Consider the following 231,405-nt stretch of genomic DNA (forward strand, 5'->3'; position numbering starts at 1 on the left):
CCCAGGTGCTTAAAAGTACGCAGATTATGCTTCTATAATCGAGACTAAAATGACTATAATCGAGATAATTTATACTTATATTAAAGATTTTAAGTGGATTGTCTATTATTGCCGGTTTAGAAAAATTCGAACAAGAGCTCAACCGGGGTTAAAAGTAAAAAACAAACAAAAGGTTGAAATTTAATGTTGATTTGCATTCGGGGCAAAATACGCGACTGTTAACGCAACTTAAATCACTGTCGTGTGACGCAATATAAAAAGTTTATTCATGGTTAGAAAAATGGTTCTACGACAATTAACCGTGTGAAATTGACCGCGAACAAACCAACCGGGGACAACTGACCGTGACGTAAATTGACCTAGAACCAACTGACCGGAATCAAAATCGACCGGGAAATAAATTGACCGTGCAAGTGCTGAATTATTGTGTTTAAGTTGATGGTAGTATATTATATGTAAAGTAAATATTTGTTTGTAATAAATATTTGGCTGGGATTGAAGCTGATGCGCGACTAGATATAACACAAAGAAACTGGAAGCACATGGTTAGCAAGCAGGTCACGGTTCACAAATGATATAAATCATTATCACTTAAATAATATAATTTGAATAAAAACCAATGCTAATTTGATTTTGGACTACTTATTTCATACAATTGTACGGTTAAAATACGTCATACTTATTTAGTCCGGATGAATTAAAAGGTTTCTCCATAATAAGAGTCAGCAATAGGAACTTCCGCGTATGACGTCATGCAATACGGAATTTGACCTGTTGCTGCAAACTTAGTATAAGCAAAACTTTGTTACGCGGAAATCACGTCGGAGGTCTTGTGTGTTGGTTTGATGTTGTTGAAAAAGCTAAACACTTGATGCTTTTGACTAAATACTAAATACACACAATGATGCATCAATCGGGCAATGTGCCAATGTTGAAGTAAATTAACTTGATAGTAGACCATATTTTTGATAAAATAGTTTTTGATAGTTTTGATAAAGAATTGAACCAAAACCGATGTGTATTTAGAGATACAAGATTCAAACAAAATATTTCAAATCAAACAGAATCGTTTGCATATTATTTGCAGTGATTCTATATAGGCTCATACACCTAGTATCTGGAACAAGGTGTTATACGTCATATATCATGAAAAGCCATTCAGAAGCAGAACGTTTTTTAGAAACAACATCACACCACATTCAGTGTTGAATGAAGACTCTACAACCAAGTGAGTGAAAGAGTTAGTTAAATTAAATCACTACGTTAAAACATTAAAAAACTTTTGGACATTTTTAAACTTAAATGTTTTATCAAATAAAACAAAGTTTTGAGCTTTTTCTGTTAAGTGCTTAAGATCATATTAAGATTAAATAAGCGTTTGGTTATTTTGCTTGTACTGGTAAAGCTTATACAGTATTTGATACACGGCACATAACAGCAACATTATTAATACGCTAACTTCAGGTGATAGCAAGAATATATAACTAAGTAATAACCAACAACATTTACCTGATCTTCAAGATGCAAATGGTGCAAATACAAACGGTATAAAGATATATCTGCTATTACTGCTAGTATTAATCATACGTCTAACTTGAAACCTGCAAAATAAAACAAATGGAATTATCATAGCGTTTATTTTTCGCCATTGTCATATCAAATAAGCAACAGGTTTGAAACGTCAAATCTCAGCAAATAGCCGAGCACTTTTCTTGGCGGTAGGAGGAGCAGTCTTTGCAGCTTCAGCAAATTTTGTTAAAAACCAGCAATCAGCTTAACCTTAAAATAATAAGACGATAGAAAATTGCCGACCTCATATCGTGAATAGACACGTGGTGAGCTATAATCGCTTCACTGTAAATAAACGATGTAATAATAAGCGATGCTTCGTTTTAATTCTCATTTTGCTGCCTCAAGTTTAGAAGCAGTAAACATCCACAAAAACATCCACAAAACAGCTGCGCATTTTTTATGTCGATTAACGATTCATTTCTCTGTGAAGATGTTAACTAACTTTTAAAAGCAGCATTGCAACACACTGATATAATCGAAACCAGGAAACAGGAAGTCATACAAAATGTGGCTTGACGTCATGGCAGCTGACTGCGCGAAGCTATGAAGTGAAGCGATTAAAAGTCACGTTTAATCGAGAAACATGCTTTTGATACACCTTGATTAACTTATCGCTTTTTTGCGATGATATTGTCACAAAGTTTAACAAATAAATAACGTCACACAGACCAATTTACAATGCATTTCTTGACCACTGGCATTGCGCTTTACCAATACTTGAAAACTAAAACTGCCTACAAACCTAGCTGCGGTTGCAGGGATGCGGAAGCAATAATGTTCCCATCGCTTCGGCTGATTTATATATTTATTCCAAGCCGTCTTTTCAAGGAAAAAAGAAGTCATGCAGCTGGGCCGTGGTAAAGTACGTTGTGAGCCAAGCCCTTTCTATAAGTCAAACAATTTTACGTCATAATCTCACAACACGCCTGTTCCATCGAGATGCATCATCAACACTGCATTATGGGGTTTAAACGAGAAAGATGGATTCCAGTCGATGTTGTCTTGTTTATCTAATTAATTGATGTTAATATTTAAAAAATGCATCAACCTTTTGAATGAATGATTTTGGTATACTCACAAACTTTAGACTTAAAGTCGAGAATCATTTCTATAAAAAGGCCTCGGAATCTCTTGGATGGTTTCGTATCATTATTGACGTATTAATGACGTCACAACCATCAAGACAGCAGCCAGGGTTAAATTTTTAGGCAGAAAAATATGTTAATTAGTTTCCGATTAGGCATGTTATTCAATAAAGTTGAGTATTTATAATGTTTTGGTCAATAATTCCAGAACAATTACCGAGGCAAGTGTCTCATTTGCCCCAATGTAGCTATAGTACGAGCTGGAGTGTAGGGCTGTAGGCCAGCCAGAGGAATTGTAAGTCTTAAATATCATGAATGCACTTAACCATCCACTATTGATCCTAATGAATAAGATTTATAGTTTCTCGGTTGTTACAGCATTATAGAGCTTAAAATACCTGGGAGTCGTTTCATGCTCTCGATAGATAACGAATTTCAGTATTTTCAATTAATTTAAGAAATACGATAAAAACATGTTGTTCCATGCTCGGAAATAAAGACTCGTAATGACGTCAAAATTGGTCATATTTATCGATCGTTAAAATCCACTCGTTATCTGGGCGAAATATGAAGTTAGTAGCTGCTGACAGGGTTATCTGTAGCATACAGTACGATCTCAGGTGTGATTAAAACATGGCTTGCTGGTACCTATTTAAAAATTCAAGCAGTAAGATTTTAAATCAAACCGAGCTGAAACCGAGAGCATTGATGGAGTCAGTAAGTTCTCCCGCCCAGATTTTATCCACCATATTTATCGTTATCTTTGGATCGCATGCTGCAGTTAAAATATTGTAGTTTCCTTTCACTAAATCTACCAAAAGATCGGTTTCACTACAAATGCAACGTTTTCTGTTGCCGTCATTGATTGTCGTTTCCTGGTACTTTGTTAGACTGTTATGTTTGTTTCCAACTTATAACAACAACTTACTTTGTTTCCAACCATACAAATCTACTTTAAACAGCTTTTTCCTTTTAAAATATTGCAACCGCCTTGTGACGTCATAATAAGTGGCGTGATCCAACTTTTTAGCTTATCAAACTCGAAAGTTGTAATGAACAGAACAAGCGACATCTCTCCTCAGGCGCAGTCTAACTCTAAAGCTTGTTCTGCTGGTTCTTGGCTTAAAACGAGTTGGGAACCACTGACCTACACCAATACAATAGGCCTAGTTTGTAGTTAGGAGCTTGCGATATTCTGCCATTCAACAGTCGCTGTTATAATTAAGTTTCATCTCGTGGTAAGTATTCAACTACCATGGGTTAGATCATAACTTTAAGTATTAGGCTATGACTGTTCACGCTTGCAGCAATCATCAAAATTCCCCCAATTCATGTTTCCTGTTTGAGCTATTTCTATACTTGGTGCTGGGCAACGTGCTCGCACACAGATCAACAGCCATGCTATTGTGGCGCTTTTCGTATCGAAAAGTTACAACTGAATGATGACTTCAGTTTAGCTGTCTGGCTCGTGTGGAAGGTCGCTGGTGCTGCCTAGAAAGCTCACAAATGAAAGCGCAGCTTCAGCGTTCGTTAATTCAAAAACTATGTCACGACCTTCTCGGTAACACGTTTACCTGAGACTAATCCATCAAACCGTGCGAAAGAACACGAAAACTCGCATAAACGTAATTAAAATTTATTGGTAAAAGTCCAACTTCATGCAAAATAATTGTGGTGTAGAATGTTTCTGTGGCACTGACCGCCATTATTTGGATTTTAATGGAAAATTAATTGTAGCAGTGCCGTCTTTTGCGTTTGATTATTTCTAGAATCTGTTTGCTCCGCAGTTTTACGTCATAACTATAAATCGAATGCCACATTATTCATTGACGTTAATGACATTCTTCAACCATCTAGCTAAGCTTCAGTGACCTGCCATGGTTTTAGAATCCAGTCCAGTCTATTCTTTCCGATGATTCTCAGGAAATCTGTAGGTGTCAAAGATATATACGTATGCTTATGACCTGCTCTCTGTCATGTTGAGAGTTATTGCCGTCGTGTATGTGTTATATTTACTTGTACATGTTTATGGTTCCATTCCATTCCACTTTTCGCTGTCAACTAAGCAACTAGCTAGACTACTTTATCAGCATAACTAATTCATCAATATTAAAGCATTGAATCTGTAGAAACAGAGTGCTTTGTCTGACCCAAGCTCCTTCAACAGCGCTTGGCTTAGCAGGCACGGGGCTTAGTGCCGGAACAGATATCGAGGCCCCTTGCCGATTATAAATAACTTGACCGCTTATTGGTTGTTTATATTAGGATCTAATAAAGTACTCCTATTTAAGTTAGGATCAGATCTTCATCGTTAGCCCGGCTGGTAAGTTCGGCAGTTTTCTGCGTGAAAACCTGTGTGGAAAATCGCAAACTCTGGCTTTATGACGTGCACTGAAGCCTCAATTCTTTGTTTATTTATTATAAATTGGAGTGAACGTAAATTCAATTATGCGTGTAGGTGCCACACTTTCCATTATGGATGCTTAGTTCCTGGTGATGATTGATCTAGAAAAGAAGTCGGCAATGCTGCAGGAACCTAATTAACTTACCAGTTCATTCAACTGCACAAACACTCGTCAAACCGGAATCTTACAACGATTCAGATCAACACTGGCGAAGACTTATCGATTAAGCATCATAGAAAAGAATTTTGTCTATCGGAAGATATATCTGGCTGTGAAAAGACATTTACAAAAACGTAAATGATCAATTTGCAGCAAGCATCATTCGCAATCTGCTTTTAAGTGCTCCAGGGCGTCACCCTGGGACGAGTTTTACACTGATGCCTTTCAACCGTCCAGCATATACGTCATAGCCAACTATTTGCCCGACACGATAGCTCTTCAGCATTTTCGATTGAAATTTAGTCACCTTTGTTTCGAAATCGGTATTCCGCAGATCGCCCGAGAAATTCCCCGAAATAAGAATGTGGCGCCACCTAGTTCCTAGATTTAAAAATCAAACTACATATAAAAATTACCTTTTAATCGAAAAAATCAAATTCAACGACTAGAAAAGTCGCTGCTCAACAAAATGTACAAAATTCTTTGCTAATTTATTGAACAATGAGACACACAACTAAGCGCAGACGATTAAATCTTGTAACAAGCTCTGAGTCGGTTCACGTCGGAAAGGTCGAAGGAGACTTTTTTAGATTCCACAGAGTTGGCCAGACTGGCAAATACTTCGCCGAGAACGTTCTTGTCGCTTAACTTGAGGAACATGGCGGCCATGTCGAAGCGCTGAGCTCTCGCGAGATGCTGAAGGATGAGGAAAGCTCGATTGAACTCCAATGAATCGCTGTGGGATTGGGCGATGTGCGCGAAGGTGACGATCATGTGGTCGGTCGTTTTGAATCGAATTTTCGAATTTTGCTTTCAGGTTGTCTTCTTCCATCATCAGCACCTCATCGCAATCCCTCCTCACATCCTCCCACTTCTCCAAGCGGTGGTAAGCGAGAACGCGATTGTTGATTGATGCGGTGGTCTGGATCAGGCTGATGCTCCGAGAGTAATAAGCGAGCGCCTCCTCAAAGTCGCCTTCACGATGTTGATGGAGTCAGTTTAGATCAAATACTTTAAACCTCCTCTCTTCCTCACCGGCCTTGAATGCTTTGTTTCCTTTGTTTTTCTCCCTTCCTGCTCTCATCTCTCGTTCCTCGTCGGTCATAACTTCTGCATTCACCTTATGACAGAAACTCGCAGCAGATATCTGACCGCGACCCCAGCGTGGTGTTGGATGTGTGCCATGTAAGCTTGGACCACTTCCAACCCGTAACTCAATATAAGCACCTGGACCAGGTGGATCACCTAAACAGAAAGCTTCGTTGGAAAAACTGCGATTGGTAAAATGATGACGTGACAAAGACACTTACGTTCTGGTTAACAGCAAATAGCGCTCTCAAGTCGGCCAGGTTGCCATGGAGATTGCGATTCCCTTTACGACAAGGGAATTCCCCTGGGAGCATGAGAATCGCTATTACTTCTGTGAGATCACAAGTTCCCAATCAGTTGATCGCGGTCTACCAGTGGTCCACAGACAGATCCCAATTCGACCGCGAGGCCATTGAAAAAATAAAGTTTTTTATATAAAACAGTTTGTTTTTTGACAAGTATACGCCTATCAAATAATCGTGTAAGAGTTAAGTAATTTGTTTTCTTCAATTTTTAATAGTCTCTATGGACTATTATGTTAGGCCTACTATTGTTACTTTTAACAACACAACTTTTTATTAGTTGTTGAGCCAAACACAAAACTACTTAACCTTAAAATTGAAAATAATCAACCGATTACTATTAATAATTTTATTAATATTAACACTACGATTACTGTCTTTGGAAACTAAACAATAATAAATAATAATCAACCGACTTCCAATGGCGAATCCTGAACAATTTATTCGAATAAAATTTAATTACCAAAAATGTTAACGATTGACTAACTTATACTTTACGAAAAACGAATCACTTTAACAATGTTTATAGAAGGTTTTCTGTATGTACGTACTTGAGACAAGTTGGTTGGTGTTGTGATGTCTAATGTGATGTGATGTCTAATGTGATGTGATGTGTGATGTTTGTGATGTGATGTGATGTCTAATGTGATGTGATGTGTGATGTTTGTGATGTGATGTGATGTCTAATGTGATGTGATGTGTGATGTTTGTGATGTGATGTGATGTTTAATGTGATGTGATGTGTGATGTCTAATGTGATGTGATGTCTAATGTGATGTGATGTGTGATGTTTGTGATGTGATGTGATGTCTAATGTGATGTGATGTGTGATGTTTGTGATGTGATGTGATGTCTAATGTGATGTGATGTGTGATGTTTGTGATGTGATGTGATGTGATGTGATGTGTGATGTCTAATGTGATGTGATGTCTAATGTGATGTGATGTGTGATGTTTGTGATGTGATGTGATGTGATGTCTAATGTGATGTGATGTGTGATGTTTGTGATGTGATGTGATGTCTAATGTGATGTGATGTGTGATGTTTGTGATGTGATGTGATGTCTAATGTGATGTGATGAGTGATGTTTGTGATGTGATGTGATGTGTGATGTCTAATGTGATGTGATGTCTAATGTGATGTGATGTGTGATGTTTGTGATGTGATGTGATGTCTACCTGCACTAACGGAGAGATTTAAATTTCGGAAAGAAATTCAATGCAAGGTCGCAATAAAAGAAATGGGGATGATTTCAGTTTTATTGCTTCTGCGACCAATCGTTTTAATAACAAAATCTTACACGCTAAACCACTAACGCAGTGATTGCATTTTTGAATAGGCTAAACGTGCCTTCGTTTCATAAAGAAATTTAACCTTTTCTTTAAGGTTTTGAGCCGATTTTCATTCGAATATAAATTTCATTGTGACAACACAATGCATTTTACGTTACATGCAAGGTTATGTTGGGGGGACTTGAAACCGTTTGAAATTAGCAAGTAAAAAACATCGGAAATGATGTGTGTAGGTTTGTGATGTTCACACTGGATTGGTAGACCGCTGGAGGTTGGCTACTTGAAAATTAGACCTTGGGTTAATAAAGGCTGGGCACCCCTGGTCTAACCCGTAGGGTCACGTCAGGATGGGAGTATCTTTCATGCACCAATAAGCATTATTATGAATGAGCTTCATCTCGATGATTGGACGCTTAATACTGTATGCAGTGCCCGCGATTAATATCGTAATGGGTAGGCCTAAATACGAAACTGAACGTTCGTAACTATGAATGTTCGTAAGTTGAGGAGTTACTGTACAATATATACACAAAAATAGATTGTAGCATGCAGAGTCCAAACAACACATACTAGCACATTGAAATAAAAAACAAACTTTGTCCTGATGTTGACATTAACAGGAAAATTTGTGCAATTGTTCAAGTTTTGTCTTAATTTAAGATTTCAAAATGAAATACCTGTGGTGCTTGTATGGTGACACCAGCTGTAGTAGACTTGAACACATGCTCATATTCCTCGTTGTATCGACTTACATCTGTTGATGTTCCTGCATAAATATTGGCACAAATTTCATCACAATGCAAGTATTTCCATGTCACAAAAACATTGTTTATTACAGAACAAAGAACTTGTCAGGATATTCACGAATTGTATAAACAAGTGTCCGGCCACGTGTTTACGACACCAAGCACTAAAATAAATGGTTGGGACACCACGATGACAACACAAGGACATGTCCAACGTAATCTTAATAACTTTTACCTAGCTTTCGCATGCATGCAACGTACATGCTCATACTAATACTGGATATCCTAGCGGCACCATACCTCCCATGTTGTACCCAATGCTGGGTTGGTCTTCAAATGATGTTATAGTGCACCCCATTACGCCACCTGCTGGGCCGGATAATATTGCACTACTTCCATCGAACCTGAACATTGAGGAGTGTGAGATGTTGTATTTTATATCAGAAAACTTAAACACTGGATGGATCTTTTCCAACTCAAGGTCTGTTTGAGTGCCGAGTTTTTACAGCCGGGCCAGATCATAGACACGGCTCGGGTTCCAAATAGCGACTATCAATAGAGCGACCACACGACAGCGATTCATTTAAAACAGCGACTGCCACAACAGCGACCTCACTTCTTTTATTAAATCCAAGGCTTACGCGCACACGCACTTCCATCCCTCACACCTCTCTACACACGTATGCACGCAGAAACAGGCAAATACTGCGTAGAGAAAGATTGAAACCAAAAGGGACTTTAAAACAACATTTCATTTGGACTATCCATAGTCACATGAAGTCACATAATTTAAAAAGCAATAAAATAAAATAAAAATGCAATAAAAATCAAGACACGTTTATTTCTAAATTGCGAGCAAGGGCTCAAAGGAACTGCCGCAGATCATACTGGCCTCGATTTTGCTGTACAACAGTGATTCGTGTGTTCATTGTCACGTATCTTTTCATTCGCTGAGTCAGGTCTCTGCCTTGTAGTAGCTATTTCAAAAAGCAATGATAAACAACAAAAAAATTTGGAAAAATGGAAAGCCTATAGTTAAGTCGCTATCATAACAGTCGCTGTTTTAATGCGGTCGGCATTTAGACAATCGCTGTTTGGAATGTCGCTCACTTGATTACGTCGCTATTATGAAGTCGCCATTATGACAGTCGCTGTTTTGACAGTCGCTATCCTGCCTGGATGCCGTAAATGTCTTTTACGTTCTCAGTATACAGGTTTTAATGCAATTTACGAAATATTAATAGAATTAATAATCAAAAAATGTTTAAAACTGCAGATTTAAACTTTGTCTTTTGGTAAATACGTAGTTTCGTTCTTCACTTTCGCTGTATCTTTCTCTCAATTTAAATATTTTTGCTAGGGTCAGGAAGAAAATTTTATTTCGTACACATATCCTAAATATCAGCAAACACACCAACTAAATGACGTGAAATGTTATAAAATGCGCTACTCGGCTAACTGCTACTTCATGCTCGGGAACGCTGCATACATAGATGTCTGATGTCACAGTTGAACTTTATACATATTAACTAAAACTTAATTATACCAAAGCTTAATTACTAATCAATATATAAACACAATAGACCAGCATCCCAAAGTGAACAATAACCATTAACTAAACAATCGATGATCCGAAGTTTCATGAAGACAACATAAAGCAATCGAGCTTTAAGACTCGAACTCAGCATTCTTTTACTTTTGCTGCCAAACAAAGCAAAACAGTTGTAGTCACTAAAACATATGCATTGTCAAGCTGTATGTAATTTCATTTTAACAACAGCATAGACTCACATGTATGAATGCATGACAGCATCAAACAAATAAACTACTATAATTACGCACAGAAGTAAGGTCTACTTGAGCTCTTGCCAGATACTAGCATAAGCGTAGGTGCAGTTCTAAAACTAACGGAAAACTAGAAAACCAGTAAGTGGAAAATAAGAGTTTTGTGATTGGCTTTAATGGGAAAGCAGATCAAAAAGGTTAAGAACCGATGCTTTAAATCAAAGTAAAAAGTGATAATAAACTCATCTCTGACGAAATATTAAACACCATGAAAACTATAAAATAAGCAAAGACGAAAAATACAAAACCCACATTTAAAGTCACCAGTAGGTAATAGCTGAATACAACTGCATTGTCAACTGGAAATATCAGAGTTAATAAACTTACGAGGTCCAACATTTTTGGTCTTGATTGGTTTCCAAGAGGATCTCTCCAACTCTCAGTGAGAGCAAGTGCCATTCTCTCATCTTTCCTCTCGAGGAGAAAACTTGTGGCAACGGTCGTTCCCATCCGGATGAAATCGATCTTAATCAAGTCGAGTGATTAACGCATTATAATTTTCAACTCTTCAAAACAAAAATAAACTATGTATACATAATTAGGCGGTCTATAGATTTAAACAGCATTTCATAGTGCTTTCATAGTGCATAGTGCATTCAGTGGTTTTAGCCAAGTTGACAAATGGTTAAACTTGTGGAGATGATGAGAAACTAACATTAATTACAGACAAAATTACAGGCATATTTGTAATTAAGCACCAACAATAAAATCAAACTACATTTGATAATAATCTTTTTAGCCTCGTCAACAAAGCAACAAATTAAACTTGAAGCAACAATGAGAAATAAAATTATTCACAAAATTATGATAAACTTTTCCATATATATAGGCTTTATTTATGTTTATTTTTGTAACATACCTTTTCCATAATGCTTCGAATTCCTTCCCTGGGAGCATCACAGTAATTTTGTGGATCGACAGACAACAGCTTCATCACTTCGACGCATAGGTCAGTCAATTGGCAGATCTGTGAACTACTTCTGCTGCATTTGCAATGAATGCTTTCAATATCGATAATGAAGTTAGGACTAGCATTTTTCATGTCTAGGCTATGTAGCATAGGCCTAGGCCTACTACACTGGAAAAAAAGTGACCGTCATCAGTCCAAAATTTTTATCATTGACTATTAAGACGTTGATTTCGTTGAAAAAACATTGCCCATACCTTATTGTGGTCCAAGTAATACCCATAAATCTGCCTGCATACAGTTTGCAACTCCTTTTCATGGCTGACTACGTCCTACCGATGCACTGGAAACAATGTTGGTTAACTAAAACCCATTATACGATGTGATTGGCATTTACTTCGTTATATGTGAAAGACTAGTGGCTTAATCTCATTCGTGTCATGTAATATATGGAAGCACTTGACACAGTCAGAGTTTCTTACCTAACAGTTGCTGTTATTGCGATAAATATTACATTAATATTGAGATGGTGACATTTCGTCACTGTTTAATTCAAAACCTTCCTTAGAATCCTTATCCATGCAATGCCGTAATTTTATGAACTTTGTTACTAGATGCAAGGTTAAACAAGGTCGAAACAACTTAAAAATAATCCTGTGTAAGTACAATAGGCAGACATTTAATACAAATTTCATTACCCTAATTACTTTCCTCGAAATATAAATACCTTTTTTTAACAATCAGGGAATGCTAACGTGCACAAGTGCTACGATTCTTTGATTTATATTTCACATAAAAACACGGAATTTTTGCTAACAATCACAACGAATATGTTCAAGATAACCTTTGTGATAAATATATCAATTAATGTAATATAAAATTGTTTACGACATAGAACCCTCGTCTATCGAATCAGCGAAGCATAACACTGCGTGACGTAATCGATTGTTCCCCTGTGCGTGCATTTTGATTTATTCAGTCCCTTTTGGTTTCTACGTTCAACGCGGCAACATGTCTTTGTGCTGTTGCTGTCACAATGTTCTATCTTTATTTATTCGTTCAATGAAACTTCAATATAATCAGATTATACAGTTGTCGAGGTGTGCAATTAATTCTAAGATTAAGAAAAGTGAAACAATGACCTGAGACTCATTCACTTCGAGGACATTAAGCAATTCAATAGACAAACATTGTAATTGAAGTGGTCGTCCTTACAGGCTAAGGAATGATAAACCACCATTTCATTACACCTTAATTTAAGCTAAAATATGTGGCTCCTAACTATATAATAACAAATGTTATGCACTTTGTTAGAACAAATTCAAACAAAAATACAATCAAACAATCCCACTAATATCGATTATTTGAGGACTTAAAATTTTACTGTTCAACTTGTAAAATGGAAAATCCTGTATACTTACAACATGTAAATATTTAATTTCAAACAGTTCACTTTTTGCAACGCTGTAAGCATTTGTCTGAAGTTGTAATGTAATGTAATGTCTGAAGTTTTTGCAATGGCTGGAAAATTAATCCAGAAATACTTTGACCGATGGCTTGGTGGTAAATTACAAAAAGATATGTAAAAAATCCAAGCCTGAGATCTATAGTTTTGCTTCCTATAGCGGATTGCAAAGCAGCACATCGTCATAGTAGAGTAAAACTTGCAGGGCGCCAGGGTAACTTGAACCTAAAGGGTGCTGTTGAAATACTAAGCCAGATTCAAAATTGCTATAGCATCGATTTGTAATGAAAAGTGGTATATGGAACCTTTGCCTGTAAGGTTTACCCACTTACACTACAAAGTCTGTTTCCTTGTGTATATCTTAACAGCGAACTTTGATAGACTTCAGCAATAAAGACACAGGAATGACTACTGTATAATCTGATTATATTTGAAGCTTCTTTGAACGAATACATCAAGATAGAACATTGTGACAGCAACAGCATAAAGACATGTTGCGGCGTTGAACGTAAAAACCAAAAAGACTGAATAAATCAAAATGCGCGCACAGCGGAACAATCGATTACGTCACGCAGTGTTATGCTTCGCTGATTCGATAGACGAGAATTCTATGTCGTACACGATTTTATATTACTTTAATTGATATATTTATCACATAACCTCCCCCCAGAAAATCGCGTTAAAATGCAATTTTAAAGCAATTTTCTAATCATGATAGAAACAATTCTCGATAAGCAATAATTAAAACAAGAGGGAAGCATCGATTAAGAGGGAAGCATCGATTACGTCACGCAGTGTTATGCTTCGCTGATTCGATAGACGAGAATTCTATGTCGTACACAATTTTATATTACATTAATTGATATATTTATCACAGATTCATACAAACTTCTTCGTGGTACTTTTTATATGTTAAAAAAAGATTTGCTTTCCAACAAAAAAGCGATTGTGATCCTTAAAGAAATATAATAATACAAATGTTGAGCGTTAATTATTCATCTCTTTTCACTCATTCCAATCGCTTTCATTAAATAACCAAAACTTACTTCCTGTGGCAAGCTTAAACCAAAGTTTCTCAAGAAAATTTTTTTGTAAATGTGCAGTTTTGAATTTTTCATACTGAACGACAATCGGATGTATTTGCTTCATAGTGCGATGGATGGTAGTTTGCTGATCACAAGAAGTTCCTTCACTTTCTTCAGTTGATAATTCAGTATAGTAAGAACATCGTAAATCGTTCGGCTGATTTTGCTTAAAGAAGTTTTTTGAAACTCAACCAAGTTATCAATTACAGCGTGTAAATAGAAATGGTTCCACCTGTTTAAATGGTCAAAGCAACGTTTGCGGTATTGAAACGGCAACAAGAATGAGGACAAATATTTTGTGTTCATGGTTTTATTTGTTTAGTTTTCTATTAAGAATAGGTTATATTTATATTATCTCGTATTATATCATAATTTGTCAACGTCAAACGCGCGCTTTTCTCGCTTCCTTTCATGCTTAATTCGGCACTCAACTATCAAGTGAATGTAGTTTCATTTCAGGGGATTATTCAGTTTTATTCTGTCAAGTCATTTTTGTTCAGTGAGAAACAATTTAACGACAAAACGCAATATAATTTATTTGTAAACGCAGCGATTTACACCTTCATAATTTTTCAGCAACAAAGTATTTCTTACCTGTGTGATATGTTGCTTTTTTATGCTCAAACAAAAACACGCCGCATCTTTTTCGCAAATCCCAAGCGCGTTTGTCGAATCAACGTTTTCATCTCAACTTTATCATCCACTGCATTGATCCTCTTCTATTGAAACGTTCCCTCTTTGTTCTCCGGCTTCTGAAACTTGCTCATCACTGTTTAAATTATCTCTTTGTAGCCTGTCCAAATGCGTTTTTGTGCAGTGTCTTTTCAGGCTTCAATAATGCTGGTAGCTTTTTCTGCAACTTTCAATTTGACAAGCCTAAAGAAAACTAGAGTCTCGAACATGTTCCTGTAATTGGTTGTGGTAAAGTCGAATGAAATTGCGTGTATATTTCTATGGTTTCTATTTTCTGTTAGTTGGTACGGTTTATACAAACAAAGGGCTCCGTGATTTACCACCCAAATCCTTCAACGTTTTGGAGAACTGTACATAAACTATTACGGCTAACGATTACATGCAGGCAAACTAACTGGTCAATGAAAAGGGAATTGAGGGCAGTGACTGGAGAGTATTTAGCCGAAAAGAAAAAGCCTCAAAAGAAGTTGGAGATTATCCAACAATCCAACCAATAAATAACAAAATTGTGGATGACGTCTTACATAAGTCGCTAATAATATACTTTCTTTTCAAACACCACGCTGTACGAGATGGACTCTTGGTTACGAAACTTCGCTTTCAAGAATGCTTTGCATCAAACTTTCATTAAAGGAATTGAAGCTTCGTTGGCAATTCTGTTTTAATTACAAGTAGATACATTTAGCAGTATACGCACTATATCAACATAGTAGATACATAGTATATCGTAGTATATGTTATATTGCGCGAAATGCAAAAAGGGACAACGAAATTCTCAGCATTGCTTAATAGCTCTAAAATTATTTCTACATTTCCATAAAATTAAAGAAGTATTTACTTTTTGACAAAATAGCACCGTACTCTTAAGACCATTTTAACGCACTGTTTCCTAGACTGCGTAACACGGGTCTAGATTGTCGCTGCAAGGGAACGTTAACAGGTTTAATACGTTTAATAGGTTGGCGATATGGCGCGCACCGGCTTTCTTATATCCTGTTGGTGAATCAGTCGCCCACCACTTACCGGCAAACTGTGGTCGTACGAACTGGAATATAAGTATTTTAGCTTCAGTGAATCCTGGATCTATTCTTGTCAGTACCATAATTATGTTTCACCATTTTTAATATAGTGAACGACATAATACAATATTGTGACGACAAAGTGAGTGAACGACATAATACACTAATAACTTCGAACAACATTTAACCTTAAAAATGTTTGACTTGTCAGTGAATACAGTTCATCATATATAGTCTATACATGATGAACTATACAGTATAGCCTATACCAGTGGTCCCCAACCTTTTTTTCTCCGCGGACCGGTCTACGTTTGATAATTCTACCGCGACCCACTAAAAGGGTGGGGGAGAAAAATACTCTTGAATACTGGCTAAATAACCCCGGCCTGTGAAAATGAAAGTTTGCGCGCCTCCTAAAAAACTGAATGTAACAAACTTACTCTCCTGATTAAAGGGCATCGGGCAGTTAGAATGGGCAAGGGACACTAAATTAGGGATACTAAGACTAGCTGATACACTCAAGATAACAATTCAAGAATTTTAGCATAACAAGGGCTTGTGATGTAATAAACTAAGGTTATTATGCGATAAAATGGCCTCTCCAGACAATCGATTTCGAGAACTCAAGCGTGCCTACGCAACAAAAGAGGTTCCCACACTAATTAACAGTACCCTGTGCGGACCGGTACCAACTGACCTACGGACCGGTACTGGTCCGCGGACCGGGGGTTGGGGACCACTGGCCTATACCACGTGTAAGACCTAATGCCAGCTAAGTGCCAGTGCTAAGTGATACTTGGAACCAGGCTTAAATTTTCTTAAGAGGTTCACAACAAAAGTGTGTAGTTTTAATCTAATAAGTGCGTAGCACTCAGTACACATGCCTACATTAGTTTAGATATTTTATGCAAAAGACGTTCTTCAAGGGGCCCGATGAGAAGCCAAAAAAATGAATTTTTAAGCTCTTATTAATGCCGAAATTTGCTGAACAGCGCCGTCACCCGAAGATGGCATAAGCACAGCATAAGTCGTTTGATGCAATGATGCCCACAAGGTGTATAAAGTTTGTGATAAAATTGCTGGAAGAGCTTTGATTGGAATAATCACTCGACAAAATTAAAGCAACTTAAAAAATTGAATTAAAAAAACAAAATACGTTCTTATGAAAACACACATATATATATACGTATATACAAAGACCTGCGGAAGGGATACGTGAAATATACATTGCAATCCTGCCAATAAATCTTGATTTTCAAAACTTGGATTGTAATTTTGTATAAGTAAGTCATATTTATTTTATAAACCACGATTTCTGAGCGTCTAGTTGTAAGCTTGTTCTTGCAAACGAGAACTTGTCAAGTCTATAACTATGAAAGAGATCGTTTGCGTCGTTATTGTTCCGGTTTAGGCATTTCATTTAAAACGAAACTTCTTCGGACCAAATATATAATAGAATATAATAACATATAATATTTCACAGTAGTGAATGTAAGTCTCCGCAGACTTTGACTTGCAAAGGATTGTACTAAACCATTCGCATCATGAATGGATGTGAAGGATTATTATTACACGGAGTAGGCTATAAATTTACTTTCAACGCTGCGGTTGAACGTACCGTCGGTTTGATCGCAGCATTCTTGGTCAACTTGCAAAAGGCGAGTGATGTCTATATCTTGCTGTTTCGACGTACTGGTAAACCCGGTTTAATTTGCATAGACTGTCTTCTAACTGCACAGTTGCACGCAAGCCATTGAGTTTACACGTGTACTCCACGAAATAGATATGGTTCCGATAAAGCGGTGGTGGCGAAGGTGCGAGCGTGGTCTCTCGGAAACGTTCAGTTCTTCTACTATTCAGCATCAGCTGAAGGAGCAGCACAGTCAGCCCTGGGTTGAGCGAGTGATCAACTAGTTCGATGACTGCAAACGTCACAAAGATCGCTCATTCAGATTTGGAAGGTCTCAACATCCGGATGACGACAAAGCCCTCTCACTGAAAGATAAACTGAGAGCCAGCTGGTTCTACTGCGCACGTGCAAGATCTCTATGAGCTTTCATGAGTTTTGAAAGCGAGCGCTACATCAGTTTATTGGTTAATTTAAAAATTGTTTCGACAAAACTAATGGTGAGGAAGTTGTAGGTAAATATGCGGGTAATGGAAAAGTGTCTTGACGTAATTTGATGTAAATACCTCATCAACATTAAAATGTATTTAATTTTGTTTAAGCTCTGCCAACTGGTCGACGAGTATCGGCAATGAATTTTGAGTAATTGTGCTGTCGATGACGACAACGTCGGACAATAAATGAACATTGCAAAACATGGCTGATGGAGATGGAGATTGTTGCAGCCCAAATAGTCTGTCAAAGTACAACGAACTTTTAGCTCAGCGGTCCGACCTTATCGTGCGCCTCGATGTTTGGAGCTTCATGCGTCGCTTTGCTGCGAGGTACACTGAAGAATATCATCTAATTTAGAGAGCTGTTGAGCTCTATCTTTGAATGGGATTCCGGCGACCTCGAATTTCTTCGCCAGACGAAGAACAATGAGCTCAGGCAGAAGACTAGGGTGAGAATGCCATCGCAAGCGGCCGTCAGCAAAGACGAGATGGCCCGGAATTGTCTTCGCAAAACCAGAGGCATCTCTGTCACGACTTCAAAGGTGGACGCCTTGGTCGATCCTTCAGCTTCCCGATGGATGTTATTGGAGTTCTCATCCTAAAAGAAGAAATCTTTGAGATCTTACAAAAGCAAACGTATCAATTATTACGCATCCAGGACCTCGACGAGTCTCGCTTTACACCTTAACTGGCCATCGTGAAAAGGTCGGGGTATAACTGCCAGTTTTTCGCTGCGCAAGAGAGTCAACTTCCCTGGAGAGTCTTTATTTCATCTAGTCTTTATTCACACAAACCATCGTTAAATAGCTTTTTATCTGTATGCATTCTCTGTGTAAATGCGATTGAAATGCGACATCTGCACTCGGCTCTTTGCCCACTTTGCCGTTTTTCAAAGCCGGGCAATAACAGAAAACAATGTTGGTGATGTGTCGTCATAACCGTCCTTTCATAACAATTGCTACGAACATAAACCGAGTATGGAAATATGACAGTGACGCTGCTAAGCTGTTAAAGTGATATCAGACTGCATAAAACTCAAGACAAGTATCGCTTTCGCGTCTCATGCAAAAGTAGATCACACACGACATCGACAAACTTACGACCCTCGATACAAACTCAGTTCATTGTTGTCAGCTTAAAGAAAAGCGTTTGTATGGAACCACCAAAACAAGGTTCTGACTAGCAGCTGTGCTTTGTGTCGCGTATTATGTTGTTTATTTTTCGCTACATAAAATGATGTTCTTACAGCAGTCCATAAACCTAAAACATTTTCAATCCAAGCATTTCTTGCCCATTTGTGCGTTCATAGCGTTGTTTGTGCAGAAAAACCTCTTATAGGGAAAGCGCGATCGTCACTAAAGAATAGGAGTGCGCTCGAATGCTCGTGCCTTAATACGGCAGTAATAGAGTATAAAGTTCATCTCCAGGCTTTAAGCAGTTTTTCAAGAGTAACAAGCAAAACTTTTTCGCTCCACTTTCGCGTTTTGATAGGAGCTTACAGTGGGCAGACGCTGGTATTTTAGCGGGCTTTAAAACAATTTTCCCCGCTCCTCAACGCAATTCAAAATACGTCACTGCTTGCTAACCTGGTTGTCATTAGCACTTAGTTTAAGCAAAGACGCAGTTTCTTTCCACATCTCAGGAACGCATAAAATCGGCTGTTTTCGAAAATTTCCAGCCGAACAACTCGTAGCGAAAGTTGCAGCAAGAAGCTAATCCCCTGATATAACTCTGTGTGTTTGATGTCTTGCCACAACTACACGCCGTGCTGTTATTATTATTACTGCTGTTATTTGTCTGCGTCAAGTTGATATAAAAATTTTGGTAGCTTATAGTTCTGTTAATCATTGGTTACAAGGTAGAGGCATCAGTCGAGGCGGATGCTTTAGCCTACAAGCCATAGCACCAGTCTCATTAGATTTGAGCAAATATAAGCAATTTAGAGCTGAACTCTACAAAGCAATTAGCGATGATAAAAACCTACTTATAACGTTTGGGCAGAAATGTGATGCTAAAAATATGACACAAAACCAATTTCTGTCTTACAACAAATTTTATTTCCACCAAACTCACTCTGAATATTTCAAATCACAAAAATCAGCAAATCTAAAATATTACAGCAAATTCACCATTCAACATAATGCAGTGAATATTTATTTGAATAAACATGTCTAACAATTATTATTATGACATCACTATTAGTTTATGTACAAATATAAATCAATTTTATCAATGAATTAGTAAATCTGTAGATGGCGCATCTGGTTGAGCGATCGCTCGATGTCGCAGAAGTTTTTGGTTCGAATCCCGGCCAAGACGCAAATCCTTTTAAACAAGTGAATAGATGTGAGGAAGGAATTTTTATAAATTTGAGTTAATAATGTATTTCTGTTTAAAAATGAAACCTACTTACCATTATTACGTCAACAGTGCTTGCGCGGAGTGAGTATGGCGCCACCAACATAAACTTCCAACCGCTATAAAGTAAAAATTTGGTTAAAAATTAAATTTCTGTGCAAAGTTCAAGTTGACACAAACATGACAAGATATAAAAAATACCGAGTCATGAAGCTGGTCAAGGGCGAGTTGATTTTTTTGTCCCTCGCTCGATTGCTTCGAATTTGCGGAGATTCTTCCATATTCGAAGCAATTAGCCATGTTCAGATTTTCTTCAATTTTAGCGAAAAATTCTGGTCCTGGAATGTCTTTCATTATGTTGCCTCTGATGTTCAACCATTTTACCTGCAGATGAAATGTTTGTAAACTACAACCTGGTGTATTGATGAAGCTAATGTATTACTACATACAAGTTAATAGTACCATTAATTGGTTAATAACTAACCAGCACCACGTGGTCAGATTTAGGCCTAGCCTACTGGTCCAACACAAATTCTTGGTTTTTGAATTAAGTAGAAGTAATTTTGAGCGACCAATTAAAACCGGTATCGAGTATTAGTTGTAGAAACAAATCCTGATAATAAGTTTGCAAAAATATTTTCAGTTTTAAAAAAATTAAAACTTTTCTGTCGACCCAAAATTAACCTGTACATGCCAGGCTAAAACTGATCCAACAACATTTTGTCCTATTTTCATTAAAATTAAGAAATTTTAAGCGACCAAGTTTATCGCAGATTCCACATTCCTTGTAGATTCAAGTAATCACTAAACCGTCGCAAAATTATTCTGCAATTTTACATAAATTACCACAAAATATCCGACCTACACTGTCCAGTAATCTCAACAAACTGCCTTGAAAAATATCTTCGTATTAGTCTTAATGACGTCATAAGCGCAAATATAAACAATTGATTATGACGTCATATGCTGTTCTAAGCAAACGATAAAAAGTTGAATAAAACGTCAAACCTTTCCAGGCATCTCAGAGATCGCCGAAATTAATCTTTCCACATCACCAGGGGAGAAGCATTGGATAAGATGAAGTGACTTTAACTCATTTGGTTGTTTCCTTAAAACGTCACAAAAGATCGCGGCTTCCGATGATGACAATTTCAATAGATTCAGAGTCAGCTCCATTGGAAAGTGCAATGACGCCATATTGAAGAGTTCCATGTCGCTGGATTCATTTAATTCGCATAAAAGCGAAATATATCGGCGTTTGTTGTTGTACTTTAAACAAACATAATAGTTACTTATATACCGGTTGTAGTTCGCCGCGTTATAGAAATAAATTTAAGACGGAAATTTTTCATGTTTAAGCAACAAAGTCAAGTTGAAAGCGAAAACTTAATTTACTTTAAAATTATCTGTTTGGGAATAATTAAAAAAAGAAGCAGGCGATTTTAAACTGAAGATAAACTTAATACAACAACCAGAATTGATCTAAATGACATGTGGACTATTTAGCCGGCAAATCTTTTCACCAGAATCACCAGCAGTCTACTAAGCTAGGCTCTGTACACTAGCACTGGCAATATGTTTGCAATAGACATGTAAATTACAAAACTTACTTTTACTTGGCCTAGTAGGCTGCTGTACTAATCTACCAGTGATTATGTGGAAATAATTCCTGGCTAAATAGGCTACATGTCATTTCAATCAAGTTTCACAAAATATTATCACACAAATATTTTCACAGCATGACCAGTCTGTCAGCAGTCTTACTGTACTAGGCCAAGTAAAGGTAAGTTTTGAAATTCAACATAAATGTGTGTTCTGCTGCACATAATGCATGTCTATGGCTACATATAAAACATAACAAGCACATGCAGTTTATTCATTTATTTGCAGATTTAGAACAAAGTCAGAAAATAAACTTACCATCCCAATTTGTTAGCTTTTCAAATCGTACCAGCTGTGACGTTAGTGCTTCTATCCAAATCCTCCTCTTCTCAGCAATATCTGGAAATAAATTATTATCAACCTTAATACTGACAGGTGACAAATATAGTCTAGGCCTAGACGAAATAACTTGCAATGAAATGTAGGCTAGAATGCAGTGAATTGTACTAATTTTAAATATCGCACATTTTTTGCATATACTTGCTGTATACCACCAAATTTTCATTTTTCTGACTGACTGGCTGCCATTTACTGAAGTTGCTTTTTTGGTTTACCAAACTGTGCGAATGGCTGCTCATAAAACAGACAATAATTTTATCGTTTTGATGCTGATTACTACAGTTTGAAAACACTATTTTCATCCAAATTTGATAAACAGTAGTCTTCGAAATTAGCACAGTATATATATTGTTATAAAACAAAAAAATGGGTTGTAGTAATATTTTCAGACTGCATGTTAAGAGCAGTTGCTAGAGCATCTTTTATTTTAAAATGGTTATATATAACAAATACAAAGCATTTTTCTAAATAATAAGCAAACTGTGCATGAGACTGTTTTTTTATAAAGTACATGGATCACGAACTGTCAGGAGTGGGCATTCAGTACGCAGAAAGTACCGTCAATAACGGTATTTGGCAAAAAATGTACCAACGGTTCCGGTATTTGGTAGTATTTCAAAAAAGTAGTTCAGTACTTTGCCAGTACTCGGTACCAAACTACTTTTCGTGCAGTGGATCATGTTGCAAGTGCAAATTTTGCTGATATTATGGTCCGCTAAAGGTTACTTCAGGTCAAAAACAATGTGAACTCACTCTATGCGACTTTATTAGACATTTGTAAATAAAAAAAGAGCAAAAAACACTAAAATTGAAAGTTTCAATTAAAATGAAATTTTAAAAAACAAACTTCTAAAAACCTTGAAGTAATCATTTTAGAAGTACCAAGCACTGGGACCAACTTAAATTTCTCGAAAAAAGTAATTCAGTACAGGGATTCTGTACTGTTTTCTTAAAGTACCGATGGTATCGGTACTGAAAAAAGTACCGCAATAAAATAATTCGGTACTATAGTACTGCTATACTGCTCACCTCTGGGAAGTATACTAAATCTTGCTCAATAACCGATGTTTGATTGGTGGGGAATCATCTCTGAGGTCGTGTAAAAACTATCTTCTAATACCATATTAGCAAAGAGAAATGAGTGAAATTATTACATTGCATGTTAATGCAGTAGACTTCGCCTATTATGACTCTCTTTGGACCAAACCATTTTGGTCACAGTATCGGAATAGTCATAATAACCACAGCTGCAAGCCTGATACAGCACCACGAACCAAGCAGTAACGACACAGTCAGAAACAAATTGACTAAACTTTCTAAAATCTCATACATTTCTTACATGATGCGAAAGAAAACTCACATGGCACAATCATTCCTTTCACATTGCATAATTGACAAAGAAACATTGGGTGAATAAAATTGAAAAAGTGGTCGTAATACTCAAACACAGGTCATAGTAAACAGAGACATTTGTATGGCAAAGTTTGGGACTATATCAACATGGTCATATAAAGCGGGTGGTCATATTAAAGCCGACTTTATTGCATATAAATGTGTAGCACACCATATGGTGGCTATCATTTTTGTACATGAGTTGGTAGGGGCGGCCAGTGTAAAATAACATAAGTGTTAGCCTAAACCATATTTCAGCTATATTATTTTCTGCTGGCCGAGACACCAAACAGAAACAGGTTTTGCTTGCTTTCGTAGTAGTGCTGTAATTGCTTTTGTAATAATAAGGAGAGGAGTACTGAATCAGTTTATCAGTTTATCAGTTTCAAAACCAAATTTTTGAAAAAACAATCGAAACATTGCGACCAAACCATGTATTATAGTATTATACAGATGACTGTAACTGTGCGTATGCTCCAAATTAGTTTATTCTAATTTTCTGCTAGTATGTTTAGTTGTGATTTTCAGTGTCAAAATACTTGTATATAGCAAAATGGCGATATAAATGATTTCCTGCTGTGACACAAAAACTTGTAAATTAGTAATTAATTTGCAATGCTTTTTCTCTATTTTATATTTAATGAAATTTATATTCTTAGAATGACAACTCATTCGCAAAACAGCCACTGAAGTATTCCTCCACAACCTGCACTCAACCTCAGAGACATGCGCAACAAACACAATGTCTATAGTAAGGAGCAACCATACCACGAACATCACATGCATTTGTGTGACGTGAAGACTACCTTGTGCTGCTAGAAAAATGCTATCAAACTGCAACAAACCTGAGTGAACTATGTGTCAAACCAAAACCGATGAAAATCAATGAAAAACCTTATTTAAGTACCGGCTTATACCACCAGTTACAATTCTGAAATTGATCAATAGTCAACCCAAAAGTTAACCACTGACTCTTTCTCCAGTAACAACTACAGAGTGATCACATGATTTGGCAATGAACATTGTTTACATTACTGCAACAATATTCATCATTATCCCTTATAACAGAATAAACATTGTATACTGTGCAACATTTGCCACAATGAGACACTGACAAAAGAAACATTTCATACTACAAGTATATGTATATTTATTGTCAGTGCTGGTCTTAGGCCATTGCCAGTGATTTAACCAACTTGGGCTCCATGCCCCTTAGTACCAAAACAAAAAAAAGAATTTCTTTGCGCAAATCACAGTGTTCTCAATTTGTTCTCGAAGTGTTACTATCAATGTTATTATTTAACTTTCTCGAAAGAGAATGTGAACTTGGTGAAAATATATCACAAAGCAAAGCTTTGATGAGAGCTGATTTGCAAAGAGTTTATATTTGGTTAACGTTGTTATGAATATTATTCCATTAAGTTATTTAAAGTTAAGTTATATTATTCCATTAAGTTATTGGCAAAAAATTCCCACCATCAGTTCTTGCATTGGGTTCGTGCTTAGTAAGGCCATTCCTATATACTGCACAGCACAAAAAATGACAATTTATGGACTGACTGTGTTGAATGACATGGATATGACAATGCACAAATTACAGTTAATGCCACGGCACTTACAAACAATGCATGAAAATAAATGTACCCAATATTGATCTGTCGGAACGTCGGTGGTCACCAGAAATGTAGCGGTTGGGGTCGTTTTAGAATGTAGAGGTTGATACCGACAGATGCAGATACAGATGCAGAGTTTATCGGTCTTAGCTTACGTTACGTTATTGACTTAGTTAACCTACTACATTAGTATCTGACTCTATTGTTGCGTGCGGTTAGAATTCTCTAACCTTTCTGACAGCAGAACGTTCGTATTATATTATAACAAATACCGTTTGCCAAAAAAGGCTTTTATTGTAGGTGCTGTACACTTTCTCAACATTACAAATAACCAAGAACACAAGTCATGCGACTGTTTGCACGATGTCTACTGATTCACGTCTGCGTCAGCGTTTGTCTCTGAGGCTCTCCGGAGTCTCGCACAGAAGTTCAAGCTTATAAAACGTGCTGCGATGTGGCGGAAATATATGACAAAAAAAGCACGAACATTTCAAAGCGTGTGAACGAGAAAAACAGTGCGTTTGCAGTTTCTTGGAAGCGACTTGGCAACGTACAAATAAGGAGCTTTCACACGAAGTTATTCGTAGCAAGTTTACAAATATACCAACGGTAGTTTGCAGTGTTCTGAAAAGCAAGATTATAAACTCCAATTACTAGCTGGAAAACTCCTTCCTAAGAATGATGTGGCGGAACTGAAGGTTTAAAAACTCCAATTGTTCTGGAAAACACATTTCTAAGAATGTCGTAATGATTTTACAAAGGTCACCCAGGCCGCCACAGATCTTTATGCCACCCAAATAGATTTGTGTAATTCCATTGATTCAAGTAATGTACAAAATGTTGTATCAATGTTTGTGTAGCAATTGTAATAAAATAAAAGCTCATGAACTTGATTTCATTTGCATGAAAATTCAAACAATTTAAGGCAACTTAAATTAATAAAATGCATGTAAACTACTAATAGTAATTGAAGTGTACTTTTGTTTCCCAGAGCATAGTTAGCACTAATTATCTCAACACCTAAAGTTGTCTAACTCATGCCTTTTCAACTCAAGATATGATTTTAGCTTTGGCGTATCACATTTTATAACTTCAACTGAAGGTTATACTCAAAATATGCAACAACAAATGGAAACAACTGTTATGTGAGCAAATTAAGAAACTAAACTAAGTGAGACAAAACCAGTTCTAGAGCTCCACAACGCTAGTGTAAAAAGCCAAGATGAATATCAGACTTAAATAGATAGAGCAGTAGCACAGCAACAAACATGGGTGCTATATCTAATATCATCATTTTGCTGTATAATAGGCTACTTTTATCAATTCTTACTTTTATCTGATAAAATTTATCACATCTATAATTTACAAAAAAGAGTCTTTGTAAAAGATGATGAATAAATGCAACTATTATACCCCAGTCATGTGTTTATGGTTATTTGCAGCCAATTTTACCAGTCTATGATAACTGGAAGTAGGTTGATTGGTCCTTTTACTTTGTGCTAATAGGTTAACCACTTTTCGATGTTATTATTATGCAATTGTGTTTAAGTTCTTGGACCTAAGACAACAATGTCCATAAAAACCATCAAAGCTTTGGTAAAATATGAACAGAGCTTTCACATTGGAACATTTCTGAAAGCAGTAACCTAGGAAATTTAGCTTGAACGTCATAACATCTATTATATGCAAGTTTTGCAGTTTGTTAGCCAGTATAGTGTGCTAAAATATACAGTAGCTTAAAATGTGGGCAAAGACAAAGCAAAAATGATTAAAAAGGATTTTAATTGTAGCTCTGTAGTTGCAACTGATATGAAAGTATATTTGCCGGTAGCCTATACATAGGCTAACCACACAAACTACTCAGAAATCTATTCATATTTCGTTTTACATCCTACCGGATTCTTCACTATGTTTTTGATACACTGAAACATGCCCATTAGAAACGATGTTTCCAACAAACCTTTGGATGTTTTAATAAATCCTTTGCTATGTGCTTCGTAGTACTTTTGGATTGATTTACAATGAAAATTAAATTATTAAAATGAGCCCTTATTTTGTATTTGGTACCAATTGAAATAAAAAAATTTTCTTTGCCATTATATTATTGTGATGTACGTTTTAGCCTTGGAGGCCACATTCGACTGTTTTATTTGTGGTAAATAACATCGTAATTGTTTATGTCTTTGCGACCACTTACCTGAGTAGAATTTTTGGTCACTCATAGTTAAGGCATAAAATAAAATGAAAAACATGTGATTGAATGGATACGTTATTGTTGTGTTATTGTGGAATTAGAAGATACGGGGTTGTCAATAAAATGAACATGATATTGACAAAGCTTGTCAAGCTGGGACGAGTGCAATAATATCATGACCCTTGCGACGGAATACTTCATCACCGATAGATACGAAACTCATCCAAATTAGTCAGAAAAACACAAGCTATAGCTTTTTAACGATGAACATAAACGTAACTCAAAATAAATAAAACTTGCAATCGTACCTTACAAATTCTTCTGCAAAGTCCTATACAATTTGGTAATGCTCTAGATAACTTAGCAAATTTCTGGTACCGTTGGGCGTTGGTACTTTTGAAAAGTGTATCGAATTACTTTGCAAAAGCATTTGCAAAATACTGTAACAAGAACAGAATGGTACAAACCGGATGAAGAGGATGCCTTCATATATTCCTGCTGTTTTGTAGACCTATGTGAAAGTAAGGCTGATGACTGATATTCTGGAGATGATATCTTCGCCTCTGCTGGCTTTTGTGTAAGTGAAATCTGCTCCTCTACCTGATCATCTTGTCTGAATAAGTGATATTTGATTTTGTGTCTTTCATGTCTAATATGAACTCGTTTATGGAACAGCAAAAACTTTTTAAACTTCACCTGTTTAAGCAGCAAAAACAACGAGATAACAAGCGCGAGCGTTCTCGCTGATCGTGCCCAGATGTGGCAATCTTGCTGATGCTGAAATCTGAAGAAAAGTTGATATTTTACAATTTTCATGTTTGATTATTATTAGTAAATCATAACTTAAAATGCACATTGTCAATATCCTGAAAATACCTTTCATCATATCTATGAGCAGACCGCAAACAAATCTCCTAATAACAGACCACTTCTCATCGAAAAATAGCTTGTTTGAAACAAGGTTTTTAAACGTATCCATGGGCAGTTCATTAACGATGAATTTTGCGGTGAAAAACTCTTGATACAGCTGGTGGGCGAAGTAATACTTCACGTGGCCATCAAACACGCGGCTGACTGCAGCAAAATGAGCGTAAATGCCGACGACGATATCTTGTATCTGGTCTGGTTCAAGACCAACTGCTCTGAGGTCGTCTCGTGTTATGACAACTGAAGATCTCATTGTGGCTTTGTAGGCCACTTCACTGAGCTGCAACAACAAAACAAGTAATAATATGTTCTTGTACATTATCACCATTTTAGGCAAACGGAAACATGTTCAGTTCTATCACCTGCTTTACTAATAAAGTGATGTCTTTGTGATTTGCATGCTCACTGCATCTGAGGTTCTCCAAAACTGTGGTAAAAACCCGCGTTGTGGTGATGATTTTTCCAATTTTTGTTGTAGGAGCCAAACCTGTTGCTATAACTAACTGAAGCAACAACGGGTTAAAACAAAGTGCAAAAACAATTTTAGCATTTCGGGAAAGATCATTCCAAAGCTTGTCGGCTGAAGCACCAGCGTAAAAATAAAACAGTTTCTTCATACAGTCAAGGGGCAGATCACCAAGTAAGATTGTAGAGTCAGGACGTAGTGGAGCAGGAAGCGTGATAATGCTGTGGGACCTGGATGTGAAAATGAGCTTAATGTCTGGAAGGAAATGTTTATTGCATAAGTTGGCAATAAGGTCTGGTACACTTTGGGGAGTATCATAGTCCACTTTGGGTACTTTGTCTTTAAGTGACCACTCCGCCTGATCCAGACCATCAAAGAGTAGAAGACAACTTTTCTGATTTTCTTTGATCCATTCCCATGCATCCCCTTGAGTGGTTTCGTGTAAATCTGGAAAAATGTTGTCCATAATTAACTTCCGAAAACTGACCTCTTTGCCAACAGGCATCTCCATAAATTTGTAATAAAGACATTTGTATTCTTCTGTTTTGGCTAATCTTTTTGACAGAGTCGTCTTTCCGGATCCGGGGTAACCAATGAAGGCGGTAAAGCGATCGTTGGACTTCAGCAATTCTTCAAATTCAATATTCTCATCCCGCTTAAGTCTAACAGGTTCACCAGTTGATGGGGCATAAATTTCATGTTCTGGAACTGCTCGTCCTTGGAAATAAGATACTTTAGTGTACTTTGGATGGACAACTGGAATATCTGCTACTGAGACGTTGATTCCAGCTTGGAGACGGATGTCATTTTCACGACGTTTATTTTGCTCTTGCAAAACTTTTCCAATGGCTTCTTCTCGCTTTCCGAGTTTTCGGTTGTCTGATAAGAATACAGACCTTTAAAGCATGAATTTTTGTAAAGGAAACTGCATAAGGTTATATATATATATTTATAATTTGGAACAGTTACAGAACGCACATGTTGTTTTCCTCAGCAACTACGGCATATAAAACAAACATTAATCGTCCATTAAATACATCATTGTGTATAAACTAACCTGCTTTATTTGCCTCCAAACATTTCGTGAGTTGCTGTTGTTCATTGGAATGATCTATGAAACAGGTGAAAAAAAATTATGCATTGTTGAAAGGAACTATGTTTTTAGGAAAAATTTGAGTTTTAGTTCCAAACCCAAATAAATACAAGCCATGACAGTGCAAAAATGGAAAAGCCTTGACTAAAAGTTTAAATCGTTTCTTAATCGTTGCTATGTATAACTGCTAACTGTTATAATAAAACGATAGTATGATAATAAGTGCAGCAGTATTCTTCTAACAAATATTTAGTTTAGCAAACAAAAGTCGTGATGAGAAATCGAAAACGAAATAATTACAAAACGTGCCAGCAGTTTTGTAAAGTTTCCAATTATTAATATTTCTCGAGGTAGCAGAAGATAAAAGCATAATAACTAACAGCAAATTAAATAAAATGAACTAATAACCAATAATAACAACTTCATTTAATTTTTTAATAATAAAATGTTGTGAAAATACCTATTTCAACTCATGAGTTTAATTACCTATTTCCTTGATAAGTTTATCAAAGTTATCCTCAAATGATTCTTTGCTAAAATCGTAGTAGAGTTTTCCCGACACCAAAAGAGCTTTTGATAAAAATTGTAAAAATATAAATGTTAATTTGTGGTGAAAGCTAGTGATAAAAATCAATTCAGTAACGAATATTAAAAGATAAAAATAAAACAAACATTAACATAACCTTACATAAATGATTGGTTAGAGGAGGAGCAGAATATAAACTTATAGCACTCTTAAAGTTAATATTGATTTATCACCACAAGCTTTCGTATACTTGAGTTTGCGTCTTCTGGTGTAACAATTATGATGAATAATGAAAATAACAATACTAATATTGATGTTACCATTCAAACCTTAAGCAACATCCCATTTTGTGACGTAGTAATCAATTTAAAAAATTAACGAGTGATAGGCATAAAAATGCGTTGAAAACAACTAAGCACAAATTAAAGGTATAATAAATACATACCTGTCCAGCCTTCCATTTTATAATTGTCTTGGGTGATAATGGGTATTATACGTTTTCTCTTGTCAGCGGCAAGTTGGCCTTCCCTTTTGCAATTTTCACTGAGTTTATACTTTTCAGACAGAAACATAAGGACCAAGTAAGCGTTGTCAACAGCTTCATACATTTTGTCGTAAATGTCCCCTCTCATCTCGTTTTTATCAATCCACACTTTGTAACCAGTGGCAGAGAGTTCATCGAATATCTGTAAAAGTGCGAAAAAATTAAACTAGATTGTTAAGTTAAGTTTGTGAGTAGCTAATTTGCAACTCTTCTGCTTTCGTAATCTTTCTAAAACCAACAAGCGGTTTCGGTTATTAGTAATTTGCAAAATAAATCTAAGACGAAAACAGAACAGCGTATTTTATAATATTCCACATCATCTAAGTGATGTTGTAACTGATATTTACGATATGTGTATGAAATAAAACTTTCTTCCTGACCCTAGCACAAATATTTAAATTAAGATACAGCGAAAGTGAAGAACGAAACTATGTATTTACCAAAAGACAAAGTTTTAATTTGGAGTTTCAAACATTTTTTGATTATTAATTCTATTAACATTTCGTGTATTTCGTTAAAACATGTATATTGAGATCATAAAATATATTTACAAACCTTATGAGCAAGATTCTTTGAATCATTCCAGCTATAACTGATCATTATATGTTGGTTGTCTTTGTTGTCATCCTGGTGTTGCTTTGTCCCAGGTCCACAAGGTGAATTTGTTGCTTGTGGATTATTTGGTTCTGAAACAAGATGTAACATTTAAGCAAAGATGCATTGCTTTTATACCGCTGTTGGAGAAGGGAAACGCGAAGCACTTAAACAGGTAGCGACCCATGTAAAATAATTCAGGAAGTGACAAGAAGAAAGAAAAATAATGTGATACGATAATGAAAGGCAATAAGCATTTTACAAGAAAAATTTGTACGGTCTTATAATGCTTACCTAAAGAATTTATTTGTTTCTCTTTAACTTGTGTAGAATTTACATTTTTTAAATCACTGACATCCACTTGCTTATATTCTCTGTTGTCTTGGTATTGTCTTTGATCGTGATGTTGGTATTGTCTTTCATCGTGGTGATAAATTTTAGGAGCATAATTAATCATGACTGGCCCTGATTTGCGGTAAAAGTTAAGATTTTCATCTATAAAATGGCATCACAATAATATGGAAACATAATTTTATAAATGCAAGTAATATGCTTTAGCCTAAGTATTTAAAAACAATTGTGTGCCTACGTATTCAGCAAAACATTTTCATAAAACTTACCAACTCCGCTTTCAGCCACTCTGCTTGCAAACTCAATCAACCCTGGATCGATTCTATTTAAAGCACTCTGAGAAGCTTCAGCATTTTCCATTGTTTGCAAGACTTGATTTCCTGCATTTGCAGACTCTGATTCTAAATCAAAGGAAAGTGATTATGTAAGTGAGTGATTATGTAATTACAGCCAAGTACAAAGACTTAATCTTTTTAATCTCAGATTACTCACCATGAGGCATCCCCGCTTGCATTGCAACAGCACGTGAAGTTCCAGGTTGTTCATCACTTTCACCTGATGAGCTCTCTTCATTGTTATCAGGTTGTACAAGTCGAGGTTTATCTTCAGTCAATTTTTGCTCTTCTGGCTTCGACATACTTCAACGTTGCAGTAATTATCTTAGCTTATGTTTTATACCTGGTCTAAATTGTTGATGACGTCAACTTGAAAATTTAAACTTTGTTAACAGAACGATTAGTTCTTTAATCTATATTGTTTTGTTTTAGTATTTTTCATTTTAGTATGTTATTAGTTTATATATATATATATAATGATTATATGTGCTGCTGCTGCCAGCACGAACACGTCTGTGCGTTGCCGACGAATTTGAGTTCCGGAGCAGGCTTGTTTTAGTCGGAGTTGCTGAGTAGCCTCGTTTCCTCCGGAATTACGGAGAAATCTTGTATCCGCCGAACCCCCGGAGCAGCGTCAATGCCACCAGAGTATAACTCCGGAGTAACCTCGTTGCCCTGAAGTAAAGTTCCAATCTCGCTTCCGTCAAATTTCTGGACAATCCTCCCAAGTTAAGTTCCAGTCTTGTTTCCTCCTAAGTTCTGGAGCAGCCTCCTTGGCACCTGAGTTGATTTTCGAGGCAATCGTGTTTCTGCCGAAGTCCTTAAACAATCTCGTCACCGCCAAAGTCCTCGGACCAGCCTTGTTGCCATCGGGTTAAGTTTCGGAGCTTTCTTTTTTCCGTTCGAGTTGCCGGAGAAGCCTGGTTGCTGACGGAGTTCGCGAAACAGTCTCGGTGAAACCGGAAGCGGTTTCTTTGCGGTTTCTGAAGCGGTTTCTTTGCCGATGGAGTCACCGAAGCTGTTTTGTAGCTGCTGGAGGTTTTGGAGCAGCTTCGTTAACGCCTGTGTTAAATTCCGGAGAAATATCGCTTCCACTGAAGTTCCGGGAGTAAACCTTTTATCCGCCGGATTTTATTTCCAGAGCATTCTCGTTTCCGCCGAATTTCCAAAGCAGTCAGCAGGTTTTCTGCCGGAATTCCTGGAGCAGGGTGGTCGCCGCCACAGTTAAGTTCCAAAGTTCTCCAGACTGCTCCAGGACTTGTTGACACGGGAGGAAATTTTGAAGCAGTTTTGTTGCCACTACACAATTCCTGCTGGAACTAGAAGGTATTAGGTTGTTGGAACTAGAAGTAATGGTGGCTTGTTTAATGGGGAGGGATGAAACGAAGACAATTAGACTAGCCTTTATGAAAAAAGAAAACGATAACTATTGCCAAAACGCATTGAAAAGATTGCGTCGGTTGAAGCCATTGCTGAAATACAACATGGAAAAAAGTTATATTTGTCTAATGTCAAACCTGTGCAGAAAGAGTATAATACAAAGTTGGTCTTTATATCAAGGGATATCGAACCTCTCCATGATAGGTTATGTTTTAAGAAAATAGAGGTTATACGGCTATATGTTTTGAGCAAGTCAAGATTTGTCTGATAACTTACAGCACAATCTTTGTAAAATAAAGGTCATAAGGTTGCATATTGTGGTAAGTAAGGGTATAATCGCTTGCATTTGGAGTCACGAATCATCGATGGGGCATTGTATTAATAATCTTCCTGCTCAAAACGTCACTATTGTCAAAGATATAACCTATAATTAGGAACAAGTTGGTCAATGCTTGCGGTAAAAATGTTTTAAGAAAAGCTTTGTAAATTTTCTATGTCAAAGCCAAACCTTACTTCGACGAATAAAGCAAAAATAAGCAGCGAAAAGAGCTACAGGATTGAAACAGGAAATAGGAAGTTATTGCCATGGCAAGACGATGTGCGCCGACCATTACTACCGACATTTACCATTACTACCGACATTACTACCGACATTACAACCTTACGCCGACCATTACCGCCGACATTAAATACTTCAGGTTCTGCTCAAAATGCAAAAAATATTTTAATTTCTTTTCCACTGAACTAGTTCACACTTTAAAGTTATAATTCTATGTTATAACTATTTCTATGCACGTTTGTCCCTAGCAACCAGGTTTTCGTAACCTACATCATTTTGATAAGGATTACAGACATAACATAACATAACATGTTTTAATAAGCAATACAGGCAGAATTAACAACGCTTAACTAAAAACTAGTCCCTCTAATGGCTGTACGTCACAAACCATTGCTTAATTTTAGAGCTAACAAGTAATAACTTAATTCTTTTTCAGGTTATTTTATTGTATCAGTTGCATTGTATAAAGAAAATAATAGATTGTTTTTATACAGTTTCCTTAACTGACAGCATTTCTTTGCGGGTGATTGTTCATGATTGAAAGTTTTCTAAAGATGCACTTTGTAGTTTTTGTTTCTTTTGAAAATTACTGTAACTGTGAACACAATGACTCAATTAAAACAAAACAGTCTAAATCTTTTAGCACAGGTTGCGAGGAAGTCATTGACGAAGTGAGATACACTCATGCGGTTCAGACGATGACGTAAATTCACTTTTTGCGTCATAATCGTCGTTTGTTGGCCTTAGTGTGGCAGCAACAAGGAAGCCAGGTCGCTCTCGGAAGGAGCGTTAGGTAAACTGGTTTCATTGCAAAATAATGAAAACAAATTTTTTTGGATAACCTCTCATAAAGGACAGCTATAAAAGTTGTAAAACTACAGCTTAGTTATAAATTAATCTTCCAACCGAGAGATGTTTTTAATCTCGTCAAAGTCTGCCATTTACGTCATATGCGTTATTGATGTTGTACGTTATAGTTTAACTTAGAGATATCCGATATAGATATAAAGTGCGCATAAATTTGCAAACCGATGTAAAAGGTGAAAGATCATGAAACGACGACAATAATCATGTTGTTAGATGTCACGTGAGCTGATATTTTGATAAAATTTCTGTGAAAACGAAAGCCTGGACATTAGCTCTTATCTGACGATAAATGGAGTAAACTTTGCAAAAGCGTCATTTGGTCAATTTAGAACAGATCATCTTATTCGTGACAAAGTTTCTGCTTCAAATCTATCTACTATCATGGACCTATAGTTTGTAACTTGCGGATCCTCCCGCATTTTACAACAACTGAGGCTTCTTCATAAATCTTCAACATGATGTCTCATGATGAAATCTAAGAAATTTAGCTCGAGATCATTGAATTAAGTTATTCGAAGAAGCGATTTTTTAACCGCTTTCTGATTTTAAACCACCTTTGCCATCAAACTCTTGTTTGATTTCGTATAAAAACCAGCGCTAAACGCTAAATCCTGGGTTTGGTCACTTCTTGCCTAGCACTTATAACTTTCTTGAACTTTGTTTGTTATCGTGCGTTGTTAAAAAATAGCCTAAACCAACGACCAAATTATTTCCGAATATGAGACACAACACATCGCATGATTCTAACCTAAAATAGCAAGACAGTGAGAGAGCCATTTGCCCGTATAACGAATGCTTACATGCAACCGTGCTATCATATCATTACATATGCGCCTTTTGTTTGTAATGGTCCAGGAAGTCGTGTGTTAAAGCCAGGAAATCAGCTTTAGCATGATATCATTGTTGTGATACCGCTTCTAAGCATACAGAGCTGCATTGTTGTATCATTGTTATAATTGCATCCCCCTGCTCGGCGTTTCTTCGATTATAAAACTCTCCTTGAAATTCTTATTTCTGAAGCCTGCAATCGTGAGCGCGGTCTTTCGGTCTTAATCCAAGATCATGTACATGGACAAGGACAAGACATTAACGACGCTTGCTCCTGTCCAGTGATCTTTGCTTAACAATGCACAGCACCTGTCGTGTTATAACTAGGGCCCGCAAAAGTTAATAAAGTCAAAAATTTTTAAGGACCTCGTCTGACCACGAATCAAAGAATAAAGTTGTTTCAGCACCTAGGGGATTGTTTCTAAGAAGTTTATAGGTCAAAATAAAGTCAAAATTTACAATAAAGTCAAAATTTTCAAAAAAGTCAAAATTTGTCAAAGTATGGCTTTTTACAAAGTTTTTGTGTTTCTTGAGAGTAATTCTAGTAAAAATCCTCGTGGAAGCATTGTAAATCAGGAACTGTGACACAATTAAACCATATTAACCCATAAAAGCAGGAAATAAGTCACAATGCCCACTTGGATCAGCAGTAACTTTTATCGCAAATTGTCCATTGTTAATTCATTGTTACGTATTTAAATAACTCTTATAAAAACACTTCCTTTTCATAAACGTGGTATTTTCGAAGATCAAAAGTTTGGATTTTAGGAATAGCCTACTGACATTCTGTAATACAAAAATGCGCAAGCAAGCTAAATCGTCTTCAGCAAAAGTTAGACAGATTTGTCGAGATTTTTCTGATGAATTCAATGCAACTCCCGGGGGTGATTTAAGGTGCAATTTTTGCGAGGTTATAGTGAAGTGCGATAAAAAGTATTTTGTTGAAAGCCACAGGAAAAGTAAACGCCATCAAGCTGGATTGGAGCAACAACAAGCATTCCCTGTTTATTTTGCTGTTTATGAGAATTTACCACGCGGAGAAAATCGAGGCAAATTCCCCTTTTCACAAGAACAAAATAATACAAGCTACCTAAATCTATCGCCAAAAAACACGACACACTTTTTATAATCCATAAAACACCTTGACTTTTCGACAAAATATTACGTTTGGGTCTGAAATCGACAAAATATTATGTTTGGGTAATTGGAGGAAGAACTGTGGCCTCTACAAATAAGCAATTTCGTTAGGTCAAAATAAAGTCAAAATTTGATAAAAATAAAGTCAAAAAAAAATTTTTTTAGGTCAAAATAAAAATGGCCCTAGTTATAACCAACCCTTACCAATGCTTTATCAGGAGAATACGATTATTGAAAGACTCATAACACCAATCATTAATCTCTGAGTATCATAACATACCTTATATTATTACACACAAGACTCGACTTGAATGATTGAAGATAAATTGAATTATAAAATCACCGAATTATTACATCCGAATAGCATTGTAACCAGTTGTACCAGTAACCAGTTGTTGTACAATAACCAGTGCAGAAAGAATATAATGGAAAGCTGGTCTTTATATCAAGGGATTCGGGACCTCTCCATGACAGGTAATGTTTTAAGAAAATAGAAGGTATACGGCAAATCTCGCTTTTATTAATATTTCTTTAGCGTCGAACATGGTGTATGTTTTATCTATTTCTTTTATTACTGATTCGATTTTTTCGCCAATTTCTTGCCAAAAATAGTTCAGGCTGATTTTACCAATTTTTACGCCGAGTAGGGAATTACTTGTCGTATTCTATTGGCCAGGATTTTCGTAAAGATTTTATATTCTATATTTAGCAACGTTATGGGTCTATAGTTGCTTAAATTGGCGTCCTCTCTTTTTTGTCTATTAGCGTGATGGAACCTCTTTTAACCTCTTGGGTACCGCTTTGCAATCTAGCCAGAATTGCATTAAATCGCGGTTTTCTTTCTTTATTTTAGGCCAAAATGATTTGTTGAATTCCACAGAGATCCCGTCTGGACCTAGCGACTTACCTTTTTTCATTGTTTTGACCGCATTTTCCATTTCCTCTACCGCGAGGGGTTGTTTCAAAATTAATGATGTTTCTGGGTTTATCTCTTTCAAAAAGGCGTTTTTCGTGCTAGCATTTGTTTTAGTACAGGCGTAGAGTTTAGCGTAAAATGACGCGGCGTTCAAATGACGATCATTTCTTTTAGATTGGAATTTGGTAAGAAATATTTATCGTACAGTTCATTTATATACGTTTCATTTTGTTTGCTTTCAAATTTGGCAAAGAACTCTTTGCTACCTATTTTTTCCCTATTTTTTGCAATTCTACCTATAATTTTCTTTTTTTTTAAATTTCGTAGATATTTTTTTGCGTCAAGATATTCGATAAATCCGATTTCATCTTTACTAAGGGCTGTTATCGCTTGTTCGTCCCTTTTAAATAGGGTATCTATTTCGTTGAATCAATTCTTTATTGTAGCCAAGAATAAGTTGTTTCAGTCTACCCTTGTATGATGTACGTGTAAATGTTGTGTGTAAATTGCGCTTTCTTCACTGCTATGGAAACGCATGTGTTTGTTCGATTGCAACAATCCGTGTTATTCATAGTAGCTGCTTCTCGCCTCTCTTTCACTCTGTCGCTGGTTGGCGCTCTTAAGCCACTCCCCAAATTTGATGTAAAATCGTGATCGAACACTGCATGTTCATTTGCCGTTCTCTTTGCCACTGTTTCGGCGATTCGATGATTTCGTGATGCCAATAAAGTGTTGAGCTCAGATGGTTATTACTTACTTAATATATGAGCGAGGATAGCGTATTACTGTGGCAGCAGCCTTTTGGAGCTGATCTAATTTACCGGATATAGCAACCTAACAGCATACCTCGCCATCCCGTGTCTATTTCTTGCTGCTTCGAAGTACAAGTAAACCCGGTTTGATTTAGATAGACTTGTCTTGTGACTGCGCGATAAAGCGGAACATTAGACGAAAGAAATAGAAACGAGACATGACAACAGTTTCGTTTGCTTGGCAGATGAAGACGCCAAAAGCGGATAGGTATAAGTATAAGTGAGCTTGGTGATATGATCGGTCTTCGTCGGCGGTAACCAGGCGATGTCGGCGCGATGTTGATTCGATTATTTTTGTAGTCCTGCGTCACGGGATTTTTGAAAAATGGTGCTCGGCGTCGGGATTGCAGCAGCGAAAAGCAGAGGCGCGACATATGGCTTGAAAATAATTTTCTTTAAAACAAGAAGGTTACTTTGATAAACTTTTGCTTTCGAAAGAACGGAAACGAACCGCTAGAATTTACAAACAAAACCGGCCAACGGGTTTCCAGTTGAAATTGTTTTCTAAATGAGCGTTTTCAATTCTTCTCCTTCGAAGAAATTTTCTGAAAACGAAGGACATTTGCAAGATACAGCATCTTGGATTTTTGTCCTCAGTCGCTAGGCTTTTAGCTTTGAAACGCCTGATTTTCGATGGAATTTTTTTAAAGCAACAACACGGCGATTGTGACGAACATCGCACGCAAAGCGTCGTTCATAGTGAACAACATGACAGCGGCTACACTGAATTGAATCAAGATAACTGTAAAAACATAAGCCATCATGCTATTATAAGTAAAGTTCGTCCATTTTAATGCAGTTACTAATGTAATGTTTATTTTGTTTTTGAGTATTTTCATTTTTTATGAACTACTTTACATTGGTTGCTGTTTAAGAGTGTACAGCATAGACATCTTACATCGCGGGATCACTCCAAAAGCAAACGTTTTTTTTGGGCTTTGGTAAATATAAATGCCCTTGTAGTTGTCTGAACAATTGTAATTCTCTCCATGGATTACAAATATTGATGAAAAGGAGCTAAGAACGATGCAAAACTCCAACATCTATCAAGTTGAAAATTAAAGCAATTTTTAAAAAGTAATGAAATTGTTAAGTCGAAGTTTTTAAATGGTATTTGTTGTCTGATTCAGACTTTTTAGGGGTGGTCCTAAACGTTTGGCCGCGAATGTAAAGTAAGATTTAGGTTAGAAGGTAAATTTAGGTTAGGCTTATTATGTTTTAAATCTAACAAGAAACTGTGAAAAAGAGCAAAGCTTTGAATGAACGATTTTTTACGATGAAACAACGGCAGCCAAGCTTTTTTCACAAAGGGCCAGATTATCAGAGAACTGACGATCGCGCGCCGGATTGCCGCTTTGTTTTAATATACTTCAAAACAATAAGCTCTATTTTGCCACAGTGAGGCGGGCCGGATAAACTAATCTCGCAATCCGTAGTTTGGTGGTAACAAGGTCCGCAGGTTGGAGCATAGTCGAATGTTCATTCTACATTACGTTAATTATGTTGTGCTAATTGTCATAATTAGCTCTTATTCCTACGGAATTCTCCTGCAGATCTGATGATATTATAAGGGTATCTGTGTTCTGTTTCGTGTGTTTATCAACAAGCGCCGTACTATACTTTGGCCGTGTTTAGTATACACGACCCGGTTATGTTTACTTCCGAATTACATCATTCGCATTACAGTGCTCATTGCGTTCTGTTCTGATATTGGACAGTCTGTAATTTGCAGTCTACCGAATGCAACTAGATTCTATGCTCTGAAAACAGCAACCGTTTCGTTGAAAATCTATAATAATTTAATAAATAATGATTCAAGACATCGACAGTTTGGTTCTGGTACTGTGATGCTTATCTGGCTATCAATGGAGTCAGATTAGCAAACAATCGATCAGGCAATAATTAACAACAGTTCACAACCCCAACAATACGCCCAGTTAGCAGAACGTCAAAATCGCTTGGCGTAACAATAGACCGTTTAGGAATCATTGTCTGGGCGGCATGTACTAAAAGTAATTCAGTTGTTATCTGCTGCCACATTTGTCTATTTTTTAAACTTTTGCTTAAAATCCAAGGCAAAGTTACATGAATGCAGCGCCGTAGGTACCACGAAAAATTTGTCGCATTTCACGTCACATGCGTAACGTTTCGAGATGTGTGCTGCATTACTGGAGATATTGCAATAACATCCGTCAATGCTACGTACTGAGTTGCGGATTTTATCATTCCTTTACCCGCACGTGATGGATGGTGAAGTTTAACGCTGTTTCAAGGTATTCCTCTGTCATTCCGGTAACTGAGCGAGACGAACAGTATTCCTCGATGCTAACGAACCTCATCTCAATATGTGATTAATGCTAATTAGTTACTGTCCTAGGAATGACTTGCATACGATCATATAACACATATTAACTTTTAGGTTGTTTTATTATTTCGACCGTCTCTGCTATAATAGCCCGACATTTTAGGTGGTTAAAGCGAATACTACATCTGAATTAACTCTTCAACACTAGGTGTGTCAAGGCAGAGGTATGGTCATGTGTTCATAAAAATTGGCCTAGAGTAACTAGTTAACTAAGCAATAAATGTGGCGGTTACGTCACAGTCCGTTGCGAGTTGTAATCATATTTTGAAAATGTACAGTACAACGTGAAATATACAAATACAATAGAAAACTTGTAATATACATGCAAGCTCTACACTAGAGTAAAGAGTACCATGCTATAACGAATAAAGAGATCAAATAGTATTACTATTATTGTATTATTATTAGTACTGGCATTGACTAAGTATATATGTCGAGCTTTAATGCTCGAGCTCTGACAGATAATTACGATTTGGAGAAAATTTGTAAAATTTGATGTAAATGCCTTGTCAAAATTAAAATGTATTTGAATTTATTTAAGCCCTGCCAACTAGTCGACGAGCATCGACAACGAATTTTGAGAAATTTTGCTGTCGATGATGACAACGTTAGACATGAAACCCACACTACAAAGCATGGCCGATGGGTTGATGAAGGGATGCGCGAAGGCCGGTGAGAGTCTTTCTTAGCTTTTGTTTATCGGTGGAGATTGTTGCAATCCAAAAATGTCTGTCAAAGCACAACGTACTTTTAGCTCAGCGGTCTGACCTTGCAGCTAGAAGACTGAAATTTGAAGAATTGAAGAATTGAAGAAGACAAAATTTGTAAACTATGAAGGCACAGAATTTTAAAGCTGATGTATCTGTTCCTGTTGACTCGATGTTTGAAATGAGCTCATGCAGAAGACTGAGGTGAGAATGCCATCGCAAGCGGCCGTCAGCAAAATCATCACCAACGCCGAGATGGCCCGGAATTGTCGTCGCAAAACCAGAGGCATCTCTGTCACGACTTCAAAGGTGGAAGCTTTGGTCGATCCTTCAGCTCCGCGATGGATGTCTTTGAAATTCTCATCCAGAAAGAGGAAATCTTTGAGATCTTACAAAAGCAAAAGAGGCAAATATTATGAAAAAGGGGGTTCCCCAACTTTTGAACAAGAGGGGCTAAAAGCAGGACAACAAGTAAGATAAATTGACACGGTGAGTGTAAATTGAGTGTAAAAGAATTCTGGTCCTGGTGGTTTATGGAGCTGGTTTATAAAGCGGTGACTACGTTTGGTGCAATATCTATTAAAAACTTTACACGGAAAATTTTGTTTCATTTCGTATCACAACTTTAACTTTCTACTTTAACTAACTGACTTATCACTTTTTGTCACCTTGGCGTTTCTCCCTTGCACCGTACCGGCAATAACTCATTTACGGGAACTGTGTTCCGGACCGTTCCGGTTTGTTTTCACCACTGTGTATACGTCATGCGTCATCACGCGTCATCATGTGTATACGTCATGCAAAGCAATCGCTTTGTTACGATGGACGCGAGGCAGACTCAAATAAGCCATTGGCAGATGATGATGATGATGATGTGATGTTTTAGCTCTTTAAATCGTGGAGCTCCGTTGTCACCACGTCATAGTTATTCTGAAACAACGGCGTAACCTAGGTTTTAGCCGCCCTGCGCTAAGGCAGAAAATATCGCCCCATTCCCGAAGCCATATTTTTATGTTTCGTAGAAAGCTGAAAGTGCTTAAAGGCTGGTTGTTAAATTCCTGCGTTTCGACCATCCAGCTCAGAACGCGAGGGACGCAAAACTTTTCTATTTTTCCACCTCATATAAAACGCTTTAAAATGCCTCAAAAGTTAAATTTATTTTCCTACTTAGGCTACATTTAAATTCGCTGCGGAAATTTTTAAATTTTCACCTTAACGTGTGGCTTATTGTTTGGCGCTTCATGCGTCGCTGCGAGGTGCACTAAAGTATCTCATCCAATGTTAGTTCATGTCGAGCTGCATCAGCTTCGAATGGGATTCCGTCGACCTCGAACTTCTTCGCCAAACGAAGAACATTGAGCTCATGCAGAAGACTGGGGTGAGAATGCCATCGCAAGCGGCCGTCAGCAAAGCCGAGATGGCCTGGAATTGTCGATGCAAAACCAGAGGCATCTCTGTCACGACTTCAAAGGTGGAAGCTTTGGTCGATCTTTCAGCTCCGCGATGAATGTCTTTGAAGTTCTCATACTGAAAGAGGAAATCTTTGAGATCTTATAAAAGCAAAAGAGGCAAATATTATGCATCCAAGACCCCGCCGAGTCTTGCTTTTCACCTTAACTGGCGATCATGAAAAGGTCGGGGTATAACTGCCAGTTTTTCGCTGCGCAAGAGAGTCAAATTCCCTGGAGAGTTTTTATTTCCACCTCAATAGGTTTATACCAAGTGTGTGTGCTCGCTAATGTTGCACAAAATTATAAATAATTATGCAACGTACGTAACCACGTAACAGAGCTCCTGTTACAAACGTTTGATACAAATTATGTTATTTCGCAAACTACTTTTTGGTACATTTTATGCACACAAACCATCGTTAAATAGCTTTTTATCTGTATGAATTCTCTGGGTAAATGCAATTGAAATGCGACATCTGCACTCGGCTCTTTGCCCACTTTGCCGTTTTTCAAAGCCGGGCAATAGCAGAAAACAATGTTGGTGATGTGTCGTCATAACCGTCCTTTGATAACTATCGCTACAACCATAAACCGAGTATGAAAATATGGCAGTGTCGCTGCTAAGCTGTTAAAGTGATATCAGACTGCACAAAGCCCACGACAAATATCGCTTTTGCGTCTCATGCGAAAGTAGATCACATACGACGTCGACAAACTTACGATTCTCGATACAAACTCAGTTCGTTGTTGCCAGCTTGAAAACAAAGCCTTTATATCGAAACGCCAAAACAAGATTCTGACGTGCGGCTGTGCTTTGTGTTGCGTGATAAGTTGTTTAGCCTATTTTTCTTCGTTTTATTTTTTAATTAGTCTCAAAGCTGTAACTTTTTAGTCACTACATAAAATGATGTTCTTACAGCGAATAACCCCTTAAAGGGAGCGCGTTCGTGGTTCCGTTCCGACGACAATCATTGGTTACAAGGTAGAGGCAGCATTCGAGGCGGATGCTTTAGCCTACAAGCCATAGCACCAGCCTCATTAGATTTGAGCAAATATAAGCAATTTAGAGCTGAACTCTACAAAGCAATTAGCGATGATAAAAAAAACTACTTATAACGCTTGGGCAGAAATGTGACGCTGAAAATATTGACACAAAACCAATTTCTGTCTTACAACAAATTTTATTTCCACAAAACTCACTCTGGATATTTCAAATCACAAAAATCAGCAAATCTAAAATATTACAGCAAATTCACCATTTAACATAATGCAGTGAATATTTATTTAAATAAACATGTCTAACAATTATACTTATGACATCACTATTAGTTTATGTACAAATATAAGTCAATATTATCATTGAATTAGTAAATCTGTAGATGGCGCATCTGGTTGAGCGATCGCTCGATGTCGCAGGAGACCGCGGTTCGAATCCCGGCCACGACGCAATTGAAGAAGGAATTTTAACAGAATTTAATTAAAATAGAATTTCTGTTTAAAAATAAAACCTACTTACCATTATTACGTCAGCAGTGATTGCGCGGAGTGAGTATGACGCCACCAACATTAACTCGCAACCGCTATAAATTAAAAATTTGGTTAAAAATTAAATTTTTGTGCAAAGTTCAAGTTGACACAAACATGACAAGATATAAAGAATACCGAGCCATGAAGCTGGTCAAGGACGAGTTGAATTTTTTGTCTCTCGCTCGAATTTGCTAAGAATCTTTCATCTTCGAAGCAACCAGAAATGTTCAGATGATCTTCAATTTTAGCGAAAATTTCTGGTCCTGGAATGTCTTTGATTTTGTTGTGACTGATGTACAACAATTTTAACTGCAGATGAAATGTTTGTAAACTACAACCTGGTGTATTGATGAAGCTAATATATTACTACATACAAGTTAATATTACCATTAATTGGTTAATAACTAACCAGCACCACATGGTCAGATTTAGGCCTAGCCTACTGGTTCAACACAAATTCTTGGTTTTTGAATTAAATAGAAATAATTTTGAGCGGCCAATTAAAACATGTATCGAGTATTAGTTGTAGAAACAAATCCTGATAATAAGTTTGCAAAAATATTTTCAGTTTTAAAAAAATTGAAACTTTTTAGTTGACCCTAAAATTAACCGGTACATGTCAGGCTAAAACTGATACAACAAAATTTTGTCATTTTTTCATTAAAAAGAAGGAACTTTAAGCGACCAAGTTTATCGCAGATTCCACATTCCTTGTAGATTCAAGTAATCACTAAACCGTCGCAAAATTGTTCTGCAATTTTATATAAATTAACACAAAATATCCGACCTACACTGCCCAGTAATCTCAACAAACTGCCTTGAAAAATATCTTCGTACTAGCCATTATGACGTCATAAGAACAAATGTAAACAATTCATTATGACGTCATATGCTGTTCTAAGCAAACGATAAAAAGTTGAATAAATCGTCAAACCTTTCCAGGCATCTCAGAGATCGCCGAAATTAATCTTTCCACATCATCAGGGGAGAAGCAGCCGGTCAGATCAAGCTTCTTTAACTCCTTTCGTTGTTTCCTTAAAACGTCACAAAAGATCGCGGCTTCCGATGATGACAACAAGTTCAATAGATTCAGACTCATCTCTGTTGGAAAGCGCTGTGACGCCATATTGAAGAGTTCCATGTCGCTGGATTCGTTTAATTCGCATAAAAGCGAAATATATCTGCGTGGGTCGTCGCCATCTAAACAAACATAATAGTTAATTATTTACCGGTTGTAGTTCGCCGCGTTATAGAAATAAATTTAAGACAGAAATTTTTCATGTTTAAGCTACAAAGTCAAGTTGAAAGCGAAAACTTACTTTTCCTTAAATTACACTGGTCAACAATTTTTCAAAAATTTTTTGCTTCCGTTAAGAAAACAATTGATTCTTATGTATTTTTGGACGCTGAATCCAAAAATGTCGGTTAAAATTGCTGATTAGCTCTAGTTTAAAAGATAAAAAAAATTTTCATTTTTGTATGTTTATCTATATATGGCAAGCCTTGGTGCACTTTATTGAACACAACAGTAACAATCTACAAACAGTGTAATAATTGCATGCGTTTATATTTCAGCATAGCATATGCAACAAATAACTGCCACTTTCCAAATATAAATTTCTAATCTATTTTATCTGTTATATTCCTTTTGTCCTGTAACTCGTATACGGTTAATGGAGCATCCCTACATATCATCCTGCAAAAGTGAGCAAGCATTGATTGATTTTGTTTTCCATGGTACCTCCTTTGCATTGCAGATATGCATTGGTGAAATCGCTCACCATGCTTATCACTGACATCTCCACAGTTTGGTAGAAAAAATCCAGGTGCGAGTCCAAAAAGTGTATCTTCAGTGACATATTGCACTCCATGCATCTGTATGCTTTAATGAGATTTACACCAATTCCGTGTAGTTGTCAGCTCTTTTGTTCCCCAAGAATTTTGTGGCCAGCAACTTAAACGCTTCCCATGCAATTTTCTCTTTGTCAAATAACACTTTATCAAATTTACCGTCTTCGAAGATGATGATTCTGCCAGAAGATTCCATTGCTGTAGTCTAGAGCTGAAGTCTAAATTTCTGATTTAACTTTTGGTAGTTCCAAATCCCGGATAAGATAGTGCAATTTCTTTTGAGTTATAAGGTGTGGTTCTTTGGAAGATAGTGTTTCAACGTAACGTGAATTCTTTAGGTACCTCAGGAACAGCAAGTAATTCTCCATGCGGTACGGGACGAATTGCTGATGGAATATTTGTGTATTGAATACTTTGCTTCTTCTTTCTCGACAAACCTTTACAAACCGTGGGGTGGGGGGTCGTGCAAAAGTAGCAATCGCTAATGTGGTCAGTAGGTTCTCTCAAAACCATTGGAACAGCAAAGGGCATACATTTTCTTTTTCCGTTTAGCCATTGCCAAAGATTTGCACCACAGGAGTTACAGCATATGTTAGGGGCCCAACTCTTGTCCTGATCACCAACTTTATCTCTAAAGCTTGCGCTTTGTGGCCAACAATTTTCAACGAAATATTTTCTCGACCGACGTACCCACTTCGTCACAAGCCAACCAGCCAAGCGTAAAGTATCTGAATATTTTTCACGAAAAAGATTTATTATTGTTAAGCAAACTTTTAAGCATTTCATGTTTCAATTTAAAGTAAAAATTTTTGTCCTACATATACGCCCATTAACATTTTGCTGCATTCACACTGATCATATTATTAGCAGTGTCTTTCGCAGGCATATATGAGTGCGTGGACAGAACTTGCGTATACCTGGTTTGTGCTTCTGCGGTATTTACAAATCTATTATGTGTAAGTGTATTAAGCAAACAAATAATAGATCGTTGCATGGTTAAGATAACAATAGAACTTAGCAATAGCGACAAGTGCCTTACATAATAGAACCTGAATTACAGCTCACCATTTATAACATACTGAAGCAATTCACTGTCCTTAGACAATTATCTTGAAAATGGAATTTGCAGCATGAAACAAAATTTTTTATACGTCATAAAGACGATTACGTGGCAGCAACTTTCAACTCTGGTGGCGGCCATCTTCCACGTCACAGTCACGAGAATTGAACGGAAATAAGTCAGTCGTGCAATATTTAAAACTTTTCACATTCCAGCTAAATTTTTCGACCTTATTTGGAAACGCATCAGTTAATCTCAGTCAGCAAAATAAAGCTTCTAATCCAGCCGGGTTTTTGGGGATTTTTGCTCAGCAAATCTTTTTCGCAACAAATCGTTTCCGACTTTCAGCAAAGTGACGTCACTCAACCCTCTTCCGAGTCAAGCGTAAAACATTTCAACATATTGCACGACTCAGGATCATCTCAGGTCAACAGTCAATTAAACATTGTACAGTTTGGTAGTGATTCTATCGATTCGGCCCCATATCAAGTGCACTGCTGAGTTAATGATGAAAAAATAGTGACGTAATAATCTCAGAAGGTCTATCCGGGCTTGGTATTTTTGCCGATTAAAAAACTTCAAGATACAGAATCAGAGCATTATATAAATGAACACCAGCTGTGGTGTTTAGTGTTAAATTATCCGCAACAAATTATCTCTTGATATTTTGCATCAACCATCGCTGACCAATGACGTCATGTGACAGCGTCAAGTTGCAGTCAACATATTTGATGTGACTTAACATGGCAGAATGAAACGCCTCCAAGCCGCATGCGTGAAAGAAATACATCTTATATAGGAACGTAACAATTGAAAGAACCGCACATCGCCTGCTCAGGTTTTGTCTGATAAAAGATGGTGGATTCACCTAACCACCATGTAGTCTATCAAATTACAACTGAAGCGAAAATTTTACCCAAGCGCAGTGGAATGTTGGCTCATATACTTATATTTTCACAGGTTTTAAGATTTCCGGCAAAACAAAAATATGTCGTCATAACTCTATGGCGTATCAATGCAATAATATGGAACTTGGTGGTGATCAACCATATTCAAGTAGGGTAAATTTTTGCTTTAAAAATACTTGATTTTTGTTTCTTCCCCAAACATTTCTTGAAAGCGTTCAACAAAATATTTTTGCCGGTTCAAATCGTCTCTGGAATTTCAACGATGACGTACCCATACTTCGTCACAAGCAAACAAGTCAAGCGTCAAGCAGCAGGATAATTTGCACGAAATCGATTCGCAGCAGCCAAGCACTTATCTAAGCATTTGACGCAAAGTTAATTTGTTGGTTGGTAACTCTACGTCATACACCCCTGCTCATTCACATATAACAACATCACTGTAATAACAATAATGTCTATATAGCGACATGTTTAGGCAAAATTGTCGTTTAAAAAGTTAAACATATATGGCACAGAGATAATAGTTTTAAGAGTATATTCTACCGGGCGAAAAATAGAGCAACAAACTTCAATTTTAAAAACAGCCCTATTGCGGTAATAACGACAGATCTTTTTCGAAGATTCAATGCTGAAGAAATTAAATCACTCACCACAACTTGGTCGCAGTTGCAATGAAGTCGAATTTTCCGGAGTCGCCAACAGAAGGAGAATAATAAAGTAGTGACTGGCGTATTCTGCTACATTACTTCTAACATAATTCTAGAAACTAATTCACTGCTAATTTACGTAATGAACTACTCATATACACTTCGTGAGCACGCACAGTGGCTGTTGTTAAAAATTCCTGTCCGCCTAAATACGTTAGAAACCTAAATAGTAGTCAGTGGAATGCGTTTCCACATATTAAACCAATTTCTGGCGAAACCTTTGGTTAAATGCTTGCAAAATAATTGAAGTGAAGAAGGCGCCAACCCAAACGCTTCGCTTGATTTATCACGCCGACATAGATTGTCTGCTGCCAAAGATTGTCTGCTGGCTCAACTCAGGTTATTTTTATTGCGGCGCTTTACGTCATCACGTCGAGCGTGTTGGTTGTCTTTTGGCTGCTGTTGCTGGTGGTCATCCAACTTTGCCGGTTATGCATTGAAAAACGAAAGTTTTACTTAACGCCGAGTGACCGAGCAACCTGACTCAGTGTTAATCTTGATATTGTGGGGACTCGTCCAATTAACTTTGAGTGAGAGCTTTTAAACAAGATGTGATTTGTAATACTTGATCACTTGGCGTCGAGCAAAAACTTTCATTTTAACCGAAAAAACGAAGTTATTACTTAAAGTACAAAGAGAAGTGATTAACGCGATAGTCCGCGTAGATGGAAAAATAGGAGAAGAAGTTCAAGGTGAGAAAGCGACAACGCAACTATATTTGTCACATGGCGACATTTCATTCTACACTTCACTGCATCTGTAGAACGCCAAACTGAAAGAAATTTATGGTGCTGCGCCACCAACCAAAGATGGCATTCATTCTCACAAATGCTTGATGACGTAAACATGAACCGTAATATAATGCCGTATTTTAATGCACTTGCCAACACCGATAGAGATTTGAAAGAAATGTCGATATATGCCAATTGCAATATATCATGTCGATCTTTTATGAGGCCGACGACGGTTGAATCGCACCCCGGCCCCACCTTGCGGTGAAAGTTCATAGGGGTGGGAGTCATTTTAAAGTTTCTCTGCCACGTCACAATGCAAACTTTGTTTTCTCTGAATGCACAGTCGTAGCAAATAGCATTATGGTAAAAAAGTAAGTTGCATGAAGTGCAAAGGATTAAACAATTAATTAGCAATGTTTTAAGTAAACGGCAATAGCTGTTACGTAATGCTCCATGACGTAATTATGACCTTAACAATATGCTCGCGATGTTCCACCTTCGCTTGTGCTCAACTTTAACAAGGGATGGGTAGCTTTGATTTAAAAAGCTATCTTACGTCTACTTGTGGCAAATATCAAATTATCTTGCACTCGCATGATGTCGCTTTCCTATTCACCATCTTTCAATCATTTTGACCGGGTTTTAATCAGCATTTGTGACGAAACAAACGATACATTTTGAAATATTTTGTGAAGCAAAATGGTCAGAACTTTCGTAATATCTCTCTCATCCGCGTAACACCGGTTCCTACATCGCCGCTTTTTCATCTTCCAAGATTATCAAATATTTCATCACAAACTGGTTGTAAGTGGGTACACGGGGAATCCCCCTTACCTTCAGCTCCATAGGGTTGGAAAACCCTCCTTTCGCTCAACACTGACAGGGTTAAGTTCTTTCGAAAGAGAATCTTCTTCAGACCAGACATGCATCACCACGCAAAGAAGAAGGTCGGTTGCAGCTATACACGCATACTGTGCATACATGGAATACTTGTGCGCATGCGCAACATGTTCCAGCTGTTCTCTGGACTTCCGCTTTGCTTTAAAAACTTTCAGGCTGTTTCCGTCTTTCAAAGTCATATTTATCGCCACTGATTCGATGAGTTTGTCACGTGTACGTTACTTTGTCCTATTTCATCGATTTATTCTGGCTAATCTAGGCAAATATTCATGAATCAACACAACTTTTATTACGTAATAATAGGTAATGTTAAAACGTATTGTTATCTAACGATATTACTCTTTGCTTTGTATAGAATAATAATTATTACAAAAACCACAGAAACCAACCATTGTTTTGCTTCGTGTACAAGCGATTACTTAACACCAGCGCAGCAAATAATATAAAATGTTCACATGAAAGCCAGGAAAAATTGTAGCGCACTAGCGCCAACATGCGGTAGAAATAAAGGCGGCCGGATCGGTTGATGTTTCAGAATAAAGCGCAGGGCGGTCAAATGAGGTGATAAAAATTGCGTATTTGTGTGGTTAGACGAGTAGATGTGAGCCGGGACCTTGGGTAGATACAAACTTACCATGAAACATATTTTTACCTTGTGGGCCGTGTATAATCGGTATCTACTGTAACTTACCTGCGTCTGATTTTAAAAATGGATTCTTAGAAAAGATGCTTGCTCGAAACTTTCCTGCGTCGTTCCCCGCATCAGGCTTGTATGTGGAGTAAGGACGAGATTGCGATCTCTCCAATGCTGGGCTGCAAGGTCACTCACAAGTAGTCGAGAAGCTTCAACAACACGCATCAGGTCGCATGGAACTGGATTTTGTGTCTGGCTGGTGTTGGAATAAGTTGTATTTCGCTTTCGGTGAATTATCTTGCAAATTTAAAACTTGTAGAAGCAGTGCTGAGGCTGATGCACGTGACAAGGTTTGAAAGGGCGACAGCCAATAATACGACCAGATGTCATTTGAAACTACACCACGGTTATTTTGCGAGGGACGCAAAAAATATTGTCTACGAGTGCATCAAAATGTGGTTTAAAAACGTAAAGTTGTGAAAAAATTCAGTAACTTTAAAAAATCAAAACAGTTGCTAGAACAAGAGTTTAATAAACGACACTGACAGCGTTAAGTCGTTTCAAAAGAGAATCTTCCTCAAAACCCCGTCTCCGCCAGTGGAGAAGCTGCATAGAGGTTCTTGAGGACGACCGGATATCTGATAGTCGGGGTCGAGTATGGACCACTTAGGTATTTGGAGGTGGATAGGGGCGAGGCAGCCCTGGTTAAGCGGGATGTCGTAGCCCACCATGCACCTGAGGGAGTGGATAATGACAGACTTGCTGATCGCTCTCGGCGCGTTCAACTTGTTTATCACCATAGGGGATGTCCCTTCGAAATCGTATGTCGCGCTTCTCGATATGAGCTCCTGGACCAGGTGGATACCCTAAACAGAAAGCTTCGTTGAAATGTCTGTGATTGATACAGTTGTGACGTCACAAAGACACTTACCTTCTGGTTAGCGGCAACTAGCGCTCTCAAGTCGGCCAGGTTGCCATGGAGATTGTGGGTCCGGCTGCAACTAGTGAATTCTCCTGGGAGCGTGAGAAACGCTGTTACTTCTGTGAGGTAACAAGTAAAAACAAGTTCAATAGGGTTTAAAGCAGTGGTTCCCAACCTGGGGTCCGTGAGTGTCTTGGTTGCATGTAGGCTACTTTATTTCTCTATTGTTTGTGCAACGAAAGAAGAGAATCATAAACATTTTAAGACACTATTTCATTGAAATTTGCAGCAGCTCCCAAATATATCCGATATTACAGTAAATATCCCTCAATAGTAGGTTATGCATTAAATAACAAGACATTTTCTCATTGATTTCTTGGTAAATTTTAGGTACGGGTCCGCAGGATTGAAAATTTATTAAAAGGGGTACGCGACTAAAAAAACATTGGGAACCACTGGTTTAAAGGTAATTCTGACTCATTACAAAACCAGAAACCAATTCGTCATTTCACACAACAACTACCATGAAACTTTTCAGCATCATATGATACGAGAAAGCACGTCATTCACAACATTATCACATAAATCCCAATCACATCCCAGCATAAATCGCAACCTTCTCAAAATGTTTCAGTAGCGGTTAGTTAACACAAACACCGTTGCTATACAACTATGAAATTTTTGAACATCATATGATAAACTTCGTGATCAGATCTATAGCATTTATCACATCACCAAGCAAATCACATGATTATACTCACGAGAGTAAACAGGAAGATGAACTCCTCCAGCATATGGATGATTGGAGAGAATGCAATCTCCTTCATTGATATCTATCGCCCACATCTGGTACTGCACACCATCCTGCATGGCCCCTAGGTGGACTGGGATGTGAGGAGCGTTGGAAACAAGACGACCATCGGGTCCGAAAAGAGCGCATGAGAAGTCAAGTCGTTCCTGTCGATTCATGTAATGTTACACATAAAATAATGAGTGCTTTCATAAAACATAATGATCATAATAGAATTACACCTACTCAGCTATCAAGAACATATTTACACAAGTATGTCTTGCAATATACACAAGACTATACGGGACTTTCAACGACTGAAGCACAGATAAAATGTCAAGGGCTGAGAAATCTTGGTGCAATAAATTCGCAGAAATTAGACCAAACAGATAAAAGCAGTGTTGGACGATTATCTAGACCAGTAATGTATAAATAACAAACATGTTAAAATATGACGAGTTCAAGCCAGACAAATACCTTAATGTTAGTGGATATTGCTGTCCGTTGTAGAATCCTACCCATCTGTTCTGCAATGCTCATGAACCTTTGATGTGAAAGGTCAGAGGTTATAATATATTGATAAGATCAGTGATCCCAGTCTAGCACACACACAATAAAAGTTAATCGGGACTGACAAATAACCTAACCTCACTTGCAACTACCCCCATAATCATTGCATGCATTTGATATTCAATTTCCCAGTTATTGTCATTTGGGTAAATTGTCAGTCATAAAAATCGCTTCGAAAAATTCAGTCCACAAAATAACACCTATACAGTCGACTCCGCTTAATTCGGACACTTTGGTTCCGCTCACTTTTGGCCGAATTAAGCGGAGAAACGGCTTTGTCCGAATTAAGCGGAAAATCAATTGTTCGTTTCATGGTCATGCATAAAGGCAAAAAATGCATTTAAAATACTGTACTGTTGCGTAATAAATGAATTGCTGCTGCGCTATACTGCAGTAACTGGCACTGATCGCATAAAACGTCTTCGTTTACTTTAGTGAGCAATTTCACTTTTTGTGCTAAACTTTTCTGTACAATTTTGTCCTACAAGATGGACGCAATTGTACCGAAGTAAAAGCGACTATGAAGCTGGCACGGCGTTATATTAGTTCATTGTCGATTGTTACTGCATGTATCGTCATTGTTTCACCATAATCACTCATTATGCAATTGCATCTTGTCTTAAAACGAACGAAGTACTGTTTATTGTATCATAACCTAACGATGGAATTGCCAACCCGTGTCCGAATTAAGCGGAGAATCGTCCGAATTAACAGGAGTTTTTTACGTTCAATTTTTACTTTTGTTTCGTTCCCGAGCATTTTGGCCGAATAAAGCGGTTTTCCGAGTTATCCGGTGTCCGAATTAAGCGGATTCGACTGTATATTTAAAATAACGGAGAATGACAAAGAACCTTACAACACCGCACCTTACAACTATTCCAATGGTCATTGCATGCATTTGATATTCAATTTTCCAGTTATTGTCAGTTATAAACTTGCTTCCAAAAACTGTATCTACAAAATAACACTGACCTGTGTGAAAATATAGAGAGTTGGATGGCGTCCAATTCCTTGCCAATATGCTTCGGCTTTCCCTTCCCTATCATGATGGTGATGTCACCTGAATAAGCGAAATTTTAATAAATAAAGATACCATTTGTAGCATGTTATCTTTACAATCACTTTATAAGTAACCTCGGATTGATGAAATTATGCACGGTTTGTGATTTAAGTATTTGTAATAAGACAATAGCACAACATACACATAGGTGCAGCAAATAAAAATTTAGCATTGATATTTAACAACACTTTACATCATCACTAGGGCAACCAAAAGTCAATATGGTCAATTTTTTTTTTCCTGCTCAGAATGCTATGAAACAAGCACAAAACAAATTTCAGCTTTATACGACGTGTGGTATAGAAGTCATTAGGTCAGATAAAGTCAAAATGTTATGTTAGGTCAAAATACGGTCAAATTGTTTCGTTAGGTCTTTTTTTTAGGTCAAAATCTATTAAACTTGTAATTTTGTAACCATTTTGTAATATTATTCTTCCGTTTTTCTCTTTTCTTGTACCGCAAACAATTCCAGTCCCGCAAACAATTCCAGTCCCGCAAATTTTACTTAGAACCAAAGCCACAAAGAGAGAGAAGGCTTTTCAGCGCGTTTGGTGACGTCACGATGTGACGGCATTGCATTTGAAACTGCAAGTTGTCAATCTTAATACGCAGAAACGAAAAAAAGTCAACACTAGAAAAGCATTTTGTCATTTTTAAATGCAGCTTTAGATTAGAAAGTTGCTGTAGACAGTGTAGAGACTATCAGTATAGCGCTTTTCAAAATGAGGTCAAAATTTAAACGTTTTAGGTCAAAATAAGGTCAAACTTTGCAAATTTTTAGGTCAAAAAACTGGTTGCCCTAATCATCACAAATCATATTGTTACCTGTCGTACAACATTTGCTCTGGCAACAACATTTCCAGACACAGATTGGCGTCACAGTTAGGGAATCCCCTTTCTGTAGCATGTGGGGCCTGGGTGGGTGGGCCCCAGCAGATTCAGGGAGGACTCGGGCTGACGACAAACAAACCCAACCGGAAAAATTGCATAGACCAGACCGTGCTGCGACTGTGTCGCTGTCAAGCTGTGATGAAAATGTTCAGCTGTCATACAATTCAAACAAAATAAGACAACATATTCTACTGTCAGTAGAAATAATGCAAAACGAGACAAGAACAAATGAGACAAGTCGTCTTTCTCCAAATTTTGAACGTAAACTTTAATTTGTAAAAGCTAAAAAGGTAAAAAATATCAAAAAGCTTGAAAGAAAACAAGATAGTAAATACAATATATACACAAAAATATAACGAAGCATGTAGAGTCCAAACAACACATATAAGCACATTGAAATAAAAACAAACTTTGTTCTGATGTTGACATTAACAGGAAAATTTGTGCCATTGTTGAAGTTTTGCTTTAATTTAAGATTTGAAAACAAAATACCTGTGGTGCTTGTATGGTGACACCAGCTGTAGTAGACTTGAACACATGCTCATATTCCCAGCCGTATCGACTTAGATCTGTTGATGTTCCTGTGTAAATAGTGTCATAAATTTCATCACAATTTAAGTATTTGCATGTCACAAAATCATTCTTTATTACAGAACAAAGAACATGTCAGGATATTCACAAATTGTATAAACAAGTGTCCGGCCACACGGCCACAACACCAAGCACTGGAATAAATGGTTGGGACACCACGATGACAACACTTACGTAATCTTATTAATATTTATCTAGCTTGTGCATGCAAGCAACGTACATACTCATACTGATACTGGATATATTAGCGGCACCATACCTCTCATGTTGTACCCAAATGCTATGTTGGTCTTCAAATGACGTCATAGCGTACCACATAACGCCACCTGCTGGGCCGGATAATATTGTTCTACTTTCATTGAACCTGAGCATAGAGGAGTGTGAGATGTTATATTTTATATCAGAAGATGTAATCCCAGGATGGGCAACAGTTTTGAACTCATGGGTTGCTTTGGGTGTTGAGTTTGTACAGGCAGGCACAACCATATGCACACATGATGTCATAATTAGTTTGAGTCCTCACTTGTTTCTATTTCTAGCTACAACAGCATCAAACAAATAAACTACTATAATTACATACAGAAGTGAGGCCTACTTGAGCTCTGGTCAGACACTAGCTTAAGCGTATTTACTGTACTAAAACTAACCGAAAACTAGAAAATCAGTAAGGGGAAATTTGAGTTTTTTGGTTGGCTTTAATGGGAAAGCAAATCAAAAAGGTTAAGAACCGCTGCTTTAAATCAAAGTAAAAAGCGGTAATAAACTCATCTCTGATTATGTATTTAAAACCATAGAAACTATAAAATAAGCAAAGACGAAAAATACAAAACCCACGTTTAGCGTCACCAGTGGGTAGTAGCTTAATACAACTGCATTGTCAACTGGAAACATCAGAGTTGATCAGCTTACGAGGTCGAATAATTTCAGTCTGGACTAATTTCCAATGTAAAGTAGATCTCTCCAACCCTTAGTGAGAGCAAGTGCCATTCATTCACCTTTCCTCTCAAGGAGAGCATTTGTGGCGACCGTCGTTCCAATCTGGATGAAATCGATCTTACTTGAGTCGAATGATTCGATCATCATAATTTTAAACTCTTTAAAACAAAATTAAACTATGTATACATAATTAGGCAGTCTATCGAATTAAACAACAATTCTTAGCAGTGGTTTTCGCCAAGTCGACAAATGGTTAAACTTGAGGAAATGAAGGGAAGCTAAGTTTAATTAGAGACAAAATTACGGGCATATTTGTAATTAAACACCAGCCTTGAAATCAAACTATACTTTTCATAATAATCTTTTTAGCCTTGTCAACGAAGCAAATTAGTAAACTTGAAACAACTATGAGACATAAAATCATCAATAAAATTATGATAAACTTTACCATATTGGCTATATGTTTATTTTTGTCACAAACCTCTTCCATAATCCTTCAAATTCCTTCCCCTTGTGTTTACTTTTCTGATTCAAAATTTGTTTCTTCTTAGAACTTACTCAGCATTTATCATGTTAAGTGTTTCCTAAAATCTAAGCATAGTGTCGGAGTGCGTCCATTATTTTCTTTCATGCCATAATAAAAGGCACTTGCAAGGCTGCCTGTAGAGTTAGGCCGATACAAACCCAAACTAGAATAGATTCGCTGAATATCATCTGCATTCAGGTGAACACAAATACTAGGCTAACGATATCGAAACTGACTACAAAATTATTATCTTTCCTATATTTATATTTTCCAGGCTAAACAAACCAGGGTCAACATTTTTCATACAGCCAGTGTATACATGTTCTTATACAGCCTACTGAAGGCCCTTTACTTAAAAATTTTGCTTTTTAAATCACCATTCAAATATTATTCTTTTGAAACCAAACACTTCTTTAGCAACAACACTGGAAAAAAGTGACCGTCATTAGGCCTAGTCCAAAATTTTTATCATTGACTAATAAGACGCCGATTTCGTTCAAAAACATTGGCCATCATGACATATTGTGGTCAAGTACCCATAAATCTGCCTACATACAGTTTGCAACGCCTTTTTATGGCTGACTAGGCTACGTCCCACCGATGCACTGGAAACAATGTTGGTTAACTAAAACCCATTATACGATGTGATTGGCGTTTACTTCGTTATATGTGAAAGACTAGTGGCTTAATCTCATTCGTGTCATGTAATATATGGAACCACTTGACACAGTCAGAGTTACTGACTTAATAGTTGCTGTTATCGCGATAAATATCACATTAATATTGAGATGGTGACATTTCGTCACTGTTTAAAACTTTCTCATTCGTGCAATGCCGTAAGTTTATGAACATTTTCACTAAATGCAAGGTTGAACATGGTCGAAACAACTTAGAAGTACTCCTGTGTAAGTACAGTAGGCGGCCTTTTTTTACAAATTTCATTACCCAAATTTCTTTCCTCGAAATATAAAGAGGTTTCTTTTTAATAATCTGGGAATGCCAACGTGCACAAGTGCTACGATTATTTGATTCACTTTTCAAATACAAATACGACATTTATGCTAACAATCACAACAAATATGTTCAAAATAACCTAAATTTAAGCTATAATATGTGGTTCCTAACTATATATTAACAAATGTTATGTACTTTGTTAGAACAAATTCAAACAGAAATAAAATCAAATAAACCCACTAAAATCAATTATTTGAGGAATTAAAAGTTTAATGTTCAACTTATAACATGAAAAACCTGTGGACTCACAATATGTGAATATTTAATTTCAAACAGTTCATTTTGGCAATTTCGTAGCGTAAGTATTTAAGACCTCGTCCTCTGGAATCACTACATACTTTCTAACAAGAGACACGTACATAGTTTCACACAACATTACCAATTCTAGTCTCCCAAAATCAGGAAGACCATATTGAACATATGTAGCAACAAAACACCGAATGTTATATTTGTGATAAATATATCAATTAATGTAATATAAAATTGTGTACGACCAAAGAGATTTAAACACATCACATTTAAAATATCCAGATTGAGTTTTGTGGAAATAAAATTTGTTGTAAGACAGAAGTTGGTTTTGTGTCAATATTTTTAGCATCACATTTCTGCCCATAACCAAGGAGTAGGATCTATTTTCAAGGTGGGACATGTCTCAACTTTCGAAAAATGGGGTTCCCCAACTCTTAAACAAGAGGGGTTAAAAGCAGGAAAACAAGTAAGATAAATTGACACGGTCGTTGAGTGTAAAAGAATTCTGGTCCTGAGCTGGTTTATAAAGCGGTGACTACTTTTGATGCAAATATCTTTACACGGAACACGGAAAATTTTGTTTCATTTCGTATCAAAACTTTTAACTTTCTACTTTAACTAACTGACTTATCACTTTTTGACATCTTGGCGTTTCTCCCTTAAGCCGTACCGGCAATAACTCATTTACGGGAACTGTGTTCCGGACCGTTCCGCTTTTTTTTTACCACTGTGTATACGTCATGCGTCATCATGCGTCATCATGTGTATACTTCGTGCAAAGCAGTCGCTTTGTTACGATGGACGCTTGACTCCAATAAGCCATTGGCAGATGATGATGTGATGTGATGTTTTAGCGCTGAGGCAAAGTTAAATCGTGGAGCTCCATTGTCACCACGTCATAGTTATTCTGAAACAGCGGCGTAACCTAGGTTTTAGCAACCCTGCGCTAAAGCAAAACATATCGCCCCATTCTAGAAGCCATATTTTGAATTTCGTAGAAAGTCGAAAGTTTTTAAAGGCTGGTTGACCATCCAGGCCAAAACGCGAGGGACGCAAATTTTTTTATTTTTACACCTCACATTAAAGGAAGAAGCTTTGGTCGATACTTCCGCTCCGCAATGGGTGTCTTTGGAGTTCTGATACTGAAAGAGGAAATTTTTGAGGTCTTACAAAAGCAAACGTATCAATTATTATGCATCCAGGGCCCGCCGAGTCTCGCTTTTCACCTTAACCGGCCATCATGAAAAGGTCGGGGTATAACTGCCAGTTTTTCGCTGCGCAAGAGAATCAATTTTCCTGGAGAGTTTTCAATTGCACCTCAATAGGTTTATACCAAGTGTGTGTGCTCGCTAATGTTGCACGAAATTATCAATAATTACGCAACGTACGTAACCACGTAACGGAGCTCCTGTTACAAACGTTTGGTACAAATTACGTTATTTCTATTTTAAATACTGTACTACTTTTTGGTACATTTTATGCACACAAACCATCGATAGCTTTTATCTGTTTGCATTCTCTGCGTAAATGTTATTGAAATGCGACATCTGCACTCGGCTCTTTGCCTTCTTTGCCGTTTTTCAAAGCCGGGCAATAGCAGAAAACGACATTGGTGATGTGACTTAATAACCGTCCTTTAATAACTATTGCTACAACCTAAAACCGAGTATGAAAGTATGGCAGTGACTCTGCTAAGCTGTTAAAGTGATATCAGACTGCACAAAGCGCACGACAAATATCGCTTTCGCGTCTCATGCGAAAGTAGATCACGCACGACATCGACAAACTTACGAGTCTCGACACAATGATGTCAGCTTAAGAACAAAGCGTTTATATCGAGCCTCTAAAACCAGGTTCTGACGTGCTGCTGTGCATTGTGTTGCGTATTAAGTTGTATCTTTTTCACCGTTTTGTTGTTGAATTAGTCTTAAAGGTATAATTTTTAGTCACTACATAAAATGATGTTCTTACAGCAGTCCATAAACCTAACGTTGCTTGTGCAAAAAAAGAGCGAAAAGCGAATAATCTCTAAAAGGGAGCGCGGGCGTGGTTCCGTTCCGACGTTGACAAAAGAGCTTTTGCTAGCTCAAACCAAATAAACAAATAAACTGCTTAACCTCTCGAGATCGTTCCTAAAGAATAGGAGCGATCTCGAAAACTCGTGCCTTAATATGAGAGTAAAAGAGCATACAGTTCATCTCGAGTCGTTAAGCAGTTTATGAAGCATAACAAGGAAAACTTTTTCACTCCCCGCATTTTGATAAGAGCATACAGTGGGCAGACGTTGGTATTTTAAAGCGGGCTTTAAAACAATTTTCCCCGCTCCTCAACGCAATTCAAAATACGTCACTGCTTGCTAACCTGGTTGTCATAAGCACGAAGTGTAAGCAAAGACGCAGTTTCTTTCCGCATCTCAGGAACGCATAACAGCGACTGTTTTCGTAAATTTCCAGCCGAACAACTCGTAGCGAAAGTTGCAGCAGGAAGCTAATCCCCTGATATAACGCCGTGCTGTTATTATTATTACTGTTGTTATTTGTCTGCGTCAAGTTGATATAAAATTTGGTAGCTTATAGTTCTGTTAGTCATAGGTTACAAGGTAGAGGCAGCATTCGAGGCGGATGCTTTAGCCTACAAGCCATAGCACCAGTCTCATTAAATTTGAGCAGACATAAGCAATTTAGAGCTGAACCCTACAAAGCAATTAGCGATGGCAAAAAGCTACTTATAACGCTTGGGCAGAAATGTGATGCTAAAAATAATGACACAAAACCAAATTCTGTCTTACAACAAATTTTATTTGCACAAAACTCACTCTGGATATTTCATTTCACAAAAATCAGCAAATCTAAAATATTACAGCAAATTCACCTTCAACATAATGCAGTGAATATTTATTTGAATAAACATGTCAAACAAATATAATTATGACATCACTATTAGTTTATGTACAAATATAAATCAATATTATCAATTAATTTGTAAATTTGTAGATGACGCATCGGGTTGAGCGATCGCTCGATGTCGCAGAAGTCCCCGGTTCGAATCCCGGCCACGACGCAATTCCTTTTATAAAAGTGAATCGATGTGTGGAAGGAAATTTATCAGAATTTAATTAAAATAGAATTTCTGTTTAAAAATGAAACCTACTTACCATTATTACGTCAGCAGTGATTGCGCGAAGTGAGTTCGTCGCCACCACCAACATAAACATGCAACCGCTATAAATTAAAAATTTTGTTTAAAAGTTAAATTTTTGTGCAAAGTTCAAGTTGACACAAACATGACAAGATATAAAGAATACCGAGCCATGAAGCTGGTCAAGGACGAGTTGAATTTTTTGTCTCTCGCTCGAATTTGCTAAGAATCTTTCATCTTCGAAGCAACCAGAAATGTTCAGATGATCTTCAATTTTAGCGAAAATTTCTGGTCCTGGAATGTCTTTGATTTTGTTGTGACTGATGTACAACAATTTTACCTGCAGATGAAATGTTTGTAAACTACAACCTGGTGTATTGATGAAGCTAATATATTACTACATACAAGTTAATATTACCATTAATTGGTTAATAACTAACCAGCACCACATGGTCAGATTTAGGCCTAGCCTACTGGTTCAACACAAATTCTTGGTTTTTGAATTAAATAGAAATAATTTTGAGCGGCCAATTAAAACATGTATCGAGTAATAGTTGTAGAAACAAATCCTGATAATAAGTTTGCAAAAATATTTTCAGTTTTAAAAAAATTGAAACTTTTTAGTTGACCCTAAAATTAACCGGTACATGTCAGGCTAAAACTGATACAACAAAATTTTGTCATTTTTTCATTAAAAAGAAGGAACTTTAAGCGACCAAGTTTATCGCAGATTCCACATTCCTTGTAGATTCAAGTAATCACTAAACCGTCGCAAAATTGTTCTGCAATTTTATATAAATTAACACAAAATATCCGACCTACACTGCCCAGTAATCTCAACAAACTGCCTTGAAAAATATCTTCGTACTAGCCATTATGACGTCATAAGAACAAATGTAAACAATTCATTATGACGTCATATGCTGTTCTAAGCAAACGATAAAAAGTTGAATAAATCGTCAAACCTTTCCAGGCATCTCAGAGATCGCCGAAATTAATCTTTCCACATCATCAGGGGAGAAGCAGCCGGTCAGATCAAGCTTCTTTAACTCCTTTCGTTGTTTCCTTAAAACGTCACAAAAGATCGCGGCTTCCGATGATGACAACAAGTTCAATAGATTTAGACTCATCTCTGTTGGAAAGCGCTGTGACGCCATATTGAAGAGTTCCATGTCGCTGGATTCGTTTAATTCGCATAAAAGCGAAATATATCTGCGTGGGTCGTCGCCATCTAAACAAACATAATAGTTAATTATTTACCGGTTGTAGTTCGCCGCGTTATAGAAATAAATTTAAGACAGAAATTTTTCATGTTTAAGCTACAAAGTCAAGTTGAAAGCGAAAACTTACTTTTCCTTAAATTACACTGGTCAACAATTTTTCAAAAATTTTTTGCTTCCGTTAAGAAAACAATTGATTCTTATGTATTTTTGGACGCTGAATCCAAAAATGTCGGTTAAAATTGCTGATTAGCTCTAGTTTAAAAGATAAAAAAAATTTTCATTTTTGTATGTTTATCTATATATGGCAAGCCTTGGTGCACTTTATTGAACACAACAGTAACAATCTACAAACAGTGTAATAATTGCATGCGTTTATATTTCAGCATAGCATATGCAACAAATAACTGCCACTTTCCAAATATAAATTTCTAATCTATTTTATCTGTTATATTCCTTTTGTCCTGTAACTCGTATACGGTTAATGGAGCATCCCTACATATCATCCTGCAAAAGTGAGCAAGCATTGATTGATTTTGTTTTCCATGGTACCTCCTTTGCATTGCAGATATGCATTGGTGAAATCGCTCACCATGCTTATCACTGACATCTCCACAGTTTGGTAGAAAAAATCCAGGTGCGAGTCCAAAAAGTGTATCTTCAGTGACATATTGCACTCCATGCATCTGTATGCTTTAATGAGATTTACACCAATTCCGTGTAGTTGTCAGCTCTTTTGTTCCCCAAGAATTTTGTGGCCAGCAACTTAAACGCTTCCCATGCAATTTTCTCTTTGTCAAATAACACTTTATCAAATTTACCGTCTTCGAAGATGATGATTCTGCCAGAAGATTCCATTGCTGTAGTCTAGAGCTGAAGTCTAAATTTCTGATTTAACTTTTGGTAGTTCCAAATCCCGGATAAGATAGTGCAATTTCTTTTGAGTTATAAGGTGTGGTTCTTTGGAAGATAGTGTTTCAACGTAACGTGAATTCTTTAGGTACCTCAGGAACAGCAAGTAATTCTCCATGCGGTACGGGACGAATTGCTGATGGAATATTTGTGTATTGAATACTTTGCTTCTTCTTTCTCGACAAACCTTTACAAACCGTGGGGTGGGGGGTCGTGCAAAAGTAGCAATCGCTAATGTGGTCAGTAGGTTCTCTCAAAACCATTGGAACAGCAAAGGGCATACATTTTCTTTTTCCGTTTAGCCATTGCCAAAGATTTGCACCACAGGAGTTACAGCATATGTTAGGGGCCCAACTCTTGTCCTGATCACCAACTTTATCTCTAAAGCTTGCGCTTTGTGGCCAACAATTTTCAACGAAATATTTTCTCGACCGACGTACCCACTTCGTCACAAGCCAACCAGCCAAGCGTAAAGTATCTGAATATTTTTCACGAAAAAGATTTATTATTGTTAAGCAAACTTTTAAGCATTTCATGTTTCAATTTAAAGTAAAAATTTTTGTCCTACATATACGCCCATTAACATTTTGCTGCATTCACACTGATCATATTATTAGCAGTGTCTTTCGCAGGCATATATGAGTGCGTGGACAGAACTTGCGTATACCTGGTTTGTGCTTCTGCGGTATTTACAAATCTATTATGTGTAAGTGTATTAAGCAAACAAATAATAGATCGTTGCATGGTTAAGATAACAATAGAACTTAGCAATAGCGACAAGTGCCTTACATAATAGAACCTGAATTACAGCTCACCATTTATAACATACTGAAGCAATTCACTGTCCTTAGACAATTATCTTGAAAATGGAATTTGCAGCATGAAACAAAATTTTTTATACGTCATAAAGACGATTACGTGGCAGCAACTTTCAACTCTGGTGGCGGCCATCTTCCACGTCACAGTCACGAGAATTGAACGGAAATAAGTCAGTCGTGCAATATTTAAAACTTTTCACATTCCAGCTAAATTTTTCGACCTTATTTGGAAACGCATCAGTTAATCTCAGTCAGCAAAATAAAGCTTCTAATCCAGCCGGGTTTTTGGGGATTTTTGCTCAGCAAATCTTTTTCGCAACAAATCGTTTCCGACTTTCAGCAAAGTGACGTCACTCAACCCTCTTCCGAGTCAAGCGTAAAACATTTCAACATATTGCACGACTCAGGATCATCTCAGGTCAACAGTCAATTAAACATTGTACAGTTTGGTAGTGATTCTATCGATTCGGCCCCATATCAAGTGCACTGCTGAGTTAATGATGAAAAAATAGTGACGTAATAATCTCAGAAGGTCTATCCGGGCTTGGTATTTTTGCCGATTAAAAAACTTCAAGATACAGAATCAGAGCATTATATAAATGAACACCAGCTGTGGTGTTTAGTGTTAAATTATCCGCAACAAATTATCTCTTGATATTTTGCATCAACCATCGCTGACCAATGACGTCATGTGACAGCGTCAAGTTGCAGTCAACATATTTGATGTGACTTAACATGGCAGAATGAAACGCCTCCAAGCCGCATGCGTGAAAGAAATACATCTTATATAGGAACGTAACAATTGAAAGAACCGCACATCGCCTGCTCAGGTTTTGTCTGATAAAAGATGGTGGATTCACCTAACCACCATGTAGTCTATCAAATTACAACTGAAGCGAAAATTTTACCCAAGCGCAGTGGAATGTTGGCTCATATACTTATATTTTCACAGGTTTTAAGATTTCCGGCAAAACAAAAATATGTCGTCATAACTCTATGGCGTATCAATGCAATAATATGGAACTTGGTGGTGATCAACCATATTCAAGTAGGGTAAATTTTTGCTTTAAAAATACTTGATTTTTGTTTCTTCCCCAAACATTTCTTGAAAGCGTTCAACAAAATATTTTTGCCGGTTCAAATCGTCTCTGGAATTTCAACGATGACGTACCCATACTTCGTCACAAGCAAACAAGTCAAGCGTCAAGCAGCAGGATAATTTGCACGAAATCGATTCGCAGCAGCCAAGCACTTATCTAAGCATTTGACGCAAAGTTAATTTGTTGGTTGGTAACTCTACGTCATACACCCCTGCTCATTCACATATAACAACATCACTGTAATAACAATAATGTCTATATAGCGACATGTTTAGGCAAAATTGTCGTTTAAAAAGTTAAACATATATGGCACAGAGATAATAGTTTTAAGAGTATATTCTACCGGGCGAAAAATAGAGCAACAAACTTCAATTTTAAAAACAGCCCTATTGCGGTAATAACGACAGATCTTTTTCGAAGATTCAATGCTGAAGAAATTAAATCACTCACCACAACTTGGTCGCAGTTGCAATGAAGTCGAACTTTCCGGAGTCGCCAACAGAAGGGGAATATTAAAGTAGTGACTGACGCATTCTGCTACATTACTTCTAACATAATTCTAGAAACTAATTCACTGCTAATTTATGTAATGAACTACGCATATACACTTCGTGAGCACGCACATTGGATGTAGTTAAAAATTCCTGTCCGCCTAAATACGTTAGAAACCTAAATAGTAGTCAGTGGAATGCGTTTCCACATATTAAACAAATTTCTGGCAAAACCTTTGGTTAAATACTTGCAAAATAATTGAAGTGAAGAAGGCGCCAACCCAAACGCTTCGCTTGATTTCTCACGCCGACATAGATTGTCTGTTGCCAAAGATTGTCTGCTGGCTCAACTCAGATTATTATTTTTATTATGGCGCTTTACGTCATCACGTCGAGCGCGTTGGTTGTCTTTTGGCTGCTGTTGCTGGTGGTCATCCAGCTTTGCCGGTTATGCATTGAAAAACGAAGGTTTTGCTTAACGCCAAGTGACCGAGCAACCTGACTCAGTGTTAATCGTGATATTGTGGGGACTCGTCCAATAAACTTCGAGTGAGAGCTTTTAAACAAGATGTGATTTGTAATACTTGATCACTTGGCGTCAGGCAAAAACTTTCATTTTAACCGAAAAAACGAAGTTATTACTTAAAGTACAAAGAGAAGTGATTAACGCGATAGTCCGCGTAGATGGAAAAATAGGAGAAGAAGTTCAAGGTGAGAAAGCGACAACGCAAATATATTTGTCACATGGCGACATTTCATTCTACACTTCACTGCATCTGTAGAACGCCAAACTGAAAGAAATTTGAACTGAAGAAAATCACAAATGCTTGATGACGTAAACATGAACCGTAATATAATGCCGTATTTTAATGCACTTGCCAACACCGATAGAGATTTGAAGGAAATGTCGATATATGCCAATTGCAATATATGATGTCGATTTTTTATGGGGCCGACGTCGGTTGAATCGCACCCCGGCCCCACCTTGCGGTGATAGTTCATAGAGGTGGGAGTCATTTCAAAGTTTCTCTGTCACGTCACAATGCAAATTTTGTTTTCTCTGAATGCACAGTCCCAGCAAATAGCATTATGGTAAAAAAGTAAGTTGCATGAAGTGCAAAGGATTAAACAATTAATTAGCAATGTTTTAAGTAAACGGCAATAGCTGTTACGTAATGCTCGATGACGTAATTATGACCTTAACAATATGCTCGCGGTATTCCACCTTCGCTTGCACTCAACTTTAACAAGGGATGGGCAGCTTTGATTTAAAAAGTTATCTTACGCCTACTTGTGGCAAATATCAAATTATCTTGAACTCGCTTGATGTCGCTTTTCTATTCACCATCCTTCAATCATGTTTGACCGGGTTTTAATCAGCATTTGTGACGAAACAAACGATACATTTTGAAATATTTTGTGAAGCAAAATGGTCAGAACTTTCGTAATATCTTTCTCATCCGCGTAACACCGGTTCCTACATCGCCGCTTTTTCATCTTCCAAGATTATCAAATATTTCATCACCAACTGGTTGCAAGTGGGTACACAGAGAATCCCCCTTACCTTCAGCTCCATAGGGTTGGAAAACCCTCCTTTCGCTCAACACTGACAGGGTTAAGTTTTTTTCGAAAGAGAATCTTCTTCAGACCAGACATGCATCACCACGCAAAGAAGAAGGTCGGTTGCAGCTATACACGCATACATGGAATGCTTGTGCGCATGCGCAACATGTTCCAGCTGTTCTCTGGACTTCCGCTTTGCTTTAAAAACTTTCAGGCTGTTTCCGTCTTTCAAAGTCAGGGTTATCGCCACTGATTCGATGAGTTTTGTCACGTGTACGTTACTTTGTCCTATTTCATCGATTTATTCTGGCTAATCTAGGCAAATATTTATGAATCAACACAACTTTTATTACGTAATAATAGGTAATGTTAAAAAGTATTGTTATCTAACGATATTACTCTTTGCTTTGTATAGAATAATAATTATTACAAAAACCACAGAAACCAACCATTGTTTTGCTTCGTGTACAAGCGATTACTTAACACCAGCGCAGCAAATAATATAAAATGTTCACATGAAAGCCAGGAAAAATTGTAGCGCACTAGCGCCAACATGCGGTAGAAATAAAGGCGGCCGGATCGGTTGATGTTTCAGAATAAAGCGCAGGGCGGTCAAATGAGGTGATAAAAATTGCGTATTTGTGTGGTTAGACGAGTAGATGTGAGCCGGGACCTTGGGTAGATACAAACTTACCATGAAACATATTTTTACCTTGTGGGCCGTGTATAATCGGTATCTACTGTAACTTACCTGCGTCTGATTTTAAAAATGGATTCTTAGAAAAGATGCTTGCTCGAAACTTTCCTGCGTCGTTCCCCGCATCAGGCTTGTATGTGGAGTAAGGACGAGATTGCGATCTCTCCAATGCTGGGCTGCAAGGTCACTCACAAGTAGTCGGGAAGCTTCAACAACACGCATCAGGTCGCACGGAGCTGGATTTTGTGTCTGGCTGGTGTTGGGATAAGCTGCATTTCGCTTTCGGTGAATTATCTCGCAAATTTAAAACTTGTAGAAGCAGTGCTGAGGCTGATGCACGTGACAAGGTTTGAAAGGGCGAAAGCCAATAATACGACCAGATGTCATTTGAAACTACACCGCGGTTATTTTGCGAGTGACGCAAAATATATTGTCTACGAGTGCATCAAAATGTGGCTTAAAAGTTAAAACTATAAAGTTTTGAAAAAATTCAGTAACTTTAAAAAATCAAAACATTTGTTAGAACAAGAGTTTAATAAACGACACTGACAGCGTTAAGTTGTTTCAAAAGAGAATCTTCCTCAAAACCCCGTCTCCGCCAGTGGAGGGGCTGCATGGAGGTTCTTGAGGACGACCGGATATCTGGATATCTGATAGTCGGGGTCGAGTATGGACCACTTGGGTATGTTGACGGGAATAGGGGCGAGGCAGCTCTGGTTAAGCGGGATGTCGTAGCCCACCATGCACCTGAGGGAGTAGATAATGACAGATTTGCTGATCGCTTTTGGCGCGTTCAACTTGTTTATCACCACAGGGGATTTCCCTTCGAAATCGAATGTCGCGCTGCTCGATATGAGCTCCTGGACCAGGTGGATACCCTAAACAGAAAGCTTCGTTGAAATATCTGTGATTGATACAGTTGTGACGTCACAAAGACACTTACCTTCTGGTTAGCGGCAACTAGCGCTCTCAAGTCGGCCAGGTTGCCATGGAGATTGTGGGTCCGGCTGCAACTAGTGAATTCTCCTGGGAGCGTGAGAAACGCTGTTACTTCTGTGAGGTAACAAGTAAAAACAAGTTCAATAGGGTTTAAAGCAGTGGTTCCCAACCTGGAGTTCGCGGACCAATTGGGGGTCCGTGAGTGTCTTGGTTGCATGTAGGCTACTTTATTTCTCTATTGTTTGTGCAACGAAAGAAGAGAATCATAAACATTTTAAGACACTATTTCATTGAAATTTGCAGCAGCTCCCAAATATATCCGATATTACAGTAAATATCCCTCAATAGTAGGTTATGCATTAAATAACAAGACATTTTCTCATTGAATTCTTGGCAAATTTTAGGTACGGGTCCGCAGGCTTGAGAATTTATTAAAAGGGGTCGGCAACTAAAAAACATTGGGAACCACTGGTTTAAAGGTAATTCTGACTCATTAGAAAACCAGAAACCGATTCGTCATTTCACACAACAACTACCATGAAACTTTTCAGCATCATATGATACGAGAAAGCACATCATTCACAACATTATCACATAAATCCCAATCACATCCCAGCATAAATGGCAACCTTCTCATAGTGCTTCAGTAGCGGTTGGTTAACACAAACACCGTTGCTACACAACTATGAAATTTTTGAACATCATATGATAAACTTCGTGATCAGATCTATAACATTTATCACATCACCAAGCAAATCACATGATCATACTCACGAGATTGATCAGGAAGATGAACTCCTCCAGCACATGGATGATTGGAAACGATGCAATCTCCTTCATTGATCTCTATTGCCCACATCTGGTACTGCACGCCATCCAACATGGCCCCTAGGTGGCCTGGGATGTGAGAAGCGTTGGAAACAAGACCACCATCGGGTCCGAAAAGAGCGCACGGGAAGTCCAGTCGCTCCTGTCGATTCATGTAATGTTCCACAATAAACAATGACACACAATGATCAAAATAGAATTACAACAACTCAGTTATTAAGAACATATTTACACAAGCAAGTCTTGCAATATACACAAGACTATACAGGACTTTCAACGAATGAACCACAGATAAAATGTCAAGGGCTGGGAAATCTTGGTGCAACATATTCGTTAGAAATTACACCAAACAAATAAAAGCAGTGTTGGACGATTATCTAGACCAGTGATGTATAAATAACAAACATGTATAAATACGACAAGTTCAAGCCAGACAAATACCTTAATGTTAGTGGATATTGCTGTCCGTTGTAGAATCCTACCTGTCTGTTCTGCAATGCTCATGAACCTTTGATGTCAAAGGTCAGAGGTTATAATATATTGATAAGATCAGTGATCCCAGTCTAGCACACACACAATAAAAGTTAATCAGGAATGACAAATAACCCAACCCCACTTACAACTACCCCCATAATCATTGTATGCATTTGATATTCAATTTCCCAGTTATTGTCTTTCGGGTAAATTGTCAGTCATAAAAATCGCTTCGAAAAATTCAGTCCACGAAATAACAATTAGCAATTACAAATAACACCTATATATTTAAAATAACGGAGAATGACCCAGAACCAAGCCGCACCTTACAACTACCCCAATGGTCATTGCATGCATTTGATATTCAATTTTCCAGTTATTGTCAGTTATAAACTTGCTTCCAAAATCTGTATCTACGAAATAACACTGACCTGTGTGAAAATATAGAGAGTTGGATGGCGTCCAATTCTTTGCCAATATGCTTCGGCTTTCCCTTCCCTATCATGATGGTGACGTCACCTGAATAAGCGAAATTTTTGCAAAATTGTAATTTCTAATCGCGGCATGCTACAATGATGTTGTCAACCTATCATGTAAGAAAAAGACTACCCTCATCAAACTCTAAGTGATGTCACCATGATGTCATAACGCAATACCTTTCTTGGTCATCTCTGCCTTGCAGTCGGGTTCGACCAAGATTGTGCTATTCTTGTCGATGATGATCGCTGGACCGTGAATCACCTGACAGGTCCTCAATGAAATGGACGTTAATGTCGCTAATGTCGAGATGACCTCCATCGAAATAACTTGACATCACCTGCACAACACATGTTTTATTATGACATCACTTATTGTAATAAACAGTCAATGCATGCAGTTGACAACATACATTTGCTCTTATGTCTGGTAAGATCTTACGCACAGAGATACAGAGCATACTTAGGGTGTGTAAATTTTGCCATTTTAATTAACGTTTAGTGACAGTAGTAGCATGAACTACGACCAAGATACCTTTTGTAGCATGTTATCTTCACAATCACTTTATCAGTTACCTCGGATTGATGAAATTATGCACGGTTTGTGATTTAAGTATTTGTAATAAGACGATAGCACAACATACACATAGGTGCAGCAAATAAAAATTTAGCATTGATATTTAACAACACTTTACATCATCACTAGGGCAACCAAAAGTCAATATGGTCAATTTTTTTACCTGCTCAGAATGCTATGAAACAAGCACAAAACAAATTTCAGCTTTGTACGACGTGTGGTATAGAAGTTATTAGGTCAGATAAAGTCAAAATGTTATGTTAGGTCAAAATACGGTCAAATTGTTTCGTTAGGTCTTTTTTTAGGTCAAAATCTATTAAACTTGTAATTTTGTAACCATTTTGTAATATTATTCTTCCGTTTTTCTCTTTTCTTGTACCGCAAATAATTCCAGTCCCGCAAATTTTACTTAGAACCAAAGCCACAAAGAGAGGGAAGGCTTTTCAGCGCGTTTGGTGACGTCACGATGTGACGGCATTGCATTTGAAACTGCAAGTTGTCAATCTTAATACGCAGAAACGAAAAAAAAGTCAACACTAGAAAAGCATTTGTCATTTTTAAATGCAGCTTTAGATTAGAAAGTTGCTGTAGACAGTGTAGAGACTATCAGTATAGCGTTTTTCAAAATGAGGTCAAAATTTCAACTTTGTAGGTCAAAATAAGGTCAAAATTTGCAAATTTTAAGGTCAAAATTTAAAATTTTTAGGTCAAAAAACTGGTTGCCCTAATCATCACAAACTGTACATCAAACAACATCAAACAACATCAAACAACACTGTACATCGTCACAAACCATATTGTTACCTGTCGTACAACATTTGCTCTGGCAACAACATTTCCAGACACAGATTGGCGTCACAGTTAGGGAATCCCCTTCCTGTAGCATGTGGGGCCTGGGTGGGCCCCAACAGATTCAGGGAGGACTCGGGCTGACGACAAACAAACCCAACCGGAAAAATTGCATAGACCAGACCGTGCTGCGACTGTGTCGCTGTCAAGCTGTGATGAAAATGTTCAGCTGTCATAGAAATCAAACAAAATAAGACAACATATACTATTGTCAGTAAAAATAATGCAAAACGAGACAAGAACAAATGAGACAAGTCGTCTTTCTCCAAATTTTGAACGTAAACTTTAATTTGTAAAAGCTAAAAAGGTAAAAAATATCAAAAACGATCGAAAGAACACAAGATAGTAAATACAACATATACACAAAAATATAGCAAAGCATGTAGAGTCCAAACAACACATACTAGCACATATCGGCACATTGAAATAAAAACAAACTTTGTTCTGTTGTTGACATTAACAGGAAAATTTGTGCCATTGTTGAAGTTTTGCTTTAATTCAAGATTTGCAAACAAAATACCTGTGGTGCTTGTATGGTGACACCAGCTGTAGTAGACTTGAACACATGCTCATATTCCCCGTCGTATCGACTTAGATCTAGGTGGCTTGGGATGTGAGGAGCGTTGGAAACAAGACCACCATCAGGTCCGAAAAGAGCGCACGAGAAGTCAAGTCATTCCTGTCGATTCATGTAATGTTACACAAAGAATATTGAGTGTTTTCACGACACACAATGACAATAATAGAACTAGGCCTACACCTACTCAGTTGTCAAGAACATATTTACATAAGCAAGTCTTGCAATATACACAAGACTATACGGGACTTTCAACGACTGAACCACAAATAAAATGTCAAGGGCCGAGAAATCTTGGTGCAATAAATTCGCAGAAATTAGACCAAACAAGTAAAAGCAGTTTTGGACGATTATCTAGACCAGTGATGCACACAGCAGTCTCCAGCTTAAGTACGCAACTTAAATCTGGTCGGTTTGTGCGTAGTTTGCAATGTTTTTGTTATTTCTTCCCTTGAAGTGTGCACAGTGACAGAACTGCACATCACAATCAACCCTTTTAAGCCGTAACAATTACACAAGTATAATTTCGTCTGCTGGGTTTACAGTTATGACAACAAATGCACAGCTTGGTCCTTGAGATGAACATTTTAATTTAGATTAGTAAAGTAGGCCTAAGTATCAAACTTGTAATCGCGAATAAGTTAGTGTACCAGGTCGTGGATTCAAATCTGCATGCACTTTATACAACGCTTGCATGAGATGGGTGCAGTAGTGAGCTAGCCTGCAGTAAAATTGTACAAGTTTTTGCAGATGAAATTATTGTGTTAGGCGGTGAGTATAATCGCACAGTAGCTTACTCCTAGTAATTCTGTAACTTTTAACTGCGCATGATGACAGGCAAAGGCAAGCATTTAAGTGAATCTCAGAGATTAGAAGTTATCACCGGGTTGAGGGAGCCAGCTCCTCCAAGTAAGTAAAGTTTTGCTCGGAAGGACGAAGTGAGTGAAGACATTATTCCAAAGGTTTAGAAGAATCATCAAGAAGATATTCGAAAATGATCTGCTTTGATGTCTGAAGAGACCAAAACAAAACAATTTCAAGCATCTGTTGGTCAATTTTCTGAACTGGAGGATATGTTGTATGTTTGGATTGATAGCAAGCGTCGCACAAGCCTTCCACTTCCGCCCTCATTGGCCGTTTTTAAAGCAATACAAATCGCTGAACAGCTATTGATATCAGAGGATGGCTTGAAAGCTTCATGGCAGTGGCCGATTCCGATCACGTCGTGGATTGCAGAAAATTCTTCTCCACGATGAGAAGATCCCGAGAATGTTTATAACATGGAGGAAACTGGGTTATTTTTTCAGCTCTTGCTCATGCCATCTGAAGATGTCAGCACTATCCGAGGAAAAAGAAGGAAAAGAAAAGAAAGCTAAAGAACGAGTGTCACTGGTTGTTTGCACAAATGCCACAGGAACGCATAAAGTTCCTTGTACATTGATTGGGAAACCAAAATTTCCGGCTTGTGTCAACAATCGAGAATGGCCTCTAAAGTACTAAGTCAGGGTAAAGCATGGATGGATGTTGACAAGTGTTGGAAATGGTTCAATAAAGTTTTTCATCCTGAAGTGAAGAAAAGAACAGGATGCTGGGTTCTCTTGTTGATGGACACCGCTCCTTGTCATTTTTATGCTTTTGAGAGAAACAACGTCAAGGTGGCATTTTCCCTTCCAACTGCACTAGCTGGAAGCAACCATGCGATATGGGTACAATTGCAGCACTAAAGAAAAGTTGAGATATTTGTATGTTAAAGATGTTCTTAGCCTTTATGAGCTAAAAGAGACTTTGAAGTTACGCAAACAAGAGCAAGCAAAAAGGTTACCCAGAGGGGCAGCGGGTGTTGCCTATGGCAACCATCATCTGCTAGATGCAGCGAATTATGTCAACTATGCATGGGATGCGATATCAGAATCAGCGATAGAAAACGTGTTTAAAAGGGCTGAATTATTTCCATTAGAAGGTGGCATTGTTGATGGATGAAATCTGATATGATCTTATGTCCAGGATACGAGAACTAGATATGAAAAAACTGTTTAATTTTTCGACATGTGGTGGCTTACCACTCGATGTCACTAGAGCATGATCTTCAATCCCAGAAAGTTCGATACCTCCAACTCTGCCACCATCGTTGATGATGTCACGTCCTGGACTGGCAAAACCAAATCCTTTCTTGTATCTGCAGATGCGTGAATGAGTTTGATGTTAGTGAACTAAATAATAATGTTTGAATAATCTAAAAATTTGAATGCTAAGTTTTAATAAAACGACAGCGTAGCTCTTGCATAGTAATTGGTTGTGAACATTCTAAAAATATCATTCGACAACAACTTATACATGGATGAGGTTCTTTGCAACTAAATGTGGAAAATACTTCAACTGCATCAGGGTTGATCTTAGCACCCACCTGGCTTGGAAAGTCGGCAAAAAGTCACCAAACTTTGATGCGACACAATCTAAGTTTTTCACCGTGGAAGGCTGACACACGAGGGCGCAGTCGGTCTGCTCATACCTCGGATTCAAATAAAGATCGGTTTTGATGCTTTCAGGGGAAACCCTGATCTGATAATGCTTGCACACACTCGACTATAAGCTCATCAATAGTGACATCTAGTGCAGATATGGGCTCTGTGATCGAAATGCAACGAAATTGTTTTTAAAAGATTTATACCAAACAAATCAGAAAAGAACAAATTATTAGGTAATTGCAATCATCCAATTTACCAATACGAGATTATCAATTAACATATGTATATTGAGATGTTTATATGACATTTTATTATCCAACCATTACAGCGAGATGATGATTTAAACTGTGATAATACACTGTGATGTAACAAATTGGTAATAATGAAGTAAAATAACTGTCGCAAACTGTTAATTAAAAAAAAGTCACCCAAATAAATTAAATAAGTAAAAACATTCGGAAAAGACGTAACTATTTAATCTTGTTTAAATAAGAGACAGCCTTTGTTGTAGAGAGAAGAGATTGTCAAGTTGCCTGAGCTACCGCAAAACTAGCACTAAATACACATGGACCACGAACGGAATGGCAAATTTTTCGTGGCAATTCGCCGTGAAAAATATCGGCTTCGTGTGCTCAGGGATGAAAACGTGGTGTGTAGTTGGAAATAAAAAAGCAATGTTGCATAATGTTGTGGGAAATATTCAGGAAATTTCATATGATATGATACTAATAAAACAAATTATTATTATGATTCATGAAAATAAAATCATGATGAAAATACCAATTGTCACAAGGGTATATAATGAAGCCATGTTGCATAATGTTGTATGATATAATCAGGCAAGTTCATATGATATGATACCAACATACTCACGGGAGTGGTTACGGTGAGATAGGGAAGATGAACTCCTCTAGCACATGGATGGGAGAGGAGAGGATAAGATCTCCCTCATTGATCTCTATCGCCCTCATCTGGTACTGCACGGCATCCTGCATGGCCACTAGGTGGCCTGGGATGTGAGAAGCGTTGGAAACAAGACCACCATCAGGTCCGAATAGAAGGCACTAGAAATCCAGTCGTTCCTGTCGATTCATGAAACAATACAATAATGAGTGTTCTTACGACACACAATGATCATAATAGAACTACACCTACTCAGTTATCAAGAACATATTTGCACAAGAAAGTCTGGCAATATACACAAGACTATACAGGACTTTTAATGACTGAACCACAGATAAAATGTCAAGGGCTGAGATATCTTGGTGCAATAAATTCGCAGAAATTAGACCGAACCAACCTCATCAAATTCTAATTGGTGTCACCATGACATCATAATGCAACACCCTTTTAATCATTTTTGCCTTGCAATAGAGTTCAACTGAGATTGTGCTGTTCTTGTCGATTATGATCGTTGGACCGTGAATCATGTGACCACATAACAGGTCATCCATGAGATGGGCCCTAGTGCCAAGATGACCGCAAGAGAAACAGAGCATACTTAGTACCTACTACTTAGGTATGTAAATTTTGCCATTTTAAATAATTTTTAGTGCCAGGTGTGCCATAAGCTATAACCAAGATACCATTTGCACCATGTTATCTTCACAATTGCTTTATAAGTTACCTCGGATTGATGTGTAGTGGCATGTGAGCCACTACCAATACCAATATATCATTCGTGGGAAAGTATTCGCCAGTTGTTTATTGAAATGTTGCTTGTTGATGAAACTGCAATTGTCGCTTAATATTTGGAAACTTTCTCTAAATAACTTTATGTGAAAGCGCCGTTTAGTACGTTGCCAGGTGATTTCATAGCATCCGAGTTTTAACTGTAAATAATCCCCATTGCCCAAACGCTTATTTTATCGTTCGCGCATTCTGAAATATTTGTGTATATTGTGTTTCCGTTCACATCGCTTCGCTTTATAAACTCGAGCTGATACGCGAGTAACCGCGCAGACAGAGATATCGAATCGTACGAACGTATTACGTAAGTCGTGTTAAATGTAATCTGTTAGACTTGTGTTAAATGGTTAATGCTAAGTTTGTGATTGTGTAATATTAATCGGAACCTGTACAGTTCCTACAATAAAGGATTGTTTCTGATAAACTGTATCTGTTAATCGTAAGGGCGTTCGGCTAATAACACGTTAGGTTGGAGAATTCTAACCGCACGCAACCACGGAGTCAGATCATTAATTCGGCAGGTAAATTAAGTCCGAATAACTTAAGTTAAAACAAGCAGCAACCTCTGAAGATGCAATTATGCACAGTTTGTGATGTAATCACTTGTAATAAGACAAAAGCACAGCATGCACATAGGTGCAGCAAAAAAAAACTAAACATTGTTATTTAACAACACTTTACTTCGTCACAAACCATATTGTTACACAACATAGAACTTACTCTGGCAACAACCTCCCCAGACACAGATTGGCATCACAGTTAGGGGAATCCCCTTTCAGTAGCATGTGGGGCCTGGGTGGGCTTCAGCAGATTCAGGGAGGACTCGGGCTGACAACAAACAATCCCAACCTGAAAAATTGTATAGACCAGACCGTGCTGCGACTGTGTCGATGTCAAGCTGTGATGAAAATGTTCAACTGTCATAGAAATCAAACAAAATAAGACAACATATTCTACTGTCAGTAGAAATAATGCAAAACGAGACAAGTCGTCTTTCTCCAAATTTTGAACTTCCACATTATAGTCAAGTGGGGCAAAAAAATGCAAAATTGACAAACTTTTGATTTTCTCGCTAAAAAATGGGCCAAAAAGTCAAGTTTTACCCTCTATTGATCAATATTAATATTCCATTGATGTATCCAAAAAATTGGAGCATTATGTTTATTCTTTTTATTTTTATCGAATATTTTGTGTTGCTTTTTTTTCCCCAGTGTTTGGGGCAATAAAAACCATGCTCGGGGTAAAAAAAAACAATCAATTTCAACAGCAAATTTTGTTTATTAAAAGCAACACAAAGCAGAAGAAATAGCAATATATACAGATGAGGATGAAACTGTAACATCTTGTTCAAACAAACAAAAAAGTTTATGCATTATGAAGTCCATATTTGCTTAGGAACACAAATTTTTCTTTCACTTCCTCTTCTTCGGCAAAACCAAAATATGATTTTGCACGTCCGACAGAAGTTAACACTGCGGTTGAAGGACCCCAAAAACAATTTTCAACGGTGACTATATCTATGTCTTCCTTTGTTTGCCAGTCCCAATACACTGCATCTTCTGAAGTTGATTTCTTGTCCCAAAACTTAAATTCAGCTTGCTCAATCTTTCCATCAACCTCGTCTCTGAAGACCTTCAGAAGTTTTCCCCAATAATATGTTTTTGGCTTCTCCCAAAACACTGCAAAGTACTTTCCAACTTCCTTTTTGTTTATTTCCAATTTAAATGTTCTCTTTTCTTTCTTCTGTTCGTTTACACTTTCTTCAGTTACATCTCTTCTCTCTTCCTCTACATCTTCCATTCTAACAACTGTGTCTTCTCTTGTTTTGTCATTCATTTCTTCAGATTCATCGTCAGACTCTTCTACCATCTCATCCTCTGTATCTACTCTCCTCATATCTTCATCCATTTGTCTTTGAATTTCCCGCTCCATCCTTCTTTCTATTTCTTCCTTCTCCTCCAAGTCCAGTGAATTTATTTCTTCATCTTCGTCTGCGTTCCTTTTCCTTCTCCCAGCTTTTCTCTTTTTTGCAATTGTTCCATTTGCTTCAAAGTTTTCAACTTGCTCGTTAAATTCTTCATTTGTTAAAATGCTTCCATTCATCTTCACTCTTTTTTCTTTTTTTCTTCTTGTCATTTGTTTGTCGTCCCCTTGATTTTAACACACTTTCTATCGAAACCGATTCATCTTTTGACACAAGCCGTATTTCATACTTCATCCCTTCGGGAGCGTGAAGTTGCAACTCATTGATGATGTCCTTTGTTGTTCTGATCCGTGATTGTACTGTGGTGCTCGTCGACGGTGTGGAAACAGCTTAAATGTTGCGGATTGATGAGGTGGATGGCATTTCTTCCACATTACTTGACCATTCAGTTTCCTGTGGACTGGTCTTTTCCAAAATTGGATTGCCTTCTTCATCTTTTGGAGAAACACAATGCTACCAGGACTGGTTAAACTACTACTGAACAGAGACTTCTGAAACTGGTAAATGCTTACAAGAAGGTTAAGCTTTTGAATAGCTATTTGGCAGGAGTTCAACAAAGTGGAATGGTACATAAATCAATTAACTACAAAGAACAACACAAAATGATTGGAGAGTAAAACTTAACGCTTAACTTCACTCGCTTAACTTAATTTCAAATGAATCATCAGTACATTAGGATTAATGTATTTACTAGAGATCAGGAAACTGAGACAATGCAAGTAAAGCATTAAAGTGCTAGTTTAATTCCTTATAGCAACCAAAATCGTTCTAAAATGAAACTTATTAAAGATGGGGTAAAAAAAAACAAGCACTGGGAAAATAAAAACAACTGTCTTTTTTTGCCCCAACACATTGTGTAGTTTTGGGGTAAAAAAAGACAACATAGAATAGAATGAAAGGTTAACAGCAATCAAAATTGAAGTACTGGAGTACAATCATACTAAAATATCATGTAGATACACATAAAAAGATTGTGATTTTTAACCATCGTTTTCGATCCACAAAAAGTTTAGTAAAGAGCAAAAAAAGTTTTTTTGGACCGTTTTTGGGTCAATTTAGTGATTTGCATAGTTCCTGAAGAGTACTTACCTCTAGACCTGTATTGTATGTTAAAAAACTATGCAAATAAATGATGTTTCTAACCATGCAAAGCTTTTTCAAAAAAATAATTCTTAGGGGGAGTTGGGGGGGCTGTTCTTTTTTACCCCAAGTACCCCTATGTTTTTTTTTGCCCCAACTGACTATAATTTGTAAAAGTTAAAAAGGTAAAAAATCTCAAAAACGATCGAAAGAACACAAGATAGTAAAAACAACATATACACAAAAATAAAACGAAGCATTTAGAGTCCAAACAACACATACTAGCACATATCGGCACATTGAAATAAAAACAAACTTTGTCTTGATGTTGATATTAACAGGAAAATTTGTGCCATTGTTGAAGTTTTGCTTTAATTTAAGATTTGAAAATAAAATACCTGCGGTGCTTGTATGGTGACACCAGCTGTAGTAGACTTGAACACATGCTCATATTCCCCGTCGTATCGACTTACATCTGTTGATGTTCCTGTGTAAATAGTGTCATAAATTTCATCACAATTTAAGTATTTGCATGTCACAAAATCATTCTTTATAACGGAACAAAGAACTGGTCAGGATATTCACAAATTCTATAAACAAGTGTCCGGCCACGCGGCCACAACACCAAGCACTGGAATAAATGGTTGGGATACCACGATGACAACACAAGGACATAACTTACGTAATCTTATTAATATTTATTTAGCCTGTGCATGCATGCAACGTACATGCTCATACTGATACTGGATATATTAGCGGCACCATACCTCTCATGTTGTACCCAAATGCTATGTTGGTCTTCAAATGACGTCATAGCGTACCAAATAACGCCACCTGCTGGGCCGGATAATATTGCTCTATTTCCATCGAACCTGAGCATTGAGGAGTGTGAGATGTTGTATTTTATATCAGAAGACGTAAACATTTGATGAATCTTTTCCAACTCAAGGGCTGTTTGAGTGTTGAGTTTTTACAGGCGGGCCAGATCATAGGCACAAACGATGTCATAATTAGTTGGAGCTGTTACTTGCTCCTATATCTACGTTCCTCAATCTACAACACAGTTTGCAATGATAGGTGTCAATTTGTTGGTAGCTTGCTTATCGCTGATTTAAATGAATATGACGATCTGTTGTTATACTTCATGTTAATATAATAATATAATCACAGCCTTACGAACAAACTTACTTATCAATAGGAGTGAGGCCACCATCAGACTGCATAAAGAGCGAGTTGATGTCTATGTTGCTGACGTCAGACTGAAAGCTTCTATATATGCTTTAACTCACAGTGTGAGGTAGGCATCTACGCATGCAGCGAAGTCGTGCGAGACAATCTTGACCATGGACTTGAGATGATAGTTAAGACTTGTTTAAATCTCATCTCCATGGCAATCTTTTTAACTGCTACTTCATACTCGGAAAAGCTGCATACATAGACATCTGATGTCACAGTTGAACGTTAAAAATATTAAATTAAACTTGATTATGCAATAGCATAATTACTAATCAATGTATAAAGACAATAGACCAGCATCACAAAGTGAACAATAACCATTAACCAAACAATCGATGATGCAAAGTTTTGCGACGACAACTTAAAGCAATCGAGCTTAAACAAGACTCAAACTCAGCATTCTTTTACTTTTGCTGCCAAACAAAGCAAAACAGTTGTAAGCACCAAAACATATGCATTGCCAAGCTGTATGTAATTTCAATCTAACAACAGCATAGACTCACATGTATGAATGCATGACAGCATCAAACAAATAAACTACTATAATTACGCACAGAAGTGAGGCTTACTTTAGCTCTTGCCTGACACTAACATAAGCGTAGGTGCAGTTCTACAACCAACAGAAAACTAGGATATAATTAGGAATAGGAAAGCAGATCAAAAAGGTTAAGAACCGCTGCTTTAAATCAAAGTGAAAAGTGATAATAAACTCAACTCTGACGAAATATTAAACACCATGAAAACTATAAAATAAGCAAAGACGAAAAATACAAAACCCACATTTAAAGTCACCAGTAGGTAGTAGCTTAATACAACTGCATTGTCAACTGGAAATATCAGAGTTAATAAACTTACGAGGTCCAACATTTTTGGTCTTGATTGGTTTCCAAGAGGATCTCTCCAGCCCTCAGTGAGAGCAAGTGCCATTCTCTCATCTTTCCTCTCGAGGAGAAAATTTGTGGCAACGGTCGTTCCCATCCGGATGAAATCGATCTTAATCAAGTGGAGTGATTAACGCATTATAATTTTCAACTCTTCAAAACAAAAATAAACTATGTACACATAATTAGGTGGTCTATAGATTTAAACAGCATTTCATAGCAGTGGTTTTAGCCAAGTTGACAAATGGTTAAACTTGTGGAGATGATGAGAAACTAACATTAATTAGAGACAAACTTACAGGCATATTTGTAATTAAGCACCAACAATAAAATCAAACTACATTTGATAATAATATTTTTAGCCTCGTCAACAAAGCAACAAATTAAACTTGAAGCAACAATGAGAAATAAAATTATTCACAAAATTATGATAATATTTATGTTTATTTTTGTAACATACCTTTTCCATAATGCTTCGAATTCCTTCCCTGGGAGCATGACAGTAATTTTGTGGATCGACAGACAACAGCTTCATCACTTCGACGCATAGGTCAGTCAATTGGCAGATCTGTGAACTACTTCTGCTGCAATTGCAATGAATGCTTTCAATATCGATAATGAAGTTAGGACTAGCATTTTTCATGTCTAGGCTATGTAGCATAGGCCTAGGCCTACTACACTGGAAAAAAAGTGACCGTCATCAGTCCAAAATTTTTATCATTGACTATTAAGACGTTGATTTCGTTGAAAAAACATTGCCCATACCTTATTGTGATCCAAGTAATACCCATAAATCTGCCTACATACAGTTTGCAACTCCTTTTTATGGCTGACTAGGCCTACGCACCACCGATGCACTGGAAACAATGATGGCTACAACTAAAACCCATTATACGATGTGATTGGCATTTACTTCGTTATATGCGAAAGACTAGTGGCTTAATCTCATTCGTGCCATGTAATATACGAAGCCACTTGACACAGTCAGAGTTTCTTACCTAACTGTTACCTTGCTTGCTGTTCTTGCTGTTACCTCGATAAATATCACATTAATATTGAGATGGTGACATTTCGTCACTGTTTAATTCAAAACCTTCCTTAGAATCCTTATCCATGCAATGCCGTAATTTTATGAACTTTGTTACTAGATGCAAGGTTAAACAAGGTCGAAACAACTTAAAAGTAATCCTGTGTAAGTACAATAGGCAGACATTTAATACAAATTTCATTACGGTAATTACTTTCCTCGAAATATAAAGACCTTTTTTTAACAATCAGGGAATGCTAACGTGCACAAGTGCTACGATTCTTTGATTTATTTTTTACATAAAAACACGGCATTTATGCTAACAATCACAACGAATACGTTCAAGATAACCTTAATTTAAGCTAAAATATGTGGTTCCTAACTATATAATAACAAATGTTATGCACATTGTTAGAACAAATTCAAACAGAATTACAATAAAACAATCCCACTAATATCGATTATTTGAGGACTTAAAATTTTACTGTTCAACTTGTAAAATGGAAAATCCTGTATACTTATAACATGTAAATATTTAATTTCAAACAGTTAACTTTTTGCAATGCTGTAAGCATTTAGGGCCTCGTCCTCTGGAATCACTACATACTTTCTAACAAGAGAAACGTACATAGTTTCACACAACATTACCAATTCTAGTCTCCCAAAATCAGGAAGACCATCTTGAACATATGTAGCAACAAAACACCGAATGTTACATTATGTACCGTAAATTTCTATCCATCGAAAGTACGAACGATTGTGTGGCATGACGCTGAGAAAAGTCAGCACATCGGCAGAAAAATTGTTAAACAGAAGAACTTTTGGTCCCAGAGTATACTTGGATGCAAATAAATTTTCGTCCTGCAACAGCATACAGAGGTGACGTTGGTGCTTTTCCGCCAAAAACTTTTGGGTGTTTTTAAAAGAAGCTCTGCTAGTTAAAGACTTGAATAAAGACTGCTTCGCCTCAAACCGCATGTACCATGTTCTTGCAGATGAACCAAGGTTTTCTATATCCGTTTGCACATGAGTCAGATAATGTTGTTTTGGGATGATATTAACACTTGGAAACGCTAATTTAAAGAGCTGGAGATAAGAAGAAATCAAAAAACGCAAATAAGGTCAAGGTGTGATGGGCAATGTTCGGAGACAAAGGAATATTGATAAATTTCAGCAAAGCTAAAAAGCACTGGTAAGTGTCACAAAGAAAATCAATGAACTTACTAAGTACAAAGGGCAGCATTCTTGCCAGTAGTAGCATTTGTGATGTGGGCTGACGCAATTTCTTCTCTTTTTTGATATGGTGAGACATTATCTGAGAAGGTTTTTTTGCTGTCTCGAAATAGCAGCACGGAAAATTTGAAACCTTTTAATTTAGCGTTGAAAGCGTTAACTTATTTTTTTTCGTAGATATGGTAGTTAAGCATAGGAATAATGGCATGCAGCAAACATCCTTCTAGGACAATGTGCATTACATGTTGAGGAGAACAGTTAAATGGGTTAAAATACGGTACATCGAATAAGGCTGTCCGTCTATTTAGCCCACACTGCCTTGACTTTTCCTTGCAGTACTCTTCGTGCGTTGCGGTATCTCTTAACGTAAAGTCTTCTTCCCATGTTTTTGTCTTTATTTCCTCCACTGTTGCTAAGCAATGGCGACACATCTTGAATGCGAAACGCCATACTTGTTAATATCTGAAGTTATTGCAGTAGCTGGAAGACAAATCCTGAAATACTTTGACCGACGGCTTGGTGGTAAATTATAAAAAGATATATAGAAACGTTCAAGGTTGTGATCAATAGTTTTGCTTCTGCAACTAATTTCGCCATGGTGGTGAGCTATACGCGCTATACCTGGGAAAAAGTTGTGTAATCTGATAATATTTTTCTTGCGAATATTGGCCCAATGTTTCGCTCAGATTTATATGATCTGATATGGGCTATCCCCCCAGTGGTGATGTGTTGCGCATTCTATAAGTTATGACCAGCCCTTAGATTATGTTATTATGTTATATTATAGTATAAATGTTTGAAAAATTAAACACCCGGTCTCTTACTGGTTGTGTTATGTCGTAATTTATGACGTCATTCCAAGAAGACCGTAGAATACGGCAGGTAACCTTTGATCAAATCTTTGTAGATGATACGAACAATTTACTAACTTTCCATGATTATCACGTTTTTACTTCGCACTTGATCCCAGAGTGATTCCAACCGTAATCAATGAAGCGTAGAAAAAGAGAAAACAGAGAAGAACGACGACGAAATTACACATTCCACAGTAATGCTTGAATTGCTTGCGATTGCTTATGGAAAAAAATGTTTGTAATGTAGCCATGGCTGTTTTATTTTGCAACCATGAGATTTGTTACGAGCAATTTTCAGGCTTTGTGACGTTGTTATGAAGGGAAGCGGAGGGGCATATGTTTACGTAAAAAATTGAACAATATTGTCACCGAAGGAAGTTCAAAGCGTTAATTAGACTTTATTTGTCTGTCGTCTGACCAAAAATAAATCGACACGCATTCTTTTATATCAACACGATGAACGAGCTTTTCAGTGATTTTAAATGGTTAAACTTTGGACTATTAATTGTTTATTGCATTGGTGATTGATTACTTCATTAAGTAAAAATCGGTTTACGCAGCGTCGGTGTACACACTGAATTTTATTACAGTAAATGTTTGAATGTAATAATTCGCATTGTATTTATTTCTAGTGGATTCTTTTAAACTTTGCTTGACATGAATTAGCTTGTGTAACGCGTCGCATATTACACGCAAGTTCTTACGCATTTTACGTCATATTCTTCGCTGTCAACGTATCTAGATGTCATATTGGACAAGGAAAGGGAGAAGGATTCAAACCGCTGTAAAATAAGGACTAGGCAAAATATTTTCAAATTTTTTTATCTCGTAAAAGAATTCATGTGCAACTTCCCTGAGCAAAATCATCACAATCCAACCCTCAGTACGTTTGTAATTTAAAAAAGAATCAAAGCGTGTCGACAATTTCCATTGTAAAGTAGGCCTATAGGCAGGGTTGCCATACCGTCCTTATTTCTAAGATTTGTCTTTATTTTTAAAGGTCCGTGTCTTAGAAAATATGTTTGTCCTATTTTCTAAGAAATGTCCTTATTTTCACTTTCGTCCTTATTTTTAGGGCGGAGGTGGGCACTTTTGTCCTTATTTTGGGCATTTTGTCACCTTTACGATACCATTTTGTACCAAAGAGATACCAAAATTATGAACATGCAGATAGTGCCTTGCTTTTTTTTTAGAAACATTGGTTGCTTTCTCTTGTTGTACACTGTTTAAGGTGGTATTTCTTGTTCATTTTCTAGTCGTCCTTATTTTTGAGTTGAGACTGATGGCAACCCTGCCTATAGGCGATCGAAAAGATCTTGCCACCCAAAAAGACTGGCACCGGTAACTCAGAAAGGATCTACATGGAATATAAGTCTAAACGGCAAACAAAGTCTTCGGGTTCTCTCGGGACCGAAATGTTTTTCGTGGTGTCGTCGTAATTTTTATCGGTTCTGATAAATGTCAAAACCGTTGCCGACACAAAGAAAAGTTACTTCAGTACCAGGCAAAACTAAGTCAAAGTACCACGTTAGCACACGATTAACCCCGCGGCCCGACGAGTCAATTCAGGATACGACCATGTCGAGCGGAAACGGAGAACAATCGTCAGATCCCTCCAGCATTGAGGCGGCTGGAACCTCTGGTTTGGGTGCTGACAATAAATTACTGACAAGTGTGCGGACACAGGACAATACCTCGCGAAACGATTTGTTTTCACACGTCAAGCTTTCTACCTTTTGGAAATACAATCCCGAAGCATGGATCTCCCACCTGGAACACAAATTTTCTCTGTATCGCATCTCTTCGCAAACAAACCGTTACTTGTCAAACCTAAAGAAAATGCCACGAAAAAAATGTTTTTATATTTATTTTTTCTATTTAATTGCTAATATTTTTTTGTCACTTTATTTAAGCGTCTTTTTGCACGTTACATAACAATTCAGTTTCTATACGGTCTCGTTTAAAACACTGAAAATTAGTTACAGTGATCGATTCAAAGGCTGTGGCACCTGGATAGTGGATAATGCATTGATAATTGTCAAACTAGCTTAATGATATATCAGTATCGCAGTGTTGGTCATTGTTGGATATCTGTGCGATTCATAAATATTTACCGACGTGCATAGGTCAAAGTTGGACCAGCTCTAAAGGCTTGGTACAAGACAAGATTTGCGCAATCTTCCGGCTCCTACTCTGCGGAGGGCTCCAATTTTTGCATCACAAACTTTCGCCAACGCTTCAATGAGTGTTACAACCCCCTCGTGTGGATAGGATGCTTTCCGTGTATGCTGCTGTGCGGACCGCCTTACTGTGTAAGTCTGATATTTCTTCCAACATTAGATTTTAATAGAGTTATGGAAATCAAAATTCGTTCAAACGTAACTAAGCACTCTGTATTTTGATCTTCACAATGTGGTTTGAAATAATTAAGATCATTTTGGTGTTTGTCCTTTATTAAAACCACAGTTCCTCGGACAAAATTCACTTGTAAAAATGATGCTGGTTTTGGAAATATTTCTTTTACTTTTCAAAGTTACTGGTAAGTTTGCTTTGTGTGGCCGCCACATGTCGGATGTTTAATGTAGGAAGCAACCAACCATATATTTCTGCTAAAGCAGGGTTTGAAATTGAAATATGCGGACAACAAACTAAAGCAAGATTTCTTTGTTATTTGATATTTCTGCTTTTTATTTTGCTTTTGACTTCTTGACTCTTGTCTTTATTGAGACATAATTGAAAGCGGAAGTGATAATGTGTGAGATACAGTTATGATTATATTTGGTGCGTGTCAAGGCAACTCTGAGCATTTGTTTCAACTTCTCAGTTTCGACGACTGGAGTTCACTATTTTCCATGGAATTCTGCTTCGCTTTAACTTGCACATTTATTCCATCACAGATTTATAGAGCGATGAACTCAAATGACTTTGACTGCCCAATTCGAGCGATGGTCACTTATATTGAAGGTGTCAATCAAGCGGAACGACAACAATTGGCGCAGATGCTGGTACGAGCATACGTGGACGGCATGAATGCAGTCTCCAACGTCCAACCACCAGGTAATATTTTGGGTTCAATCCCATGAAAAGGAATTCTGGATTGTGATATTCCTTCTGTCAAAAGTCAAAGCTTAACATGTTACTTTAAGTTGAATTTACAGGTTTTCACTGGAGTTCTAAAGTTTATGATTCTTATTTATTTGTGTGACAAATATGGTACATTTTGAGTATGATTTACTTTCCAATTGTCTTAAGCTGTTCTCTGCGGTTGGGCAAGAGAGTTAGCACAGTGTTTCTGTGATTCAATTTGATTTGTATATTTCAGTCCCACCGCCGTACACAGAACAGCCTGCCCCTCCACCATATTCTCCCAGCGTTTGATTTCTATGGAAGGATCATGGCATCAACGCAATATGATTCTTAGATTTTTAACTTTTTACTCTGAATGTTGAAATCAAATTGTCACAACTTGTCCAACTAAGATCAGGTCAAACGTGACAATACTTTATGTGTTTTGCTCATTTGGTGGCGCAACAAAGTCAAAGATTGCATCATTTTTGAGGCAATGAATCTTGTTTTTCAGATTTTGGGAGTCGAGTTGATTTCTTTTGTTTATAGATTGTGATTTGTATTTATTTCTAGATTTTGTCTTTCCTCATTCTCTTCCTGGCATTGCCTTCTTACCTTGTATATTTGCATATTTTTTATTGGATTTTCCAAGTAAAATTTTTTTTCCTTTGTGATTGCCAATTTGATAATCACCAACCAACCAACAGCTAAATTCTTAACCAAATCATTGGCTCTGTCGGTTATGTTCAAACTATTGATGATTGGTAACATGATGTTATTGTTGTTAATAATGTTTCTATGTGTATATGACCGCTAATATAGTATCATTGAATCTAATGCAATACCACACTGCATTGTTATTTTAGCATTTTCTACTTTGCTTTCTCGCCTTGTAATTACTTGCCTGTGACGTGTAACAGCGTTTGCTATGTTGGCAAGGTGTGACGTCATCGAAGCTTTTCATTGGTGGTTTTGTAATACAGTGACGTAACAACTTACATGAAAGGCATTTAGTGAGTACATGGTATTAAACAGGGATGATGCCACAAAGTAATACACTGTGCTCCTACCAATCGTTTTCCGCTGGATGGAGCGTCGGAGCACTCTTTTCATGCAAAATGACCGAGCGCAATTGGTGGGAAGGAAATTGTTCTGGTCTTTCAGTTCCGGATTCGTCGCAATGTCTGTCTAGCTTGACGGTTACGTGGAAATGAGTGGTCGGTGATGTGGACTGAGTCGAGTGACGTCTCACTAAATTTAGTCATAATCATGCTTTAATACGTGACTGTTACGTCATAAACCAAGCAGGTCATTCAAATCGAGTAATGACATGACATCTTTGATTTGTGGCTGGATGGGGGGAACCTTCATTTGTTAAAAAATATTTAATAAATTGCAGATTAAACATCAGCCAATACCACGGAGGTCTTTCTCGAAGCAGGGCACTCTTGTATTGTGACGCCATTGTCGCCAATTCCTTCCAACCGCGTTCAGAATTTCTGAGTTGCTCAAGCAATAAATCAAACAGACCAAGAAACCCTGCCGTGTCATAGAAAACAATAAGTTCTTTGAAATTCGTCAGAAATGTATTAATCAAAATATTTATGGCTCCGTCAGTGAAACGCCAGAGTGCTATGACGTCAATACACAAATGGTAGAGAAGCGCAATTATGAGCAGATCGCGATTGTAAAACATGTAGTTAAAGCTGCCAGGTGGAAATTGGACATGAAAGACAATTCTGACCGCACAATCGAAGAAATCAACAAATTCACCTGAAATGACTGAAAGATGGCGTTGACGTAGAAGAAAGCGATTTCACCAGCGCCATCTCCCGGACTGAGAAAAAACAAGATGTAAGTAATTCCAAGAAGGTTGAAGAGAAAGAAAGCCGCCTTCACTGCTTTTGAATAGGTCACTGCACTTTCCAGCGAGTTCTGCTTTATGAGTTTAGTGACTAAAATTCGGACGACATTCACCATTATCAACGCGTTGATCTGTTTAGAAGGAAATAAATGTTTTAATTCCAAAGCGTCATAAATTACTTGGTTGATGGTGGATGAACCGTGTTGACCCAGTAGATAGTAAAATAAAAACAAGATATAAGGTGGTCGCACTCTGAAAGTTAACTTTATTTTTGATTCTTCTACACGAGCTTTCGCAAGCATAAGTTTCTTCTTCAGGTGTATTAAGAGATGGCAAAAATTATTTCAAATACAGTCGAATCCGCTTAATTCGGACACCGGATAACCCGGACAACCGCTTTATTCGGCCAAAATGCTCGGTAACGGAACAAAATTAAAAATTGAACGTAAAAAACTCCCGTTAATTCGGACAATTCTCCGCTTAATTCGGACACAGGTTCGCAATTCCTATCGTTACATCGTTAGGTTATGAAACAATAAACAGTACTTGGTTGGTTTTAACACAAGATGCAGTTGCATTATGAGTGATTATGGTGAAACAATGACGATTAATGCGGTAACAATCGACAATGAATTCATATAACGCCGTGCCAGCTTCATAGTCGCTTTTACTTCGGTACTATTGCGACCATCTTGTAGAACAGAATGGTACAGAAAAGTTTAGAAGAAAAAGTGAAATTGCTCACTAAAGTAAACGAAGAAAAAAATGACGACGCTTCCTTGACAGTTCGGCAGTTAGCTGCGTTGGTGGGGATGTCAAAACGTACTTTGCAAGATTGGCAAAAAATGATGCAAATCTGCGTGAACAACGTGAAGAGACTATGCTTCGTGGACGAGGTTTAAAGACAGAGAGGAAGCGGCTCAGAATGTGCGTTTTATGCGTACTCATTTACTCGTACTCTTGTGCGTTTTATGCGATCAGCAGTGCCAATTACTGCAGTATAGCGCAGGTGCAATTCATTTATTACGCAACACTACAGTATTTTAAATGCGTTGTTTGCCTTTACGCATGACCATGAAATGAACAATCGATTTTCCGCTTAATTCGGACAAAGCCGTTTCTCCGCTTAATTCGGCCAAAAGTGAGCGGAACCAAGGAGTCCGAATTAAGCGGAGTCGACTGTAAGTTACTCCGAGTGACTGGTAGTTTTGATCCTGACTGCTATTGCCAATACCTTATTCTGATCATTGTTATAATGTGACGTCATAAAAAACTTACCGCGAACAAGACAAAGATGGGAATCTGGTAGAAATATTCGACCCAGGTGTCTGTCGGGTTCTGCATCCAGCATTCTTTGTCCTCATAAACCGCTTTGAGCACTGCCCATATAACTGTGATTGGGATCGGTGTGCCTGCGTCATAGACATCTTGTGTTATTAGTAATTAATTAACATGTTTTCGGTGAAAATTTGTGCTGAACATATCTGATACAAACAGCTTAATGAAATAGGTATAAGCTTTGGTTTATGCAACATCTCAGAAACACGTATAAAAACACAAAAGACTCCTTTATACTCCTACAGCGCCATTAACAAAACGTTCCTAGCGCAATCTAAAAGAGTTAGGACAAGTTTTAGGATGTTAATAGTCGGACCAATTTTAAGTTGCATGACATATATGACATTAAATAACCTGACTAAGTCAATGGTTGAACAGGATTTTGTAGAAGTCAAAGACAATGGCGGTAACAATGGACTTATCTGACATCACAATAGTCAGTATGTGTGTAGGTAGCTTTGAGACTACCACGTGACCATGATACCCTGTCACCAAACTTCGGCAAAAATAAATAAATGTGTGATAAAGAATAATTGTTTCTTCAGAACTGACTGCAGGTCGAAACCCACTGACTCGTAAAATGGGGATCGAAATATTGATCAAAGCAACTGTAATTAATCCTGACTTACCCCAACCTAGCGCCATGTATAGCTTTATGCTGAACCTGTCGTACGTGTAAGCCATGACCACCATCATGTGAAGGTAGACGCCCTCCACGAACATCCAGCAGTAGGTGGCCACTTGAGAGTAGATGGAGATGGCGGCCAGGACGCGACATAGAACCTGGAACCAAACCTGGGTGATTGTGTGAAGAAGAAGTGGCGCAAACAATTGTGCAGACTTGCACATATTATATAAAGATATTTCTTTACCAAAAAATGTCGATACAATAAACCGTAAATTTGTAATTAAACTTAAACTTAAACATTTTAATTAGCTTCGTTGTAAGAGTAGTGGTAAGCATAAGATATCATTTACGTCATACTAATAACGTCAAAATACCTCATTGTTTTTTCTTGTTTGGTAGCTGGTAAAGAAACTATGAATTAACCAGATGACGTTTTGTAGAATGAGTGACGTAGCAAGATTCCAATGAATGATATTTCTCCAACACCGGATGCTTCTACAACGTGATGACGTAAACAAAATGACGTATGCATGCCGTAATAAAGCCGAAATATCCTATTTTTGTCAAGAGAACAACAGAATTGGACTTCACTTAATGCTTTGTATAAAGTGTTAGCATAGAGTTTATGCGATAGAGTCCTCCCTATGCAAGAGATATTTTTCTCACATTAGTCTTTTAACTTTCAACATACAAACCATACACTTTCTTATAACCAGCTTATTATAATTGAATCGTTGCAGAACTTCCATCGCGTAAAGCCGCGAATTTTCGTCATCACCTCGCTGTGAATTTTCCCAAACTACGTTTAGGTCATAATTGAATTTAATTTGAAGGCACACTATGATTATGACTCAAGGTCTTAAATGGCTAAGACTGAGATCAAAGAATACGGGGTCAATGACCTCTAAATCGAGTTATCGCGATGTTTTAAAATCGATGAAATCCGCCATAGATGTACCTGAGTCTCCAGAAGAGTAAAAAAGCGATGAGCAATGTGAAGAGGGAAAGTCCCCTGCCTACGTAAGTTATCATGACGAAAATCTTGAGATGGGTATTGACGTAATTTTCGGCAGGGTCACTCTGAAATTTAAAAATCGTGTAAACCAATTTTTAGATTTAAAAATTTCTATCCCATCCCAAGCGATGTTAGTATTGAATCATATAATTCGAAACAAGCAAGCAATCTTGATCATATAAGTTGATAAAGTTTGTTGATTCCAGATTGAATTTATTTAAAGTTAATTGAATGTAAGTTCTATTTGTTGTTATTCTGGAATTATTAAATCTCTCCATGCAGGTTATAAAATTTTTATGTGAACGCATTCATGCAGAACTGACCAAGGCCGGTATGGGACGACAAGCAGTAAAATTAATGCGAGACCATCTTCCGTCTGATTCACACTTGCGAGTCGCGTTAACTGGATTTCAAAGAAAGTAACTCATAAATGTTCCATTTATTTTCATCGATAACCTTGTAGACTATCGAATGTCATATAAAGTTCTAAGTTTATCTATTTGTAAACAGTAATATAGGCAGCTCCATTGCAATGAGAATATAAAAAGTATACTGTAAATAACTTAATGTCATCCAGGTTAAAACCCTCATACATGAGTTGTTGTAATGAACTCCATTGAGCTTCTTAAAACATCTCGTGTAGGCAATGCCGCCACCAAGCGTTTGGGAAAAGCAGACATCCGGGGGATTCATGTTGGTCACGTGAGTGTTGACGTAAGGGCAGTGACCTTTAGCAAGGAAAGAAAGGTGAAAATTTTGTGGAAATATCGAGTATTTCTAGTTTTGTGAAAAATTGGAATTGTTTCCGTGTTTGTTAGTTGAGATTGAAACAAGAAATTGTTTCGTCATAATATTACCGGGTACTTTGGTGTAATTTTGACAGAATTTGGCAATGATGACGCAACTCGTCTGTTTCTCTCCCAGAAACTCAATTTCTTTATCGTGGGGCTCTTTGCTGGGTCGAATAGGAAATACAAAATACAGTAGTAGCATGTTCGGCTAAAATAAGACGTCACAGAAAACTATTATGACATCATTTTCGATATAAAGCGATTACCTATAATTGGCACACATTTTGTCCAAATTTGTTGAAGTGATCCCACTGACCATCAACTAAGAAAAGAATAAAAGTGACGAAAAATACAAAAATTAAAAGTCTATCAACTCGGTACAACTCACGAGAAGTGTTGCTGATATTTGAAAGTGACGTAAGAAAAGGAAGACTCGCTTTCTCACAGAGGTGATACATAGTCCACGTTACTTCCGATCCTTGTTACGTCATTGCGGCTTAAATCGTATTTCAGTTCGAATGAACGACAGGTTTTTCTGGTTTAGTTTTTTATATGACTCGGTTTCAACTAGTTTTACTTATTTCAGAATAAAATATGAAAAATCTTTCATAAACGACAATTCTATTTCTATCAATTCTGTATCTCGCTCTGAATATTTTACATTTATTTTAAGATTTAGTCAAAGTCGCCAACATTATGGCAGACTTAATGAAACATTAAGACTCTCATGACTACTAAAAAGTTGAAGATAAATTGTTGAATCTCTGATAGAACTTTTTCGTTGAAAACTAGCAGCAGAAAATGACACTTGGTTTTGTTTTGGTGGAAAGTGTGATTGATCAAAAATAAACGTAGAGTTATAAACTACAACAATTGTTAAGTCATAATCACATTGATAAACAGCTCTACATATCTATATATATCTTAGTTACTTGACAACGTGAAAATGCAAGTTACAGCGACGTGGCCCGGTAATTAGGCATAAGACGTCATATTTTATGACCTATCTTGTACTTTGACTTAATACTTGTGTGGCCAAGAAAACCAAGACTACTGGAATTGTTTGAACGTTCATCTTTACGAGAATGACATCATTTTCAATGACTTCATTACTTGAAAAATATCTTAATTGAAAGTTTTCTTATACAGGCCTATAGCTGATGCAGAAAAAAGCAAACAAAATTTGTTTAATTTTGTCCCAACTAATTTTATTAATAAAAGCATACCCATTAATTCCTGAACATATCCTCTGCTCGGGTTATAACTCAGACACCTCGCACTAAAACTGTTGCTTTTACAGTCGACTCCGCTTAATTCAGACACTTTGGTTCCGCTCACTTTTGGCCGAATTAAGCGGAGAAACGGCTTTGTCCGAATTAAGCGGAAAGTCAATTGTTCGTTTCATGGTCATGCGTAAAGGCAAAAAACGCATTTAAAATACTGTACTGTTGCGTAAAATATGAATTGCAGCTGCGCTATACTGCAGTAACTGGCACTGATCGCATAAAACGTCTTCGTTTACTTTAGTGAGCAATTTCACTTTTTGTGCTAAACTTTTCTGTACAATTTTGTCCTACAAGATGGACGCAAAAGTATAGTAAAAGCGACTATGAAGCTGGCACGGCGTTATATGAGTTCATTGTCGATTGTTACTGCATCGATCGTCATTGTTTCACCATAATCACTCATAATGCAATTGCATCTTGTCTTAAAACGAACGAAGTACTGTTTATTGTATCATAAGTTCATAACCTAACGATGGAATTGCGAACCTGTGTCCGAATTAAGCGGAGAATTGTCCGAATTAACTGGAGTTTTTTACGTTCAATTTTTACTTTTGTTCCGTTCCCGAGCATTTTGGCCGAATAAAGCGGTTGTCCGAGTTATCCGGTGTCCGAATTAAGCGGATTCGACTGTATTTCAACAAGATGTGGACTTTCTGTGGCTGTAACATATAGACTTTGCAAATCTTTCATTATTCCTTACTTATAAATCTTTCTTGGAAAACAGAAAGCGAAAACAATCATGACTGAAACAAGCAAGTCTAACATTAAAAGCTCGAACAAAAACACAGACCGCAAAAATAAAAGAAACAACTCAGAAGAGATTTCAATAAACACGTCAAGCTCCATCAATGCGGGTGGTACCTTACTTATAAATCTTTCTTAGACGACAGAAAGTGAAACCAGTAATGATTGCCACAAGCATGTCTAAAATTAAAAGCTCGAGTAAAATAACGGACCGCAAACATAAAAGAAACAGCTCAGAAGAGATTTCATCATCATTCCATCAATGCGGGTGGTTTTATAAATCCACCACGACACCGCGTCAGTCTACAGCCCTGCACTGAACTGACTACCCAAGCATATGGCAAACTACATTATGAAGAAAATTTAATTTTGCGTGAGGCCATTACTTCTGAAGTTGGAGTATATCCAATTAGAGTGTAAATTCGAGGCCATATTAAGTATTCACTTATAACTCAATAATGCCATTTTTCTACTCAATTGTCTTGTTGCAATCTTGATCTTCAAAACTTGGATTGTAATTTTGTACAATTAAGTCATCTTTTTTTTATAAACCACGATTTCTGAGTGTCTAGTTGCGCGTGTCTTCTTGCAAACGAGAAATTTTCAACCTATAATTGTAAAAGAGCTCGTTTGCTGTTATCTTCTGGAAAGTTTATTTTTTTACCAGCTACGAGTGAAAATTACAGAAGGAAATTAAAGAAAATCGTTAAGTACAGTACGAAAGTTATCGCGAAGTTAAATTAACGCCTTAGTGTCAGATTTCGTCCGCACTTGCCCGTAGAAGTCTTGTATTTTTAGATTCTTTTATACTGTGGGAAATTGTGTCGCAATAAAACCATTCCTTTCAGCAACTACTCCACAAGGAAAATTTTGCAACTAAATTTAACAGTTTTTGAAAATTTGTAAGTTATGAAAGGACAGCATTTTAATGTTGACTTATCTGTTCCTGTTAACCTCATCAAAGACACAACTGTTTCGAAGCATTCGTCATATATACTCCCCTAAGCAGCCTACTTCCTTGCAATGTGCTCTAGGGTGGTCTGACGAAGAACTTGTAAATATTACGAGCCACTAAACCTTATTATCCTTCCAAGAAGCACTCCGGTACAACTTGGAAGAAATTTGTGAGTGAAAGCGTCGCTTACGAGAAACTAAATCTTTGCGAGGTGCGTTGGTAATACCGCCTCTCACGTCAAGCAGATCCTACATCAAACTATGTATAAATCAACAAACAAGTTTCTATAAAAATGCAATATTTTAAAAAAACATTTAGAAGGAAATTGCGTATTAACATGATACCGTAGAAAGGCTGAAACTTCCCGTTCATGTTCGTTCTTATTGTTAAGTAACGATTCATTTGGTAACAGATTCATTGTAGGTTTAGTCCCCGCTTGTTGGCGCTGTGTTGGATTTACACCAGAACCAACGCTGTGTTGACGGTCAAACAAATTCCTCTCCAATTCCAACAATATTAACTTTGTTCGAATTTACAGATTGTCAAAAGTCTGACGGTGCACTTCTGCACTAAGTGCAAGAATAGCAATTGATGTTTTAATGAAAGGCCGATTGCGACATTTTTTGAGTAGACTACCTCTCGAAAAATTTTATCTTCCTTTTCTATTAATACTTCCCCTAATTATATTATTTCCAAGCTATATGATATGACTTCTTGAAACTTTTTAGGTCTAAATACTTCCTGTGTGGGGCGAGAATTTTCTATAACTGACAGTTGGATTGCATTAGCCGTTAGTTGGTGGTAGCTGCGATATTTGCTATAATTGTCAGGCCACGTTAGTAAATGCAGGCAAAACCATGCGCTATTTATCTCAAGAATCTTGACAAGAAGTGTTGTGTTTGCAACATATGTCATGATAGACTCCAAAATTTATCTGAGAAACAAAATATTGACGCTATTAAATGCAGCCATAACCAAGGAGTAGGACCTATTTTCAAGGTGGGACATGTCTCAACTTTCGAAAAAGGGGGTTCCCCAACTTTTAAAAACAAGAGGGGCTAAAAACAGGACAACAAGAGAGAAATTGACACGGTCGTGAGTTGAAAAGAATTTTGGTCCCGAGGTGGTTGATAAAGCGGTGACTACTTTTGATGCAAATATCTTTACACGGAACACGAAAAATTTTGTTTCATTTCGTATCAAAACTTTTAACTTTCTACTTAAACTAACTAACTTATTCCTTTTTGATACCTTGGCGTTACTCCCTTACGCCGTACCGGCAATAACTCATTTGCGGGAACTGTGTTCCGGACCGTTCCGGTTTGTTTTCACCACTGTGTATACGTCATGCGTCATCACGCGTCATCATGTGTATACTTCATGCAAAGCAGTCGCATTGCTACGACGGACGCGAGGCAGACTCCAATAAGCCATTGGCATGCAGATGATGATGATTATGATGTGACGTTTTAGCGCTGAGGCAAAGTTAAATCGTGGAGCTCCATTGTCACCACGTCATAGTTATTCTGAAACAGCGGCGTAACCTAGGTTTTAGCCGCCCTGCGCTAAAGCAAAACATATCGCCCCATTCCCGAAGCCATATTTTGAATTTCGTAGAAAGTCGAAAGTTTTTAAAGGCTGGTTGACCATCCAGGCCAAAATGCGAGGGACGCAAATTTTCTTATTTTTACACCTAACATTAAAGGAAGAAGCTTTGGTCGATACTTCCGCTCCGCAATGGATGTCTTTGGAGTTCTCATACTGAAAGAGGAAATTTTTGAGGTCTTACAAAAGCAAACGTATCAATTATTATGCATCCAGGGCCCGCCGAGTTTCGCTTTTCACCTAAACCGGCCATCATGAAAAGGTCGGGGTATAACTGCCAGTTTTTCGCTGCGCAAGAAAATCAACTTTCCTGGAGAGTTTTCAGTTGCACCTAAATATGTTTATACCAAGTGTGTGTGCTCGCTAATGTTGCACGAAATTATAAATAATTACGCAACGTACGTAACCACGTAACACAGATCCTGTCCCAAACGTTTGCTACAAATTACGTTATTACGCAATCTTGTTTTTGGTACATTTTATGCACACAAACCATCGATAGCTTTTATCTGTTTGCATTCTCTGCGTAAATGCGATTGAAATGCGACATCTGCACTCGGCTCTTTGCCCACTTTGCCGTTTTTCAAAGCCGGGCAATAGCAGAAAACGATGTTGGTGTCGTGTCGTCATAACAGTCCGTTGATAACTATTGCTACAACCATAAACCGAGTATGAAAGTACGGCAGTGACGCTGCTAAGCTGTTAAAGTGATATCAGACTGCACAAAGCCCACGATAAATATCGCTTTCGCGTCTCATGCGAAAGTAGATCATGCACGACATCGACAAACTTACGACCCTCGATACAAACTCGGTTCATTGTTGTCAGCTTAAAGAAAAGCGTTTGTATGGAACCACCAAAACAAGGTTCTGACATGCTGCTGTGCTTTGTGTCGCGTATTATGTTGTTTATTTTTCGCTACATAAAATGATGTTCTTACAACAGTCCATAAACCTAAAACACTTTCAATCCAAGCATCTCCTACCCATTTGTACGTTCATATAGCGTTGTTTGTGCAGAAAAAGACAAAAGAGCGAATAACCTCTTATAAGGAAAGCGCTCGTGGTTCCGTTCCGACGTTGACAAAAGAACGACCTCTCGCGATCGTCACTAAATAATAGGAGTGCGCTCGAATGCTCGTGCCTTAATATGAGAGTAATAGAGTATACAGTTCATCTCAAGGCTTTAAGCAGTTTTTCAAGAGTAACAAGCAAACCTTTTTCGCTCCACTTTCGCGTTTTGATAGGAGCTTACAGTGGGCAGACGCTGGTATTTTAAAACGGGCTTTAAAACGATTTTCACCACTATTTAACGCAATTCAAAATACGTCACTGCTTGCTAACCTGGTTGTCATTAGCACTAAGTTTAAGCAAAGACGCAGTTTCTTTCAGCATCTCAGGAACGCATAACAGCGGCTGTTTTCGTAAATTTCCAGCCAAACAACTCGTAGCGAAAGTTGCAGCAGGAAGTTAATCCCCTGATATAACTCTGTGTGTTTGATGTCTTGCCCCAGCTACACGCCGCATTGTTATTATTATTTCTGCTGTTATCTGTCTGCGTCAAGTTGATATAAATTTTGGTAGCTTATAGTTCTATTAATCATTGGTTACAAGGTAGAGGCAGCATTCGAGGCAGATGCTTTGGCGTACAAGCCATAGCACCAGTCTCATTAGATTTGAGCAGATATAGATAATTTAGAGCTGAACTCTACAAAGCAATTAGCGATGATAAAAAAAGCTACTTATAACGCTGGGGCAGAAATGCGATGCTAAAAATATGATACAAAACCAATTTCTGTCTTACAACAAATTTTATTTCCACAAAACTCACTCTGGATATTTCAAATCACAAAAATCAGCAAATCTAAAATATCACAGCAAATTCACTATTCAACATAATGCAGTGAATATTTATTTGAATAAACATGTCTAACAATTATAATTATGACATCACTATTAGTTTATGTACAAATATAAATCGATTTTATCAAAGAAGTAGTAAATCTGTAGATAGCGCAACGGGTTGAGCGATCGCTCGATGTCGCAGAAGTCCGCGGTTCGAATCCCGGCCACGACGCAATTCCTTTTATGAAAGTGAATCGATGTGTGGAAGGAATTTTTGTAAGAATTAAGTAAATAATGAATTTCTGTTTAAAAATAAAACCTACTTACCATTATTACGTCAGCAGTGCTTGCGCGGAGTGAGATAGACGCCAACACCAACATGAACTACCAACTGCTATAAATTAAAAATTTGGATAAAAATTGAATTTCTGTGCAAAGTTCAAGTTGACACAAACATGACAAGATATAAAGAATACCGAGTCATGAAGCTGGTCAAGGGCGAGTTGAATTTTTTGTTTCTCGCTCGAATTTGCGAAGAATCTTCCACCTTCGAAGCAACCAATCATGATCAGAACTTCTTCAATTTTAGTGAAAAATTCTGGTCCTGGAATGTCTTTGATTTTGTTGCCACCGATGTCCAACTCTTTTACCTGGAGATGAAATGTTTGTAAACTACAACCTGGTGTATTGATGAAGCTAATATAATACTACATACAAGTTAACATTACCATTAATTGGTTAATAACTAACCAGCACCACGCGGTCAGATTTAGGCCTAGCCTACTGGTCCAACACAAATTCTTGGTTTTTGAATTAAATAGAAATAATTTTGAGCGACCAATTAAAACCGGTATCGAGTATTAGTTGAAGAAACAAATCCTGATAATAAGTTTGCAAAAATATTTTCAGTTTTAAATAAAATGAAACTTTTCAGTCGACCCAAATATTAACCGGTACATGCCAGGCTAAAATTGATCCAACAAAAGTTTGTCATTTTTTCATTAAAAAGAAGGAATTTTAAACGACCAAGTTTATCGCAGATTCCACATTCCTTGTAGATTCAAGTAATCACTAAACCGTCGCAAAATTATTCTGCAATTTTATATAAATTAGCACAAAATATCCGACCTACACTGCCCAGTAATCTCAGCAAACTGCCTTGAAAAATATCTTCGTACTAGCCATTATGACGTCATAAGAACAAATGTAAACAATTCATTATGACGTCTTTTGCTGTTCTAAGCAAACGATAAAAAGTTGAATAAATCGTCAAACCTTTCCAGGCATCTCAGAGATCGCCGAAATTAATCTTTCCACATCACCAGGGGAGAAGCAGCTGTTCAGACCAAGCCCCTTTAACTCCTTTTGTTGTTTCCTTAAAACGTCACAAAAGATCGCGGCTTCCGATGATGACAATTTCAATGGATACAGATCCAGCTCTGTTGGAAAGCACAGTGACGCCATATTGAAGAGTTCCATGTCGCTGGATTCGTTTAATTCGCATAAAAGCGAAATATATCTGCGTTGGTCGTCCTCTAAACAAACATAATAGTTAATTATTTACCGGTTGTAGTTCGCCGCGTTATAGAAATAAATTTAAGACGGAAATTTTTCATGTTTAAGCTACAAAGTCAAGTTGAAAGCGAAAACTTACTTTTCTTTAAATTATCTGTTCGGGACGAATTAAAAAAAGAAGCAGGCATTTTAAACTGAAGATAAACTTAATGCAACAACCTGAATTGATCTAAATGACATGTGGCCTATTTAGCCGGCAAATATTTTCACCAGAATTACCGGCAGCCTACTAAGCTAGGCTCTGTACACTAGCACTGGCAATATGTTTGCAATAGACATGTAAATTACAAAACTTACTTTTACTTGGCCTAGTAGGCTGTTGTATTAATCTCCCAGTGATTATGTGGAAATATTTCCCGGCTAAATAGGCCACATGTCATTTCAATCAAGTTTCACAAAATATTATCACACAAATATTTTCACAGCATCACCAGTCTGCCAGCAGCCTTACTGTACTAGGCCAAGTAAAGGCAAGTTTTGAAATTCAACATAAATGTGTGTTCTGCTGCACATGATGCATGTCTATGGCAAATAATACATAATATGCACATGCAGTTTATTCAATTATTCGCAGATTTAGGACAAAGTCAGAAAATAAACTTACCTGACCAATCATTATACTGCAGTTTCTCAAAATGTACCAGCTGCGACTTTAGTGCTTCTATCCAAATCCTCTTCTTCTCAGCAACATCTGGAATTAAATTATTATCAAGCTTAATACTGACAGGTGACAAATATAGTCTAGGCCTAGACGAAATGGCTTGCAATAAAATGTAGGCTAGAATGCAGTGAATCGTACTAATTTTAAATATCGCACATTTTTTTGCATATACTTGCTGTATACCACCAAATTTTCATTTTTCTGACTGAGTGGCTGCCATTTACTGAAGTTGCATTTTTGGTTTACCAAACTGTGCGAATGGCTGCTCATAAAACAGACAATTATTTTATCGTTTTGATGCTGATTACTACAGTTTGAAAACACTATTTTCATCCAAATTTGATAAACAGTAGTCTTCGAAATAGGCACAGTATGTATAATGCTAAAAACAAAAAAATGGGTTGTAGTAATATTTCCAGACTGCATGTTAAGAGCAGTTGCTGGAGGTTCTTTTATTTTATAATGGTTGTATATAACTAGTACAACGCATTGTTTTAAATAATAAGCAAACTGTGCAGGAAACTCTTTTAATATAAAGTACATGGATCACGAACTGTCAGAGGTGGGCAGTCAGTACTTTGAAAGTACCGTCGTTAACGGTACTTGGTACTTGGCAATAAAGGATCCAACGGTTCAGGATTTGGTACTATTTCAAAAAAGTAGTCAGGTACAGTACTTCCTCGATTATCCGGCCGAGTGATCAGTGACTTTGGGAGGTGTCAACCTGTTCAGTGTTCAATGAACTGGTAGAAAAAATCAGAAAATTATTTTCTACTTGGTTCTTTTCTCCTTGTAGCCACTGCAGTGAACACATTGTGAACCGGTAGTAAAATGAACCGCAAAGTTATCAGCAGCTCCATCCTGCTATAATACTAAGGCCCACTCTCATTAAAAATCTTACTGTACTTGTAGCTCATTGTTCAAAACTAGATCAACACTGATCAATGACCTGTATACCACCTAAAAGAAAAATCTATCACACAATCATTTCAATTATGTCATCACAAGCAATAATTGGTGTGCCCAAACTCTGTTAAGGTTCGGTTTAACGTCTTTGTGACGTAACAAACTAACCGACTAATTCTAGACTGGAGAATGCATTAATTGTTGCATTTCTACTAATTACAATTGTTGAATAAACAAGATGTCTCTATGGGTCCAGCAGCCCATCCTTCGTAATTAGTGTGAAGTGCCGAACTGCCGAAAAACGTTAATCTTCCCGCAAACAATCCAAGATTGATTCAATTTTTAGTAGATTTGCTGTTGCAAATGAAATTTAAGCGTAAATTTTTTGTAAACTGCTACATTTCGATCAGTTTTTTACCATAAAAGTGCTGAGTTATGACATTTTTCTGTACATTACTGTATTTGTTCTCTCTGTTTTTATTTCTATGATGTAAAAATACAAATTCAATTATCCGTTTTTTTTGCTTATCCGGTCAGATTTTTGAAAATATTGACCCAACTTGACCGGATAATCGTGGAAGTACTGTACTTTGCCAGTACTCGGTACCGAACTACTTTTCGTACAGTGGATCATGTTACAAGTTCAACTTTTGCTGATATTATGGCCAGCTAAAGGTTACTTCAGGTCAAAAAATATGTGAACTGACTCTATGCAACTTTATTAGACATTTGTAGATTAAAAAAGAGACTAAAATTGAAATCAAGTTTCAATTAAAATCAATTGTTAAAAAACAAACTTCTGAAAACCTTGAAGTAATCATTTTAAAAGTACCAAGCTCTGGGACCAACTTATGTTTCTCGAAAAAAGTCATTCAGTACAGGGATTCGGTACTGTTCTCTTAAAGTAAGGATGGTATCGGTACTGAATATAGTACCGCGATACAATAATTTGGTACTATAGTACTGCTGTACTGCCCACCTCTGCCAACTGTACTAAATCTTGTTCAATAACCGATGCTTGATTGGTGGGGAATCATCTCTGAGGTCGTGTAAAAACTATCTTCTAAAACCATATTAGCAAAGAGAAATGAGTGAAATTATTACACTGCATGTTAATGCAGTATACTTCGTTTATTATGACTATCTTCAGACCAGACCATTTTGGTCACAATATCGGAATAGTCATAATAACCAAAGCTGCAAGCCTGATACAGCGCCATACACCAAGCAGTATCGACACAGTCAGAAACAAATTGACTAAACTTTCTAAAATCTCATACATTTCTTACATGGTGCGAAAGAAAACTCCCATGGCACAGTCATTCCTGTCACATTGCACAATTGACAAAGAAACATTGGAGGAATAAAATTGAAAAAGTGGTCGTAATACTCAAACACAGGTCATAGTAAACAGAGACATTTGTATGGCAATATTTGGGACTATATCAACATGGTCATATAAAGCGGGTGGTCATATTAAGCCAACTTTATTGCATATAAATGTGTAGCACACCATATGGTGGCTATCATTTTTTTACATGAGTGGGTAGGGGCAGCCAGTGTAAAATAACATAAGTGTTAGCCTAAACCATATTTCAGCTATATTATTTTCTGTTGGCCGAGACACCAAACAGAAACAGGTTTTGCTTGCTTTAGTAGTAGTGCTGTAATTGATTTTGTAATAATAAGTAGAGGAGTACTGAATCAGTTTCAAAACCAAATTTTTGAAAAAACAATCGACACATTGCAACCAAACCATGTATTATAGTATTGTAAACGTTTTTATTATACAGATGACTGTAACTGTGCTTATGCTCCAAATTAGTTTATTCTAATTTTCTGCTAGTATGTTTAGTTGTGATTTTCAATGTCAAAATACTTGTATATAGCAAAATGGCAATATAAATGACTTCCAGCTGTGACACAAAAACTTGTAAATTAGTAATTAAATTGCAATACATTTGTTCTGTTTTAAATTTTATGAAATTTATATTCTTAGAATGACAACTCATGTGCAAAACAGCCACTGATGTATTCCTCTACCACCTGCACTCAACCTCAGAGACATGCGCAACAAACACGATGTCTATCTTAAGTGGCAACCATTCCACAAACATCACATGCATTTGTTTGACGTGAACGCCACCTTGTGCTGCTAGAAAAATGCTATCAAACTGCAACAGACCTGATTGAACTGTGTGTCAAACCAAAACTGATGAAAATCAATGAAAAGCCTTATTTAAGTAACGGCTTATAACAGCAGTTACAATTCTGAAACTGATCAATAGTCAACCCAAAAGTCAACCACAGACTCTTACTCCAGTAACAACTACAGAGTGATCACATGATTTGGCAATGGACATTTTTTATATTACTGCAACAATGTTTGTCATTATCCCTTAAAACAGAGTAAAAATTGTATTCTGTGTTGCATTTGCCACAATGAGACACTGACAAAAGAAACACTTCATGCAACTTATATATGTATATTTATGGTCAGGGCTGGTCTTAGGCCATTGCCAGTGATTTAACCAACTTGGGCTCCATGCTGCTTAGTACCAAAACAGAAATAGCATTTCTTTGCTCAAATCACAGTGTTCTCAATTTGTTCTCGAAGTGTTTATTATCAATGTTATTATTTAACTTTTTCTCGAAAGAGAATGTGAACTTGGTGAAAACATATCACAATGCAAAGCTTTGATGAGAGCTGATTTGCAAAGAGTTTATATTTGGTTAACATTGTTATGAATATTATTTGATTAAGTTATTTCAAATTGGCAAAAAATGCCCACTATCAGTTCTTGCATTGGGTTCATGCTTAGTAAGGCCTGTTTTGTATACAATACAACACAAAAATGACATTTATGGACTGGCTGTGTTGAATGATGTGGAAATGACAATGCACAAATTACAGTTAATGCCACGGAACTTACAAGCAATGTGCGAAAATAAATGTACCCAATATTGAGCTTTATACCACCCAAATAGATATGTGTAAATCTATTCATTCAAGTAATGTAGAAAATGTTGTATCGTTGTTTGTGTAGCAATTGTAATACAGTAAAAGCTCATTAACTTGACTTCATTTGAATGGAAATTCAAACAATTTAAGGCAACTTAACCTAATAAAATGCATGTAAACTACTAATAGTCACAAGTGTTCTTTTTTTTTTCCCAGAGCATAGTTAGCACTAATTATCTCAACATTAGTGAAAAATTCATTTTTAGTAGAAATAAACATAAACACCATAATGACCATGCCATCATGCTCTCCACATTACATAGACGAATTGCTTCTATTGGCACACAACTTGGACCAGCTGCTTTACCTATTTTCATTTTGTACATCGCTCTCCTAACCTCCTGGACTGTGATTTCCTTCACGGGTCCAACATTTTCCTTAGATTTTAGTGTGATATCCCACAGGTTTTCTTCATTCAGTAACTTTTCGCAATATTCCTTCCACAACCTCAACTTATCTGCCAGCTGGATCTGTAACTGTCCATCTTGACTTCTCATACAAGAGCTACCAACAATATCTCTTTTACACATTGCCTTTGTTCTTGCCATGCGATAGATGTGCCTCATCCTTTCTTCCATTCTCATTTCCTCAATCCTTTGTTTGTTTGTGTGCTTGTCATATATTTACGTTAATATGTATGTGAACTATTAAAAATAATTTCAAGTGTTTTTGTGGTTTCAAGGCCATAAGTAGCTCCTGTTATCTCAACAATGGTAAAAAATCATTCAATGTAAAAACAGCATAACATTATTAACACCATAACGATTCGCTTAACAAATGGGTTGTCATAGGCTAAAAATTCAAAGTTCTCTAAGCTAATTATTTTTTTACTATATTCTACTCAAATATAAAGTTGACTCCGGTGCATAAAATTTAAGAACCTAAGTCAAGGGCTACTGAAATATACACAACATTAGAAACATTTGTAATGTGAAGAATTAACTAAACTTGACGGTGACACAACGTTTATGTCCTGCCAAACGCTGACGCTAAAAACTTTGTTCTTTCACTTTATGTTGTCTCAGAATGCATGTTTTTGTCTTCGAGGCCTTGCCACAATTGCCTGACTTATTTGTGGCAGTTATCATTATCATCGATATAGCTATTTTTGCAACCATCTGTGTCAGCACAATTTTACCCTCCACACATTTACGGTGAAATATAAAATGAATAAAACCAAGAAAGAAAGCAGTTCAGAAAGGTTACTTTGATTAATGATAATCTAGGCTAGGCCAACAGCACCAGATCTACTGTAAGTAGCAATAACAGTTGGACATTACCTTTTACAAGCAAAAACAAATAGTGATAAATATTCAACCATTATCCCAGTCATATTTTTATGGTAAAATGCAGCCAATTTTAGTTTACTCATGTAATTTAATTGGTTGCTTTTGGTCAATTGTATATTTTTACTAAATTGCAGTTCTAGTCAGTAACAGAGTAGTTTTACTTAAATGGTCTACTTAAATAAATTTCTTTTACTTTGGCTACTTAAGTAGTTTTGTTCATGGGCCATAGTGGAACGCATGGCAACTGCACCCTTGAGATTTTTGTAGACTATGTTTGCTGCACCCAAACGTTTCACATTTATTTACTTCCCAAAAAAGAGCCCACAGGCACTGCACTTTGCTTTCCAGATGTCTAGCAAAATGTACCATTTTACATCAGGTAAACCTAATTTTAGATGTCTTGCACCCTGGAGATCTTGTCCAAAAGTTCCATGCTTTCCAGTCTGGTTCATGGATACTTTTACTTAAGTAATGTTTAGACCAAAGTAACATACCTGAGTAGGTTTACCGAAAACTGAAGTAGTCAATGTTTTAGTTCAAAGATAATTTGCAGTAATTTTCATTTGCAATCACATCTGCACAAACCATTTATATACAGTCTATAATTTGAATTTCAAGTAACAATGTTCTGACAAAGAACAAAACTATGTCTGAAACTAATTAGCTTCATAAGACTATGTATTTTCCTGCAGTTGTATTGCTTTTAGTAAGATCTTGGTACTTTGTCCTTTCACAACCTCATATTTTAGATCGATAACTATCAGTACTGGTAATCCTTAAACTACTTTAATCGGCTAAATAGCTGAGTGGTTCGAGCACTGGCCAAGTAATACATGTGGCTCAGGTTCCGTGTTCAATATCCAGTGGCGCCTCAACATTGTGATGCAAGGACAAGGCATTAACAACACTTTCTCCTGTTCAGTGGCCCTGGTGGACAGTTCTAAATTCGAGCAATACTATAAAAAAATCAAACTAAAAAATGTACGTGACAATCGCAACTTACACAAAGGCTACCTCAGAAAGCTGGGCTCAAGCGATGAGGAATCATGGAGTAGTTTTGAACAGCAATACTTGTAGTAGAGCAAATTTTTTCGGAGTAATGATACTTTTACTTAAGTAACTGATGTGGTTACTTTGACCACCACTGCCAAACTGCGTAATAGTGTTCAAGTTATCTAACCTTAAGTAACAACCTGCATACATATAAAGATGTGTTTTTATCGACATATGGGAGTATTTTTGGAAACCAAATGAGTATTCTATTGTTATCATCTGTATGTATTACCAAGTGTTATACCAAGTAGGCTATTTTGTCAAGAACTTATAACCTATCTGGTTTTACCTGCTGCCAGGTTCTTCACTGATTTCACCATACGCAGGAACGTGGCTTAATCTCCAGCAACTTGTCTTAAATTAGTACAAAGTATAGGCTAGAGTCTAGACCATACATAAAAGGCTGCTTTTTGTCATAGTCATCGGCTTATTTTTTTGTATAATAACATACTGGGAGTTTGCAAAACCTATATCGGTGGTGCTGATGTCTGATGTGTAGCCTGACTATTCCGGCGACAGAAAAAGCTCCCTTTCTCAATGTCGTAATAGTGTTAATTTCAGCTTCCCATTAACCTACTTACTTCTGGATTACAACAGAATTTTGACAACTGTTAAACCGTGCAAGCACAATTTCAAAGTTAACTTTAGCAGTTCCCAGACTAGATCGGTTTGTTATCAAAAGAATACAATGAATCTATCACGTGACTTTGTTATTGTTTTGATTATTTTCAAAACAATGACGCAACAGATAAAATCAAATGACATCTTCGCAATACAGTGGGACCTCGTTAATCCGGACCCCGATGAACCGGAATCCCCGCTATCCGACACAAAACTGCCGGGAACGGATTTCTTCCTATGCATTTTACCCCTTTAATCCGGAAACCCCGCTGTCCGACTCCGACACAAAAGTTTTGGAACAAATGTGCTAAATCAATAGCAATAAAATCCGATAAACCGGATTATTAACAGTTAAGCGAAAATGATTCACGATTGTCCTAATACAGTATGTTACTTTGTTGACGAAACAATAGCCGATTATTATCTACGCATAATTACGTTGCGTTGCATAATGACGTTATAGCAGCGGTGACGGTCCTATTCGTTGTGGCAAGCCACTTTGTCAGTTACAGCTGAGTAAGCCGCACAGCTTTTTAGTCATACTATGAAATACTGTACAGTATTTTAGAAACGAAAAAATAAATTGTTCATCAACACTAACAAACAACGCTTCCGCGGTCGCAAAAAAAACGTACATTACATAGGTTGAGTACGGCAATCTATTGAAGACAAACTGCTGCGACTCAATCGTGCTATCAGTTTTTGATATCGCATTGCGCAAAGATTGGAAACAGGTCAAAGTAAGTTCAAGACTGCTGGTCCCGCCGGAATGCTTCGCCATGCAAGAGCGGTTGTCAAACCGATTTGCGGCCGCATGTTCGTCACTTCTGGCTTAGAGCATTCGTCTTTAATACGGTGGTTCTGGGGTTCGACACTGGGTCGGATCATACAAAAAATATAATTATATTTTAGTTGCTGTCCAGCCAGAAACTTGGTACTTAGAATTGGAGTAAGGTGCACACTGCGTTTTGAACACGGTACTGCATTTGCAAGATTGATTGATTTTTTACTTTCCAATAATCCGGATACCCCGCTAAACCGACATTTTTTGACGAAACGAAGTGGTCCGGATTAACGAGGTCTCACTGTATTCTATGTATTTTAAGACGATGTTTTTACGATGAAGCTTTCAAATTGCTTTTTTCAATTTACCTATTATGGGTATGTAAGTCTATGTTTTCTTAAGTATGTTTTTATATAGTACGAGATAAACTCCTTTTTTTTTAAAAAAAAAACGAGTTACTGCGTAAATTGAATGTAAAAATATTGCATATTTTTGTATTTAGTCAATAAAAGTCCACTAGTAAGATATGGTGCTTAGAAACCAACTATTTCTTAGCGGCCTACCAGTAGGCTAATCCAGCCGTGTCCTTTATCGCAATAGCAGTTTTAACTGGGCACATCATAAATTTTCCTCGTGACGTCACCAATTGCCGCCCACTGTTACCAGTTGTTCGCCAGTTTTTAATAACACCCGACAATGAAGAGGAAAAAGTTACAAAGCCAAAAAGTCTTAAAACGTGCTCAAGAGAAATAACGTTGATATTTGCTGGTAACAACTAGCACGGCCACTAAACCTTTATACCAGTAGCTATTTATCTCAGCAAACAACAAATAATTTCTCACATAAGCACATAAACATGAAATATAATAACCTACGTTAATTATTAATTATCAGTGGAATAGTTTGCTTGCTAGACTCTGATCCTGATGAATGCTTGGTGGTAGCCTATGCAGTTTTTAACTGCAATTTTGTAATGCCTAGCAATGGTTTCTAATGTAATGGCGGAAAACTGGAATGATCTGTTGGCAGAGATGCCATTTTATGTTTGAAAATGAAAAATTCTATGTTTCGAAATCTCTAGCTCAAACATTGTGTCTGCGTAAATAATGAAGGGGGGCAATCTTAAACTGATCACTTTTGTTAAGAGTTTTAATGTAAAAATAGCGATGGTATGTAGACTAGCTTGGTAAAAAAAAACTCATTTTATTTGGTTCTGATTTTAAATTAAATAGTTTTAAATTGTTTTGTAGTCGATTCGATTTTATAGCCTAAGTTTTGACACAGCCAAGAATGAAAAATTTAAAAATTGTAATAACTTTTAGCAAAATTGTGCTTTGCATCTTTTGAAAATGTCAAAGTTTTTACATTTGTCATTCTAAGCTATGTCAAAACTGCGCCTATTGGGTGGTAAACATGTATGTCGGGTTCGCATAGAATGCTTTGTGAAACATATGCAGAGTTTATATGCGAGTGTCTACTGCAGGCATGCACAACATACGGCCCGCGGGCCGCATGCGGCCCGCGAAACCTTTTCATGCGGCCCGCGAGATATTCCGTGATTTCGCTCATTCAGGCATTTTCTCCACGGTTACAGTTACATAATCAACGAATCCGATGCTTTACCGCCGCTTAGCGTTAAAAACAACTAGATACTGTAGTGCGAGAGGCAACCGTCTCTTGACAGTAACCATCTTCTCAACGATATCTCTTATTCAACGGTTAATCGGTCACATTATATAAAGTAGGCTACACGTTAGTTACAACAACGTTAGCACGCGGCCCGCGAAAAATATTTTTTCGCTAAAACGGCCCGTGTACTGTTTTGAGTTGTGCATGCCTGGTCTACTGTCTACCTACCAGGTAGTCACAAAGGTTTAACTGTGTCTGTGTCAGGTCTAACAAGTGTATTGGTAAACTTGGGCTATCTTTTGATGACAAACCAGTAAATTTAAACAAAAAAATCAACCAAATAAAAACTCTAATATGTTTACTAATATATGTATATGTATATAAGTTAATATATATGTTAAGTAGGTATACCGTATTTTACGGACCATAAGGCGCACTTTAAATCCTTTTTTTTCCTCATAGATTGATCGTGCGCCTTATAAGCCGGTGCGCCTAATGTACACTGTTAAAAAAATTTGTAAAATTTACCGTGAAAATGCCGGAAAAATTTTACATGCTTGATTGTAAATGCATTTTACCCTAATTAACTGTAAATATTACGCAACGGACAACCTCCTGCTGCTAAAAATTCAGATTTAACCAATGAAATCGAGTTATGCTTGTCACGTGTTTGTAAAGCATGCGAAATCTTGAAAGAAATGCCTGAGCGTGGTCATCCGTAGTCTAGAGAACATCTGATCCTGATAGGTGTAGGCTAGGTTGAAAAGTTGCATTACAGGTGATAACCTTGGAAGTCACTGGGTAGGTGTGTGGCGGCCTGGGTGACCTTTGTAAAATCATTACGACATTCTTAGAAATGTGTTTTCCAGAACAATTGGAGTTTTTAAACTTTCAGTCCCGCCACATCATTCTTAGGAAGGAGTTTTCCAGCTAGTAATTGGAGTTTATAATCTTGCTTTTCAAAACACTGCAAACTACCGTTGGTATATTTGTAAACTTGCTACGAATAATTTCGTGTGAAAGCTCCTTATTTAGTACGTTACCAAGTCGCTTCCAAGAAACTGTTTCCAACTTAACCGAATGTAATTTGCATTGCAAACGCACTGTTTTTCACGTCCACACGCCTTGAAATGTTCATGCCTTTTTTGTCATATATTTCCGCCACATCGCAGCACGTTTTATAAGCTTGAACTTCTGTGCGAGACTCCCAGAGAGCCTCAGACACAAACGCTGACGCAGACGTAAATCAGTAGACATCGTGCAAACAGTCGTATGACTTGTGTTCTTGGTTATTTGTAATGTTGAGACGTGTACAGCACCTACAATAAAAGCCTTCTCTGGCAAACGGTATTTGTTATAAAATAATAAGAACGCATCGCCGTCAAAAAGGTTAGAGAGTTCTAACCGCACGCAACAATAGAGTCAGATATTAATGTAGTAGGTTAACTAAGTCAATAACGTAAGCTAAGACCGATAAAACTCTGTATCTGCATCTGTCGGCATCAGCCTCTGCATTCTAAACGACGCAACCTCTACAGGTGGATTTACAACAAACTTTAGTTCATCGTGCTATATGTGCCGTTATTGTAAAATAAAACGTTCAAGTTTTGTTGATAATTGCTTAAGTGTAGCTTCAATGAGGACTATAGAATCGTACAATACTGATGTATTGCAAAGTAGTGTTCAAGAGAATGGTCTTAAGTTTGCTTCCCCATTTAATGAACTGAGGTTTTTTCATGTTGCTCAACCTGGCCTTCCTCCATGTTTGGCTCACGATTTATTTGAAGGTGTAGTTGCTTATGATTTACCATTGATTATTAAACATTTCGTTTCTATTGGTTGGTTTGATTTGACTTATCTCAATCACCAAATCTTAAACTTTCCATATAGTGATGTAGATCGAGTTAATAGGCCATCAGTGATAAAAAAACTAACAAAGCTCAACGGTACAGCCAGCCAAAATTGGTGTTTTTTACGTATGTTACCCTTGCTTATTTTTCATAAAGTGCAGGATAGTGATGATATGGTGTGGCAAATGTTTACGAAACTCAACGAAATTGTACGTGTCATTTGTGCTCCAGACTTATGTATAGAAACTGTTTGCATGTTAAATGTTTGGATACGTGAGTACATTGCTTGTAGACACACAGCTTTTGCAGATGTTGTTCTTCGCCCAAAACATCATTATCTTTGTCATTACCCATGGTTAATATTGCATTTTGGTCCTCTAATTAACGTTTGGACTTTAAGATTTGAAAGTAAGCATCAATATTTTAAGAGAGTGGTAAAGCATTCTGGGAATTACATAAATATTACTAGCACACTTGCGAAGAGTCATCAAATGTTGCAAGCATATTTATTAGAAACTAATTTCTTTAATTCCGATGTTCAGTTCCTTTCATCCTATGGAAATTATTTTTCTTCAGAAATTTCTACTATTTCAAGAAACTTTATTGATGATGAACTGTCCCAATGTAAATTCTATAAGAAAATTGTATTTAAGGGAACTGAATATGCTATTGGGAAACATGTGGTTTTGGAAAAATTAGATGATGAATTACTTTTGGGAGAAATTGTATTATTTTTTGTGAAGGCTAATGTTATTTATGCACTTGTTACTAAACACACTGCTGTTCTATTGCCACAATATGGTGCTTTTGAACTTCAAAGATCAGCATCTGCTGACTATAAATGCATCGATTTGTGTGATATATATAGCTTTTATCCGCTGCATTGTTATGTTGTTAATGATGCTAAAATATTTGTTTTAAAACATGCTTTAAACTAGAACGTAGTAGTGATACTGCATCATGTACAGTGAAGGTGAAATTTTATGATTATTACTGGCAGATTTCTGCGGTGTCTCTTTTTTCATATTAACCATTTGTTTTATAGCAAAATGGATAAGATAATTTTGAATGTTTTACCCAATTTGCCTCAAGAAATGCTACTGCAACTTGAAAACACACTAGAATCATTGGGAGTTGAAAACAAAGAAGATTTAATTTACGTGTCTGAGAAGGATATACTCCCAGTTTTGAAGCCGGTACAAGCACGCAAATTAATAACCAGTTGGAAGCAAGGTATATTGTATATATGCAAGCTGGAGTTTTTAATGCATGTGTTGTATATCTAGACTTACATTTCTTTGTTTAGCAATGATTGGTTGATACTGTGTAAATTGTTTTCATAATTTTTTATTTTTATGTCAGATGACGATCATGATTATTCTGATTCCTCCAAGCTTGATGTATCAAATGTTTCTGATACTTCAGAAGTTTCTTCTTCTAGTACTACTGATAGCTTAGACTGGATTTATAGGTTTGACATACCATGGAATGACTTTCCCCAAGGTCTGCTTCAAAGCTGCGAGAACTTTAGAGTACCTGATCCACTCCTACGATTGGAAATGGTGAGAGTTTTAGTAGATGCCATTTTCATGAACACCAAGCGTCCGGTGCGTAGGGAGTTATCTACCATTGCCTACCAAATTGTGTCTAAGTATCCTTCATCATTTAAAGATGAGGTGGATGGAATCACTATTGGGACTGGTCATGAATCCCTGACATCACAGCTTTCTGATCGTGTTAGTTATTGTCATCGCAAAAGGAAAAGGTTTGCTGGCATCACACAACCTGTTTTGCAAAATCACATGCCCTCTACCTCAGCGATGATAACTCCTGCTAAACAGTATGACCAACGCAAGGAATGTGAAGAAACCCTTAATGCACACCGCTTATGGCTATGTCAAGAATACAAGAAAGATACAAGTCATCAAGATAAGTCTAAAATTGCAAACCTAATGCAAACAACATACCGGTTGCAGAGAAATGTTATTCTTGAAAAGAAGTCTATTTCTCAAATAAAAGAAGAATGGCCATTTCTTCTGCATGAAGAGCATCTGCTCAACCACTACAATACACTTATGGAAGGAGAGGCAATTAACTCCCATGAGTTACTGGATGCCATTACAAATCGATCAAGTTTCATTTACAAGTGGGTTGCACAACACCGCTATGTACATGTGCTATAAATTTATCAATTTTGGTGAAACTTGTTGATGTACTTAAGTGGCTTATCATAAATACAGGCAATTTTAACCTTACCTGACTTCGCTGATAAAGGTAATATGTAAGTGTAAGACGTTCAAGACTGCACAGATATGTAAATACCATAGATTTTTAGACATACCTAAAAGTTATTTTTGTACACTATATACAGAGCTTTGAAAAATGAAAAGGGAAGGTTTAAAGAGGAGATTATAAATTTAAAGCAAGAAGGCAGACGTTTCAATAATAAATCAGCATATGCAATATACTTTCTCCACTTGCTGGCTTGTTTCTTCAAGGAAGAAAAGCAATCTATCTATGAAGTCTTTGCTGTAAGTAAACTGTTGGATTCATTGTCAAGGTTGACCAGTCATAACAGCTTTTTAAGTTTTGTTTTTGGGGTTTTAGGAAGATGCTTCTATGGAAACAACATTAAGCAGAGTACCAGTCACACCATTCATTAGCACATTTGGTATGGTTAACTTTATGTTGTTCTATTTCTCCCCCTGTCTGTTTGTCAAATATTTCCGTTATATTTTTGTTGTCTTTATACGCTTTTTATTCTTTATTGCAGGCAGTTCTCTTATGACTGGAAGAACATATGTCGTGTCGATAGAAAGACAAGTCCTCTTTCAATCGGATTCATTTTTTCGAAGTTTTTTGTATTTGTATTCGTCATACTTTGTGTTTGATATGGTATATCCACAAAAAGCCAAATTTACGTTGGAATTTGTTCAAAGGTACTGCATTTGTGTGCAAGAGAATTACTTTGCTGTAAAATACTGACTTACTAATGTTTAATTTTTATGTGAAGGTACTTTGCAAAAAATAATGGGCCAATCAGCAGGAAACGTCAGAAACATGAAGTTCCTTCTAGAATCCTGAAACTGATATGATGATCCAAAATGATATCCAAAATGATATCACGAGCTTGTAGTGATCACTAAAATTATGCAGAGAAATCGTTCTTTCCTTTCGTTAACCTTTCTTTGTTCAAAGTGTAACACCCCTGTTAAACACCCCTGTTTTTCATGTTGTATGATCTACTTTATGATTTGTTTTCTACGTTTATCATTTAGTTAGTGGGCATGTGTTTCATGTTTAAAAAGTTTTGTGTAATTCAAGTTATGCAAAATAAATTGTGTAAATGTATTTTAAGGTCGGTTTTCAATTTTAAGTGCAAAAGTTGGGTGCTGGCATTTCAGTCACGCAATGAAATTCACATCAAAAATACCACATAACCATGTAAATTTTACTACTTTAAACCAACAAATTTTCCATGTTTAGTAAGTAAATATTACAGACCATACTACAGAAATTTCACAGGTAAAGATATGAAAATTTCCGAAAAAAATAAGTAAAATTTACAATGTTTTAAGAGGAAAATTTACAATATTTTTTGTAAAAACTGCTGCCAAGATTTAAGGGGTAAATTTTACAAGTATTTTTTTAACAGTGTATGGATCATAATGCGCATGCGTGCGTTAGTGCGCGCATGCGCACAACGTATTTTAATGAGCTTTATACGGTAACACAGGCGCCTTATATCTCTTATAGTCTTATAGTCCTTAGCGCCTTATAGTCCGATGCGCCTTATGTATGAGCAAAAAACTAATCAAAGCAATTTATTGATTAGCCTTATGGTCCGTAAAATACGGTATATGTTTAATAAGTTTACTCAGGAATAAAGCTAAACAAAGTACCCAGGACAACAGAATAAATACAAAAATTGCTTTCCAAGTAAGCTTTAAATCAATTCAAAAAAACATAAACCATTTGCAAAATAAAACCAACCAATTAGGTAAGTAAAAGCAGTGGAGTGAGCTCAGAGCGATTTAGTCTTTTCAAATAATCGAAAAAATATTTAGCTCACTACCCAATACATTATAATGTACAATACATTGTAGTATAATACATTGTAATGTACATTACATTATAATGTACTGTACATTATTATGGATGAGGTAATGAAAACCAGCAAACCAACCACAAACAAAACTTGGCAGAATTCTCGTGTCCTAAGAAATTCCCATTTTCAAAACTTTGCGAAACTTGAATTTCATGTAACGCAAAAATAAACTTTACTTTATATCAGGTTCATTTATAAAAAGTGTATTTTGTTTAGCACTTAAGTGGCTTTTTTAAATGTCCACCCTTATCCAAAATTCTGGCTTCGTTCATGTGTATACCTGTATATGCAATGAACATCAACTAACCTGAAGGCAATTGACTTTCCATAAGAAACGTGCTTCTTGTTTGCATGTCTGTTGTTGACACCTGATCTCCGACATGACAGTCTAAAAGACAGATCAGCTAAAATATGTTATGGTAATATAATAACAGAACAAGTTTGCTGTAATGAATTACAGCAAACGGAAAAGAATTACAACATCAAAACCATGTTTTGTTGTTGTAGAGTTGGACAAAACATCAAGGATCAACCAATGTGTTCAGGACATTCATTGATTTAAAATGTAGCCTACGCTTTATCTACTTTTAAAGCAGATGTGTAATTGCTGAGCAACAAAGCATTATCATCGAATATTTAAGATGACCAGTTTAATAAAGTGGACATACCTCGGAGCATATCTACCAACAAGCCGCAAATGAATCGTCGAACGACTGACCACTTCTCATCAGCAAAAGCCTCGTTTGCAACAAAGCTCATAAATTCATCCAGGGACATTTGACTAATGATGTATCTAGCCGTGAAACACTCTTGGAACATTTGATGTGAGAAGAAATACTTCTGGTCGCCATCAAACACGCGTTGTGAGAATCCAACATAAGCATGAAGTGCCACTATGATATCCTGGACATCATCGGATGAAAGACCTTCTTCTTCCATTTCGGTTGGTGTAATGACAACCGTTGACTTTTTAGTGGCATTGTAAGCCAACTTGCTAATCTGGAGCACAGTAAAAATATGTTATCATGAAAATCTTAAACAAGTTTTGAATGACCAGTTTTAATCTGAAAACCTGCAGTATGAGACCAGCAATATCACGAGGCTTTGTGTTATCACTACGTCTCAGACCCTCCAAAACGGTAGCAAAGACACGAGTTGTTGTAGTGATTTCTCCAACATCTTTTGAAGGATTTAGAGAAGCTGTGATAACTAACTGAAGCAATAACGGATTGTAGCACAATGAAAACACAGCAGGAGCATTTTGAGAAAGTTGAAACCACAACTCGTCAGCACGCGTACCAGTGTAAGCGTAAAATAGTGTTTTCATGTCATCATAAGACAAATCACGAATAAAAATGGTACGGTTTGGTTGTAGGGAGTGGGGAAGATTAAGCATGCTATGAGGTCGTGAAGTAATTATGATTTTAACATCAGGAAGATAATGTTTATTAAAAATGTTTGCAATGATATTTTGCACAGATTGCTTAGTGTGATAAGAGAGTTTAGCAACTTCCTCTTTAAAGGCCCAATTGGCCTGGTCTAGCCCGTCGAATATAATTAGACAATGGCTTTGATTGTTTTTAACCCACTCAAATGAATGTTTACAGGTTTCATCATCTAAGTTAATATAATTATTGTCAATTAGCATCTCGCGCAAAGTGAACTCTCTTCTACCAGGTAAATCTGAAAACTTGACGTGAAAGGTAGTGTACTCCTCAGTTTTGGCAAGACGCTTGGACAGGGTCGATTTCCCTGCACCGGGGTTCCCGATCATACCGGTGTAGCGTTTGTCTGACCTCACCAGGTCATCGAAGTCAATACTTCTCTCATGTGATATGCCCTTTAAGTCATCAGTAGATGGGACATATCTTTTTTGCTTAGGAGCTGCTCCTCCTTGATAAAACGTCACTTCGGCAAGGTTGGGATGCACCACAGGAAAGTTTTGTAGTGGTACGTTGATGCCAGCTTGGGGCCGAAGATCAGCTTCTCGATGTTTCTTTTGCTCCTGTCTGACTTTTTCAATGGCTTCTTGTTCTTTAATCCTTCTTTCTGTGTCCTTTCGATGTTCTGTTAAACAACACAAGAAATGAGTTTTAATAAACAAACAGTATCTACTTCGATAAAGCTGAAATAACTTACAAAGTTCCAAGCATTGTTTCCTAAAACCAAACTTTGATTTAATATTGTGCAAATAGGCAAATCATAAGGTATAGCGATTTAAATACTAAGTAAAGTAGCGTTATGTTTCAAAAGAAATACCACTAAATGTTTCTGTGCAATTACCGATTACTTTTCGGCTTGTGACAACCGAACCATAACCACGTGACTCTGTGTTACGTCATAAGCCTACGTGTGGAAAACATCTGAATTGGAAGCGATCATGTGGAGGCCTCGTGATCAGAAACAAAGAGGAAACCGTACCACGATTGGCATGGCATAACTATTTGAAATACATACGTCAGAATTGAGAGGCCAAAACTAGCCAAGATCGTGCGACTTTTCGAAGTCAACAACGAAACGAACAGAAAAAAGATTTTTGCATTACAAAGAAGTTACGTCATCATATAAATAAGCGGTGCATTTTCAAGGAGGAGAGAGAAAAGAAGGAGAAAACAAAGTTAATTTTTATTAATTATTTTATTAAGTTAGTGTATTAAGTTAAGTAATTTTTATTTTATTAGTTAGTTAGTGAACTGAGTGCGTTGAAGCCAAAACGTGAATACTTCGATTACATTATATCGGGCGACTGGAAGCTGTAAATAAAAATGTTCTCTGTTCTCTGCTGTGGTGTTCATTTCTTTGCAGGCAATCAAATCGATAAGTAAGTGTGCGTTAAATTGCATTTATATATTGATATAAACGGAGCAATCAAATTTAACGGTCAGAAGAGAGAGACTCATCAGCCAACAAGGACGATAGCCAAATAAAAGACAGCTATGCAATGTGACGATTTGTAGACATTGCTTAATTCGAAATAAGTCATAGTGACATCATAATTACGTCAAATACGGCCAGGCAACCATCAAAAGCGTCATAGGCCGGGACCTAAGAAAACATATTTCAACAGAAATGTCACTAAAACGGAGCTTTCTGGAAGCAAACTTTGGATGCATACTTGTGTGCTGGCCATGCAGTCAGCATAAATAGGGAAATCACATCGCTTCACTAGATCACTAAATTATTAAATCACTAGCTTCACTAGACATGGTTACATGGTTAGATGGTGACGGTGCGGTTAGAGCGCTTGACTCGTTGTAGCCTACTTTAACCCTAGAACTACCAGAATTTTTTACTTCGACCCTTGCGTTTAATATGAAGGCTTTTTAAGGAAATTTACCATTTTTCTCATATATTTTTATAGAAATTAGATTAGACATTTTGACCTTTGTCTTTAATGACCTCACACTGTTTTAATTGTTTCGTTTTGCACACTAACAAAATCATTGTGTGAAGTCAATGTTCTCTGGATTTAAATAATTTGCTTAGTTTTTTGAAGTGCTTATCGTGATTTTGAGATAAGTGCAGTGACTTTTTGACGGCGGAAACTTTGCGGAAGACAAGGAATTTGTCATTGATAACAAGCAGCAAGAAACTAATCTAGTTGATAGCCTTGTAAAGTTGCTTGAAGGATACCAGTAATCTTACAGCAGTCCTAGCCAGCGAGTATCTGAAATTTTATAGTTGAGCGTTACATAGCGGCCTTTGCTGTGTTCTACAGACATTCTGTAGCTATTAGTCTCAGACACCGGTTTTTGTTTCAGACTTTAACGCTGTTGCTACTGTTAGGGCAAATGCTAAATTGTAATTTGTAGTGTGCAGTTATCTACTATGTCTAGGTTTACAGCAGATAGAAGGTATAATTCACAAGAAGTTCTTCGAATTCTTCGAGTTGATGAAGACTCAGATGAAGAAGACTTTGATGAGCCAGAACCAAGCATACGTGAGATTGACAAAGAGTTTGACATAGAGCAAGATGTTGCGCAAGAAGAAAGTAGTTCGGAAAATGATGTCTCTACTTCGCCAAACAGAGACAAGATAGTCAGTAGAGATGGTACCATTTGGGCACCTGAGTTTCCAACACAAAATGGACGTGCAAGTAAACGAAATATAATTAAAACAAGGCCAGGTACTAAACAGTTCATTCTTGCACTGGTAGACAATGCAAAAGATGTGTTTCAAGAGTTATGGGGTCATAGAAACATTGAACACATTATGGAATTCACAATAGCCGAAGCTCAGCGACAAGGGGATAGCGAATTTTCCCTCAGGAAAGAAGAGTTGGATGCGTTTTTTGGCCTGTGTCTTCTTCGAGGAGTTTTGAAAGGAAGGGATGAACCGCTAACAAATTTCTGGGATTTAGAATATGGTCGACCTATGTTTTCGGAGACTATGGGTAGGAGCAAATTTCAATCAATTATTCTATACATACGATTTGATGACAAAACTTCAAGGCAGCGTCGCCGACAATCTGACAAGTTTGCGGCAATTCGAGATTTGTGGAATGCAGTGATGGACAACTGCCAAAAGTCTTATTTTCCTCATTCACATGTTACAGTCGATGAGCAACTTTTCCCTTGCAGATCAAGGTAAGGCTACATATACTTGTTGTTGCATACAATTACCATATCTGTACTCTCTGTGTCAATTTATATTCGTATCAACTTTTAGATGCTCATTCATACAGTACATGCCCCAAAAACCAGCGAAATTTGGTATAAAGTTTTGGATGTTGTGCGATGCTACGACCTACTACGTTTTGCAAGCTTTTCCTTATGTTGGAAAAGAAGACCGGGAAGGTGGACTTGGGGAGCATGTGGTATTGTCGTTGATGGAAGCTTACAAGAACTGTGGGCTCAATGTAACTACTGACAACTTCTTTACATCATTGGCTCTTGCTAGGAAGTTACTTGAGAGGAACACTACAATTATTGACACTATCAGATCCCATCGCCGAGAAATTCCCTCTGATGTTCAGCTTGGAAAAAATACGCCACTGTACACTTCAAAATTTGTTTTCACACATTCCCAAGAAAATATTATGCTTCACAGTTATAAAGCGAAGAAGAATAAAGTAGTGCATCTACTTTCTTCACTTCACAATGTTATGGAGGTAGATGATAAAGCCAAGAAGAAACCAAGGGCTATTCTAGACTACAACGCCCAATAAGGGTGGGGTGGATACCACTGATGAAATGCTCCGCGCTTACTCTACTAAGGCAGCATCACGAAGATGGCCACTTGCTGCATTTTTCAACTTGTTGGACATTGTGACACTGGATGCATACGTAATATGCAAAGATGTGCAAATAACAATTAAAAAGAGAAGGGATTTAATTATCGAACTGGCTGAAAAGCTGTGCCTAGCAGAGAAAAACAGAAGACGTACAGTTCCCCAAGTTTTTCATCTGAAACGCACACGAGAACATGCTGAAGAAGAAGTACCACTCAATAAAAGAACCAAATGTAAAATATGCCAGTCAAACAAAACAAGGGTACAATGTTCTAACTGTTCAAAGTTTGTTTGTGGAACGTGTAGTACACCTGTGTGTAAAAGTTGTTTCGAAATGTAACTGAACAAATGAATATTTTCGGCTTAGGGGTCAATTGACCCCTGTGGTAATTCACCGTTTTTCATTCCAAAACACCTGTTTTGAAAAAAAATTTCCATTGTCGTGTTGATGATGTGTCAAATACCCAGAAAGAATAAAAGTAAAAAAGTTTGAGGTTCCTAGCAGAAAACACTTCTTGTTAAAATAAAAAATAAAATTGCAAAAGGGTCAATTGACCCCTGTGGTAGTCCTAGGGTTAACCAGTGTTCGATACCCATTGCACTTTCGTTGTAATGCCCTTGCATTTGTTTTTCTGTCTACACTCTACAGTATTTGAAAAAAAAGCAGATTCACACAGAACTTTGGCAGAGTTTGACTGAGTGAGATTATTAAATCTACGTATTGACTTAATTCGAGTAACATTTTAAACCGACGTATAAATAGAACTTTAAAAAGGTGCAATGTTCCACACTTCCAAAAAATACCTGCAGATGAAGTCATTGGTAGATTTCCGACTGATGCACTGGTATTTGGTACTTCAGTTTGGGAAGTTGATGCTGAAATTGGTAGTTTAGGTTGCGTCAAACCTGTTTGATCTAAGATATGAACACATTATATAAAGCATGAAGCTTTAGTTGCAAGCAAAAAATAATAACTTGCAAATAAAAGTTTATATAAAATTAAACCGCTGATTTTAGCATCTTCATGAAAATTTGCAAATATACCAAATGTTGTCAAGATGGAAAATTACAAGCCAAAACGAACTTAGCACACAATAATGATGACTGTAATAATGGTATAGGTGCCTCAGATCATTTAGCAAATTGCTTCTTATACAATGTTTGTGAGTGGTGTATGGGGTATTATTAATCAACAACCACGTTGCATTCATACGCTTGAAAGTTATGCCCCACAACCCCACAAATAGAATTAACAGATGTGTAAAATCCAATCATGTCCCAAACAAGAGCAAGGACTTTTAAATTTAGTTAATAAATAAGCAAACATAATTAAGTTAACTTACATATTACACCACTCGTGTTCCTTTCTGCACGACATATTGTTGGTTGTTTGGAAACGTTTCCAGAAGCTGCGATACAACAGAGATTAAAAGTGTTTAAATTAAAATCACTGAAACCAGTTTACTGAAAATAGAAATAAGCACAATGAATGTTAGCAAAAGTAAAATAAATACAAAAACATTAAACTGTGTTTTTAAGATAATATTTAATTTTATATTATTGCATTTTCTAAAAACAAAAGTGATATATTTGAATATGATACAAACAGAAATTAAACGTATTGAATATACACGTTGTATTTCGGATTTTAATTAACTGTAGGATTTGTAACTTATTTAAACAAAACATGATTAATACAAACAATATTCACTGCTTTTTGTCTATTATCTAATCATTACTTGTAGAAGGTATCTCAGTGTTCAAAGCATTGGATTGATTGGTCACTTCTGAGATGTCTGTGTGGGGCTCAACATGTGGATTTGCTTCGATCGTTTGCTTTGGATGGGTCACATCAGATGGATCCAGAGATGACCACGTGAACGATTTGTGTAAAATAGAATGAGGGAACAAGAGCACGTGGTAAGCAGGTGCACGTAATTGTACAAACAAGAGCAAGGGCTTTTGATTTTAGTTAATAAATAAGCAAACGTCCATAAGTTAATTTACCTAATACCCGGCTCGTGTTCGTTCATGCACGAAAGTGCGCCGTGTTCCAAAAGTAGAAATTAATGAATGTATTCACAAATCAAGCAATTACAGAGACATTAAACTTTACTATACTTCGAAGGTAGTTTGTTATTGCACAGTATTACATTTCTTGAAGACAAAAGCGATATTATTAGAGAAGCGATTTCAATTAGCTTTGAACATACGTTAGCACATCTAATACCCACCTTGTGTTTGGGTGTTTAATTGGGGAGGATCAAAGGGATTATTTGCCAACTCCTGATGCTCAGTGCTTAGTTTAAATCTTTTTGCAGAATCTATTAAACATCTTTTAAACTCAATGAAAGAAAAACAGTGTGATACCATAATGAAAGAAAAGAAGAATTTTACAAGGAAAAATTGCACGGTATTATAATGTTTACCTAAAGGATTTGTTTGTTTCACTTTAACTCGTGTTGGTGTTATATTTTTAGAATCCCTGATGTCCATTTGACTATATTCTCTGTTGTCTTGATATCGTCTTTCATCGCGGAGATTAAATTGAGGAGCATTGATGATCACAACTGATCCTGTGTAACGCAGTTAAATGCAAAGACAGTCATTTGTAAAAAAACGCAGTAAAATTATCAAAAAAATCATATTAGAAAAAATACAAATAGTAAATTAAAAATACAAATACAGACTCTACCCTAAGTATTTCACGACAATTGCGTGCTTAACAGCTTTACTTTCAGCCACTCTGCTTGCAAGCTCAATCAACCCTGGATCGACTCTACTTAAATCACTCTGAGAAGCTTCAGCATTTTCCATTGTTTGCAAGACTTGATTTCCGGCATCTGCAGACTCTGGATCTAAAGCAAAGGAAAAACAAAAAAAATTATTTTTTCATTAAATTTAAACAAAAACATCAAAAAGTTCCTATTATTAAGTACAGCAAAGACAAAGACTTAATCTTTTTAATCTCAGATTACTCACTATCAGGCATCCCCGCTTGTCTTGCAACAGCACGTGATGTTCCAGGTTGTTCATCACTTTCACCTGATGAGCTCTCTTCATTGTCATCAGGTTGTACAAGTTGAGGTTTATCTTCGGTCAATCTTTGCTCTTCTGGCTTCGACATACTTCAACGTTGCAGTAATTATCTTAGATTATGTTTTATACCTGGTCAAAATTGTTGATGACGTAAAAGTTTTCCAAAAAATAAAAAAGACGTAAGCAGAATGTTTACGAAAAGAAATTAACTGGGAAATGTAAACTGTTGTAATAGATGTCCAGATCACATTGTTTTACACATCCTGACTCAGGATGGTATAGCCTTCTACAGTATTTGCCAGAATTGAATTCCAGAGCTGTTTTTTGTCTGCCAGAATTCCTGGAGCAGCCTGGTTGTCGTTGCCTGGCAGCTCTCAGAGTTCTTAAAGCAGGGTTGTTTCCAGCTGAAAATCTTGGAGCAACTTCATGCCCGCCTAAGTTGTGTTCCGGTGAAGCCTCGTTTCCGCCAAAGCTCCAAACCATAAATCGGACCGAAACCGAAACAAAACCATTGCCAACGGAAATTCAAAGCCGCTTCTTCTCTGCCGGATTTCCAAAACTGCCTCATTGCCGCTGGAGTACAAGAGCTGTTTCATTATCTTCGAAGTTTCAGCGCCGCCGCGTTGCTGCCGGCATTCGAGAACCGCCACCCTGCCGTCAGAGTTGCAGAACAATCTTCTTGCCGCCGGAGACCTGGAGACGCCTTTTTGTCGCCAGATATCCAGCGCAATTTCTTTTCAGCCGTAGAATTCCAGCCGTTTCTTTGCCACATGAGTTCCAGAGCCGCCTTTTTTCGCCGAATTTCCGGAGCCACTTTACTGCCGAAAGATTTCCAGAGACAACTTCTTGCCGCCAGAGTTCAAAAGCCGCCTTTTTGTGCCTTGGAGTAGTCTCTTTAAAGCCACGTCATTGACGTTGAAACTTACTACGAAGCCATGACAGAACCACAGCTAGAATTAGGATTTTTCATTTGATCTGTGTAATTAGCTTGGCTGTGGAGTGTAAAACTATAACCGCGAGATGGCTCCCCTGCCTAACAAATTCACGTTTGTGGACAAACCACTGTTAAAGGCTCAGTGAATGCTGCGCTGTAATTATGACGTTTGTTATTGCACTGACTTAGTTGAGTTGTAACAACGCTGCAAGTAGCCACAATTAAAACCGTTCTCTTTTGTCGTTGTTTAGTTTGGTATTGCTCAATTTAATCATTTCCTGTTTCATAAAAACCAGTTTTATATCAACATATCTATAAGTCGACAGAATGGAGGGGCTACGTACAGAGACGGGGCTATGAAGTACGTTTGATGAGCTAATATTTGTACACAAGGAGGAGAAATTGCCAGCAGAATTGGGTTCAGGGGCAGTCTCGTTTCCGTCGAAAATCCAAACGCACCCTTGTCGACAACGGAAATAAGCTCGTTTCCGGCGGATTTTGGAGCGATTTTTTGCCGCCAGAGTCCCCGAGGCGCCTCGTTGCTGCCGGGAGTCCAGTTCCGAGAAACAAAGAAACAACTAAAAGCGGGATTTTGCACTAAAAATGGGAAAGTGTCCTGGGTGAGAAAAGCCATGAGCGCCGAGCTTGTTTGCTTACGTTGATATATGGCGGGTTATCTCCTGGATACTTTATTGCGTCCTGGCACCGTATTACGCTGAGCAAAGAACGCTTGAAGATAACTCGGCAATATAACTTACACTTTTCATTGCTTTCGTGCTCAGTAAAAATTAGAATATAAATTTCATGCTTACAGTTAATACGAAATTTCATGTAGCAATCAATGCATTTAATTGAATCGAAAGTCTGCATTTCGATCACCGCTAAGTGGAGAGATGGAGCAATTACGTAAGCGTATGAATTTATCTGCCAAGCTATATACTAGCAACATAGCCTGGTGCCCGTAGAAACCGTGCGTTTTGTGACTAATCTTTGATCTTGCGTTTGCTGCTGTACCTGGATGCCATCGGTCATGATTTGAGATAAAATATCGAAGGCAAAGACAAGAATATCAATGATCTTCGATTCAACACGCATCCTAGGCTACCAACAGCGTTGAGCTACCATGAGCTGCGATCAGATTTAGTCGAAATTGTCCAATTGCCAATTGTGCTCAAGTACTAACGTGGTTTATTGCAGCGACCTATGCAACTATATATACATGTATGACGATTATACGTGTTGTTGCCCCCACCAACACGTCTGTGCGCTTCGCGTCTATTCGAATTTGTCCAACTTCAACCCGTAAGTGTCCGGCAGATGCCATCCCAGAGAAGCTTGACTGACGGGATTCAGCTTAGCAAGGTTAAGAACCAATGATATAATACAGGTTGATGCTAAATTCCAATGCTAAGTTAAGCTAAAATATGATTGGTTTTTGATATTTTTAATCTGTTAGCGCGTTACTCGAGTTATATAAAGACGGTTGAACATTTCCAGCCTCGAGATGACTTTCCTGCCTAACAATTATACGTTTGTGGACAAATCGTTTTAAGGAGGAAACTAAAACAAAACAATACATTAATGCCATGAATAATTAATTAATATAATAAGAATAAATGATTGCTTGATTCGAATACAAACAGCGCATATACGCCTCTGTAAACAGCTAAAAGAGAAACTGTTAATATGAACTCGAGACTTAAACAGATTCTGAGCAAAAAGTCGCATCGAAGGCGCAGATCTAAAAATATCTTTTCAAGATTTTCTTTCAAGTCTCGAAATAAACTTTCGTTCCAGTGAACGCGTGAAAGAATCTCTAAAGCTTGAGCTTTGTGGCCAACAATTTTCAACGCAATATTTTCTCGACCGACGTAACCACTTTGTCACAAGACAACCAGCCAAGCGTGAAGTATCTGAATATTTTGCACCAAACAGATTTATTATTGTTAAACACACTTTTAAGCATTTGATGCGCAGTTTCATTTCTTGTGCAATTTAAAGTAAAAAATTTTGTCCTACAAATACGCCCATTGACATTTTATTGCATTCACACTGATCATAATATTAGCAGTGTCTTTCGCAGGCATAATTGAGTGCGTGGACAGAACTTGCGTATACCTGGTTTGTGCTTCTGCGATATTTACAAATCTACTATGTGTAAGTGTATTAAGCAAACAAATAATAGATCGTTGCATGGTTAAGATAACAATAGAATTTAGCAATAGCGACAAGTGCCTTACATAATAGAATCTGAATTACAGCCCACCATTTATAACATACTGAAGCAATTTACTGTCCTTTGAATGGAAATTGTAGCATGAAACAAAAAGTTTTTTTTTAAAGACGATTATGTGACAGCAACTTTCAACTTTGATCGCGGCCATCTTCCACTTTACAGTCACGAGAATTGAATGGAAATAAGTCAGTCGCGCAATATTTAAAACTTTTCGCATTCCAGCTAAATATTACGACCTTATTTGGAAACGCATTAGTTAATCTCAGTCAGCAAAATAAAGGTTCTAATCCAGCCGGGTTTTTAGGGATTTTTGCTCAGCAAATCTTTTTCGCAACAAATCGTTTCCGACTTTCAGCGAAGTGACGTCACTCAACCCTCTTCCAAGTCAAGCGTAAAACATTTCAACATATCGCACGACTCAGGATCATCTCAGGTCAACAGTCAATTAAACATTGTACAGTTTGGTAGTGATTCTATCGATTCGGCCCGATATCAAGTGCACTGCTGGGTTAATGATGAAAAATAGTGACGTAATAATCTCAGAAGGTCTATCCGGGCTTGGTATTTTTTCCGACTCAAAAAGTGGAAGATACAGAATCAGAGCTTTATATAAATGAACGCCAGCTGTGGTGTTTAGTGTTAAATTATCCGCAACAAATTATCTCTTGATATTTTGCATCAACCATCGCTGACCAATGACGTCATGTGACAGCGTCAAGTTGCAGTCGACATATTTGATGTGACTTAACATGGCAGAATGAAACGGCTTCAAGCCACATTCGTGAAGGAAATACCTCTTATATAGGAGCGTAACAATTGACAGAACCGCACATCGCTTGCTCAGGTTTTGTCTGAAAAAAGATGGAGGACTCACCTAACCACCATGCAGTCCATCAAATTACAACTCAAGCGAAAATTTTAGCCAAGCGCTGTAGAATGAGGCCTCATATGTTTATATTTTAACAGTTTTTAAGATTTCCGGCCAAACAAAAATATGTCGTCATAACACTATGACGTATCAATGCAATAATATGGAACTTGGTGGGGATCAACCATATTCAAGGAGGGTAAATTTTTGCTTTAAAAATACTTGATTTTTGTTTCTTCCCCAGACGTTTCTTGAAAGCATTCAACAAAATTTTTTCGCCGGTTCAAATCGTCTCTGGAATTTCAACGATGACGTACCCATACTTCGTCACAAGCAAACAAGTCAAGCGTCACGCAGCCGGATAGTTTGTACGAAACCGATTCACAGCAGCCAAGCACTTGTCTAAGCATTTGATGCAAAGTTAAGTTTGTTGGTTGGTAACTCTACGTCATACACCTCTGCTCATTCACATATAACAACATCACTGTAATAACAATAATGTCTATATAGCGACATGTTTCGGCAAAATAATCGTTCAAAAAGTTAAACATATATGACACAGAGAAAATAGTTTTAAGAGTATATTCTACCGGGCCAAAAATAGAGCAACAGCTTTCCATTTTAAAAACAGTCCTACTGCGGTAATAACGACAGATCCTTTTCCAAGATTCAATACTGAAGAAATTAAATCACTCACCACAGCTTGGTCGCAGTTGCAATGAAGTCGAATTTGCCGGAGTCGCCAACAGAAGGAGAATATTAAAGTAGTGACTGGCGCATTCTGCTATATTACTTCTAATATAATTCTAGAAACTAATTCACTGCTAATTTACGTAATGAACTACTCATATACACTTCGTGAGCACGCACAGTGGATGTTGTTAAAAATTCTTGTCCGCCTAAATAAGCCTGAAACCTAAATAGGATTCAGTGGGATGCGTTTCCACATATTAAACCAATTCTGGCGAAGCCTTTGGTTAAATGCTTGCAAAATAATTGAAGTGAAGAAGGCGCCAACCAAACGCTTCGCTTGATTTATCACGCCGGCATAGATTGTCTGCTGGCATAGATTGTCTGCTGGCTTAACTCAGGTTATTTTTATTGCGGCGCTTTACGTCATCACGTCGGGCGCGTTGGTTGTCTTTTGGTTTGCTGTTGCTGGGGGTCATCCAACATAAACGGTAAAATAAAGTTCTTGACGTTCAAATGTAACTTGACCTTGCACTCGACCCTGAGAAGCGAAGGGCAAGGAAGAGGCTTTTATTCCTTCTTGCAGATTAAAACAAAGAAACTTTTAAAATAACACAAAGTATTTTGATGCACTTGCCAACAACGACAACAAATAAAATTTGAAAGAAATGTCGATCTTTTTTGAGGACACGATCAGGATATCAGGAAATGTCGATCTCTTTTGAGGACACGAACAGGATATCAGGGCAGGGATTAAGCACCCACCCGGTGGTGCTGTAATCTAGAACGAGTAGATAGTGTACTCCGCGATGATATCGGTAGATGGAACAATGTAGTATTGTGACGTGGTCTGTGGTTTGCTCCTTCGCGCCACTTCCCATTTGTGGCGAGTTGAGCGGAATCGGCCGACGTCGGTTGAGTCGAACCCCGGCCCCCCATGCGGTGAAAGTTCATAGGAGTGGAAGTCATTTCAAAGTTTCTCTGCTACGTCACAATGCAAATTTTGTTTTCTCTTAATGCACAGTCCCAGCAAATAGCATTATGGTAAAAAAGTAAGTTGCATGAAGTGCAAAGGATTAAACAAGTAATTAGCAATGTTTTAAGTAAACAAACCTATCGGCAATAGCTGTTACGTAATGCTCTATGACGTGAACATTACCTTAACAATATGCTCGAGACGTTCCACCTTCGCTTGCGCTCAATTCTAACAGGCAATTCTCAACTTTGTTAAGAGATGGGCAGCTTTAATTTAAAAAGTAATCATACGCCAACGTGTGGCAAATATCAACCTATCTTGTACTCGCATGATGTCGCTTTTCTATTCACCATACTTCAATCATGTTTAACCGGGTTTTAATCAGCATTTGTGACGAAACAAACGACACATTTTGAAACACACAAAAAACGCAGCAAAACTAGATTCTTAAATATAATAGTAGTTATCCATAATGAAACCTCAGGTTGATTTGGAATAAATGTTGATACACAAAAACTGCCACTGAAGGCGACTGAGCCAAAATCTATGGCAAAAGACGATATTATTTGATGTTAAGTTGTCAGAAGTTTGGGATTACAGTGCAATTACTTTGTGAGTGACGCAAAAAATATCTTTTCAGTAAATTTAGAAAAACGAAAACAAAGACGAGGAATAACTTCTCATCAGGTCAAAGGTCGTGAAAAATAAAAATCCGCTTCAACAAATTGCTTGCACAATAATGCACTTGCTAATAAAAACTTAATAATTGAAATTAATAAGTCACTACGATGTTTAACCTAAAATGCCCTCGACCATAAGTTCAAGAGCACGATGTCAATGCGCTTATTGCTGAGATTGGAACACGAAAACACTCCCTCGTGCAGATAACGTCGCTACCTAGCGGTGTTTACAAAGAGATGATTGGTCATCGCTAGAAGGCGCTCCATACCCGCCGCCACCAGGAGATTTGAGATGAAAGATGTCCTGGATGGTAGAAATAGGAAGAAGTGACCACAGCAAAAATACAAACAGAACGTCGTTTTCATCAAAACAAAATCAACTATCTCTAATTAATCTCTGTCCTTGTGACGTAATAGAAAGACTTACGCCTGGGTTGACGACGACAAAATTTTTGGCTCCCAAGTTAACGATAGGTCCTTTATGACGTAACAACAGGTTCTCACCTCGACTTCCAGGTCCACCACCTGCATTATAGAAGGTCAAGTTTAGTGAAATTTGAGCAGATTCGCCACCAGAGGTCGTGCGCTGGTGATGAGTCATATTTAAGGTTTGTGAAGCAAAATGGTCAGAACTTAGGAAATATCTCTCTCATCCTCGTAACACCGGTTCCTACATCGTCGCTTTTTCATTCTCCAAGATTATCAAATAATTCATCACAAACTGGTTGTAAGTGGGTACACGGGGAATCCCCCTTACCATCAGCTCCATAGGGTTGGAAAACCCTCCTTTCACTCAACACTGACAAGGTTAAGTTCTTTTGAAAAAGAATCTCCCTCAAAACCCCGTCCCCGCCTTTATAACGTCCCTCTCCGCCAGTGCCCGGGAGAAGCCGGAAGCTCTTCAGGAGAACCGGATATCTGCCATAAACAAACTTGTTACCAAATAATCAACTTGATAACGTCACAATAAAATATAACTTTCCCACCTTTTTTCAAAAATTTCCGGGTCAGTGCTTCTTGTGTTGGTCATGTGAGTGTGAACCCCACTGCGACCGTGCCAGGTTGGTCCCTGCAAAATCGCCACGTCATCATTACGTCACGCAAAACGTCATTCATAAAACGGAGAACTTACCGCTCCAGCTCCACCGGCGACAGTATCGTAATAACCAAAGCTCTCATCACCAAAGGTCGTGTTGTTCATGCAACCCTGCGACGCCGCACACGCTTTAAACAACTTCATTATGACGTCAACGATCCTCTGTGACGTAAGTACGTTGCCACCGACGACGGCCGCGTCATCATCGGGGTCGAGTATGGACCACTTGGGTATTTGGAGGTGGATAGGGGCGAGGCAGCCCTGGTTAAGGGGGATGTCGTAGCCCACCATGCACCTGAGGGAGTAGATGATGGCAGACTTGGTGATCGCTTTCGGCGCGTTCAAGTTGTTTATCACCATAGGGGATGTCCCCTCGAAATCAAACGTCGCGCTGCCCTCCTTCGAGTCGATCTCCACCCGGAGGTTGATCACTGATCCGTCGTCCATCTTGTCCGACGCGCGGAGTACGCCGTCCGTTGTCATGGAGACTTCGCGCAGCAGATTTCTGACCGCGACCTCGGCGTGGTGTTGGATGTGTGCCATGTAAGCTTGGACCACTTCCAACCCGTAATTTGATATAAGCTCCTGGACCAGGTGGATCCCCTAAACAGAAAACCTCGTTGAATTGTCTGTGATTGATACAGTTGTGACGTCACAAAGACACTAACTTTTTGGTTGGCGGCAACTTGTGCCCTCAAGTTGGCCAAGTTGTCATGGAGATTGCGGGTTCCGCTACATCCCGGGAATTTCCTTGGTGACAGCAGAACGGCCGTTACATCTGTGACGTCAGAGGGAAAATCAAAATTTGCCAACATTTGCAACAGATATTTATAATTTGTATTAAAGAAATGCCTAGGCTGTCGCAAAACTAAGTGCACCATGGACCATAAATGGACCAATGCAATTTTCTGCAAACACACCTTTGATAGGTTTTTGGTGAGCTGAACAACAGCTGAAAACCAAATGTATTTGCAACCAGATGTGTTGAAATATTGAACCAGATGTTATTTATAATTACCGAAAAAGTAAAATCACCTTTTTCTTGAAAAATTCCATCCTTGACCAGTTTGAACGATTTAAAGACAGCGCCTTCGTCATTTATCGACGTTGAGTTTGACGGCATTGAACCTGGCATGATGCCACCGATGTCGGCGTGGTGGCCGCGGTTTGCCACGAAAAATATCGGCTTCGTGTGCTCAGGGATGAAAACCTGGTGTGTGGTTGAAAATAATGAAGCCATGCTACATAATGTTGTCTGATAGAATCATGTAATTTCATATGATATAATACTAATAAAACAAATTATTATTATGATTCATGAAAATAAAATCATGATGAAAATACCAATTGTCACAAGGGTATAGTGTATTCATGACCATTCACGTGAAAAAAAAACTTTTGATCAGTAATATGAAACGGAATGGTTACGATTATTTACATGAAATGACAACCGACAATCATTAAACTGATTTTTTAGAAAACCAGAAACCAATTCATCATTTCACATAATAACTACCATGAACCTTTTCGGCGTCATATGATATGATAAATCACGTCATTCACAACATTATCACATAAATAACAATCACACACCAGCATAAATCACAATCACAACCCAGCAAAAATTACAATCTTCTGATAATGTTTTAGTAGCGGTTGGTTAACACAAACACCATTGCCACACATCCATGAAATGTTTGAACATCATATGATAAACTTCGTGATCAAATCTATAACATTTATCACATCACCAAGAAAATCGCAAGATCATACTCACGGGAGTAATCACGGTGAGATCAGGAAGATGAACTCCTCCAGCGCTAGGATGATTGGAGAGAATGCAATCTCCCTCATTGATATCTATCGCCCTCATCTGGTACTGCACCGCATCCTGCATGGCCCCTAGGTGGCCTGGGATGTGAGGAGCGTTGGAAACAAGACCACCATCAGGTCCGAAAAGAGCGCAGGAGAAGTCAAGTCGTTCCTGTCGATTCATGTAATGTTCCACAATAAGGAATGAGTGTTCTAATGACACACAATGATCATAATAGAACTACACCTACTCAGTTGTCAAGAACATATTTGCACAAGCAAGACTTGCAATATACACAACCACAAGAATATACAGGACTTTCAACGACCGAACTGAACAGAAATGTATAAATAACAAACAAGTATAAATATGACAAGTTCAAGCCAGACAAATACCTTAATGTTAGTGGATATCGCTGTCCGTTGTAGAATCCTACCCATCTGTTCTGCAATGCTCATGAACCTTTGATGTCAAAGGTCAGAGGTTATAATATAGTGATTTTGATCTTCACAATGCGGTTTGAAATAATTAAGATCATGCTGGTGTTTGTCCTTTATTAAAACCACAGTTCCTCGGAAAAAATTAACTTGTAAAAATGGTGCTGGTTTTGGAAATATTTCTTTTACTTTTCAAAGTTACTGGTAAGTTTGCTTTGTGTGGCCGTCACATGTCGGATGTTTAATGTAGGAAGCAACCAACCATATATTTCTGCTAAAGCAGGGTTTGAAATTAAAATATGCGGACAACAAACTAAAGCAAGATTTTTTGATTTCTTTGTTATTTCTGCTTTTTATTTTGCTTTTGACTTCTTGACTCTTGTCTTTATTGAGACATAATTGAAAGCGGAATACAGATAATGATAATGTGTGAGATACAGTTATGATTATATTTGGTGCGTGTCAAGTCAACTCTGAGCATTTGTTTCAACTTCTCAGTTTCAACGATTGGAGTTCACTATTTTTCATGGAATTCTGCTTTGCTTTAATTTGCACATTTATTCCATCACAGATTTATAGAGCGATGAACTCAAATGACTTTGACTGCCCAATTCGAGCGATGGTCACTTATATTGAAGGTGTCAATCAAGCGGAACGACAACAATTGGCGCAGATGCTGGTACGAGCTTACGTGGACGGCATGAATGCAGTCTCCAACGTCCAAGCACCAGGTAATATTTTGGGTTCAATCCCATGAAAATGAATTCTGGATTGTGATATTCCTTCTATCAAAAGTCAAGGCTTAACGTGATAGTTTAAGTTGAATTTACAAGTTTTCACTGGAGTTCTAAAGTTCATGATTCTTATTTAGTTGTAAGACAAATATGGTACATTTTGAGGTTGATTTACTTTCCAATTATCTTAAGCTGTTCTTTGCGGTTGGGCAAGAGAGTCAGCTCAGTGTTTCTGTGATTCAATTTGATTTGTATATTTCAGTCCCACCGCCATACACAGAACAGCCTGCCCCTCCACCATATTCTCCCAGCGTTTGATTTCTATGGAAGGATCATGGCATCATCGCAATATGATTCTTACATTTTTAACTTTTTACTCTGAATGTTGAAATCAAATTGTCACAACTTGTCCAACTAAGATCAGGTCAAACGTGACAATACTTTATTTGTTTTGCTCATTTGGTGGAGCAACAAAGTCAAAGATTGCATCATTTTTGAGGCAATAAATCTTGTTTTTCAGACTTTGAGAGTGGAGTTGATTTCTTTTGTTTATAGATTGTGACTTGTATTTATTTCTAGAGTTTGTCTTTCCTCATTCTTTTCCTAGCATTGCCTTCTTACCTTGTATATTTGCATATTTTTTATTGGATTTTCCAAGTAAAATTTTTTTCCTTTGTCATTGCCAATTTGATAATCACCAACCAACCAACAGTTCAATTCTTATCCAAATCATTAGCTTTGTCGGTTATGTTCAAACTATTGATGATTGGTAACATGATGTTATGGTTGTTAATAATGTTTCTATGTGTATATGACCGCTAATATAGTATCATTGAATCTAATCCAATACCACACTGCATTGTTATTTTAGCATTTTCTACTTTGCTTTCTCGCCTTGTAATTACTTGCCTGTGACGTGTAACAGCGTTTGCTATGTTGGCAAGGTGTGACGTCATCGAAGCTTTTCATTGGTGGTTTTGTAATAGAGTGACGTAACAACTTACATGAAAGGCATTTAGTTAGTACATGGTATTAAGCAGGGATGATGCCACAAAGTAATACACTGTGCTCCTACAAATAATTTTCCGCTGGATGGAGCGTCGGAGCACTCGTTTCATGCAAAATGACTGAGTGCAATTGGTGGAAAGGAAATGGTTCTGGTCTTTCAGTTCCGGATTCGTCACAATGCCTGTCTAGCTTGACGGTTACGTGGAAATGAGTGGTCGGTGATGTGGATTGAGTCGAGTGACGTCTCACTAAATATAGTCATAATCATGCCTTAACTGTGATTGTTACGTCATAAGCCAAACAGACCGATCAAATCGAGTAATGACAGAACATCTTCGATCTGTGGCTGGGTGGGGGGAAACTTCATTTGTTAAAAAATATTTAATAAATTGCAGATCAAACATCAGCCAATACCACGGAGGTCTTTCTCGAAGCAGGGCAGTCTTGTATTGTGACGCCATTTCCGCCAATTCCTTCCAATCGCGTTCAGAATTTCCGAGTTGCTCAAGCAATAAATTAAACAGACCAAGAAACCCTGCCGTGTCATAGAAAACAATAAGTTGTCTGAAATTCGTCAGAAATGTATTAATCAAAACATTTATGGCTCCGTTAGTGAAACGCCAGAGTGCTATGACGTCAATACACAAATGGTAGAGAAGCGCAATTATGTGCAGATCGCGATTGTAAGACATGTAGTTAAAGTTGCCAGTTGCATTCCGGAGATGAAAGACAATTCTGACCGCACAATCGAAGGAATCAACAAATTTACCTGAAATGACTGAAAGATGGCGTTGACGTAGAAGAAAGCGATTTCACCAGCGCCATCTCCCGGACTGAGAAAAAACAAGATGTAAGTAATTCCAAGAAGGTTGAAAAGAAAGAAAGCCGCCTTCACTGCTTTTGAATACGTCTGTGCACTTTCCAGCGAGTTCTGCTTGATGAGTTTAGTGACCAAAATACGGACGACATTCACCATTATCAACGCGTTGATCTGTTTAGAAGGAAATAAATGTTTTAATTCCAAAGCGTCATAAATTACTTGGTTGATGGTGGATGAACCGTGTTGACCCAGTAGATAGTAAAATAAAAACAAGATATAAGGTGGTCGCGCTCTGAAAGTTAACTTTATTTTAGATTCTTTTACACGAGCTTTCGCAAGCATAAGTTTCTTCTTCAGGTTTACTAAGAGATGGCAAAAAGTATTTCAAATAAGTTACTCCGAGCGACTGGTAGTTCTGATCCTGACTGCTATAGCCTATACTTAATTCTGATTATTGTTATAACGTCATAAAAAACTTACCGCAAACAAGACAAAGATGGGAATCTGGTAGAAATATTCGACCCAGGTATCTGTCGGGTTCTGCATCCAGCATTCTTTGTCCTCATAAACTGCTTTGAGCACCGCCCATATAACCGTGATTGGGATCGGTGTACCTGCGTCATAGACATCTTGTGTTATTAGTAATTAACACGTTTTCGAGGAAAATTTGTGCTGAACCTATCTGATACAAACAGTTTAATGAAACAGGTATAAGCTTTGGTTTATGCAACATCTCAGAATCACGTATAAAAACACAAAAGACTCCTTTATCTCCTACAGCGCTATTAACAAAACATTCCTAGCGCAATCTAAAAGAGTTAGGACAAGTTTTAGGATGTTAATATTCGGACCAATTTTAAGATGCGTGACATATATGACATTAAATAACCTGACTAAGTCAATGGTTGAACAGGATTTTGTAGATGCCAAAGACAATGGCTGTAACAATGGACTTATCTGACATCACAATAGTCCCCGTTTGTGTGTAGGTAGCTTTGATACTACCACGTGACCATGATACCCTGTCAGCAAACTTCGGCAAAAAAAAATAAATGTGTGATGAAGAATAATTCTTTCTTCAGAACTGACTGTAGGTCGAAACCCACTGACTCGTAAAATGGGAATCGAAATATTGATCAAAGCAACTGTAATTAATCCTGACTTACCCCAACCTAGCGCCATGTATAACTTTATGCTGAACCTGTCGTACGTGTAAGCCATGACCACCATCATGTGAAGGTAGACGCCCTCCACGAACATCCAGCAGTAAGTGGCCACTTGAGAGTAGATGGAGATGGCGGCCAGGACGCGACATAGAACCTGGAACCAAACCTGGGCGATTGTCTGAAGAAGAAGTGGCGTAAACAATTGTGCAGACTTGCACATATTATATAAAGATATTTTGTTTACCAAAAAATGTCGATACAACAAACCGTAAATTTGTAATTAAACTTAAACTTAAACATTCTAATTAGCTTCGTTGTAAGAGTAATGGTAAGCATAAGATATCGTTTACGTCATACTAATTACGTCAAAATACTTCATTGTTTTTTCTTGTTTGGTAGCTGGTGAAGAAACTATGAATTAGCCAGATGACGTTTTGTAGAATGAGTGACGTAGCAAGATTCCAATGAATGATATTTCTCCAACACCGGATGCTTCTACAACGTGATGACGTAAACAAAATGACGTATGCATGCCGTAATAAAGCCGAAATAACCTATTTTTGCAAGAGAACAACACAATTGGACTTCACTTAATGCTTTGTATAAAGTGTCAGCATAGAGTTTATGCCATAGAGTCCTCCCTATGCAAGAGATATTTTTCTCACATAAGTCTTTTAACTTTCAACATACAAACCATATACTTTCTTATAACCAGTTTCTTATAATTGAATCGTTGCAGAATTTCCATCGCGTAAAGCTGCGAATTTTCGTCATCACCTCTCTGTGAATTTTCCCAAACTACGTTTAGGTCATAATTGAATTTAATTTCAAGGCACAGTATGATTATGACCCAAGGTCTCAAACGGCTAAAACTGAGATCAAAGAATACGGGGTCAGTGACCTCTAAATCGAGTTATCGCGATGTTTTAAAATCGATGTCATCCGCCATAGATGTACCTGAGTCTCCAGAAGAGTAAAAAAGCGATAACCAATGTGAAGAGGGAAAGTCCCCTGCCTACGTAAGTTATCATGACGACAATCTTGAGATGAGTATTGACGTAATTTTCGGCAGGGTCACCCTGAAATTTAAAAATCGTGTAAATCAATTTTTAGATTTAAAACTTTCTATCCCCTCCCAAGCGATGTTAGTATTGAATCATATAATTCGTAACAAGCAATTTTGATCATATAAGTTGATAAAGTTTGTTGACTCCAGATTGAATTTATTTAAAGTTAATTGAATGTAAGCCCTATTTGTTGTTATTCTGGAATTATTAAATCTATGCATAAAATTTTTATGTGAATGCATTGATGCAGAACTGACCAAGGCCGGTATTGGACGACAAGCAGTAAAATTAATGCGAGACCATCTTCCGTCTGATTCACACTTGCGAGTCGCGTTAACTGGATTTCAAAGAAAGTAACTCATACGAATGTTCCATTTATTTTCATCGATAACCTTGTAGGCCACCAAATTTCATATAAAATTTCAAGTTTATCTATTTGTAAACAGTGATATAGGCAGCTCCATTGCAATGAGAATATAAAAAGTATACTGTGAATAACTTAATGTCGTCCAGGTTAAAACCCTCATACATGAATTGTTGTAATGAACTCCATCGAGCTCCTTAAAACATCTAGTATAGGCAATGCCGCCACCAAGCGTCTGGGAAAAGCAGACATCCGGGGGATTCATGTTGGTCACGTGAGTGTTGACGTAAGGACAATGACCTTTAACAAGGAAAGTAAGGTGAGGATTTTGTGGAAATATCGAGTATTTCTAGTTTTCTGAAAAATTGAAATTGTTTCTGTGTTTTTTTTTAGTTGAGATTGAGAGAAGAGATTGTTTCGTCATAATATTACCGGGTACTTTGGTGTAATTTTGACAGAATTTGGCAATGATGACGCAACTCGTCTTTTTCTCTCCCAGAAACTCAATTTCTTTATCGTGTGGCTCTTGGCTGGGTCGAATAGGAAATACAAAATACAGTAGTAGCATGTTCGGCTAAAATAAGATGTCACAGAAAACTATTATGACATCATTTTCGATATAAAGCGATTACCTATAATTGGCACACATTTTGTCCAAATTTGTTGAAGTGATCCCACTGACCATCAACTAAGAAAAGGATAAAAGTGACGAAAAATACAAAAATTAAAAGTCAATCAACTCTGTACAACTCACGAGAAGTGTTGTTGATATTTGAAAGTGACGTAAGAAAGGAAAACTCGCTTTCTCACAGAGGTGATACATAGTCCACGTTACTTCCGATCCTTGTTACGTCATCGCGGTTTATCTCGTATTTCAGTTCGAATGAACGACAGGTACCAAACAGCGGTTTTTATGGTTTTAATTTTAATTTAATTTATTTTTCTGGTTTAGTTTCTGAATATTTCACATTTATTTAAAGATTTAGTCAAAGTCGCCAACATCATGGCAGACTTAATGAAACATTAAGACACTCATGAGTCATGACTACTAAAAAGTTGAAGATAAAGCGTTGAATCTCTGATAGAACTTTTCCGTTGAATATTAGCAGCAGAAAAAGACACTTGGTTTTGTTTTGGTGGAAAGTTTGATTGATCAAAAATGAACGTAGAGCTATAAACTACAGCAATTGTTAAGTCATAATCACATTAATAAACAGCTCTACATATCTATACATAGCTTAGTTTAGTTACTTGACAACGTCAAATTGCATGTTACAGCGACGTGGCCCGGTAATTTTATGACCTATCTTGTACTTTGACTTAATACCTGAGCGGCCAAGTTCATTTTTACGAGAATGACATCATTTTCATTGACGTCATTACTTGAACAATCTATTAATTGAAAGTTTTCTTATACAGGTCAATAGCTGATGTAGAAAAAAGCGAAAAAAATTTGTTTAATTTTATCCCAACTAATTTTATTAATAAAAGCATACCCATTAATCCCTGAACACATCCTTTGCTCTGGTTATAAATCAGACACCTTGCACTACAACTTTTGCATTTATTGCAACGGCATTTGGGCTTTTTATGGCTATAACTATAACTTTATAAATCTTTCATTATACCTTACTTATAAATCTTTCTTGGAAGACAGAAAGTGAAACCAGTCATGACTGAAACAAGCAAGTCTAACATTAAAAGCTCGAGTAAAAAAAAACCGCAAACATAAAAGAAACAACTGAGCAGAGATTTCAATGAACACGGCAGGCTCCATCAATGCGGGTGGTTTTATAAACCCACCACGACACCGCGTCACTCTACAGCCCTGCACTGAACTAACTACCCAAGCATATGGCAAACTACATTATGAAGAACATTTAATTTTGTGCGATGCCATTTCTTCTGAAGTTGGACTATATCCAATTAGAGTGTAAATTCGAGGCCATATTAAGTATTCACTTATAACTCAATAATGCAATTTTTCTACTCAATTGTCTTGTTGCAATCTTGATCTTCAAAATTCGGATTGTAATTTTGTACAATTAAGTTATCTTGTTTTTATAAACCACAATGTTTGAGTGTCTAATTGCGCGTGTCTTCTTGCAAACGAGAACTTTTCAACCTATAATTGTAAAAGAGCTCGTTTGCTGTTATCTTCTGGAAAGTTAATTTTTTTACCAGTTACCAGTGAAAATTACAGAAGGAAATTAAAGAAAATCGTTAAGTACAGTACGAAAGTTATCGCGAAGTTAAATTAACGCCTTAGTGTCAAATTTCGTCCGCACTCGCCCGTAGAAGTCTTGTATTTTTATTTTCTTTTATACTGTGGGAAATTGTGTCGCAATAAAACCATTCCTTTCAGCAACTACTCCACAAGGAAAATTTTGCAACTAAATTTAACGATTTAGGAAAATTTGTAAGTTATGAAAGGAAAGAATTTTAATGTTGATTTATCTGTTCCTGTTAACCTCATCAAAGACACAACTGTTTCGAAGCATTCGTCATATATACTCCACTAAGCAGCCTACTTCCTTGCAATGTGCTCTAGGGTGGTCTGACGAAGAACTTGTAAATATTACGAGCCACTAAACCTCATTGTTCTTCCAAGAAGTACTCCGGTACAACTCGGAAGGAATTTGTGAGTGAAAGCGTCGCTTACGAGAAACTAAATCTTTGCGAGGTGCGTTGGTAATACCGCCTCTGACGTCAAGTAGATCCTACATTAAACTATGTATAAATCAACAAACAAGTTTCTATAAAAATGCAATATTTTAAAAAAACATTTAGAAGAAAATTGCGTTTTAACATGATACCGTAGAAAGGCTGAAACTTCCCGTTCATGTTCGTTCTTATTGTTAAGTAACGATTCATTTGGTAACAGATTCATTGTAGGTTTAGTCCCCGCTTGTTGGCGCTGTGTTGGATTTACACCAGAACCAACGCTGTGTTGACGGTCAAACAAATTCCTCTCCAATTCCAACAATATTAACTTTGTTCGAATTTACAGATTGTCAAAAGTCTGACGGTGTACTTCTGCACTAAGTGCAAGAATAGCAATTGATGTTTTAATAAAAGGCGGTTTGCGACATTTTTTGAGTAGACTACCTCTCGAAAAATTTTATCTTCCTTTTCTATTAATACTTCCCCTAATTATATTATTTCCAAACTATATGATATGACTTGTTGAAACTTTTTAGGTCTAAATACTTGCTGTGTGGGGCGGGAATTTAGTATAACTGAAAGCTGGATTGCATTAGCCGTTAGTTGGCGGTAGCTGCAATATTTGCTATAATTGTCAGGCCACGTACTTAGTAAATGCAGGCAAAACCACGCACAGTTTATCTCAAGAATCTTGACAAGAAGTGTTGTGTTTGCAACATATGTCATGATAGACTCCAAAATTTATCTGAGAAACAAAATACTGACGCTATTAAATGCAGCCATAACCAAGGAGTAGGAACTATTTTCAAGGTGGGACATGTCTCAAATTTCGAAAAAGGGGGTTCCCCAACTCTTGAACAAGAGGGGCTCAAAACAGGACAACAAGTAAGATAAATTGACACAGTCGTTGAGTGTAAAAAATTTCGGTCCCGAGCTAGTTTATAAAGCGGTGACTACGTTTAATGCAAATATCTATTAAAAACTTTACACGGAAAATTTTGTTTCATTTCGTATCAAAACTTTCAAAAACTGTAAACTAACTAACTTATTCTTTTTTGACATCTTGCCGTTACTCCCTTACGCCGTACCGGCAATAACTCATTTACGGGAACTGTGTTCCGGACCGTTCCGGTTTGTTTTCACCACTGTGTATACGTCATGCGTCATCACGAGTCATCATGTGTATACTTCATGCAAAGCAGTCGCTTTGTTACGATGGACGCGTGGCAGACTCAAATAAGACATTGGCAGATGATGATGATGATGATGATGATGATGTGATGTTTTAGCGCTAAGGCAAAGTTAAATCGTGGAGATTCATTTTCACCGCGTCATAGTTATTCTGAAACAGCGGCGTAACCTAGGTTTTAGCTGGTTGACCATCCAGGCCAAAACGGGAGGGACGCAAATTTTTTTATTTTTACACCTAACATATAAGGAAGAAGCTTTGGTCGATACTTCCGCTCCGCAATGGATGTCTTTGGAGTTCTCATACTGAAAGAGGAAATTTTTGAGGTCTTACAAAAGCAAACGTATCAATTATTATGCATCCAGGGCCCGCCGAGTTTCGCTTTTCACCTTAACCGGCCATCATGAAAAGGTCGGGGTATAACTGCCAGTTTTTCGCTGCGCAAGAGAATCAACTTTCCTGGAGAGTTTTCAATTGCACCTCAATATGTTTATACCAAGTGTGTGTGCTCGCTAATGTTGCACGAAATTATCAATAATTATGCAACGTACGTAACCACGTAACGGAGCTCCTGTTACAAACGTTTGGTACAAATTACGTTATTTCGCAAACTACTTTTTGGTACATTTTATGCGCACAAACCATCGATAGCTTTTATCTGTTTGCATTCTCTGCGTAAATGCTATTGAAATGCGACATCTGCACTCGGCTCTTTGCCCACTTTGCCGTTTTTCAAAGCCGGGCAATAGCAGAAAACGATGTTGATGTCGTGTCGTCATAACCGTCCTTTCATAACAATTGTTACAACCATAAACTGAGTATGAAAGTATGGCAGTGACACTGCTAAGCTGTTAAAGTGATATCAAACTGCACAAAGCCCACGATAAATATCGCTTTCGCGTCTCATGCAAAAGTAGATCACGCACGACATCGACAAACTTACGAGTCTCGACACAATGATGTCAGCTTAAAAACAAAGCGTTTATATCGAACCTCTAAAACAAGGTTCTGACGTGCTGCTGTGCATTGTGTTGCGTATTAAGTTGTATCCTTTTCACCGTTTTGTTGTTGAATTAGTCTCAAAGGTATAATTTTTAGTCACTACATAAAATGATGTTTTTACAGCAGTCCTTAAACCTAGCGTTGCTTGTGCAAAAAAAGAGCGAAAAGCGAATAATCCCTAAAAGGGAGCACGGGCGTGGTTCCGTTCCGACGTTGACAAAAGAGCTTTTGCTAGCTCAAACCAAATAAACAAATAAACTGCTTAACCTCTCGAGATCGTTCCTAAATAATAGGAGCGATCTCGAAAACTCGTGCCTTAATATGAGAGTAATAGAGCATACAGCTCATCTCGAATCGTTAAGCAGTTTATGAAGCGCAACAAGGAAAACTTTTTCACTCCCGCATTTTGATAGGAGCATACAGTGGGCAGACGCTGGTTTTTTAAAGCGGGCTTTAAAACAATTTTCCCCGCTCCTCAACGCAATTCAAAATACGTCACTGCTTGCTAACCTGGTTGTCATAAAAACGGGGTGTAAGCAAAGACGCAGTTTCTTTCCGCATCTCAGGAACGCATAACAGGCATTAACAGCGACTGTTTTCATAAATTTCCAGCCGAACAACTCGTAGCGAAAGTTGCAGCAGGAAGCTTATCCCCTGATATAACTCTGTGTGTTTGATGTCTTGCCCCAACTACACGACGTGCTGTTATTATTATTACTGCTGTTATTTGTCTGCGTCAAGTTGATATAAATTTTGGTAGCTTATAGTTCTGTTAATCATTGGTTACAAGGTAGAGGCAGCATTCGAGGCGGATGCTTTAGCCTACAAGCCATAGCACCAGTCTCATTAGATTTGAGCAGATATAAGCAATTTAGAGCTGAACTCTACAAAGCAATTAGCGATGATAAAAACCTACTTTTAACGCTTAGGCAGAAATATGATGCTAAAAATATGACACAAAACCAATTTCTGTCTTACAACAAATTTTATTTCCACAAAACTCACTCTGGATATTTCAAATCACAAAATTCAGCGAATCTAAAATATTACAGCAAATTCACCATTTAACATAATGCAGTGAATGTTTATTTGAATAAACATGTCCAACAATTATAATTATGACATCACTATTAGTTTATGAACAAATATAACTGAATTTTATCGATGAATTAGTAAATCTGTAGATGGCGCATCTGGTTGAGCAATCGCTCGATGTCGCAGAAGTCCGTCGTTCGAATCCCGGCCACGACGCAATTCCTTTTAAACAAGTAAATATATGTGAGGATGGAATTTTTATAAATTTGAGTAAATAATGAATTTCGGTTTAAAAATGAAACCTACTTACCATTATTACGTCAGCAGTAATTGCGCGGAGTGAGTATGGCGTCACCAACACGAACTCGCAACCACTATAAATTAAAAATTTGGTTAAAAATTGAATTTCTGTGCAAAGTTCAAGTTGACACAAACATGACAAGATATAAAGAATACCGAGTATTGAAGCTGGTCAAGGGCGAGTTGAATTTTTTGTTTCTCGCTCGAATTTGCGGGGTATCTTCCAACTTCGAAGCAACCTTCCATGCCCAGATATTCTTCAATTTTAGTGAAAAATTCTGGTCCTGCAATGTCTTTGATTGTGTTGCCACTGATGTACAACCTTTTTACCTGCAGATGAAATGTTTGTAAACTACAACCTGGTGTATTGATGAAGCTAATATATTACTACATACAAGTTAATATTACCATTAATTGGTTAATAACTAACCAGCACCACGTGGTCAGATTTAGGCCTAGCCTACTGGTCCAACACAAATTCTTGGTTTTTGAATTAAATATAAATAATTTTGAGCGGCCGATTAAAACCGGTATCGAGTATTAGTTGTAGAAACAAATCCTGATAATAAGTTTGCAAAAATATTTTCAGTTTAAAAAAAATGAAACTTTTCTGTTGACCCAAAATTAACCTGCACATGCCAGGCTAAAACTGATCCAACAAAATTTTGTCATTTTTTCGTTAAAAAGAAGGAATTTTAAGCGACCAAGTTTATCGCAGATTCCACATTCCTTGTAGATTCAAGTAATCACTAAACCGTCGCAAAATTATTCTGCAATTTTATATAAATTAGCACAAAATATCCGACCTACACTGCCCAGTAATCTCAACAAACTTCCTTGAAAAATATCTTCGTACTAGCCATTATGACGTCATAAACACAAATATAAACAAATCTATTATGACGTCATATGCTGTTCTAAGCAAACGATAAAAAGTTGAATAAATCGTCAAACCTTTTCAGGCATCTCAGAGATCGCCGAAATTAATCTTTCCACATCACCAGGGGAGAAGCAGCTGCTCAGATGAAGCTTCTTTAACTCCTTTTGTTGTTTCCTTAAAACGTCACAAAAGATCGCGGCTTCCGATGATGACAATTTCAATCCATAAAGACTCATCCTTGTTGGAAAGTGCTGTGACGCCATATTGAAGAGTTCCATGTCGCTGGATTCATTTAATTCGCATAAAAGCGAAATATACCTGCGTTGGTTGTCGTCATCTAAACAAACATAATAGTTAATTATTTACCGGTTGTAGTTCGCCGCGTTATAAAAATAAATTTAAGACGGAAATTTTTCATGTTTAAGCTACAAAGTCAAGTTGAAATCGAAAACTTACTTTTCTTGAAATTATCTGTTTGGGACGAATTAAAAAAAGAAGCAGGCATTTTAAACTGAAGATAAACTTAATACAACAACCAGAATTGATCTAGATGACATGTGGCCTATTTAGCCGGCAATTATTTTCACCAGAATCACCGGCAGCCTACTAAGCTAGGCTCTGTACACTAGCACTGGCAATATGTTTGCAATAGACATGTAAATTACAAAACTAACCTATACTTGGCCTAGTAGGCTGCTGTACTAATCTACCAGTGATTATGTGGAAATATTTCCCGGCTAAATAGGCCACATGTCATTTCAATCAAGTTTCACAAAATATTATCACACAAATATTTTCACAGCATCACCAGTCTGCCAGCAGCCTTACTGTACTAGGCCAAGTAAAGGCAAGTTTTGAAATTCAACATAAATGTGTGTTCTGCTGCACATGATGCATGTCTATGGCAAATAATACATAATATGCACATGCAGTTTATTCAATTATTCGCAGATTTAGGACAAAGTCAGAAAATAAACTTACCTGACCAAATTGCTAGATTTTCAAATCGTACCAGCTGTGACTTTAGTGCTTCTATCCAAATCCTCCTCTTCTCAGCAACATCTGGAAATAAAATGTTATCAAGCTTAATACTGACAGGTGACAAATGTAGTCTAGGCCTAGACGAAATGGCTTGCAATAAAATGTAGGCTAGAATGCAGTGAATTGTACTAATTTTAAATATCGCACATTCTTTGCATATACAGTACTTGCTGTATATTACCAAATTTGCATTTTTCTGACTAACTGGCTGCCATTTACGGAAGTTGCTTTTTTGGTTTACCAAACTCGGCGAATGTCTACTCATAAAACAGACAACTATTTTATGTTTTTGATGCTGATTACTACAGTTTGAAACACTATTTTTATCCAAATTTGATAAACAGTAGTCTTCGAAATAGGCACAGTCTATATAATGCTAAAAACAAAAAAATGGGTTGCAGTAATATTTTCAGACTGCATGTTAAGAGCAGTTGTTAGAGGATCTTTTATTTTATAACAGTTATATATAACAAATACAACACATTGTTCTAAACAATAAGCAAACTGTGCATGAGACTGTTTTAATATAAAGTACATGGATCACAAACTGTCAGAGGTGGGCAGACAGTACTTTGAAAGTACAGTCGGTAACGGTACTTGGTACGTGGCAATAAAGGATCCAACAGTTCCGGATTTGGTACTGTTTCAAAAAAGTAGTCAGGTACTTTGCCAGTACTCGTTACCGAACTACTTTTCGTACAGTGGATCATGTTACAAGTGCAACTTTTGCTGATATTATGGCCCCGCTAAAGGTTACTTCAGGTCAAAGAATATGTGAACTGACTCTATGCGACTTTATTAGACATTTGTAGATTAAAAAAGCACTAAAATTGAAATCAAGTTTCAATCAAAATGAAATTTTAAAAAACAAACTTCTGAAAACCTTGAAGTAATCATTTTAAAAGTACCAAGCACTGGGACCAACTTATGTTTCTCGAAAAAAGTAATTCAGTACAGGGATTCGGTACTGTTCTCTAAAAGTACCGATGGTATCGGTACTGAATATAGTACCGCGATACAATAATTTGGTGCTATAGTACTGCTGTACTGCCCACCTCTGCGAACTATACTAAGTCTTGCTCAATAACCGATGCTTGATTGGTGGGGAATCATCTCTGAGGTCGTGTAAAAACTATCTTCTAAACCAAATTAGCAAAGAGAATTAAGCGAAATTATTACACTGCATGTTAATGCAGTATACTTCGTTTATTATGACTATCTTCGGACCAGACCATTTTGGTCACAATATTGTAATAGTCACAATAACCACAGCTGCAAGCCTGATACAGCGCCATACACCAAGCAGTATCGACACAGTCAGAAACAAATTGACTAAACTTTCTAAAATCTCACATGGCACAATCATTACTGTCACATTGCATAATTGACCAAGAAACATTCCAGGAATATAATTGAAAAAGTGGTCGTAATACTCAAACACTGGTCATAATAAACAGACATTTGTATGGCAAAGTTTGGGACTACATCAAAATGGTCATATTAGGCCAACTTTATTGCATATAAATGTGTAGCACACCATCTGGTGGCTATCATTTTTTTACATGAGTGGGTAGGGGCAGCCAGTGTAAAATAGCATAAGTGTTAGCCTAAACCATATTTGAGCTATATTATTTTCTGTTGGTCGAGACACCAAACAGAAACAGGTTTTGCTTGCTTTAGTAGTAGTGCTGTAATTGCTTTTGTAATAATAAGGAGAGGAGTACTGAATCAGTTTCAAAACCAAGTTTTTGAAGAAAACAATCGACACATCGCAACCAAACCATGTATTATAGTATTGTAAACGTTTGTATTATACAGATGACTGTAACTGTGCTTGTACTCCAAATTAGTTTATTCTAATTTTCTGCTAGTATGTTTAGTTGTGATTTTCAATGTCAAAATACTTGTATATAGCAAAATGGCAATATAAATGATTTCCAGCTGTGATACAAAAACTTGTAAATTTTAAATTTAATGAAATTTATATTCTTAGAATGACAGCTCATGTGCAAAACAGCCACTGATGTATTCCTCCACCACCTGCACTCAACCTCAGAGACATGCGCAACGAACACGATGTCTATCTTAAGTGACAACCATTCCACAAACATCACATGCATTTGTTTGACGATAACGCCACCTTGTGCTGCTAGAAAAATGCTATCAAACTGCAACAGACCTGATTGAACTGTGTGTCAAACCAAAACTGATGAAAATCAATGAAAAGCCTTATTTAAGTAACGGCTTATAACAGCAGTTACAATGATGAAACTGATCAATAGTCATCACAAAAGTCAATCCCTGACTCTTACTCCAGTAACAACTACAAAGTGATCACATGATTTGGCAATGGACATTGTTTATATTACTGCAACAATGTTCGTTATTATCTCTTAAAACAGAGTAAACATTGTATTCTGTGCTGCATTTGCCACAATGAGACTCTGACAAAAGCAACACTTCATGCAACTTATATATGTATATTTATTGTCAGGGCTGGTTTTAGGCCATTGCCAGTGATTTAACCAACTTGGGCTCCATGCTGCTTAGTACCAAAACAGAAATAGCATTTCTTTGCTCAAATCACAGTGCTCTCAATTTGTTCTCGAAGTGTTATTATTAGGGCAAGTTTTTGCAACTTTTTTTTACAGCTTCCTAAATACTCAGAATTTATGTAGTATGATGTTTTAAGCTGTTTGTAGGAACTTTATATTGCAACTTTTTTCTATTTTTGCTGTCTATCTATTTTCTATCAGTGCTCTCAATTTGTTCTCGAAGTGTTATTATCAATGTTATTATCTAACTTTTTCTCGAAGGACAATGTGAACTTGGTGAAAACATATCACAAAGCAAAGATTTGATGAGAGCTGATTTGCAAAGAGTTTATATTTGGTTAACGTTGTTATGAATATTATTTGATTAAGTTATTTCAAACTGGCAAAAAATGCCCACTATCAGTTCTTGCATTGGGTTCATGCTTAGTAAGGCCTGTTTTGTATACTATACAACACAAAAATGACATTTATGGACTGGCTGTGTTGAATGATGTGGAAATGACAATGCACAAATTACAGTTAATGCCACGGAACTTACAAGCAATGTGCGAAAATAAATGTACCCAATATTGAGCTTTATACCACCCAAATAGATATGTGTAAATCTATTCATTCAAGGAATGTAGAAAATGTTGTATCGGTGTTTGTGTAGCAATTGTAATACAGTAAAAGCTCATTAACTTGATTTCATTTGCATGAAAATTTTCCTAAAAAAAAAAATATTCCTTCCACAACCTCAAATTATCTGCCAGCTGCATCTGTAACTGTCCATCTTGACTTCTCATGCAAGGGCTACCTACAATATCTCTTTTACACATTGCTTTTGTTCTTGCCATGCGATAGATGTGCCTCATCCTTTCTTCCATTCTCATTTCCTTAATCCTTTGTTTGTTTGTTTGTGTGCTTGTCATATATTTACGTTAATATGTATGTGAACTATTAAAAATAATTTCAAGTGTTTTTGTGGTTTCAAGGCCATAAGTAGCTCCTGTTATCTCAACAATGGTAAAAAATCATTCACTGTAAAAACAGCATAACATTATTAACACCATAACGATTCGCTTAACAAATGGGTTGTCATAGGCTAAAAATTCAAAGTTCTCTAAACTAATTATTTTTTTACTATAATCTACTCAAATATAAAGTTGACTCCAGTGCATAAAATTTAAGAACCTAAGTCAAGGGCTACTGAAATATACACAACATTAGAAACATTTGTAATGTGAAGAATTAACTAAACTTGACGGTGACACAACGACACAATTGCCTGACTTATTTGTGGCAGTTATCATTATCATCGATATAGCTATTTTTGCAACCATCTGTGTCAGCACAATTTTTCGATCTACACATTTACGGTGAAATATAAAATGAATAAAACCAAGAAAGAAAGCAGTTCAGCAAGGTTACTTTGATTAATGATAATCTAGGCTAGGCCAACAGCACCAGATCTACTATAAGTAGCAATAACAGTTTGACATTACCTTTTACAAGCAAAAACAAATAGTGATAAATATGCAACCATTATCCCAGTCATATTTTTATGGTAAAATGCAGCCAATTTTACTTCACTCTTGTAATTTAATTGGTTGCTTTTGGTCAATTGTATATTTTTACTAAATTGCAGTTCTAGTCAGTAACAGAGTAGTTTTACTTAAATGGTCTACTTAAATAAATTTCTTTTACTTTGGCTACTTAAGTAGTTTTTTTCATGGGCCATAGTGGAACGCATGGCAACTGCACCCTTGAGATTTTTGTAGACTATGTTTGCTGCACCCAAACGTTTCACATTTATTTACTTCCCAAAAGAGACCCACAGGCACTGCACTTTGATTTCCAGATGTCCAGCAAAATGTACCATTTTACACCAGGTAAACCCAATTTTAGATTTCCTGCACCCTGGAGATCTTGTCCAAAAGTTCCATGCTTTCCAGTCTGGTTCATGGGTGCTTTTACCTAAGTAATTTTTACACCAAAGTAACATACCGGAGTAGGTTTACCGAAAACTGAAGTAGTCAATGTTTTAGTTCAAAGATAATTTGCAGTAATTTTCATTTGCAATGACATCTGCACAAACCATTTATGTACAGTCTATAATTTGAATTTCAAGTAACAATGTTCTGACAAAGAACAAAACTATGTCTGAAACTAATTAGCTTCATAAGACTATGTATTTTCCTGCAGTTGTATTGCTTTTAGTAAGATCTTGGTACTTTGTCCTTTCACAACCTCATATTTTAGATCGATAACTATCAGTACTGGTAATTCTTAAACTGCTTTAATCGGCTAAATAGCTGAGTGGTTCGAGCACTGGCCAAGTAATGCATGTGGCTCAGGTTCCGTGTTCAATATCCAGTGGCGCCTCAACATTGTGATGCAAGGACAAGGCACTAACAACACTTGCTCCTATTCAGTGGCCCTGGTGGACAGTTCTTAATTCGAGCAATACTATAAAAAAATCAAACTAAAAAATGTACGTGACAATCGCAACTTACACAAAGGTTACCTCAGAAAGCTGGGCTCAGGTGATGAGGAATCATGGAGTAGTTTTGAACAGCAATACTTGTAGTAGAGCAAATTTTTTCGGAGTAATAATACTTTTATTTAAGTAACTGATGTGGTTACTTTGACCACCACTGCCAAACTGCGTAATAGTGTTCAAGTTATCTAACCTTAAGTAACAACCTGCATACATATAAAGATGTGTTTTTATCGACATATGGGAGTATTTTTGGAAACCAAATGAGTATTCTATTGTTATCATCTGTATGTATTACCAAGTGTTATACCAAGTAGGCTATTTTGTCAAGAACTTATAGCCTATCTGGTTTTACCTGCTGCCAGGTTCTTCACTGATTTCACCATACGCAGGAACGTGGCTTAATCTCCAGCAACTTGTCTTAAATTAGCACTAAGTATAGGCTAGAGTCTAGACCAGGGATGTCCAACCTGCGGCCCGCCTGAGATTTTTGTGCGGCCCGTTAGTCATTTTCACTCCAAAAGTATGCACTTTGTGTACCCATTTTTCTTGAAATTTAATAGGTTCTGCGGCCCATTGAATTATTTCAAGTGACAATGCGGCCCACTTTAATAAAAGGTTGGACATCCCTGGTCTAGACCATACATAAAAGGCTGCTTTTTGTCATAGGCCTAGTCATCGGCTTATTTTTCTGTATAATAACATACTGGGAGTTTGCAAAACCTATATCGGTGGTGCTGATGTCTGATGTGTAGCCTAACTATTCCGGCGACAGAAAAAGCTCCCTTTCTCAATGTCGTAATAGTGTCAATTTCAGCTTCCCTATAACCTACTTACTTCTGGAATACAACAGAATTTTGACAACTGTTAAACCGTGCAAGCACAAATTCAAAGTTAACTTTAGCAGTTCCCAGACTAGATCGGTTTGTTATCAAAAGAAGTCAATGAATCTATCACGTGACTTTGTTATTGTTTTGATTATTTTCAAATCAATGACGCAACAGATAAAATCAGATGACATCTTCACAATAGTTTATGTATTTTTAGACGATGTTTTTACGATGACGCTTTCAAATTGCTTTTTTCAATTTACTTGTATGGGTATGTAGGCCTATGTTTTTATATAATACGAGATAAACCCGTTTTTTTAAAAAAAAACAAGTAACTGCGTAAATTAAATGTAAAAATATTGCATATTTTTGTATTTAGTCAATAAAAGTCCACTAGTAAGATATGGTGCTTAGTAACCAAGTGTTTCTTAGCGGCCTACCAGTAGACTGATCGAGCCGTGTCCTTTATCGCAATAGCAGTTTTAACTGGGCACATCATCAAATTTCTTCCTGACGTCACCAATTGCCAGTTGTGCCAGTTACCACTGTTACCACTTGTACGCCAGTTTTTACTAACACCCGCCAATGAACAGGAAAAAGTTACAAAACCGAAAAGGCCTAAAACGTGCTCAACAGAAATAACGTTGATATTTGCTGGTAACAACTAGCACGACCAATAAACCTTTATACCAGTAGCTATGTATCTCACCAAACAACAAATAATTTCTCACATCAGCACAATGAACATGAAATATAATAACCTACGTTGGCTGGCTGCTGGCTAGACGCTGATGAATGGTTTGTGGTAGCCTATGCAGTTTCTAACTGCAATTTTGTATTGCCTAGCAATCGTTTCTAATGTAATGTCGGAAAACTGGAATGATCTGTTGGCAGAGGTGCCATTTTGTTTGTTATATTTGTAATCTTTACAAATTTTCTGTCTGAATACTAGCAAGTAGACGACCAAAGTACGGGTATTAACTTATATTTCGATATCTCTAGCACAAACAATGTGTCTATGTAAATGGTGTGTAAACTGGGTAGTCACAAAGGTTTTAACTGTGTCTGTATCAGGTCTAACAAGTGTGTTGATAAACTTTGGGCTATCTTTTGATGACAAACCACTAAACATAAACAAAAAAATTTAACAAAAGAAAAGGCTTAATACGTTTACTCAGAAATAAAGCTACACAAAGTACCCAGGACAACATAATAAATATAAAAATTACTTTCCAAGTAACCTTCAACTCAATTCAAACAAACCATAAACCATTTGCATCATGAACAAAACCAATAACACAGCCCTGGTCTGGTAGGATATTATTCTCTTTAAATCTTGTAAAACTTCTATTGACTTTCTACGGATGCCAATAAGCTATCCATTATTCCTTCATCGAACCTTACTTTTCTGAACAAATTTCTAACAATATCTAATCTATATTATTGTACAAAATCTCAACCCAGTGGTTCTCTCTAACTACAACACATATTTCTGCAATGTAGATATAAATTTGAAATTACATTATTAAATTTGGGTAATCTTAAACTGATCACTTTTGTTAAGAGTTTTAATGTAAAAATAGCGATGGTTGAAATTACCAGTACAATTCACATTTGACATTCAAACTTATGACATTTCATAATTGCGTTACACTTATCTCAAAGTGAAATAGAATAAAGCATAATCAAGCATATAGAAAAAGCATAGGCCTATATACCGACACGCAATGAACATCAACTAACCTGATGGCGACAGACCTTTCATGGAAAATGTGCTTCTTGTCTGCATGTTTGTTGACGACACTGGACCTCTGCCATGACAATCTTAAAGATGGACCAGTTAAAACATGTTACGCTAATACAATAACAGAACAAGTTTGCTATAAAGAAAGAAAACGATGTTTTGTTGTTGTAGAGTTGGCCAAAACATCAAGAATCAACGAATGTGTTCAGGAACTTTATTGATTTTAATTTATGAATCACCTACTTCTAAAGCAGATGTGTAATTGCTGAGCAACAGCAAATTATCAGCTAGTGCTTAAGATGACCAGTTTAATAAAGTGGACATACCTCGGAGCATATCTATTAACAAGCCACAAATGAATCGTCGAATGACTGACCACTTCTCATCAGCAAAAGCCTCGTTTGTAACAAAAATCTGAAATTCAGCCAGCGACATTTGGCTAATGAAGTACCAAGCCGTGAAACACTCTTGGAACATTTGATGTGAGAAGAAGTACTTCTGGTCGCCATCAAACACGCGTTGTGACAATCCACTATAAGCATGAAGTGCCACTATGATATCCTGGACATCATCAGTTGAAAGACCTTCTTCTTCCATTTCGGTTGGTGTAATGACAACCGTGGACTTTTTAGTGGCATTGTAAGCCAACCTGCTAATCTGCAATGCAATAAAGACACATTATGATGAATACTTTCAACAAGCTTTGAATGACCAGTTATAATCTGAAAACCTGCAGTATGAGCGCAGTGATATCAGAGTGCCGTGTGTTATCACTACGTCTCAGACCCTCCAAAACGGTAGCAAAGACACGAGTTGTTGTGGTGATTTCTCCAACACCTTTTGAAGGATTTAGAGAAGCTGCGATTACTAACTGAAGCAACAACGGATTGTAACACAATGAAAATACAACAGGAGCGTTTTGAGAAAGTTGAAACCACAAACTTTTAGCACGTGTACCAGTGTAAGCGTAAAATAGTGATTTCATGTTATCATAAGACAAATCACGAATAAAAATGGTACGGTTTGGTTGTAGGGAGTGGGGAAGATTAAGCATGCTATGAGGTCGTGAAGTAATTATGATTTTAACACCAGGAAGATATTTTTTATTAAAAAGGCCAGCAATGATATTTTGCACAGATTGTTTAATGTCATAAGTGCGTTTAGCAAACTTCTTCTTAAATGTGAAATCGGCCTGGTCCAGCCCGTCAAATACCAGTAGACACTGGCTTTGATTGTTTTTAACCCACTCAAATGCGTTTTTCCAGGTTTCCTCATCTAAATTAGGATAATTAATGTTAATTAGAATCTCTGGTAAAGTGAGCTTGTCATCATCGGGTAAATCCATAAAGTTGATGTGAAAGGTAGTGTACTCCTCAGTTTTCGCAAGACGCTTGGACAGGGTCGATTTCCCTGCACCGGGGTTCCCGATCACACCGGTGTAGCGTTTGTCTGACCTCACCATGTTATCGAAGTCAATACTTCTTTCATGTGATATACCCTTTAAGTCATCAGTAGATGGGATATATGTTTCTTGCTTAGGAACTGCTCCTCCTTGATAAAACGTCACTTCGGCAAGGTTTGGATGCACCACAGGAAAGTTTTGTGGTGGTACGTTGATGCCAGCTTGGGGCCGAAGATCAGCTTCTCGGTGTTTCTTTTGCTCCTGCCTGACTTTTTCAATGGCTTCTTGTTCTTTAATCCTTCTTTTAGTGTCCTTTCTATTTTCTGATAAATAACACAATAGAAGAAGTTTTAATGAACAATCAGCAACTACTTCGATAAAGCTGAAATAACATACAAAGTTCCAAGCATTGTTTCCTAAAACCAAACTTTGATTTAATATTGTGCAAATTGGCAAATCATTAGGTATAGCGATTTTAATACTAAGTAAAGTAGCGCTATTGTTCAACAGAAGTACCACTAAATGTTTCTGCGCAATTACCGATTACTTTTCGGCCGAGACCTAAGAAAACATGTTTCAACAGAAATGTCACTTAAATGGAGCTTTCTCGAAGCAAACTTTGGATGCATACTTGTGTTCTGGCCATGCAGTCAGCATAAATAGGGAAATCACATCGCTTTACTAGATCACTAAATCACTAGCTTCACTAGACATGGTTACATGGTTACATGGTTACATGGTTACATGGTTACATGGTTACATGGTTACATGGTTACATGGTTACATGGTTACATGGTTACATGGTTACATGGTTACATGGTTACATGGTTACATGGTTACATGGTTACATGGTTACATGGTTACATGGTTACATGGTTACATGGTTACATGGTTACATGGTTACATGGTTACATGGTTACATGGTTACATGGTTACATGGTTACATGGTTACATGGTTACATGGTTACATGGTTACATGGTTACATGGTTACATGGTTACATGGTTACATGGTTACATGGTTACATGGTTACATGGTTACATGGTTACATGGTTACATGGTTACATGGTTACATGGTTACATGGTTACATGGTTACATGGTTACATGGTTACATGGTTACATGGTTACATGGTTACATGGTTACATGGTTACATGGTTACATGGTTACATGGTTACATGGTTACATGGTTACATGGTTACATGGTTACATGGTTACATGGTTACATGGTTACATGGTTACATGGTTACATGGTTACATGGTTACATGGTTACATGGTTACATGGTTACATGGTTACATGGTTACATGGTTACATGGTTACATGGTTACATGGTTACATGGTTACATGGTTACATGGTTACATGGTTACATGGTTACATGGTTACATGGTTACATGGTTACATGGTTACATGGTTACATGGTTACATGGTTACATGGTTACATGGTTACATGGTTACATGGTTACATGGTTACATGGTTACATGGTTACATGGTTACATGGTTACATGGTTACATGGTTACATGGTTACATGGTTACATGGTTACATGGTTACATGGTTACATGGTTACATGGTTACATGGTTACATGGTTACATGGTTACATGGTTACATGGTTACATGGTTACATGGTTACATGGTTACATGGTTACATGGTTACATGGTTACATGGTTACATGGTTACATGGTTACATGGTTACATGGTTACATGGTTACATGGTTACATGGTTACATGGTTACATGGTTACATGGTTACATGGTTACATGGTTACATGGTTACATGGTTACATGGTTACATGGTTACATGGTTACATGGTTACATGGTTACATGGTTACATGGTTACATGGTTACATGGTTACATGGTTACATGGTTACATGGTTACATGGTTACATGGTTACATGGTTACATGGTTACATGGTTACATGGTTACATGGTTACATGGTTACATGGTTACATGGTTACATGGTTACATGGTTACATGGTTACATGGTTACATGGTTACATGGTTACATGGTTACATGGTTACATGGTTACATGGTTACATGGTTACATGGTTACATGGTTACATGGTTACATGGTTACATGGTTACATGGTTACATGGTTACATGGTTACATGGTTACATGGTTACATGGTTACATGGTTACATGGTTACATGGTTACATGGTTACATGGTTACATGGTTACATGGTTACATGGTTACATGGTTACATGGTTACATGGTTACATGGTTACATGGTTACATGGTTACATGGTTACATGGTTACATGGTTACATGGTTACATGGTTACATGGTTACATGGTTACATGGTTACATGGTTACATGGTTACATGGTTACATGGTTACATGGTTACATGGTTACATGGTTACATGGTTACATGGTTACATGGTTACATGGTTACATGGTTACATGGTTACATGGTTACATGGTTACATGGTTACATGGTTACATGGTTACATGGTTACATGGTTACATGGTTACATGGTTACATGGTTACATGGTTACATGGTTACATGGTTACATGGTTACATGGTTACATGGTTACATGGTTACATGGTTACATGGTTACATGGTTACATGGTTACATGGTTACATGGTTACATGGTTACATGGTTACATGGTTACATGGTTACATGGTTACATGGTTACATGGTTACATGGTTACATGGTTACATGGTTACATGGTTACATGGTTACATGGTTACATGGTTACATGGTTACATGGTTACATGGTTACATGGTTACATGGTTACATGGTTACATGGTTACATGGTTACATGGTTACATGGTTACATGGTTACATGGTTACATGGTTACATGGTTACATGGTTACATGGTTACATGGTTACATGGTTACATGGTTACATGGTTACATGGTTACATGGTTACATGGTTACATGGTTACATGGTTACATGGTTACATGGTTACATGGTTACATGGTTACATGGTTACATGGTTACATGGTTACATGGTTACATGGTTACATGGTTACATGGTTACATGGTTACATGGTTACATGGTTACATGGTTACATGGTTACATGGTTACATGGTTACATGGTTACATGGTTACATGGTTACATGGTTACATGGTTACATGGTTACATGGTTACATGGTTACATGGTTACATGGTTACATGGTTACATGGTTACATGGTTACATGGTTACATGGTTACATGGTTACATGGTTACATGGTTACATGGTTACATGGTTACATGGTTACATGGTTACATGGTTACATGGTTACATGGTTACATGGTTACATGGTTACATGGTTACATGGTTACATGGTTACATGGTTACATGGTTACATGGTTACATGGTTACATGGTTACATGGTTACATGGTTACATGGTTACATGGTTACATGGTTACATGGTTACATGGTTACATGGTTACATGGTTACATGGTTACATGGTTACATGGTTACATGGTTACATGGTTACATGGTTACATGGTTACATGGTTACATGGTTACATGGTTACATGGTTACATGGTTACATGGTTACATGGTTACATGGTTACATGGTTACATGGTTACATGGTTACATGGTTACATGGTTACATGGTTACATGGTTACATGGTTACATGGTTACATGGTTACATGGTTACATGGTTACATGGTTACATGGTTACATGGTTACATGGTTACATGGTTACATGGTTACATGGTTACATGGTTACATGGTTACATGGTTACATGGTTACATGGTTACATGGTTACATGGTTACATGGTTACATGGTTACATGGTTACATGGTTACATGGTTACATGGTTACATGGTTACATGGTTACATGGTTACATGGTTACATGGTTACATGGTTACATGGTTACATGGTTACATGGTTACATGGTTACATGGTTACATGGTTACATGGTTACATGGTTACATGGTTACATGGTTACATGGTTACATGGTTACATGGTTACATGGTTACATGGTTACATGGTTACATGGTTACATGGTTACATGGTTACATGGTTACATGGTTACATGGTTACATGGTTACATGGTTACATGGTTACATGGTTACATGGTTACATGGTTACATGGTTACATGGTTACATGGTTACATGGTTACATGGTTACATGGTTACATGGTTACATGGTTACATGGTTACATGGTTACATGGTTACATGGTTACATGGTTACATGGTTACATGGTTACATGGTTACATGGTTACATGGTTACATGGTTACATGGTTACATGGTTACATGGTTACATGGTTACATGGTTACATGGTTACATGGTTACATGGTTACATGGTTACATGGTTACATGGTTACATGGTTACATGGTTACATGGTTACATGGTTACATGGTTACATGGTTACATGGTTACATGGTTACATGGTTACATGGTTACATGGTTACATGGTTACATGGTTACATGGTTACATGGTTACATGGTTACATGGTTACATGGTTACATGGTTACATGGTTACATGGTTACATGGTTACATGGTTACATGGTTACATGGTTACATGGTTACATGGTTACATGGTTACATGGTTACATGGTTACATGGTTACATGGTTACATGGTTACATGGTTACATGGTTACATGGTTACATGGTTACATGGTTACATGGTTACATGGTTACATGGTTACATGGTTACATGGTTACATGGTTACATGGTTACATGGTTACATGGTTACATGGTTACATGGTTACATGGTTACATGGTTACATGGTTACATGGTTACATGGTTACATGGTTACATGGTTACATGGTTACATGGTTACATGGTTACATGGTTACATGGTTACATGGTTACATGGTTACATGGTTACATGGTTACATGGTTACATGGTTACATGGTTACATGGTTACATGGTTACATGGTTACATGGTTACATGGTTACATGGTTACATGGTTACATGGTTACATGGTTACATGGTTACATGGTTCACATGGTTCACATGGTTCACATGGTTCACATGGTTCACATGGTTCACATGGTTCACATGGTTCACATGGTTCACATGGTTCACATGGTTCACATGGTTCACATGGTTCACATGGTTCACATGGTTCACATGGTTCACATGGTTCACATGGTTCACATGGTTCACATGGTTCACATGGTTCACATGGTTCACATGGTTCACATGGTTCACATGGTTCACATGGTTAGATGGTTACATGGTTACATGGTTACATGGTTACATGGTTAGATGGTTAGATGGTTAGATGGTTAGATGGTTAGATGGTTAGATGGTTAGATGGTTAGATGGTTAGATGGTTAGATGGTTAGATGGTTAGATGGTTAGATGGTTAGATGGTTAGATGGTTAGATGGTTAGATGGTTAGATGGTTAGATGGTTAGATGGTTAGATGGTTAGATGGTTAGATGGTTAGATGGTTAGATGGTTAGATGGTTAGATGGTTAGATGGTTAGATGGTTAGATGGTTAGATGGTTAGATGGTTAGATGGTTAGATGGTTAGATGGTTAGATGGTTAGATGGTTAGATGGTTAGATGGTTAGATGGTTAGATGGTTAGATGGTTAGATGGTGACGGTGCGGTTAGAGCGCTTGACTCGTTGTACTTTAACCAGTGTTCGATACCCATTGCACTTTCGTTGTAATGCCCTTGCATTTGTTTTTCTGTCTACAGTATTTGAAAAAAAGCAGATTCACACAGAACTTTGGCAGAGTTTGACCTGAGTGATATTATGAAGTCTACTTATAAGCTTAACTCGTGTAAAATTTTTAAACCGATGTATAAAGAATACTTTAAAAAGGTGCAATGTTGCACACTTCCAAAACATACCTGCAGATGAGGTCGTTGGTATACTGGCAACTGAGGGGCTGGTACTTGGTGCTGCAGTTTGTGAAGTTGATGCTGGAACTAGTTGTTTAGGTTGCGTAAAACCGGTTTGCTCTAAGAAATGAACACAGTTTAAAAAGCATGAAGCTTTAGTTGCAAGCAAAAAATAATAACTTGCAAATAAAATTCATATAAATTTAAACATGTTCATGAAAATTTTCAAATATATCAGATGTTGTCAAGATGGACAATTACAAGCCAAAACAAACTCAGCACACAACAATGATGACTGTAACAATGGTATGAGCGTCTCAGATCATTTAGCAAATTGCTTCTTAAACAATGTCTGCGAGTGGTGTATGGGGTATTTATTCATCAACAACCACGTTGCATTTTAACATACGCTTGAAAGTTATGCCCCACATCCCCACAAAACAGAATTAACAGATGTGTAAAATCCAATCATGTCCCAAACAAGAGCAAGGACTTTTAATTTTAGTTAATAAATAAGCAAACATCCATAAGTTAATTTACCTAATACACCACTCATTTTTTTTTCTGCACGACATATTGTTGGTTGTTTGGCAACGTTTCCTGAATCTGCAATAAAACAGAGATTAAAGTGTCTAAATTAATGTTACTGAAACCAGTTTAATGAAAATAGAAATAAGATGTTTGCAAAAGTAAAACATATACAAAAACATTAAACTGTATTTTTAAGATAGTATTTAATTGTACAGTATTGCATTTTCTAAAAAGAAAAGTGTTGTATTTGAATAAGATTCAAACAGAAATTGAACGTATCGAATATACACCTTGTGTTTCGAATTTTAATTAACTATAGAATTTGTAATTTAAGTAAAGAAAGCATAATCAATACAAACAGTATTCATTGCTTTTGGTCTATAATCTAATCATTACTTGTAAAAGGTATCTCAGTGTTCAAAGCATTGGATTGATTGGTCACTTCTGAAATGTCTGTGTGTGGCTCAACCTGTGGATTTCCTTTGATCGTTTGCTTTGGTTGGGTCACATCAGATGGATCTAGAGATGACCACGTGAACAGGTGTATTACCATCACGTGTAACAAAAACCACTGACGTATATTTAATTAATACACATTATAAGTAGGCCTATAGTTAGCAAGTGGTTACATTCAGTTGCTTGCTAAACTATTTCAATTGCCAACGAAAGTTTTAAACTGGTGATCAAAATTTGTTTTACTTTGTCAAGATATAAATTACAGACGGATATAAATGTAGAACATGACAAAGGTGATAGAACAAAAATTATTATTTCTTATACAGTGTTTGCAGCTGTTGCATGGAGTGTTTTACATCATCAGAAACCAGCTTTGCATTGAAACTAATACTTAAAGTTAAGCCTTGCAAAACTCACAAATTAAGATGAACAATTTGTGTAAAATAGAATGAGTGAACAAGAGCACGGGGCAAGCTGGTGCACCAAATTGTTCAAACAAGAGCAAGGGCTCTTGATTTTAGTTAATAAATAAGCAAACATCCATAAGTTAATTTACCTAATACCCCGCTTGTGTTCGTTTATGCACGAAAGTGCGCTGTGTTCCAAAAGTAGAAATTAATGAATGTATTCACAAATCAAGCAAATACAGAGACATTAAACTTTACTATACTTCGAAGGTAGTTTGTTATTGCACAGTATTACATTTCTTGCAGACAAAAGCGATATTATTAGAGAAGCGATTTCAATTAGCTTTGAACAAACGTTAACACATCTATTACACCTTGTGGTTGGGTGTTTAATTGGGGAGGATCAAAGGGATTATTTGCCGAATCCTGCTGCTCAATGCTTGGTTGAGATCTTTTTGCAGAATCTATAAAACATCTTTTAAACTCAAGGAAAGAAAAACAATGTGATACCATAATGAAAGACAAGAAGAATTTTACAAGGAAAAATTGCACGGTATTATAATGTTTACCTAAAGGATTTGTTTGTTTCACTTTAACTCGTGTTGGTGTTATATTTTTAGAATCCCTGATGTCCATTTGACTATATTCTCTGTTGTCTTGGTATCGTCTTTCATCGCGGAGATTAAATTGAGGAGCATTGATGATCATAACTGATCCTGCGTATCGCAGTTAAAAGCAAAGACAGTCATTTGTAAAAAAAACAGTAAAATTATAAAAAAAAATCATATTAGAAAAAATATAAATAGTAAACACACTCTACCCTAAATGTTTAACGACAATTGCGTGCCTACTTATTCAGCAAATTAGTTTTAATAAAACTTACTCGCTCTGCTTTCAGCCATTTTTCTTGCAAGCTCAATCAATCCTGGATCGATTCTACTTACAACACCCTGAGAAGCTTCAGCATTTTCCATTGTTTGCAAGACTTGATTTCCTGCATCTGCAGAATCTGGATCTCAAGCAAAGGAAAAATAAAACAAAATTCTTTTTTCATCCAATTTAAAGGAAAACATCAAAGGTTCCTATTATTAATTACAGCAAAGTACAAAAACATAATCTTTTTGATCTCAGATTACTCACCATGAGGCATCCCCGCTTGTATTGCAACAGCACGTGATGTTCCAGGTTGTTCATCACTTTCACCTGATGAGCTCTCTTCATTGTCATCAGGTTGTACAAGTTGAAGTTTATCTTCGGTCAATCTTTGCTCTTCTGGCTTCGACATACTTCAATGTTGCAGTAATTATCTCAGCTTATGTTTTATACCTGTTCAAAATTGTTGACAACGTAAAAGTTGTCCAAAAAATAAAAAACACGTAAGCAGAATGTTTACGAAAAGAAAATAACCGGAAAATGTAAACTGTTGTAATAGATGTCCAGATCACATTGTTTTACACATCCTGACTCAGGATGGCCTTCTACAGTATCTGCCAGAATTGAATTCCAGAGCTGTTTTTTGTTCAAGCCAGAATTCCTGGAGCAGCCTGGTTGTCGTTGCCTGGCAGCCGTCAGAGTTCTTAAAGCAGTGTTGTTTCCAACCGAAAATCTTGTAGCAACTTCATGCCCACCTATAAGTTGTGTTCCGGTGAAGCCTGAAACAAAACCATTGCCAACGGAAATTCAAAGTCGCTTCTTCTCTGCCGGATTTCAAAAATTGCCTCATTGCCACTGGAGTACAAGAGCTGTTTCATTGCCTTCGGAGTTTCAGTGCCGCCGCGTTGCTGCCGGCATTCGAGAGCCGCTACCCAGCCGTCAGAGTTGCAGAACAATCTTCTTGCCGCCGGAGACCTGGAGATTCCTCGTTCTCGCCGGATTTCCAGAGCAATTTCTTTTCCGCCGTAGAATTCCAGCCGTTTCTTTGCCGCAGAAGTTCGAGAGCCGCTTTCTTTTGCCGAATTTCCGCAGCCACTTTACTGCCGCCAGAGTTCCAGAGACAACTTCTTGCCGCCAGAGTTCAAAAGCCGCCTTTTTGTGCCTTGGAGTCTCTTTAAAGCCACGTCATTGATGTTGAAACTTACTACGAAGCCATGACAGAACCACGGCTAGAATTAAGATTTTTCATTTGATCTGTGTAATTAGCTTGGCTGTGGGGAGTAAAACTATAACCACGAGATGGCTCCCCTGCCTAACAAATTCACGTTTGTGGACAAACCACTGTTAAAGGGAAAGGCTCAGGGAATGCTGCGCTGTAATTATGACGTTTGTTATTGTCTTGTCCTTCAATTTTTCTATTGCACTGACTTAGTTAAGTGGTATTACGGCTGCAAGTAGCCACGAATTAAACTATTCCCTTTTGTCGTTGGTTAATTTGGTATTGATCAATTTAATCATTTCCTGTTTCAAAAAAAACCAGTTTTATATTAACATCTCTATATAAGTCGACAGAGTGGGGAGGCTACGTACAGGGACGGGGCTATGAAGTACGTTTGATGAGCTAATATTCATACACAAGGAGGAGAAATTGCCAGCAGAGTTGGGTTCAGGGGCAGTCTCGTTTCCGACGAATATCCAAGCGCATCCCTGTGGACAACGGAAATAAGCTCGTTTCCGGCGGATTTCGGAGCGATTTCTTTGCCGCCAGAGTCCCCGAGCCGCCTCGTTGCTGCCGGGATTCCAGATCCGAGAAACAAAGAAACAACTAAAATCAACATTTTTGCGCTAAAAAGGGGAAAGTGTCCTGGGCGAGAAAAGCCATGAGCGCCAAGCTTGTTTGCTTACGTTGATATATGGCGGGTTATCTCCTGGATACTTTATTGCGTCCTGGCACCTTATTACGCTGAGCAAACAACGCTTGCTGATAACTCGGCAATATAACTTACACTTCTCATTGCTTTCGTGTTCAGTAAAAATAAGATATAAATTTTTATCTCTTCAGTTAATACGACATCCTATTTTGCAATCAATGCATTTAAAATCTCATTTACTTAAGTGAATCAAAAGACATCCTTGCATTTCGATCACCGCTAGATGGAGAGATGGAGCAATGACACAAACTTTTGAATTTGTCAGCCAAGCCCGTCAAAGTAGCAACATAGCCTGGTGTCCGTAGAAACCGTGAGTTTTGTGACTAATCGTTTATCTTTCGTTTGTTGCTGTTCCTGGATGCCATCGGACATGATTCGAGACAAGAAATCGAAGGCAAAGACAAGAGTATCAATGAACTTTGATTCATCACTCATCCTAGGCTACAAACAGCGTTGAGCTTTCCCACGAGCTGCGATCAGATTTAGTCGAAATTGTCCAATTGCCAATTGTGCTCAAGTACTAACGTGGTTTATTTCAGCGGCCTATGCAATTACATATACATGTATGACGATTATACGTGCTGCTTCCCCCGACATCACGTCTGTGCGCTTCGCGTCTATTTGAATTTGCCCAACTTCAACCCGCAAGTGTACGGCAGATGTCATCCCAGAGAAGCTTGACTGACGGGATTCAGCTTAGCAAGGTTAAGAACCAATGATATAATACAGGTTGGTGCTAAATTCCAATGCTAAGTTAAGCTAAAATATGATCGGTTTTTTTATATTTTTAATCTGTTAGCGCGTTACGCGAGTTATATAAAGACGGTTCTACAATTCTAGCCCCGAGATGACTCTCCTGTCTAACTATTATACGTTTGAGGACAAATCGTTTTAAGGAGGAAACTAAAACAAAACAATACATTAATGCCATGAATAATTAATTAATATAATAAAAATAAATGATTGCTTGATTCGAACACAAACAGCATATACGCCTCTGTATACGGCTAAAAGAGAAACTGTTTAATATGAACTCGAGACTTAAACAAATTCTGAGCAAAAAGTCGCATCGAAGGCGCAGATCTAAAAATATCTTTTCAAGATTTTCTTTCAAGTCTCGAAATAAACTTTCGTTCCAGTGAACGCGTGAAAGAATCTCTAAAGCTTGAGCTTTGTGGCCAAAAATTTTCAACGAAATATTTTCTCGACCGACGTAACCACTTTGTCACAAGACAACCAGCTAAGCGTAAAGTATCTGAATATTTTGCACGAAACAGATTTATTATTGTTGAGCAAACTTTTAAGCATTTGATGCGCAGTTTAACTTCTTTGTGCAATTTGTAGTAAAAGTTTTTGTCCTACATATACGCCCATTAACATTTTGCTGCATTCACACTGATCATAATATTAGCAGTGTCTTTCACAGGCATAATTGAGTGCGTGGACAGAACTTGCGTATACCTGGTTTGTGCTTCTGCGGTATTTACAAATCTACTATGTGTAAGCGCATAAGCAAACAAATAATAGATCGTTGCATGGTTAAGATAACAATTTAATTTAGCAATAGCGACAAGTGCCTTACATAATAGAATCTGAATTACAGCCCACCATTTATAACATACTGAAGCAATTTACTGTCCTTTAAATGTAAATTGTAGCATGAAACAAAAAGTTTTTTTTTTAAAGACGATTATGTGACAGCAACTTTCAACTTTGATCGCAGCCATCTTCCACTTTACAGTCACGAGAATTGAATGGAAATAAGTCAGTCGCGCAATATTTAAAACTTTTCGCATTCCAGCTAAATATTACGACCTTATTTGGAAACGCATCAGTTAATCTCAGTCAGCAAAATAAAGGTTCTAATCCAGCCGGGTTTTTGCGGATTTTTGCTTAGCAAATCTTTTTCGCAACAAATCGTTTCCGACTTTCAGCAAAGTGACGTCACTCAACCCTCTGCCAAGTCAAGCGTAAGACATTTCAACATCTCGCACGACTCAGGATAATCTCAGGTCAACAGTCAATTAAACATTGCACAGTTTGGCAGCGATTCTATCGATTCGGCCCCATATCAAGTGCACCGCTGGGTTAATGATGAAAAAATAGTGACGTAATAATCTCAGAAGGTCTATCCGGGTTTGGTATTTTTGCCGACTCAAAAAGTGGAAGATACAGATTCAGAGCTTTATATAAATGAACGCCAGCTGTGGTGTTTAGTGTTAAATTATCCGCAACAAATTATCTCTTGATATTTTGCATCAACCATCGCTTGACCAATGACGTCATGTGACAGCGTCAAATTGCAGTCGACATATTTGACGTGACTTAACATGGCAGAATGAAACGGCTTCAAGCCACATTCGTGAAGGAAATACCTCTTATATAGGAGCGTAACAATTGACAGAACCGCACATCGCGTGCTCAGGTTTTATCTGATAAAAGATGGAGGACTCACCTAACCACCATGCAGTCTATCAAATTACAACTGAAGCGAAAATTTTAGCCAAGTGCTGTAGAATGTGGCCTCATATGTTTATATTTTAACAGTTTTTAAGATTTCGGGCAAAACAAAAATATGTCGTCATAATACTATGACGTATCAATGCAATAATATGGAACTTGGTGGTGATCAACCATATTCAAGGAGGGTAAATTTTTGCTTTAAAAATACTTGATTTTTGTTTCTTCCCCAGACGTTTCTTGTAAGCGTTCAACAAAATATTTTCGCCGGTTCAAATCGTCTCTGGAATTTCAACGATGACGTACCCATACTTCGTCACAAGCAAACAAGTCAAGCGTCAAGCAGCCGGATAATTTGCACGGAACCGATTCACAGCAGCCAAGCACTTGTCTAAGCATTTGATGCAAAGTTAAGTTTGTTGGTTGGTAACTCTACGTCATACACCTCTGCTTATTCACATATAATAACATCACTGTAATAACAATAATGTCTATATAGCGACATGTTTCGGCAAAATTGTCGTTTAAAAAGTTAAACATATATCGCACAGAGATAATAGTTCTAAGAGTATATTCTACCGGGCGAAAAATAGAGCAACAAACTTCAAGTTTAAAAACAGCCCTATTGCGGTAATAACGACAGATCCTTTTCGAAGATTCAATGCTGAAGAAATTAAATCACTCACCACAACTTGGTCGCACTTGCAATGAAGTCGAATTTTCCGGAGTCGCCAACAGAAGGAGAATAATAAAGTAGTGACTGACGTATTCTGCTACATTACTTCTAACATAATTCTAGAAACTAATTCACTGCTAATTTATGTAATGAACTACTCATATACACTTCGTGAGCACGCACAGTGGCTGTTGTTAAAAATTCTTGTCCGCCTAAATACGTTAGAAACCTAAATAGTAGTCAGTGGAATGCGTTTCCAAATATTAAACAAATTTCTGGCGAAACTTTTGGTTAAATACTTTCAAAATAATTGAAGTGAAGAAGGCGCCAACCCAAACGCTTCGCTTGATTTATCACGCCGACATGGATTGTCTGCTGGCATAGATTGTCTGCTGGCTCAACTCAGATTATTATTTTTATTGAGGCGCTTTACGTCATCACGTCGAGCGTCGAGCACAGTCCCAGCAAATAGCATTATGGTAAAAAAGTAAGTTGTATGAAGTGCAAAGGATTAAACAATTAAACGGCAATAGCTGTTACGTAATGCTCGATGACGTAATTATGACCTTGACAATATGCTCGCGATATTCCACCTTCGCTTGCACTCAACTTTAACAAGGGATGGGCAGCTTTGATTTAAAAAGTTATCTTACGCCTACTAGTGGCAAATATCAAATTATCTTGCACTCGCATGATGTCGCTTTTCTGTTCACCATCCTTCAATCATGTTTGACCGGGTTTTAATCAGCATTTGTGACGAAACAAACGATACATTTTGAAATATTTTGTGAAGCAAAATGGTCAAAACCTTCGTAATATCTCTCTCATCCGCGTAACACCGGTTCCTACATCGCCGCTTTTTCATCTTCCAAGATTATCAAATATTTCATCACAAACTGGTTGTAAGTGGGTACACGGAGAATCCCCCTTACCTTCAGCTCCATAGGGTTGGAAAACTCCTTTCGCTCAACACTGACAAGGTTAAGTTTTTTCGAAAGGAAATCTTCTTCAGACCAGACATGCATCACCACGCAAAGAAGAAGGTCGGTTGCAGCTATACACGCATACTGTGCATACATAGAATACTTGTGCGCATGCGCAACATGTTCCAGCTGTTCTCTGGACTTCCGCTTTGCTTTAAAAACTTTCAGGCTGTTTCCGTCTTTCAAAGTCATATTTATCGCCACTGATTCGATGAGTTTTGTCACGTGTACGTTACTTTGTCCTATTTCATCGATTTATTCTGGCTAATCTAGGCAAATATTTATGAATCAAAACAACTTTTATTACATAATAATAGGTAATGTTAAAACGTAATGTTATCTAACAATATTACTCTTTGCTTTGTATAGAACAATAATTATTACAAAAACCACAGAAACCAACCATTGTTTTGCTTCGTGTACAAGAGATTACTTAACACCAGCGCAGCAAATAATATAAGATGTTCACATGAAAGCCAGGAATAATTGTAGCGCACTAGCGCCAACATGCGGTAGAAATAAAGGCGGCCAGATCGGTTGATGTTTCAGAATAAGGCGCAAGGCGGTCAAATGAGGTGATAAAAATTGCGTATTTGTGTGGTTAGACGGGTAGGTGTGGGCCGCGACCTCGGGTAGATACAAACTCGCCATTAAACATATTTTTATCTTGTGGGCCGTGTATAAACGGTATCTACTGTAAGTTATCTGCCTCTGATTTCAAAAATGGATTCTTAGAAAAGATGCTGGCTCGAAACTTTCCTGCGTCGTTCCCCGCATCAGGCTTGTGTGTGGAGTAAGGACGAGATTGCGATCTCTCCAATGCTGGGCTGCAAGGTCACTCACAAGTAGTCGAGAAGCTTCAACAACACGCATCAGGTCGCATGGAGCTGGATTTTGTGTCTGGCTGGTGTTGGAATAAGCTGCATTTCGCTTTCAGTGAATTATCTCGCAAAATTGTTTCAAAATTAAAACTTGTAGAAGCAGTGCTGAGGCTGATGCACGTGACAAGGTTTGAAAGGGCGACAGCCAATAATACGACCAGATGTCATTTGAAACTACACCGCGGTTATTTTGCGAGTGACGAAAAAAATATTATCTACGAGTGCATCAAAATGTGGCTTAAAAACGTAAAGTTTTGAAAAAATTCAGTAACTTTAAAAAATCAAAACGATTGCTAGAACAAGAGTTTAATAAACGACACTGACAGCGTAAAGTTGTTTCAAAAGAGAATCTTCCTCAAAACCCCGTCTCCGCCAGTGGAGAAGCTGCATGGAGGTTCTTGAGGACGACCGGATATCTGGATATCTGATAGTCGGGGTCGAGTATGGACCACTTGGGTATGTTGACGGGAATAGGGAGGAGGCAGCCCTGGTTAAGCGGGATGTCGTAGCCCACCATGCACCTGAGAGAGTAGATGATGGCAGATTTGCTGATCGCTCTCGGCGCGTTCAACTTGTTTAACACCATAGGGGATGTCCCTTCGAAATCGAATGTCGCGCTGCTCGATATGAGCTCCTGGACCAGGTGGATACCCTAAACAGAAAGCTTCGTTGAAATGTCTGTGATTGATACAGTTGTGACGTCACAAAGACACTTACCTTTTGGTTAGCGGCAACTAGCGCTCTCAAGTCGGCCAGGTTGCCATGGAGATTGTGGGTCCGGCTGCAACTAGTGAATTCTCCTGGGAGCACGAGAAACGCTGTTACTTCTGTGAGGTAACAAGTAAAAACAAGTTCAATAGGGTTTAAAGCAGTGGTTCCCAACCTGGGGTCCGTGGGTGTCTTGGTTGCATGTAGGCTACTTTATTTCTCTATTGTTTGTGCAACGAAAGAAGAGAATCATAAACATTTTAAGACACTATTTCATTGAAATTTGCAGCAGCTCCCAAGTATATCCGATATTACAGTAAATATCCCTCAATAGTAGGTTATGCATTAAATAACAAGACATTTTCTGATAGAATTCTTGGCAAATTTTAGGTACGGGTCCGCAGGCTTGAAAATTTATTTAAAGGGGTACGCGACTAAAAAAACATTGGGAACCACTGGTTTAAAGGTAATTCTGACTCATTAGAAAATCAGAAACCAATTCGTCATTTCACACAACAACTACCATGAAACTTTTCAGCATCATATGATACGAGAAAGCACATCATTCACAACATTATCACATAAATCCCAATCACATCCCAGCATAAATCGCAACCTTATCAAAATGTTTCAGTAGCGGTTTGTTAACACAAACACCGTTGCTATACATTTATGAAATTTTTGAACATCATATGATAAACTTTGTGATCAGATCTATAACATTTATCACATCACCAAGCAAATCACATGATCATACTCACGAGAGTAAACAGGAAGATGAACTCCTTCAGCACATGGATGATTGGAGACGATGCAATCTCCTTCATTGATCTCTATCGCCCACATCAGGTACTGCACGCCATCCAACATGGCCCCTAGGTGGCTTGGGATGTGAGGAGCGTTGGAAACAAGACGACCATCGGGTCCGAAAAGAGCGCACGAGAAGTCAAGTCGTTCCTGTCGATTCATGTAATATTACACATAAAATACTGAGTGTTCTAATGACACACAATGATCATAATAGAACTACACCTACTCAGCTATCAAGAACATATTTACACAAGTATGTCTTGCAATATACAAAGACTATACAGGACTTTTAACGACTGAAGCACAGATAAAATGTCAAGGGCTGAGAAATCTTGTATAATAAAATAATAAATACATTATATTATATTATTATATTATTTATTATATATATTATATAATATAATACAATAAATTCGCAGAAATTAGACCAAACAAATAAAAGCACTGTTGGACGATTATCTAGACCAGTGATGTATAAATAACAAACATGTTAAAATATGACGAGTTCAAGCCAGACAAATACCTTAATGTTAGTGGATATTGCTGTCCGTTGTAGAATCCTACCCATCTGTTCTGCAATGCTCGTGAACCTTTGATGTCAAATGTCAGAGGTTATAATACAGTGAGACCTCGTTAATCCGGACCACTTCGTTTCGTCAAAAAATGTTGGTTTAGCGGGTTATCCGGATTATCGGAAAGTAAAAAATCAATCAATCTTGCAAATGCAGTACCGTGTACAAAACGCAGTATGCACCTTACTCCAATTCTAAGTACCGACTTTCTGGCTGGACAGCAACTAAAATAAAATTATATTTTTTGTATGATCCGACCCAGTGTCGAACCCCAGAACCACCGTATTTAAGACGAATGCTGTAAACCAGAAGTGACGAACATGCGGTCGCAAATCGGTTTGACAACCGCTCTTGCATGGCGAAGCATTCCGGCGGGACCAGCAGTCTTGAACTATCTTTGACCTGTTTCCAATCTTTACGCAATGCGATATCAAAAGCTGATAGCACGATTGAGTTGCAGTAGTATGTCTTCAATAGATTGCCGCACTCAACCGATGTAATGTACGTATTTTTTTTGCGACCGCGGAAGCGTTGTTTGTTACTGTTGATGAACAATTTATTTTTTCATTTCTAAAATACTGTACAGTATTTCATAGTAGGCTATGACTAAAAAGCTGTGCGGCTAAAATTTTTTACAAAGCGCAATGCTGTACAGTACTGTACTTTTGAATCAATAAAGACCGCAACGTTATTATGCGTAGATTAATTATCGGCTATTGTTTCGTCAACTAACTACCCAGTGTATTAGGACAATCGTGAATCATTTTCGCTTAACTGTTAATAATCCGGTTTATCGAATTTTATTGCTATTGAATTAGCACATTTGTTCCAAAACTTTGGTGTCGGAGTCGGACAGCGGAGTTTCCGGATTAAAGGGGTAAAATGCATAGGAAGAAATCCGTTCCCGGCAGTTTTGTGTCGGATAGCGAGGATTCCGGTTGTTCGGGGTCCAGATTAACGAGGTCCCACTGTATATTGATAAGACCAGTGATCGCAGTCTAGCACACACACAATAAAAGTTAATCGGGAATGACAAATAACCTAACCTCACTTGCAACTACCCCCATAATCATTGCATGCATTTGATATTCAATTTCCCAGTTATTGTCATTTGGGTAAATTGTCAGTCATAAAAATCGCTTCGAAAAATTCAGTCCACAAAATAACACCTATATATTTAAAATAACGGAGAATGACAAAGAACCCAGCCGCACCTTACAAATACCCCAATGGTCATTGCATGCATTTGATATTCAATTTTCCAGTTATTGTCAGTTATAAACTTGCTTCCAAAAACTGTATCTACGAAATAACACTGACCTGTGTGAAAATATAGAGAGTTGGATGGCGTCCAATTCCTTGCCAATATGCTTCGACTTTCCCTTCCCTATCATGATGGTCACGTCACCTGAATAAGCGAAATTTTTGCAAAATTGTAATTTCTAATCACGGCATGCTACAATGATGTTGTCAACCTATCATGTAAGAAAAAGACTACCCTCATCGAACTCTAAGTGATGTCACCATGATGTCATAACGCAATACCTTTCTTAGTCATCTCTGCCTTGCAGTCGGGTTCGACCAAGATTGTGCTATTCTTGTCGATGATGATCGCTGGACGGTGAATCACGTGACCATATGACAGGTCCTCCATGAGATGGACGCTAATGTCGAGATGACCTCCATCGAAATAACTTGACATCACCTGCACAACACATGCTTTATTATGACATCACTTATTGTAATAAACAGTCAATGCATGCAATTGACAACATGCATTTGCTCAACATGCTGCATTCAACATTCAACATTCAACATGCTGCATACTTAGGGTGTGTAAATTTTGCCATTTTAATTAACGTTTAGTGACAGTAGTAGCATGAACTACGACCAAGATACCATATGCAGCATGTAATCTTCACAATTTCTTTATAAGTTACCTCAGATTGATGAAATTATGCACGGTTTGTGATTTAAGTATTTGTAATAAGACGATACCACAACATACACATAGGTGCAGCAAATAAAAATTTAGCATTGATATTTAACAACACTTTACATCATCACTAGGGCAACCAAAAGTCAACATGGTCAATTTTTTTACCTGCTCAGAATGCTATGAAACAAGCACAAAACAAATTTCAGCTTTGTACGACGTGTGGTATAGAAGTTATTAGGTCAGATAAAGTCAAAATGTTATGTTAGGTCAAAATACGGTCAAATTGTCTTTTTTTAGGTCAAAATCTATTAAACTTGTAATTTTGTAACCATTTTGTAATATTATTCTTCCGTTTTTCTCTTTTCTTGTACAGCAAACAATTCCAGTCCCGCAAATTTTACTTAGAACCAAAGCCACAAAGAGAGGGAAGGCTTTTCAGCGCGTTTGGTGACGTCACCATGTGACGGCATTGCATTTGAAACTGCAAGCTGTCAATCTTAAGACGCAGAAACGAAAAAAAGTCAACACTAGAAAAGCATTTTGTCATTTTTAAATGCAGCTTTAGATTAGAAAGTTGCTGTAGACAGTGTAGAGACTATCAGTATAGCGTTTTTCAAAATAAGGTCAAAACTTAAACTTTTTAGGTCAAAATAAGGTCAGAATTTAAAATTTTTAGGTCAAAAAACTGGTTGCCCTAATCATCATAAATCATATGGTTACCTGTCGTACAACATTTGCTCTGGCAACAACCTCCCCAGACACAGATGGCGTCACAGTTAACACAAGGACATAACTTACGTAATCTTATTAATATTTATCTAGCTTGTGCATGCATGCAACGTACATGCTCATATTGATACTGGATATATTAGCGGCACCATACCTCTCATGTTGTACCCAAATGCTATGTTGGTCTTCAAATGACGTCATAGCGTACCACATAACGCCACGTGCTGGACAATATTGCTCTACTTCCATCAAACCTGAGCATAGAGGAGTGTGAGATGTTATATTTTATATCAGAAGATGTAATCCCAGGATGGGCAACAGTTTTGAACTCATCGGTTGCTTTGGGTGTTGAGTTTGTACAGGCAGGCACAACCATATGCACAAATGATGTCATAATTAGTTTGAGTCCTCGCTTGTTTCTATTTCTAGCTACAACAGCATGAAACAAATAAACTACTATAATTACATACAGAAGTGAGGCCTACTTGAGCTCTAGTCAGACACTAGCTTAAGCGTATTTACTGTACTAAAACTAACGAAAAACTAGAAAATCAGTAAGGGGAAATTTGAGTTTTTTGGTTGGCTTTAATGGGAAAGCAGATCAAAACGGTTAAGAACCGCTGCTTTAAATCAAAGTAAAAAGTGATAATAAACTCATCTCTGATTAAGTATTTAAAACCATAGAAACTATAAAATAAGCAAAGACGAAAAATACAAAACCCACATTTAGCGTCACCAGTGGGTAGTAGCTTAATACAACTACATTGTCAACTGGAAACATCAGAGTTGATCAGCTTACGAGGTCAAATAATTTCAGTCTGGACTAATTTCCATTGTAAAGAAGATCTCTCCAACCCTTAGTGAGAGCAAGTGCCATTCTTTCACCTTTCCTCTCAAGGAGAGCATTTGTGGCGACCGTCGTTCAAATCCGGATGAGATCCGGATGAAATCCGGTAAGTTTGTAAAGCAACTTTTCTTCTCTTGTAAGTGTGCCGCGAGCTTTTTTAATTTTTCTAGTGTGATTTAGTTCTATTGCATAATCGGAACAAATTTTTTTCAGGTGTCTCTGTTAATAACACACAATGCCTAAGAAATGTAATGTGTATGGTTGTCGAGGCAATTACAGTCAGGAAGATACAGACTATCTAAAAAGTGCTATAGAGGAATTGAATAGCATGAGTTGTTCTGATTCGCCACATTTCCAGTTTATTTATGCTCAGTTACAGTTATGGTTCTGGTGATACCGAAGTTCTTGCAACACATGCTTTGGTGATTGAAGTTGTCTGCCATTTTAGTGGTCCTAGATATATACTACGCATTTACCCTGTTTAAAAACTTACTTCAGATCAACTCAAGAAAATTCTACTGGAAGCTCTAGTAGCGGTAAACAATGCTGGTGGTAGTATCATTTCTTGTGTAGGTGATAATTGCAATACAAATGTTGCAGTTTATGGTAAATTACATGGCCCTGGTAAAGTCTTCATTGACGCTATAAATTCTTGTTTTTGACTACATTCATTCTTTTAAAAATATAAGAAATAACTTCATAACGGAGGATGATAAGGAACTTTTTTTCACAAAAGATGGAAAGACATATATTGCACGATGGAAGGACATAGAAGCACTGTACAATGAAGATCGGAAAAACAGCATCCGTCTTACCAAGATCACATACACAGCTGTGTACCCAAAATCTTTGCACGGACAAAGCGTGCCTTTTGTATGCCAGATCTTCAATGACAAGACAGTTGCTGCTCTTTCAACTCTAAAGGATAAACTTGGCATTAACGAGGGCACCATCATTTTTGATGGAAATATGAGTCAAAATATGAGTTTTAAAATCACTCCGTTAACGTCAACTCCGTGCAAGTCTCATGATGTGCCTTACATCTTCAGCATTTGTATTGATGATGATTAATTTGACATCACAATTGCTGACACTGAAGACCTAGTGCAATCTAATAACAGTGTCAAACATAAATGTATTTTTCTAGGTGGTTATTTGGAACAAATATTGAGCTAATATCTTGCGTATCGAAGCTGAATATGACAACGACCATCGGATTAATTCGGAGTTTCTCACAAACTTAAATAGAGGTGGACTAAATGTACCTCTACTCTCAACAGTAAATTTCGTATACTCAGCTTATAAACTGTTTGGTAAGTGCAACTTGCATTGCTGCCGAGCTCATCTCAGCCATGCTCATCGAAACTCCAATGGTTGTAATTCAAGGAGCATGTCTTACTTTATCAAACATTCTTTTGAAAGCATTTGTGCTTGACAACAGTGACAAAGAAAGACAACTCGGCTGTTTGAGAAGAAAAGAAAAACTCTCTACTAAAAACTGAAGAAGTATCTTTAGTATGCCAACAAGTATTTTGATTACTCATTTCTACAAATTTCATTGCGATGAGTCCCTTGAAATAACATTGTTCTAGCAATTTTTACCTAAAAATGTTAAATATATATTGTAGAAAAATTAACTTTCAATTATCTTATTTCAAGAATAATTAAATTGTTCGTCTTAGTCATGTTTCTTTTGAACTATCCAGGCTAAACTGTCAATTTATAGATTTTAATTCAGTCACAGGGGAACATACTGTGTGTTTCAGTTGTTTAAGTGAGAAAATAAAGCAAAAATGCAATATTTTGAGTGATTTTGTGCTATTTTTATGTGATTTGACCTTTAAATGACCTTCAGATGACCTTGTAGAAGGTTAAAAGTATGAAAAAGTAATTCCTCACCCTTCAAAACCCCCCAAGAGACACCAGAATGAAGGTTTTACCATGTATTTGACACAAATTATGATGGGACCCAAGTTCCAACTTGGGACCCAAGTTCCAAACACCGAGCATAGAAGATACCAGTCCTTCTATTTAAGGTGTCTATGCCTACAGTACAACCTCTATGACATCACGACAATGCAGTTTGTAAACAATTTTGATTTGGTAAAAAATTTTGACTTTTTAAACAATTCCGACATTTTTTGACCTAACGCTGTAAATTTGACAAATTTTTGACTTTTTTTGACAAGTCAAAAAATAATCGCTCTTCTTATCACATTACCTCAAAGATGCACTGTAAAAAATCTTTTCTAATTAAAATTATAAGTCAGTGAGACAGTTGAGACTAATAGTTAGTCTTCCAACGAAAAGTATGGCTTATAGTTAGTCTCAATTGTCTCACTGACTTATAATTAGAAACGATTTTTTACAGTGTGGCTAGTAGGGGTACATATATAGGCCTATATATACAAATGACAAACAAATTAACCTTTTTTACATGCTAAAAGTGAAATCTGAATAACTACTTTATAGGACTACCTATCGTCCTATCAACAATTTCAAAAATCACCAAAAAATCCCTAAACTTCTCCCTAAAAGGGGCTAAAAGTTCCAATTTGGAACTAAATCCCTAAAAGTGAGAGCGCTGTTCGTGCAATGCCGTAAGTTTATGAACGTTTCCAGTAAATGCAAGGTTGAACAAGGTCGAAACAACTTAAAAGTACTCCTGTGTAAGTACAGTAGGCGGACATTTTTTACAAATTTCATTACCCAAATTACTTTCCTCGAAATTAAAAGAGGTTTCTTTTTAATAATCTTGGAATGCCAACGCGCACAAGTGCTACGATTGTTTGATTCACTTTTCAAATACAAATACGACATTTATGCTAACAATCACAACAAATATGTTCAAAATAACCTAAATTTAAGCTAAAATATATGGTTCCTAACTATATAATAACAAATGTTATGTACTTTGTTAGAACAAATTCAAACAGAAATAAAATCAAACAAACCCAATAAAATCAATTATTTGAGGAATTAAAAGTTTACTGTTCAACTTATAACATGAAAAACCTGTGGACTCACAAATACGTGAATATTTAATTTCAAACAGTTCATTTTGGCAATTTCGTAGCGCAAGTATTAAAGACCTCGTCCTCTGGAATCACTACATACTTTCTAACAAGAGACACGTACATAGTTTCACACAACATTACCAATTCTAGTCTCCCAAAATCAGGAAGACCATCTTGAACATATGTAGCAACAAAACACCGAATGTTATATTTGTGATAAATATATCAATTAATGTAATATAAAATTGTGTTCGACATAGAATTCTCATCTATCGAATCAGTGAAGCATAAAACCGCGTGACGTAATCTATTGCTTCCCTGTTACTGTGCGTGCATTACGAGTCATCAATCACTTATCAGTCGTATGTTCAACGCCGCAACATGTCTTTATGCTGTTGCTGTTACAATGTTTTATTTTGATTTATTCCTTCAATGAAGCTTCAATAAAATCAGAATATAAAGGTACAATTAATTAATTGTCGAGGTGTACAATTAATTCTAAGATTAAGAAAAGCGAAACAACGACCTGAGACTCATTCACTTCGAGGACATTAAACTATTCAACAGAGAAACATTGTAATTGAAGTGGTCGCCCTAACAGGCTAAGGAACAATAAACAATTATTTCATTACATATTATATACCGTAAATTTCTATCCATCGAATGTACGAACGATTGTGTGGCATGATGCTGAGAAAAGTCAGCACATCGGCAGAAAAGTTGTTAAACAGATGAACTTTTGGTCCCAGAGTATACTTGGACGCAAATAAATTTTCGTCTTGCAACAGCATACAGTGATGACGTTGGTGCTTTTCCGCCAAAAACTTTTGGTTGTTTTTTAATGAGGCTTTGCCAGTTAAAACTTGAAAAAAGAGTGCTCGCCTCAAACCGCATTCCCCATGTTCTTCCAGAGGAACGAAGGGTTTCTATAAATGTCTACGTTGGCACATGAGTCAGATAATGTTGTTTTGAGATGATGTTAATACTTGGAAACGCTATTTTAAATAGCTGGAAATAAGAAGAAAACAATAAAAGCAAATGAGATTCGGAGACTAAAGAATGTTGGTAATTTTCAGTAAAGCCAAAAAACACTGGTAAGTATCACAAAAACAATCAACAAACTCACGAAGCACAAAGGGCAGCATTCTTGCCAGTTTTAGCATTTTGGACGAGGACTGACAAAGTTTCTTCTCTTTTTTGATATGGCGAGACATTATCTGAGAAGTTATTTTTGCTGTCTCGAAATAACAGTTCGGAAAACTTGAAATCTCTTTAAATTAGCGTTGAAAGCGTTAGCTTATTTTTTCGTAGATAGAGTAGTTAAGCATAGGAAGCATAGCATAGCATAGTTAAGCATAGGAACAATAGCATGCGGCAAACATCCTTCCAGGACAATGTGCATTAAATGTTGAGGAGAAAAGTTAATTGGGTTAAAATACGATATATCGAATAAGGCTGTTCGTCTATTTACTTCACAGTGCCTTGAACTTTCTGTCAACTCCTTGCAGTGCTCTTCGTGCTTTGCGATATCTCTCAAGATAAAGTCTTCTTCCGATGTTTTTGTTTATTTCCTCCGTAGTTGTCAAGCAATAACGAAACTTCCTGAAGACGAAACCCACACCTTCTTTTATCCCCATTATTTGATGGGCTGCTGACCTGTCAGCTAGATCACCTGCCAACGATTTTTTGATTTCTAGAGATTCGTTATTTGAAGTAACGACCTCAAAACCTTTGCTACAGAAATCTCGCAACTCATCGTAAAACTTTTGCAAAACCACATCTATACCATACTTGATAATATCTGAAGTTTTTGCAATGGCTGGAAGATTAATCCCGAAATACTTTGATCGATGACTTGGTGATAGATTACAAAAAGATATGTAAAAAATCCAAGCTTGTGATCAATAGTTTTACTTCCTAGCGGATTGAAAAGCTGTACATCGTCATAGTAGAGTAAAACTTGCAGGGCGCCAGGGTAACTTGAACATAAAGGGTGCTGTTGAAATACTAAGCCAGATTCAAAATTGCTATAGCATCGATTCATACAAACTTCGTGGTGGTACTTTTTATATGTTAAAAAAAGATATGTATTTCAACCAAAGAAGTGATTGCGATTCTTACAGAAATATATTAATACAAATGTGGAGCGTTAATTATTCGCCTCTTTTCACTCATTCCAATCGCTTTCATTAAATATCCAAAAGTTACTTCCTGTGGCAAGCTTAAGCCAAAGTTTCTCAAGAAAATTTTTTCTTGTAAATGTGCAGTTTTGAATTTTTCATACTGACCGACAATCGGATGTATTTGCTTCATAATGCGATGGACGGTAGTTTGCTGATCACAAGAAGTTTCTTCACTTTCTTTAGTTGATAGTTCAGTAGTAAGAACATCGTAAATCGTTCGGCTGATATTGTTTTTTTGAAACTCAACTCAAGAAGTTTTTTGAAACTCAACCAATACAATACCGCAGGTAACCTTTGATAAAATCTTTGTAGATGATACGAACAATTTACTAACTTTCCATGATTATCACGTTTTTACTTCGCACTTGATCCCAGAGTGATTCCATCCGTAATCAATGAAGCGTAGAAAAAGAGAAAATAGAGAAGAACGTCGACGAAATTACACATTCCACAGTAATGCTTAAATTGCGTGCGATTGCTTATAGAAAACTCATGATTGCATCATGCTCATGATTGCTTACTTACGAAACATCTTCGTAATGTAGCGATGGCTGTTTTATTTTGCAACCATGAGATTCGTCACGAGCAATTTTCAGGCTTTGTGACATTGTTACGAAGGGGGGCGGTGGGGCATAAGTTTACGTAAAAAATTGAACAATGTAGTCACCGAAGGAAATTCAAAGCGTTAACTAGACTCTATTTGCACAAATTTCTTGCTGTCGTCCGACCAAAAATAAATCGACACGCATTCTTTTATATCAAAACGATGAACGAGCTTTTAAATGATTTTAAATGGTTAAACTTTGGACTATTAATTGTTTATTGCATTGGTGATTGATTACTTCATTATGTAAAAATCGGTTTACGCAGCGTCGGTGTACACACTGAATTTTATTACAGTAAATGTTTGAATGTAATACTTCGCTTTGTATTTACTTCTAGTTGATTCTTTAAAACTTTTCTTAACATGAATTAGCTTGTGTAACGCGTCACAAATTACACGCAAGTTCTTACGCATTTTACGTCATATTCTTCGCTGTCCACGTATCTAGATGTCATATTGGACAAGGAAAGAGGAAGGATTCAAACCGCTGTAAAATAAGGACTAGGCAAAATATTTTCAAATTTTTTTATCTCGTAAAAGAATTCATGTGCAACTTCCCTGAGCAAAATCATCACAATCCAACGCTCAGTACGTTTGTAATTTAAAAAAGAATCAAAGCGTTTCGATAATTTCCATTGTTAAGTAGGCCTATAGGCGATCGAAAAGATCTTGCCACCCAAAAAGACTGGCACCGGTAACTCAGAAAGGGTCTACATGGAATATAAGGCAAAACGGCAATTTTGCACCAGAAATCAACATTCGCCGACGTATCATATACCAACTTTCCAGCAGGGAGAAATATGACCAATAGGCAATAAATGAGCAATTAATTATTATCTCCCACGCACTTAGCAAACTTTCCAATCTGGAACGCATGAGACTCGTCGACGGGCTCACTAAACTTTCATGGGTTTCTTGTACTTTTGACGTAAACTGAAAGTTCTGGCTTCTCATGACTCTTCTAGAACACTGACAGTTCTTTTCAGTAAGCACTCAAAATTTGAACGCCAAAAAAACATATTTCAAATTTGCAAATTTGTAAATTAGGAATAGGAGAAACTTTCTGGTAGACTTAATTGGTTCGATATTTTATATTTTTACAAGTAATATAACAGTGTACGCTGGTGCCAAATTCTATCTCCTCATTGTGACGTCATGAATTCAACTTCAATTATGGTTTTGATTCAACAAAAAAGTAGCAGTAGCCTGACCAGTGGCTAGAGCAGTCAGCAGAGTTTGGATATTGAACATGTGGCCGTCTGAGTTGTTGAGAGATAAAGATGCCCCAAATAACGGAAGCTATATCTGACTTCACTTGTGGTTGAACGTTGCGAGTACACCTCGGTACTGCACGTGCTCGTTAGAACAGCCTATCAATCGAAAACTGATGAAACTTTTATTTACAAACTGACAAACGTAATGTAAATTAAGGTTCTTGGTATTCAACAAAGTCGGAGACGCAAAGGCATATAAAGAAAAGTAATCAACGCAAGAATGTAAATTAAGGAGGAAAACGAAAAGTTAAAGAAAAATGACTAAAGCGTAGCAAATGACAGTGCTAGCCTTTGTGCAATTTCCAATTTTCACACATTTTATATTTTTTTACTTAGTATCGCCCGAATTTAGAACTGTTCACCAAAAAAATTAGATGTTAGCTGAGCTGATTATGGCTGATCCGTGTTAACCCGGTAGATAGCAAAATATAAAGCAAGATATAAGTTGGTCGCACTCTGAAGTTTAACCATGTTTTGAATCGAAACTGTTATTCAGCCTCGACTCAACCGCATACAATCAGCATCACTGTCAAAATATGAAAGTATTGTTCAAGTGACAATTTTTACATGTAAAAACTTCATTATGCTACGACATGTTAAGCTTTCTTGTTGACCTTGATTTCAATGCGCAAAACAAATTCCATAAAGCTCGAAAGTTTGACGCAAAAGAGTCGATTTTCCAAATTCTTATCATCTGTTTGAGTAATTCAATTTCAATTTCAAATTTACGCAAATATAAGACTCAGTTCCATCGGGTTAGAAAAAGCTGTACAGAAAACTATCAAACAGATATCTGCAGTATATTAATATAAGCTATACTTGCTGAAAAACTCGGCACACTACTGACAATATTGAAAGCATCATGATTTGTAAAGCTAAAGATTGGACACTTTCGACCGTTAAACTCCGTTTCCTTTAACATCAGCGCAAAAAGTTTTCACAAAGATCACTCTTCGTTTACGTCATAACCTAGGAGTATAGGAATTGTAAAGAAGCAACTGACAAGGGATTCCTGAGCATGGTATTGGCCAGAAAATTCAAGCTGCATGAGGCCAGTTGCTTTAAACGTTGGAATAACACTATGGCAAAATTCGTTTTTATAGTTATTGTAGTTTAGGTACTTGCTTACTTACAGTTTCTACTTACCCTATCAACCTATTGTGTCCTATTCTTAGGTTTTAACATTAAACAGGTAACTCTGTTAACATAAAGTAAAATTCTAGCCGCGAAATTGCAACTCTGCTTAAATAATTTATGTTTATGGACAATCACCTTTAAAGTGCACGCGCCAACGTAATTATGACGTAATTCAATTTATAGTGTGTCTTTCAGTCTCGTTGCTGCGTTTTTCATTGGAGTGGAAGCACGGCTTGAAGTAGCCACGCTTTAAAACCGGTCCGTTCCTTTATTTTGTGTTTTAGGGTCCAGGCAATTTTGTAAATAAATCTCCGTTATTTCATTGGGGACATGACAGAATTAAAGAACATTAAAACGTAAGAACATTTAAAGCTTTAAAGTTTTTAAATCGTTTCACAGTTTTAAATCCAGCTCATAGTGCAGGTTTTCTGCCATGTTGGCGATGTAAGTTTGGTTCTCGAATTTTCTCCATTAATTATTTGCTGCTGGTCGGCAGAACTTGAATCTGGTTGTAAAGATATTTTCAACGCTTTTCCTTGGTTGGATATTACCTGGTTACCAATTGAATTAACTTTGTTACAATAATTGTGACTAACAACTTTTCCAGGTTGTTAGTTTAGTTTGTTCCTATTGTCTCTTACTTGTTTCGATAATACCCAAAAAACTTGATTTTTTCCACCTTAAATAATAGTCCCATCCAGGCTTACGGTTACAAATCCATTGACGTCTGTCTTCATGAGTTCACTTGCAAGTTTCAACACAACAACCTTTGTTTACTTTCGCTTCAACGGACATCCCTCATCCGATTCTTGGTGCGGATTTCTTGAAGCGTTTTAGTTTGTTGGTTGACGAGGACAGGCGAAGTACTTTCGACGACAGAGAAAGTTCATCTTTTTAGCACAAGCGCTTAGCGCACCATCTGATAAGAGTTTGGCCGAATTTCTCGGCATTTACCAGGAAATTTTTGATGCTTCTTTGCGTTCGCGAGTAATTAAGCACAAGGTTCAGCATAAAATCGAGACGACTGGACCTCCATTCCATTCTCCTGCGAGGCGTTTATCTTTCGAGAAACGTCGCGCAGCTAAAGAAGAACTTGTTAAAATGATCAACCAAGGCATCATTGAACCCAGCAACTCCACATGGTCTAGTCCCATGCACTTGGTAAAAAAATCAAACGGTGGTGTGAGAATTGTAGGTGATTTTTGTAATCTCAACCTTGTCACCAAATCTGACCGTTATAAATTTCCAATTTGCGAGATTTCACTAGTGAGTTACACGATGCAACAATCTTTTCCAAGTGTGACTTATTAAAAGCATTCTTTCGAATCCCCATTGCCTCCGAAGATAAAGCAAAGTCGGCTTTCAGCTTCTGCCCAAAGCTTTGAATGTTTTATGGATTCAATTACGAGAGATGTAAATTTTTGTTTCTTATACCTTGATGACGTATTACTGTTATCTCGTCATCAAGAAGAACATTTACAACATTTACAAATATTATTTAAACGTTTATATGCTCATGGCGATGTTGCCCTGCGCTCGACATGGAAGAAATATGTCAATGGTTCAATGGCAGATTACACTGGTCTGCATGAAAATTTTATTCGGTTTGATGTCAACGTTTTCTAGCTAATTGTGGTGCTCTGATTCCAAAAATGCCATCCTTTTTGGTCTGTCACATCAGGTTTTAAAGTTACGGTCGAAAACCGTATAATTTTTCGCTTTTACGTTTTACCACCCACTTTTTTGTCAAAAGGATATCATTTATCAAGATAAATTTTGTTATCACAACGAGCTATGTATGTGCATTAAAGTTACGTATGTGGTACCAGAAAAGACTCAAGAGCCTTTCCTTTGGCGTCCTTACGGTATGGAGAGAGCAAAAAACCCATCACAATGACTGTTATTTTTGTATCGTGAACATTAAGAGGTTTAACAGAAGACACAAATCCAATATCAAGTACCCTAATTTAAAGGCAGCATTGAGGCCTGTACCACATTGTAATGAAATTCCTCTGCCGAATCCTCCAACAGAGATGCAACCCTCTTCTGAATCTGAAAGAAGTGCTGGTGATGGAGAGCACTATCAGGAAGAAATAAACAATGACTCTCCAAAGCTGTTTTCACAAACTCAGCTGAATGATCTCACAAGAAAGGTATATCTTTCAGAAGAATCTGGACAGCTTCTAGGGTCAAGATTAAAGGAAAAGAATCTTGTAGAAAAATTTTTGCGTAGTACTGCCACAGAGAGAAAAAATTTACAGATTCTTTTAGTAAAGAAAATACTCTTATGTACTCAATACTTTACTTTATTGATTTTTCGAAGACGAGCATGAAAGCTGCGTTGCGGTACAATTGGCCAGCTGTGTCATCAGTACCTGTTGCACATTCCACTGAGATGTCAGAAACGTATGAAAACATAGAAATTCTGTTGCAAACGATAAAGTACCATGAGCATAACTGGTTGATATGTGCTGATTCAAAAGTTGTAGCTCTCATGCTTGGACTTGAAGATGGCTAGACTAAATTTCTCTGTTTTCTTTGTCTCTGGGACAGTAGGGCTGATACTTCCCACTACTCAGAAATTGAGGCCAGCAAGAGATGAGTTTCTGCCTGGATCTAAGAATCTAAAGGCATATCCTCTTCTTCCTCCAGCAAAAGTTTTTTTTAAAGCCCTTGCATATCAAGTTAGGATGCATAAAAAACTTTGTGAAAGGCATGGCCAAAGACGGAGAAGAATTTAGGTACCTGCAAGAAAAGTTTTCGTCTTTATCCGAAGCTAAGCTGCAAGCAAGTGTTTTCACTGGACCTCAAATCAGGGAACTGTTGAAGGATGAAGATTTCGAAAAAAAATGTCTGTAACGCAATTGCAAACCTGGAAGAGGTTAAAAGCTGTTATCCAGCAGTTCCATGGAAATAACAGAGCCTCCATATACAAACAGCTTATTACAGATATGCTCGATGCCTTTCAAAACCTTGGATGTAGGAGGAGCATCAAAATGCACTTTTTACACTCCCACCAAGACTATTTCCCAGATATCTGCGGGAAGTTTAGTGAGGAAAAAAGTGAACGTTTCACCAGGAGATATTGGAGTTGGAAGAACGCTATCAGAGTAAGTGGAATATCAGCATGATTGCTGACTACTGCTGGTGTCTTAAAAGAGAAGACTCTACTAAATATGTGAGAAAATCAGGTGGACGCGCATTTTCAATGAAATAGATACTGAGGTTGTGAACCGCTGTGCTTTCAATTATAATCATTTTACTAGATTGTATGACTATTGTTGTCATATTTTAAAAATCTTTGTTGTTTTATCATGAGAAGACAAAGATGTGTAACAATTCTGTGCAAACTGTGAATTTTTTCGAGTCAAGCTTGTTGTACACCTTACCTTATTTTGCGATTATTCACCAAAAACGCTATATCACGTGTAACAGTTATCTAGAAAACCTGATGTGCTAGAATAAAAAGAACCACAGATTCGGAATCAGCGCCCCAAAATTAGCTATATTTGCATGTTTTTGTGAAAAAAAAATTTTGAAGTTAAAAAATGCAGGCCAGTGTTATCTTTATGACACTGGAGTGGCCTGGGAGGCATTTTTAATACCATTATATCATTCGTGGGAACGTATTCGCCAGTTAATTATTGAAATATTGTTTATTGATAAAACTGCAATTGTCGTCTAATATTTGGAAACTTGCTCTAAATAACTTTATGTGAAAACGCCGTTTAGTACGTAACCAGGTGATTTCATAACATCCTAGTTTTAACTGAATGTAATTCCCATTGCCAACGCTTTGTGTTTATCGTTCGCACGTTTTGAAATGTTCGTGTATTTTGTGTCGAATATTTCCGTTCACATCGCTCTACGCTGTCATAAGCTCAAACGTCTGTGCGAGTAACCGCTCAGACAGAGATACAGAATCGTACGAACGTATTTCGTTAGACTTGTTTTAAATGGTGAATGATAAGTTTGTGATTGTGTCATATTCGGAATCTGTACAGTTCCTACAATAAAGGATCGTTTATGATAAACTGTATCTGTAATAACGTAAGAGCTTTCGGCTAGTAGAAGGTTCGAGGATTCTAACCGCACGCAACCACGGAGTCAGATCATTCGGCAGGTAGATTAAGTCCGAAATCACAAGTTAAGACTGACAAGCAGTGCAAGACCTCTGCATTTTGGTGACCCTGACGTTGACCCGACGTGTTTCAATCCTTACAGCCATTCTTCACTGGTAAGTGGATTTTGCATGTTTTTTTACAACTAGCTGGAACCCTAGTTTGTAATGCACGCTCATCAGCTTGGAATGCATGCTCACCTAGCTTAGGCTATCATTTTCACATCACGCTGTAGTATGAAATAAAAGTTTTTGTTGAAAAATGTTTTCTTCCGGTTCTCTCGGGACCGAAATGTTTTTCGTGGTGTCGTCGAAATTTTTATCGGTTCTGATAAATGTCAAAACCGTTGCCGACACAACGGAAAGTTACTTCAATACCAGGCAAAACTAAGTCAAAGTACCACGTTAGCACACGATTAACCCCGCGGCCCGACGAGTCAATTCAGGATACGACCATGTCGAGCGAAAGCGGAGAAAAATCGTCAGATCCCCCCAGCAATGAGGTGGCTGGAACCTCTGGTCTGGGTGCTGACAATAAATTACTGACAAGTGTGCGGACACAGGACAATACCTCGCGAAACGATTTGTTTTCACAAGTCAAGCTTCCTACCTTTTGGAAATTCAATCCCGAAGCATGGATCTCCCACCTGGAACACAAATTTTCTCTGTATCGCATCTCTTCGCAAACAAACCGTTGTCAAACCTAAAGAAGATGCCACGAAAAATATTTTTTTATATTTATTTTTAATATTTCATTGCTAATATTTTTTTGTCACTTTATTTCATCGTCTTTTTGCACGTTACATAACACTTCAGTTTCTATACGGTCTCGTTTAAAACACTGAAAATTAGTTACAGTGATCGTTTCAAAAGCTGTGGCACCTGGATAGTGCATAATGCATTGATAATTGTCAAACTTGCTTATTGATATGTCATTATCACAGTGTTGGTCATTGTTGGATATCTGTGCCATTCATAAATATTTACCGACGTGCATAGGTCAAAGTTGGATAAAGGCCTGGTACAAGACAAGATTTGCGCAATCTTCCGGTTCCTACTCTGCGGAGGGCTCCAATTTTTGCATCACAAACTTTCGCCAACGCTTCAATGCGTGTTACAACCCCCTCGTGTGGATAGGATGCTTTCCGTGTATGCTGCTGTGTGGACCGCCTTACTGTGTAAGTCTGATATTTCTTCAAACATTAGATTTTAATGGAGTTATGGAAATCACAATTCGTTTAAACGTAACTAAGCACTCCGTATTTTGATCTTTACAATGCGGTTTGAAATAATTAAGATCATTTTGGTGTTTGTCCTTTATTAAAACCACAGTTCCTCGGACAAAATTTACTTGTAAAAATAATGCTGGTTTTGGAAATATTTCTTTTACTTTTCAAAGTTACTGGTAAGTTTGCTTTGTGTGGCCACCACATGTCGGATGTTTAATGTAGGAAGCAACCAACCATATATTTCTGCTAAAGCAAGGTTTGAAATTAAAATATGCGGACAACAAACTAAAGCAAGATTTTTTGATTTCTTTGTTATTTCTGCTTTTTATTTTGCTTTTGACTCCTTGACTCTTCTTGTCTTTATTGAGACATAATTGAAAGCGGAAGTGATAAAGTGTGGGATACAGTTATGATTATATTTCGTGCGTGTCAAGGCAACTCTAAGCATTTGTTTCAGCTTCTCAGTTTCGACGACTGGAGTTCACTATTTTCCATGGAATTCTGCTTCGCTTTAATTTGCACATTTATTCCATCACAGATTTATAGAGCGATGAACTCAAATGACTTTGACTGCCCAATTCGAGCGATGGTCACTTATATTGAAGGTGTCAATCAAGCGGAACGACAACAATTGGCGCAGATGCTGGTACGAGCTTACGTGGACGGCATGAATGCAGTCTCCAACGTCCAAGCACCAGGTAATATTTTGGGTTGAATCCCATGAAAATGAATTCTGGATTGTGATATTCCTTCTGTCAAAAGTCAAGGCTTAACATGATACGATACAAGTTGAATTTACAGGTTTTCACTGGAGTTCTAAAGTTCATGATTCTTATTTATTTGTGTGACAAATATGGTACATTTTGAGGTTGATTTACTTTCCAATTATATTAAGCTGTTCTTTGCGGTTGGTCAAGAGAGTTAGCTCAGTGTTTCTGTGATTCAATTTGATTTGTATATTTCAGTCCCACCGCCGTACACAGAACAGCCTGCCCCTCCACCATATTCTCCCAGCGTTTGATTTCTATGAAAGGATCATGGCATCATCGCAATATGATTCTTACATTTTTAACTTTTTACTCTGAATGTTGAAATCAAATTGTCACAACTTGTCCAACTAAGATCAGGTCAAACGTGACAATACTTTATGTGTTTTGCTCATTTGGTGGCGCAACAAAGTCAAAGGTTGCATCATTTTTGAGGCAATAAATCTTGTTTTTCAGACTTTGAGAGTTGAGTTGATTTCTTTTGTTTATAGATTGTGACTTGTATTTATTTCTAGATTTTGTCTTTCCTCATTCTCTTCCTAGCATTGCCTTCTTACCTTGTATATTTGCATAGTTTTTATTGGATTTTCCAAGTAAATTTTTTTCCTATTTCATTGCCAATTTGATAATCACCAACCAACCAACAGCTAAATTCTTAACCAAATCATTGGCTTTGTCGGTTATGTTCAAACTATTGATGATTGGTAACATGATGTTATGGTTGTTAATAATGTTTCTATGTGTATATGACCGCTACTATAGTATCATTGAATCTAATCCAATACCACACTGCATTGTTATTTTAGCATTTTCTACTTTGCTTTCTCGCCTTGTAATTACTTGCCTGTGACGTGTAACAGCGTTTGCTATGTTGACAAGGTGTGACGTCATGGAAGCTTTTCATTGGTGGTTTTGTAATACAGTGACGTAACAACTTACATGAAAGGCATTTAGTTAGTACATGGTATTAAACAGGGATGATGCCACAAAGTAATACAATGTGCTCCTACAAATCGTTTTCCGCTGGATGGAGCGTCGGAGCACTCGTTTTATGCAAACTGACCGAGTGTAATTGGTGGGAAGGTAATTGTTCTGGTCTTTCAGTTCCGGATTCGTCACAATGCCTGTCTAGCTTGACGGTTACGTGGAAATGAGTGGTCGGTGATGTGGATCGAGTCGAGTGACGTCTCACTAAATTTAGTCATAATCATGCTTTAATATGTGACTGTTACGTCATAAGCCAAACAGGCCGATCAAATCGAGTAATGACATGACTTCTTCGAGCTGTGGCTGGATGGGGGAACCTTCCTTTATTAAAAAATATTTAATAAGTTGCAGATCAAACATCAGCCAATACCACGGAGGTCTTTCTCGAAGCAGGGCACTCTTGTATTGTGACGCCATTTCCGCCAATTCCTTCCAATCGCGTTCAGAATTTCCGAGTTGCTCAAGCAATAAATCAAACAGACCAAGAAACCCTGCCGTGTCATAGAAAACAATAAGTTCTCTGAAATTCGTCAGAAATGTATTAATCAAAACATTTATGGCTCCGTCAGTGAAACGACAGAGTGCTATGACGTCATTACACAAATGGTAGAGAAGCGCAATTATGTGCAGTTCGCGATTGTAAGATATGCAGTTAAAGCTGCCAGTTGCTTTCCGCAGATGAAAGACAATTCTGACCGCACAATCGAAGGAATCAACAAGTTTACCTGAAATGACTGGAAGATGGCGTTGACGTAGAAGAAAGCGATTTCACCAGCGCCATCTCCCGGACTAAGAAAAAACAAGATGTAAGTAATTCCAAGAAGGTTGAAAAGAAAGAAAGCCGCCTTTACTGCTTTTGAATAGGTCACTGCACTTTCCAGCGAGTTCTGCTTGATGAGTTTAGTGACCAAAATACGGACGACATTCACCATTATCAACGCGTTGATCTGTTTAGAAGGAAATAAATGTTTTAATTCCAAAGCGTCATAAATTACTTGGTTGATGGTGGATGAACCGTGTTGACCCAGTAGATAGTAAAATAAAAACAAGATATAAGTTGGTCGCACTCTAAAAGTTAACTTTATTTTTGTTTCTTCTACACGAGCTTTCGCAAGCATAAGTTTCTTCTTCAGGTTTACTAAGAGATGGCAAAAATTATTTCAAATAAGTTACTCCGAGTGACTGGTAGTTCTGATCTTGACTGCTATAGCCTATACTTAATTCTGATCATTGTTATAATGTGACATCATAAAAACTTACCGCGAACAAGACAAAGATGGGAATCTGGTAGAAATATTCGACCCAGGTGTCTGTCGGGTTCTGCATCCAGCATTCTTTGTCCTCATAAATCGCTTTAAGCACCGCCCATATAACTGTGATTGGGATCGGTGTGCCTGCGTCATAGACATCTTGTGTTATTAGTAATTAACATGTTTTCGATGAAATTTGTGCTAAACATATCTGAACATATCTGATACAAACAGCTTAATGAAACATGTATAAGCTTTGGTTTATGCAACATCTCAGAAACAAGTACAAAAACGCAAAAGACTCCTTTATACTCCTACAGCGCTATTAACAAAACGTTCTTAACGCAATAACAAGAGTTGGGACAAGTTGTAGGATGTCAGCGTACTGGAAACGCGAACCCAATAAAATATGAATGTCAATATTCGACCCATTTTTAAGTTGCGTGACATAAATGACATTAAATAACCTGACTAAGTCTGTTGTTTGGAAAGGATTTTGTAGAAGCCAAAGACAATGGCGGTAACAATGGACTTATCTGACATCACAATATAAACTATGTGTGTAGGTAGCGTTGATATTACCACGTGACCATGATACCCTGTCACCAAACTTTGGCAAAAATAAATAAATGTATGATGAAGAATAATTATTTCTTCAAACCCACCGACTCGTAAAATGGGAATCGAAATATTGATCAAACAACTGTAATTAATCCTGACTTACCCCAACCTAGCGCCATGTATAGCTTTATGCTGAACCTGTCGTACGTGTAAGCCATGACCACCATCATGTGAAGGTAGACGCCTTCCACGAACATCCAGCAGTAGGTGGCAACTTGAGAGTAGATCGAGGTAGCGGCCAGCACGCGACATAGAACCTGGAACCAAACCTGGAACCAAACCTGGGCGATTGTGTGAAGAAGAAGTGGCGTAAACAATTGTGCAGACTTGCACATATTATATAAAGATATTTTGTTTACCAAAAAATGTCGATACAATAAACCGTAAATTTGTAATTAAACTTAAACTTAAACATTCTAATTAGCTTCGTTGTAAGAGTAATGGTAAGCATAAGATATCGTTTACGTCATACTAATTACGTCAAAATACTTCATTGTTTTTTCTTGCATGGTAGCTGGTGAAGAAACTATGAATTAACCAGATGACGTTTTGTAGAATGAGTGACGTAGCAAGATTCCAATGAATGATATTTCTCCAACACCGGATGCTTCTACAACGTGATGACGTAAACAAAATGACGTATGCATGCCGTAATAAAGCCGAAATAACCTATTTTTGCTAAGAGAACAACAGAATTGGATTTCACTTCATGCTTTGTATAAAGTGTCAGCATAGAGTTTATGCAATAGAGTCCTCCCTATACAAGAGATATTTTTCTTACATAACTCTTTTAACTTCCAACATACAAACCATACACTTTCTTATAAACAGTTTCTTATGATTGAATCGTTGCAGAACTTCCATCGCGTAAAGCCGCGAAATTTCGTCATCACCTCTCTGTGAATTTTCCCAAACCCTCTTTAGTTTATAATTGAATTTACTTTGAGTATAATTATGACTCAAGGTCTTAAACGGCTAAGACTGAGATCAAAGAATACGGGGTCAATGACCTCTAAATCGAGTTATCGCGATGTTTTAAAATCGATGTCATCCGCCATAGATGTACCTGAGTCTCCAGAAGAGTAAAAAAGCGATGATCAATGTGAAGAGGGAAAGTCCCCTGCCTACGTAAGTTATCATGACGACAATCTTGAGATGGATATTGACGTAATCTTCGGCAGGGTCACTCTGAAATTTAAAAATCGTGTAAATCAATTTTTAGATTTAAAAATTTCTATCCCAAGCGATGTTAGTATTGAATCATATAATTCGAAACAAGCAAGCAATCTTGATCATATAAGTTGATAAAGTTTGTTGACTCCAGATTGAATTTATTTAAAGTTAATTGAATGTAAGTTCTATTTGTTGTTATTCTGGAATTATTAAATCTATCCATGCAGGTTATAAAATTTTTATGTGAACGCATTCATGCAGAACTGACCAAGGCCGGTATGGGACGACAAGCAGTAAAATTAATGCGAGACCATCTTCCGTCTGATTCACACTTGCGAGTCGCGTTAACTGGATTTCAAAGAAAGTAACTCAGAAGAATGTTCCATTTATTTTTAACGATAACCTTGTAGGCTATCGAATGTCATATAAAATTTCAAGTTTATCTATTTGTAAACAGTGATATAGGCAGCTCCATTGCAATGAGAATATAAAAAGTATACTGTAAATAACTTAATGTCGTCCAGGTTAAAACCCTCATACATGAATTGCTGTAATGAACTCCATCGAGCTTCTTAAAACATCTCGTGTAGGCAATGTCGCCACCAAGCGTCTGGGAAAAGCAGACATCCGGGGGATTCATATTGGTCACGTGGGTGTTGACGTAAGGGCAGTGACCTTTAGCAAAGGAAAGTAAGGTAAGAATTTTGTGGAAATATCGAGTATTTCTAGTTTTGTGAAAAATTGAAATTGTTTCCGTGTTTGTTAGTTGAGATTGAAATAAGAAATTGTTTCGTCATAGTATTACCGGGTACTTTGGTGTAATTTTGACAGAATTTGGCAATGATGACGCAACTCGTCTGTTTCTCTCCCAGAAACTCAATTTCTTTATCGTGGGGCTCTTTGCTGGGTCGAATAGGAAATACAAAATACAGTAGTAGCATGTTCGGCTAAAATAAGACGTCACAGAAAACTATTATGACATCATTTTCGATATAAAGCGATTACCTATGATTGGCACACATTTTGTCCAAATTTGTTGAAGTGATTCCACTGACCATCAACTAAGAAAAGGATAAAAGTGACGAAAAATACAAAAATTAAAAGTCAATCAACTCTGTACAACTCACGAGAAGTGTTGTTGATATTTGAAAGTGACGTAAGAAAAGAAGACTCGCTTTCTCACAGAGGTGATACATAGTCCACGTTACTTCCGATGCTTGTTACGTCATCGCGGCTTAAATCGTATTTCAGTTCGAATGAACGACAGGTTTTTCTGGTTTAGTTTTTTAAATGACTCAATTTCAATTAGTTTTACTAATTTCAGAATAAAATTTGAAAAATCTTTCATAAACGACAATTTTATTACTATCAATTCTATATCTCGCTCTGAATATTTCACAGTTATTTTAAGATTTAGTCAAAGTCGCCAACATTATGGCAGACTTAATGAAACATTAAGACACTCATGGTTACTAAAAGGTTGAAGATAAATTGTTGAATCTCTGATAAAACTTTTCCGTCGAAAACTAGCAGCAGAAAATCACGCGCGGTTTTGTTTTGGTGGAAAGTTTGATTGATCAAAAACAAACGTAGAGTTATAAACTACAGCAATTGTTAAGTCATAATTACACTGATAAACAGCAAAACTCTACATTGCTTAGTTACTTGGCAACGTCAAAATGCAAGTTACACTCGGTTATAGGCATAAGACGTCATATTTTATCATCTATCTTGTACTTTGACTCAATACCTGTGCGGCCAAGAAAACCAAAACTGCTGGAAGTGTTTGAAAGCTCATTTTTACGAAAATGACATCATTGTCAATGACGTCATTATTTGAACAATCTCTTAATTGAAAGTATTCTTATACAGGCCTATAGCTGCTGCAGAAAAAAGCGAACAAAATTTGTTTAATTTTATCCCAACTAACTTTATTAATAAAAGCATACCCATTAATTCCTGAACACATCCTCTGCTCGGGTATTAAATCAGATACCTCGCACTACAACTGTTGCTTTTATTGCAACGAGATGTGGACTTTCTGTGGCTGTAACAATAACTTTATAAACTTTTCATTATGCCTAACTTATAAATCTTTCTTGGAAGACAGAAAGTGAAAACAGCCATGACTGACACAAGCAAGTCAAACATTAAAAGCTCGAGTAAAGCAACAGACCCCAAACATAAAAGAAACAACTAAGCAGATATTTCAATAAACACGGCAAGCTCCATCAATGCGGGTGGTTTTATAAATCCACCACGACACCGCGTCACTCTACAGCCCTGCACTGAACTAACTACCCAAGCATATGGCAAACTACATTATGAAGAAAATTTAATTTTGCGCGATGCCATTTCTTCTGAAGTTGAATTATATCCAGTTAGAGTGTAAATTCGAGGCCATATTAAGTATTCACTTATAACTCCATAATGCCATTTTTCTACTCAATTGTCTTGTTGCAATCTTGATCTTCAAAACTTGGATTGTAATTTTGTACAATTAAGTCATCTTTTTTTTATAAACCACGATTTCTGAGTGTCTAATTGCGCGTGTCTTCTTGCAAACGAGAACTTTTCAAGCCTATAATTGTAAATGAGCTCGTTTGCTGTTATCTTCTGGAAAGTTAATTTTTTTACCAGCTACGAGTGAAAATTACAGAAGGAAATTAAACAAAATCGTTAAGTACAGTACGAAAGTTATCGCGAGGTTAAATTAACGCCTTAGTGTCAAATTTCGTCCGCACTTGCCCGTAGAAGTGTTGTATTTTTAGATTCTTTTATACTGTGGGAAATTGTGTCGCAATAAAACCATTCCTTTCAGCAACTACTCCACAAGGAAAATTTTGCAACTAAATTTAACAATTTTTGAAAATTTGTAAGTTATGAAAGGACAGCATTTTAATGTTGATTTATCTGTTCCTGTTAACCTCATCAAAGACACAACTGTTTCGAAGCATTCGTCATATATACTCCCCTAAGCAGCCTACTTCCTTGCAATGTGCTCTAGGGTGGTCTGACGAAGAACTTGTAAATATTACGAGCCACTAAACCTCATTATCCTTCCAAGAAGCACTCCGGTACAACTCGGAAGAAATTTGTGAGTGAAAGCATCGCTTACGAGAAACTAAATCCTTGCGAGGTGCGTTCGCAATACCGCCTCTGACGTCAAGCAGATACTACATCAAACTATGTATAAGTCAACAAACAAGTTTCTATAAAAATGCAATATTTAAAAAAAAAATTTATAAAAGAATTGTGTATTAACATGAATACGTAGAAAGGCTGAAGCTTCCCATTGTTGTTGTTGTTAGGTAACGAGTCATTTGGTAACAGATTCATTGTAAGTTTAGTCCCCACTTGTTGGCGCTGTGTTGGATTTTCACCAGAACCAACGATGTATTGACGGTCAAACAAATTCTACTCCAATTCCAACAATATTAACTTTGTTCGAATCGATACATCGTGAACAGACTGACGGTGCACTTCTGCACTAAGTGCAACAATAGCAATTGATGTTTTAATGAAAGACCGTTTGCGACATATTTTGAGTAGACTACCTCTCGAAGAATTATATCTTTCTTTCCTATTAATACTTCCCCTAACTATGTTATTTCTAAACTATATGATATGACTTATTAAAACTATTTAGGTCTAAATGATTCCTGTGTTGGGCGAGAATTTTCTATAACTGACAGCTGGATTGCATTAGCTGTTAGTTGGCGGTAGCTGCGATATTTGCTATAATTGTCAGGCCACGTTAGTAAATGCAGGCATAACCATGCACTGTTTATCTCAAGAATCTTGACAAGAAGTGTTGTGTTTGCAACATATATCATGATAGACTCCAAAATTTATCAGAGAAACAAAATATTGAAGCTATTAAATGCAGCAATAACCAAGGAGTAGGGCCTATTTTTAAGGTGGGTCATGTCTCAACTTTCGAAAAAGGGGTACTGTCCTCTCCAACTTTTGAACAAGAGGGGCTAAAAGCAGGACAACAAGTAAGATAAATTGACACGGTCGTTGAGTGTAAAAGAATTCTAGTCTCGAGCTGGTTTATAAAGCGGTGACTACGTTTAGTGCAAATATGTATTAAAAACTTTAAACGGAAATTTTTGTTTCATTTCGTATCAAAACTTTTAACTTTCTACTTAAACTAACTAACTTATTACTTTTTGACATCTTGGCGTTTCTCCCTGGTAGGTGCACCGTACCGGCAATAACTCATTAACGGGAACTGTGTTCCGGACCGTTCCGGTTTGTTTTCACCACTGTGTATACGTCATGCGTCATCACGCGTCATCATGTGTATACCACATGCAAAGCAGTCGCTTTGTTACGATGGACGCGAGGCAGACTCCAATAAGCCATTGGCAGATGATGATGATGTGATGTTTTAGCTCTTTAAATCGTGGAGCTCCATTGTCACCACGTCATAGTTATTCTGAAACAGCGGCGTAACCTAGGTTTTAGCCGCCCTGCGCTAAGGCAGAAAATATCGCCCCATTCCCGAAGCCATATTTTGAATTTCGTAGAAAGCCGAAAGTGCTTAAAGGCTGGTTGTTAAATTCCTGCGTTTCGACCATCCAGCTCAGAACGCGAGGGACGCAAAACTTTTCTATTTTTACACCTCATATAAAACGCTTTAAAATGCCTCAAAAGTTAAATTTATTTTCGTACTTAGGCTACATTTAAAATCGCTGCGGAAATTTCTAAATTTTCACCTTATCGTGTGGCTTATTGTTTGGCGCTTCATGCGTCGCTTAGCTGAGAGGTGCACTAAAGTATCTCATCCAATGTTAGTTCATGTCGAGCTGCATCTTCGAATGGGATTCCGGCGACCTCGAACTTCTTCGCCAAACGAAGAGAAATGAGCTCATGCAGAAGACTGGGGTGAGGATGCCATCGCAAGCGGCCGTCAGCAAAGCCATCACCAACGCCGAGATGGCCCGGAATTGTCGTCGCAAAACCAGAGGCATCTCTGTCACGACTTCAAAGGTGGAAGCTTTGGTCGATCTTTCAGTTCCGCGATGAAAGTCTTTGAAGTTCTCATCCAGAAAGAGGAAATCTTTGACATCTTATAAAAGTAAAAGAGGCAAATATTATGCATCCAGGACCCCGCCGAGTCTCGCTTTTCACCTTAACTGGCCATCGTGAAAATGATGTGGTATAACTACCAGTTTTTCGCTGCGCAAGAGAGTCAACTTCCCTGGAGAGTTTTCATTTGCACCTCAATAGGTTTATACCAAGTGTGTGTGCTCGCTAATGTTGCACGAAATTTTAAATAATTACGCAACGTACGTAACCACGTAACGGAGCTCCTGTCACGAATGTTTGCTACAAATTACGTTATTACGCAATCTTCTTTTTTGGTATATTCTATGCACACAAACCATCGTTAAATAGCTTTTTATCTATATGAATTCGCTGTGTAGATGCGATTGAAATGCGACATCTGCACTCGGCTCTTTGACAACTTTGCCGTTTTTCCAAGCCGGGTAATATCAGAAAACGATGTTGATGACGTGTCGTCATAACCGTCCTTTCATAACAATTGTTACAACCATAAACTGAGTATGAAAGTATGGCAGTGACCCTGCTAAGCTTTTAAAGTGATATCAGACTGCATAAAACTCAAGACAAATATCGCTTTCGCATCTCATGCGAAAGTAGATCACGCACGACATTGACAAACTTACGAGTCTCGACACAATGATGTCAGCTTAAAAACAAAGCGTTTATATCGAACCTCTAAAGTCTAAAACAAGGTTCTGACGTGCTGCTGTGCATTGTGTTGCGTATTAAGTTGTATCTTTTTCACCGTTTTGTTGTTGAATTAGTCTCGAAGCTATAATTTTTAGTCACTACATAAAATAATGTTCTTACAGCAGTCCATAAACCTAGCGTTGCTTGTGCAAAAAAAGAGCGAAGAGCGAATAACCCCTAAAAGGGAGCGCGGGCGTGGTTCCGTTCCAACGTTGACACAAGAGCGACCTCTTGAGATCGTTTCTAAAGAATAGGAGCGTGTTCGAATGCTAGATGTAATAGAGTATGCAGTACATCTCGAATCGTTAAGCAGTTTATGAAGCGTAACAAGCAAAACTTTTTCACTCCCCGCATTTTGATAGGACCATACAGTGGGCAGACGCTGGTATTTTAAAGCGGGCTTTAAAACAATTTTCCCCGCTCCTCAACGCAATTCAAAATACGTCACTGCTTGCTAACCTGGTTGTCATAAGCACGGGGTGTAAGCAAAGACGCAGTTTCTTTCCGCATCTCAGGAACGCATAACAGCGACTGTTTTCATAAATTTCCAGCCGAACAACTCGTAGCGAAAGTTGCAGCAGGGAGCTAATCCCCTGATATAACTCTGTGTGTTTGATGTCTTGTCCCAACTACACGTCGCATTGTTGTTATTATTACTGCTGTTATTTGTCTGCTTCAAGTTGATATAAAAATTTTGGTAGCTAATAATTCTGTTAATCACTGGTTACAAGGTAGAGGCAGCATTCGAGGCAGATGCTTTAGCCTACAAGCCATAGCACCAGTCTCATTAGATTTGAGCAGATATAAGCAATTTAGAGCTGAACTCTACAAAGCAATTAGCGATGATAAAACCCTACTTATAACGCTTGGGCAGAAATATGATGCTAATAATATTGACACAAAACCAATTTCTGTCTTACAACAAATTTTATTTCCACAAAACTCACTCTGGATATTTCAAATCACAAAAATCAGCATATCTAAAATATTACAGCAAATTCACCATTTAACATAATGCAGTGAATATTTATTTGAATAAACATGTCTAACAATTATAATTATGACATCACTATTAGTTTATGTACAAATATAACTCAATTTTATCAATCAATTGTAATTCTGTAGATGGCGCATGGGGTTGAGCGATCGCTCGATGTCGCAGGAGTCCGCGGTTCGAATCCCGGCCACGACGCAATTCCTTTTATAAAAGTGAATCGATGTGTGGAAGGAATTTTTATAAAAATTGAGTAAATAATGTATATCTGTTTAAAAATGAAACCTACTTACCATTATTACGTCAACAGTGATTGCGCGGAGTGAGATAGACGCGATTACCTTCGTCAACCCAACCAACAAAAACTCGCAACCGCTATAAATTAAAAATTTGGTTTAAAAATAAAATTTCTGTGCAAAGTTCAAGTTGACACAAACATGACAAGATATAAAGAATACCGAGTCATGAAGCTGGTCAAGGACGAGTTGAATTTCTTGTTTCTCGCTCGAATTTGCGAATCTTCCAAATCTTCCATCTTCGAAGCAACCATCCATGAATCATCATCATGTTCAGACGTTCATCAATTTTAGCGAAAAATTCTGGTCCTGGAATGTCTTTGATTTTGTTGCCACCGATGTTCAACCTTTTTACCTGCAGATGAAATGTTTGTAAACTACAACCTGGTGTATTGGTGAAGCTAATATATTACTACATACAAGTTAATATTACCATTAATTGGTTAATAACTAACCAGCACCACGCGGTCAGATTTAGGCCTAGCCTACTGGTCCAACACAAATTCTTCGTTTTTGAATTAAATAGAAATAATTTTGAGCGGCCAATTAAAACCGGCATCGAGTATTAGTTGTAGAAACAAATCCTGATAATAAGTTTGCAAAAATATTTTCAGTTTTAAAAAAATTGAAACTTTTCAGTTGACCCAAAAATTAACCTGCACATGCCAGGCTAAAACTGATCCAACAAAATTTTGTCATTTTTTCGTTAAAAAGAAGGAATTTTAAGCGAACAAGTTTATCGCAGATTCCACATTCCTTGTAGATTCAAGTAATCACTAAACCGTCGCAAAATTATTCTGCAATTTTATATAAATTAGCACAAAATATCCGACCTACACTGCCCAGTAATCTCAACAAACTGCCTTGAAAAATATCTTCGTACTAGCCATTATGACGTCATAAGCACAAATGTAAACAATTCATTATGACGTCATATGCTGTTCTAAGCAAACGATAAAAAGTTGAATAAATCGTCAAACCTTTCCAGGCATCTCAGAGATCGCCGAAATTAATCTTTCCACATCATCAGGGGAGAAGCAGTCGCTCAGACCAAGCTCCTTTAACTCCTTTTGTTGTTTCCTTAAAACGTCACAAAAGATCGCGACTTCCGATGATGACAATCTCAATGGAAACAGACTCATCTTTGTTGGAAAGCGCAGTGACGCCATATTCAAGAGTTCCATGTCGCTGGATTCGTTTAATTCGCATAAAAGCGAAATATATCTGCGTTTGTCATCTAAACAAACATAATAGTTAATTATTTACCGGTTGTAGTTCGCCGCGTTATAAAAATAAATTTAAGACGGAAATTTTTCATGTTTAGGCACAAAGTCAAGTTGAAAGCGAAAACTGACTTTTCTACAAAATTATCTGTTCGGGACGAATTAAAAAAAGAAGCAGGCATTTTAAACTGAAGATAAACTTAATACAACAACCAGAATTGATCTAAATGACATGTGGCCTATTTAGCCGGCAAATATTTTCACCAGAATTACCGGCAGCCTACTAAGCTAGGCTCTGTACACTAGCACTGGCAATATGTTTGCAGTAGACATGTAAATTACAAAACTTACTTTTACTTGGCCTAGTAGGCTGCTGTACTAATCTACCAGTGATTATGTGGAAATATTTCCCGGCTAAATAGGCTACATGTCATTTCAATCAATTTTCACAGAATGTTATCACACAAATATTTTCACAGCATCACCAGTCTGCCAGCAGCCTTACTGTACTAGGCCAAGTAAAGGTAAGTTTTAAAATTCAACATAAATGTGTGTTCTGCTGCATATAATGCATGTCTATGGCAAATAATGCATAACATGCACATGCAGTTTATTCATTTAATCGCAGATTTAGGACAAAGTCAGAAAATAAACTTACCTGACCAAATTGTTAGCTTTTCAAATCGTACCAGCTGTGACTTTAGTGCTTCTATCCAAATCCTCCTCTTCTCAGCAACATCTGGAAATAAATTATTATCAAGCTTAATACTGACAGGTGACAAATATAGTCTAGGCCTATACAAAATAGCTTGCAAGTAACTGTAGGCTAGAATGCAGTGAAATGTACTAAATGAAACTATTGCCAATTTTTTTGCATATAAGCCTACTTGCTGATTTGCTAAATTTGCATTTTTTTAACTGACTGGATGCCATTTACTGAAGTTGCATTTTTGATTTACCAAACTGTGCGAATGGCTGCTCATAAAACAAACAACTATTTTATCGTTTTGCTGCTGATTACTAACGTTCTAAAACAATATTTTCATACAAATTTGATAAAGTGTAGTTTCCGAAATAGGCACAGTATATATAATGTTGAAAAGAAAAAATTGGTTGTAGTAATATTTGAGGACTGCATGTTAAGAGCAGTTGCTAGAGGATCTTTTATTTTATAACGGTTATGTATTACAATGCATTGTTTTAAATAATATGCACTGTGCATGACACCGTTTTATTATAAAGTACATGGATCTCGAACAGTCAGAGGTGGGCACTCAGTACGTAGAAAGTACCATCGGTAACGGTACTTGGCAAAACATGTACCAACGGTTCCGGTATTTGGTACTATTTCAAAAAAGTAGTCCGGTACTTTGCCAGTACTGGGTACCAAACTACTTTTCGTACAGTGGATCATGTTACAAGGATAACTTTTGCTGATATTATGGCCCCGCTAAAGATAACTTCAGGTCAAAAATATGTGAACCCACTCTATGCGACTTTATTAGACATTCGTAGATTAAAAAGAGCAAAAAGCACTAAAATTGAAATCAAGTTCCAATCAAAATGAAATTTTAAAAAACAAACTTCTGAAAACCTTGAAGTAATCATTTTAAAATTACCATGCACTGGGACCGACTTATATTTCTCAAAAAAAGTCATTCAGTGCAGGGATTCGGTACTGTTCTCTAAAAGTACCGATGGTATCGGTACTGAATAAAGTACCACGATACAATAATTTGGTACTATAGTACTGCTGTACTGCCCACCTCTGCCAACTGTACTAAGTCTTGCTCAATAACCGATGTTTGATTGGTGGGGAATCATCTCTGAGGTCGTGTAAAAACTATCTTCTAATACCATATTAGCAAAGAGAAATGAGCGAAATTATTACACTGCATGTTAATGCAGTAGACTTCGCTTATTATGACTATTTCGGACCAGACCATTTTGGTCACAATATCGGAATAGTCATAATAACCAAAGCTGCAAGCCTGATTCAGCGCCATACACCAAGCAGTATCGACACAGTCGGAAACAAATTGACTAAACTTTCTAAAATGTAATACATTTCTTACATGATGCGAAAGAAAACTCACATGGCACAGTCATTCCTGTCACATTGCATAATTGACAAAGAAACATTGGGGGAATATAATTGAAAAAGTGGTCGTAATACTCAAACACAGGTCATAGTAAACAGAGACATTTGTTTGGAAAAGTTTGGGACTATTTCAACATGGTCATATAAAGCGGGTTGTCTTATTAAGCCGACTTTATTGCATATAAATGTGTAGCACACCATATGGTGGCTATCATTTTTTACATGAGTTGGTAGGGGCGGCCAGTGCAAAATAGCATAAGTGTTAGCCTAAACCATATTTCAGCTATATTATTTTTTGTTGGCCGAGACACCAAACAGAAACAGGTTTTGCTTGCTTTAGTAGTAGTGCTGTAATTGCTTTTGTAATAATAAGTAGAGGAGTATTGGTAAACCAAGTTTTTGAAAAATACAACAAAAATATTGCAACCAAACCATGTATTATAGTATTGTAAACGTTTGTATTATACAGATGACTGTAACTGTGCTTATGCTCCAAATTAGTTTATTCTAATTTTCTACTAGTACAATTAGTTGTGATTTTCAGTGTCAAAATACTTGTATATAGCAAAATGGCAATATAAATGATTTCCAGCTGTGACACAAAAACTTGTAAATTAGTAATTAAATTGCAATACATTTGCTCTGTTTTGAATTTAATAAAATTTAAATTCTTAGAATAACAACTCATGTGAAAAACAGCCACTGATGTATTCCTCCACAACCTGCACTCAACCTCAGAGACATGCGCAACAAACACGATGTGTATCGTAAGGAGCAACCATACCACGAACATCACATGCATTTGTTTGACGTGAAGACCACCTTGTGCTGCTCGCAACAGGCCTGAGTGAACTGTGTGTCAAACCAAAACTGATGAAAATCAATGAAAAGCCTTATTTAAGTACCGGCTTATAACAGCAGTTACAATGCTGAAACTGATCAATAGTCAACCCAAAAGTCAACAACAGACTCTTACTCCAGTAACAACTACAGACTAGCAGTGATCACATGATTTTGCACTGGAGATTGTTTATATTACTGTAACAATGTTCATCATTACCCTTTAAAACAGAGTAAACATTGTATACTTGGCAGCATTTGCCACAATGAGACACTGACAAAAGAAACATTTCATACTACAAGTATATGTATATTTATTGTCAGGGCTGGTCTTAGGCCATTGCCAGTGATTTAACCAACTTGGGCTCCATGCTGCTTAGTACCAAAACAGAAATAGCATTTCTTTGCGCAAATCACAGTGCTCTCAATTTGTTCTCGAAGTGTTATTATCAATGTTATTATTTAACTTTCTCGAAAGAGAATGTGAACTTGGTGAAAACATATCACAAACCAAAGCTTTGATGAGAGCTGATTTGCAAAGAGTTTATATTTGGTTAACGTTGTTATGAATATTATTCCATTAAGTTAATTAAAATTGGCAAAAAATGCCCACCATCAGTTCTTGCATTGGGTTCATGCTTAGTAAGGCCTGTTTTGTATACTATACAACACAAAAATGACATTTATGGACTGGCTGTGTTGAATGACGTGGAAATGAAAATGTACAAATTACAGTTAATGCTACGGCGCTTACAAACAGGGTGTGAAAACAAATGTACCTAATATTAAGCTTTATGCCACCTAAATAGACATGTGTAATTTTATTGATTCTAGTAATGTACAAAATGTTGTATCAGTGTTTATGTAGCAATTGTAATAAAGTAAAAGCTCATTAACTTAACTTCATTTGAATGGAAATTCAAACAATTTAAGGCAACTTAACCTAATAAAATGCATGTAAACTACTAATAGTGACTTTAGTGTTCTTTTTGTTTCCCAGAGCATATTTAGCACTAATTATCTCGACATTAGTGAAAAAATCGTTATTAGTAGAAATAAAAATAAACACCATAGTTATATACTGAGTTGATTCAGTAATGGGTTAATATAGGCTAGAAGTTTCGCCTGTTCATCTAAAGTTGTCTAACTCAATGCCTCTTCAACTCAAAGATATGATTTTAACTTTAGCGTACCACATTTAACAACTTCAGCTGAAGGTTATACTCAATATGCAAAAACAAATGGAAATAACTGTTATGTGAACAATTTAAGAAACTAAACTAAGTGAGACAAAAGCAGCTCTAGAGCTCCACAAGGCTAGTGCACTAAGCCAAGAATATCAGACTTAAACAGATATAGTAGTAGCACAGCAACAAACATCGGTGCTATATCTGATAACATCATCATGCTGTGTAATACTTCTACAACAACAAATATCACTTTTATCACATCTAATTTACAAAAAAAGCCATTGTAAAAGATGATGAATGAATGCAACTATTATACCCCAGTCATGTGTTTATGGTTATTTGCAACCAATTTTACCAGCCTATGATAACTGGAAGTAAGTTGATTGGTCCTTTAACTTTGTGTTAATAGGTTTACCACTTTTCGATGTCATTATTATGCAATTGTTTTAAAGTTGGACCTAAGACAACAATGTACACAACAACTTTTTGTAAAATATGAACAATGGAACATTTCTGAAAGCAGTAACCCAGGAAATTTAGCCAGACCGTCATAACATCTGTTATATATGCGAGTTTTGCAATTTGTTAGCCGGTAGTGTGCTAAAATTTAGAATAAAATGTGGGCAAAGGCAAGGCAAAAATGATTAAAAAAGATCCTAATTGTAGCTCTGTAGTTGCAACTGATATGAAAGTATATTTACCGGTAGCCTTACATAGGCTAACTACACAAACTACTCAGAAAACTATTCCTATTTCGTTTTACATCCTACCGGATTCTTCACTATGTTTATGATACACTGAAACATGTCCTAATCTTTGGCGACTTTTCTTGGAATATTAGTAAGTTTTAGTCAGACATAAAACGTAGGTTTTTCACATATATGCTTATTACCGGTACTTTACCACAAGTTTCGGCTTTAGCATTACCCTTGTCCTGTGGTGATGACGGGATTATTCAGACGCCACGTAAGCTCCATACCTCATTAAATTTGGTAGTTTCCATCTTAACTTCGCAACGTTTACTTTTAGAGTATAACTAATATTTTAAACAGTTGTTCAAGCAGCAGTTACAGTTACACTAACTTCATCAATTGCAGGTCTGGATCAGTTTGATACAAAATGACAACAATGAATCGATCACGTGACTTTGTTGTTATTTTGATTATTTTCACCGTAACCATTAGAGACGATGTTTCCATCAAACCTTTGAAAGTTTTAATAAATTCTTTGCTATGTGCTTCGTAGTATTTTAGGATTGATTTATAATGAAAATAAAATCATTAAAATGAACAGTTATTTTTTACTCGATACCATTTAAAATTAAATTTTATTCTTTGCCGTTATATCATTGTGATGCACGTTTTAGCCTGCGAGGCAACATTTGCATGTTTTATTTGTGGTAATTATCATCGTAATTGTTTATATCTTTGCGACCACCTACGTCGGAAAAAATTTTCGTCACCCATATTTAAGGCATAAAATAAAACGAAAAACATGTGATTGAATGGATACGTTATTGTAGTATTATTGTAGAATTAGAAGATACGGGGTTGTCAATAAAATGAACATCATATTGACAAAGCTTGTCAAGTTGGGGCGAGCACAATAATATCATGACCCTTGCGACGGAATATTTCATCACCGATAGAAACGAAACTCATCCAAATTTGGTCAGAAAACACAAGCTCTAACCTTATGACCATCAACTGTGAGTGTAGCTTAAAATTTATTGTTTTCTGCTGGCTTGTGTGCTTGGCATGAAAGAACGCTGTGAACGCGCTTTAGAGTTGAAAAGTAAGATTTAAAGGCTTTGAGACTAATTTTCAATTCATGGTGATTTAAAAAGCAAAACTAGTGACTTGACTAACTTTTTCATAAGTGGGATAGATTGTGTTAGCGACATGTAGCTTACTCATTACACTGCATAACTCTTTACAACTATGCGCTTCGAAAAAATATGATCGAATTTTACGGTTAAGTGCAATAATAATAAAGTAAACACAATAAAGTTAATGAACAATACATACCTGGATAAAATTGATCATTCGGGAAAACTTTTTCATTCCCGGATTGTTCATGTGCTTTTTGCCTAAATACAAGGCTTGTGAGCAGTTAAAATTTTATGGTAGGCATATTTGCGATCCAAATTTCAATTGTAGGTTTTTGAAGTACGCAAAAGTTAGATGAAAACAACCTTGTACTTTCGGTTTCACTGTTGTCGGCTGCTGTGACCTGGTTGATGCTTGGATCTATGAAAGCATAAAGGTAGTTAATGAATATTCATTTCTTGGCGATAAATGAAAGAATTACAATAAAACGTGACTTAGCAAGCGAATTTGACATTGTCTTGACATACCTTTCATCATATCTACCAGCAAGCCGCAGACAAATCTACGGATAACAGACCATTTTTCACTAGAGAAAAGCTGGTTGTCAACAAGGCCCTTAAACTCAATGAATGACAAGTTACTAATCATATGTTTAGCGGTGAAAAACTCCTGGTATAGCTGATGGGCGAAGAAATACTTCACATGGCCGTCAAACACGCGGCTGGTAGCAGTGAAATGGGCGTAAATACCGACGACGATATCCTGTATCTCGTCTGGTTCAAGGCCAACTGCTCTGAGGTCGTCTCGTGTGATGACAACTGAAGACCTCATGGTAGCTTTGTAGGCAACTTCACTGAGCTGTCATATAAAATAAGTAATATCACGTTTTTGTTATCATTACAACTTTGGTTAATTAAAACTATAACAATCTACTGACCTGCCCCATAAGTAAAGTGATGTCTTGGTGTTTTGCGTGATTACTGCATCTCAGATTTTCCAACACAGTTGAAAAAACCCGAGTGGTTGTGTTGATTTCGCCAACATTTTTGGAAGGATTTAGACCTGCTGCGATTACCAATTGGAGTAACAATGGGTTAAAACACAACGAAAAGACAACTGGGGCGCTCTCAGAGAGATGTTTCCACAGCTTGTCGGCCGATTTACCCGAATAGGCATAGAATAATTTCTTCATACTCTCATAAGGGAGGTCACCAAGCAGGATTGTGGCATCAGGGCGTAGGGACTCAGGAAGTGCAATAACGCTGTGGGGCCTGGAGGTAAATATAAGTTTAACCTTTCTAAGGAAATGTTTGCAGCAAAGATTTGCAATTAGATCTGATACACTTTGGGGAGTATCATATGACACTTTAGGTGCGTTCTTGTTGAACGACCAGTCGGCTTGATCCATTCCGTCAAAGAGCAGGAGACATTTCTTCTGATTTTTTTTTACCCATTCCCACACGTATTCACAAGTGGCATCGTCCAGTTCTGGAAAATTATTATCTATCAGCAGTGTACGTAGCTTTAGCTTCTCGCCGTCGGGTAAATCCATAAACCTAGAGTACAAGCAAAAGTATTCTTGGGTCTTGGCCAGACGTTTCGACAACGTAGTCTTTCCGGATCCAGGGTAACCGACAATTGCCGAGAATCGTTCGCTGGACTTTAATAAGTTGTCAAAGGAAACATTTCTATTGTGTTCCATCCCCTTCGGCTTTTCAGTTGACGGGGCATAGGTTTCATGTTCAGGGACTGCACCTCCCTCGAAGAAAGAAATTTCACTGTAATTTGGATGAACAACTGGAATATCTGCTGCTGAAACTTTGATTCCGGCTTGTAGCCTGATGTCGTCTTCACGACGTTCAAATTGCAACTGGCAAACTTTTTTAATGGCTTCTTTCATTTTCCGATCTGATGACCGAATAAATACCAATTTAAATCTCAACATGTTAATTTTTCAAGAAATTTAACTAAGCATTTATCAATTATTTAATTGGAATTGATAAATATATTGCTTGTGTACTTACTTTTTTTGCCTGGAAATAGTTTTCCTAAAAAGTAAAATCCAACAACATTAAAACAGTAAGATTAAAAGATTATCTTTGTAACTTATAAGTATGTTATTTACTAAATAGCTGATTGAAACTAAATGCTCCATCGAATTACCAACACTACGACGATATTTCTGATGTAATTTGGATTACAGTACATATATTTGATGAGATAAACACTTACTCAGGTTTGTCATGAGTCGAGATTTTTGTTTCATATTGGTAGCATTGCTGGTGGAAAACCCTCTTTCTTGACCTGAAAGAACTTTCCAGTATTAAAATCTATTTTACATCTTTTTTAACCTCAGCAATGCATACAAAAGAAAAACGAATATCATTAACTTAGTACGTGATCTAGTCAAATAAAAATCTTTTACCATTGAAAGGTGCTTTTATACTTGGAATTTCTTTGTTTGGTTCCATACGTGCTCTAGACGTTGATGGTTGATTGGATAACTGACTTCCTTGATCTGAAGTTGGTCAGTAGAACAGCATTTTAAAGAGGAAAAGCAGAAATAAACGCTTATGTGTTACATATAACAGTATTTTATATTTTTGAAATGTCTAATTGTCAGGAAATGTTAACAAAGTAATTGTGTTTTGTGAACCTACTTTATAAGCTTAATTATAAACGTTTTTTAATTTTGATAAACTTAAAATCACCAACAAATTTTTTAATAATTGAAATTAAATTAATTGCTTTATAGAAGATGCCAGTTGTATTAAGCAGGGTGTTGGTGTTAATGCTTACTGAGGAAGCAATACCTGTATTTAATGAAGCATTCAAAGATGGAGATGTTTCTGGGCTGGAATCTAACTGGCGTGACGTTCTTGGTAGATCAGAGTTGGCTGGTGTGTTTGCAGCTTGAGAGAACATTGCTTGCTTGGTTTGGATACCACTTGAGTTTTCTAATAAAACAATTTTGTTTTGACTGAATTACGATTATTTTCAGTGCAACAAAACAAGCAAACGAGTATTGTGGATAAAATTTTGCATTTAAACCATCATCATAATGCTTATTTTGATTCAATAAGGGTTTAGTTGTCTGAGCCGCAAGATTGAACTTTGTTGTACAAGTAACAACACCCTGTTAATGAAATCTTTAAGTTCTACGGTACAGCCTAATGGTAACAAATTTTACAGCCTAGTAATAATAATTTTTCATCATCACCAACTACAAAACAGAGTTAGATGTAATTTGATACGTTTTAAAGGAATTCACCTGGCACCTGAGCAATAGATCTGGATAAAGTTATTTCTATAAGTTAAATGATATTATTATTGTGACGAGATCTTACATATCATTTTGCTTTAAATATTGATGAACTCCATGTTTTGAAGTGAAATTATTACTGTTTTTTTTGGGAAAGCTTCAGTGTAGTTGGCGCCATTCAAGTAAAAATTCAAAAGATAGCTTCGATATTAATTATATGCTGCCAACAGTTGTTTAGTTGAAATATGAAAATGCGACTGTAGGCAATAAAAACGACAGGTCAACGTCTTGTAATTCACATTTTGTTCCCGTGTTAACAAATGAAGAAGCAATGACATTGTTCATTGATCTCTCTTGGTCACTGACTCACTTGTTTCTCCACTGCTACAGTTTGTGTTAATTTTAAATTCTCAATGTTTTTCGTTCTGTTTCCGCTTATAGGAATTACAGACAATGTGTTGCTAATGTTGGTTGACACACAGCCTAAGAAGTGATGTGTTATAGGTGTTATGAATTTCGTTTAACTAAACATAGGTTTTATTAGTTAACAAAACATGTTTAGTACCTATTAACTGCTTTATAGTCCATAATCTAGTCATTACCTGAAGAAGATACCTCAGTGTTCAAAGCATCGGTTTGATTGGTTAATTCTGAGATATCTGTTTTGGACTCAACATGTGGTTTTGCTTGGATCGGTTGCTTCGGATGGGTCACATCAGGTGGGTCTAGAAATTAAAAAATGAGCAAATATTACCATAGAAACAACAGAAATATCTGAATTAAGATTAACATTGTACAATATAAAAAGAACTTATAAACAATAACAAATTCAGTTAATTTTTTACTGATAAAATCGTGGTCTTTTTATTTCAACTTATGAGTTTAATTACCAATTTCCTTGATAAGTTTGTCAAAGTTATCCTGAAATGATTCTTTGCTAAAATCGTAGTAGAGTTTTCCCGACACCAAAAGAGCTTTTGATAAAAATTGTAAAATTAAAAATAAAATCTGTGGTGAAAGCTGGCGATAAAAATCAATTCAGTAAAGAATATCGAAAGGTAAAAAGAGAAAAAACACATAAACTTACATAAATTATTAGTTAAAGCAAGAGCAGAATATATAGCACTCTTAAAGTTAACATTCAATTGATTTATCACCACAAGCTTTCGTATACTTGAGTTTGCGTCTTCTGGTGTAGCAATTATGATTAATAATGAAAATAACAATACTAAATATAATGTTACCATTCAAACCTTAAGCAACATCCCATTTTGTGACATATAAGTCAATTTAAAAAAATCAACGAGTTATAGGCATTAAAATGCGTTGAAAACAACCAAGCACAGATTAAAGATATAACAAAATGCATACCTGGCCAGCCATCCATTTTATAATTGTCATGGGTGATAATGGGTATTATACGTTTTCTCTTGTCAGCAGCAAGTTTGCCTTCCCTTTGGCAGTTTTCACTGAGTTTATAATTTTCAGACAGAAACATGAGGACCAAGTAAGCGTTGTCAACAGCTTCATACATTTTGTCATAAATGTCTCCTCTCATCTCGTTTTTATCAATCCACACTTTGTAACCAGCGGCAGAGAGTTCATTGGATATCTGCAAAAGTGCGAAAAAATTAAACTAGATTGTTAGGTTAAGTTTGTGAGTAGCTAATTTGCCACTCTTCTACTTTCGTAATCTTTCTAAAACCAACAAACGGTTTCGGTTATTAGCAATTTGCAAAATAACTCTAAGGTGAAAACGGAGTAGAGCATTTTATAACATCCACGTCATCTAAGTGATGGTTTTGCTGATATTTAGGGAATGTTTATGAAATAAAACTTTCTTCCTGACCCTAGCACAAATATTTTAATTGAGAGTCATTTTTTGATAATAACACTGGTCAACAAAAATTTTGTTGCATTTCTACCAACACCTGTTCTTACCTATTTTGGGGGCGCTGAATCCGAATCTGACCTTAGTTTTTTTCTGCAAGGTCTAGATTTTTTGCAAATCGAGATTTTTTATTTTTTTTTTACTAAATTCAAATTTTCTGAAAATTACATGATTTGTCAAATGAAGTTCTTGCTTATAGTCGAATAACCAACCTCAAAACAAAAATAGGTTCCCAGAAATTATTGTGTTACCACTAGCATTTGTATTTACAGACAATTAGGCACCAAATGTTTGAAAAAATGTAACAAAGAACATTTTTTCCGGTAAAATACATGTAATAAGCGATTTTTTTTTTGCAAAATGACATTGAAAAGAATGATGGCAATCCATTAACTTCTGCGTTTCTACGCTTTTTGAGTTTGCTGCTTTAATTTTTGATAAAGCAGGGAAAGTGTAAAGAAGATGATGAAAGGAAACGACTCGTTGTGAGGATTTAGAGCTTTAACAAACTGTGTAATGAGACCTAGTTTGATGTGCAGGGGCGGAAAAACAATTTTGTCTCTGCTTACGATTGGGTTGTGTGTTACATTAAGCATGCCAACTTGAAATGTTTCACGTAAGGGCCACTCCTTCTGTGTCCAATGTTTTTCACATGCTCTGCTGTCCCACATGCATAGAGAACATAGAAATTTAGTGTATCCTTTTTTCTGACCTAGCAGAAAACTAACCATTTTGAGGTTAACACAAATGATCCTGTTGTGCTCATGTTATCTAAGCAAATCCATAACAATTCTGATGTCATCATGCCGTTCCTTTAAGACAGTGGAGTAACCAACTGGAACAGCTTCATAAAAATTTCCATTGTGTAAAAGGACACACTTGAGGCTGCGCTTGGAACTGTCCAAAAACAATCGCCATTGTTCTGGATTATACGAGGAGATACCCAATTGTTCGAGAAGACCAGGTATATCGTTGCAATATACCATCTTATTTTCCTCTGAAAAATAGGGAAGAAAGAGTTCTTCTCTTTTTCGAAAAAAAGAAACCTTTACAGATTGATCTAGAACCTGTTTTTCCTTGAGTCTGGAGGCTAAGAGCTGAGCTTCTTGCTTGGACAAATCTAAATCACGTACTAAGTCATTCAGTTCTGATTGATTAAACGGCTGAACAGCTACTCTGGTTTCACCAGAAACTGGCATCTATCAGAGGCATATTTTCACTCTGGCATCTATCAGAGTGCGGAACAGGTCGTATAGCTGATGGTATGCTGGGATAAGAATGCATTAGTCGGCTCTTCCTGCCAACACCTTTCATATTTACCATGCAAAAGTAGCAGTCAGTCGTGTGATCTTGGGGTTCACGCCACACCATTGGAATGCAAAAAGGCAGACTCTTCCGCTTTCCTTTTGTTCAGTCTCTGAGCATTTCTTCGCAGTTATGGCACACAATATGTGGAGACCATTTCTTATCTTGATCGCCAAGATGGATGCCAAAGTAAGCTCTGTAGGTAGGCTTCACGAACGATGTTATATTTCATCTTTGACGAAAAAAGCGTGTACACAGTTACACACCACTGATATAACAAAATAAATCAGGTTTATTTTTGCATTTACGAGTGTAAAATAGAGCTTATAACCTATCCTACAGCATCTATCCGCAATACCTCACTATAATCAAACTGCTTAGCTTCTTTAAACGCCCTTAAACAGCAGTAGGCTACAACTTAAAAGAGCTGAAAGCTTCTATCTGAAACACTGGTACTGTACCATACAGACAGCTCACACTAAATATGAGCTAGAAACGAAAAAATTTAAATTTTCGAATGCATAAAAACTAGAGCATGCATAAAAAAAATGATTGCAGATTTGATATCAGCATCCCAAAATTGTGTAGACTCAGTTAAAAAATCTCATGCAACAAAAAAAAAATTTGTTGACCAGTGATTAATTCTATTAACATTTCGTGTACTTCGTTAAAACATGTATACTGAGAATATAAAATATATTTACAAACCTTATGAACGAGATCCTTTGAATCATTCCAGTTATAACTGATCATTATATGCTGGTTGCCTTTGTTGTCATCCTGGTGTTGATTGGCCCCGGGTCCACAAGGTGAATTTGTTGCTTGTGGATTATTAGGTTCTGCAAGAAGATGTAATATTTAAACAAAGATGCATCGCTCTTGCGCCGCTGTTGGAGAATAGAAACACGAAGCAATTAATTAGAGGGCGACACAAGTAAAATAGTTCAGGAACTGATTAGCTTTTAACTCGCACGAAATATATGAGTTGAAGCATCTATCAATAATCACAACAAAGAACTTTGCAATAACTGAAAACTAACTCCAACCAAATGGTATAATATCACACACATTTCCACCGACATGGCATGATTTTGCACGATATCTGATAATCAAACATTATTGAGATATAATTAAACCTATGAATTATGTTGAATACAATGTTTTGTAGCAGAAATAAATAATTTTGAACCAAATTTAACGTTTGAAAGTGTGCTTTAGTCACCAGGTGAAGATAAAATTTGTTTAGATTTTTTTAACGTAAACTAATCTTTTTTCTAGGTTATTCTTAACTTTTTTTTTAATTTCATTTAAAACATTTTTTCCTGTTTACAATATTTGAAAAAAACAAATTCACACAAAACTTTGGCAGAGTTTGATTTGAGTGAGATTATTAAATCTACTTATAGGTTAAACTCGAGTAACATTTTTAAACCGATGTATAAATAAAACTTTAAAAAGGTGCAATGTTGCACACTTCCAAAACATACCTGCAGATGAGGTCGTTGGTGGATTGGCGATTGATGGTCTGGTACTTGGTGCTGCCGTTTGTGAATTTGATGCTGAAATCGGTTGTTTAGGTTGCGTAAAACCGGTTTGCTCTAAGATATGAAGACATTGTATAAAACATGAAGCTTTAGTTGAAAGCAACAAATAATAACTTGCAAATAAAACTTCATATAATTTTAAACCGTTGATTTTAGCATCTTCAGGAAAATTTGCAAATATATCAGATGTTGCCAAGATGGACAATTACAAGCCAAACCAAACTCAGCACACAATAATGATGACTGTAACAATGGTATAGGCGTCTCAGATCATTTAGCAAATTGCTTCTTACACAATGTTTGCGAATGTTGATTGAGGTATTATTCATCAACAACCACGTTGCATTTTAACATACGCTTGAAAGTTATGCCCCACATCCCCACAAAACAGAATTCACAGAATCACAGATGTGTAAAATCCAATCATGTCCCAAACAACAGCAAGGACTTTTAGTTTGAGTTAATAAATAAGCAAACATGATTAAATTAACTTACCTAATATACAACTCGTTTTCTTTTCTCCACGACATATTGTTGGTTGTTTGTCGACGTTTCCAAAAGCTGCAATAAAACAGAGATTAAAATTGTCTAAATTCAAATTATTGAAACCAGTTTAATGAAGATAGATATAAGCACAATGAATGTTTGCAAAAGTAAAACAAATACAAAATCATTAAACTTTATTTTAAAGATAATATTTAATTGTACATTATTGCAGTTTCTAAAAACATAAGTGATACATTTTAAATAAATTCAAACAGAAATTGAACGTATCAAATATACACCTTGTGTTTCGGATTTTAATTAACTGTAGAATTTGTAACCTTTTTTAAACAAAACATGATTAATACATACAGTATTCACTGTTTTTTGTCTATAATCTAATCATTACTTGTAGAAGGTATCTCAGTGTTCAAAGCATTGGATTGATTGGTCACTTCTGAGATGTCTGTGTGGGGCTCAACCTGTGGATTTGCTTCGATCGGTTGCTTTGGATGGGTCACATCAGGTGGATCTAGAAATGAAAATGTCAACAAACACTACCATTCGTACAAATGAAATAACTAACGTATGAAATAGAAAGACAAATAATAATCTAAACAAACAGTCCGCAGGTTGGCAGATAATACAAAAGCGGCATATTTGAATCAGATTTTAAACAAACGTTAAAACATCGAATATGCACCTTGTGTTTGGGTGTTTGATTGAGGAGGATCAAAGGGATTATTTACCGGATCCTGCTGCTCAATGCTTGGTTCAAATCTTTTTGCAGAATCTTTAAAATATATGGTAAGCTCAAGAAGAAATAAAAACAATATGATGCCATAAAGAAAGACAAGAAGAATTTTACAAGGAAAGGTTGTACGGTCTTATAATAATCACCTAAAGGATTTATTTGTTTCTCTTTAACTTGTGTTGGTTTTATATTTTTCAAGTCCCTGATGTATTTTTGCTTATATTCTCTGTTGTCTTGGTATCGTCTTTGATCGTGATGTTGGTATTGTCTTTCATCGTGGTGATAAATTTTAGGAGCATAATTAATCATGACTGTCCCTGTGTAACCACAAAAGTTAAGATTTTCATCTATAAAAAGGCATCACAATAATATGGAAACATAATTTGATAAATGCAACTAATAGGTTTTAGGTATTTGAAATCAATTGTGTGCCTACGTATTCAGCAAAACATCTTCATAAAACTTACCAACTCCGCTTTCAGCCAATTTGCTTGTAAGCTCATTCCATCTTGGATCGATTCTACTTAAAGCACTCTGAGAAGCTTCAGCATTTTCCATTGTTTGCAAGACTTGATTTCCTGCATCTGCAGAATCTGGATTTTAAGCAAAGAAAAAATGAAAAAATTTATTTTCTATCAAATTTAAAGGAAAACATCAAAAAGTTTATTATTAATTACAGCAAAGACAAAAACTTCATCATTTTAATCTCAGATTACTTACCGTGAGACATCCCCGCTTGCATTGCAACAGCACGTGATGTTCCAGGTTGTTCATCACTTTCACCTGATGAGCTCTCTTCGTTGTTATCAGGTTGCACAAGTTGAGGTTTATCTTCGGTTAATCTTTGCTCTTCTGGCTTCGACATACTTCAACGTTGCAGTAATTATCTTAGCTTATGTTTTATATACCTGGTCAAAATTGTTGACGACGTAAAAGTTGTCCAAAAAATAAAAAAGATATAAGCAGGATGTTTACGAAAAGAAATTAACTGGAATATGTAAACTGTTGTAGTAGATGTCCAGATCACATTGTTTTACACATCCTCACTCAGCATGGCCTTCTACCATAGACACCTTAAATAGAAGGACTGGTAACTTCTATGCTCGGTATCTGGAACTTGGGTCCCAAGTTGGAACTTGGGTCCCATCATAATTTGTGTCAAATACATGGTAAAACCTTCATTCTGGTGTCTCTTGGGGGGTTTTGAAGGGTGAGGAATTACTTTTTCATACTTTTAACCTTCTACAAGGTCATCTGAAGGTCATCTAAAGGTCATCTAAAGGTCAAATCACGAAAAAATAGTCCAAAATCACTCAAAATATTGCATATTTTCCCACTTAAACAACTGAAACACACAGTATGTTCCCCTGTGACTGAATTAAAATGTATTCATGGACAGTTTAGCCTGAATATTTCAACACGAACAATGAAATTTGTGAAACAACAATGAAAAACAACAACAAACAACAATGAAATTTGTGAAACAACTATGAAAAACAACAACAAACAACAATGAAATTTGTAGAAATGAGTAATCAAAATACTTGTTGGCATACTAAAGATACTTGTTCAGTTTTTAGTAGAGAGTTTTTCTTTTCTTCTCAAACAGCCGAGTTGTCTTTCTTTGTCACTGTTGTCAAGCACAAATGCTTTCAAAAGAATGTTTGATAAAGTAAGACATGCTCCTTGAATTACAACCATTGGACTATCAATACGACGCAAAGCATGGCTGAGATGAGCTCGGCAGCAATGCAAGTTGCACTTACCAAACAGTTTATAGGCTGAGTGTACAAAATGTACTGTTGAGAGTAGAGGTACAGTTAGTCCACCTCTATTTAAGTTTGTGAGAAACTCCGAATTAATCCGATGGTCGTCATCATTTTCAGTTTCGATACACAAGATATTAGCTGGATATTTGTGTTCCAAATATCCAGCTAGAAAAATACATTTATGCTTGACACTGTCATTAGATTGCACTAGGTCTTCAGTGTCAGCAATGGTGATGTCAAATTGATCATCATCAATGCAAATGTTAGAGGTGCAAGGCACATCATGAGACTCGCACGGAGTTGACTCATATTTTAAAAGTGCATGGAGATTTTTGGTTTTTGCAGCTGCCTTGATATCTACAATGTCAATATAGAAATTACCTCCACTGCGTTGTCTGGCTTGACCAAAGAACTTTTCAAGGGCCTCATCAGCAAACACACCAGGTAGAACGTAGATGAAGTTGTGCTGAGTCAGTAGCAACTCTGCGGCTTCGATGTTGGCTCTTGTAGACACTACAAATGCTTCTGCAGTTTGATTAGTAAGCTTCTGCGTCCGACCTCGACCACCTGACCATGCACAAGAGGATATAATGTCACAAGTTTCATTAAGTTTCTTGAAACTAGTGCAGTTCTTGGTCCATGGTTGACGACACTCATCACGCATGTTAATACCAGAATATCGATCTTTCACATTCATCATGTGAAACCAATCAGTGATGAGTTTGACAAAAATGATGGTGCCCTCGTTAATGCCAAGTTTATCCTTTAGAGTTGAAAGAGCAGCAACTGTCTTGTCATTGAAGATCTGGCATACAAAAGGCACGCTTTGTCTCTGCAAAGATTTTGGGTACACAGCTGTGTATGTGATCTTGGTAAGACGGATGCTGTTTTTCCGGTCTTCATTGTACAGTGCTTCTATGTCCTTCCATCGTGCAATATATGTGTTTCCATCTTTTGTGAAAGAAAGTTCCTTATCATGCACCGTTATCCAGTTATTTCTTATATTTTTAAAAGAATGAACGTAGTCAAAAACAAGGAAAGCATAAGAATTTATAGCGTCAATAAAGACTTTACCAGGGCCATGTAATTTACCATAAACTGCAACATTTGTATTGCAATTATCACCTACACAAGAAATTATACTACCACCAGCATTTTTTACCGCTACTAGAGCTTCCAATAGAATTTTCTTGAGTTGATCTGAATTAAGTTTTGCAACAGGGTAAATGCGTAGTATATATCTAGGGCCACCAAAATGGCAGACAACTTCAATCACCAAAGCATGTGTTGCAAGAACTTCGGTATCACCAGAACCATTTTGCGCATAACCAACAACACGACCACCTGAGTACCTAAGTGTTTCTGTGAGCTTTACTTCATCAAAAAGAATGTTGACGAGACACTGCTGAGGTTGAAGCTTTTGGAAAAGTTGCTCTAAGTTTTCATCATGGAAACTACAGGAGAGTAGTTTTTTCAACAGTTCCACTCTCGGTAAAACAATTGAACCGGACTTTCGTACCATTTTATATGCAGCTGGAGAAATGTTATGAAGTTCGGCAGCAAGAATATAAAGATTTTTGTCAAAACGTCGACCTTCTGGAGGAGTGAGCAGTAACTGTAACTGAGCATAAATAAACTGGAAATGAGGCGAATCAGAACAGCTCATGCTATTCAATTCCTCTACAGCACTTTTTAGATAGTCTGTATCTTTGAACTCATACTCAGTAATGCATGACAGAATTTTGTCTAACTGTGACCACTTACTAAGAAGGCTATTCTTTTGCAGACAACCAGCTTTGAAAAAATATGTTTTAGGTATGTCCTTTCCATTTTTCTCAACACATTTAAGATGCAAAAATCCAAATGAAGATTGAACGCGTTGAAAATGAAGAAATTGAATAACAGAACGTCCTTTTGCATCAGTTTTAGAAATGTAAATGTCATCACTATCACAAAAAAAAAGATGATCCTTTGAGAAATGCTGCTTGATTTCATTACAAAAAGAAGAAAAGTCAGCTATCTTATCCAGGCCTTCAGTACGGAATCGTTCCTTTTCAGCTCTCGCCTCTGCTGAAGCAGTTCTAGGCCTAGTTCTGGGTGCTGAGGAGACCTGCTTTAAGCATGACTTTAAAACTCCAGGGAAAATGGACGGTGGTTGGCTTGGTCTTTTTCCACCTTTAACTGAAATCCATTTACAGTCAAAATGATTAGCACAAGCATAGATCTGCTTAAGCTGTAGCAAACTAGAACGTTCATTTGGCATGGCATCAATCCAGCGGTTTCGTTCTACTTCATCAGTTGGAAATGATACCACTTTAGAGTACGGTTCCTCCCTGTAATTGCCTCGACAACCATATACATTACATTTCTTAGGCATTGTGTGTTATTAACAGAGACCCCTGAAAAAACTTTGTTCCGATTATGAAATAGAAAAAAAGAAAAGTTGCTTTAAAAAATTACCCTACTCTATCGGCATTGCCATAGCCTATAATTGGTTTCATCGTCACATGTGCTTATTTATCAGCTATTGAAGCAGTTAGAAAGCTTTAAAGTCACATATGCTTGTCTGCATGCCTTATTTTAAATATTTATACAGTTCTTTTCCAAAATTCAAAAGATTCGCGGCACACCTGAGAATCTGTGACGGCGCACTAGTATCTGTGATTGGGACCCAAGTTCCGTAACCCGAGAGTGCGAGTTACTAGTCCTTCTATTTAAGGTGTCTATGCCTTCTACAGTATCTGCCAGAATTATATTTCAGAGTTGTTTTTTGCCCACCAGAATTCCTGGAGCAACCTGGTTGTCGTTGCCTGGCAGCCGTCAGAGTTCTTAAAGCAATGTTGTTTCCAGCCGAAAATCTTGGAGCAGCTTCATGCCCGCCTAAGTTGTGTTCCGGTGAAGCCTCGTTTCCGCTAAAGCTCCAAACCATAAGTCGGACCGAAACCGAAACAAAACCATTGCCAACGGAAATTCAAAATCGCTTCTTCTCTGTCGGATTTCAAAAACTGCCTCATTGCCACTGGAGTACAAGAGCTGTTTCATTGCCTTCGGAGTTTCAGCGCCGCCGCGTTGCTGCCGGCATTCGAGAACCGCCACCCTGCCGTCAGAGTTGCAGAACAATCCTCTTGCCGCCGGAGACCTGGAGACGCCTCGTTGTCGCCAGATATCCAGCGCAATTTCTTTTCAGCCGTAGAATTCCAGCCGTTTCTTTGCCGCAGGAGTTCCAGAGCCGCCTTTTTTCGCCGAATTTCCGGAGCCACTTTACTGCCGCCAGATTTCCAGAGACAACTTCTTGCCGCCAGAGTTCAAAAGCCGCCTTTTTGTGCCTTGGAGTAGTCTCTTTAAAGCCACGTCATTGACGTTGAAACTTACTACGAAAGCCATGACAGAACCACAGCTAGAATTAGGATTTTTCTCTTGTTCTGTGTAAATAGCTTGGCTGTGGAGTGTAAAACTATAACCGCGAGATGGCTCTCCTGCCTAACAAATTCACGTTTGTGGACAAACCACAGTTAAGGACTCAGTGAATGCTGCGCTGTAATCGTGACGTATGTTATTGTCGTGTCCTTTAATTTTGTTATTGCACTGACTTAGTTAAGTTGTATCACGGCTGCAAGTAGTCACGAATTAAACCGTTCCCTTTTGTCGCTGGTTAATTTGGTATTGCTCAATTTAATCATTTCCTGATTCATAAAAACCAGTTTTATATTAACATCTCTATATAAGTCGACAGAGTGGGGAGGCTACGTACAGGGACGGGGCTATGAAGTACGCTTGATGAGCTCATATTCATACACAAGGAGGAGAAAGTGCCAGCAGAGTTGGGTTCAGGGGCAGTCTCGTTACCGCCGAATATCCAAGCGCACCCCTGTCGACAACGGAAATAAGCTCGTTTCCGGCGGATTGTGGAGCGATTTCTTTGCCGCCAGAGTCCCCGAGCCGCCTCATTGCTGCCGGGAGTCCAGATCCGAGAAACAAAGAAACAACTAAAATCGGCATTTTTGCGCTAAAAAGGGGAAAGTGTCCTGGGTGAGAAAAACTATGAGCGCCGAGCTTGTTTGCTTACGTTGATATATGGCGGGTTATCTCCTGGATACTTTATTGCGTCGTGGCACCGTATTACGCTGAGCAAACATTGCTTGCTGATAACTCGGCAATATAACTTACACTTTTCATTGCTTTCGTGTTCAGTAAAACATAGAATATAATTTTTATCTCTTCAGTTAATACGACATCCTATTTAGCAATCAATGCTTTTAAAATCTCATTTACTTTAAGTGAATCAAAAGTCATCCTTGCATTTCGATCACCGTTAGGTAGAGAGATGGAGCAACGACACAAACTTTTGAATTTGTCAGCCAAGCCCGTCAAAGTAGCAACATAGCCTGGTGTCCGTAGAAACCGTGAGTTTTGTGACTAATTTTTTATCTTGCGTTAGTTGCTGTTCCAGGATGCCATCGGTCATGATTCGAGACAAAAAAATCGAAGGCAAAGACAAGAGTATCAATGAACTTCGATTCAACATTCATCCTAAGCTACCAACAGCATTGAGCTTTCCGACGAGCTGCAATTAGATTAAGTCCAACCTGTCCAATTGCCCCATCACAGTGCGCGAGATTTTGTTTAGATGCTAAAAGCGCTCCGCGATTGTTGTTATCTCAAGAAGATATAGGTTGAAAACAAGAAATGGCTGAATCTTATTGTTGCTGGTGTTTGCGCAGACATTTGACACGATCAATCAATCATATGCCTGTTAAAACGAGTACTGGGTACTTTGCGACATCGTATAGTTTTGTGGGCATGTTAGATGGTTTTCGAATCTTTCCAGGTTTTGTTTGATGTGTCACGTTCCAGAGCTTTGCGCTGAGCGCTGTATCCAAGAGTTCAGCTTCACACGCCGCCGTGTATTTCACTTTGATCGCATAATCGCCACAAGCAGGTCTCCAGTTACACTGATGATCCTGCCAACGATGCAAGTAATATTGTCATCATGCCGAGCTTTTCACAGCGAATTATTTCAAACACGACCGCACCGGTAATTTGAGAAAATTCGAGTAAAAGCTGCTCTTTGGGGGAAAGAGTTCTGGGTGGGAAAAGTCATAATTGTATTTCCGTGCTTTAATTGTATTTCATAGAACCAGCGTAACACAGCGACATTGCTTTTACTTCACACTGAGGTGAAAAGTTCAAGTGTCGTTAAACTGCAAAATGCGTTTTTTAACTTTTTTGTTAAGTAGTTGTTATTGCGTTGTGGTTTTGAGAAATTAAACGTATAATGAATTTCTATAGAAAATCCAAATCCAGCAACGCAGTCGACCGAATCACTTGAAATGGCGGAGTTGTTTATAGTGAGCACATACCGTGATCGCGTTTTAGTCATTTCAATGCGGAAGGAAATCAAGCTTGCTTATCCGTCTGGATTTCAGCGCATGCGCAGAGACATGTCTGCGCAACTGCAACACGAATGTAAAATCAACCACAACCTTGACGCAAACGGCACTTACGCAACACAACCAAATCTGGGGTTTAACAAAAGAGGCTTAATAGCTTTCATTTTCAATATCTTTCACATAATACAGACTTAAGCGGGAAGTAGGCGGGTATGTGAATATATATAGCGGATATAATTTTAGATAAGTGAGCAAATCTTTTGTTGACTGAGACAGACAATAGCGATTATGACATAAAACCTGCGGTGGTACGTTTCCCGCCAGTTTGTGATTATGAATGCGGTGATCAGGAGGATTTCCCTAATAGAAAGAACAACGCAAAACGTCACATTCTCAATAACTGCACAACTGATCTTTAACTGCCGCTGATACAAATTTCTCTCCAGCCACGCAAGCTCTTATTTCCTACCACAACGTAATACCGCAGGCAACCTGCTACACATGGTATCGGAGTTGATTATTTTTAGTTCATAAATTTATCCATAGATATATATATATATAAATTTAGGGCGATTTTGCTAACTCGAAAGGTTACTGGGTCGATGAAAGCATCTCGACTGGAAACACCGAGTTCTAAGAGCGCGCAATACGGGTATTATTTAAGATCACGCAAGTTCAATAACAAGAGGATAGAGACGGCCGGAATCCGTGGTCAAAACCTGACAAAGTCTGGACCATCGAGGCCACATTGACCATCAAACGCGACAGCGCTTCAACCAACCACGTCGTTTCAACAACTTAAATTGCGGCCACTTTCCCGAAGACGTCGAATCATGATGTAATTTAGTCTGATGTAAGCTGGACATGTGTAATGATATGACGCAACTGCAACGATATATTTTAGTCCTTGAGACACTGACACACTCGCAACTGCGATCGCTGCTAGGTCTCCCAGCTCATGACGGTGCTGAGTGTTTTGACAAACTAATGCATTTAACTACACAGAGCTTCGAGGAGCGCACAGACAACACAGACATGTGAATGGAAGATTTATCGCTCGTTGACTTAAAACCTTCCCAGTTTATGCGGGAATAATTGCGCGCCATTGGTGAGGAAAATCTCATGCCTCAAGCCGTGTTTGAACATTTGACGTATTGGCAATAAAATCCTTACTACTGCTGTAGGCATGTTGCCATTGTGACATCATGTGTTCAGCGTGTTGTTGTTTTTCAGCTCAATTAAGCTCAAATCATCAGCAACCGAGACAAAAGTAAAAAAGGCAAAAAAATTCTAAAAAGAAACAGTTAAAGCCTTTGGCTTTAAATCATCGAAAAACATTAATACAGCTCCCGTCATCGTCACAACGCATTTACATAACTGAATATTTGTTTAAAGAGGAAACCGACCATAAATAGAAGTATGGTCGTTTTTATATTTATAATTTAATTTCGGATTTAGTGGCCAAGCTACTTGTCAACAACATCACACCATATTCAATGTTAAATACTGACTCTACAACTGACTAAGTAAAAGAGTTATTTAAATTAAAACACTACGTTAAAATATTCAAAAAGTTTGGACATATTTTTAACTTTAATGTTTTATCAAATAAAACAAAGTTTTTCGCGTTTTCTGCTAATTGCCTAAGATCATATTAAGCTTAAATACGCGTTTGGTTATTTTGCTTGTACTGGTAAATCTTATAAGCTTACTTGATAAACGGCACATAACAGCAACATTATTATTACGCTATTTTCATGTGATAGCAACATGATATAGCTAAGAAATAACCAACAACATTTACCTGTTCTTCAAGATGCAAACGTTGAAAATACAAACGGTATAAAGATATATCTGCTATTACTGCTAGTATTAATCATACGTCTAACTTGAAACCTGCAAAATAATGGAATAATAATGGAATTATCGTAGCGTTTATTTTTCGCCACTGACATATCATATTAGCAACAGTTTTGAAACGTCAACTCTCAGCAAATAGCCGAGCGCTTTTCTTGGCGGTAGGATGAGCAGTCTTCGCAGCTTCAGCAATTTTTGTTATAAACCAGACATCAGCTTAACGTTAAAATAATAAGACGATATAAAATTGCCGACCTCATATCGTGAATAGACCCATGGTGAGCTATAATCGCTTCACTTTAAATAAACGATGTAATAATAAGCGATGCTTCGTTTTAATTCTCATTTTGCTGCCTCAAGTTTAGAAACAATTAACATCGCTGCATCCACAAAACAGCTGCGCAGTTTTTATGTCGATTAATGATTCATTTCTCTGTTGAAATTATAACTCACTTTTAAAAGCAGCATTGCAACGAACTGATAAATAATCGAAACCAGAAAACAAGAAGTCATACAAAATGTGGCTTGGCATTATGGCAGCTGACTGCGCGAAGCCATGAAGTGATTAAAAATCACGTCTAATCAAGAAACATGCTTTCAATGCACCTTGATTAACTTATCGCAGTATTTGCGATGATATTGTCACAAAGTTCAACAGCATAAAAACTTTAAAAAGGATTAGCTTTTAAACATTTAAATTAAATTCTGATAATTCTCGCAACATATAAAGTCGAGTTGATAAATGCGAGCATTTAAAAATTTTAACAACGTTAAATGCGCTTATGCGAGTCCTTGCTCATCTATTCTGTGGACTCGAGTCGACTAGCTGAGTCGTAATCGAGTCCAACTTAGCTAAGAAGGTGACGTGACTT

The 231,405-nt window shown here is 37.2% G+C and overlaps 14 protein-coding genes and 4 long non-coding RNA genes across 24 annotated transcripts; 2 read left to right on the forward strand and 16 right to left on the reverse strand.

The window, feature by feature from the left end:
* Positions 1–19,858: 19,858 nt before the first annotated feature.
* On the reverse strand, positions 19,859–20,570 carry LOC143453417 (uncharacterized). The gene is made up of 3 exons (XR_013115170.1): positions 20,345–20,570; positions 20,199–20,262; positions 19,859–20,110 (listed from the first exon to the last, which is right to left on the reverse strand). It is a non-coding gene; the product is annotated as an uncharacterized LOC143453417 (long non-coding RNA).
* A 556-nt stretch (positions 20,571–21,126) lies between these two features.
* LOC143453430 (uncharacterized) lies at positions 21,127–27,918 on the reverse strand. The gene is made up of 3 exons (XR_013115181.1): positions 27,811–27,918; positions 22,064–22,144; positions 21,127–21,412 (listed from the first exon to the last, which is right to left on the reverse strand). It is a non-coding gene; the product is annotated as an uncharacterized LOC143453430 (long non-coding RNA).
* Positions 27,919–28,035: 117 nt separating this feature from the next.
* Positions 28,036–33,576, reverse strand: LOC143451820 (uncharacterized). Its single transcript, XM_076952565.1, has 10 exons — positions 32,337–33,576; positions 32,114–32,245; positions 31,788–31,958; positions 31,455–31,585; positions 30,801–31,041; positions 30,316–30,399; positions 29,794–29,847; positions 28,633–29,615; positions 28,220–28,550; positions 28,036–28,127 (listed from the first exon to the last, which is right to left on the reverse strand). The coding sequence occupies exons 1-10, from the start codon at positions 32,479–32,481 to the stop codon at positions 28,036–28,038; spliced, it is 2,364 nt and encodes a 787-aa protein (XP_076808680.1). The 5' UTR covers positions 32,482–33,576.
* Positions 33,577–51,154: 17,578 nt separating this feature from the next.
* Positions 51,155–53,777, reverse strand: LOC143452377 (5-oxoprolinase-like). 2 transcript variants are annotated; one of them, XR_013115022.1, is made up of 5 exons: positions 53,712–53,777; positions 53,206–53,401; positions 52,454–52,563; positions 51,580–52,388; positions 51,155–51,501 (listed from the first exon to the last, which is right to left on the reverse strand). XR_013115022.1 is itself a non-coding variant. In XM_076953325.1 (4 exons), exons 1-4 carry the CDS (start codon positions 53,772–53,774, stop codon positions 52,083–52,085), a joined length of 675 nt encoding a protein of 224 aa, XP_076809440.1. In that variant the 5' UTR covers positions 53,775–53,777; the 3' UTR covers positions 51,155–52,082. The 2 variants fall into 2 exon arrangements, 1 of the variants encoding a protein (XP_076809440.1); XM_076953325.1 differs by having other exon boundaries at positions 51,155–52,388.
* Positions 53,778–54,727: 950 nt separating this feature from the next.
* LOC143451823 (uncharacterized) lies at positions 54,728–56,574 on the reverse strand. The gene is made up of 4 exons (XM_076952569.1): positions 56,571–56,574; positions 56,248–56,336; positions 55,690–55,888; positions 54,728–54,864 (listed from the first exon to the last, which is right to left on the reverse strand). Exons 1-4 carry the CDS (start codon positions 56,572–56,574, stop codon positions 54,728–54,730), a joined length of 429 nt encoding a protein of 142 aa, XP_076808684.1.
* A 30-nt stretch (positions 56,575–56,604) lies between these two features.
* LOC143453425 (uncharacterized) lies at positions 56,605–58,086 on the reverse strand. 2 transcript variants are annotated; one of them, XR_013115176.1, is made up of 3 exons: positions 57,764–58,086; positions 57,181–57,440; positions 56,605–56,710 (listed from the first exon to the last, which is right to left on the reverse strand). It is a non-coding gene; the product is annotated as an uncharacterized LOC143453425 (long non-coding RNA). The 2 variants fall into 2 exon arrangements; XR_013115175.1 differs by having other exon boundaries at positions 57,181–57,384; positions 57,764–58,077.
* A 5,095-nt stretch (positions 58,087–63,181) lies between these two features.
* On the reverse strand, positions 63,182–67,175 carry LOC143453431 (uncharacterized). Its single transcript, XR_013115182.1, has 3 exons — positions 66,710–67,175; positions 63,560–66,415; positions 63,182–63,440 (listed from the first exon to the last, which is right to left on the reverse strand). It is a non-coding gene; the product is annotated as an uncharacterized LOC143453431 (long non-coding RNA).
* A 930-nt stretch (positions 67,176–68,105) lies between these two features.
* Positions 68,106–71,296, reverse strand: LOC143452378 (5-oxoprolinase-like). 2 transcript variants are annotated; one of them, XR_013115023.1, is made up of 5 exons: positions 71,219–71,296; positions 70,724–70,919; positions 69,954–70,063; positions 69,065–69,888; positions 68,106–68,986 (listed from the first exon to the last, which is right to left on the reverse strand). XR_013115023.1 is itself a non-coding variant. In XM_076953326.1 (4 exons), the coding sequence occupies exons 1-4, from the start codon at positions 71,279–71,281 to the stop codon at positions 69,592–69,594; spliced, it is 666 nt and encodes a 221-aa protein (XP_076809441.1). In that variant the 5' UTR covers positions 71,282–71,296; the 3' UTR covers positions 68,106–69,591. The 2 variants fall into 2 exon arrangements, 1 of the variants encoding a protein (XP_076809441.1); XM_076953326.1 differs by having other exon boundaries at positions 68,106–69,888.
* A 4,855-nt stretch (positions 71,297–76,151) lies between these two features.
* On the reverse strand, positions 76,152–84,133 carry LOC143453399 (uncharacterized). The gene is made up of 9 exons (XM_076954736.1): positions 83,831–84,133; positions 83,526–83,649; positions 83,040–83,177; positions 82,137–82,374; positions 81,716–82,001; positions 81,347–81,435; positions 78,605–78,782; positions 77,069–77,277; positions 76,152–76,355 (listed from the first exon to the last, which is right to left on the reverse strand). Exons 1-4 carry the CDS (start codon positions 83,854–83,856, stop codon positions 82,360–82,362), a joined length of 303 nt encoding a protein of 100 aa, XP_076810851.1. The 5' UTR covers positions 83,857–84,133; the 3' UTR covers positions 76,152–76,355; positions 77,069–77,277; positions 78,605–78,782; positions 81,347–81,435; positions 81,716–82,001; positions 82,137–82,359.
* A 3,624-nt stretch (positions 84,134–87,757) lies between these two features.
* On the forward strand, positions 87,758–89,726 carry LOC143451671 (uncharacterized). The gene is made up of 4 exons (XM_076952387.1): positions 87,758–87,853; positions 88,306–88,491; positions 89,077–89,236; positions 89,502–89,726. Exons 1-4 carry the CDS (start codon positions 87,758–87,760, stop codon positions 89,555–89,557), a joined length of 498 nt encoding a protein of 165 aa, XP_076808502.1. The 3' UTR covers positions 89,558–89,726.
* A 12,858-nt stretch (positions 89,727–102,584) lies between these two features.
* LOC143451826 (uncharacterized) lies at positions 102,585–222,382 on the reverse strand. Its single transcript, XM_076952572.1, has 21 exons — positions 222,238–222,382; positions 221,985–222,110; positions 221,664–221,834; positions 221,467–221,556; positions 221,173–221,295; positions 220,776–220,841; positions 220,224–220,334; positions 219,445–219,575; positions 216,912–217,152; positions 216,431–216,514; positions 216,143–216,265; positions 215,092–215,235; positions 214,704–214,796; positions 214,511–214,582; positions 214,303–214,326; positions 213,216–214,186; positions 212,806–213,136; positions 212,644–212,698; positions 212,477–212,538; positions 103,495–103,581; positions 102,585–102,850 (listed from the first exon to the last, which is right to left on the reverse strand). The coding sequence occupies exons 1-21, from the start codon at positions 222,380–222,382 to the stop codon at positions 102,585–102,587; spliced, it is 3,516 nt and encodes a 1,171-aa protein (XP_076808687.1).
* Positions 114,272–118,149, forward strand: LOC143452047 (uncharacterized). Its single transcript, XM_076952868.1, has 6 exons — positions 114,272–115,938; positions 116,068–116,851; positions 117,077–117,236; positions 117,313–117,376; positions 117,479–117,644; positions 117,719–118,149. The coding sequence occupies exons 1-6, from the start codon at positions 115,689–115,691 to the stop codon at positions 117,798–117,800; spliced, it is 1,506 nt and encodes a 501-aa protein (XP_076808983.1). The 5' UTR covers positions 114,272–115,688; the 3' UTR covers positions 117,801–118,149.
* On the reverse strand, positions 119,072–126,125 carry LOC143452371 (NACHT, LRR and PYD domains-containing protein 12-like). Its single transcript, XM_076953314.1, has 6 exons — positions 125,783–126,125; positions 125,387–125,452; positions 124,848–124,958; positions 119,886–120,880; positions 119,482–119,812; positions 119,072–119,201 (listed from the first exon to the last, which is right to left on the reverse strand). The coding sequence occupies exons 3-6, from the start codon at positions 124,861–124,863 to the stop codon at positions 119,116–119,118; spliced, it is 1,428 nt and encodes a 475-aa protein (XP_076809429.1). The 5' UTR covers positions 124,864–124,958; positions 125,387–125,452; positions 125,783–126,125; the 3' UTR covers positions 119,072–119,115.
* On the reverse strand, positions 126,267–127,183 carry LOC143451675 (uncharacterized). Its single transcript, XM_076952391.1, has 4 exons — positions 127,026–127,183; positions 126,779–126,901; positions 126,473–126,619; positions 126,267–126,367 (listed from the first exon to the last, which is right to left on the reverse strand). Exons 1-4 carry the CDS (start codon positions 127,168–127,170, stop codon positions 126,267–126,269), a joined length of 516 nt encoding a protein of 171 aa, XP_076808506.1. The 5' UTR covers positions 127,171–127,183.
* Positions 133,304–136,833, reverse strand: LOC143453422 (5-oxoprolinase-like). Its single transcript, XM_076954769.1, has 9 exons — positions 136,771–136,833; positions 136,340–136,546; positions 135,598–135,772; positions 135,231–135,340; positions 134,599–135,165; positions 134,453–134,535; positions 134,224–134,384; positions 133,894–133,991; positions 133,304–133,770 (listed from the first exon to the last, which is right to left on the reverse strand). The coding sequence occupies exons 1-9, from the start codon at positions 136,831–136,833 to the stop codon at positions 133,684–133,686; spliced, it is 1,551 nt and encodes a 516-aa protein (XP_076810884.1). The 3' UTR covers positions 133,304–133,683.
* Positions 138,958–142,021, reverse strand: LOC143451676 (corticotropin-releasing factor receptor 2-like). The gene is made up of 8 exons (XM_076952392.1): positions 142,000–142,021; positions 141,865–141,944; positions 141,498–141,619; positions 140,915–141,035; positions 140,409–140,718; positions 139,855–139,988; positions 139,324–139,545; positions 138,958–139,089 (listed from the first exon to the last, which is right to left on the reverse strand). Exons 1-8 carry the CDS (start codon positions 142,019–142,021, stop codon positions 138,958–138,960), a joined length of 1,143 nt encoding a protein of 380 aa, XP_076808507.1.
* Positions 147,855–167,567, reverse strand: LOC143453375 (uncharacterized). Of its 4 annotated transcripts, none has more exons than XM_076954699.1 (15): positions 167,409–167,567; positions 167,152–167,277; positions 166,838–166,984; positions 166,643–166,732; positions 165,802–165,924; positions 165,415–165,480; positions 164,884–164,994; positions 158,421–159,415; positions 158,017–158,347; positions 157,690–157,770; positions 150,023–150,103; positions 149,116–149,378; positions 148,318–148,491; positions 148,172–148,235; positions 147,855–148,083 (listed from the first exon to the last, which is right to left on the reverse strand). In XM_076954699.1, the coding sequence occupies exons 1-14, from the start codon at positions 167,551–167,553 to the stop codon at positions 148,182–148,184; spliced, it is 2,787 nt and encodes a 928-aa protein (XP_076810814.1). In that variant the 5' UTR covers positions 167,554–167,567; the 3' UTR covers positions 147,855–148,083; positions 148,172–148,181. The 4 variants fall into 4 exon arrangements, with proteins under 4 accessions (XP_076810814.1, XP_076810813.1, XP_076810816.1 ...); XM_076954698.1 differs by having other exon boundaries at positions 167,152–167,283; XM_076954701.1 differs by lacking the exon at positions 164,884–164,994 and having other exon boundaries at positions 158,421–158,527; positions 167,152–167,283.
* LOC143452379 (5-oxoprolinase-like) lies at positions 173,472–177,409 on the reverse strand. The gene is made up of 4 exons (XM_076953327.1): positions 176,114–177,409; positions 175,542–175,737; positions 174,790–174,899; positions 173,472–174,724 (listed from the first exon to the last, which is right to left on the reverse strand). Exons 1-4 carry the CDS (start codon positions 176,156–176,158, stop codon positions 174,428–174,430), a joined length of 648 nt encoding a protein of 215 aa, XP_076809442.1. The 5' UTR covers positions 176,159–177,409; the 3' UTR covers positions 173,472–174,427.
* Positions 222,383–231,405: the final 9,023 nt, after the last annotated feature.

The sequence above is a fragment of the Clavelina lepadiformis genome, chromosome 4, assembly GCF_947623445.1.
Source record: "Clavelina lepadiformis chromosome 4, kaClaLepa1.1, whole genome shotgun sequence".
Classification (NCBI taxonomy): domain Eukaryota; kingdom Metazoa; phylum Chordata; class Ascidiacea; order Aplousobranchia; family Clavelinidae; genus Clavelina; species Clavelina lepadiformis.

Coding starts and splice junctions, on each gene's coding strand:
- LOC143452379 (XM_076953327.1), bottom strand. CDS start 176,158: ATGGGTAGGATTCTACAACGGACAGCAATATCCACTAACATTAAG. Junction 174,900..175,541: donor TCATCTTCCTGTTTACTCTC/GTGAGTATGATC, acceptor GTTACCTCACAG/AAGTAACAGCGTTTCTCGTG. Junction 174,725..174,789: donor TAGTTGCCGCTAACCAAAAG/GTAAGTGTCTTT, acceptor CTTTCTGTTTAG/GGTATCCACCTGGTCCAGGA.
- LOC143452377 (XM_076953325.1), bottom strand. CDS start 53,774: ATGAGCATTGCAGAACAGATGGGTAGGATTCTACAACGGACAGCAATA. Junction 52,564..53,205: donor TCATCTTCCTGTTTACTCTC/GTGAGTATAATC, acceptor GTTACCTCACAG/AAGTAACAGCGTTTCTCACG. Junction 52,389..52,453: donor TAGTTGCCGCTAACCAGAAG/GTAAGTGTCTTT, acceptor CTTTCTGTTTAG/GGTATCCACCTGGTCCAGGA.
- LOC143452378 (XM_076953326.1), bottom strand. CDS start 71,281: ATGAGCATTGCAGAACAGACAGGTAGGATTCTACAACGGACAGCAATA. Junction 70,920..71,218: donor CAATATCCACTAACATTAAG/GTATTTGTCTGG, acceptor ATGAATCGACAG/GAGCGACTGGACTTCCCGTG. Junction 69,889..69,953: donor TAGTTGCCGCTAACCAGAAG/GTAAGTGTCTTT, acceptor CTTTCTGTTTAG/GGTATCCACCTGGTCCAGGA.
- LOC143451826 (XM_076952572.1), bottom strand. CDS start 222,382: ATGTCGAAGCCAGAAGAGCAAAGATTAACCGAAGATAAACCTCAACTT. Junction 219,576..220,223: donor ACCAACGACCTCATCTGCAG/GTATGTTTTGGA, acceptor ATCTTCTTGCAG/AACCTAATAATCCACAAGCA. Junction 214,797..215,091: donor GAATGCTTCATTAAATACAG/GTATTGCTTCCT, acceptor GACCAACTTCAG/ATCAAGGAAGTCAGTTATCC.
- LOC143453399 (XM_076954736.1), bottom strand. CDS start 83,856: ATGGGTATTACTTGGATCACAATAAG. Junction 83,650..83,830: donor ATTACTTGGATCACAATAAG/GTATGGGCAATG, acceptor TTGCAATTGCAG/CAGAAGTAGTTCACAGATCT. Junction 83,178..83,525: donor TTCGAAGCATTATGGAAAAG/GTATGTTACAAA, acceptor CACTTGATTAAG/ATCGATTTCATCCGGATGGG.
- LOC143452047 (XM_076952868.1), top strand. CDS start 115,689: ATGATTATTACTGGCAGATTTCTGCGGTGTCTCTTTTTTCATATTAAC. Junction 117,377..117,478: donor ACCATTCATTAGCACATTTG/GTATGGTTAACT, acceptor TCTTTATTGCAG/GCAGTTCTCTTATGACTGGA. Junction 117,645..117,718: donor ACGTTGGAATTTGTTCAAAG/GTACTGCATTTG, acceptor TTTTATGTGAAG/GTACTTTGCAAAAAATAATG.
- LOC143451820 (XM_076952565.1), bottom strand. CDS start 32,481: ATGTCGAAGCCAGAAGAGCAAAAATTGACTGAAGATAAACCTCGACTT. Junction 30,400..30,800: donor TAAAATGGAAGGCTGGACAG/GTATGTATTTAT, acceptor TTTTATCAAAAG/CTCTTTTGGTGTCGGGAAAA. Junction 28,551..28,632: donor TCACTTTATTAGTAAAGCAG/GTGATAGAACTG, acceptor TTGTTGTTGCAG/CTCAGTGAAGTGGCCTACAA.
- LOC143451675 (XM_076952391.1), bottom strand. CDS start 127,170: ATGTCGAAGCCAGAAGAGCAAAGATTGACCGAAGATAAACCTCAACTT. Junction 126,620..126,778: donor TGCAAGCAGAGTGGCTGAAA/GTAAAGCTGTTA, acceptor TGCGTTACACAG/GATCAGTTGTGATCATCAAT. Junction 126,368..126,472: donor GAAACAAACAAATCCTTTAG/GTAAACATTATA, acceptor GATGTTTAATAG/ATTCTGCAAAAAGATTTAAA.
- LOC143451676 (XM_076952392.1), bottom strand. CDS start 142,021: ATGAAATTTGGTGGCCTACAAG. Junction 140,719..140,914: donor AAACAAGAAAAAACAATGAA/GTATTTTGACGT, acceptor CTTCTTCTTCAG/ACAATCGCCCAGGTTTGGTT. Junction 139,090..139,323: donor CCATCTTTCAGTCATTTCAG/GTAAATTTGTTG, acceptor ATGACACGGCAG/GGTTTCTTGGTCTGTTTAAT.
- LOC143453375 (XM_076954698.1), bottom strand. CDS start 167,553: ATGTCGAAGCCAGAAGAGCAAAGATTGACCGAAGATAAACTTCAACTT. Junction 166,733..166,837: donor GAAACAAACAAATCCTTTAG/GTAAACATTATA, acceptor GATGTTTTATAG/ATTCTGCAAAAAGATCTCAA. Junction 158,348..158,420: donor TCACTGCGCTCATACTGCAG/GTTTTCAGATTA, acceptor ATTGCATTGCAG/ATTAGCAGGTTGGCTTACAA.
- LOC143451671 (XM_076952387.1), top strand. CDS start 87,758: ATGTCGAGCGGAAACGGAGAACAATCGTCAGATCCCTCCAGCATTGAG. Junction 87,854..88,305: donor ACAATAAATTACTGACAAGT/GTGCGGACACAG, acceptor CGACGTGCATAG/GTCAAAGTTGGACCAGCTCT. Junction 88,492..89,076: donor TGTGCGGACCGCCTTACTGT/GTAAGTCTGATA, acceptor ATTCCATCACAG/ATTTATAGAGCGATGAACTC.
- LOC143453422 (XM_076954769.1), bottom strand. CDS start 136,833: ATGAGCATTGCAGAACAGATGGGTAGGATTCTACAACGGACAGCGATA. Junction 135,166..135,230: donor AAGTTGCCGCCAACCAAAAA/GTTAGTGTCTTT, acceptor TTTTCTGTTTAG/GGGATCCACCTGGTCCAGGA. Junction 133,992..134,223: donor CCAACCCTATGGAGCTGATG/GTAAGGGGGATT, acceptor TCTATAATGCAG/GTGGTGGACCTGGAAGTCGA.
- LOC143452371 (XM_076953314.1), bottom strand. Junction 119,813..119,885: donor TTGCTGGTCTCATACTGCAG/GTTTTCAGATTA, acceptor ACTGTGCTCCAG/ATTAGCAAGTTGGCTTACAA. Junction 119,202..119,481: donor GTTGGTAGATATGCTCCGAG/GTATGTCCACTT, acceptor TCTGTCTTTTAG/ACTGTCATGTCGGAGATCAG.
- LOC143451823 (XM_076952569.1), bottom strand. Junction 55,889..56,247: donor TCACCATACAAGCACCACAG/GTATTTTGTTTT, acceptor TTTTCATCACAG/CTTGACAGCGACACAGTCGC. Junction 54,865..55,689: donor GAGCAAATGTTGTACGACAG/GTAACAATATGA, acceptor TCGCTTATTCAG/GTGACATCACCATCATGATA.